General features: G+C 44.1%; 5 protein-coding genes and 3 non-coding genes across 20 annotated transcripts; 3 read left to right on the forward strand and 5 right to left on the reverse strand.

The window, feature by feature from the left end:
• Positions 1-451: 451 nt before the first annotated feature.
• Cdr2 (cerebellar degeneration-related protein 2) lies at positions 452-25,360 on the reverse strand. The gene is made up of 5 exons (NM_001025682.1): positions 25,207-25,360; positions 12,067-12,179; positions 4,077-4,225; positions 3,676-3,837; positions 452-2,221 (listed from the first exon to the last, which is right to left on the reverse strand). Exons 1-5 carry the CDS (start codon positions 25,280-25,282, stop codon positions 1,360-1,362), a joined length of 1,362 nt encoding a protein of 453 aa, NP_001020853.1. The 5' UTR covers positions 25,283-25,360; the 3' UTR covers positions 452-1,359.
• Positions 25,361-25,895: 535 nt separating this feature from the next.
• Positions 25,896-57,757, forward strand: Mfsd13b (major facilitator superfamily domain containing 13B). 6 transcript variants are annotated; one of them, XM_017590221.3, is made up of 8 exons: positions 25,896-31,191; positions 31,740-31,798; positions 32,344-32,516; positions 34,539-35,261; positions 37,890-38,044; positions 40,421-40,504; positions 41,718-41,840; positions 57,497-57,757. In XM_017590221.3, the coding sequence occupies exons 3-8, from the start codon at positions 32,367-32,369 to the stop codon at positions 57,627-57,629; spliced, it is 1,368 nt and encodes a 455-aa protein (XP_017445710.1). In that variant the 5' UTR covers positions 25,896-31,191; positions 31,740-31,798; positions 32,344-32,366; the 3' UTR covers positions 57,630-57,757. The 6 variants fall into 6 exon arrangements, with proteins under 6 accessions (XP_017445710.1, XP_001078789.3, XP_063137071.1 ...); XM_017590220.3 differs by having other exon boundaries at positions 25,992-26,129; XM_001078789.6 differs by lacking the exon at positions 31,740-31,798 and having other exon boundaries at positions 25,896-26,129.
• On the reverse strand, positions 28,619-28,754 carry LOC120100377 (small nucleolar RNA SNORA21). Its single transcript, XR_005500140.1, has one exon. It is a non-coding gene; the product is annotated as a small nucleolar RNA SNORA21 (small nucleolar RNA).
• LOC120100397 (small nucleolar RNA SNORA48) lies at positions 47,101-47,242 on the reverse strand. The gene has a single exon (XR_005500158.1). It is a non-coding gene; the product is annotated as a small nucleolar RNA SNORA48 (small nucleolar RNA).
• Positions 57,758-65,246: 7,489 nt separating the features above from the next.
• On the reverse strand, positions 65,247-65,349 carry LOC120100194 (U6 spliceosomal RNA). The gene has a single exon (XR_005499978.1). It is a non-coding gene; the product is annotated as a U6 spliceosomal RNA (small nuclear RNA).
• A 7,927-nt stretch (positions 65,350-73,276) lies between these two features.
• Positions 73,277-120,683, forward strand: Mettl9 (methyltransferase 9, His-X-His N1(pi)-histidine). 8 transcript variants are annotated; one of them, XM_008759659.4, is made up of 6 exons: positions 73,277-73,448; positions 73,653-73,758; positions 91,619-91,809; positions 95,904-96,113; positions 101,622-101,806; positions 119,979-120,683. In XM_008759659.4, exons 2-6 carry the CDS (start codon positions 73,714-73,716, stop codon positions 120,182-120,184), a joined length of 837 nt encoding a protein of 278 aa, XP_008757881.1. In that variant the 5' UTR covers positions 73,277-73,448; positions 73,653-73,713; the 3' UTR covers positions 120,185-120,683. The 8 variants fall into 8 exon arrangements, with proteins under 8 accessions (XP_008757881.1, XP_063140139.1, XP_006230216.1 ...); XM_063284069.1 differs by having other exon boundaries at positions 73,278-73,448; positions 119,982-120,683; XM_006230154.4 differs by lacking the exons at positions 73,277-73,448; positions 73,653-73,758 and adding an exon at positions 74,097-75,804 and having other exon boundaries at positions 119,982-120,683.
• Igsf6 (immunoglobulin superfamily, member 6) lies at positions 107,786-118,280 on the reverse strand. Its single transcript, NM_133542.3, has 6 exons — positions 118,169-118,280; positions 114,280-114,639; positions 112,017-112,120; positions 111,399-111,449; positions 111,019-111,096; positions 107,786-109,332 (listed from the first exon to the last, which is right to left on the reverse strand). The coding sequence occupies exons 1-6, from the start codon at positions 118,233-118,235 to the stop codon at positions 109,276-109,278; spliced, it is 717 nt and encodes a 238-aa protein (NP_598226.2). The 5' UTR covers positions 118,236-118,280; the 3' UTR covers positions 107,786-109,275.
• Positions 120,684-140,594: 19,911 nt separating the features above from the next.
• Positions 140,595-208,473, forward strand: Otoa (otoancorin). Its single transcript, XM_006230180.5, has 28 exons — positions 140,595-140,685; positions 141,557-141,585; positions 141,678-141,708; positions 141,826-141,853; positions 143,849-143,936; positions 146,471-146,602; positions 149,031-149,266; positions 152,250-152,353; positions 157,662-157,762; positions 161,210-161,349; positions 165,436-165,559; positions 168,196-168,411; positions 171,458-171,625; positions 173,279-173,419; positions 175,920-175,978; positions 177,050-177,167; positions 178,135-178,208; positions 178,552-178,687; positions 180,051-180,241; positions 184,852-184,945; positions 188,940-189,069; positions 190,544-190,731; positions 192,732-192,887; positions 199,774-199,916; positions 200,527-200,663; positions 201,160-201,257; positions 205,716-205,911; positions 207,918-208,473. The coding sequence occupies exons 1-28, from the start codon at positions 140,595-140,597 to the stop codon at positions 207,980-207,982; spliced, it is 3,414 nt and encodes a 1,137-aa protein (XP_006230242.1). The 3' UTR covers positions 207,983-208,473.
• The last annotated feature ends 79,885 nt before the right edge of the window (positions 208,474-288,358 follow it).

The following is a 288,358-nucleotide window of genomic DNA, read 5'->3' on the forward strand; positions in this document are numbered from 1 at the left end:
AGTGCTTGTACAAGCACCTTACTCAACTGAACCATTGTCTTAGCCCAATAGTGAAACACTGAAAAGTTATTTTACCCATGATCAGAAGCTTTAACAATCAACTAGTTAAGTGCAATGAATTTAGAACTAAGCCAGACACTTCTGAAATAGTGAAAATAATTGTGGAAAATGTTTTTAATCATAATATTTAGCAACATAGGTAGAGTTTGTGTTAAGTTATACAATCCCAAGGATTTCTTGCTTAAAAACAAAAACAAGGGGTTGGGGATTTAGCTCAGTGGTAGAGCGCTTGCCTAACAAGCGCAAGGCCCTGGGTTCGGTCCCCAGCTCCGAAAAAAAGAAAAAAAGAAAAAAAAACAAAAACCAAGGAGAAATCACTTCCAATTCCCTTGAGAAATACTGGGGAAAGCCAGCTGGTTTCAGCTGTAAACGAAAAACGACAGACAGTAGATCCATTGTTCACATTCATAGATAGCTTTATTTAGCCTTTAGAAAAATATATACATCAGAACCACGGTTCTCTTAAATATTTTTAAATTAAAAGTGTGCAAGTGAGAGGAAGATTGTTTCCACAGTCAGAACATCAATACTGTGTATGAAGGAGACGGGAATTCTGAAGGTCTGGAATGGTTAAGAACTAGGGAGGAGCAGCTCGTGGCTGCCAAGTGGCCAGTGCGGATCACACCCAAGAGACTGCTGTTTCCACCTGAAAACAGAATTACTATTACATGCCTAGCTTTGAGTAAAACAACTGAATGCTGGGCAGATACAAACAGGCATTGATTAAACCAAAATTTGCCATTTCAATTGGTATTAACTTGAATTTGGCTACATTAGGATCTGTCAGTCATCATTCAAGTGCTAGCAGATGCAATAAAACTTCAGGGGCCTAAGGAGCTTGTTAATGTCATCTACTTCAGATAAGTCTTGCTTTCTCAACGCTCTTCTGAACGACAGTGTTTGTGAGAAGTATTTTAGTTAGGCAGTTCTTGGGGTTCCAAGTAGTTTGAGAAGCTGAATATGAAAGCAACAGCAGCAGCCTTAGTTTTGTTCCAATCCTGCCCTTTACCCTACACTGTTAAGTACTTTAGCCTACTCCCAAGTACATGGATCTCCCTCTGCTAGTCCTGGGGCTTCTCCTGGAAATCAGTTTAATCAATGTTCCATCCAGAGGCCAGTCTATCGAGATTTCCTAGGACCTCGGACTCAACATTATCAGTCACCTCTTTTCCTGCTTTTGCCAACTAAGCAAAGCAACGAGGCAAGTGTCATCGGCAACATCAAGCTCTGGAGACTGCGCTTATGAGTCTGAAGGGGCATTGGGTGAGAGAGAACAGGCGGTTACAACTGGAGGTCTCATTACGAGTAAGGGGAGAGGGAGGGGTATTTTGTTCTCTGTTCATCTATTTCCTGCTTTGTTTTCTTGATGCAACTAAATATCTCCTTAAATAGTGCTTTGTATTCTGGAGGTGTAGTGGTGGGGGAACTGATGGGCTCTGGGCTTACAGGGGTGGGTTCCCAGCCACTGGCCCCGGCCTCAGACTGCGGGACCAGCCCTGTCAGGTCCCTCGTCAGTAGTCTGGAGGTCTGCACAGCCTTGTGTGACAGTGAGTCCTGCTCCTGCTGGCACTTCCTCAGGAGCTCTTCATACTTCACTTTCAGGGCGCTGTACTGAGTGTCCACTTCATGCAGAAGGGAGATGCCCCTCTGCTTCACAGCCTTCGCTCTCCTGATGCAAGTGTCCTCATGGTCCTTCACGATGTCATCCCCCGCCAGGCTGCTGAGCACCGTCTCACTGCTGCTGCGTTTGAGTGGTTTTCTATGTGCTTCTGGAGCAGCCAGGAACATTTCCTCCAGCAGACTCTGGCTGGGCTCCTTGAAAGGAACAAACAGGGAGTCGGGTACCAGCTTCTCAACGCCATTCACAAAAGGATGCTCTGCCTGCAGCATCTGCCGCATCTCGGCCACCTCTGCCTCCAACTCCTGTGCCCGGGCTCGGTAGGCATCTGTGGCACTCAGCTGCTGCTCCAGCTCGCTGTTCTCCTTCAGCACCACTTTATACTCTGCCTCCACGCTCACTCGCTTCTTCCTCTCTAGACTCAGCTGGGCCTGCAACATCGTCACTGCCTTTTTCAGGTGCTCGTTTTCTTCCTCATCAGGGCTTTGCTGGCTCTGCAAGGAAGTGATCTTCTCAGCAAACACGTGGTCATATACAAAGTGTCTGAGGAAACATGGAAATACAGAAAGGTCAACTGGCACTGCGAAGGAGGCTGCTTTTCAACTAAGTCTTTAAGAACCACGACATCAATTTTTAGCCCATTCCATTCTACAAGCAGTGGGTATATGACGCTACATAAGGCTGGCAAATTCTTTTTTTTTTTTGGTTCTTTTTTTCGGAGTTGGGGACCGAACCCAGGGCCTTGCGCTTCCTAGGTAAGCGCTCTACCACTGAGCTAAATCCCCAGCCCCAAGGCTGGCAAATTCTTGAAAGCAAACAAATACAGTTTTTGTGACTTTTTTCCCCCTAATATTAAAAGTAGTATAGAACACCCACTCCAAGACCAGCAGAATACAGCTGCTTACTGGGAAATATGGTGGGCAGAGATTCTCGTCACTAGTTGGAGGTCACTATCAGCTGGGTGGTGATCTTAAAACCTAGCGCTCACACCATTGGTTTGGACACTGTTGGTCTTCTGCCGGGACCTATGGAGTTTAAAATGTTTTCCATAATGTGAAACCAAGGTTGAGGAAACCAATGTTTGGACCTTAACCTCAGATCCACATCAGAACCACCGGGGCAGCTTTAGGTTCACACCTAGAAATTCTGACCTGAGGAGAGTTAGTGTTTGCCCTTGGAGAACATGGCCAGTGCTGGATGCACACATGTAATCTCAGCAGCACTTGGGACATCAGGAGTTTGAGGCCAGCTGGGCTGAATGAGACCTTATCTCAAAAGCCCCAAATCGCCATAAGTAATGTGAGAAAAAGCAAAGTGTGAGACGTACAAACTGGCCTCTGTCCTATTCAGTCTGGGGCAGCTCGCACCTATCTGTGTCTTGGTTATGGAGCATCGAGCTCTCCATTAAAATGAAGGGCTTGGGGGACACAGAGCATGTCCATTTTGGCCATCAATTCTGGATATCAACTGCAGTATAATAGGTGTTTAGTAAGCATTATTAAAGACTCAAAGTCAACACTATATATTACTTATTTCTTTAGGTGAAAATACTCCTTTTGTCTTTTGAGACAAGATCTCTGTATAGTCCTAACTGTCCTAGAACTTGCTATGTTTTGGACTAGAACTCACAGAGCCTGCCTCTGCTTCCTGAGTGCTGGAATTTGAGCTACCAAATCTAGCTTCTAGGTTCCATTTTTTCTTTCATTCTAAAGTGAAATACAACTCCCAAATCTGTACTACAATGGAAGTATTACTAATTTTAAACTAATATTTAACAAATTAAAATGAAAAAAAAAAATAAAAACTGTTTTCATAAAATTACTGACACCCAGAAACGCTCCCTGATAGGTTTCTGGTCAGCAGCTCTGTCTAAACCACTGGTGGTTTAGCAGCTGAGGGGCGATCCTGGAAATGAAGCTTTCCATCTACTGTGATCTAGAACGTGTCATGACATGGCTGGTCCCAGTCTGCAAATCCACAGCAAGGCAGGCTCTTACTGGCGGAGGTCGTACAGCTCTTTCAGACAGGAGAAGCTTGGTGCTGGTCTCTCCTGGTCACATGCCTTCTGCCTCCCTCTTCCTTGGTTAGACTTCAGCTCCTCCACTTGGCTCTGGAGGTGATCAATGTTGGTTTGCAGGCATTCAATTGTTTCTGTCAAGCTGTGAATAAAACAGAAGCCAGTCACTGCTTGTCAAATTAAATTAAGATCAAAACCAATGAAGGGGATTAGGTGTGAGCCACTCAAACTTGGCTTTCTTAATTGGAAAGAACTTACAGTTAATCTTCCTTCTCCAGAAAAACCCCGTATCCTAGACTGCCCAAACCTTCTATAGGCACATTGTACTTCGAATTATACTAATTCCTTTGTAGACTGCCCCTGTAAGAGTTAGAAATTTACCTCAGGATTTTCTGCTGTGAGGCCTTGCTCTCAGCAACTAGCTTCTGGTTGGTTTCTTCCAGTTCTCTTGCTGTAACATCTAACTGCTCATAAACTTTTGCATGCTGCTCATTCATTTGCCGTAGAAGCTCCACCTGCTTGGTCAGGTACTATAAAAGAGGAGTGAGATCAGGTAACACAAACAGATAAGATAACCTGCATGCTTAACACCAATTCTCTGGTTCTCCAACACCAACTAATGCCAGGTGAGGGCTTAGGGCCTCCACCTGCAGGCTCAGCACCCTCCTGGCATGGTGATGTTTGCTAGTCCAGAAGCTCCCATAGCCTTGTTTTAGAGTTCTGTCAAAGGCTTCGGCAATTAAAGTTGATTGCTATCTGCCCACACTTCTCCTGGCTAGCTAATAATGTGGGCCATCCCTCATACTCTGGACAATAATGGTTTTACAAGACTTTTTAAGCCACGATTCAGGGACAAAGACCAAATGTGAATTTTTTTTACTCTACCAGTGTCATCAGCTTACTTAATGGAAAAGAGAATGCTAAACCCCAACAAAACTACCTGTTTTAATAATAAAAACAGCATAAGCTATTCTTGATGTGCTTAGCTCTATTAATTTAATGCTTTCCAAAACTCTTACGTTCCATGAGGCTAGACTAATTTTACAAACTATATGCTCGACATTCAGAAGGAAAACCCAAAATGAAATATGATAATCTCTCAAGAAAACTTGGAAAAACATGACAAAAATTTAAACACAATATTTTAACAGAGACTGGAGAGACGGTTCAGTGGTTGAGCACTTGTTCTTACAGAGAACATGAGGGCTCACTGGCAGCATCCGTTCAACAGTTTACCACCTGTCTTAGCGCCAGCTCCAGGGCACCTGGTCCTTCTAACTTCCGCAGGCATCAGGCACACACTTAAGTGCATATACACACATTCAGGCAAAACATTCATACAATAAAAATAATAAATCTGTTTAAAAAAGGTTAAAAAAAGTTTAACCAAAAGGAAAAAAGAAGGAAAAGCTTAAAGTAGAGGATTTTGATGGCTTTTTTTTTTTTTGCTTGAAAAACAAAAATCAACCCTTTTTTTCCTGAATGAGGCATTCAGACAAAAACTAGTGAAAAATACATTAATTTTACCAAATACTTAACATGTGAAAATCTTGTTATTCCTACTCTACAGGGATGCTACCGCTACTGTCCTTGCTCTCGAGACTTAGCAGGTATTTATTTTGGTCCCGCTAAGACTGCTTTCTGAAGATGGAGGATGAGGGAATAAGCGCCTCTTAACTCCACAGCTAGGTCACCGGGACACACTAAAGCGGAGCATCCACTCCAAACACAACACTCCCACTCCTCAGGACACAACGGGGGTGAGGGGAGGTGTTGAAATACAAGCATATGGTAGCAGACTAGACCTTACAAACACTCCTTGAACACAGCTCTTCAAGTACCATCAGAGCCAAGTGCCCTCTGTTTTTGAGAAAATGTCTGTTCTACATCCCAGCAGCGCTGGCTCCGACCTTTGGCCCTCCTGACTCAGCTTCCTAGTGCTGAGACTACAGGTATGCAACACTTGCACAGGAGTTCACAGTCTTCTTTCAAACAAACGGAGCTAACTGCGAAGTCTAAGAGTCTACAAGTTGCTCAGTCCCACAAGGCTGGGTGTTTCAGCTGGTTTTCTGTAGAGTTAGGTTCTGACACATGTATTGGCAGGTAAGTGTAAGCAGGCAAAAAAGAGCGAACCTTTCCTTCTTTTCCCATCGCCCTTATGTAAGTAAGCCTCCCACTCCCTTACGAAGACTTCCCATTCACAGCTGCCCACTGTTGGGCTAGTTGGACTACAGACTAAGTCATTACAATAAATTCCCTTATATAGAGAGATATTCCATAACTACTGTGACTCTAGAGAGCCCTGCCTAACGCATACGCCATAATGCAGAACAGTATATTCTTGGAGCAGGGATTAGATGGGAGGAAAAGGACTTCCATTTTCTAAGTGTGGTATCTTCCTGGACGACAAGTAGATAAAAACCAGTAAAGCTTTTGGGTTGGATTTTTCCAGTGCTGAAGATGTATGGCTCAGATTAAAGGCGTGTACCACTAACCCAGATCTAAGCTTTTCTTCAGTTGGAACTTGCTCTGTCTCAGGCTGGCCTTAAACTCAGAGATCTGCTTGTCTCTGTCTCCTGGGATTAAAGGCATGTACCACCTTGCCTGAGCCTAAGACTTCCATGGATACTAGGCCTTAAGATCCAAGTCAAAAGCATGCGTCATCCAACACTTACAGGATCAAAAGCCTGTGTCTTCTTCCAGCCTCAAGTTCTGGACCACAGGTGTGGCCTCCATTTCTGGATTGTCATTCATTCCAGATGTAGCCAAGTTGACAACCAGGAATATCAATCACAGTGTGTAAAATAAACTCCAAAGCTGCCTTCCTCTTAAGAGAACCACTCACTTGAGTATCTCTGATGTATACATATAAAAATGCACGTCTTACTCAGTTAAACTGGCCTCTCACATATGCATTTATTTACATGACGGGTAAGATACAGAGTCTAGTCTGGTGTCTGACAAATGATGAACGTGTTCAGGAAGCGGCAACTACTGTCATCTTTATCTAGAATTAGTTTTTAAACTTTGTCTATGCACTGCTAAGATTCACCTGAAAGACAACTGCAGGGACCTAGATGGTCTGTCCTCATTCCTACACACAAAATCCATTTGTCAGAGGACTTACTCTTGTCTACTCAGCACTGCCCCCATTCCTCTCAAGACAACAGAACAATCACCTCAATTCTTGACTGTCACTTTCTGGGAAGGAATGGTTACTGTTCTCTATACAGCCCACTTCTCACATATTTAGTAGGGATTAGCTAAATATCTATTTCAAGACCTCTGTTCACAGCAGCTATGTTCAGCACCACACTATGCAGAGTACAAATGTCAAGAAAGGTTGAGTTTTGAAAGCTTCTGTGATGGGTTTGGCTACAGACCTCCTGAGAAAAGCCTACTAACCACTAATTCCCACTTAGACTCCCTATTCCCATGGCCCCAATGTGACACTCAGAAACCTGAAGGAGAGATACTTATAATGCACACCACACACTGCATGGGTCCCCAAATTAAGTCTCTTTAAAAAAAACTGTCACCTTAGGCTTATGGCCAACACACAGGAAATAAGTCAACATGCAAATTGGCCGCTAAAACACCTACGGAAAGTGCCTCTTATTCATGATATAAAAACCTGTGATAAAAACACAATGAAGCCATTGAAGAACTTGTGATATCTTAGCCCGAGAGGACTTGGCTTTAAGGATAATCCAAGAATGCCAAGGAACTTGTTTTTCCACATGGTGGCAGTTTAGTTTAATTAAATTAAGCCAAAATTAATCAGAAAAGCCATTCAGTCTTCAATAATCAGTCACAGGGGGTGTCACCTGGTCAACAACTTCAAGAAAAACTACTGGCTTCGAAGTACATATGCAAGTTTACTGCAGGGACCTAGATGGTCTGTCCTCATTCCTACACACAAAATGCATTTGTCAGAGGACTTACTCTTGTATACTCAGCACTGCCCTCATTTAGAGCTTGGGCTCTAAATTATTATTTTTTTCCTTCACTTTGATAGATGGAAAAAGGTTATCTTTTCCACCATTTGTCTCAAAGTTCATACATAGACTCATTTTCTCAATTCAGAACCTGGGACACCATTGATATACTGAATAAGGGAAAAAGGATACAAGAAAAAAAAAAAAAACCCAAAAACCAAAAACCAAAACCAAAACCACCAATGCAGGATGGGGGATGTGGGATTGGCAGCAAAGTAGACAAAAATGCCAACCTGTGACAAGAACATCAGGTTTAGCTGGTAAAGTGCTGGCCTGCAGACATGAGCACCTGAGTGCAGACCCTACAACTCATCCTTCAAAAGAAAAGGACCCGGGCACAATGGCACACAGCTTTAACCCCAACCCTGGGGAGACAAGACAAGCGGATCTCTGTGGGTGAGGTCAGCCTGGTCTACCTAGGGAGTCCCAGGCCAGCCATGGCTATATAAAGAGATCCTGTTTCAAAAAAACAGAACAAAAATGGAAATCTGGTTTCCCAGCAGTGTGAGTACCATCCTTTAATCAAGGACCACAGCCAAGTCTTTTAAATTTAGTGCAAAAATAACATTCAGTAACAGTGAAAAATAATTCCTAATAAATGATGAAAAGTATATTTCCCCCAATTACAGCAATATATTTACCATAGGACACACAGGGTTGGAAAGGAGGACTATGAAAATAAAGATCACATACTAAAAGCATACCGAGAGGGCTTTGGTGTGTATGTGTGTGTGGAGGACAGAGGCTGATCCTAGATGTCTGCTTTTAGTTTTTGGGACAGGGTCTCTCTCTGAACCTGAGTTCACCCACAGATACTGGTTGTTGGGATCCACCTGTCCCTGCTGCCACTGTATTACAGACACATGCCATCATACTTGGCTGCTTTGTGGGTGGGTGCAGGGGATCCAAACTCGTGGTTTCATGTTTTCACGGCAACCACTTTACCAACTGAGCCTTTTCCCCGGCCCTCGCTTGCCAAGTTTTTAAGATCTACGGCCAACTAAATCAACACTTTTTTTTTTAATTAAGACTCTTCCACTACAAATATTTTGAAAAATCTATAATGATGTGATAATCACACAAGTCCAAAACATACCATTCCCATGATCTCGTCATCCCTCCAGAACACCCTGTACCAACACAATGCTAACATTTGTCACCGCTCCACAGTGAAGCAGACAGACCTGAGGTGACTTACATGGCTATTTGCAAATATAATCAAGGACCTACGCCTAAGTCTCTGAATATACAGGCCATTACTACTCCCTCCGCACAGCTACAAGTCTCCAGAGGTAGAGTTAAGTGCTCAGAGCCTTTAAACTGCTCTCTAGCACCAAACAGGCTTGCAGTGCATTTACATACATGCGGGTAAACACTCGTACACAGCTGGGCTTTGTGTCAGAAGTTAGAGGCAGTTCAATCTCTGTGAGTTTGAGGCCAGCCTGGTCTACATAGTGAGTCCCAGAGAATCAGAACTCCATATTAAGACCCTGTCTTAAAACAATAAATTATACATAAAATATACATATTAAGTTAAAAAAAAAAAAAAAAGCTGGCATGGCAGTGTCCACCTGTAATCCCAGTCCTGGGGGGAAAGACAAAAGATTCCCTGGGCTTACCTAAATTGTAAGCTCCAGGTTAAGTGAGAGACTTTTTGGAAAGCAATAGGGAAAAATACTTCACATCAGTCTTCGGTGCTGGCATATGTGCATGTGCACGTGTGTGCGCGCACACACACTCTTTTCCCCCCACCCCTCTGTTCCCAAGAAGGAATGAATGCTTTTTTTTTTTTTTTTGGTTCTTTTTTTCGGAGCTGGGGACCGAACCCAGGGCCTTGCGCTTCCTAGGCAAGCGCTCTACCACTGAGCTAAATCCCCAGCCCCGAAGGAATGAATTCTTGCAAAATGGGATGCTGTGAAGTAGAACCTTTATAGGTAAGTATAACTTCTGTTGGGACAGTGAAAGTGTCAAAGCAACATAGTAACAAGAACACATGGCTGCAGGAAAGATCAGGTCAAATCCCATTATCCCCCATAGCCTCTCTCTCCCATCCAGGACCTGAAAACAAACAAGCAACCAAGAGCTACTTTTCTCTGTACTTTTTAAGAACTTACATGTGCAGGGCGGCCACTGGCCACCAAGCCTGAGAACCTGTTTGATCCCTAGAACCCGAATAGGAGGAGGAGACTCTACAAGTTATCCTCTGACCTCCACAGGCATCCAGGGGTAGGGGTGCATGTGTGTGGTGTGTGCTGAAACAAGGCCTTATTCAGGCTGACTCTGAAATTAAGGTGAATAATAAATGTAACATAAAAATTGGGTCTTCAAATCAGTACTCAGACAAGCTACAGGCCTTTCTGTAGCCAGTAAAACCAATACTTTCAATAGCTTATTCAACTTTTTTAAAAAATGTGAGGGCCTGAGAGAAGGCTCAGCAGCTCAGAGCATTTGTTGTTACTCCAGAGGACCAGACTTCAACCCCAGTACCCAACATGTTGTCTCACAATTGTCTATAACCCCAGTTCCATAGAATCTGATGCTCTCTTCTGGTTCCCATGGGCACAAGGCACACATATAATACATAAAAAAATATTCACACATAATATCTTCCAAATCATACTAAAACTTAAGCAATGTCTTTATTTTTGTGACAAAATCTCAACTACGTCGTCCTAGCTGACCTGGTGGCACCCACCATGCGGACCAGGTTGGCCTCCCTCCCAAGTGGAGGGAGTAAAGCCATGCTCTACCACTCCTGGCTCAGTGTACTTTAAAACAGACAACAGAAGTGTTCTAAATTTTCATTTACGGATCATCTGGGGTGTGTGCATGCCGTGGCACACATACGGAGTCAGAGGACAACCTGCAGCAGTTAGTTTTCTCCTCCCACTCCAGTTCCAAGGAAAGTCACCTTGATAGCCATTTTTAAACATCAAAAACAATACTTAACAAAACCACTGATCATTTTCATGATGACTGTTTGAAATGCACTAACGCCTTCGGAAGAATACTTGTATTATTAGGATCAGTCTTTGGAAGCTGTACATCATGGCACACACCTTTAGTCTTAGCACTTGGGAGGCAGACAGATCTCTGCAAATTTGAGCCAGCATGGTCTACAGATGAGTTCTAGGATAGCCAGGGCTACATGGTGAGACCCTGTCTCAATACCCCCGCCCCCCATGTTCTTCACAGTGAGTTTAGAGACTTCCTCCTATTGTTCTTACCAGTTGACCAGTATCCCTCATTCCCCACTCACTAGTTTGTTCCATAATGTTTTGAATTCATTTAGATCTCTCTGGGGGATAGAGTAAGTGCTAACCTTTCGGTTCTCAATCATAATTGTTTTTCTTTCTCTCTCTCTAAACTTTCAAGACAGGGTTTTTCTATGTTATCCTGGATGTCCTGAACTCACTTCTGTGGATCAGGCTGGTCTCAAACTCACAGGTCCACCTGCCTCTGCTTGGGTGTTGAAGATTAGAGGTGTGGGGAGTCGTAACTCAGGGACAGTGTGTGCATTTAGCACTCACAATCCACAGCAGCAAATGAAACCCAAGAAAATTTGCACAAGTCATTGCACTCACATGACATTCGAACAGGCTAACCCAGGGTGTCTGGGTGGGGTGTGGGTTACTGGGGTGGTAAGTGATTGGCTGATAACGTTTTCATTACTTATCTGAGTGTTGGCTGCACTGGTATGTTTACTTCACAAAAGTGAAGGAGGGACTGAAGGCAGGAGGGACTGAAACCAACCTGGATTGCAGAACAATACTTCCTGTCTCAAATAAATAAGCAAATAAATAACAAGAATTTTACTAATTCTTTAAGTTTAGGCCCAGGTAAGTTTAACAAACTATAAGATCAAACACTGCGTCACAACAAACCTCCTTACCTAACTCTAAATTTGGAATGGTGTTTAGTTGGAGGGAGCGGGTGCCACCAAAGGAGAGTATGCAGGGAATGTTAACAGTGTGGGCAGTTCTCTCCCCTGAGAATCGGGGTATGCACAAATCTTTGTATGTGTGCTGTTCTGCATGTTCATGCTTTTCTGAATACCTTCCATGTTGCATAACTCATTTTTAAAAGAAAAAAAAGTTAAAAAACTAGATATGACTTCATTTTGCTTTATATACTGGCATATATTAGATTGTTTACTTCTTGTACACTTTACCAAGGTTGAAGAGAAAACTATTTTTTTAATCAGAGCAGACTTACATACTAGGAAAACTTTCTTTAAAGTATCTTTGGTGGTTCAATTTCTCAAAACAGACTACTCGGAAGCTGAATACTATTTCTCAATGCTATTTAGCAGTCCATGACAAGAGCAGAGAGCAACACATCACAGAGAATGTACCTCTCGATGAGTAAATTACCTCAATTTCCTGTAACTGCTCCTGATTGGTTGTGTACATCTGCTGAAGAGAATCCTCCAACTCTGTGTTCCGATCCAGTAGCGTCTTTCCGAGTTCTGCAGCAAGTTGGAGATCTAGCACAATAAACAACAAACAGCAAATTCAGTGCGCTTACTTCAACATTTTATATAACCCAGTTCTTAAAATAAATGAAGCAAGTCCCAGCACATGCAAGTCAGATCAATAGAACACAGAATGCCCTAAAAGAAATCGGAGTCTTACTTAAAATTCAGTTGACCTGGGGCCTCCTAGCAGGTGAAGTAGTCTCTCATGCACCCTGTCAGACATGAATGACAGCAGCCTACTTGACAGAGATGTGGGCATTATTTCAGGAATGACCATTCAGTCTTACAGTTCTAAGATCATCATTTGGTAATACCATTATTCAAATCCTGACGTTCTGCTTTTGAGAGGAATTCTCTGAGCCAAAGACACGGGCCTCTGAGCAGACTCCAAAATTTCTAGCAAGCTACTGTGAACACAACTGTCAAAGCAAAGTTTGTTGTCTGGACTCTCTTCACTTTTTTTCTTTGAAGAGGTGTGTGTGTGTGTGTGTGTGTGTGTGTGTGTGTGTGTGTGTGTGTGTATGTCTATGAGAGTACATGTACTGAAGGTCAGACACATGCATTGGATCCTATGGAACTGGAGTTACATGTAGCTGTGAGCTACTGATGTGGGTGCCAAGAACCTAATCCAGGTCCTCCAGAAAAGCAGGACATACTCTTAATGACTGAGCTCTCCCTCTAACCCCCTATACCTAGATTCTCAAGGCAACCAAATATTAATGCAAGAAATGAAGAAGTACACCAGTGGTGAAGATACTTGTTTCACAAGTCTGTCTCTCCCCACCTCAATTCCTATCATATCTTTTTTGTTTTGTTTTTTCAAGACAGGGGTTTTCTGTGAGTCCTGACTGTCCTGAAACTTACTCTGCAGACCAGGCTGGCCTTGAACTCAAGAGAGATCTGCCTGTCTCTATCCTCTGAATGCTGGGATTAAAGGCATGTACCACTACCACCCAGACCTATCACAGCTTTTAAGCAAAGCAGCAATACAGTTTTGCTTCATGCTTCCTCCTTAAACATGGGGCCAGGATTCTATTTTATTCCACCCCCTCCCCTCTGCCCTGGCTGTCCTGGGAAGTCATAGCAATTCTCCCTCAGCTTCCTACATGCTAGGATTCCAAGTATGAGCCACCACATTTGGCTTCTCTATTTTAAAGCTTATTTGTCAATTGACTTCTTAGGCATATGTGTGAAGAAGACAGGTTTTGTTATATTACAATCCGAGGAATAGAAACTTAGTAATAATATATATATATATATAAAAAAAACCCTGACAGGATAGATAATCTCAAGAGACACCTATGCCCTGTCCCCCAAATAATTAAAATCTCCCTCGGAATCCCCTACCAGGGGAAAGGAAAGACTGTGTTCCACATAGTTCTGACTGACAACTTGTCAGTCCATCCTACAGGACAGACCAGAACTGAAACAACGTAGGTAGGACCACACCTTGACCGGCACTGCTTAGTTATATAAACCTCCTGTCCTCTAGTCACCTACATCTCATGTTAGCAAGTCCTTAAATGGACATGGAGGTACAGTCATCAGGCCCCTCATATTTGTTCCTATTCTCAGTATAGCCATGTTGAATAAATCTTTTGTTTTCCACTATCATCTGTCTCTTTAGTGGTGTATTGAAGATAGGTGGCTGAGCTCTGGGGTTGCCAGAGCACAAAGCTTTTACTTTAAAAATCCCAGCAATTATATGTACCAGAGAATAGCCTTGTTGGGGCACCAGAGGAAGGGGAAGTCCTTGGTCCTGTCAAGGTTGGATCCCCAGTGCAGGGGAATATGGGGGAGGGGCAATAAGGGGGATGTATAGGGGGAATGCCTTTACGGGGGAGGAAAGCCCAGCAATTATGGTGACACAGGTCATTGAAACAATTATCTCTGTAGTGCATTTTATGGGTCAGCTCTATGATATATAGTGGGAAATGTCATGACCTCTAGGCTGAAAGGTCATGACCCAGACCTAACATTTTCTAGAACAGTGATTTTAAATGTTTATTTTTAGTTGTGTGTTTGTCTGTCTGTGTAGGTATGTATAAATGAGTGCAGAGGCCCACAGAGCCAGAGTTTGAATTACAGGTAGTTGTAGGCTGCCTCATGTGGGTGCTGGAAACTGAACTTTGGCTCTCTGAAAGAACAGTATGTACTGGTTGCTTTTGACACAGCTGGAGTTATCACAGAGGAGGAGCCTCCCTTGAGGAAATAAATGCCTCCATGAGATCCAGCTATAAGCCATTTTCTCAATTAGTGATCAAGGGGGGAGGACCTAGCCCATTGTGGGTGGTGCCATCCCTGGGCTGGTGGTCTTGGGTTCTATAAGAAAGCAAACTGAGCAAACCAGGGGAAGCAAGTCGTAAGTAACATCCCTCCATGGCCTCTGCATCAGCTCCTGCTTCCTGACCTGCATGTGTTCTAGTCCTGACTTCCTTTGGTGATGAACAGCTACATGGAAGTGTAAGCTGAATAAACCCTTTCCTCCCCAACTTGCTTCTTGGTCATGATTTTGTGTATGTGTGGAAATACAAACCCTGACTAAGACACAGTACATGCTCTTAACTGCTGAGCCATCTTCCTAGCTCCCAGACAGCGATTGTAAAGGTCTCTAAACTTAACTGTCTTGTTTTGAGAAACAACTGTTCCGTTAATATCATATTATAAATATCAAAAGTAATAATACAGAACAGTCTTTCCAAGCTAAGCTGCAATTGGTTTAAAGATGTTTGTTGGTACAAACTCTGGCTACAAGAGCAGACTGGGTGAAGCTCCTACTTTGTTGACTTTCCTAAGTTACTAGGGGAAGCTACAGAGCACATAAACACTAAGTCTTCAAACGTGATAGCACCATCGCCATCCAAATGGTGCTTTGACAATTCTTTGACAACTGTATTCACACGCACACACACATGGATACGTATATATTCAGCAAGATCAGATTACGATATTGGGGAATATAAGTAGTTCAGGTTTTATTGCTTACAGCCTATGGGAGAAAGCGCACAATAGCATATAAAACAGAGAGCACCAGGTACTTGAGATCATGTAAAGCAAGGAAGGTGTATGGGGGAGTTTGGATGAGAGAGGCTAAACCACAGGTCATGCTATAATAAGGATGTGAAGAAACTGAGGAAGTATACATCTGAGGGAACAGAATACCAGGCAGAGGCAAGGCAAGTAAAAAGTCCCTGGGAGGAATCTGAGTGAAGCTATTAAGGAGGCCATATTGAAGCAGAGTAGGACATGGAGAGTAAATCAGAGGGACTCCAAGGCAGGCCAGCTTGGGTAGGACTAAACAAGAGATCAAGCACTGCTTTTTATTCAAAGTAGGTGGAGAGACTAGGGAGGCTTGGCAGGTTGATTCTGACTGCCACACAAATGAGACACACGGAATGAGACCAAGATAGAGCACCGTGAGAGGACACTGTAAGCAGGAGTGAGAAAAAGGATGGTGGCTCAGATACTGGCGATGCAGATACTGGCGATGGAGAAAAGGAACAAACTTCAACATGACTACAAAGTAAAAGCTGAAAGGATTTATTGATTAATTTGATACTGAATATAGGGGCAAAAGGTTAAATTATGCAAGGAGGAATCTAATTTTAGCTATGGCTTGAAAGATGGGAAGTCATCATGGAAGAGCCAGGAAATTACTTATCATATTCTATAACCTGGCAAACAGCCAGTAGGAAGAAAGCAAGAAAAGGGAGTGGAGTGAGTTGAAATGGGAGAAGCAGCCAAAGAGCAATCGTGTAAGATGTTACAAGCCACGGCAGAGACATTTTACATATTTTTTTTTTTTTTAATTTTTATATGAGTACACTGTAGCTGTCTTCAGACACACCAAAAGAGGGCATCTGATCCCATTACAGATGGTTGTGAGCCACCATGTGGTTGCTGGGATTTGAACTCAGGACCTCTGGAAGAGCAGTCAGTGCTCTTAACCACTGAGCCATCTCACCAGCCCCAGAGACATTTTAAATTGTATTCTATGTGATGGTAAATTACTTCAACTACTGGAATACAAATATGTATCACGAAATATAGTAATACCCATCCAACAACATAATTATCATTGTGCTGGTTTTCCCTCACCAAAAAAGGAGGAGGGAGAATGAAGCAACAAACCTGCTGTCCATCAGTGTCCACATACTTTTCTTGTGTATCTTGATTATGTGTTTACCTTCCCCCAACTCTTCCCAGATCCTCCCCAGGATTGGAGAGGAGCAAAAGGAGGAGATACGAGGAGAAACAATGAACACTAAAGGCCATTTGGAAATCCATGTGAAAATCTACTATAGAAGCTTAAACACACACACACACACACACACACGCACGCACGCACGCACGCACGCACACGCACACACACACACACAGAGTGGGGGGAGGGAGGGACATATATGGAGTCACCAAATAATAGGAGAAACAATGCCCCAACTAGACATGCCACCAAGTAAAACCCCCAGTGCCAAGCTTGGGTTGAATCTTGTTGAGTAATTGACCAAACGGTTCCCTGGAAGCCCCCAAACATCACAACCTATTGGTTGCTTTCCACAACCTAATGCTAAGGCACTACTGGTGAAGGTAACACTTAAAAGAGTTTCATTATTGAACCCTAGTAGAGCTGGTACCTGACTAGAAGCTCTACCCCAATGACCCTGTGGCGCTGGAAGGTACTTTGGACATTAATTACCTGGCTACAAACCCTGTGACTTACAACAGTGACTTGCTTGCAAGATATTCTGGTGCAATAAATATGAGCACAATGTTATGGGAGCCAACCACTTTTTATATTATTACTAATAGTTTTAAGATCCATTCCATGACCTAGAACCTATACCTTACACTGCTAAAGTGTGTCACTGTGGGCCTGTCCACCAGCCCTTTTCCCCGAAATTACCACTCTGAGACTTCTTAACTATGAATACCGGCCTAAAGCTTTGGCTTGTTCCCCGACTAGCTCATAAGTTAATTGCCCATTTATTCTATCTAAGTCCCACTACATGGTTACCTCTCCTCAGCATTAGGGGCGAACCTCCATGTCTGACTTTCCTAGAGTGCTCTCTCTCCTGCATGTTCCACCTACTGATACTGCCTCAGCTCATTGGCCATAGGCTTTTATTGACAGGTGATGCTTCCACACAGTATGTAAATATTCTCTCTACAAAAGTGGCCAAAACCCTGAGACTACTGGGCTAAGGGCCTGAGAAGAAACTTAACAATGTTCTCTCTTGAAATGAAGGTCCCACTGTTGACCAGGCTGATTTCTAATTGAAAACCTTCTTGTTCATCCTGCCAAGCAGCCGAGGTTAAACTATGTGTACCACACATCCAGCATAGTCACCTTAAAAATTTATCACTATTCAAAAATGAAACTGTATTGATAATTACTAAATGTGTTCTCTTAAAATTTTAATAATATTAAAAATATCTATTACTGTTATTACATATAGGCCAGTAAAGAGGTCAATCAATTCCATCTTGTATTCACAAGCTAAAACTTTTTACCAATAACTGAAAGCATTTAAGAGACATTAATCTTGGGGCTTGGAGGCTTAGCTCAACCAGGAACCAGGGTGCCTTTACCAGTCTCACAGTATACTACTCAGCTATTAAAAACAAGGACATTATGAATTTTGTGGGCAAATGGGTAGAACTAGAAAATATCATCCTGAGTGAAGTAACCCAGACCCAAAAGGCCATACACAGTATGTAGTAACTTATAAGTGGATATTAAATAAAATGTACAGGATAACCATGCTATATAAGTCACAGACACAAAGAAGCCACGAGACAATGTGGCACACTGGAGGACGGTTGCATCTTTCACAGAAGGGTAAATAGTTATTAGAGGTTTTCTCTGAGTATCCCTGACTGTTCTGGAAGTCACTTCGAAGACTTGGGGATCTGTGTGCCTCTGCCTGCTGTGTGCTAAAATCAAAGTTGTGCACCAAAAGAAGCTTGACTTATTTCCATTTTATAGACACCTTTGAATGACAGTATCAATCACTGAACCTGAAATTAATAAATCCAGCTAGATTGCTGAGCCAAGGATCTCCTGAGATTTATTTATTTTCTCTACCATTTCTGAGGTGACAGATTATGTTGAAGTCTGTCATACCCATCTGTAATGGATATTTCTGGTTGTCAACTTGACTATATGTGGAATGAGCTACAATCTAGAATTGGAGAGCTCACATGTGATCCAGATCTTGAGGCTGGAAGACACAAGTTTCTGACCTGGAGATTTTGAGGCATTGTGGCTATGGAAAGGATAGGCCCAGGCAAGAGAGTACGTCTTTAAACCTATGGAGATCTCTGAGTTCAAGGTCAATCTGGTAGTACACACCTTTAATCTGGGCCACACCTTCTGCTGGAGACCTACATAAGGACGTTGGAAGCAGAAAGATTCTCTCTCCTTCGCCATTTACTTGCCAGCACATCTCTTGGAAGCTACTTCTACAGAAGAGCAGCTGAAACAACCAGCTTTGTGGGACTGAGCAGCTACTAGACTCTTTGGACTTCCCATTCATAGCTGACCATTGTTGGGGAGTTGGACTACAATAAGTCATCATAATAAATACCCTCAATATAGAAAGGCAATAAAAAAGAGAGAGATTAATCTTGGTATGTTTTCATGGATATAAAACCTAGCTTTTTCAGATGAGACAACCAGAAGGACAAAACTATTAAAGTACTCAACCAATACACATAGAAACTAAAGGTTCTAACTCATGTCCCAGGACTCTTCATCACCTACATCTGCAGTGTTTTCTTCTTCCATCACTAGAGCCTTGCCCACATAAGACAAGTGCTCTAAAGTAACCTCCCTAACCACCTCCCCCTTATCCCTTCATACAGAGTCTCATTACATAACTCAGGCTGTCTTAAATTCAATCTTTCTGCCTCACATCATCAGAGCTGGAATTACAAACATGCCCCCCCCCTCCTGCCATGCCAGACTTCAAAGTAGATTGTTTTTCTCCCTTCTTCAATGCTGGGGCTCAAACCCTGGGTTCTGTTACATTTTAAGCAAGCACTTAACCACTGAACTAAATGCTCAAACCCATGTCTGCATAGTACCAAGGCTGAAGAGAAGTATGTCCACTTTAAGGGGGAGATTATAACGCTCTCTAGTCTAGCTAGGGCTTTAGTCACTTGTGAGTGACGGTGCGGAGAAATGAAGAGTTCAGACATTCGGGTGTTTCTGGCTGGCTCATCCAATGAAAGAACATCTCCACCCAGCCAAATTACTAGCTTTTTTTCACTGAACCAAAAAGAATTATAAACGAACATGGTGAAGGACTGACACCTATAATCCCAGCACTTTGTAGGCAGAAACAGGAGGATTGCCACGAGTTCGAAGCCACACAGATAGTCATGTATGTATGTATGTATGTATGTATGTATGTATGTATGCATGCATGCATGCCAGCCACATGGTAGTAAGCAAAACTGTCTAGGGAGCAAAAGGGACCAATAGGGCAAGGGAGGACTAAAGGGTGGATGGCAGATAAAAGGGAACAGTCTCATCATGCACTGTTTTCTCATGAGAATGTTTGTACACAACACAGTACCATATGCAATGAACACACATAATGGAAAATATAAATAAAAAACAATTCTCACAAAATAAAGGTCATTTCTCACTAATTTCAAAAAAATAAAACCAAACTAAGCCAATTGAATCTACAAAAACTTTTGAGCTGAAACGTCTTCAGAACCAAGACCTGAGTTCCTCACTTCCATTCAGTTATAAACTGCTTATGCCAGTTACAACAGACGGTAGCATGTTTCCTGCTACTGTAGAGGTAGAGTCTCTCTCTCTCTCTCTCTCTCTCTCTCTCTCTCTCTCTCTCTCTCTCTCTCCCCCTCCCTCCCTCCCTTCCCCTCCCTCTCCGCTTCCCATTAGCCAACAACAAATAAAAATTTGAGACCCATCTTCATCTCAGTCCTAGGTTGCAGTTAAACAGAGTCTGCCCCAGGCTCAGTCGTAACCTGAAGCTTCAGTCTCTTGAATATTTCATGGAATGTTTAGAACTCTAGCAAGTCAAAGCGTAACTACAAGAATACATCCATGAGGTCACACTGTATAATAGGGCATGACTTCATCTGTTGGTGTAAAGACACCCTCCAGTCTTTAAAACACATCATTTCCTGTTGTGTAGCATCTGGCCTCCATAACCAAAAAGAGCCAAAAGCTGGCAGGAAGCCCGAGAAGCGTTTCTAAGTAATTGGTGGAGGGAACAGGAGAATGCTGAATGTCCTTTAATTTTACTTTTTAATTAACGCACAAAAGGAAAGGAAATCTTACACTTCCAGAGCTTTGCACACCTGTTTATCTATTACAATAAAGATTTCCATTGTCTTTTCTAAATCCTACTGAACTGGCCTGGCTTAGGCAGTCACTATAAATATCATAGACTTAAATGTATCAGTGATCTATATGTCTGATACTCTTTTTATTAACCAGTCTTGGCATGTAAAGTGTTTTCTTTAATGCTAGGGACCTCACACACAAAAGCAAGGGCTCGACCACTGAACGCATCCTGAGCCCCATCATGCTCTAGTTTCAGCGCAGGCTGTTAGCTTTAAGTAATAGTCTCTCAGTCGTGCACTGGGGCGATAGTAGCTGACTGCTACTTTCTTTTTAAGAGCTTTCTTTCAGAACTTATTACAGTCCTTTTATTTTACTTGTTTCTTAAACTTGGGACAAATAAAAAAGCTGAGGATGTTATTCTATTAGTTGTATCTGCAGCAGTAATTCAGTAACACGAAGGCTGAAAGCTTTTCCCATTACAAAGTCAAATGTGTCACCTGGTGACACTCCTACACAATGTCTGCTGCCGACATTACTATAATTGAGCGCATGCACACGAAACCTCAACACAAACATACAAAACCCCAATAGTGTCAGTTTTAATGATCCTCTAAACAATGATTCAGCAATTAAGTACACATTAGAAATTCAGGAATGAGCTCATTCTGAAATTTAGAAAGACCTACTCATCTTGGAAAGGAATTTCAGCATTCCTTTAAACTGCGACTTCATTTGGTGATCTATACACCTGCAACCCAAGCCCTTGTTCTAAAGCTTGCAAAGCTCCACCAGTGACAACTGCACTGGCAGTTGGTTTACAGGAAAGCCAGTCTTTGAAGCCTTTCCACCTTGTTCTTGGGGGCACTTTTCAAAGCAAGTGCCATCATCACCTATACAGAAGGCTCCTGCTGTCCCAGAAAAGACTGTGCCCAGAGATTACTGGCAGTATTCTTAGTGTGCCAACTCAGTTCTCTAACAAAAGTCTCCTCACCAAAGCATCTCTGGCCTCTGCGCAGCTTTACATGTAACAAGATATGAATAGGAGGGGTTGGGGATTTAGCTCAGTGGTAGAGCGCTTGCCTAGGAAGCGCAAGGCCCTGGGTTCGGTCCCCAGCTCCGGAGAAAAGAAGCAAAAAAAAAAAAAAAAAAATGAATAGAAGACCAGAGTTGACTGAGGTAAGAATGTTTTTGTTATTCTGACTAGAAAGGAAGGACCTAACAAAGTTTAACACAGTTGCCTATTTAAATAGTGGCAGCTAGTACTAGATAAAAAAATGTAATATTCGTAATGCTTTAGAGAAAAAAAATTTTTAAAGACATGTTCTCATTATATAGCCTTGGCTAGCCTAGAGCTTGCTATGTAGACCAGGCCGGCCTTGAATTCAGATTCACCTGGAAAGGTGTGCGCCATCATACCTGCCACTATGTTCAGCTGGATTTTCTTTTCTTTTTCCTTTTTTGGTAAGTTGTTTTATGAAGCAGGCCTAGGCTGGAGAGATGGCTCAGAGGTTAAGTGCACTTGCTGCTCTTGCAGAGGACCTAGGTTCAGTTCCCAGCATCTATATGGTGGATTACTTGCCTACAACTCCAGTTCCAGAGGATCAGACATCATCTTCTACTATACATACATACATACACACAAACATACATATAAAGGAAAATAAAAAAAAATGAAAATAAAATGTTGCTAAAAGGACAAAGAAAGGCATTTGCCTTCCAAGCCCAGGGATCAGCGTTTGATCCTGGGAACTATGTAAAGGTGGTAGAGATCTGCCTCCACGAAGTTGTTCTATGACCTCCACAGGTTACGAGGCATGCAACTTGCTTCCAACACACAATAATTAATATACTGAAGAAAAACCAAGCACAGCAATCTCATCATTCAGCTGACTGAGGCAGGGAGTTTGCTTTGAGTTTGAGGTTGCCTGAGTTACACACCAAGACCTGATCTCAGAAAGTAAATAAGAACTGGTGAGATGGTTCAGTGGGTAAGAGCACTGGCCATTAAGCCTGATAACCTGAGCTCAGCTGCGAGGACCCACACGGAGAAACAAGAGAAGGGACTCCCACAAGTCTTCCTCTGACTTCCACATACACTCTGGCTGGTTGCGTGTCAATATGACACACAGTATAGTACTATCATCAGAGAGAGAGAGACAAAATTGAGAAATAACTCCACAAGATTGGATTGTACATAAGCCTGTAGGGTTTTTTCCTTAATTAGTGACTGGTGTGGGAGGGCCCAGCCTATTGTAAATATTTTTGTAAAGCATTTTAGGCCATGTATCCAATATGAATCTACTACATAAGTTAATAAAGGTCATGCAGAACACATGATAAACGACTAGAGTTCCTTAATCTGCACAGAGAAAGAGCTGTTCCCAAACTACTTAGCAGCAAATGCCAAGGGTGTACATTTACTAGCATCTCCAGATGTCTCTGGTGAGTAGATTCATGAACAGCACACAGAGTGAGAGCCCTTCCTCTCTAATAGCTGGCTACAGCAAGTGGTGTCACTGCCTACATTAATACCTAGGTTAGAAAAAACAGTATGCTCTTGAGAAACAATTGTAAACTCTGTTCAAAGGTAGATCTAAGCTGGCTCTGTGGTACACTGCTTACCTACCATGCATTGAGGCCCTGGCCTCAATCCCAGCACACCATATACGCAAAACTGTTTAACATATAAGGCAGCAAAATTGGGGGAACAGATGCTCAAATGAGCAGCCGTCATTCTTTCAGGGGCATATTAATGAGCTAACAGGATTTCATATCTTCCATTTGTACTTTATATGTTTATGATACGGAAGCCATGGCAAAGTCCACTGTGATAACAGATGTAAAAACCTTTGGAAAGTACACAAGAAACCCCAAATGCAAATCAGTAGTAAATTAGCCCAGAGGTTAGGGTTTGTTCAGACTTGTGACACCTTCATCTAGATCAGAAGTTAAGAATTCCACAAACAGCCCCAAACATATTTTGTTTACCACTCAGTAGACTGAGATACTACAACTGTCTGTTCCTGATAACCTCCTGTGGAGGGGGATTTGGCTGATGGGTGGACCAGGGCACTGGAGAGCTGTTGTGTGACAGCTTCAGTTCAGGCCAACAAATACTAAATTAAGTTTCTATTATGATGTGTTATATATGATGTTAGATATGGGAGACCGGTCTGTTCTTGAAGGTTTTGCATTCTTCTTTAATATGGTAAAGAAGAATCTCTTGCTTGGGTTATAGGAACTGCTTTCATATAATAAAATGTTGCAATCTCACCGTGGTTGCTTCAGTCCTCAAGTATCAAAGCAGGTCATCAATCCTTACGGGACCAGTGTGAAGTAGGCTAAATGTCTAACAAACTTGTCTTCTGGACACAGAGAAATGTGACAGCGAACTGGCACTGTAGCTGCTAGGCAGCTTCAATTATAGTAGTACAGGATCTGTTTGGGCTTAGGTCATTTGCACATTAAGAAATCAAGACAGACAGAAACTTTAAAAAAAAAAAAGCAAATTACCACCTCTCCAAAAAGCTACCTGTTTTCCTTTTCTACTTTCTAAGTACGGGTCATTCAAGCTCAAAACTACCCCCGTCCCCCACCGCCCCTGTCAGATTCACTGGTGTTTAACAGCCAACTCAAAAAGATATTAATTTTCACGAAAAGTTTGGAGTGGGAATAATTACACAGAATAGCACAAGCAGGATGCTTGAAAGGATTCCCGAGGACCCCTCTGTATGGTGGTTAAGAATGTCTACTCTGGAGTCTACAGTGAATACCTAGTCTCCCCGACAATATCCACTTCAGCCTGAGGTAACTATTGCAGCACCTGGTGCTATTGGGGGAATTAAAGGAGTCTAGCAGGGTGTTAAGGGTTTATCGGTGTCCTCAAACACAAAATCCTACTATGAATGTGGAAGAAAATGGGCCACTGGATTCAGACTGGGGACACTCTTGACATTGTCTCTGGAGATGTCCAAGGAAGGATTATTTTTCATTGAAAATCCGAATGCAAAGATAAGGACATGATAGAGCTGCCCTCAAATAATTTCATCTAGCCTCTGATGAATGATGGCTAAGTAATAAATTAAAACACACACACAGAGTTTAACACTGGGTAGGTTATAAATTGGGATGCTAAGATCTGAAGTGTCTACAGACTCCTCATTTCAAGTGTGTGTGGCATCAAAAATACTCGCTCCCATATTCGGCTTTGGGGAATCCACTTAAATCTTTTAGCTTCTGCTTTCTGGAAAACGGGATAACAAAAAATTATTCCCACAGAGTGATGGCGCGGGTACCGCACAGCAGTACTGCCCCCCCACCACCTGCAGCGGCTTGCAGAGTCTGCGGACCATGAAAGGCGAAGTGGGGCGGGCAGGGCAGCACGACCCGGAGCCAGGTCAGCAGCTCACTTCTAGAGCAAGTCAAGCTGGTTCACCCCTGCCCACCTCAGAAGTCCACTAAGGGGATGGATCCGCTCATCCTCCGCAAGCGCTTTCTTAAAGCGCCAAGCATCAGCCAGGGTGGCGCATCCGCAGGGCCGTGGGCCGCGCGCGCTTATTCTCTGAGGTCGGGATGGGCGGATCCGTTGCCAGGTGAGCGCGAGAAGCCCCTGGCCGCGCATCCCAAACCTCCAGCCTAAGGAACTTTCTAGCACTTTCCACACCTGCCACCCCCGGATTCCCACCCCCAACCTCCCAGCGACCTCGCCCTCACCTTGCTGGAGGTCCCGGTGGTCATACCAGGGCTCATCCTCTATCTCGAACTCCTCCACAAGGTTATCTGCCAGCATGTCGCCGGGGACGTCCGGGGGCAGCGGGCTTTGCCGCCGCCCTGCCGTTTCGGCCGCTGCCCCGGGCTCTCCCCCGACCCCGCCACCCTCAGCCAGAGCCACCCTCGGGCGGGACGCGCCGGTCCCGCTGCAGCTCCCGCCGCCGTCCCGCGCCGCCCAACGGCCCGCGCCCTAGCGAGCGCGCCCCGGGTGGCGCCGGGAGCCGGCTCCTCAAGCCCGCTGCCCGGCCCAACGTGGCACTTTGGCAGAACCCTCCCAAGCCGGGGAGACGATTCAAACCCGGGAGGCGCCTTGACCAATCACGAATGAGCCGCTTGTAGAGTGACAGCGACCTCAGCCAATAGAATATCAAAAAAGGTCGCGGGTCCGCGGACCATCAGCCAATAAAGGCTTAGGAAGGAACAAAGGAGGCGGGGAGGCGAAGAGGGTGCGGTCGGCAGCTCCTCCTCTTTTGTCTGCGTCGCGTCTCCTCAGTTGAGTGCACTCCAGTTCCGGAGTGTGGAGGAGGTTTCAAGCCGATCCAGTGTGCCGAGGACTACGGATTCTGGGCACCGGGCATCCTCTTCCCACACGAGGGTTTCAGATGCGGGTCAACTCTTCTCCGCCCTGTCCTCGGTGGTGCGCGGAGGGAGACTCAGGGTCCGTTGCGAGGTTAAAGGCGAGAGAACGCTACTGAGAGAAAGCTGCTCCTCAATGTCGGAGCCCTTGGCCTCCCAGGAGCATGGACGTGAACTCCTAAAGGGCAATCACCAGCCCCACCTCATACTTGGAGTCTGGGGCTGGCCAGTCAAAGCCGCCTCCCCTGAGAAAAGTTACCACAGTTTTAAAAGCATAGAATTTCTTAAAGGTTCGTAGAGTGTAAGATAAACACCTAGGAGCAGGCCTTGTACTTGGTGGCCAGCTTGCCAGAGTCAGCTTGTTGACGCAGTCTTCACCACTGTTTCTTGGGTTAGACTTTTAGCATATTTGGGTACCTCACATTGGGAAACTCTCAGACGGAGAAAGGTCGACGCAGATGTTTGGGATGTTAGAATTGATAACAGTTATGGAGAAAGGAATTGTAGCAACTGAAGAGGGGAGAAGAGTAAATACTCAGTTTGGTAGTACTGATTTGGTAGATATCTCCTGAAGTTATTAACTCCTTGGCATAGACCCGGAGTGTCACCAAAACTAAAGTGGAAAGCAGTTGTAAGTTTGCCTTAACCAAAAAAAGCATCAGTCGTGGCCTTAAAAATAGTGTACACAGATTACTATGGTTTAAAACAGAAATTGCTAGGAAGAAGTTACAGATCCTCAGAGTTAATTTTATTTCTCTATATAAATGAATGAGATCTTGGGTAATTTGGAGGAAGGAAAACTTCACCCTAATTTCTTTTTTCAGTGCTAAGGATGCCTCAGGCAGGCCAGACAATCACTCTATCCCTGAGCTCCAGCCCCAGCCCATCCTTCTTGTGGGTCATGAAATGTACTTAGCTCATCGTGTAGCATGCACCTGCTCCTGGGAACGTGGTCTTGTGAAGGTCAAGAAAACCTCCCCATTGTGTGGTTGGTTTGTAGTTTGTACAGCGTCTCACTGTGCAGCCCCAGCTGGTCTAGCACACTATGTAGATGAGGCTGGCTCTGTCTCCAGAGTGCTGGGATAAAAGGCACACACACTACCCTCACACCCTGTCCCTACAGGAAAGCAGTTCTGGCAAGATTTTCCTCGTCATTCCTTAAGACTCCTTAATAGACATTAAGGTACCAAGAACCTAGAGTTAGAAATCTAGGCATCTAGCCACAGCGTGTACTATCGAAGAAGGCTTTAGCACACCACTTACAGGAGAGATGGCCTCTTTGCTCAACTGTTCTGAGAATAAAAGAAACTGTGCCCAGTAGGTGGGTTATTTCTAACACTTATTGTGAAGGTACTGTTAAACAACAACAGCATCAAAGTAATACACTTCCCTTTCTCTCTGCCTCCCTCTTTTTCTTTTTCCTGTCTTCCCATGGCACTAAGGGGCCACTCACATAAAGGAGTTCTGAGTCACTGTCCCCAGCCCATGAGTATTAAAATAATAGCAACAGATTGCAACCTATTAATGACAAATCCATGGTGATATAAATGAGAAAAAAAGTTCTCCTTATGAGGAATGCCAACCAAAAATATAAAAGTAATAAAGTAATATTATCTGGGTAGAGTGGCACCCTCAGCACTGGGGTTGTGGAAACAGGAGGCATGTGAGTATGATACCAACATTGCAAGACCCTGTCTGGGAAACAAACAGAAGCAAAACAAAATAGAACAGGCCAGATAGTTCAGCAGGTAAAGGTGCTTGCTCCTTCCCTGACAAGCTGAGTTTGATGGCAGGAACCCACATAATGTAAGGCCAGAAGTGATTCCCACAAGTCCTCCACATGTATCTTGTTATAAACATACCTCCCTAACACAATGATCAAGAATAATTTTAAACAAGTAATATTAACAGAAACTGTAAACTCACAAGTCCCTCCTAAATACAAGTAAACTAAAAGGCAAGATGTCACTGGTCAACTTTTTATTGCTATGTTTTTTAAAACAAAACAAAAATCAAGGTTCCTTGTAAAGCCTCTTCTTCCAATATATCAGCCTAGACACAAAATGAGAGAATGTAGAACCAATTACTGTAATCACACAGAATTCTGTGGAAAGAAAATTCAATTTAGGACCAACAGATTTGTGGAACCTGAATCCTGGAGTCATGCATCTGACCTCAGTCACTGGTCTGAAAGACCAAGGTGGTAGCTGTTTTCTCCAGGACAAACCCATCTCAATTCCAAATTTGGGATGTATGGGGATGTTCTTTAACAATTTTCAAAAGAAATAAAGAACATACCCTACAGATTTTACTTCTTTTGGAGTGGGTCTGTGGGTTCATATTTATGGATGCTATTTTCAGGAACCACTTTTGTGCGTGTGTTGCAAAATCCTGAACAAAAAGTATGTTGAGAAAAACCTTGCAAGCTAGAAGCTCCACCTTGGAAGTGTCTCCATGGAGCTGTAATAAGTGGGAGCTGCAGCGCTAACTGTTGGCTTAGAGGCAGGTTAGTGAATAACTGCGAGCTGAGGCTAAACAGGGGCTTTCAGAGTTTGCTTAATTTATCATATACAGTGTGCTCACCCAACCTTATCATGACTGCATCCTGCTGCTTTGTTGTTTGTTTTTCAAGACAGGGTTCTCTGTGCAGCCCTGGCTGTCCTGGAACTCGCTCTGTAGGCTGGACTGATCTCAAAACTCAAGAGATCTGCCTGCCTCTACTTCCTGAATGATGGGCTCAAAACCCCCGGCTCATTCTGATGCTTTTTTTTTTTTTTAATCTTGTCACAACACGGATTGAAGTTAAACAACAAATTATGTTGCCACTTCACCCGGAAGTGGTGTTTTCTCTCTGCCCCTTCTTGACAGCTCAGTGGGTCATCAGCAAAAGGCCCGCTGAGCGCTTTTAAAAGGGGACGCATTCTGATGCTTTTAATCTCTCTTCTATAAAACACTTTGTGGTAAAGACAGTTGGCTTCTGGAATCCTTTGTTCTTGGCTGTATAGATGGCACATTCGCTGCATCTTAAAGTAAAATCACTTAAAGGGACTTTAAAACCATTTCTGAAGACAGTAATAGCAGCCTTTAAAAGCCGAGGAGTGATTTTCAGTTTGATAATGAAATAAACCTCCGATAGGATGGAAGTAATCGAAAGGAAAATACTGATGTGTCTTTTTGTGAGAGAATTAGGGAGATGTTATTTCCTCAGTATGCATAAGTAGAGTTTAGACACTTTTTCTGTAATGATATTAAAACTTTGTCTCCTTCACGTTAGGCAGGCTGGGCCTCTTTTTTTTTTTTTTAAACTTTTTTTTTTTTTGAAAAAAATTGAACTTGGAGAGCTTATGATACTTTGCCAAAATCTAAGTCTGTGACTGTCTCCCTTCTGATGTAATGATAGAGCAGTTCAGAAAGGCACAACATGCTTATTCCATGCCTCAGATAAAAGAAGAAAATGGCGCACAGAGTTTGGCAGACTAAATTTGTAACTTGGCTTTGGACTCTACCCACTTCCCTTGTTTTCGCCTCAGTAGCAAGGTAACCTCCAGCTCCACTCTTCAGTTGAACTTACACCAAAAGTAAACCCCTAGGGTGAAGCCTTCACCAGTACTCCAGCTTTTCTAATTGGAGAATGACCTTTTAAAGCCAAAACTGTCGACCGCCCTTGTGATACCTGTAGTGCTTGAACTTCTTAAGCCTTGAGAACTGCACGTGGATGAAATAAAAAGCAGATTTGTAGTTTATCTTTGAAGCAGGATTTCTGTTCATTTAAACAACTTCAGGAGGCTGAAGAGGTGCTTCATGATAGTGAGTTTTGGAATTTTGGTCTCCTTGGAAGCACGGAACTGTCAGAAGAATATATTTTTGTTTTGACCCCAGGTATGGGGATCTGGAGCTGCTTCAGACTATCGGAAGCAGCTGGCCGTGATTTGATTTGGGCTCTAGGTTTTGTCAGCTGCAGATCGTTTCTGTGATTGTGTGATGTTTGGAACTCGGGAAACGTTTCAGAGAGTACATAAAATGTGAGGGCCCTGAGAGGTGGGGTCGGGGTTGTTGGTATTTAGGGAGGTTCTTTGTGGTTTGTGAAGAGCTGTGGTGAGAGAGAGAGAGAGAGAGAGAGAGAGAGAGAGAGAGAGAGAGAGAGAGAGAAAGAGAGAGAGAACAACAAAAAAAAAGAAAAGAAAAGAAAGAAAGAAAGAAAGAAAGAAAGAAAGAAAGAAAGAAAGAAATTAGAATCCCTCTGTCCCTTCTATCCTTATTTTTCTCTGTCTAATGTTAGGGGTGAACCAGGCATGGGGAATGGGAGAGGAGCAGGGAAAAAGAATAATGCACAGAGTAGCAAAGACCAGCTACAACTCATTGGTTAACCAGCTCCAGGTTGGTGTGATGCCTGTGGCTTCACAGGCACCTAAACTCAAATGCACATACCAGCCCCACCCCCACACCCATAATTAAAAACAACATAGAAATACACTCATGGACGAAACGTTTTCTTTGCTATTATTGCAGTACTGGGGATTGAACCCAGGCTAATCCTCATACTATGAAGCCACTCTACCAATAAGCGAAGCAAAAATATTCTTTATTAATTACTAATGGTGTTTTATATAGATTTAATAACCCTTTTTGTTTATATCTGTGAGATGGGGTCTCAATGTTTAACCCAGGCTGCCTCCAAGCCCCCAGAGTACTAGGATTAGAGATCTGCACTAGCATGCCCAGCTTACTAAATAATCTTTTCTGATAATTCTGGAGCTCTATGACATATACAATTAAACTAATTCCTGGGTTGACCAGACGGTAAAGATTGGGAACCAGTAATTGGAGGGGCAGGTTGACAGAGGTTTTCATAGAGCTCTTGAATTCACTTCTTTGAACCTCTTACCTCAGCCCACCAGAGTGATGGAGAGTTGGTGGTCTGAACCACCACACTCAAGGGTTTTTTGTTTTGTTTTTCATTTTTTGTTTTCTTTGTGGTTCTGGGGACCAATAACTTGATTGTCTGTGATGTTAGTTCCCTTCTAATTTGCCTTCCCTCTCCCTAAGAAACTGCAGCTTGGGTTGTCTGCTTAATTTTGTTCCTGATTCTCTAAAACTAGAGCAGAAGCCAGAGGATTATTCAAGCAAATACTATCCTTATAATGTGAAGATGTATCTATTCCCCAGTTCAGTAAATGTATGGAGAGCTGGAGAAATTGTCCACTAAATCAGGGATGATGAAGATGATGGGATGCAGTAGAACATCCCTCTAATTCTAGCACACAGGAAGCCGAGGCAGGAAGATTCAGAGTTCAAAGCCAGCCTGAGCTACATTATCTTAAATACATAATCAATACATCAAGTTTTACAAAGGTAATCTGGGCTGCAAAGGTAGCTCAGTTGGTAATATATTCTTGCTAGCATACGTGAGACTCTGGACTTGGTCCCCACATAAACTGGGCATGGTGGCATCCACCTGTAACTTGGGAGGCAGAGGCAGTTCAGAGGGAGTCTCTGCTACAGGGCAAGTGTGAGGTCAGCCTTGAGGAGATAAGGCCTTGTCTGGGAAAACAAAACCAAACCAAGATCAATTTACATCTCCCTACTGCTTGGCTAAACTTCGCCTATTTTCCAGTCTTAAAGATCAGAAGGGTAAGGAGAAAGGTTATATTTAAGAGGGACATCTATGCTAGAACAAGAATGTATTAGAACAAGAATATAGTATTTCTGTATTCCTATTAGATATGGCCTTTGGATCAAAGTTGCACAGCCTATCAAGGGAAGGTTAAGTAGCTATTTCATTGCAAGTGTGCTGTGGAATGAGCATCTTGTCACAGAGGAGGACCTTCTACTATTCCTCTCTAGCTTTAGCCAAAGGCTGTCATCTCACTGTTCACTTTCTGTTCCTCCTTCTCAACTAGGTATGCTGATTCGTAAACATATCTCCTTGACCACCAGATAAGCATCTCTAAACTCTTGGGTAAATCTCACTTTATAATTTATAAGAAATATAACAATGTAAATTGGGACTGGGGAAATGGCTCAGTCGCCTACTGCAGAAGCACAAGGACCTGAGTTCAATACCTGCCTCTGTGTGTGAAAACAAGAAGTCTGGTTTGGTGGCATATGCCTGTAATCCTGGCTCTTGAGAAGCAGGGACAGGAGGCTCCTTGGGTCTTTCGAGTCACTAGTCTTGCAGAATAGGTGAGATTTCGGTTCACTTAGAGACCTTGTCTCAAAAAATAAAAGTGAAGAGCAATAACATAAAATACTCAGTGTTGATATGGTCTCTGTGCATGTGCGTGTGTGTGCACACACAAAGAAAAATAGAGTTAAAGTCATACTTTATGCAAATTGGGGCTCAAGTAACACCTCAAAATGTTGAATAAGTATAAATAAACAGATAAATCTAGTGATATTCACGGCAAGTAGTTTTTGGCTCTAAAATTACTAGTGTTAATGGAATTTTATTACCCATCAACTACTGCATGCAAATAATGACTTCAAACTTTTTTTTTAACACAGGCACAAAAATTTCTGCATGGAAAATGACACTTTTAAATATTAAATCTGAAGCCTGGGCATACTCTCTGATTACACTAGGAACTGAAATGTTAAGTTCTTTCTTCAGTTTCTACTATATGAAACTTTTCTTAGAAGTATACAAGATTTCAGAGCTGGCCTTCTATCAGTCCCAGGTGAGATACACTTTTTAGTCTGTTCAGTGCAGGCCAGAGCATCCTTCCTTAGAGTGCAGTGTTACCATCACTTGTCAAAAAATGGATCCTTTACATACCGGTAAGAGTTATCAATAAAAACATACGTGCTATGGTGATGCAAACCCATGATCTCAGTATTTAACTGAAGGCAAGAAGATTGTCGAGAATTCAAGGCTGGTGCAGGCTACATAGAGGGATCCTATCTCAGAAAGAAATGGGGAGGAGGAGAAGGGAGGGAAGGAAAAGAGAAGAAAAGGCAAAGGAAAATTGCTGGGAGAGAAGAGAGAAGAGAGGGAAGAAAGAGGAGGAGACATGTAGTCATGGTTACTATTGTTGTGATAAAACACCATGGCCAAAAACAATTGGGGAGGAAAAGGTTTGGTTTACACTTTCATCTCTGGAGGAAGCCAGGACAGGAACTCACATAGAGCAGGAACCTGAAGGTAGGACCTGATGTAGAGGCCATGAAGAGTTGCTGCTTACTGGCTTGCTCCCTGTGGCTTGCTCAACCTCTCTCATTTTTTTCCTTAGGGTTCACAGACTTTATTGGTTCAACAAAGAACATCAAAGAAAATGCTAACTATCACTCTGGGGGTGTCACCACCAGAAGGGGGGTGCCACCCCTTTGAAAGTCAACCTGCTCTCTTGTAGGACCATTTGCTCAAGAATGTCCCCACTAGCATGGGCTGGGTCCATTCACATCAATCACTAACTCAGAAAGTGCCCTACAGTCTTGCCTGTAACCCATTCTTATAGAGGCATTTTCTCAGTTGAGGTTCCCTTCTCTCAGATGACTCCAACTTGTGTCAAGTTGAAATAAAACTACCCAGAGCAGAAGCTATGCCTTGAAAAGCTTGGTGAAATTAAGGTTGTGTTATAACTTGTCACACGTGAGCTGAATGGATAGTCTTTGTATTTTCCCTTGTGCATTATGATGTTGCTTATACAGAACTACATATTTACTATGTTGATTTTGAATTAATTTATTATTATTGGTATCTTAACCTTTCTTCGTTTAGATATGCAAAGTGGTATTTTGGAAGGGAAGAGAAATGGCTCATTGATTTAGAATCCTTTTTGCTTTTCTAGAAAACCTGGGTGTAGTTCCTAGCACCCATAGGATGGCTCACAATTATGGGGAACTCCAGTTCCAGGGGATCTGATGCCCTCTTCTGGCCTCCATGGGTACTAGACAAGCACATGGCTACATACATACATGTAGACAAAACATTCATAGATGTAAAATAAGTTAAACAAATAAAATTTTTTTAACAAAAGGAAGGCCTGGGTTCCATGGACCACAGCGGGAGACACATGCTGGGTTCACTGGGGCTGCCATAGTGCTCTGTTTAGTTAGCTGGATGAGTTGCCTTCTCCATCCTCAGTAATTTTGTAGGCTGGGAGGAATAACTCTCCACTATCATGGAGAGTGTTGTTGTCTTAAGGATTTGACAAAATAATACATGTAAACACTTGTACTATAGTTGAATATAAAGCAAATATGCATTGGCTTTTCAGTAACATACTGTCACTATTATTTTTATTGCTGTTGGGTTTTTTGTTTTTTTTTTTTTTGAGAGTGTTTCTCTGTATAACAGCCCCAGCTGTTCTGGAAAGTACATCAGGCTGGGCTCAAACTCACAGAGATCCACCTGCCTCTGCCACCACACCCAGCACTATTAATTTTGACTGAAACTGACATTGAGCCTTTTCAGCTTTAAATACTTATCGTAAATAAAAAAATAAAAACAGGGGGAAAAATACCAGGGATCCTTTCTTCCTGCTTCTTGCCTTTCCTCTCTCTCAGCCTCTCTCTCTCCTGCTCTCTGGTTTACTATGTAGCTCACACAGGTCTTGGACTCCATAGTTCTCCTTCAGCCTCCAGGTGCTGAGATTACAGGCATGTACTCAACGTCAGGAGTCATTCTCAGCTTGAATGTAGTAGCCTACACTACTAACAGCTACACAATATAATCCCATGTGTAATTTTTTTCTCCCTAGGTAATTTTAATGATCTGGAATATTCTGACTGACCTGAGTGGGTATTTCCACATGAGTTCTCAGAATGACTGCTGTCTCAGTTACCGTTGCTCCCTGCTTGGAGCCCTTCTGCATGCCGTGGCCTTCTTGCTCCCTTGGTTCCCTTGGAAACACTATAGAGAAAGTGACTGGCTTACCGGACTCCAGCTGGTAGTTTCCCTGTGTGCATTTGACAGCACCCACACCTGGGTACAGCAAGCCCAGTGTCGCCTGTTTGCAGAGACTTCCCCCAGGCACGAGAGCAGGCTGCAGCTGACCAGAATTAACCAGGTGGCATCCCTGGTGGGCTCCACCAGCATCCTTTTCTGTGGCCTCATCTCTCACAACATGGAAATCCTGCCCAATTTTCAAGCCATTGCTGTCCTCATTGCCTTCCTGGCTTTGATTAGCTTTTACAGTGGCATGTTCCATATGAGACGGTTTGAATTTCAAAGAATCCCAGAGGAAAATTTCCTCTCAGAGAGTGAACAGGAGTTGGCAGGGACCTCTGTCATCTTACTGATGAGACAAATCTTGCCTCAGAGGAACCTCTACCTTTTCCTCATCATGAATTTCTTCCAAGTCTTCCATTTGACCTTCTTCAGTAACTTCATGATGATCTTTGTAGACAACCTCATTCCCAACAAGGCCCTCTCTTCTTCCGTAAGGAGCATCATGTATGGGGCTGGCTTTATCTGTCCTCAGGTATGTAAAGATTCTCCGTGTGTTTTCCTAGTGGGACTAAACATGAACTCTCTGCTGTCTGAGGAGATAAAAATGTTACTGATTGTTACATATTTACTAACAAACACTAAGAGTCATAGCCCAGCCCTGTGCCGGGCTCCATAGAAACAAATGCTGAGAATCAGCCTCGTCACTGTACAGGGCTCCATAGAAATGATGGGAAAGCAAATGAAAAGTGAACAAGGGACAAGCACAGTGAGGGCCAAGTAGAATGATGCTTTAAAAAATTATTTATTTTGTGTGTGTGTGTGTGTGGACAGGTCTCACTGTGTAGTCCTGGCTGGCCTGGAACTTTCTAAGTAGACCAAACTGACTTTGAGAGCCCCGGGCCCAGACCATTGTGTGCATGTGTATATTTGTCTGTGCCAGGGTAGCCTGTGGCAGTCAGAAGACCGCTTAGAGGCACCATTTCTCTCTTACCTCAGGTAGGTCCAGGGATTGAACTCAGGTGGTTAGGCTTGGTGCCAAGCCATCTCCACAGCCCAATGTTTGAAATATTTGGCTTTGAATATAAGCATCAGCAAAGCTGTGGCTTCCTTTGAGTGTATATTTTTTGTTTAGGCATTTAAAGATGTATTGGTAAATTATTTATTCAACTATTGTCAAATTTTTTTTTTTTTTGGTTCTTTTTTTTTTTTCTTTCGGAGCTGGGGACCGAACTCAGGGCCTTGCGCTTCCTAGGTAAGCGCTCTACCACTGAGCTAAATCCCCAGCCCCTATTGTCAAATTTTTAATTGGTAGTCAACCTTCATATTATTGAGTTGCAAAAATATTGTAGATTCTGGATACAAGTTCTTTGTCAAATATATATTTAGTAATAGCTCTCTCTCTCTCTCTCTCTCTCTCTCTCTCTCTCTCTCTGTACTGTGGATTGGACCTAGGACCTTGCATAGTCAGTACTACCACTAAGCTCTATATTACGTAAATATTTATGTCTTGTCTTAGCTGTCAAATGTCAAAAGAAATATGACAAGAGATTTCAACAGCCCTCTTCCTCAGTCCCCCACAAGAACATGTGAAATCCAAAGCTGCTTCAATGTAGTCTTCATTTCTAGGTAAATGATACTTGCATAAACTATGGTATCAAAAGTGGCTGCTCATGAGAACCGTCAGTGTTTGACTAAATGGCTTTAACCCCTTTAATCGCTGGACACAGTTTCTTAGATATTGAATAGAGACCTAAATAAGGAGAAGAGGGAATGATAGGGTTAGTGCTCATTGGTAGACTAAATAAAATAGAGCAAAAAATTGAGAGGGGGAGGAGAGAGGATATAGGCATTAGTGAAGAAACTTGACTTTGAGCACACAGACAATTAAAAACGACAAAGCTGGAATTCACATGTGAGGCTTCTGATTTCCAAAGCTCGAACTTTGCACTCTGTCACAGATTTCTTGCATTATTGACCTCCTGCATGTTTCTGTGTTAGAGATTTAGATGCGGCAGCTTCATCTTGGTAAGTGGACGTGGATGACTTTACAAAGGGGCATCCTGTGTCTCACTGGTGCTTGCTTCCTTCCCTCTGAGAGAAGCTTTGGATCTTGTCAGTCACTGAGCTACTATTTTCAGCCTTGAGAAAATGAGCTCTCGTTCCTTGAGAGTAGGGGAGCAAGCCAGAGAGTGGGCCGGAGGGGAAACGACGTTTATAGGCGACTTACATTGTTCAAAATTCCTCTTCTATTGTATGTACATGCGTTTGGTTAGTGGACACTTCTCTGGGCTGAACAATGCACTTTTCATGTTGCAAACAAAGAGTGTTGTTTTCTGAACTTTGTGAATGCCCATGAGTGCACACGCCACAGGCTTTTTAGTCTAGAACAATGGATGTCTTCAGAACTGGCAGCAAAAATGCAGAAAAAGAAAAAAAAAAGTCGGTCCTTGGTGTGAATATGTTAGAATGATTAACGTATAAAACACTTAGCCAGGAGAAATGGGAGGATGCAAGCTAGCTACTGTGTACTAGATTTCTGATTTCAGATTGCCTCCCAGTGTGGGTGCTGAGATGATCAGTAACGACCTGCCTTGGGTTAGTGCTGGCTTTAACCTCCAGTTGTAAACCGTGTATTTGTTTTAGTCTTCCATTTCCTGGGGAGTTGATGTGTTTTATGGAAAGAGTAGCCATGTCTTTAATATTCATACAACATTAATGCCTGCAGTTTTTTTTCTTTTTCTTTTCTTTCCCTCCTTTTTTGGCAGTGCTGAGGTAGAACCCAGAGCCTTGTATGTGCTTCCGACCACCGACCTACATCCCCAGCCCTTCAATTATTGATGTATATGAATTAACAGTTGGGTGTAGTGACTCACCTGTAATTCCAGCACTTGGGAGGCTGAGGCAGGAGGATGGCTGAGAGTACAAGGCTAAGCCTGGACTACATGGTAAATTCCAGGTCAGATGGGGCTGCATAGTGAGACCCCCATCTCAAAACCAAACCAAACCCCGATCAAGACAGTCTAAGCTGTGATGCCACAGGTGTTGTAATCCAGAGTGACTTAGTTTTGTAAGCAGAGGCTGATTTTGTCATGACAGGTAAGCAGGACTAACGGGTGGTGCAGGTTCCTCTTTAACACAGTGTCAATCTCTTTGCTTGCAGTGCCTGGTACTTCTAGGTCAGTCCTGGCTGAAGACATACGGTTACTATAAGGTTATTTTACTTTCTTTCTGCCTAGAAGGGGCAGCCGCCCTTGTCATGCTACTTCTGGGACAGGAACACTATTTCTGCTTGGCTGTTTACCTCACTGTTATCATGTAAGTAAATGCCAGGCCCCTTTCAGCACTGTATCACGCCTTTCCAGCACCCTTCCAAACACTGAAATATCTTTAATTTGAGTAGCTGGAGTTAGAATCATGAGCCGTCACGCCAGGCCTACCACATTTGATCTGAATGGAGTTTCACACTTATAGACGGGGGTAGGGGATAGGGGTTGGGGGTTTGGGGGTCGGGGGGTGGGGTGAACATTGTTCCTTTCAGTAAAGTTGTTGCATATAGTAGATTTGTGCCAAAGATCGGCTCTGCCTAATAGCTAGGTTTGGTGACCCATCCCTGTGGTCTGGCAGTTAGAAACTGAGGCAGGAAGATTGCCATACATTCTAGATGAGCTGGATTATAGAATAAGACTCTGTCTCAAAAGAAAATAAAATCAACTAGTCAAAACAAACAAACAAACAAACATAACAAAAGCAACAACAATAACAAAACTCAACGGACGATGACATAGCTCAGTGGCTAAGCTGACTTCTTTCCCCGAACCTAGTGCTTTACAGTTCCTTCCACTTTCTGCCTCTGTCAGGACTTCATACTGTGTTTTCCTTATCTGTTCATCCTTAATAGGTACCCAGGCTGGTTCCACAGCATAGCAACTGTGAGTAAGTAGGGCCATGATAAGCTAGGCCACTGGGGTATCTCTTTGTCATCTGTATCCTTGGGTAGTATAAGCAGCAGTGAAATAGCTGGATCTACTGGTGTTCTAGTTTCAGGCTCTGGAGGAGGTGTCTGAGCACAGCTTTCTCCACAGCAAATTCTTTAATGTGCACGCTCCCCTGTGCAGTGTGTGGGAGCCTTTTCTACCTCAACCTCTTTGACTTCTGGTTTTTGTGCATTTGACAACAACCATTTCCTTTTTTTTTTTTTTTTTTTTAAAGTGAGGGTCTCATTTCGTAGATCTGGATGGCCTCGAACTTTCCATATAGACCAGGCTGGCCTTGAACTTCAAGAACTCTACCTGCTTCTGCCTTCTGGGTGCTGGAATTAAAGGTGTGTGGCACTATGTTCAGCTGATAATAACCATTTTAACTGGAGTGAAATAATATCTAAAATCTCCTGACTAATTTAGCATATATTTTTGCCATCTGTATATCTTTTTTAAAATTATTTTATATGTGTGGGTGGTTTGCCTGCGTGTCTATCTGTGCACCACATGTGTGCCTGTACCAGCGGAGATCAGATCCCTTGGCACTAACAGACGGTTGTGAGCCATCATGAGCCATCTCTCCAGTCTGGCCATTTGTATCTAATGGGATTTGCCTTTAGTTTTGGTTGTTTTGTTGTTGTTTGATTTTTGGTAGTTTGCTTGCTGTGAGGTTATTTCTTAATTCTTCATATATTCTGTATATTAATCCAGATGAATAGTTGATATATATTTTCTCCCATTTGGTAAGCTATCTCTTTACTCTTTATGCTTTTCCTCTTGCTTTGAAAATGTTTTTTAGTTTCATGTAATTCTACTTATTCATTTCTCTGCTCCTTGCTTTCTGTGTTTTGAGTACCATATAAAAAACAAATCAATTCATTTGCTGAACAATTTAAATGACTAAATGACTTCTTATTGTTCTTAGACTTACTTAATTCCTTGATGTGTTTTGCCTATGTCTTCTTTTGCTTTAGACTTTGTTTGTTTGAGACAGGGTTTCACTTAGCCCAGGCTGGTCTTGAACTCTCTGTGTGGTAGTTTGAATGTGCTTGGCCCAAAGAATGGCACTATTTGGAGGTGTGGCCTTGTTAGAGTAGTTGTGGCCTTGTTCCTGTAGGTGTCTGTCACTGTGGGCATGGGTTTTAAGACCCTCGTCCTAGCTGCCTGGAAGCCAGTCTTCTGTTTGCCTTTGGAACAAGATGTAGAACTCTCAGCTCCTCCTGCACCTTGCCTGCCTGAACGCTGCCACGCTCCCTGCCTTGATGATAATGGACTGAACCTCTGAACCAGCCCCAATTAAATGTCATCCTTATAAGAGTTACCTTGGTCATGATATCTGTTCACAGCAGTAAAACGCTAAGACACACTGTGTAGCTAGAGCTGACTTGAACTGTTGATTCTCCTGCTTCTACCTCCTGTGTGCTGGGTGTGTATGCCACTACGGTGACCAGCTCTGCCTATTTTTTAAAGTCATTTGACATGTATGAATGTTTCACTTGTGTATGTGTACCTGGTACCACAGAAGACAGAAGAGGGGACTGGAGTTACAGAAGAGGGGACAGTTATGGGCCACCTTGTAGGTGCTGGGAACCGAATCTGAGTCATCTTAAGAGCAACTACTGAGCCATCTCTCCATCCCCCATTAATTTGCTCTGTGCTTTGTAGTTGTAGAATGTTCGTATGTGTGTACAGTATTTTAACTTTTTTTTCCTAGGGTGATTGTACACACCTCGTTTTGCTTATTTAATTTGCCAGTGGCTGACATGGTCGATGCAGATTTACTGAAGTGTAAGAGGCAGTAAGTATATTTATTCAGATACTAACTATACAATGTCACGCAGATAAGGGTTACTAGAGTCCCTACAGCTCAGTTATGTTGATACCTCAAACACATACCAGAGTGATGATCCTAAGGACTGTCACTGGGACCAAGAGAACAGAATAGCATGCAATGTTCACATTTTTCCACTCTGAGCAACGTTTTCTTCTCTTGTTTTGCAGGGTAGGTTGAACCTCAGGGCTTTGCACATTCTAGGCCAGCATTCTACCCTTCAGCTGCATCCCTTGCCCCTGAGCAATGTCTTCCTATTCCTGAAAGGATGTCATAATTTTTATTGGTTATGTTCACAGAACCACTGCTACATCAAGGTTAATGCTTAGCAACAAAAGCGAAATCTCAGTTTGTTTTATGCTATATGAATTTTAGTGCACCGCCGTTTACCAAATGCCAACACACACAAACACCATAGGTGTTTACTGCCAGATAAGCACAGGGACACTTTTCTGAAGTCTTAGCCACTCAGTAGACTGAGGCAGGAGGATCACTTGAGTTCTAGACGGGCCATATATAGCAAGATCCTGTCTCAACAAATAGCTGTGTTGTGACTCACATCTGTAATGCTAGCACCGCAGAGATAGAAGCAGGAGGATTACCTCAAGTTCAGGGTTAGATTGTACTAAATATGAGTTGAAGGTCAGTGTGGGCTACAGTGTCTTAAAAAACCAACAATAATAAAAAGAATAACGATAGGAGTTCTATTATCCTTAAAACTAAGGAGTAACTTTATAATTCTAAGCTATTTCTATAGTTTGCTTAGGTTAAAGGGAACCTCATGCATGAAGGGGCTCTTCATTCATAAGTCTGCATACATAGTTGAGTCTGGGAAAACAACAGATGTGCTAGGATGAAGGGACACATCTTTAGCCCTGGCACTTGAGAGGCAGAAGGAGATGAGTCTCTGTGAGTTTAAGGCCAGCCTGGTCTACAGAACGAGTTCCAGAACACAATCCAGAGCTACATAATGAGAAACGCTGTCTCAAAAAAAAAAAAAAAAAACCCAAAAAAACAAAAAAAAACAAAAAAAAAAAAACAAAAAAAAGAAGAAATACACCCAAATGTAATTTATATTGATAAGGACCAGCGAGACACACTGTCTCTAAAGAGAAAAAGAAGAAATATATCAAATGTGATTTATATTGATGAGGACCAACCCTATTTTTGTCTTTTTCAGGTCTTCTCTTTCCTTGATGGTTTCTGTCATCAATGCTTTATTCACCAGATCTGCCCAGTCTTTAGCCCCCATATTGATACTGTCTAAGCTCAGCCAGCATGGGTACAGAGAGCTGACCAGCAGGTAGAGTAAAAATACCTTTGCAGTCATGCAAGCAAATCCACCCTTTCCCATTAACCATTAAGAAGCTATCTTGGACTTTGGATTTTTGTTAGCTATTAACTCACATACCTCAAATGAGCTATAATAAAAGCATTACTGTGAAAGAGCCATGGGATAGTTTTAATACCATTATTGAAATCACATATATGGCATATTTCTGTACACTTCACACAAAGCCACATATTGACTACATTTTCTAAGTTGTCCACTCCCTCATTGTTACTTCATGTTTCTGAGGACTTGCTTATATGCCAGATAAAACAGTGCTGGGAATAAGATGCAGGGCTCTAGAGATTACAGAATGCTGAGATAGGTCACTACCAAGGGCTGGGGAGTAGCTGAGAGGTGGAACACTAGCATACTGGTTTGATCTTCAGTACTAAGACAGTGAAAAGAATCCCACCAGAAGTACACAGGCTACTGTGATTATGTGGAGGACAGGGCCCTACTGCAGTCTGCCTTCTGTCAGGGAACACTCATGGGAGAGTGAGTCTCCAAATCCCCACATGGGAAGAATTGACAGCTTCCAAGATTGAGGCTCCCTGTTATGAGCAGGAACTCTTTAGCCCTTCTGTGATTTCTTTTGTCAAGAATTTTATAGTTTCCCTTATCCACATCTTGCCTTTTTTTTTCAGGCTTATATCTAAGTATTTTATATTTTGGGACACTACATAAGTGACATTCCATTTGTAATTAAAAATTCTACTTGTTTATTGCTTATAGATCAGAAAGTGACTTTGGCATGGTAGAATATTTTGCAGTCTTTTTATAATTACTTTTTAGTTCCAGTAGTTTCTTTTCTGTCAATTTTATGATTTTTCTACATAGAAAAATGTTTTAAAATGATGTTATAACTCCTCCCCCAATATTTCATTATGAACATTTTCAAAAATATGAGAACCTGGAGAAAGTTTCATCGTGACCACATGTAGATTCAGCTGTCTGCAACTGCATTAGTTTCAACACTTACTGATCCATGTCCCTTTCTTCTACTTATCAATCCAGACATCTTGTTTTTCCTCATGAATTTTTACTATAAAAATCTTTAAGCAGAAAAAATAGCTTAAAGTACAGAGAAAACGCTATAGTCACTTCTTAGATTACAGAACTAACATTGTACATATTTGGTTCATTGTGTTTGTACATTGGGTTATTAAATGTGCATGAGTGTGCACACATACAGACAGACACACACACACACATACATACACACACACACACCAGCAACCATCTGTACAAGACAGGGGTTGTTTCTCTTCTTCTACACTGTGGGTCCCAGATATTGAACTTAAGTTGTCAGGCCTGGCAGCAAATGCCTTTATCCACAGAACCATCTTACTGGTCTCTGACCTAGAACTCTTAGTCTTGGCTTGCTTCCCAAGTGCTGGTAGAGTTCACATAATCTGATCATGTTTGTTTTTGTTGTACTGGGGATTACTCTCTGGGCTGTGAGCAGCATCCCCATTTTTTAGTAGAATCTGAAGGAATTCTTTCATAGTCTCAGCTTCTCCATGTACTAGGTGACTGTTTTTCTTATTGGGGGAGTTGCTGTACCCCTAGGAAGCATTAAAGCCTAGTTTGTGGTAGAAAGCTACGATGACAGACTTGGTCAAAGCGTCTCATGGCCATATATCACCAATTTTAGCGTATTCTTAGAGCGTTGTGACAGTAAGGGAGGAGGAACGGGTGTGTTTACCTTTCTTAGAACTATCTGTGTTCTCAAGAAACACAAAGGCCCTACAGTTAACATTCTCAGCCCCATTTGTACATTAGCATTACAAGTTCCAATGACCAGGCCACATTCCAGACCAGTTCAATCTGAAACTAGAGGTATGATCCAGCCACCAGCATCTTTTAAAGCTCCCTACCTTTTTCTCTTTGTGAGGCCAAGGCGAGGAGCCTAGAGATTTACAGCCTTGGGAACAGCGGCTCTGGGCACTAATTCTTGTTGGCTCAGCAGCATGACACGTTGGCAGCCTGACATGTCGGCAAACTAGTTTCATGATACCAGAGCATTTTCAGAGATACAAGCACATACAGGCACTTGGGTATCATTTATCTTTTAAGTGATAACTAAACCTTGGCCTCTGGTGGCATCATGTGGCACATACTACCCGAAAGTCCAGAGGCTAACTGTAGTAGTTAGCAGGTGTGCTTTGCTGAGTAGAAATCTACCAATGTAAACATTGAGCAAACATGTCTACTGAAATACATGTCACTATTGCAGATGAGTTTTCTAACATTTGATCCCTCTCATTCTTTCCTTTTTTCTTTTTTTAGAGACAGTGTCTCTCTGTATAGTCCTAGCTATCCTAGAGCTCACTATGTTGACCACTCTGGTCTTGAATTCACAGAGATCCACCTGTCTTGCCTCTCAAGTATTGGCACTAAACGTCTTTACCGCCACACCTGGTATAGCATCTGCTTCTTGGCTTACTGTTCCAGTGTGCAGAACCAGTTAACTTAGGGCTAGCATTCTTCCCTTGGCCCCTTTAAAGGTACTCTGAATTCCTTGGTGCAATTAAAGAAGTGTTATTTCTGAGCTCAATGTAGTGGTAATGCCAGTACTTGAGAAGCTGAGCGAAGCAGGGGATTTTATGAGCTTTAGGCCAGGTTGGGCTACATAGTGAGTTCCAGGTGTTCGTCCGTGTGTGTGTGTGTGTGTGTGTGTGTGTGTGTGTGTGTGTGTGTGCACATATGGGTAAACCTGTGGCTATCAGAAGACAACCTGTGGAAGTTGGCTCTCTCTCTTCACTCTGGGTCTCAGAGATCAAACTTAGATCATCAACCTTTGGGGTAAGAATCTTTACCTGCTGAGCCATTCCACAGACCCCTACGTTTACTTCCTAAAGGATTCAATGACACACTTACTTCAGCAAAATATAATCATTGAATTTGTTAATAGAGAGCTATAATGGGGTAACCTGAACAAAAAAACAGTATAATCCTCAGTTACATGGGGTAAGATACTTCACGTAGTGACGGTAGAAATGGATTCCAGGCTTGGGCATGGCATACATCTGGTTTTCTCTTTGTTCATTTTGTTTTTGAAACAGGGTCTCACTGTGTATCTCCTGCTGCCCTAGAACTTGTTATGTAGACCAGGCTGGCCCAGAAATCCCCTGACTTTGCCTCCCCAGTGCTAGGATTAAGGGGTGTGCCACCACACCTGACGGTGAGTTTGAGGCTATCTTGATCTACGTAGTAAGTTTGAGGCCAGCCAGGGCAACACAATGAGACATTGTGTTAAGAAGAAAAGAAATAGATCATCAAATGTATATAATCTCCTGCTAAAAAATTTACATGAACTCTGGGGATGTAGTTCAGTGGTTAATCACTTGCCAAGTGTGTATGCGATTCAATCCCTAGCATTGCAAACATGAAGCAGATAGTTTTGAAATTAGAGACCAAGCTGCCAACATATTACACAAGAGAATGCACAATACAGCTCCAGGGTGTTATGGCAAAGACCTCCTCCTCTCACTTGCTCAACCAAGTAGATTAATGTTCTTTCTTGGCAGACACAATGAATTTTTGTAGTGTTAATACTGAGCCGAGAGCTAGAGTCCTAAGGTTTCTGCTCTGCCTGCATGGCATTCCGGGGGTGAAGGGCAAGTCCAGTACACTGAGCTAAGTCCAGAGCTGAGAGAAGTCACAAATGCAAAGAAACACAGGCCTGTGATTGGTTACTTCATGGGATGCAGTAAACGCACCTACTCCATGTGCTAGGGGGTACCCTGCAGTCCTGGTCAAGCTCCTGCTGCTTCATAGGACATTAGGATACAAAGGTACATCTCACCGGGGGTCAGAGACTGTCGGTTTAATTCACTGGATTACACTGTCATCTACTGGTGTATTGTACAGAATGGACTAATGAATAAAAATTATTACTTTAGAAGTAGTTTTCTCTGGGTATGATGACTCATACCTGTTATACTAGCTCACAGAAATGCTGAGGCTGGAGGGTTGCCATGAGTTTGAAGGCAGCCTGTACTATGCAATGAGTTCCAGGCCAGTCGATCTGTAGTATAAGGACCTATCTAAAAATCCAAACCAAAACAAAGCAAGGCAAAACAAAAATATTGCCTTCCTGTGATCAGTCTGGTTTATATACAAGCATGTTTCTTTCTTCCTTCCTTTTCCATATTAGAAATGTGACCAGGGCCTTGGGGCATGCTGGGTAAAATGCTCTACCAATGAGTTCTATGCCAAACCATACAAGTATGTTAAAACTTATATATGCACCATTCCTTGTGAACTCTATATCCTACCATAAAGATATTTGTACCTCCACATTTATTGTGGCTCTAGTTACTATGTATAGCAATGAATTAGAACCTTCCTTTATGTCCATCTGCAGATGAATGAATAATGAAAATCTGATACATATGTAAAAACGAGTATTATTCAGCTCTAAAGAAAACTGAAATCAGCAGGTGTGGTAGTACATGCCTTTAATCCCACACATGCCTGAAATTCCTCCCCTATGGAGGACAGAGGCAAGATTTCTTTTTTCTTTTTCTTTTTTTTTTTTTTTTTTTTGGTTCTTTTTTTCAGAGCTGGGGACCGAACCCAGGGCCTTGTGCTTCCTAGGTAAGCGCTCTACCACTGAGCTAAATCCCCAGCCCCTCTTTTTTCTTTTTAATAAAAATTTTTCACAATAAAAAAAATTTTTTTACTTTATATCCCAATCATAATTCCACTCCCCCTCTTCTCCTCCCATTTTGTCCCTCTCACTTCACTTTCCCCCGATTTCTCCCTCCTTTTCTCCTTAGAGAAAGGGGTGCCTCCCACAGATATCAACCTGTCTTGGCATATCAAGGTGCAGTAGGACAAAGTGCCTCTTCTATTGAGCCTAGACAAGGCAGCCCAGTTAGGAGAAAGGGGACCGAAGGCAGCAGAATCAGAAACAGCCCCTGCTCTACTTGTTAGGGGTCTCACATGAAGACTAGGTTGTATATCTGTTACATACGTGTAGCCAGCCCAGGTCCTTCCCATGCGTGTTCTTTGTTTAGTGGATCAGTCTATGGAGCCCCTTTGGGTCCAGGTTAGTTGATTCTGTAAGCTTTTTCATGGTGTCCTTGACTCCTCTGGCTTCTTTGATCCTTCATCTCCCTCTTCCACAGGATTCCCCAAGCTTCGCCTAATGTTTGGCTGTGGGTCTCTGCATTTATTTCCATTAACTGTTGGATGAAGCCTCTCAGAAGATAGTTTTCTTTTTTCATATGAACTAGGCATGAAACAGCTTTGGCACCAAGCCAGGCATCAAGCTAGGATGAACAAAGGACTGCCATCTGTTCTGCCCCTGACTGATATAAGAACAACTCTACAAATCAGGTGTCTCTTTGCCCATTGCCAGGGCGTCAGAAGATAGCTAGGCTCCTGTCTGCAAGTATAAGAAAATATTATCAATAGTATCAGGAGTAAGCTCTCTCTCATAGCATGGATCTCAAGTTGGCGCATATATATGTATATGTATATATATATATATATGTATGTATATATATATATGCCATTTCTTTTGTTGGTTTTCTGTCCTAAAGTTTCATAATAGATACCTCCAAAATTATAATCATGAAAAAAGTTTCAAAGTCCTAGCCAGAGCAATCAGACAACAAAAGGAGGTCAAAGGGATACAAATTGGAAAGGAAGAAGTCAAAATATCACTATCTGCAGATGATATGGTAGTATACTTAAGTGACCCCAAAAGTTCCACCAGAGAACTACTAAGCCTGATAAACAACGTCAGCAAAGTGGCTGGGTATAAAATTAATTAAAACAAATCAGTAGCCTTACTCTACTCAAAGGATTAAACAGGCTGAGAAAGAAATTAGGGAAATGACACCCTTCACAATAGTCACAAATAACATAAAACACCTTGGTGTGACTCTAACCAAGGTAGTGAAAGATCTGTGTGACAAGAACTTCAAGTCTCTGAAGAAAGAAATTGAAGATCTCAGAAGATGGAAAGACCTCCCATGCTCATAGATTGGCAGGATTAGTATAGTAAAAATGGCCATTTTGCCAAAAGCAATCTACAGATTCAATGCAATTCCCCTCAAAACTCCAACTCAATTCTTCATTAAGTGGGAAAGAGCAATTTACAAATTCATCTGGAATAACAAAAAACCCAGGATAGCTAAAACTATCCCCAACAATAAAAGAACTTCTGGGGGAATCACCATTCCTGACCTCAAGCTGTATTACAGAGCAATAGTGATAAAAACTGTATGGTATTGGTACAGACAGGCAGGTAGATTAATGGAATAGAATTGAAGGCCCAGAAATGAACCCACACACCTATGTCACTTGGTCTTTGACGAAGGAGCTAATACCATCCAATGGAAAAAAGATAGCATTTTCAGCAAATGGTGCTAGTTCAACTGGCAGTCAGCATGTAGAAGAATGTAAATTGATCCATTCTTATTACCCTGTACAAAGCTTAAGTCCAAGTGGATCAAGGACCTCCACATCAAACCAGATACACTCAAACTAATAGAAGAAAAAGTGGAGAAGAGTCTCAATCACATGGGCATGGGGAAAATTTCCTGAACAAAACACCAATGGCTTATGCTCTAAGATCAAGAATCAACAAATGGGACCTCATAAAACTGCAAAGCTTCTGTTAAGGCAAAGGACACTAACATTAGGACAAAACGGGAACCAACAGATTGGAAAAAGATCTTTACCAATCCTACATCTGATAGAGGCCTTATATCCAAAATATACAAAGAACTCAAGAAGCTAGACTCCAGAGAACCAAATAACCCTATTAAAAATGGGGTTCAGAGCTAAACAAAGAATTCTTAGCTGAGGAATATGGAATGGCTGAGAAGCACCTAAAGAAATGCTCAACATCCTTAGTTATCAGGGAAATGCAAACCAAAACATCCCTGAGATTCCACCTCACACCAGTCAGAATGGCTAAGATAAAAAACTCAGGTGACAGCAGATGCTGACGAAGATGTGGAGAAAGAGGAACACTCCTCCACTGTTGGTGAGATTGCAGACTGGTACAACCATTCTGGAAATCAGTCTGGAGGTTCCTCAGAAAATTGGACAATGCACTACCTGAGGACCCAGCTATTCCTCTCCTGGGCATATACCCAAAAGATGCTCCAACATACAACAAAGACACATGCTCCACTATGTTCATAGCAGCCTTATTTGTAATAGCCAGAAGCTGGAATGAACCCAGATGCCAATCAACAGAGGAATGGATACAGAAAATGTGGTACATCTACACAATGGAGTACTACCCAGCTATCAAAAACAATGACTTCATGAAATTCATAGGCAAATGGAATGAACTAGAAAATATCATCCTGACTGAGATTACACAATCACAGAAAAACACACATGGTATGCATTCACTGATAAGTGGGTATTAGCCCAAAAGCTTGTATTACCCAAGATACAATCCATAGACCACATGAAGCTCAAGGAGAAGGATGACCAAAGTGTGGATGCTTCACTCCTTCTTAAAAGGGGAACAAAAATATTCACATGAAGGAATATGGAGGCAAAGCTTAGAGCAGAGACGGAAGTAACGGCCATTCAGAGACTGCCCCACATGGATATACATATATATACAGCCACCAAAACTAGATAAGATTGATGAAGGTCAGAAGTGCATGTTGACAGGAGCCTAATATAGCTGTCTCCTGAGAGGCACAGTCAGAGCATGTCAAATACTGAGGCGAATGCTAGCAGCAAACCATTGAACTGAGAACAGGATCCCCATAGGAGGAATTAGAGAAAGGATTGAAAGAGCTGAATGGGCTTGCAACCCCATAAGAACAACAATGCAACCAACCAGATCTCACAGGGACTAAACCACTACCCAAAGACTATGCATGAACTGACCCAGGGCTCCAGCTGCATATGTAGCAGAGGATGGCCTTGTTGGACACCAAAGGAAGCAGAAGCCCTTGGTCCTGCCAATGCTGGAAAACCCCCCAGTGTAGAGTGGCAAAGCGGGAACACTCTTATAGAAGAAAGGGAGGGGGATGAAATGGGGGCTTATGTCTGGGAAAGTGGGAAAGGGAATAACATTTGAAATGTAAATAAAAAATTATCCAATTTAAAAAAAAAAAGCTTAGAAAGTGACTTTTTTTTTTTCTCTTCCAATGGCGTAGTAAACAGGCATGGTCTTCAACAATGTCAAGAACTCAGATACAAAATAATTCTCAGAGTGAAGCACATACAAATTCAAAGTAGCCTTAAGGTTTGTATTTAAAAATATTTATTTACTTATATATTTAGGTTATATGTTTGTGAATGTGCATATACATGTGTGCACATGAATACAGGAGCAAAGGTCATCCTGAGATGTCATTCCTGAAGTGCTATTTTACTTTTTAGGCATGGTTTCTAACTGGCCTGAAGGTCCCATTCAAGTTAGGCGGGCTGGTCAGTGAGGCCCGAGGATCTTGGGTCTCTGCCTCTCGGTGCTGGGGTTACCATCATGTCAGGCTTTTTGTGTGCATTCTGAGGCTCCAACTCGGTTCTGATGCTTACATAGCAAACATTTACTTATCCAGCTATCTTCCTAGACCTAAGTTTACCAGGTTTACTAATGTTTTCTGTGTTATTAATCCTAAGTTCGTTGATGCATACAATGTTTGTTTGTTTGTTTGTTTGAGATATGGCTTCTCCATGTAGTCCTGGCTGTCCTCAAACTTGTTGGGTAGACCAGGCTGGCTTTAAACTCACAAAGATCCTTCTGCCTGCTCTTCCCACGTGCTGACTGGGATTAAAGTTGTGCACCACCATACTTGGCCAATACACAAATCTGGCAAAAACAAAAACAAAACAGAGTCAAGAAGAACACACAACCCCCCACACCTTTTTCTGAAGAATCTGCCCAGTTATTTATAGGCACACTGAAAGAACTAGAACATCCCAGGAATTAGAGCATTCCATGCATTGCCTCAGATCTTGTATTTTGGTGAAACACAGCTTCCTTCTTCCCCTTCCACAACACTATATATTAGAAAAATAGTATTAAGAGCAGGCAAAATATTAAAGCTGTCAAGTATGTGTGAACATATGTACATTTTGGAATATAGACATAAGTACTTATTTTGAGCCAATGTTATTTAATTCTAGGCACTAACTATAGTGGACACAAACATTTGCATCATTTTAAATGAAAAACTTTGGCCCAGAAGATTATAGTAAAGGCCACATTGATTTACTGATATCAGGTTAATCGATATGGTTATGAAGTTTTGGAGGGACTCTATCAAGATGTGCCTCGTGCCAGGATTATATATGTACTTTGGGTTTTTCATGGAATTGTGGACAATGTTAAGGTTTCCCCACAGCATCTCCTATTTACTTCTGTAAATGGACCTAGTGTGTCATTGCAAAGGGGCTACCTGAGGGAATAATTGAATCCGAAGGCGAGAGTATCAACCTTGGGTTCTGGAGAAACACGAGACTATTCTTTCCCTACCTTTTATCGTCTTCTTAGATGGACAGATGAGTGCAGAGCATTAGAGCCCTTCACTTTCACCACAGCACCTCACTGCATCATAGCCAGTTGTAAGAGCCTTGGTACACAAGCGTATCTTACCTCATTTGCACACACACACACACACAAAAAAAACCCCCAGAAAACCTTCTGAAAAACTGGTTTATTCATTTTTTCCTTAAAAATTGAGATTAGAGGTACCGTTTTTATTGGAGAAATGTTTAGATGAGATAAAATTTTGTAGGTAGAAATTTCAGTTCCAGCTCCAAATTTACTAGCCACACAACTTTAGGCAATTAAGTTATCTCATCTGTCCCTTGGCGTATAATGTTGTCGGGGAAATTAGTAGCAATGGAAGAAACATGTTAAATAGGACACTGTGAACCAACCTGAGTCTACTCAAAATCCATACATTAAAGTCCTAACTCACAATGGGCAATATTTGCAGATGGGACCTTTGAGAAGTGAGTTTAGGGCAGGTCCTGAATGTAGGTCAGGTATGACAAGGTAAGTACACTGGAAAGAGAAGTCAGGACTTCTGGGTATTGATCATTGATAAAGATCATCTGCATCATCAGCATATGTGAGGGCCCAGGCTACACATACGTACACACACAGACACACACACAGATACACACACAGATACACACAGACACACAGACACACACACAGACACACAGGCACACACACAGACATACACACACAGAGACACACACACAGAGATACACAGAGACACACACACACACAGACACACACACATCCACACGAAAGGGAGAAAGAAAATATAAATAAATGTTCTCTCTCTGCCATTCATTCTCCCCATGCAAGGACATGACTTCCTGAGGCTGACAATATGGTAGAATGCCTGCCTAGCATGTGCAAGATTTTAGGTTCAGTTCCACAGGATATGGCTTTCTGTCTGCAAACAAATAAAAGGGCCCCTACTGAAGTCTAACAAAGCTGGCTCTCTCATCTTGGACTTCGAGCTTTTTGACTGTGAGGAAAACAAAAATGCAATATTGGTTCCTAGCTGCTAGGCCCCTCCCCGTTTCCTGGCATGTTTTCTGTTATAGGTCTTGCTACATAATGCAAACTGGCCTTGAATTTGTGATCTCTTGTCTCAGCCTCCCATGCCCCGAGATTACAGGTGTGAACCCCCATGTCCAGCCTTAGATGACTATTCTTCTTAGCAACAACTGATGTATCTGTGCCCAACAGACCGCAAGGTCTTTGGCCCTTTCCGTCCTGAGCTCACCTTTCCTTAGCACCGATTCTGACTGGTGTACAACTCCATTGACAGAATTGCCTGTGTTCTTACTGCTGGCAATAAAAGTTACTTCATGGATGTGGTCCCGGGAATTTCATTCTTTTTAGAGGTGAGATCAACGGGGAAAAGGAGAGTAGAGAGAAGCCAGGCTTTGCTTCAGTTTTGTAGTTAGGAAGACTCTAAGTATAATAGAACTTGAGGTGCCAGTATCGTAACTTAAATTATGCTCCCCTTACTTCATAGAGTTGACTTTACAAATGGCCTAGCAGGTGTAAGTTAAGAAAGCAAGGTGTAGGCTGGAGAGATGGCTCAACAGTTATGAGCACTGACTGCTCTTCCAGAGGTCCTGAGCTTAATTCCCAGAAACCACATGGTGGCTCACAACCATCTGTTATGGGATCTGATGCCCTCTTCTGGTGTGTCCGAAGACAGCTACAGTGCACTCACATACAATAAATAAATAAATCTTTAAAGCAAAGTGAGGTGTACTAAATGATATTTGGGGATATTATTACCTATTGTTAGTTATTTATCATCCAGTAGTTATTTTTCTTTTGATTTCTTTTTTTTTTCTTTTTTTTCAGAGCTGGGGACCGAACCCAGGGCCTTGCGCTTGCTAGGCAAGCGCTCTACCACTGAGCTAAATCCCCAACCCCTATTTTTCTTTTGAAAGGAGGAAATCATGGGAGAAAATGAGGTGCAAAAAATTTTCTCATAAGGAAAGTGTTGTTATAATTACATGCTAAAATTGAATGCATTTGTTTATGGTTTCTTTGTTTCTGCGAGAAGGTAAGGTTTGTTGAGTGACATATTATTGTTATTTGCTCTGCATTCTAGGAATCTAAAGCAGCAAATGCGCTATAAATATTTGGTGAAAAGAAAGCATTAGCAGAGCTTAAAGATGAATGAATTAATGTGTGCGTGTACGTGCGCAAGTGTGGCGGCCAGAGTTCAGCTGGTAGGAATCGGTTTTGTCTTCCCACTGGCTGGGTCCCTGAGATCAAGTGTGGCTCATCCAGCCATCTTGCCTGCCTTAACAGTTATTTACTGGAGAGATGACTCAGTGGTTAAGAGTATTGGCCGCTCGCTCTTCCTGAGATCCTGAGTTCAATTCCCAGTAGTGGCTCATAACAATCTGTAATAGGATCTGATGCCCTCTTCTGTCATTGCGGTCATACATGCAAATAGAGCACTTGTATATATTAATAAGTAAATCTTAAAAAAAATTTATACTGGAGATTCATTCAAAATGTTGGTACCTTACTTACTGTTCTTTTGCAGTGAAGAGACACCACAAGGGAGGCAACTTATAAAGGGAAGCATTTAATGTGGGGCCTACGGATTCAGAGGAGGAGTCCATTATCAACACAGTGGAGAGCATGGCAGCAGGCAGGCAGGCAGGCAGGCATGGTGCTGGAGTGGTAGCTGAGAGATGGAGGTAGAGAGAGCTCACTGGACCTGGTGAGGGCTTCAAAGCACCCTCGGTGACACACGACAAGGCCACACCTCCCAATCCTTCCTGCAAGCCCAACAATTAACTGGGACCCAGACATTCAAATATGTGAACCTGTGGTGTTCATTCAAACCACCACAGTTGGTAAGGTTGGAAATGAGAGACAGACAGTCTGATAGCACAACAGTCCAGTTAGTCAGCAGATCATCCGTATTCCAGTAGGGAGAGGAGAACACATTCTCTAAAGTCATGTCCCTGCTTGAAATACAATTGTAGGAGAAAGAAGAAACCTTGAGAAACAAGCAGCAGCCAGGCAAGGTGGTGCATGCCTGCAGTCCCGGAAGGACTGCCCCAAGTCTGAGGCAATCTGATCTAGGTAGCAAATCTAGCTACAGTAAAACCCTGTTTTGAGAAGAGAAGAGAAATGAAAAGAAAGAAAGGAACCCAAAAGACAAAAAAAAATATTTGAAGAGCTTCAAGAGAGCCTGTGAAGTAATGGGGAGCCCACAGGTACTTTAGAAAGTGTGAAGCCGTTCAGTACAACAAAAGCCTAAGTGTGTTCCTCGTGGACACCTAGCAGGATAGCTGCCAGGTTGTTAGATGCATTGGAATGTCCCTTTGCTGCCTTTGAGCATGTAGCTTAAGGCATTTTGTGAGTGAGTGAGGTAGTGATCGTGTGTGTGTGTGTGTGTGTGTGTGTGTGTGTGTGTGTGTGTATGCATGCGCGCTTGAGTGTGAACATGTGCGTGTGCACATACACGTGTGATAGGTGTGCATGTGTGTGGGTATACATGCATGAAGGCCAGAGGAGGATGTTGGATGTTTTGCTATTTCACGCTCTTTGAGACAGGGCCTCTCATTAAACCTTAGGCTGGCAGCCAGAAAGCCCCACCTAGCCTCCCTCAGCTCTCAGCACTGGGGTTCCAGGTGTGAGAAACTATACCCAGTACTTTTGATTTTTTTTTTTTAACATGGTGCTGGCACGCAAACTCAGGTCCTCATGCTTGAGCATCGAGTGCTCATTACCTACAGAGCCATCTCTCCAGCCCCCCCCCCCCCCGCCTAAGTAGGCATGTTCAATAGGGCCTTTGACTCTGCAAATCGTCACAGGTGTACTCCAGACCCTTCTCCCCGGGGGAAACAGGAGAAAAAAAAGACAGTTTCATCTCAGAGGTGGAAAATCTCCCAGAGAGAGCCCCTTGCAGCTGGAATCCAATTTCTGGACATTTCTGAAGCTGGAATCTGTTATAACTAGAGAATGCTGAAGGATAATGGGCTCCTGTTGCTAATGAAACGCTGAGACCAGAGCACAGGGGTGCCTCTGCCAAGCAGAAACCGGCCTTTTCATAAAGCACATATTGTAATGATTCTGACTAGCGAGCGGCTCTCAGTTGTGGCCCCCTCTCTAAGGACTTGATTAGGCCATTTCCTCTTTCTCTTTTTATTAGAGACATGATTCTGTTTCAAAGTGGAACTTGGGTTTCCACTACCTCTTGGCATTTTGCACCCATTGTCTCCCATCTAGTACGTCCTGAGGCTCAGATCAATGAGCAGTCAAGGCTGGTGAGCAACACCTCCCATTTATACGCGTCCACAGCCTCAAGTTCAAAAGCACAGTCATGATCTTGTCCTCTCCTCCTGGAAATCTGTACTCAGCCATTTCAAACCTCTCTGTCTTAAGAGATAAATTAATTGGTTATGGCCAATTACATACCACCTTCACCAAGCATGGGTCAAAGCAGCTAATTTATAGTACCACAGGCATAAGTGCCAGTTGGAAAGGCATGTATTTCAGGCCACTGTGGCCACACGTGGCAGAAATGTAGTGCAGACTAGCTTCCCCAGAACGGGGACCTCCTGGTTACATGTGAAAAGTCCAGCAGAGCTGGACCTCAAATGATGTCAGAAGCCTTTGACCCTTCTCTATTTTGGCTTCAAGCTTTTACCACTCAGTAGCAATGAAGCTCTCAGGCTTACTGACTGAACAGCTCCAGGCTGTGAATAAATATGCACCTTTGACTCAGCAGCCCATGAAAGAGTCTGCAAGCAGATCCTGAGACGCACCATGTGAGTCACATGCCTATCACTGAGGCAGTGGTCATTCGTAGGGCATGACTTCCTCTGACTAGGTTTGGATATCTGACCCTTGGGCCTGGGGTGGGGCAGTTAGGCCCCACCAAGTCTCAAGGACAGAGAGAGTTTGCTATGGAAGAAAGGAAAGGATTTTTCTTAAAAGAGGCATTTCCAGGACAACAAATTGCCACATACTTCTAGAAATGAAGTTTTCACAGAGAATTTGGGCAGAGTAACAATGAGGCCACCATCTGGATGCAATGAGTGGTCTAGCGGCTGACCTTCATCCTGGTGGCTGTCTCAGTACCCTAGAAGAAGCAGAAGAAAATTGGAAGTAGGTTGGTGGGTAGCAATTAGTGCTTGGACCGTGTAGGAGTCAAGATGAAGGGCGGGTTTAATGAGTGAGGGTTCAGAGGGATGGCCGCATCTAACGAGTGTAATCCCAACCAGAGTACAAAGAATATTCCATGCCCGGGCTTTAGAAAGGAGGCAAATATGACTGGAGTATTTGCATATGATTCTAGACAAGTTTTCTAGCTGACATGTATGTATTTCTCAGAACTGTTTACGCATTTTCTCTGAGAAGCCTCTCGTAGTCCCCACTTGTTAAAAGTGGATGAATCTTCTGACAGAAAGTGCTTCTCTAACACCCCGAGAAATCCCATCATAACACTTTTACAGCCATCACATGTACTAGAAATGAATGACTCACTCACTTTGTCTAAAGCTTGGCAGCTCTTTCAAGACTGAAGACATTGAGGATGTATGTATCTCTGTAGCTCAGACAGACCTTGAACTTGTGGTCCTCTGGCCTTAGCTTTCCAGTAGCTGCAATTACAGATCTGTATCATCAGGCCCAGCAATATAATTCTCCACTGGTGTTCTTTCAGACAAGGTAGTTCTGTGCAGTCCTAGATTGGCCTGGAGCTACCTATGTAGCTCAGGTTGACTTCAAACACCTCATCTTCTTACCTCAGTTTCCTGGGTGCTGGGGTTACAAGCATACACTAACTACCATGCCTGGCCTAAGGGTAAACTGAAAGCTTCTGCTTTGTGTCCTGGACTCTGTTCTCTGTCCTCCCGTGCATGGCATGTGCTTCTGTATCACAGAGGCAGCACTTGTCACCAGGGAAGGTAGTCACAAGTCTATATGTCACCTTCCTTTCCTATGTTCAACTAGAAGGAAGAAATTACTCAGTGCTTGAATCAAAATTCCACAACACAGTGTGTCTTTCTCATTAAACAAGCTCATGAATAAAATGCTTCGAAATACCATGTGTTAGATAGCTCTGACTTAAAAGAAGCTTCTGGGACAAAAATTAACTGTCGCCCGCCTTCTCCTCTAGAACACTTTTAGATCTCCAGGACAGCATGTTTGGTTTGGTTTGTGTCATTTCCCTGGGCATCGCAACAGTGCAGATTCTGACTTGGAGCTCCTTCTCCATCAGCAAGAGAAGAGACTGCCCAGGGATGGTGTAAGCACAGTACCTGTGCCACCGCGTCACGTGCTTGTCGATTCTCACAGGCTATGCTGCACTCAAAGCAGAAATGATCTTTATTCCCTCTCATTTAAAATCCAGAGCAAATAAAGCAAAGCTAACAGCGTGTTTTGGGTGTTTTTTGTTTTGTTTTTTTTTTTTTTTTGTTTTTGACTTTTTAGTTAAAGCCTTTCCCAAGGAACTTTTTCCTGATGTTCTTGCAGCCTAGGACCTGTAACTCTTCACTGTTAGACTGCCTTGTGTCACTAGAGCCCACCCATCAGTGCACACCGCCCCTCTTCAGTTCCTCAAATCTCATATGGCTTCTTTGATCAATTTTATGAAAAGATGGCATCTTTCCCTCCTCATTGTTTTCTTCTGGGACTGGGGCCCTTTTGCGTGTTAGGCAAATGTTCTACAACTGAACTAAATTTTAAAAAAAAATTTTTGTTTTACAGCAGAGTCTCATTAAATTGTCCAGGATGGCTTCTAACTCATATTGCCATCCTGGCAGGCACTGAACTAGCAATCCTGTTTCAGCCCCCACGTGGGTGAGATTACCAGTCTATGCTACCAAGAACTGGCCTCATCCACACCTCCTCCATTAACATTGCATCACTGTCATCTGTATATATTTTTTTTCTGTGATGAGAAGCAAGGAAGGTCACTACACTCCTTGATTTAGAAATGCTTTGCAAAACTGTCATATGCTGTTGGTACAAAAACAGACACAGGAACCATTAGAACAGGAACAAAGACCCAGAGGCAACTCCCACAGTTTCAGTGAGCTGAGTTTTCAACAATGGGCCCAAAAACATACAAGCCAGGAAAAGGGCAAATGTTCTACCACTGAGTTACACTTAAAAAAAAGTTTTTGTTTTACAGCAGGGTCTCATTAAATTGTCCAAGATGGCTTTGAACTCACATTACCATCCTGGCAGGCACTGAACTAGCATAAATGATGTTGAGAAAAGTAGGTGGAAGAATGAAATTTGACTCTCACCACACCATATAGAAGAAGTCAAGTGAAAACAAAGACGCAGAGACCAAGATTCAATGCTATAAAACCCATGAAGAAAAACAGAATGTTGCAGACTGGTACAACCACTCTGGAAATCAGTCTGGAGGTTTCTCAGAAAATTGGACATTGCACTACCTGAGGACCCAGCTATACCACTCTTGGGCATATACCCAAAAGATGCTCCAACATACAACAAAGACACATGCTCCACTACATTCATAGCAGCCTTATTTATAATAGCCAGAAGCTGGAAAGAACCTAGATGCCCTTCAACAGAGGAATGGATTAAAAAAATGTGGTACATCTACACAATAGAGTACTACTCAGCTATCAAAAACAATGACTTCGGGGTTGGGGATTTAGCTCAGTGGTAGAGCGCTTACCTAGGAAGCGCAAGGCCCTGGGTTCGGTCCCCAGCTCCGAAAAAAAGAACCAAAAAAAAAAAACTTGTTAAAAAACAATGACTTCATGAAATTCATAGGAAAATGGAATGAACTAGAAAATATCATCCTGAGTGAGGTTACTCAATCACAGAAAAACACATTTGGTATGCACTCAATGGTAAGTGGATATTAGCCCAAATGCTTTAATTACCCTAGATGCAATCCACAGACCACATGAAGCTCAAGAAGAAAGATGACCAAAATGCAGATGCTCTTACTCCTTCTTAAAAGGGGGAAAATATTCATGGGGGGGATATGGAAGCAAAGTTTAGAGCAGTGACTCAAGGAATGGCCATTCAGAGCCTGACACACATGTGGCATACACACACACACACACACACACACACACACACACACACACATACATATATATACACAGCCACCGAAACTAGATAAGATTGATGAAGCTAAAAAATGCATGCAGAAAAGGACTGGATATAGATCTCTCCTGAGAGACACATCCAGAGCATGTCCAATACAGAGGTCAATGCTAGCAGCAAACCACTGAACTGAGAACAGGACCCCCTTAGGGGGAATTAGAGGAAGGATTGAAAGAGTTGAAGGAGCTTGAAACCCCATAAAAACAACAATGCCAACCAAGCAGAGCTTCCAGGGACTAAACCACTATGGAAAGACTATACATGGACTGACCCAGGGCTCCAACTGCATATGTAGCAGAGAATAGCCATGTTGGGGCACCAGTGGAAGGGAAAGCCCTTGGTCTTGCCAAAGTTGGACCCCCCAGTGCAGGGGAATATGGGGGAGGGCAATAAGGGGGATGTATAGGGGGAATACCCATATGGGGGAGGGGGAGGGGAGGGGATGGGGGGGACTCATGGAAGAAAACCAGGAAGGGGAATAACCTTTGAAATGTAAGTAAAGAAATATATAATAAAAAAATAAAAAAAAGAAAACAGGATGAAGAAGTGGGTTATATAAGGCTGAGTCATTTCTGCACACTGAAGGACACAGAACGGAGACATTCCATATACTGGGAGAAAATATTTGCAAACCATGCACCCAAGAAGGGCTGATAGCTAAAACATATAACAAATTCAACCCAGATGTATAAAAACAAATATCTTTATTTAAAAATGGGGAAAGGAGCTGGGTGTGCACACCTTTGGTCTCATGACTCGGAGGCAGAAGCAGGATGATCTCTGAGTTTGAGGCTAGTCTACTTTATAAAGCAAGTTCAAGGCCAGCCAGGGTTACACAGTGAGGCTTACACATGCTCCATTATATATATATATTTTTTGGTTCTTTTTTTTCGGAGCTGGGGACCAAACCCAGGGCCTTGCGCTTCCTAGGTAAGCGCTCTACCACTGAGCTAAATCCCCAGCCCCTCATTATATTTAATATAAAAGTGTGATGGTTCTCTTCATTGTCTTGATCAGATTGGGAGTCACCGAGGAGACATTTCTCTCAGTAGGTCTGTGGGGGTGTTTCCAGAGGAGTATAGTTGGAGGATGAGAAGCCACCTTGAGTCTGGGCACAGCACCATCCCAGTCCAGATTCCCAGCTGAATACAAAGGGAGAAATAAGGTGTTAGAGGACCACTCTTTTTCTCTTCTTCCCCAGTCAACAGCGTGACCAGCTGCTTCTCAGTCGTTCTCTGTCATGAGTCTACCCACTCAAATTGCGAGTTGACATAAACTCTGAGCTGCTTTCTGTTAGACATTTGGTCCCAGCATCAGGAAAAGTAACCAGCAGTAAAACTTTATTATAACCCTTGAAACATGATCTATAACAAATTGATCAGGAGCTTGGGGAGGGAGCGTCTAGTTCTGTGGTTGACCTAGCATATATGAGTTCCCCTTGAATTCTTCAGCTTAGAAATAAATACATTCATAAATCCAGTTAAATTTAACTTTTTTTGTGAAACAGTGTTTAAGTTTGTATCCCAGACTGGCCTGAGACTTGTTATGTAGTACAGGCTGGCTTTAAACCAATGACAACCATCCACAGTGTATTGGGTATTGGGATACAGGCGTGAGCCATCACACCTGGATACACATCTTTTGTTGTAAATTGCACACACAAGAACTTTTACTGTGATTTGCTCTTTCTTACATGTTCCACTCTGTTTTATTTTTTTAAAATAAGTTTGTGTGAGACTGAATTCAGGTCCTCATTCCTGAAAGCAAGTTGTTTACTGTCTACAATATTTCCCCAGCCCCACTATAGGTTTTTATAATTCATAAAACAATCACAAAATTTAGACTCTTTTGGACAATGTTAAGAAAAGAAAAACATGGGGTTGGGGATTTAGCTCAGTGGTAGAGCACTTGCCTAGGAAGCGCAAGGCCCTGGGTTCGGTCCCCAGCTCCGAAAAAGAGAACCAAAAAAAAAAAAAAAAAGAAAGAAAAAAAAGAAAAACATAATCCACAAACTCGAAGGCAATGTTTACAAAATGCCTAGTGATAAAGGACTTTTTGGAATGATAAAAGGCTCTAAATTCAATTGAAATGACAGTTAAATTTAATGTCAAGAGGCCAGGCAGTGGTGGCACCTGTGCCTTTAGTCCCATCACTTGGAAGGCAGGGGCAGTGACTTTCTGTGAGTTGGAGGCCAGCCTTGTCTACAGAGTGAGTTCCAGGACAATCAGGGCTGGACAGAAACACAAACAAAAACCATGTAAAGATTTGAATAGACATTTCATCAAAGAAGACACGTAGAACTTGGAAGGTGCTTAACCTTATTGCTCATTGGGAAGATGGGAAACTAAACATAATAAGATAGCACTGTGTAAGAGTTATAATCCTCCGTGGCTTGCCTTACTCCTGATGGTATGTTGATGGCCAGGGGCTGGGCTGCCACTGGGGACCATATTGGTGTCTGTGACCCATGTTGCCCAGAGGCTGTGTTGATGTTTTTGGCCTGTGCTGCCACAGAGGGCTGTGAGGTTGTCCATGGTTTGTACTACTGCCAGAGACTATGTGGATACCCTTGGGCTGTGCTGTTGCCAGATCCTATGTGTAAGTCTATGACCTGCATTTCCCCCTGACTGTAAAAATCCAAGAAGTTACTTTTGCAGTGGTGTTATCGATGAGTGAAGAGTCACAGTTGAGAAAGAGGGACATGGAAGGCTTCTGTGACAACCCCTAACACCCCATCTCCAAAAGTAACAGCCTAGACAGGAAGTCAGCTAAGAAAACCCTTACAAATTGGGATGAGGATGCTGAAGTGTAGTTCTCCATAGTTGACGGCTTCTGGCTGGGGTGTGGGTGGGGAGAACTCTTTAAGGGCCTGGCCACTGGGAATTCGACCCTGCTCTAGTGAGTATACGGCCAACACAAATTGAAATTCTTTCTTCTTCATTTTTTTGTGGGGGTGGGGTCACAAAGGTTGGGGAGCAGACCCGGGAGACCTGGGAAGAGAGTTTGATCAGGGTGATGATATGAAATTCCCAAATAATCAATTAAAATATTATGTGGGAAAAAAAGAACTAGGATCCCGGAAATAAAAACTGACAACAAATCAAATGCTGAGAAAGATTGGGGGTTCCCCAAATACACACATTCTCGGTATGAATTAAGGTGATAAAGATGCCTTGAAAAACGGGAAGTGTTCTCGTAAGCAAATATACATTTCACATTTGACCTAGAAATGTCACTGTTAACTTACTCAAGAGATGAGAATTCACGTTCATACAAAACACTCATGTAAATCATCATGACACCATCATTCATGTGCCAAAGACTGACAGGAACAACCTAGATCCCCTCTGACTGGTACACAGCTGTGATGCTGACACACAATTATGGTACATCTTCGTCATGGATTACCACGCAGCAATAGAAAGGGTATTTACTGAGTGGCAAGCACATTAAGTACAAGAAGTCAGATGCAAAAGACCGTGTTGTATGATTCCATTTACATGATACCCTGGAGAAGGCAAGCCTGCCAGCACAGAAGACACAGAAGGGACTGCTGTAGCCTGGACTTGGATGATGATTACCAAGAGGCAAAGGAGTTTTCTAAGTTTTGATACTTATGGTGGAGGTCACACAGTTGCATACAATTGTCAAAATTCATCCTACCCTGAAGACGGCAAGTTATCATTGAGAACACAGAGCTGAAAACAGCACCTGTTCTTGTGGTTTTCTTGGGGTGTCCCCTTGCTTCTTTCTTTCTCATAGATGCGACACTATCAGGAAATGTCATCTTTTCTTACGGATTACCACAGCAGACTGTACAAAGTATCTCAGGACTCTCAGATATACTTAGTTAAGGGTGGGTGCTAACTCGTGGAGGCCTGTTCATCAGCACTAGGAGGCAGCAGAGTGTCGGTGATGTAAGACTGCCAGGTTTAAAACCTCCTTTAGCAATGGAAACTTGAGGTGCCTTGGGGAATGCTGCAGGAAAAAGGTGGGGATAAGAGAAACAATCGCACCAGGGTCCCGAGGATTGAAAGAAAGGACACATGTAAGACACTCAGCACAGTGCCTGGCACCAAGTTCATGCTGTCATTGTTTTAAGTGACAGGTACTACCCACGCAGGGACGTGGGAAGGGACTCTCTTGGATGAGTAGGCTGTGACCTACATCTAGGATTCTGTGAGGCAGAAATAAGTCTTTTCCACATGTTTTGTTTCCTGAGTTCTTCTTAGATGCTTCACAATGGACTGGGTAAGCGTCACACTATGAAATAGATGATGAGCATGCATGCATGTGTGCCTGCATGTGATAGGCATGGATGACAAAGGGAAAGGATTTTATTTTGGGTCACAAGAATCTGATAATTTGTTCTATACAGTTCTTAAAATACCACCATCTTCCCTTGTAAACGTTGCCACCGTAATGTGCTAATTTGGAAGTAGTTGTTTCTCATTCTGTGGGTGTTGTGGAACTCTGAAATAGTGAAGACATTTTCCCACTTCTCTTATGGATTGTCTGAGAACAGATACATTTATATTAGAGTGAGGAAATGGTTAAGGGTTTATGATTCACTAATGAAAGCAAGCACGTGACTGTCAAGAATTGTTTTCTTAATTACCGTTTTGTGTGGATGTGTGTACGTGTGTGAGGGTGCACATGGATGTATTTGTGTATGCATGGTAGCCAGGGGTCAGTATTGAGTGTCTTCTTCTCTTACTTTCCATTTGTCTGTCTATCTGTCTGTCTGTCTGTCTATCTATCTATCTATCTATCTATCTATCTATCTATCTATCTATCTATCTATCTAATCTACCTACATACATACCTACCTACCTACCTACCTACCTACCTACCTACCATCATCTATTTTTGACACAGAATCCTTCACTGAACCTGGAGCCTAACTGTTAGGTAAACCTCCAGTATCTTCTGCTTCCCCGGAGCTGATCACAGACATGTACTGCTGTGACTGGCTTTTTATGTGTGTCCTAAGGCTCAAACTCAGATCCTTATACATGTAAGGCAAACTGAACCATATCCAAGCCCCTCATTGCCATTTATACAAATAAAACTGCCAGTTATTTAAATGAAGTAACTAGACTTTAGGTGCAAACGTTGATTTGTTTTTGATAACAAAGATGTTATAGGGCTGGGTGTATGGTGTGGAGTAGGGAAGATGACAGATGAATGGGTAAACAATGTGTTTGAATTTTACTCAGCCTTAGGCATGACATTCTGTCACACACTACAGTACAGATGAAGTATAAGTACACTATACTGAGCAAAATGCCAGCTATAGAAGAACACTTTGATATCACTTATGTGAGACACTTGGAGTCAAATTTCTAGCCACAGAGAGCAGAATGTCAGTTGTCAAGGTGTGAGGGGAGGAGAGATGACAAGTGACATTTAGATAGCTTTTGTTTGAGAATACAAAAAGTTGTAATGATATGGATTGTGGTAGTGGTGATAAATGCAAGTGTTCTATCTTTTTAAAAACCTTTATTTTGTTTGTGTGCATGTCTGTGTCTTAGATCTGTATATATACTATGGTGCACTTGTGAAGGTCAGCGAACGACTAGCAGAAGTCCGTTCTCCTTTTACCCACATGGTAGAAGTAGGCTAAACCCAGAAGGCTGGGCTTGGGAGCAAGCAGTTACCAGCTGAGCCATCTCTGGGGCCTGAAACAACAACAACAACAACAACAACAACAAACTTCTGCCTGGTCCTTGTTCTCCCCTTTCAAAGTGACCATATACCTGCTCCTTAAGGTTAAAGATATGGGACACTCTATAGAATTTCATGTTATTCTTGAGCAGGGAGCTTGTTAATCCTTTCTGTCTGCTTCCAATTTTAGTGTATGCGCTGAAAAAGTACTCTTTTAAAAATTGTTTATTTATTATAATATATAAGTACACTGCATGTAGCCATCTTCAGATGCATCGGGAGAGGGTATCAGATCTCATTACAGATGGTTGTGAGCCAACACGTGGTGGCTGGGAGTTGAACTCAGGACCTCTGGAAGAACAGCTAGTGCTCTTAACCACTGAGCCATCTCTCCAGCCCCCGAAAAGTACTCTTTACTTCAGTAGAAGAGAGGTCTGGACATAGTAGCTCATGCCTATAATCCAGTATTTAAAAGACTGAGACAGAAGAATCCCCACCATGAGTTCAAGGCCAGCCTAGAGGTACTGCAAAGTAAAACCTTGTCTCAAAGATATCCTAAAGACTTTTTCAGAAAAATACTACAGCTGTTAAATATAACCACAAAAGTAACAGGACACAAAATTAACACACAAAACCCAATAACCTTTATAGTACAAACAACAAACACTGAGAAAAGAAACCAAGGGAAGAATTGAACACACCCTGAAACATCTCAAACTCTTACCAAAGGCTTCAACACTGAGATGGGCATGTAGTTAACTTAGCATGTTTAGGATGTGGGGCTCAATGCCCACTGTCTTGAGCTTAGAAAGCTAATAAACTAAGAACGGAACAACTCCACAGCTGTGCTCTACATTGACTTCATCTACCTTTTGACCTTGTATGAAACAAAGAACTTTTGACAAGGGGCACCTTAACCAGAGAGGAAAAGAGTAGGAAGTTTCTTGCTCTTTGATTGATTTTTTAAAAAAGAGACACTGCCTTCTTATGTAGCTCGCCCATCCTAGAACTCACTATATAGTCCGTCTGGCCTTTGCCTCATAGTCTTCTCCCTCAGTCTCTAAAGTGGTGGGGATACAGGCATGCACCATCATTTCTGGTTTGATTGCCCAAGTATTCTCTTTCATCAAAATGTTCTGGTTTGTAGTGGTTTTAATTTTCTGATTCTCCAATTCACTTTCTTTGTCTCTCTCTCTCTCCCTCCTCTGTCTGTCTCTGTGTCTCTGTCTCTCTTTGTCTCTGTCTGTCTGTCTGTCTGTCTGTCTGCTCTCCCCCCTGTTGGGGTCTCTCTCTCTCTCTCTCTCTCTCTCTCTCTCTCTCTCTCTCTCTCTCTCTCTCTCTCTGGAGACAGCGTCTCATGTAGGCCATCTCAAACTTGCTGTGTAGCTAAGGATAACACTACATTTTGTGGGTATGGTTGTAGGGTTTGCACATGTTTGTGGAGGTTGGGGACAGCATTGGGTGTTATTCAGACACAGGTGTTGTTGGTCTTTTTGTTTTGTTTCTGTTTTTTTTAAAGATGTGGCCACAAACTGATGTGGAACCAGAGTCTCTGTCTCTCCAGTGATGAGTTTATGAGCATTTTTTAAAATGTGGATTCTGGGGATCAGACTTACGGTCTCACAATAGCAAGGAAAACACTAACTATCTTCTCAGTCTGACCATGAACTCCTTATCCTCTTGCCTTCCTTTTTTGAGTGCTGGGATTACAGCTATGCACTACCATGTCCTGTTTATGCAGTACTGAGGCACTAAACCAGGACTTCATGTATGCTGGGCAAGCACTGAGCTACATCCCTAGCTATGCTCAGTTTATATTGAGGACCGCACCTTGCACTTCATGCGTGCTCGTCAAGCACTGTATCAGTTGAGTTACAACTCAAACTAAGCTTCCTCCCCAGGCCCCATTCTCCCTCAGCTCCACAGTGAGCTGTACTCACATCAAATATGAGGAAGATCCTAAGCATAATTATAAAATAAGCCCAGATTATATGTGGCTATTTAAAAAGTGAATCACAGTTTTCTCCAGAGAAGAGAGATGGTTCTGTCTGATTTCTGGGTTGGTGGATTGCCCAAGTACCCTCTTTCATCAAAGTGTTCTTCCCTATTTCTGACCACTTTGTAGTTGTGCAAAAACAGAACAGTGGCCTCTTTCATGTAGGCATATGGCCAGTCAGCTGCACGGTATACAAACTTGTCTAGATAACTTTGTTTGTGTACGTGCATATTTGCTCCTCTAGAAAATATTTAGACTTTAAAAATCTTTTAAAAGCATTCTCATGGTACAGGGCAACGTTTTTATGTTTCATATAAAACAGAGGTTTGAATGTTTTATAGTCACAAAATAAGGTTTTATAGTTTCAAAATAAGTGTGTTAAAATGAGGTGTCATAAAGTTATGTTGTGAATTGGATGGAGAGGGAGCAATCACTCATACGACCAAACCCACATGTGTACAGGAGAGAGCAATTAAGAGACCAAGCATAAGGGTTGCTTTGAAAGTGCATTTAAAGCAAGATCAAAGAGCTCTGAACCTTTGAAAATGCCCCCCAGAAACAATGAGAAAAAGAGCTTTCTCCTTTTATCAGACTTCTGACTCATAAACTCACTCGAAAGGTCCATATTTATTGTGTGTGCACATATGCGCGTGTAAGCCACATGTATCCCTTCAAGCTTGTCATCTTGAGCTACATAGTGAGCCATATCCAAAGACCAAGGGCTGGGGATGTGGGTCAGTGTAGAGCACTTGCATGGTATGCACAGGGCTCTGAATTTCACCTCGTGTACTGCCAAAAGCAAAAATCTCAGAAGCAGTCTCACACAATATGGTGTAGGTACAGATGTGGGAAGCTGATCTTGTACTCTTGATCTTCCTGCCTCTACCTTCCAAGTACTAGGATTACAAGCTTGTACCGCAATGCCTAGCTCCTTCTGAGATTAAAACAAAAACTGCATATAGTGAAGTAAGCTTGAAGGAATACATGTGGCTCTCTCGTCTCCTCTCCTCTCCTCTCCTCTCCTCTCCTCTCCTCTCCTCTCCTCTCCTCTCCTCTCCTCTCCTCTCCTCTCCTCTCCTCTTCTCTCTCTCTCTCTCTCTCTCTCTCTCTCTCTCTCCTCCTCCTCTTCCTCCTCCTCTCTCTGTCCCCCCCTCCCCCCTCCCTCTCTCCCTCTCTCTCTCAGGCACACACATGCATACACACACTGGACCTTTCAAGTGGCTAAGTTGAAAGTGATGGCTGCTCATCCCTGGGACTGCCTCAGTACCTTGTCCAAGGACAGTGGGGTTGATTTTTTACATGCTTCAACAATATTCATCACTACCATTAGATTGCTGACAGAATGTAGGGCATGATGCTAAACTTAATAGTTTTCTTCAAAATTCTATGGCCATGATTACTCACATTCTAAAAGGTTGTGGGAAACACCCCATTTCTATTGTGTTATTATTTCAACTTGGGCAACTTGGCAGCTTACAGGATGTCTAAGGGAGGGCCACAAAGCCATATTTCTTTAGAGCAGCTTGCCCTGATGAGTCCTGCTTCTCACTGACACTTAAGACTGTGTTTTCCTAAAGCTAACAAGATACAGTTCAATTTTAGTGCTCAACATTTCATAATTATCATTTATTTCATGGTTGCCATTTGGTTTCACCTCCACACTAGACAGAAAATTTGTGGGATGTGAATTTCTAAGCTTGTTAGAAGTTCTAGTCCTCCAGGCCAGGGCCTGACATGCTACTGTACTCAACAAATATTACTGAGTGTGTGGAAATTTCCTTTCTTTGTACCTTCTACTGATAGTGCTAGTGTAAACTGAGGTAGTATCAGATTGTCATTTGGGGTGGGGGAGCTATACCATTTTAGAATGTTCTAGAAGTAGGTGAACCATCCTCCCTGATATAGAGGCAAATGATGAATTAGGTGGGAAAAGTTATACAAGCTAGAGAGCAGGAGACTTCCTCACTGAAGAGAAATGGATTACTCAAGTTTGCTGACTGAATTTGTGATGCTGTTTGAATGTTTTATGGTTTTGAATTTTGTATTTTTTACCCTCTTCCCTCATCTTCATCCCCCTAGGACAAGATATCATAAAATTAGATATTAGTTATGGCCTTCCATCCATCATAGCAGAGAAGATACGGTGGCATCCCATGAGGCAATGACTGGCTGTTCACAATGTGGCTGACCAGGAAACAGAGAACTAGACCTAAATCAGGGCTGGGCTCTAACCTTCAGAGACTGCCTCTGATTATACTTTTGACAGCCAGGTCCCATCTCCCAGAGGCATAGTTATCATCCCCAGTACTCCCAAATCCCTACCACAGATAGCATCCTCAACTAGAACAAGCATTCAGCACACTGGCACAGCTATGGGAGCATCCCAGATGTATCAGACAAAAGAAATGATCATTCTAGGTCTTAGGAAAATGATTCATGAAGAGACCGAGACTACACTAGGGCCCTCACAGATATGTGAGTATTATTTTATAGCCAATAAGGATTTCAGGTCATCTGGTTATTGCAAACTGTAAAATTGGTCAGCTATAGGCAAGGAAAGTGTATCTGAGGGAAGGATGACTCATCCAAGCTAAAGAGCATAGCAGGGCCAGTTCTTTGCATGTGTTGATGTGTTATAATAAGCCTTTCATATTTGAAAGAGACAGACATGGAGAGGCCAAGTGATTTGCCTCAAATCACACAAGCAAGGAGACACACCTAGGCACCATGTAGTGTCTCAGGAGCACAGATGCTAGGGTGGTGCCACGGCCTGAGTGAGCAGGCCTGGGAGGTCTCCAGTGACTCACACTTTGTCATTTCTGTTTGCTACTGTAGGCCTTCAGGTGTTTAGGCTGCTGTTTTGCTTTAAATTAGATTTTGTGGGTATGGGTGTTTTGCCTGCATGCAGGTGTGTGCACCCTTTGTCTGGTGCTGGTCAGGAGAGGGTGTCAGTTTCCCTAAATGGATCTATAGTTGCTTGTGAGCCACCATGTGGATTCTGGAAATCACACCCAGATCCTTTGGAAGAGCTGCAAATGCTCTTGACCACTGGGTCCTCTCTCTAGCCCCAGCTGCTATTAAAAACCAAACCAAACCAACCAAACAACGAAACAAAAGACAACCTGTTTTCAGTTTCACCTTGACTTTGAATTTAACTGAGATCAGAATGATTCCACTGCAAATGACTAAAGTTTCTAGAAAATAAATAACCTGCCACATTTACTAATGAAGGGAAAGTTTGAGCACCATGTTAGTCATGGCCCCACTCTTGTGATAAAAGATTGAGGAAACAATCTTTTATCAGATTGTTTACAGATTCCTTAACAGAGGAGAAGGTTGTTTTAATCCCGGGGCACTTAGTTCTGTTGCTTTGTGGCAAGAATACCATGGTGGGGAGTATGGAGAGCAAAATTTCTCACCTAATCATGATCAGGGAGAGAGGTTGGAGAGGTAGAAAGAAGGGGAGAGAGAGAGGAGGGGAGGGAAAGAGGGAGGGTGGGAGAAAGAGAAGAAAGAAGGGGAGAAATGCACACTCACACCCTGCCCCCACACTCTCACACACAAAGCACACTACTGGCCTAATTTCCTTTCATTCCTCCTCTATTAAAGGTTCTACTGCCTTCCAGTAGCACCACAGGGTAGTGGCCAACCCTTTTTCACTTGGACCTTAGTATAGGCGTACATTTTTTTTGCAACCTACTTTTAATAAGGGTTCAACCTCTCCTCTAGCCCACCACTCAGCAAAGGCAGTGGAAGAGAAAAGTTATTAGGATATGGGGAAGTGGACTAATTCAGCAATAGTTCTTTGGGGACGAGCTTGATCAATTTCTTTCTCAGCAGTTCAGTCCCGTAGCAAACACCAAATATGACTCAGTCCCTGCAGACCAGTCTTTAGGCAGGCAGACAGCACACCGGAACTGGCAGCTATAGACCAGTCCTTTTGGCCGGCAGACACCAGGCATGAACCAGCAGCTGTAGTTCAATCCTGAAGAAACTGCTAGGCTTGCCAACAAGCCTGAGGCAAGGCCCCAAAAGTGGCAAACTACTGCAAGAACCTCAGGGGCAGTTCTTTGGCAAATTACTCTCGATAGCGGCATCACCACAAGTTGAGCTCAACAATGGTGTGTAAAGTGAACCAACACATTCGCGTAGTTAGCAGAGTAGCGAGGCAGAGCAAACCAAACCAGTGCTCAGTGCTAGTCTCCCACTGGCAATAGGGTCATATTTATACTCCTTCATCATGGGTCCTTTTATGTGTCTGCTCTGGAAAAACATCCTTTCACCTGTGTCTGCTTCAGGAAAACATTCTTTCACATGTCTGCTTTAGCAAGGCATCCTTTTACCTGTGTGCCCCAGCAAAACAGCATTTGACATAACTGACTTTCTGAAGAAACTAGAAATTTCCACTTCACCGTAGGGAGATAATGCAGACCATAACTGGGTGGTGGTGGTACACCTTTAATCCCAGCACTCTGGAAGCAGAGGCAGGTAGATCTCTGAATTCTAGCACAGCCTGGTCTACACAGTGAATTCCAGGTCAGCCAGAGCTATACAGAGAAACACTGTCTTGAAAAACAAAAATGAAACAAAAGTTCTGAAAATAAGAAATAATTTATAATCTTAGTTTTTAGAGACACTTAAAACCATGTGCTTTTGGTTTTTGTTGTTGTTGTTTTGTTTTCTTTTGTTTTGTTTTTTGAGACAGGGTCTGTCTCGTTTAGTTTAATACACATTTAATTTAATATGTTGGGCCAAGAATACTTTTTCTGAAGGTGTACCAAATATTATTAAGAAGCTTAATAAACAGGCTGGAGAGATGGCTCAGTGGTTAAGAGCACTGACTGCTCTTCCAGAGGTTCTGAGTTCAATTCCCAGCAACCACATGGTGGCTCACAACCATCTGTAATGGGAATCCTATGCCCTCTCTGGTATGTCTGAAGACAGCGACAGTGTAATCACATACATAAAATAAATAAATATTTAAAAAGAAGCAGCTTAAAAATATTTGGATTGGAGAAATGGCTCTGTGGATATAGTGACCCTCTGCTCAAGATGAGGACCTGAATTTAGAGTCCCTACATTGGTGGTATGCTAGAGAATGTATTAACCCTATTCCCCCCCCCCCCCCGGGGTGTGTGTGTGTGTGTGTGTGTGTGTGTGTGTGTGTGTGTGTGTGTGTGTGTGTGTGTTTGGTTGTTTTTTGTTTTGTTTGTTTTGTTGTTGGGTTCAGTGACAGACCTTGTCTTTAAAAACGAAGTTGGAGAATGACAGGGGAATGCAGCCATTCTTTTGGCTACTTTGTGAGTTCTACCCTCTCAACTTCCTATCACTAGATATGGAAGAAGAAAGGAGAGAGGGAAAGGGATGATGCTATCATTAGACTACTTCCTGCTGATTAAGGACATCAAGTTCCTTGGGGCAGGTTTGAGCTTTGTAGTCAGAATATTTAATTTCTTCAATTGTTGTTGTTTCTTTTTTGTGTCTGGCTAATTATCAAACTGCAGCCAACAGTAACCAACCCAATGATGTACCTACTAGGGCCCTAGCATTTATATACCCTCTGAAGAGTCCTCAGAATTCCAAATGTCACACAGTCGCAGAAAGTATCTGCAGCTTGCAAAACTATGCTCCTGCTAGAGCACGAGGCAAATCACAGCTGCTGACAATCTGAAGCAGCCCCATGTCCCACACATGGGTTTAAAACAAAATATATTACCATAATATTTGTGTTTTTTATAGAACCCAAAATTCTCACTACTGGGGAAGACACCCAAAGTCAACCTCTGACTTTCACATGTATATACACATGTGCCCACATGCATATGCATGTACATACAAAAATTGGAGAAAACATTCAATTATAGGAGTCCTTTCAGACTATTAGCTCCAAAAGGAGGCTACAATAGTTTTAAGTCTTCTGCAAATCCACATCTCTCTTTCCATATCTATCTATCTATCATCATCCATTGCTACTTCTTTCTGTGGTTTTTCTTCACATTGTACTTTGAAATTGAAAAGCAAACATGAAGTTAGGAGTGGCAGCACATTCTTGTGATATCTGTATTTGTGAGGCATAGTCAGGATGATTGTGAGTTCAAGGCCAGCTTAGCCTGTATAACAAGGCCCGATGAAAAGGAAAGAAGGGTTAAAGAGAGAGGATGAAGGGGAGGGGGAGGTAAGGGAAGAGTTGGGGGAAGTTGCTTAAGAAACAAGCTACTTGCCTGGGTATTTGTAAAGTAACCGAGCCACAATTTCTGGTAATAGAACAGAAACCCAGGCAAGACACTCGAAGTCAGCAGGCACAAGACAGCAGGTATGTGACTCTTGAGTGCCACTGCCTACACTTCAAAACCACATTGGAAAGGATATTGGCTCACAGTTGGCTTTCTGTATTAGAGGTGCCTCTTGCTGTTCCCATCATGGATAACTGAGGTTTTAATGTACAGTAGTGACATGGTAAGAGGGGGCTGTCCCAGAGGGCAATCTGAACTTCTGCTTGGTATATTTACTCTTGCAGCTTTCCTTCCTCCTGATTTGTAATTCAGGAGGCTGAGAGGAGAGACGACAAGGCTTCTTGGATGGATCAAGCAGCCAGAAGCGGGGATGCCACCCTCTTTAAGAAGGTTTGCTATCGAATTTGCTTTTAATTTGCTTATGCTGTGCTTTCATTTCCTCCTGTGCTCCCTAAATGTAAATCACACAAATAGTTTGTGATTGTAGTGTAGTTTGAATGTGAGGGTAATTTACTTTTTCCTAGGTGAGCTGCTCAGGCATAAAGCAAAATTTGGTAGGCTTTTTAACTGTCAGTTGATCTCAAATTCTTTGGTTCTTGTTTAGAGGACACATTTTGAGGTCTTGGAGCTGTGGTTAAGCAAGCTTAATGTACAGTTAAGGCACAGTTCTCTGTATTCTTTGTCTTTAGTAATGAAGTGTGCCTGGTTATGCACGCTTGTTGCTTTGCATCTCCTCTTTACCTAAAAAAGATGAGGACTCTGATTTGGTACAGAAGAACTTTATTGGAGCTCAAAGAGGTGACATAATACAGTCATTTGCACTCACTATTATAGCTTCTTTTATGTATGTTGGACCAGTACTTCTGGAAAGTTGAGCATAATTTAGCAAGGTTTAGTCTTTGGTTTTATACCTAACAGGGAGATGTCAGGGAATATACCAGAATGAGAGAATATGAAGTATTTTGTTATATTCTATGCACATTAGGTAATAAAATATTCTTAATATGGAAAGAAGGCAGAGATTCTTTAACACCTAAAGAGTTTGTGGTAAGGGGTGACATTTCTCATCTCTGGGACACTATTTCATAAATGGAAATCTCATTAATGTAGTGTGATGAAATTAATATAAAGATGAATTGTTTTATACTAAAGAATGTACAGAATCTCTGGTGCTGTCAAATGAAAATCGTGTTTTTCCAAACCTAGGAAGATGTGAGTAGCTGGGCTAGGAAATATGTTACTCTCTAGTTGTAGCTTAGTAACAACAGGAAGTTGAGACACAGGAACCCTCAGTTTAGAAACATTGGGCTTCTTCCCGCTATAAATGATCTAAGAAACATCTGGCTACATCTCCCCAGACTGAGTGCCTGGCCCAACTTCTGTCAGCTCAAGGAAACAAGGAAAGTTGTGGCCTTTGTTGTCGAAAAGTTGTTATTTTCCATCACATTTCACTGAGTGCTCCAGCAGCATCAGCTTCCAACAAAGCAGAGCTTCCATTCATGAAGGCTTCATGTGAAGACCTGTGACAGCAGCTCCTCAGGCTTAGGAATGCTGGGGCTGGGAGTAGCAGTGAGGTCCTTTTTCCCCTAGATTCTCCGCTACCGGGTGGTTTTTTGAGTTGGGAGTCAGGTTCGCTGACCCCAGACAGAATTATTAAATAGACATGACTGTAGCAAGAAGGGCAGCGCTGGTCTGTCGAATTAAGCTGGGTCTGAGTGTATCACGACTCGGGAAAGGGATGAGGTCCCTTCGTCCTCGAGTCAGTGTGAACATTTAGGTCAAAGGAGTAGTCGAGGGGCCCATTGGGTAGTTATTACTAAGGCAAGGAAAGACCGGAAGTCCTGCAGGCCCTCCTCGGAGCGTCAAGAGTCCAGTAACCCCTGTAAGAAGTCTCCCCCAACCTTCCGCCATTATGAGTCCAGGCGGCGCCACGGAGAACGTATACGCCCTTTCTTCCACCTCCCGGGCCTCCCCGTCTCCGCTCATTGGGCAGGGAGAACGCCCCTCCTGCATTTGTACGTGCACCGGGTGGAAACCGGAGCTGGAGTCCTTGGCGTTCCGGGTCGGGAAGGGCCGCGGGGGACGTGAGAAGGCCGTGCGCCTGCCGCTCCTCCCACCTCCCCGCCTCGGCCCCGAAGGGGGCTGCACGGGCGACTTGGCGGCGATGGCTCGAGCTCCGGCGGCGACGACGGTGGCCGGAGGCGGCGGCTCCTCCTCCTCCTCCTGGGCTTGGGCCCGGCGGTGATCCGAGCTGGCGGCCGCGGCCCCCCGATGAGACTGTTGGCGGGCTGGCTGTGCCTGAGCCTGGCGTCCGTGTGGCTGGCGCGGAGGATGTGGACGCTGCGGAGCCCGCTCTCCCGCTCTCTGTACGTGAACATGACTAGCGGCCCTGGCGGGCCAGCGGCGGCCACGGGCGGCGGGAAGGACACGCACCAGGTACTGGGCCGCGGCCCTGCGGAGCGGGGGCGTGGCGCTCGGCCTTCCCGCGCTCGGCCGGGCCATTGTGCGGGGCGGCGCGCGCGGGCCTCGGCCCCAGCCTCTCACAAACTTTTCCGGGCCCGGGCGCTGGCCCAGCGGCGCCTTTTGTTTGGCGGCGCGGGCGGGGGACAGCCTTTGCTGCCTGGCTCCCCAGGCCCCAGCGTGGGCGCCCCGGAGCCCCGCATTGTTCCAGGCCGTCCGCCGCGTCCTCGCCGGGCGTCCGCGTCTGGCCTCCGGACCCGAGCAACTTTGGGGTGGGCCACACAACTGGCACAGGGGCCTGAGCAGAAAACCGCCCCAGCCCTCCTCTCCCTCAGAGGAACAAAACCCGAAAGCCGGTCTCTTTTTGTCTAGCCGACTCTCTGGATATACAAAGGGTTATAAAGACATTTAACTGGGCCTCGTGAACGTTTCGACTGACATTTCCCCGAAGCACTTAAAAAATGTGTTTGACAGGTCTGGGCTCCCAGCCTAGGAACCCTCCTCCCCCTCTGCCTATGAGACGTGTCCTTTAAACTTGGGTTTAGTTAGCTGACCAGAAAGGTTGGAAGGAGGAGCAAGATGATGCAAGCTTTAGAGGGAGAGGTTTTTACAATCTGAACTTTACAGCTGTGAATTCCTGTAGTTATGGATTGTGAGCCGTGGTGGGGTGCGGAGGGGAGGGGGGGTTCTACCAGTAGGATGGGTTTGGATGGTCTTTTCCTTAGCTATTTCTACCACTTAAAGAAACATACATGGGTCAGCTGTTGAATTAAGAGGGAGATATTTGACTGTAAGTAGTTTGTGGTTAACCTTGCAGTCACAGAAGAGAAGAAGCCTTTGAATTTAGACAAACTTTGGGCTTCTAAATGCCCGAGTTTAGTACATCTTGTTTTACAGAGAGATGTAAGGAATTATTCCTCGTGTCATTTGAACCTCACCTTTTTATGTATAAAAGTAGCATTATGGTTTTATTTGCTAAGTACTGGGTTGTGTTGTTTTTTATGATGTTGGGATGGAACTCAGGTCCTGGAAACTTGATCAATACTCAGACTTCATTTTCTATTTTGGAAGGAATCCTAGATTTACATTATTTTAAATTCCCTAGTGATCGTGGTGTTTTAGATGACCTTTATGTGGGTCTGTTGGGAGTGCATATAAACTTAGTATACAATCTTAAATTGTATAACCATGCTTTTTGCCACGGACTATTTTATGGTGGCTCAGTGTCATAGAGACAACTCTGAAGTACTACACTGGTAATTATACAGGATCAGGTGCCTCTTGCCCATGTGGTACAAGAACTTGGAAATGCTGTGTTTAACATGGAGTGGATAGAAAAAAATGATTATTCCCTATGAGGAATTATGGTTGAGTCTCCCAGTTGTTGGTATTTATGATAACACTTGTGATTACTGCAGTGGCTTGATTTAAGTGGTCATAAACATTGTGCTTATGGGATGGCTCAGTAGTTAAGAGAATGTGCTGTTCAATTTTCAGTACCTACATCAGACAGCTCACAACTCTAACTCCAGCTCCTGCAGGATTGGAAATCTCTGGACCTCTTTAGCACATGAGTGTGTGCACGTGGACACACACAATATTTTTTTAAAAAAACTTTTAAAATTGAACTTATTTTAAAAACTGAAAAATTAGTTACTGTAGAGCCCAGGAGAAATGGTGGCAGTGAACACAATCTCAGTGTTTCCCAGTAGAGGGCATTTTCTAACTGCATACGTTCGTTTATTTCTGTGGTGTTGAGGATCAAACTCAGGACTTGTACATGCTAGACAAGTACTGTACCACTGAGCCACATCCATAGTCAGTCAGTCAGTCAGTCAGTCAGTCAGTCAGTCAGTCTGTAATTTTGAAACAGGGCCATGTAGCTCTGGCTGGCCTAGTACTTCTATGTAGTCCAGGCTGACTTTGAACTCAAAGCAATTTCTGTCTCAGTTTCCAGAATGCTAGAATTACAGGTGTTCCATGATCATGGCTGGCTGCTCTTTGGCTGTTTATTTTGTTTGTTTTTCTAGATAGGGTTTCTCTGTGTGGCTCTGGGTATCCTGGAACTCAATTAGTAGATGAGGCTGATACTGAACTCAGAGATCTGCTTACCTCTGCCTCTTATGTGCTAGGATTAAAGGCACGCACCACCTGGCTACCCTTAGTTTTTTGAGACAGGGACTGTGTAGCTCAGGATGACATCAGAATAACATCAGGATGACATCCCTTTGCCTTGGCCTTCTGAGTACTGGGATTATTTTAAGTGTGCATCATTATACTCTGCCAGACATTATTTTTGAGGTGAATACATTTGTTAGGAAAATGTCTGTGAGTAAAGAGGAAAATGACCAGGACGAAAGTGCGTGCCTAGAAGCCACCAAGAACTAATGCAGAGTGGGAGGGTGTCCTTTCTGCACCCCAGCAGAGCATATGGTTTATTTCTTTTATATTCCAGAATCCTGGTTTGCTACATAACTTTCTTGCTTGTGAAGTAGCTTTAATGGCTTCCCCTCTTCAAATTAATAGTTTTATAGAGGTTTTCTGGTGTTCATTTGGGTGTGTGGGTTCCAAGGCCAGCAGCATCTGGTTCTGTTGGAGTTTCATGAAAGAAGAATTATGGGCTACCCCATACTCAGCACAGGTTTCCTTGGAGTGTCTTAGGAAGGACTTAGGCTGCAGGGTTTTGGTAATGTTTAGTCATTAAACATTGCTGTGGAGTAGTTAGAGCTAGAGATCAAGGCTCAAGGTAAACAAGGGCTTAACTTGAAGACTCAGTACCTCAGTCCAGTGTACGAACTTCAGAACTGAGTTAGGCTTTACCTTGTGAGGAGCAAGGGCTCCTTTGGAGAAGGGGCATGACCAGACTAGTCTCACTGACTTAAGTGGCCTGTGAATTAAGAATAGTCTCATGTTTTTAAGTGGTTAACAGTGGGTGTGGAAAATAGTATTTTGTAACATGAGAATTTCACATATGAAATTCAAGTGTCAGAGTTTTTGTTGAAACAGCCACCACATTGGTTCAGCTATGGTCTGTACCCCTGAGTGTGTGTGTGTGCAGGGTGAAGACATAGAGTTGAGTAATCAGTGAGCAACAGTATCTTCTCTGCCCTTTTAAAAGTATATAGCTTTTAAAATCTGTTTAAATTAAAAATCTGTTTATTCCTCCCAAGAGAAAATTCCTGACTTCATTGGTCACCTGTACAATTCTCAGTCACAGGATGGGAGGATGGACTCTGGGGGGAAAGAGAGAGTAGCAAGAGCTAGATGTCACTTGTCATTGTCAGCCCACAGAACATAAAAAAGAGAACAACACAAAACCTTTGGATGAAGTGCTTTGAGTGCATTCTACCTAGTGCTTGCAGCTAAGGAGCTATTATGGAGCTATTGAAACTTGAAAGGCTCCTCAAGGCTCCAGTTACTAGATACTTGGTAATAACAGTCATCCACAGCCTCTCAATTGACGGATCGAAAGGTTGTTGTAAAACATGTTGGCACCAAGCCGTTGCAGTTTCCTCAGGTGAAAAATTTCAAATTGTTTTTCCACATATGGCATTTAATATCTGGAATTATTTAGAGGTCACTTAAAATTGCAAGTTACATATATACCTGGTATTTATATAAGCTTAGAATTGCTGTGCCAGCCTCTACAATGAATTCAAGGTAGAATTGGAATATATATATATTTTTTTTCTTCTAAATAAAAAAAAATAATAAATGTCACAGCCAGAGTCAAAAGGACCGACTGAGTTTCCTGTCTCTTTGTTCCTCATTTACCTTGTGAGATTGGCAGAAGTCAGGTATGAGTTAACTCAGTTTCAGGGTGCCAGCCAGCTAGGCAGACAGACTGTGATGGATTGGTGTCTCTCTCTGCCTTCTAGTCTGGAAGCCTTTTCAACCAAATACTAAAGACTCTGGAGAAAGTTTCTTTCTTTATACCCTGTGCAGATGAACACTAAGATCACTTCCTTCCTTGCATGTATTGCTCCTTGAAAGTGGTCTGGGGAATGGGGATTTAGCTCAGTGGTAGAGCGCTTGCCTAGCAAGCGCAAGGCCCTGGGTTCGGTCCCCAGCTCCGGAAAAAAAAAAAAAAAAAAAAAAAAAAGAAAGAAAGTGGTCTGGAGGACCCTGTAATCTTTACTAAAAGGATTGGTGCTTGGCCCATCAGAAGTTTCGTTAAAGTCTTAGGATTATAAAATACTAACCATGAGCTAATATTTGGAATGAAGACTGCCAATTATATATTTATTAAGTTAAAACTAAAACAACTTGTTCTAATCTGTATAAATGGTTCTCCACTATGAATAGGAGGACACCGTTCATTGTGTGGATTGTTACTGAAATCTAAGGTTTATGCTGCTGGATGCTGTACAGAAAACCTGGATATAGAAATTGATAGAAGGACACAGATTTATTTACACATTTTGCCCAGTGCTGGAGAGAGGGAAATCCTCAGTCTTGTCTTGCCAAGTGTTGTAATTTATAGAAAAGCTGCACCAAAAGCCTGGAATCCATTATGTGAATTGAAATATGGGCCTAAATTACCAGAATTGGGTGCTAAGGCTTTCTCCTCCTGATGCATGGGCCAGGGCTTTGTTTGGGGGCTAGCTTTCTTCACTCATTGTTGATATATTTTGGAGGATTCCTAATTCCTAAGGCTCCATTACACATCTCAAGTAAAGAGATACTGACTTGCTACAGTTTTCTAGAAAAGTGGTTAGTGGTTTGTGGCTTTACTCCTGAGCTTTCTTTAGGTAAAAACCAACCAAACCATGGCAGTCATGACATTTGATTGGATTGCACTGTAGAATCTGGGAAGGAAAGTTTTTTTTTTTTTTTTTTTTTTTTTTTTGGTTCTTTTTTTCGGAGCTGGGGACCGAACCCAGGGCCTTGCGCTTCCTAGGTAAGCGCTCTACCACTGAGCTAAATCCCCAGCCCCGGGAAGGAAAGTTTTGAGTATTTACCTTCATGGGCATTTTTAAACCACCTCTTTATTTGGAAAGACTGTGTTTAGTCATTACATTTATGCCACCCCTCTCCTTTTTTTGATAATGACTTGGGTGCCCAGACTGGTAGTGTAGCCTGTTCTTGAACTTTTCTTGTTTTGTTTTTCAGATCATTCTGTTGTTAACTCCAGGGCAAACCACAACATTTCCATTTTTGTCCAGTTAAAAGGTCTTTTCACTTATATATGAATTGAGTACAATCATTACCATTCTACAATTTATAAAACATACGATACACTCAACACCCAGTCCATCAATTTTGTCCATTACCTAAAGCACCATGTCACCTATCCTAAAAGACTATAATTCTATACCTGACTTATATCCTGGTTAGAGATCATATGCCATCTGAAAAACCACCCTTTCAAATTTATCATCTTTCTCAATGCTAAACAGTTGGGTTGTCTACGAGACGACCAGTCTTCACCCATGTCAGAAATCTTTGAACGACCAAATATCTATACACATAGGAAGCCTAACACGGCTTCCAGAACTGAGAGGTTGTAGAGACAAATCTCCACTAGCACAGTCCCCTGTTAGCAATATGTGAGCGCAAGTCTTAAGCCTTCTGGCCCAAAATCAACTGACAAGACTGTTGAAATGCAGATTTTGAAGGACTGATCACCCTGTCTTGGCAGGGTTTATCAGTCAACTATTCTGCATAATTTGTCCTTTTCTGGACAGTATAGTCTGCAGATGAAACATGCAGTTTTGTCCAGTGGCTGCCTAGCCACAAAGTATTGCCTCACCTGGAGGTAGAAATGTTCAAATTCTTCATTAAATCTGCCACAGGGGAACTGTTAGGAGCAGATATGTCTCAACAAAAGATAAATAACTTTAAATCTCAAATTTTGTGGATTTATGACTTTTTGAAAACCATCTATCTATATAAAGTAATCTGCATTATTGTCTCCATATCCTAAATATTATCTTGAAAGTATTCTCACAAACTCAGAGCCATGAATTTGTTATTTGGCCCTTAGCTCACATGCGTAATCAACTCAGAAGTTTGTAATGACATCATGAGAAGGACTGGGTCTAAACCTTGTACTTTTAAACTGTTTTGACAAATAAATTATATACCAAAGCAAAGATATGATTTTAGCTTAGTTACCAAATGAGATCATGACTGTACAACTCAATCTAGCCAATTTTAAATTCCTCATAAAAACAACTTTAGAATAACCACTTTCAGCCCCCCAGAGTCCAGGGAATTGGGGTGACTACTCCTCTATAACTTCTTCAAGCTGTACATGGGCGTTGAGATATCTTTGGGGGTAGGGGATGGGAAGAATGAAGCAAATGCTGTAGCAGATGTGTCCTGACTGGACCCAGCTGAAAGTCCTTGAGACCAGGAATCCAAGTAGGCACACTCTGTAAAACACAGCTCTCAAGACAAAAAGTTTAGAATAGAGATATCTTTTGGTTTGATTCTCCTGAATCAATTTTTCAGGTGGTCTACCTCTATCAAATCTGATCAGTATGACTCTGTGAGGTTTCCAGAGCCTAATCACACTTTTTAAAAACACAAAGACAAAATCTTTCTCCCAAAATACTGTGTTCCTTAGTCTGTAACCAGAAAAGCTTGTATCTTGCACTCTCCCAGAGTAATAATATAACCATAAAACTCAAAGTCACACCCATTGTGAAGATTAAACAATTTTTAAAAAAATTTTTTTTTTAAGATTTACTCATTTATTATATATAAGTACACTGCAGCTGTCTTCAGATACATCAGAAGAGGGCATCAGATCTCTTTACAGATAGTTGTGAGCCACCATGTGGTTGCTGGGAATTGAACTCAGGACCTCTGGAAGAGTAGTCGGGTGCTCTTAACCGCTGAGCCATCTCTCCAGCCCGATTAAACAATTTTTAAAAAAGGAAGTAAGCTAAACAATGAGCCTGATAGGCTTTTGTACTCTATGATATCAGAAAATGAACTCAAAATTCCCATGGAGCCCACGTTAAGAGAATCCAAGCTTCTTGTTGTGGTAAATATCAAAAATAACCATAAACCCTCGCTAGCAGCATCAACGAGCCATATGGCCTTTAGTGGGGTAATTCATAAAACAAACCAAATACCTTCGTCAATTCCAACATAAGCAACATATCAAACCAGCACTTTAGTCTAAAAATGTATCCATCTGTTAAGCTCTCTGCCTGGAGCCACAGATTTTTATTTAACCTTAATACCCTAAATATATATCCATCTGTGAAACTCTCTAACGGGAGCCACAGATTTTTACCTAACCTTAATAACTTGTAAATACCTTCTATCAATTCCAATATCAATAAGCAACTTAAAAATCAGGACTTTAGCCCAAAATATATCTGTCTGTTAAACTCTCTACCCAGAGCCACAGATTTTTCTTTAACCCTAATAACTTCTATAATTTATGTCTGCATTCACTCTGCCTGGTGTTACAGACATTTATCACAACTCTCTACTTGGAGGTAGTGACTAATTTTTCCCTAAGTTCTGAACCGTGGATGAAAATCCCTACCTGATTCAGGTAATCTTTTTACTCTTTTCTTTCTAAAAACAAACTTAATCACCTTTTAATAATACCTGTCTTTAAGAAGTAGCTTGCCTAACTAGGATTTCAACCCAAAATTCCCGTGGAGTCCACGTTAAAAGGAATATGAGTATCCTGAAAGACTTTCTAAACAACTTTCTTTAAAAAGCAGCTTTTAATCTCTAACTCTTTGATCTGCCATTACTTATCACACAGCCTGGGACCTACAGCCTGCCAGCCCAGGCTACGTCCCTGTTTCTTTGTTTAAATTCCTGCACTCTAGATATCACATGACTTAACATGGCACTGGCCTCCTCTTACTTAGAAAATAAAAACTTTCAACTCTTAGGATTACTAGTGGATTCTTGCCCATCACATTGGTCCGCCATCTATTGTTGTAAAAATATAAAAAATAAAAAAAGTATGGTTGCCTTTTACCTCACTAGGTTCAGCAACTCCACGGCGGCCCAGTGTCTCCTGCCACCGCACACTTTCCTACACTCAAACCGTCACATAAAAGAACACACAACACAATGATCTTTGACCCAGTTGGTAAGATATAATTGCCCACCTAAACATACAAAGCCCAGTACCATCAATTCCTTAAGAACATTAATAACAACCTGCAAATACACAGAGCGGAATCTTAATGTCACCTGCCATGGCTTCTCCCCTCTCCCTCCTGTCTCTTCTTTTCTGTTCCAGTCTCCTCCTCTTCCTTTAAACTCTTCTCCCACCCATCCTTCCTTCTCATCCAATGACAGGCCTCTTCCTATCCTGTTCCTGCCTTCACCTGTATTTTACCAATTCAATGGGGAGAAGGTTCTGATGAACTCACCTGATTCCTGAGTAGTGATTAGGCAGCTGTCCTTCAGGCAGTGGAATTAGCATCAAAATACAAATAACTCCAGGGCAAACCACAACATCATTCAGCCTTTTCCTTCTGACATATAGTTATTGTGCATCGGGTACCTTTGAGTTATGATTTTTTTTCTTTTCTTTTTTTCGGAGCTGGGGACCAAACCCAGCGCCTTGTACTTGCTAGGCAAGCGCTCTACCACTGAGCTAAATCCCTAACCCCGAGTTATGATTTTTAATTCTTACACAGCTCTTCCTAGGTGGTTCCACTCCCACTTTACAGATTGAAGATCGAGTCTACAAAAGACTCGTGAAAGCAGAGTTGTTGGGCAGAGTTGGGTTTGAATCCAGCTTTGTCTTAGTCAAAGGCCCAAACATTTTCCATGACTTCATGTAGCTCTTTCTAGAAACCATGTGTTCTCTGAAGGCTGTGAGAAAGTGGGCTTTCCTTCATAATAGAAAACTGCACCCACCCCAGTGGGCCTCTGTGGAGGTACTAAAATTAGGGTAGGGTACGTAAACTAGTCGATGTTTGTGGCTTGTGTGGTTAGACAGCGGTAGGACCACTACTTGATGTTCTGTCTTTAACCAATCTGACTGCTTTGGTAAAGCTTAAAGCAACAAGACGGGGCAAGGCTTAAGTCACAGGTCTTAGGGCTTAGTCCTATCAGACCGCCACTTCAGAGGCCAGCTGCAAGTTCCAGGCCCCCAGGCTGCCATCACCTTTCCTCAGCTTGGCTGAATGTTCAGAGGTTCCTGCAACCCCACCCCCTAGGTTGCATAATTTGCTATAATGATTCCCAGTTGAGGCATAATGGATTGAATTATTGGCTGTGGATGACAGTTTCAATCTTTAGTATTTTTTCTGTTCTTTGGGACACAGAATAGGGCAGAAAGTTCCAGCTTCATAACTTTTCTTCCTTCCCACTTTGGAAATCATCTTATCTATAAACAAAAACATTCTTTTTAATTTTAAAAGAGATTTATTTTTATTTTATGTGTATGAGTATCTTGACTGCATGCATGTCTGGGCACCTTGTGCATACCTAGTTCCCAGGGAGGCCAGAAGAGGGCACTGGATGCCATGAACTGGTTGTGAGCCAACCTTGTAGGTTCTGGGAATCTAGCCCTGGTTCTCTGGAAGCTCAATAAATACTCTTAACTCGTGAGCCATCTCTCTAATCGCCTAAAGACATTCTTATCACCTTGAAGGTTTCCCAGACGTTTTAGGAGCTCTGAATCAGAAATATGGGGGTAAAGACCAAGTATTTATTATGTTATACTATGTAAAGTCAATAAGCTGTCAATTGTCGAGTTCTATTGGTGTGCTCAATTTTGTTGTATTTTGAAAGAAAAGACTATTCATTGTATAGCATATGTTTGACTGGTGGTGAAGCTGTAAAAAAAATGTTAGAGAAACTTTTAACTGTGTCTCTTAGCCTTTGGCAGTCATCGGTGGCTTCATAGAAGAGCTGCATTTCTTTCACTCTAAAAGTGACTTGTCAACCGAGGTCATATAAAAATAAGAAATGTTCGTGTGACTGGTAAAGTTTTTATTGTGTGTGTGTGTATGCATGTGTGTATTGTGTATGCGTTCACTGTGCAGATGCACAGTTGTGGAGACTTAAGGAGGACATTGGGCATACTCCTCTATCACTCTCTGTTTTATTGTCTTGAGACAGACACTAAGTCACAAGCTAATGATTTTGGCTAGGCAGCCTGGCCAGCAAGCGTCCAGAATCTACTTGTCCCCACCCTCTGACACTGGGGTTATGGTCACATACAGACGTGCCTGGCTTTTTATGTGTGTGCTTGGGATTTCAGCTCAGGTTCTTATGTTTGCCCAGCAAATGATCTTACCCACTGAGCCACTCTCCAGCCCATGAAGAAGTTTTGACAGACAGTATGACTTCATGTTCCATTACCTTGATTTAGTAATATTGTTAGAGATGCTGCCATGCTACTGTCACCTGCCCCATTTGGCTCTTCACTGTTTGTCTAGTTATTACTGTCCTTGGAGGCATGTGCAAATAACCACAACTATTGTTAGGTACTGTAGTTTAAAAGGCGTTTATCACAGTCTACTGTGATTAGCATCCGTCCGTTGGTTGGATTTCAAAGTTTACTTGATTGATAAGTTCATAGATCTTTAAAGGAGAATGATAGTGAAATCATTAAAATGCTCTTTTAGACGCTGTTGTCTCCAGCTAAAGAGTTGAGCCCAGTGTGAAGCTGGTTCCTGGCTCTAAGGACTCTTCCAACAGGAAATGTAATACGTGTAGTATTTTGTTCTTGCCCAGTGCACCTTTGTCTTTGTAGCCTTTGAGGACCATTCATTCAAAGAACTTCCCTGCTGGAAAGTGAGTCAGTAGGCAGCTTACCTGGTGCTGTGAGCTCTATAGAGCTTTCATTTAAGCCTGGTTGTCTGCAGAGCAGTGGCTATAGGGGACCGCCAACTGTGTGCAGCAGCTTCTGCCCTGATTGGCTGTCTTGTGGGCTTCTGAGCGGATTTGCTTATTGAGGCCCTACAGAGTGCATCCCAGATCATAGTCTCATTGTTGCTTGTTTCTTTTGCTTTCAGATTTTTATTTTCCCTTCTGAAGTTCAAATTCCCTGAGACCAGTGAGTCACTCTTTAAAATAATCAGTATCAGGCTCAGACCAGAGTTAAGCCAAGAAAGATAGGAAACACTACTGGCTAAATCCAGTTCTCATAGAGATTCTCAAGCAGTTGCAGTTGCACTTGGGATGGTGCTACCAGTCTCTGATATGTATGTAAGGGTAACTGATGACAAAGGACTATCAGCCCCAAGTGTCAGGGCCAAGATTGAGAAACCTGGGCCCGTGGGAATACATTGTCCAGACTGGATTATATTTCCTCAAACTTGTTTAGACCTGTTTCATTGGAGAATAGTCCTATTTTGTTTTCAAGCAATACTGGGTAGAGTGAAGCAAGGACCTTTGAAAAGATGCTCTTGGCATACAGTTACATGAATGGACTCTAAAGCCAGCTAAGGTACTTAGACTCATATGACTTCTCTGTTAAAAACCCATGTGAAGTGTCTCGTGCCTGTACTTCTAGTACTCGGGAGACTGAAGCAGGACATTCACCTTTAGTCAGAACTACATAGTGAGCTCCAAACCAAAGCAGTCTATGCTACAGGATAAGACCCTGTTAAAAAACAGAAACAAAAAGCAAGAACTTGTGTGGTATAATTGCAACATGAAGATTTGCCAGGAGCCAGGTGCCTGGTGCTCACTGTCTTTCGTGTTTGTTTGTGCATGGTAATGCAGTTTTGTGATAGGTAGATATCTTTAACTACTGTTTGCAAAGTTACAGTTAAGCAAGGCCTTGTAGAAAACCTGGATTTTGAGCATCTGACAACCCAGTGACAGGATGTCTTTGTGGTTATCTGTGTTTCCTCCATGAGTTTGTTAAAGATGGCAGATGCTACCTATTTAAACTTCCTTCGGGTCTTAGCAGTGATTCTTTTGAGAGTGAGAGAGAGACAAATAAATCATGTGTGTCTACCAAACTGAAGCCAGCTGTTTTCACAGTCTTTATGAGTCTTTCAGTCTGTGAGGATGGATGCCAAATGTGTAATTGTATAGTCACTATTCAGTTGGCTTACATATTGGCAAGGAGATACATGGGTTGTATGAGGGGGGCTTAGTATAGGGAACTCTAAGCTACTCTGGAAGCTTAGAGTTCAGGGAAATGGAGGAAATACTTTATTGGGGCTGTCCTAACCAGGAGGGGAGCACAGTGGGCAGAACAAAAGGCATGTGAAATAGCCATGGGAAAGGAGCCTTCAGAAGAGAATAAGGGCCAGTGTCAGGGCAGTACGTGCTGTGAGGTAAGGCCTTAGGAACCATGGTAAGTAAGCACTTTGATGGTTATTAATTATTGTTCATATTATTAAATTTTACATGCTAAGAGGTTTGATAGGTCACTTGTGTTTTCAGAGTGCTTAATTTCTGTAGGACCAAACTGCCCATTCATGTGGGTGTGTTTGCTATGATAACAATGTGGCCGATTGTGCGTACATGTTTGTGCGTGTGGGTGGTACTCAGAATAGCTTTAGTTGTCATTCCTCAGGAGCTGTCCACTTTGTTCTGTCACTGGCCTGGAACTTGCCAGATCGTATGGCAAGGCTGGCTGTCCAGGAAGCCCTAGGCCTTTATTTTTCTCCACTTTTCCATCATTGGATTATAAATTTAACGCCACATGCGTGACTTCTTCATTTACATGGTTCTGGACATTGAATTAAGGTCCTCATGTTTGCAAGACAGACACTTTGTCAACTGAGATATCTCCACAGTCCCCATAAAAAATTAAAATGTATAATTTGATAGATTCTAATATTTTCAGAGTTGTGCATTACTAATATCTGTCTATCAGTAGCCAGTCCCTACTGTCTCTTTGCCCAAGACCTGGGCCACAAAATCTGTTTTTTTATCTCTGGATTTCCATATCATAGATGTTTGTTATAAGCAGAATAATTGTACAGTGTGTGATCTTGTACTGGTTTGTTTTACTTTAGTATGTGGTCAAAACTCACCCTCTGGAACATGAGCCTGCATTTCATTCTTTTTATGATTTAGTACAGTTCTCTTGTATGCATTCACCACACCTTTGTACTCATCAGTTGATTGACAGTTTAATTTCTCCTTTTTGGTAGTGGTGACTAATGCTGTTGTGGACTTGAGGCTTGCATCACATAACTTGGTAAGGAGAGACATGGAAACCTTTTACTCCTTTTTATTCTGCAGCAAGTTCCATTCCCTAATCAACTTCTGTCACTGTTCTATTGCTGTGAAGAGACACCAAGGCCAAGGCAACTATTATAAAAGAAAATATTTAATTGTGGGCTTGCTTACGGTTTCAGAGGTTAGTCCATTATTATTATGACAGGGAATGGTGGCTAGAAGGCAGGCAGGCACATGATGAGTAGCTGAGAGTTATATCCTGATCTGCAGGCTGAGGGAGGGATAGCTCTGCATGGGCTTTTGAAACCCCAAAGCCCACCCCCACTGACACACTTCCTCCATTCCTGCAAGGCCACACCCAATCCTTCTAATCTTTTAAAATAGTGCTGTTCCCTTGTTACTAAGCATTCAAGTAGAAGAACCTATGGAGGCCATTTTTATTCAGATACTCCAGAAAACTTCTGAGGCAGGAAAGGTTCAACCACACATATAGTATTTATGAATGGAGAAATATGCTGTTAAAATTTGAGGGTTTTTTTTTCCTTGGTGCTTGAAAACAATAAATCATAGCAGTTAATGAGACACCACTTGTTGCTTACTTCTGGAAGTCCATTTGCAAATGGATGCCAAGAAATTCTTAGCTCCTGGTTTTCAGATGGATGACTTCTTACCCACATTAATAGAATGCTCTTGATTTCCTGTTAGCAGGGTTCTGGGTTTCAACTTGATTAGTCATTTCAGAGGAGAGAAAGAGAGAGGGAGAGGGAGAGGGAAGGAGGAGAGGGAGAGGAGGAGGGGGAGAGGAGGAAAGGGGGAGGGGGGAGGGGAAGGGGAGGAGGAATGAGGGAGAGGGAGAGGAACTCAAGAGTTCAGAATGTGCACAAAGGACATGAGTGTAATAAAAATGGTTTATGAACTGTACTGAGGCATAGCTTCAGGCTCAGTAAGGATTCAGTTTTAAGGATTTTAAGTAAATGATTAAGCAAGAACATTTCCAGACCAAGGAGAGAAGTGCAGGCTATGAATTTAAGCCATCGTATAACTTGACACTATAGGGTAGAGGCAACAAGGAGTTCTAGGTAAAGTCCAGGCAGTTTAGGTAATGGTGGTTAAAGTAGTCAAGAACAAGAAAGGTTTGACTTATTCAGTTTGGGATATATAGGGTGCATAAAGGATGAATCATGGACATTTAATGTGACCTTTTGCATGTTTTTGCTGGCTTACAGTTGGTTTCTTTTAAAGCCAGTGTCAGGACGACTGATGGCACTCAGCATTCAGTAAGCATAAGATGACTGTAAAATTGTTCCACTAGTTACTTGTACAGGATGTTTTGGGATGCTTACTGCTGGTAAATGGCCAGATTTGTCAGGATTAAACAAGTCACTTTTGACTAGTAGACTCCTTATTAGTATTTTCTTAACAAATAATGCTTTGAGTGATTCCATTGTATTTAATGTGACGGTGTTAGTGGAATCACTACTACTAACCTTCACAGGTGTGCTGTGCTGAGGAGTGGCCTGCATTATTTTGTTTAATCCTGTACTTGACCAGGATACATACTAGTAGCATCACACTTGTCTGCTAAGGAATGATAGTCTGAGTTCTCACTGTCTGAACTCACATAGGAGTTATAAAGCTAGGACTTGCTTGTGGGTCTGACTCTGAAGCTGTCATGCAACTTACTTTCCCACTTTTCTGCTATAATAATGGGGAATGTTTGTTTTGGGGAGTGAACTAAATATATAAATGAAATAAATTATTTTTATTTTATGTGTATGAGTGTTTTGCTTGCATGTATATAATTGATCATGTGCATGAAGTACCCATAGAGGACAGAATAGAGCATTGGATCTCCTAAAAGTGGAGTTACAGATGGTCGTGAGCTGCTGTGGGGGTGCTCGGAAACTAATCTGGGTCCTTTGCAAGGACAGCCAGTGCTCTTAACCACTGAGCTATGTGTCTACTAGGTTAACTTTTATCTGTAGTTGTGGAATTTTGTTTTAAAAAATATGTCCTTGCTAGAGCCTATTCCTAGAAATCTTTGGTTAGTGTGCCATCACTTGGTCTTCTTGACTGCAGAATGAACTCAAGGTATGCCTTTGGCTTTCTTGAGCTCATCCTGCAATCTCTTGATGCAGGTGCTAAGCCAGACCCAAGATATCCAAAGGTCTCTTCCCCTTATACCTCTGAAGAAGACAGACAACCTGGTGTATTCTCCATAGTACCGATTCATTCTTGCTCATTCTGCTACTGATTTGGGTTGGTAGATTGGAGGTGTGTCATTGGTTTATATGACGTTTCATTTAAACACAATGCTGCTAGCCCTCTGCTTTGTGATGCTGAATGAATCTCTGCCAGGGAAGGTCTCGTGACCTGACTGTTCTGAGGGAAGCCTTGAGTTAGGCTTCTAAGACCTGGGCTTGGGCTATAATCTAACTCTGTTACCTGCTGTGCTGCATGACTAGAAAAGCCCCACCCCACCTCACCCCCACGCTCCCCCAAGACTGGGTGAAGAGAATGAAGTGAGACAATCATGTCCGAGGAAGGTTTGTACTTGTGGGTCACGTAGGCAGAAAAGATGCTAATTGGCCTCAGAGTTGTGATTATATTTGAAGATCTTAGATTATATTTGACTTCTGTTTTCTGTTGTTACGTTTCTTAGGTATTACATCAACTATGTTTAATCTTTTTTTTTCTTTCCTAGTGGTATGTGTGCAACAGAGAGAAATTATGCGAATCACTTCAGTCTGTCTTTGTTCAGAGTTATCTTGACCAAGGAACACAGATCTTCTTAAACAACAGCATTGAGAAATCTGGCTGGCTATTTATCCAACTCTATCATTCTTTTGTATCATCTGTTTTTAGCCTGTTTATGTCTAGAACATCTATTAACGGGTAAGTGACTATAAGAATCCCCACTCCCACCTCCCTGCTTTTTTTAATTCTTAGGCTTAAAAAAGGAAAGATGAGTGGTGCCTCATTGTAGGTGCTCCCTCAGCTCCAGCATTTGTACCTGTCAAACCCTTGACAGCAGACCCACTGTTGGAGCTCTGTGTACTTAGACTTTTAAATTCACCCTAACTTTGCAAGTAACTTAAATAGCCTATATTTCTGTGGTCAGAGACTTCATTTAGTGCATTTCCGGCTCTGAAGTACACGGAACCACCAGGAGATGGTGTTAAAAGATAGGTTATGAGTTGGTTGGTTCTGAGAGTCTGTTTTTTGTTGTTTTGTTTTTTTGAAACAGGGTCTTACTAGGCAGGCATCAAATTCCTAGAGTTCCACCTGCCTCTGTCCCCCAAGTGCTAGATTGAAGGAGTGTACCACTCCATCCAGCTGAGCTGAGGGGTTTTGTTTGTTTGTTTGTTTTGTTTGTTTGTTTTGTTTTTTCCAAGATAGCTCTTCTCTGTGTAGCTGGTACAAGCTCAGAAATCCACCTCCAGAGTATTGAGATTAAAAGGGTGCACCACCACTGCAGCTACCACAGCCACCACAGCAGCAAGCAACAGTATGCTTTGGAGTAGCAAAGATTTGAGAGCAATCCTTCAAGTGGAGGTTCTTATGCTGAAGGAGAAGGACTTTTTAGGCCCACATCCCACTGGCTAGTTTGTTTGTTTGTTTGTTTGTTTGTTTTTGGCAGGGATCTGATTGTTTAGCCCAACAGTTGGCAACAACTTGTTTTGAAGGGTCTATCACTTGTCTTTAACATAATGTCTAGACTCACTAGAAAGTTTGTAACTTTAGTGTAGAAATCTCTGCCCTGAGAGTGGTTCCTTCATACACCTACAGAAAATACTTCATAAATATTATTTATCTATAAATATTATTTATCACTTCTTAGTTGAATTTTTAAACATAGGCAAGGCCTAGAATGGAGAAAGCCAAATTTTGGCAACTGGTCATGGTACTTAACAGGCCTCTTGTGCTCTTCTTTTCTTTCCTCTTGAGGCTTGAATCTAGTTTTTGCTAAATGTCTGGATCCCCAGTCATCATCTGGTCCTTAAATATGTTTTCAGGCACCATAAGCCATCCCTCAGGATTTCTTACTTGATTTTCATCCTTATTTAAATGAGCTTGGCGTATGTTTGCTTCAGTAAACATTTGTTATTTTGTATTGGAAATTGAGTTTATGTAATTTAGGTTGATGTTTTATTCCTAAAATTGGTTGTATTGAATTTCTGTTCTTTGCCATTATTCTTTCTTCAGACATCAGGTGAGTCACCCCGGCAGAGATTTTTTATGAAGGATTCTCTACCTCTTTGAGTAATAAAAGGTGGGAATCTTTTCTTTAGAAAGTACTTACATTCAGTACTTTATATGATTGTCAGTTTCAAACTAAATTACTTCCCTTCTACCTGTTGGAAGAAACTCATTTAAGACTCCTTGCTCTAGAGTATAGTAGTTTGATCAAAGAGGCAATATAATTAGTAAGTACTGTTGGCTTCCCTTATAACCCTGCCTCTACCCTTTTGTTTTGATGGAGCCTTGATATATTGCCCAAATTGACCTCAAACTCCTGCTCTCCTGAACTCAGTGATATACACCTCTTGCATACTGTATGCCTTGCTTATTCTACTTTTTATTGTATGTGAGCCTGTGTGTGTATGCATGTGTGCGGGTGCATGTACCTGTGCACGTGTCAGGGCATATTAAGGGCAGTAGATAAATTGTGGGGATTGGTTTTCTCCTACCATGTGGGTTGGGATTGCATTTAGGCAGTCAGACTTAGTACCTCTGTCCACTGAACCATCTTACTGCCTCTCCTCCCTTGTTAAACTTAGTGCTTCTGCCTGCCTGCCTTCTTGCCCTGTTTTAATCCAGTTCAAAACAGAACTGGGAACTCAGTAACTCAGTTTTGAACCCAGAGATATTTTCTACTATGTTAACTCACTACAATAGAAATAACTACATAGTTACGATGAAACCTTTTTGAGCTCAGATACTTACCAAATTTCTTCCTGGAAGAAAGAAGGCTAAGTAAAGTGAGTTGTTTTTTATTCTTTGATTTTGTTTTTATATAGGGTCTTGTTATATGTCTTTGGCTGGTCTTGAATTTGTGGCAATATTCCTGCCTATACCTCCTGATTGCTGGGGTAACAGGCATGTGCCACCACCTCCAGTTTAAAAATATTTCCTTTCTTCTTTAAAAAAATTGTGGTACTGGGAATTTTACTGCCTGGTACAATTGAGGCAAGGACTCTATCTACCATAAAGCTATATCCCTGGAGAGACTTGATAGCTTTGTTCATCTTATTGTATAAGGAGGAGACATACTTCCTCTGTAGAGTTAGATCCAGAGAGACTTGACTAGAGAACCTAGGATGATTATGAAAGACTAGAGGCAGCGGAGACCATTCTGACTATATGATATGTTTCCAAAACCTTGACATCATATTAGGATTCCATATGTACTCGGATGATTCTGTTGTGCGAGGTAAACATTGTAGGAAGTTTAGTTTTTCAGATCTTGCTGAACTTCTTGAAGGGCAGAGTTGTTTTTGGTTAACTAACTGGACTTGTAGATTTTGACTCTGACACTTTTTTATGGAGCCCCCATTGCGCATGTTCTTTGCAAATAAGGCAGTATTTTCCTCATTTCTTTTTGGTACCTTTAAATGTAGATTTTGGTGAGTTAACTTTGTGGGCTCTGACCTCAGGTGATTCCCAGCTTTATAATTTTATAGTATCATGTCAGGGTTCTTCACATCCCAAGGAGATGGCTTGGGAAGCATGTTTTATTATAGCTCGGAAAGTTTTTGGTAAAATATTTTATGACTTAACTTGGATCTGTGGCATGAAGTCAGCATCAGGCTGTCTGGAGCCCTTCTGCTTGACTTATGAGCAATGTTATGAGTTATGTGTCTTATGAGATAAAACTTTCTTTGGTAAGAAGTTGTGGTTCTTAGCAACATGCTTAGCTGTCTCTGGGCTCTTTTTGGTTCCTACTCTCTGGTCTCAGCATTGTGTGAGGCAGAAGACTTACTGTAAATACATCATTAGATTTTGTTAACTCTCTGTGGTTTTAATGGCAAAAGAAGAGAGGGAATTTAGTACATCATCTCCATGCCTTTTAGTGTTGGTGACGCTGGTCCTATGGTAAGCATCTTGTTACAAGCATCTTGATAGTCATTAAACAGTAAACCTCTTTTACATTCTGAGTATTCCCAGAGTGACAGAATGATGTACACTTCCCTGCTTCTCGTGCCAGTGCTTTTGCCGTGTGTTTTCCAGGATCTGGGGAGGAGTTGCCTCAGAAACTGCTTCAGGTTGCAGAGAAAATCTTAAAAGCAGGCTGCTGGCAGCTGCAGGCACTCAGCCTCACTGCAGTGTAATAGCTCCTTGCATTTGTGCTGTTTGAGTTTTTTACTTCATTTGAAGAAAGGTGGTTTGGCTTAATGGAGAAAACCAGGATTTGGGAGCAAGAAGGGAGTAGGGAGTGTGCCTCTTTATGGCTTGCTTGGGCTGTACCTGCTTTTCTGAGGGAGGGCTCCTTTAGGCCCCATATAACCTTGACCAGCCTCTTTTTACTTTATTTTTTCAGTCAGTATTATCAGCTTGAAGTGTTTTAGGACCTTTAATAAAGTACAGGTCTCAGCTAACTATAAACCAACCAGAGTATGGACCCACTTCCATGTCATCCAGCTGATCTCACAACCGTTGCTCTTTTCCTCTTTTAAAGCATTTTAAATCCATTTTTAGGCATCTTAAGACTCTTTTATACAGAGTTACTTTTCCTATCACTGTTGTTGAGTCCATCTTCCTAAAGGCCTGCTTGGCTCCTCTGCCTGGTGCTGCCGTCTGGCTGGGGTAGTCTGCCGTCTCTGCCATCCCTCCACCTTTTCTTTGTGAATTTGTTTTTTGGCCACGAAAGATAAACTTTTTAAGTTGTATAATAATTTCACAAAGTCAGAAAACCTCGGTGCTGTTTTCTCTGTGTACGTAGACGTTCTTAGAGTCATAGATTTCATCTCCTGTCCTTCTTCCCCCAGGTTGCTAGGAAGAGGCTCCATGTTTGTGTTCTCACCAGATCAGTTTCAGAGACTGCTTAAAATTAATCCGGACTGGAAAACCCATAGACTTCTTGATTTAGGTGCTGGAGATGGAGAAGTCACGAAAATCATGAGCCCTCATTTTGAAGAAATTTATGCCACTGAACTTTCTGAAACAATGATCTGGCAGCTCCAGAAGAAGAAATACAGGTACCAGTTCTAGAGGTGTGCTGGGAGTGCTGGGTATTTCTTGGTTTTTGATGGATTTCTTCTTGAAAGTGTGTGTGTGTGTGTGTGTGTGTGTGTGTGTGTGTGTGTGTGTGTTGTTTTTAATTGGATATATTTCTTTATTTACATTTCAAATGTTACTCCCTTTCCCGGTTTTCTGTCCATAAGCCCCCATCCCCTCTCCCTTCCCTTCCCCCATAAGGGTATTACCTGCCCATCCAACCCCCCCCCACTCCCCAATTCCCCGGCACTGGGGGGGTCCAACCTTGCCAGGACCAAGGGCTTCTTCCACTGGTGCCCAGCAAGGCCATCCTCTGCTACCTATGCAGTTGGAGCTATGGGTCAGTCCATGTATAGTCTTTGGGTAATGATTTAGTCCCTGGAAGCTCTGGTTCGTTGACATTGTTGTTCTTATGGGGCTGCAAGTCCCTTCAGCTCTTGTTTTGTTGTTTTTGTAGTACTGGGATTGAACACAAGGCCAAGTACTCTATCTCTGCACGTATCCTAGTGATACGAATCAGGACCGGTTCTCCATGGTGAAGAATTAAACACAAATCAGTAGGAAACCAGAGAAAGGGAATTTTCCATGGCAGCATTTTTCTGAATCAGAGGACTTGGCTTCACAGGGAAGAAAGCATAAGTGAGAGACAGCTTGAAGTAGGAAGATGTGAGGACATGTTCTCATCATTGGCAGGTCCAGACGTATATGTAATTTAACATGTACCACTTTAGTCATTCTTAAGTCTGTAATTAGGTCAGCAGTCATGGCACGTTTGTGTCATCCATCCTTACAGCTTTTCATCTTCTCCATCGACAAGTCGTCCTGCGCTCTTCCCTCCTCCAGCCTGTAATCACTGTTGTGCTTTGTATGAATCTGACTGCTCTGTGTGTACCGCATCTTGGAGGAATCACAGGAGGATTCGTGACTTAGCTGGCTTAGTTGTCTTTTTTTTTTTTTTTTTTTTTTTTTTGGTTCTTTTTTTCGGAGCTGGGGACCGAACCCAGGGCCTTGCACTTCCTAGGCAAACGCTCTACCACTGAGCTAAATCCCCAGCCCCGGGCTTAGTTGTCTTAGTGCACATACCCTACATGGTCTGTGTTACGGATGTTTGGATTGCTTCCCACATTTGTCTTAATTCCTCTTTTTATTCTTTTTGTTTCTTTTTCTTTCATATGAAGAGGTAGTCTTGGCTGTACTGGAACTCATTCTATAGACCAGGTGGACCTCAAGCTCACAGAGCTCTGCCTCTGCCTCTGCCTCTGCCTCTGCCTCTGCCTCTGCCTCTGCCTCTGCCTCTGCCTCTGCCTCTCTGCCTCTCTGCCTCTGCCTCTGCCTCTGCCTCTCTGCCTCTCTGCCTCTCTGCCTCTCTGCCTCTGCCTCTGCCTCTCTGCCTCTCTGCCTCTGCCTCTGCCTCTGCCTCTGCCTCTGCCTCTGCCTCTGCCTCTGCCTCTGCCTCTGCCTCTGCCTCTGCCTCTGCCTCTGCCTCTGCCTCTGCCTCTGCCTCTGCCTCTGCCTCTGCCTCTGCCTCTGCCTCTGCCTCCTGAATACTGGGATTAAAGACATGTGCCACCACCGATTTGTCTTCGTTACTTTTCAATTGCTGTGCTACCAAGACGACTTTTTGGGCTCACAGTTTCAGAGAGTGAACCTGTGGCCATTTGGCAGGGAGCAGTAGCTGAGAGTTTTTTATGCTTTCAGACAATACCCATGAAGCAGAGAGAGATGCCTATTCCCAGTAATACCTCCTTAAACAAGACTTCCTAAGTCCTTCCTAAATAGTTTTACCAATTGGGGACCAAGTATCCAAATGGCAGCCAATTGGGGCCATTCTCATTCAAACCACTACAGCCATGCCAATGAGTAATATGAATGCCCATTTAAATTCTCTCACTTTTGGGTATATACCTAAAAATGGAATTGCTAGATCATGTTAAGTCTGTGGTTTTTGTTTGTTCGTTTTGTTTTTTAGGTATTTTTATATGTATAATCTTTTGCCTGCATGTGTGTCCATGTGTGTGTCCGATGCCCACAGAGACTAGAAGAGGGTGTTGAGAATCCCCTATAACTGGAGTTACAGATGATTGTGATGACCATGTGGGTACTTAGAGTCAAACCAATGTCCTCTGAAAAAGCACTAAGTGTTCCAAACTGCTGAGCTGTCTCTCCACCCCCTTAAGTCTGTTTTTGAGGATTTACTGTACCTTCTCCATATCCCCTATATTATTTACATCCCCACAGACTAACTTCATTACATCCTTGGATCTCACCCCCCAAACACACTCAGCTGTCAGTAATGATGGGTATAAAGGGTCAAGTTCAGGTTGCAGACTGCCTGGGACTTGAGAGACTTACACAGAGTATTAGGTATGAAGTCTGGGTTCAGAGACTTCTCAAGAAAACATAAGAGATGTCTCTGTGTATGTTAACTTCTATAGGTAATTTTTCTACTCTGTGGGTTCTTCTTTTTCCTACCCTTTATCCCTCTCCACCCCCAATTTCACCCTGTTATCACTAGATTGGAGAGAAAGAAGGGTGGGGGCTGGGGAGGGGAGATCCTTGAATCTAATCCTTTCTTCTTGTTCTTGTTTCTTTGTTTGTAGCTGGTCTTTGTTACTTTGTGGGTTCTTCTTACCCTCCCACTCCCCATTTCACCCCTATCACTAGGTAGGAGAGAAAGAAGGATAGAGGGTAGAGAAAGATCTCTTTGAGCACGACTGCTAACAAACTGTAACCAACTAACCCCCACCCCTGAACAACCAACCACCACCCATACCCACCTATTGAGGCTCTAGTATTTATAGTCTGAGAAAATCCTAGAATTCCAAACATCACACACTTGCAGAAACTATCTGCAGCTGGCAAAACTATTCCCCTGCTAGAGCACGAGGCAAATTGTAGTCAGCAGCTGTGAAGGAGCCCCATATCCTCACACCTGGGATTAAAATGAAAACATATTCTTATATTATTTCTGCGTTTTAAAAAGAAACCAAAATTGCAGAATTCCCTCTATAGGCTGCTTTACCATGTGGAGGTGGAACCTGCCCCTATGGTATTTGGAAGCCTTGGACAGAGATTTATATCCTCACTGACTTCTGTCAACATGTTTTTCACATACTAACCGTAGTCAAGCATCTATAGCTTTGGTAGGGCAGGATCAGATTGAACATTTCGAAAACAAGGAGAGTTATAGTCTAGGGACGGGACTGGACAGGACGGGACAGACCAAGGTTGGTGGTGGAAGGAGAGACTGCTGTGTGTGAATACTCGATGAGACTTTGAATGGAAGGAAGAGGTAAATGTAGACTCTGCTATATCAGACACAGGTGGATTCTAGACATTGAGTTGCAGATAGAAAGAACCTTTCTCACATCAGTTTTAAATAACTGGGGTGTTATATTTGAAGGACCTCATGCAGAAGTAAGTTTGAATGACTGCATAGCTTCCCTTGGTTTTATCCTCAGTTTCTGTCTTCGTAGACCTACATGGTAATAATTAAAATACATTACCCCTCCAAGTAGAAGTTAGTTCATATTAAAACTTGGGAGTGCTTTGGCCTTTGTTCTGACAGCTTGTAGGTTTCTAATCTGTCCCTGTATGTTCCTACTTCATTAAAACAAAACCATGGCGGCGAGATAGCTTAGTGAGAAGGCTGCTTGTCACAAAGTATGAAGCCTGCGTTTGATCCTGGATACCGGGAGGAGACGACTGACTTTGCAGGTTGTCTTCTGAGTCCCAGTGTGTGCAGTGGTACAGACATATACATAAGTATAATAAAAACTAAAAGCAAAGCTTATAGTGGTCTGGGAGGGAGGGTACTAGCCTCTTCACTTACTTTGCCTAATGGAAGACTAGAGAAGGAGTGTACAGATGGCCATCTATGTTTAGCTGGGCAGGCCGGCCGGCGGGCTTCTTCAAGGAGTCATTGTCACCTCACATGGAGAGGGCAGACAGCCTTGCCTGAGAAACATGCTAGGAGAGGCTCCAAGTTACAGTTTCTGTGCTACATTGTGAATGTGGGCAAGCCACTCCTTTCATTTTGTCACTAAAAGAAAAACTGCAGGAACTCATTAGGGTTCCTGGGCAGGCTGAGTAGAGCTCCCAGTGTATCATGAGGAATGGAACTGAGTTTACAAGCAGAATTTTAAAATATTAGGGATGAGATTGACCTGCTGTCAGCAAAGTTTAATTGTCACAACATTAAAACTCTGTAATTTTTGGTTCAGAGAATATATTTCTAGTTTTTAAAATTCCTAACACAGAAGCCACTTCCCTGCAGCTGAATTTTGAGGTGGAGTAAGTGAGAGGTTGGTTATCGTAGTGAAATAATGCTGCTGCTTCATGTCTAGCTTCTCTTCCATCACAGACCTAAGATTGTTGTTTAGTTTAATCAAATGTATAATTTGTGCTTTTGAATTGTTGAGCTAAAGCATTATACAAGCATTTCTTTGATTGTTTATTTCATTGTTTAAGAATAGAACTGATAACATTTTACTGTGGAAGCAGAGTCTGCATAGTAGACTGTTCTTAAGTGCTTCTTTAATGAGCTCAGCACAGCTTCTGAAGTCGTTAGGTAGTGGTCTCACGGTGATAAAGCGCTTCTGAAGCTCTAATGTTAGATCTATTCAGGGGGCATTTAGTGCAGACAGACACCTACAGCAAAGGAGCTGCCTGCTTTCTTGATTTGTTATAAATAATCTTAGTGCTGGGAGGCAGAAGCAGGAGCTAGTTTGAGGCCAGCCAAGGTTACACAGCAATGTAAAAATCGAGAGAGAGAGAGAGAGAGAGAGAGAGAGAGAGAGAGAGAGAGAGAGAGAGAGGAGAGAGAGGAGAGAGAGAGAGAGAGAGAGAGAGAGAGAGAGAGAGAGAGAGAGAGAATCCTATAAGGTAAAATACCATGGCCTGGTCATCTAGCTTAGTACAGTATTTGGCAGGTAAGCATGAGGACTTAGATGCAGTGGCCCAGTACCCCTGTGAAAAAGTTAAGCATGGTAACATGAACTTATAATCCTAGCAATATGGAGACAGATACAGGAGACTCCCTGGGGCCCACTGGCCTGCATTATTGAGTTCTAAGCCAATGAAAGACCCTGTTTCAAAAAAAAGAAAAATAATTGGTGGCATCTAAAGACTAAGACCCAAGATTGACTTCTGGCCTCTACAGTTGCCATTGGTTTCTTACCTGTCCTTTGTATAATGTAAATATAAATTATAGGTGCATATTTTGAATCCATATTGATTTAGAAGACAACGCTATTAGCCTTTATTGGCATCTTAGGTTTTGTTTTTGTTTTTTTCAAGATAAGAGTCTCACTCTGTCTTGGAACTCACTATATATAGACCAGGCTAGTCTTGAACTCATAGAGATCTACCCAACTGCCTTCTAAGTGCTGGGAATAAGACATGCACCACTATTCCCTGCTCATCTTAGTTATTTTAAAAGTTGTCTCTAAGTGGGAGAAATATTAACTAAGTTCTTTTTGATTTTCCAGAGTGCTTGGTATAAATGAATGGCAGAATACAGGGTTCCAGTATGATGTCATCAGCTGCTTAAATCTGCTGGATCGCTGTGATCAGCCTCTGACATTGTTAAAAGATATCAGAAGTGTCTTGGAGCCCACCCAAGGCAGGGTCATCCTGGCCTTGGTTTTGCCCTTTCATCCCTATGTGGAAAACGGTAAGTGTGGGCAGGCCAGCTCTTCTCAGAATGATTATCTGTTGGTATTTGTGATTTTATCTCAAAAACGACTAAACATGGTCTAGTGTTTCTCAGTTACTTGGAATTTAAGATAATAAATACAGTTAGCCATGTGTAGTATCACCTTGGTTAATGCTTATCTTAATACAGATTTCTCAGCATTCAGTACTTCCCTGGCATTGTAATAATTCATACTCCGCTGCGCCAGTGCTTCTGTGTCCGTGCTCGCTGCCTTTCAAGAGGGCTTGAACTACTTCTGTAGTGGCTTCTAAGCCGCGTCAAGCCATCGATTCTATCTCTTAATCTGCTAGTAGATGTTTCTTAATGTCATGGCTGTTTTGCTTTACATTTTGTAACTCTTGTCTCAGACTCTAAAATTGATGAATGTTCTGTTTTGAAGACATTCATGTTCTAATATTTCTTGAGTAACAGGCTTTTTTAAACATTTATTTTATTATTATTTTTAGAATTGTTTTTGTGTATGTTTGTGTATGTGAATACAGCATTTGCAGAGGCTGGAAGGTGGCATCAGATCCCCTGGGAGCCATACTTGGGTTCTGGGAACAGAACTTGGGATTCTTTGAAAGACCAGTGCATACTCTTAACTTTGAAGCCATTTATCTCTCCAATCCTCGGAATGTGGTTTTGTAAATTAATGGTGCTGCTCTTCAACAATATTTGATTGAAGAGTGTACTAGAAGAGAAAGGTTCTTTCCTGATAGGTTCACTGCAGCTTCTGGTATTCACTGTGAACTTAATATCACAGTGATTCATATTTTAAGCTGCAGTTGTTTGTACTTTAGGTCATATTGAAGACTATGGCTTTAATGCTCTTCTGTATTTTGATAAATTAATGGACATTAATATGAAACTACTTGTTATACAGGTTAATATTTTTAAAGTCTTTTGCCTTTTTTTTCTTCTTGAGACAGTCCTCATGTAGCCCAGGCTAGTCTCAAACTTACTATGTAGCCAAAGATGTCCTTGAATCTTTCATCCCCTGCCTTCACCTCTCCGGTGCTGGGATTTATGTGGTGGCAGAGATTGGACTCACCACTTCCTAATATTTGGCCAACAGTCTGCCAATCAAATTGAATCTGCAGCTTCTAGTTTTCTAATTTTAATGCCCAGACTGGACATTTCCTCAACTCTCAAGTACTTGCAAACATTTTAAAGGAATTCCTTACTATTTTGCAAGTGTTAGAGTCACTACATATTGTGGAAGCCAATATTTGAAGAAATAACATTCCTGGTTCTTGCGATTGTGGAATACTGTGGATTTATGTTACTGTGTGCACTCGTGCTTCTTAATTCTGTTCTTGACCTTGTAGTTTCACCCATGCCATAGTCTTTCCTTCTGTCCTTTCTTTTCTTTTCTCATTAATTCTTGCTTGTTTGCTTGCTTGCTTGTTTTGGAGACAGGTTCCTGCAGCTTCAGCTGGTTTGAAACTCATGGTCCTTCTGTTTCAGTTTCCATGAGCTGAGATTTACCGTGGTCGTCATGACAGCTCCTCCCTCTGTACTTCATGCCTGTCTGTACATTTGCCAAATATAGTTTTTGTTGTTGGTATGGAAAGTAGGAAATATTCTCTCTCTCTCTCTCTCTCTCTCTCTCTCTCTCTCTCTCTCTCTCTCTCGTGTGTGTGTGTGTGTGTGTGTGTGTGTGTGTGTGGAGGGGGAGGGGGAGGGGGAAGGAGGAGGAGAGGGAGAGAGGGAGAGAGGGAGCGAGTGCAGGCTTTAGTTGACATTAGTTGTCTGTCCCTGCTGCTCTTCATCTTTACTCTTTGAGACAGTCTCACTGAACATGGAACTTACTGCTTTATGTCTGGAGCATCAGGTAGCTTGCCTGTTTCCTCCCATTGCTATTACAGTTCCATGCTGCCACATTAGTCTAACCACAAATTTCATTTCTTTGTGTTTCTGACAAGAAAAATGGAAAGGAAGTGAAGCTAACAAGAGAGCAGCCTTCACTTAGGACTGAGAACAAGTTCCTCGACCGTGGGTGTCAGAGTTGCCTGTGGACTCTGAGGAGTCTGGCCTGTGGCACTGGACAAATTTGAGACAAAGTCTTGTTGCTAGGGATGACCTTTATTGACCTGTAACTCCTTCAGATTGTCTGGAGCAGGCTCCAGTAACTACGAGATCCTGATGATTTCCATGGGATTGGAGACTTTAAGGCAGAGTGCGCTTAGCCTGTTTGGCCTAATTAATTATTTAACAAAAAGCAATTCTAGGTGAAGTAATTACTCTTTTTGGCATGGGGTTGGGAGGGGTCAGTGCATATAACTATAATTTTGTTGTTTAGGCTAACTTAGAAAAGGCAGACTACTGTGTTTCTTTTTAATCTTGGTTCTCTCACTGAGCTTTCCTTAAGGATTGGTTATCAGGTGAGACCTATTTAGAGAAAAGGATGTAATTAAGGAGAATTATGTTGTACAATTGATAATTAATCATGATTAATTTGTTAAAATCATAATTTATGCAAAATCACTTGTGGTAAAATTGTTTGGGCTGCTTGCAAAAGGGTATGTAATGAAAAATCTACTTTTTTACTCTAGATCCTTTGTGATTTTAGGTCACCTTAAACATGCTTCAGATGTTTCTCTACCTGTATGCCAGTAGAAGCCATTAAGAATACTTTAGATGCCTTCCCCTTAAATATATCCGGGACTACACCTTAGTCATTACTGGAGAGCAGCAGTGATGTGATGAGCTGTCTCAGACTGACCCATGGGTCTGGGTGGTTACATGGCGTGGATGCAGGGAGTGAGCGGTTAAATGGCATTGTTACTGCTTTAGATACTGCTTGATTGATACACTTTTGAAAATTCCATTTTATTAAGAGTTTACAAATCTAGGAGTTAGTATTAAATTTTATATCTGAGTGCTGAGCATCTCTGGAGATGATCACACTGAAGACACAGGGGTCACTGTGGCCCTCCAGCTCTTCTCCCATCTCCACTCAGTGCAGCACTAGCTTGTATCTGTGACATCCTAGTGAAAGTGTCATGAGTGCTAATATTACTTTTTTTTTTTAACGGTGCTAGGGATTAGACCCATAGTCTCACATGTGTTACACAATGCTCTTTACTGAAGTATATCTTAGCCCTTTACATTTTTAAAAATGCGTTTATATGTATGTGTGTTGGGAGATGTGGATGTCAGAGGACAGCCTGTGGGATCTGGTTCTTTCCTTTCACCATGTGGGTCCCAGGAATTGAGGTGCTCAAGCTTGGAGACAAGCCCTTGTACTTTCTGAGCCAAATTGATTTATGTACAAGCTTTGGGGTGCAGGTTTGTACAGAAGCCAAATATTCCTAAGGAGCTGGAGTTACATGGGTGCTGAGAAGAAAATCCCTGTGAGAGCAGTAACTACTCTTAACACCTTTGCAGTCACGCCACATGCCCCTTCATTTTTATTTGAGTTAGGGTCTCACTAGGTTGTTCAGCTGACCTGATTTTATATCATTGTCCTGCTGATTTTGCAGAAAATAATTGGGAATGTGATTCTCTGTTTGATTCCTTGAATAATTATTGGTAGGATTGGTCTTTGAAACTATGTAGGCCTCTGCTTTTGAGGAGTAGCCTGTTAGCAGCTATCTTACGCATGTATGAAGCCCTGGTCTGATTAAGTTAGACTGTTGCGGCTGTGTTATTGTTGTTTTAGTGTCCTCCTGTGTAGTCTTGGTTGGTCTGGAACCTGATATGTAGCTTGGGTTGACCTCAAATTTATGTTCGTCTTCCTGAATCCTCCTGAATTCTAGGATTTATAGGCTTACCCACTATGCCTGGTTAGACATTTAGTCTAAAACTCCCTGGCAGATAGAAACAAGTAGGGCTCTTAGTCAGTTTTGTGGAAGATGCTTAGTGTCAGAAGGCTAACCCCTGTTTGAATTTGAAATATTGGTTTGCATGACCTCTCATTAATCTGAGAGTTTTCACCTGTCCAGAATGGCCAATACTCACTTTGGAGTTTGTTATGAGGGTTAAGCCATGTATTGAACAGTGGCCAACTTTTAGGTCTGGATTTTGGTATTTGATCCATGCTAGATTTATTCTAGTCTTCTTTATTCTTTCACAGTGTTTTTATTTGTGACTTTACTGATTATACTTGTTCACAGTTCCTCAGACAGAAGTATTTCAGATTGCCTTTTTGTCTGCCTTAAAATGATAACAAAAGTGGTCAGAATCCAAAGGCTTCATTCTGCCTTTTAACTGTCTCAGGGTGTATTCTCTGTTGGCGTGTGTGACTCAATAGCTATATTGCTATTGGTAACAGGTTTGAGATTCTTTACAAAGGTGAAAAAGGAATGAATTCTTTCTGAAAACCCTATTTGCATGTGTTGGTAGGCAAATCAAGGTAGAGGACATAGATAGAAGATTTCTGGGTCCATTTGCCTCTTCTGTGTTAAGCCTCCCTCCCATTGTGCTGGGTCTAGGAGATAGGCTTTTTGGGAGGTGATGGGTTCCTGAGGTCTGCCTGCTTTGCTAGAGGTCCCAGAGCCTGCACTCCACCTCAGTGGTTTGGAGGAGGTACCTAACCCCCCGTGTGGCATCCTGATTCCACTTCAGCCTCCAGAACTGTGCAAAAGACATTTCTGCTGTTTGTACTGTACTTTGTCATAGCAACAGCAGCCCACTAACATCCATCTCATCGTCATTTCCTCAGTGCTTGTGAGAGACTACAGGCATCCTGAAAGATTCCAGTCTTAGTGGGAGGTTCCAGTTTAGTCTTTAATAGGGAAAATTCTCTGGATGCCCAGAGAGTAAGGAAGGATTTAGCCAGTATTCTCTGGAGAAGGCTCAGTATGTGTGTAGGGGCTGTTTCTCATCTCAGTTGAAATGTAAGAAATTTTTAAATACAATTATTGTTCAGTTGCATTCATACAAAGGTATTTGAAGGCCTCCAATGTGCCAGGAAGAGCCAGGCACTGGAAATACAAAGATAAATTTGAGCCCTAAACTTCTAGTTGTGATTCTAGTACAGATTGTAGCTGTAGCAGTCAATGTTGGGACAATGTAGAAAAGATAGGGCAAGGTACCATGGGGACAGAGAAGGAAAGATAATTAATTGGGACTTAGGGAAGGCTTTGTGTGCACATCTCTAGCTGTTGTGTTTGTTGTCTTGTTTTTGCAGTGCTGGAGTTGAACTCAGGCCTTGCCCATTCTCTTGAGCTGTGTCTTTGGAGTATGTTGCAGACTCACACAAGACTGTATGTAAGGCATGAAGATGTGGCCTGGGGTCAGGGCAGAGCAGGGTCACTGTAAGCCAGTGCACGGCAGGCAGGCCTTGCAGAGTGGAGTAGCCAGGTGTTCAGTGAGCATTGGGTCCTCTTGCGTGTGACACCAGAGGTGAGAGGTCCTCCCTCTGAAAATACCCTCCAATTTTAATCTTAAAATCCATCTTTGAGATAGGTCTTGCCTTTACTCTTTGGGGAACTACATTAGAATTCAGTCCTAATACATTAGAGACTTGTCTCTTGGGAACAATGCCAGAGTACAATCACTAACAGAAACAAATGGTACGTGGGTCCTGCTCTCCTAAGTGGAAGTAGTACCTGCTCCTTTCTGCCATCTGGTTCAAAAGTTCATTTCTTTTGCCTAAGCTGGTAGTTTCAAAGTCAGGGGATTTGCCTCTTGAGTTCATATTCTTAGGAGATTCATTTTGGAGTGTGGAGAAAAAGATGACGCACTCACAGGCTCTATGAGGCCGTGTGTTGGAAAGGGAAGGAGGGAGGGGGGCTGGCGAGATGACTCAGGGCTAAGTGTGCTGTTCCTTCCCGGCACCCACACTAGACAGAGCACATGACCTGTCATTGCAGCTTCAGAGACTCTGATGTCCTCATTTGGCCTCCGTGGCTTTCTGTGGGCACTTGTACACAGACCCAGACAAATGCACACATGTGAATAAAAAATAAAATAAAAATTTTAAACAACAAACCATCCAGCCAAAACACTGCTGTGTATGCCAATTTTATTCCTTTTGTGTATGTAAATTGCAAATGTACTTGTGTGCATGCATGTGCACGTGTGTGCATGTGCATGGAAATAAGATGAGGTTATCCACTTCTTCCTCTCCAGTTTTTGGGACACATATCAGGATTTGAGCCACAAGTTTCAGACTCTTCCAAAGAGACTTTGAAGTGTGTGAAGACTGTATTTGAAGAGTGCGTACCATTTACGTTTATTACTGTTTAGAAGCGCCTGACTGAGGTCATACACTGTGATCGAGTTGGTGAGCAGTGTGCTCGTTGGTACTTACATTCAAAGAACAATTCCCCCTCCCCCACCACTGTTTTTTTTCAGACAATGTTTTTCTGTTTAACAGCCTTGGCTGTCCTGGAACTTGATCTTAGATCTTAGGCCTGAACTAAGAGATCCACCTCCCTCTGCCTCAGTGTTAGGATTAAAGGCAGGTAGGTGCCACCATACCTGGCTTAGGTCACCTCAGTGAGATAGTGAGGACCTTCTGTATCAGGCCCTCCTTTCAAGCTCACTAGGTCTGCAGTTCTTTGGCACCACACTGACATCTAGAGTCAGTTGTCTGCATTCCTGAGGCATTTTCTCACAGGCTTTGGGCTTCCTCTGTTTAGAGTCTTCCTCTAGTCTTTCAGTATTGTTTTGTTGCTGGTACAGCCTAAGTTGTTTTGTATACCTCAGCTGGAGAATGTTCACTGCCCACTGCTCCATTACAGTATCTGAAGAAGTCATTTTTGTTCCAAGATATTGTTTGCAATGAGTTTCTTTTACCTAAAAATTGATCTTCTCCTCACTCCTTTTGCCCTTCTCACTTGATTCTAATTGTTTCATCATTTCTACAACTCAGGAAAGTATTTTTTCCCCTCAGAATTGAGACCTGTGGTTTGACTTGAAGCTTTCTTCCAGTTAATGGCCATCACACATCTAGTATGTTGGGTAGACTGACAAGATGCACATGATAACAGTTTTTAAAAGCTGAAGGTGAAGTTTTTCTTTAAAATGAGGCTCCTTAGACTGTTCCTGGAAAATTAGAAAAAAGGTCCTCCAGTTGAGTTTTCTTGAGGTTTTCACATTCCATCATTATGGTTCGTGACAGTTACTTCCGCTCTGCCTTCTGGCGTGACTGGCTGTTTTCCCACTTGTCCTGCCCTTTTCTCTTGGTGGTGGCAGTGTTTTTGAGACAAGATAACATGTCTCTGACTTCAGGTTCATCCTATAGTCAGGGATGACCTTGAACTTCTGACTTTTTATACTACTACACAATGTTGGGAATACAGGCTTGTGTCACTTTGCTGAGTTATGTGGTGCTGAGGATCAAAGCTAAGACTTCATGCCTACTGGGCAAGCACTTTGCCACTCAAGCTACACCTCAGCTCTCTTTGCTGTTGTTTGGATTGCTGTATGTCCATTCACACTGCCATAGATTCTGGAGTTGCACTGTCAATGGTTTAAGTAAAAAGTCAGCACATCTATGGTCTTCCAGGGCTGGGGAGTGCTTTTCTGTTTTCATAATTGCCGTCTTGCTCCTGTGACAGTAAACAGGGAGCTGTAAAGTACGTTAGCAATGCCATCCTACTCTACATAGGAGCTACTTTGTAACTATGCAGGTTTGGTCTTGTGTATACTTGGAATCATTTTCATGTATTTTATTTGTGTGTGTGCCTGAGTATATGTGTGCTCATGTATGTGTGTGTGTAAGTGCTTGTTTCTGTTTGAATTTTCAGTTTTGTGTAAGCATCTGCACTCCCACCCTTTGCTTCACTGTTGTGTGGTCTTTTGACACAGAATGTCCTGTACTGGGTAGCTCAGGACCACACTGGGCTTTAGATCCTTTGTCTTCACCCAGTAAGTACTGAGACTCCATGTACATGTGTCCACACTCCTCTTGACTTTGCTTCTGAAATAGGGCTCAGGATCTTGCTATGCAGCCCAAGCTGGCCTTGAGCTGGTAATTCTGCCTTAGCCTCCCAAGTGCTGAGGTGATAACCTTCCAGTTATTTTAAAAGTCTGGTTACCATTTTTTCCTTTTTAAAAAGTCAGTGTCTTTGTTCATAAGCCTGGTTAGCTTGCAAGTTGCAGTGTAGATGAGGTTGGCCTCATTTTTTTCAGAGACAGCCCTGCCTCTGCCTCCCAAGTCCTAGGATCAAAGGTGTGAGCCTGCATACCTGGCTCTATTTCTGCTTTCTTTAGAGTAGAGAATATGGGAACTAAAATAAAATCTGTCTTGATGTTATTGTCAAATTTTTTACTAGGAACTTTAAAGCTCTTAGTTCTAGTCATGCTTCAGATGACTGACTTTTGTTGAAAAAGCACTTAGGAGTCAGAGACAGGCTTGTCTTTGTGAATTTCAGGCCAGTCTGGTCTACATAGCAAGTTCCCAGCAAGCTAGGATTATATAGGGAGACCTTGTTTCAAAGAAATAAGATAAAATAAGCCCTAGCTTCAATAGGAAAAACTGTCAATAGGTAGTTTTGTCTTTATCCTTTTTTATATCACAGGAGGATAAATTTAGTATGTAGGTGATATTCTCTTTTGTTTAGAAAAAGATTAGATTTTATTTTTAAAAACTGAATCTGGGGATGGGACCTTAATAAATATTGGACAGGTGCTCTGCCACTGAGCTAAATCCCCATTCTCCACTCCCCTAAAAAAGGACAAAGGAAATCACACTTCATAGTTATCATCCTGTTGTATTTACCTCTTTCCTAGTCATCAGTTCTCTGTGTACATTGTCATAGAAGGCTTAGCATTTCTGCCACTCATTGTGGAACAGGTAGGTCGCCTTAAAGTAGCATGCCCCGGGGAATCCTGAGTGTGACTGAGGATCACTGTGTTGGGATTTACCCAGTCCCCAAGTTTAGCAAGATGCTGCTTTTGTACCATTGACAAATTTATTTTTCCCTTACTGGTAACAAGTGACTTAAAAATACTATTTGATTTATACAGATAATGTAGCACTGACTTAGGATCTCCTGCTCACTGGGTGCAGCATGAAGTGGTTCTTAGTCTGAAAGCCCCTTGCCTGTACTGAAAACGCTATTTCCACACCTCTAACTGTTGAATGTTTTATCAAATGTCCTTTGACATACTTTTGGCGAAACTGCTGTTCTGGTAAACACACTTTGAGAAAGAATCTACTAAAGGAAAACTTGATGATTGATAGCTTGTTCGCAGCATACTCTTTCCAGTGATAGATGCTGTTGTATACTTACAGGCTGATGACTTGTTTCCACATATCTCTTATGGTATAATTCTTGAGCAATTTCCTGGAAGATACGTCGAGCACTCTTCTGCAAAATCAAAATGAAACATTTGTCTTTCAGGAGCATGAATGCTATCTTCATTGCAGGGGATTCAGCAATGGGATCCCTCTACAGCCACAGTTAGCTCCTTAGCTCTGAGTTTGTTTAGTAGAATTTATGACTGAGAACTGTCAGGATGGCAGCTTCCTGCCCAGATGATGGCTGAGGATCCCTAACTGGGAATGGGAGCCTCCAGGGTGGAAGTTCTTACTGTATTGTTCTCTTAACACAGTTTACCATTGAATTGGATCCCGCCCATTGCGGTATAAAAACACAAGTACTCGCAGTACCTTTTTCGAGTCTTCCTTGGTTTCTCTGCTTCTTGGAGTGTTAGATTTTGACTGCCAAGAATAAGAAAATCCATGAGCATTTTGTGATCTTATGCTGGAAGAAGCCTGAGCTGGTTTGAGCAGTGTTTGAGTGACACACATTAGGTAACTTTTACAACATTTTAGGTGCTTTTAATTAACAAATGAATTTAACAACTTAATTGGATGTTTGTTATAGCATGTGAACAAATTTTAATAAATATTTATACCCCGACTTTTCAACATACATACAGACCAAAGATGCTCTTTTGGTATGTTTAGTTTATTTCTGCTCTGAAAGCTTGTCACAACTTCAGGTTTTCCTAGATAATAGGAACCCATCCCCTCCCCATTCCTCACCCTTGCAGCAGAAAGCTGACATAGGTGTTTAAAGACCTTCTGGACTTTAAAGAAGAAACACTATGAATGCTGTCTCTGACTAATAGTCTCATTGGTGAAGGGACAAGGTATCTGCAGCCTCCTCTGAGGTGGAGACACCAAAGTTGTGAGCCAGGTGTTTGCTGGGCCAGCTGTTTCTGAAGTGGACAGAGGAGAATAACCTCTGTATGGTAACACTGGAGGTGAGGGTGTTTGACTTACTCTGAAGAGGACTATGAAGATCACACACACACCGGTGACGTAGACTGCGAGCAGTGCTAAGAGCACTATCAGGAGACTGTGCACCTCCCTGCTGAAAAGTCTTTCTTCATGGTGGAAACATAAAGGGACAGTCATTGTTGAAGCATGCTCCTGCAGAAGTCTGTGGAGCATCGCTTAAGCAACATTTACAGGTGGAGCCTGAACTTCGTGTGCTTGCCCCTCCCAGCAGCATCTACCTGGGATCCTGTGAGTAGAAGATGCTCAAGAATGCGATGGAATCAGTTTGATGGTCTTTAAATGTGTTAGACCAGAAATGCTTCTTCATAAAATAAAAATGTTAAAATTAAGGTGAAGAGCAAGGTATAGTGGCCCACTCTTTAATGTCAGCACTCGCATGATAGGCTCTGAGTTAGAGACCACGCTGGTTTACCGAGTAGGTTCCAACACAGCCAGGGCTACAGCAGGAGACTGTCTCAAACAACCTAATTGAGTTGGACATCTATTGTAATGCTAAGAATCACTATTGTGTTTTAATTTTTTCCTCCCTTTCTCATGGTACCATGCTGCTGATTGAACCTCCTGCTTCACACATGCTTAAGCCTTCTACCTCTAAGCTACATCAGCCTAAGAATTACCTTTTATAAACATTACTTAAGTACATGGACATTGAAATTTCCTGTTGCTAGAATCAATGAACAAGAATCACCAATTCTTTTAGTGCAGTGCATATATTTTCTTGTGTATTTGTTGGTGCAACTGTTAAAAGCTAACTTGTGCTGTCTGGTAAAAACTAGAGGAGGCCATCTATTGAAGATCTTAGAGCCAGCTCCCTGCTTTAAATGCAGTTGTGCTGTGTGACATGTACATTCCTTAGTGAAAATCTCCAAGGAGAAATACTGAACCCATCTTTATATTGTGAGTTTTCTCTTTGGGCAGAAAGTGCCCTGTGTTCAAAGAGAGGATTAAGTAACACATGTGCCTTTCAGTACTGATTATGTGAAACATGAAATATAGTCAGATACAAAATTATTTTCCATCAACTTATAGTTCTAGCTAAATATCCCATAAGTCCTGTCCAATGGACTCAGTTTGTACAATGCACATTTTTTAAAATTTGTAAAACATCACAACATTTTGCCCATATTTTTAAACTTTTATTTCACAAGCATAAATTATGATATAAATCTGGTAGTGTAATACTTTAGCCCTGGCATTATCTTTTTTTTTTTTTCTTTTCTTTTTTTCGGAGCTGGGGACTGAACCCAGGGCCTTGTGCTTGCTAGGCAAGCGCTCTACCACTGAGCTAAATCCCCAACCCCCTGGCATTATCTTGATACAAGCTGCCAGTTCCTAGACCCTTCCTGATTGGCTCCATCTAGTATCCACAGACCCAGAGGCAGTAGTGGGCCTTCTCAGTTCTTTCTCCATCCCCAGATTTATTCCCGAGAGCCAAGCAAGCACTCTTTTTTCCTGTGCTGCAGTGTCTAGGTGTAACACAGGGAGACAGGTGAGTGCAATGTCTAGGTGTAACACAGGGAGACAGGTGTGTGCAATGTCTAGGTGTAACACAGGGAGACAGGTGAGTGCAATGTCTAGGTGTAACACAGGGAGACAGGTGTGTGTGTGTGCATATCGTCTAGGTGTATGGAGACCTGTGTGTACTGTTTTTAGGTATAAACACAGGAGAACTGTGTGTGCAGTATGTACATGTAACTCAGGGAGACCTATGTGTCTTACTGCTTTCTCAGAAACTGGCTTAGTATTGAACCAGCTAGAAAATCACTCTGTAAGAGAAGCAGAAATGATCAGTTAAATTGGACTTTGAGAAGATGGAAAATTAAACACAAATTTGGAGAGAAGCCAAAGTAGATACTTGGCCATTATCAGAAGAAAAACTGCTTGTATATCAGAAGAAAAACTGTTAGCTCTGGCTTCCCGAAGGTCCCGACAATCCCTCACTCAAATCAGGGACTCAGACCTCCCTAAACACCAGCAGTAATTTCGCCAAGCCAACCCTTGAGTAAGTCTGAGAAAGACATTTCAAAGAGACACATGCCTATGGTGCCAGCTCCTTGGAATGCTGAGGCAAGAGGAGTACTTGGGCCACGAGTTTAAAGCCAGCCTAGAACAGTATAACAAGAATTGATTTAAAGGTAAAAAAAATAGTGAACAACAACAACAAAATTAGAGAAAAGGCTTCACACAGTTATGAAGCTAACAACCACACACACCTTAACAGATGTGTGTAGCCCTGTGGACTGACCTCTTACCACCAGTGTAGTCCCGTCTCCAGTCTGTTTGGCTGTTGGTACCTTTTCATTGGGAAATGCTATTCCACAGATGTAGATTGCACTGTCATTTGGAGACAGCCTGTTAACAGTGAGGGAGACTCGGTTCTGGTCCAGGGTTTCTTTCACTGTGAACTTGTCTGCCTCATTTCTGCATCCGTCCAAGCACAGAGCTTCAGGCTGGTGAGTGCCACAGCGAAACCACAAGCTTTTTGGTTGCACTGCAGGGCATCCAGTTGTAGAAAAGGTACACTCCATGGTGACAGTCTGAGACGTGTAGTCCACCTCTAGGTAACCTGGCTGTAGCACAGATACAGTACAGGCGCCCACCACACCTGTGAGGAAGCACATGGGTGTTCAGGGGCTTTGTTGTTGCTGTTTCTTGGCACTGTTGGGCCAGGGACCGGTCAGCCTCTGTTTCTTGTCCTATTCCCATTTTTAAAAAAAGACTGTAAAGACAACAGGTGTCCTTGCCTGTGTTAACTCATTGTTGTATTACCTCATGGTTGTTGGTGTGCCATCTGGCTACCTGAGGACAACCTCAGAGGTACTCCTGTGATCATTCTGACTATTGGACTAGTGTGCCTGAAGCCAGAAGTACACACAGTCCTGACAAACGTTCCCTTGATCTCAGGCCACCCTTTTAATCTTGGAAGAACCAGTTTCCTCTTGTGCACCCCTTGCTGTGGTATGTGATTGAGCCTTGGCAAGTTTTTTGTCTGTTGGAGGCTGGGTTGCCTAGAGATGAATCTGGTGTCCATTTGGGAATTAGGATAACAGGAAGGATGTACCTATGAGAAAATGCAGCCCTGGCTTAGCCCATGGCCTCCCCAACTACTGTAGAGCTGAGGCCAGAGAGTCCCCTGTGCATTAGTTACTTGACTTACTATATAGTAACAAGGAGATCACAGACTGGAGTTAGACTCCACCTCTGTGATTGTAGCTCAGAGTGCTGCCTGGCTTTCCTATCATGGTGAGTGGGATGTTGCTCCTTTGTGCCGTTAATGTAGAGTTTAAATGAAATGAGCCCCAAGCCACAGTTTCTAATAGGATGTAGCCGTTAATTGCTGTTCTACCTGTACTAAAACTCGCCACTCTGGAGGTACTTGGAACTTGAGTTTGCGTCTTGACCTTCTAGCCCAAGACACGATGGAAAACCACTCAGGTGCTTCTTAATGGGAAGTCTCCTTAGGCCCTTTTTGAGGCAAGGGACCACCACATGAAAAGTGGTATTGGTTGAAGCAGCTGTGAGTTTTTAGTTCAAGTTCTGCCTAATTGTATAGGTCAAATGGCCTCAAAAATAATGGGCCAAATGGTCTTATTTATCCTACTCTGTTCCTGAGAATGGAAAAAGTCCAAATCCTCTGATGCTTGTATTCATTTAGCCGAGGTTCTCAACCTTCCTAATGCAGCTCTTTATACAATTCCTCATGTTGTGGTGACCACAACCATAGAATTACTTCATTGTGATCTTGCTACTGTTAGGAATTGTAATGTAAATATCTGATATGCAGGGTATCTGTTACTCAATTCCAAAGGAGCTGCAACCCACAAGTTGAGAACTGCTGATTTAGGAGCCATGGTTGTTTTTCACTTAACATTTTGTCTTAAAGGTTCCCAACCAGAGCAGCAGAGGCAGTAAAGTTAGCCGCAGGATTTGTGAGAGTATTCCCACATTTCTCCTTGAGCATTGTGTTCCTTGAGGTAAGCTGAGGCTCTGTGCTGACTGGCTGAGAAGAGTTAGGAGTTAGTCAGCGGGGAGTACCACCTAGCTTCTTGTGTGCCAGGAGGTCCAGCCGAGGGCGGTGGGCTCCCACTAGCCTGTTTACTGCAGGGACTGCTCTGCAGACTGGAAATGGATTGGTCCTGTTGGTCCCACATGCAGACAGAACCCCAGTCTCGGGTGCCTTTCAGTTGAAGATTTAAAAAGTAAGCCAACCTTTAACACAGTAAGAAATACTTGCAACTTGGGAATTTCCTCTTAGTCTCTGTTGGGGAAACTGAACAGGCCAGGGGAGGGGACAGCGTTGTTCCTTCCCCCTCCCGTTGAGCAACATTAGTCAAAAAGAGAAGTCTGGATAGTGTCTCACTAAAGCCCCTCCTGTGAAGGTTTTCTTTTAGGAATTCCTAGGTTCTGTAGTTTTTTGTTTTAAATCAGTTTCCACTGAAAATGTTGAAAGTTGAGCTCCGTGGTGGAAGTAAAATCATCCTACTCCTTTTTAAAAATGCTTAGGAAATAAGTAGAGAATTTATTTTGGATTCCTTGAACTTATGTTGTGTGTGCTTATGTATGTCAGCCTGTTCAAGTGTGTATATGTTTGTGGGCATGCGGGCATGAATGTACAGATGTGTGTGGAGGCCTGAGGACAGCCTTGGTTGTGTTCTTTGGAATTACTTACTTTTGTTTTCCCAGAGAGGGCCTCAGTAGTTGAATAGGCCAGGCTAGCTAGTGAGCCCTGGGGCTCTGCCCAGCTCTGCCTCCCCATCACTGAGATTGTACGTGTGTGCCACCAGGCCTGACTTTTTTTTTTTTCCCTTTTTTTTGGAGCTGGGGACCGAACCCAGGGCCTTGCGTTGCTAGGCAAGCGCTCTATCGCTGAGCTAAATCCCCAACCCCACCAGGCCTGACTTTTGCATTGTTCCACTAATCACATGTAGGTCCCTCTGCTTGCATAGTAAGCACTTTACTGAATTAAATCTCCAGCTCCAACATTTATCATTGCTGTTAGCATCAGAAGCTAACCATTACTGTTATTATTTGTGTTTTTAAGACAGGGTTTCTCTGCGCAGCCCTTGCTATCCTGGAACTTGCTCTGCAGACCAGGCTTTGAACTTAGAATCCTCCTGCCTCTACCTCCTGAATGCTGGGTTTGCAGCACCACTGCCCTGCCCAACATTTATTATTATAGAAAAATGTCAAACATGCAAAAGTAGCCACCTTGCACGGTGGACTCAGCCTTGCCTGCTTTACCTTAGGCTTGTCTCAGGTCTCCTCACTGTCTCATCTATTCATTCCTTCGTTATCCTATCTGCAAGCATTTCATAATAGAGCTGGAAAGATAAAGCTTTTCTCTCATGCCAACCAAGCACTGTACACAAGCAGTATGTATTCATTGCAGACAGTAGAGCAGTATAAGACATTGCCGTGGGTCCTTAGCCAGAAGAGCCACTGTTAACATGTAGGCATAATTCATTCACTCCTCCCCAGCCCCTTCTCCCCTCCCTCTGAATTTCTCCTTTCCTTTTCTTGTGTGTACTGGAGAGCGAACCTTGCATATGCTAGGCAAGTAGCCTACCACTAGGCTACTCTACCATTTCTTTACAGATGAGAAAAAATTAACTTCAAGAACATTTGCTCCATTTCTTGCCCTGCAATCCAGATTTTGTGGGTAAATCTTAGATTATTTAAACTATGATGAAAGAAATAACTTTTATAGAGCTAGAACAGGTACAGATAGAATTTAGAGATTAGTTATATTATCAGGTGGCTTTTTTGTAGGACAAGTTACAGCTTTAAAACCCAAGTTCTTTTCAGCCTTTAGAAACATTGTCTTATGAAAGTATTAAGCTAATACTGTGCAGTGTACAGTAGTCCAGAGCTTGCCTGTGGGAACTGACTGAGTGACCAGCACAAGTGGTCCTGAGCAGATTCTCTCTGGTAAGATGTGCTCAAAGAGCAGCCAACCAAGGGCTGATAGAAAACGCATCTTCAGCTATGCCTCAGTGCCTAGTTCTGTGGGGAGAAGAGACACTGCCGTACTGTAGTGCTGCCTTCGTAAGTTATCTGCTAGGAGCTGAAAGTCTTCATGATTAGGTGGCAAGCAGCAGTTTACCTAGTGGAATAGAGAACAGAAAACCCCTTACCAACTTGAAGAAGGATCAGGCTGATTCCTAGCCGGAGGCCCCTCCTGCTCGTGCTCACAGGGCCCATCGCTGGTGCATGTGCCGCCTTTTCCACTTTTCTCTCTTCAGAAAGGAAGAAGTAAAGAGAGGAACTCATATTAAGGAAGCACAAGCAGGAACTTTTAGAAATTGCATAAGCATGGTTTGTAATAAGTTTCACCATTTAAAGTTGAGATTTCAGTCTAAGCATGCATGCATATTAGAAATTATCATGGGCGTCTGATAGTCTTTGTGGAGGTTGCAGGAAGTCATGTGCTCCTCAACCAGTGCCTGACATTTTAGAGTGTTCTTATTGATGTGCTCTGCTGTTGAGTGCCTCTCAGGGCTAGAAACTGCTAGGCGTGAGCAGCAGCAAGAGGCCATGTTTCCTGTAGGCCTAGGAGAAAAAACCAGGGAGTGACCAAAGCATCTGGTATGGTAAAGAAGCACACAGCTGCTGTCAAGCCTGTGCGCCTGGCTTGAATTCAAAGATTTCTTAATGTTGACAAGCGATGCGGATATGTCCCCTGGTGCTTGTTTTGGGTCTGAGTCACACACAGCACCCTCTCTCCCCCAGCCTGTACTAGTCAGGTGGTTCTTTGTAAGTAGCAGGAACTCAGGCTGATCAAGCAAAAAGAGACCTGTTAACAGGACTTGATGTGGCTCTTGGAGTTTTAGAAGGCCTGGAGAGCCTGTGACTTCCCAAGTGAGGAAGAGCTTGAGTCACCCTGTGAAACTAGTCTGATGCTGTGCACTAGGTGCTGCAGACGCTGTCATTATCACCCACTCATCTGCCCACCTCCCTACCCACCTGATGTTATTGCCCGCACTTGGCAAAAGGCCTCATTCTGTGTCGCCAGCTCATTCCAGTTTTGGCAATAGGCTAAGGTGTGGCACCAGTCCCCTGCTGCAAGAAGACCAGAAAAGCAGCTTCCCTTCCCACCAAGAATTAACTCTCCCAACAGGGATCAAATGCAGTGCTGGCCACTGAAAAGTGTCGTCTTTACTGTTTGCCCTGTGCTCTGTTACCTGCTGGTGTGTATCTGTCCCCTTAGCATTGGAATCCTTGCTGTGAATTTAGTGGCATGTTATCAGTCTCTTTCAGCTCCATATCCAAATGGACTTTTGGTTTTGTCTGTCTGTAGTCAGGGTGTGGCTTGCAGGGAATGAAACCTTGCCTGCTTCTCGTACTTCAGGCTCCTAATGCGCATAGGCTTGGAAGTGATTGACAAATGACTTAGGGAATGGATCACCTTCTCTTGTAAAGCACATGTGTTTCTGTGAATTGAAATTCCTCATGAGTTTATTTTAATTTTCAGCCAGGCAACTTCTAGACAGGAAGTTGAGTAAGTGTTCTATGTACATGATTCTTGTATGTCCAAACCTACTTTCTTTCTTTTTTTTTTTTTTTTTTTTTCGGAGCTGGGGACCGAACCCAGGGCCTTGCGCTTCCTAGGTAAGCGCTCTACCACTGAGCTAAATCCCCAGCCCCCCAAACCTACTTTCAAATACTAGTGGTTACTCTGACCCCCATATTCAATATTCCCCGACTAATTTTCTGAGCCATAAAAGCAGTTCAGTCAGTGTGGGCTGTGGATGCAGCAGCCTGAGAGCATCACTTTGGGTAAGTTCTGCCACTCCTGCCAGGCTCTGTCCACTTGCCTTGAAGAGTGGCTCGTTCAGAGATGCCGCATCCAGGGTATCGGTACCCGGAACACTAGCTCCCCCTGCACATCCCTCTTATAGTGAGTCATTGTTCAAGAATTTAACTTAATGTTTTTATTTGTTCTAGTAGGTGGCAAGTGGGAGAAACCATCAGAAATTCTGGAAATCAAGGGACAGAATTGGGAAGAGCAAGTGAATAGCCTGCCTGAGGTGTTCAGGAAAGCTGGCTTTGTCATCGAAGCTTTCACTAGACTGCCATACCTGTGTGAAGGTGACATGTACAATGACTACTATGTTCTGGACGACGCTGTCTTTGTTCTCAGACCAGTGTAAACATGTGGAGGCCCAAGTCTTCAGAGTCACCCCTGGAATCTGCCCTCCAGAAGAGGAGGTGCATCCAGTGATGTGAGGGGGACCTCTGGGGACTGTCATTCTCAGTATCATGTAGGAATTTAAAAAGCCAAAATACTAATTCTTTCTTTGTAGTGTGTAAGGGAGTGTTTTTAAAAACAAAACCCAACTCTTTGTGTATTTTTAATCAATTCTTTACTCAGAATCACGCTCCAATGCAGGTCACTCTCCAATTATGATGGAAGATATTTTTTATACTTAATTGCTGTAGGGACTCATTCCCAGACAAAGCAATAGTCATGATGTCATGGAACCGATAAATGGATTGTTTTTAATAAATGAAGTCTGGCAATAAAGCTGTCCATTCAATTCCAAATATTGGTTATAAAGTAGAACCATTGATACTTTCATGTTTAGAAACTCCTTCTCTTACTATTCAAAAAATGTTTTTAATCATGCTAATAAATGTTTTTGGAAATGACTCTGGCACTGTGTTTGTGTTTCTCTCAGACTGCAGCATTGGCTTCAGGAATGTGGGTGTGATAGAGAAGCCCAGGGAGCTTTGACACCCCAAGAATGACCACCCCAGATGATACACAGCACCTCTCTGTCAGTGTTGTAAAACACCTGCTTCTGGCCACAAATCAGCTTTGTTTTCCTAGACTTCCTTAATCCCTCAGGATCGAAGCTTTCTGTTGCTTTGACTGACAGAACTCAGCCTAAATAGACATTCCGCTTCTTTCTCTTCCTCGAATGTCATCTTCCCAAACTTGGCTTATCCCCAGGTCCTTAACTGAGAATAAATATGTTTGCTGAATCTAACAGTGCTCCCAATAAACCCAGAAATATAGCGATAGAGGAGGCCTCATTACCAAGAGTAATAGTCATTGTAGACACTAGTCTAGAACCTAAAGACCCAGTAGTCACAGTGGTGACAGTATGAGTGAGGTGTCACAGTATGTTATCCAGGTGTTTGTTACTTGTGACTATTACACACAGAAAACTACAACATCTGGGCATGAGGGCCAGAGTGCTCTGTGTAGTCAGACAAGGGGGTCACAGGACTGATGCACAATTGTTAGTGGTGTGGTCTTATTTTCTTTCACCAGGACTTTGGGTAAATGAAGTATGGACAGTGGCCTAGATAGTGAGCAGAGGAATGCAGCAACCTTAAACTTCTTTTGCGGTGGAAATGTGCTTCTTTTTTGGTTCTTTTTTTCGGAGCTGGGGACCGAACCCAGGAAATGTGCTTCTTTACTGGCTGTTTTATCCTGTCAAAACCAGGGACGGGTGTTCAGGGCCAGGTGGCTTCAAAGCAGCTCCTGTCTTTGAAGTTGAGGTCTATTGGAAAAAGACCACAGGAAAACAGAGAGCACGTGTTTATGCATTTTAAAGGCAAATTCTCAAGAAAATCAGAGGTTCTTTGAAGACCAGTTTATTAAAATGCCATTTTGCAGCTTGGAAGCCAGATGCAGTCTTAGTGTGTTGTTACCTTTGGCCACTAGATGGTGGTGGTGTTTGCCGAGCGGCCATGGTTCACCTCCTGTGGAATCCTACTTTTCTCCCAAGTATGATGATAGTGCTGCTTTGTGTGCACCATTCCTGGCTGAGTGCTTAAAGGCAGTGAAGGATGTGTTCGAGAAACCCAGAAGAGCCCCGCTGTGGTCAGGCAGGCTTGCTAGTTGACCCTAAAGGTGAGTGCAGAAAGGAAACACAACGTGCACCTGGGATTCCTGGCGCCCTACCCCTGCATTCAAAACCCCTGGAGTGTGGAGAGCACTGATTACAGAGAACTGGGGCAAGAGGACACAATGCCTCTAGTCATTTCACCCCTCGGCTGAGGTCATTAAAACCCTTCTGTATTTTCCACCTTCCCATTAGAATTGTCAGCAAGTTTTCTGTTTGTTGTTTGTTTTGTATAGCAGCTTGCAATAAGATGGGCTGGGAAAGAGAAAACTGAGGTGTTCCAAGCTTCCTCCTGACGCTCTGTCTTCATTGACATCGCACAGGAGTCAGGCCTTGGCCCCTACAGCACAAAGTTGGGCTGCTCACAGACTTACAGCTCATGTATCAAAGACACATCAGAGTTGAGCTGTCTGTTAAGCAAGCAGGAGGACTGGAATTTAGATCCCTAGAACGATTTAGAGAGCCTGGGATCCCAGCATGTAGGAGTCACACATCACTGGAGCAAGGTAGCTACCCAGCTTAGCCAAAACCACAAGCTACGGGTTCTGTGAAAGACTCTGCCTTAGTATATAGTGGAGTGTAATTGAAGAAGCTACCAGAAGCCTTGGACCACGGCACCACACGTGTACCCTCACATGTGCGTGCATGCACGTACAATACAACATACTGGAAGAAGTTCATATTGCATTCACCTGAAGAAATACTTGTGATGTAAATGGGACCATGACACACCCTAAAATTAAACAGTGCTGCAACATGAGAGTCCAAGGTCTTGCAACTGGTGGATAGTGAGACGCTGGCTAGAAAGACTGAACAATGATTAAAGATCTAGACTACTGGATCCAGGCTACACACATCTGCATTTCGCTTTATCTGTTCAGTGTATTGTTCTGTCTACCTTTTGGGCAGGAATTCAAAATTTCAAGTAGTGTCTTAATTTTGAATTATTTTAAAAGTCAAGTGACTTGGGGCTAATTATGGGTTTGTAAAAATTTAGAGTTATCTCTGTTGTGCTTTATAAAAAGAGAAGGAATATGGGGGAAGTGTAATCAGGTGTGGGGAAAAGGGGTACCTCTGAGGGTCCATGCTGAGGCATCCCTTCCCCCTGAGGGACCAGCCACGCGGATGACGGTGATATAGTATAGAATAGAGTTTATTCAGGGAATGGGGAGGGGAGTTGAGAGAGTAGTGGAGACAGAGAAAGGCAGAGACACAGAGAGTAGGAGTAGAGGCCAGCCATGAGCACGTGAGAGAGATGGGGAAAGAGACGAGAGGACCATGAGAGCAAGAAGGCAAGAGAGCAAGAAAGAGGAGGGGGCAAGACATACTTGGCTGTTGGGGGGCAGAGCTTAGACAAAATGCTAACAATAGCTGACTTAGCTCTCATGTAGTTGGCCCTAGTGCTCTGTTTGATGGACCCATCCATCCTATGCTCAAGGCTGTTGGGGTTTTGCTACTTTTTCTAATGGTCTTTTTCTCATCCCCAGTTTCCATTCAGGATGCCCCACAGCATTGGGTGGTTTTTATTTTTTCAAAGACTTTAATTTTATGTATATGAGTGTTTTGCTTGCATGATTATGTGTGCCTGGTGTTGGTGGAGGTCAGAAGAGGGTTCCAGAACTGGAATTACGGTCTATTGTGAGCTGCCATGTGGGTGCTGGGAACTGAGCCCAGGTCCTCTCAAGAGCAGCCAGTGTCCCTCCTCACTAAGCCCCGTCTCCCGCTGATTTTGTCTTTTAATTATTAGTTCTCACTGGAATAAAATGTCATCATTGTTTTTCCTTTTTCCATGTTTTTAAAAATGTAGTCAAATGCATGTAAACAGACTAACAACCAGCCATTTTGTTAGGTGTAGTCCTTACAGTGCAGCCTTTTCCCCATCTATCTTTAGAGCACTTCATTTTGCCAAAGTGGAAACTCTACCCATTAAATAACTAACTCTGGATCTTAGGTTCCTGCACATACAGAATCATGCAATGTGTTTGTTTTCTGGGGTGTGTGTGTGTGTGTGTGTGTGTGTGTGTGTGTGTGTGAGAGAGAGAGAGAGAGAGAGAGAGAGAGAGAGAGAGAGAGAGAGATTGGCTGGCTTATTTCACATAGCATCTGGAGTCTGGAACATATTTATAGCATGTGCCAGCATTTCCTTTTTAAGACTGAATGCTATTCCATTGTATGGGCATACCACATTTTGCTTATCCATTTCTCCACTGATAGACACTCACAGAGCTTCCACATTTTAGCTGTTGTGAACCATGTTGCTGTGAATATGAATGTATAAGTAATTCTTCAAGACTGCTTTCATTTTTTTAGAGAGCAGATACTCTAAAGTGGAACTACTGGGTCATTCTAATTCTAGTTTTTTAAAGGAACTACGATGAAAACATTTTATATTCCCACCAACAATGCACAAGAGTCCCAATTTTCCTACACCACTGCCGACACTTACATATTTTAGGTAATAACCCCCGAATGTGCACGAGGTGATACTATTTTATTCTCATTCCTTAATGATTAAGGCATCATACTTTCAAAGTTCAATTTGGGGCATTTGGCTTCATTTCCTGGTAAAGTGCACTTTGTAAATATCTACTGGTACCCCTGAACAACAGAATCCTTTTTCTCTATGAAATCTCAGACTTCCCTGGAGAATTGGGAGAATATTATTACATAACTAGAATTTAGGAGTCCCTCTGGGTTTGAAAGTCACTATGCCCTATTCAGACGGATTAATGCTTTCATTATAAAGTCATTTTAAAATTACTTTCAGTGCCTGTAAAATGGTGACATAACATTGGCTATCTGCACTTTAGTTCTAGAACATAAGTAGCAGGACGCCCAAACGCTGTTATTAGATGCCGTGTTTAGGATTTGACATAACACTGATTTAGTTTTCAAGATGGGGTCTTGCTGTGCTGCCAGGCTGGTCTCAAACCCAGGAGTTTGCAGTGATCCTTCTATTTCAGCTTCTTGAGTGGAGAAGACTACAGCTTTGGGCCACTGCCTTCGCCAGAATATTATGTTTAAACTCGGGGTTGGGTTGAAGTGGCCAGGACTACATAGCCATCCGCTAAACTCAGTTTCAGTTTCTTAGCACTTAGGTTTGACATTCTGGTTGTTACCAGTCACAAAGCCCTGCTGGGCTTTTGCTCTCCAAGTATCACACTAACTGAAGAAAATAAACACAGGCTGAAAAGAAAGCAATGAAAACGAACCTCACTCGTTTGGTCTGTAGCCGAGTACCCCCTGTCCACACTTGGTCCTAGCAGGGTTCCCCTGTGAGCATGCACCGGCTCATGTGCCTCCACACGTGGCGATAAATGCTTTGATTTCTCCAGGAGAAATCATGTCAAGCTCACAGGCACCTGGTTTCTAGTTAGACGCAGATAAGATGCAAGATGTTTCCTAGCATTCAGGGCTTGAGGACAGATTAATCCAAGGCCTGAGGACACAAGGATATGTTGAACATATTGGAGAAAGAATATAAAAATTCATGGATGGGCATCAGAACACCTCAGTGGGTTTTTTTTCCTGAAGAGAATGTTTAATGTTATAACAAAATAATATAAAAATTAGGATGATTGAGATGTTTCATTAAATGGGAGAATTGCAAGAAAGCCTTTCGGGTCTGTAATTGTGTTTTTACTGGGTAAGATGAAAACAGGTGCACATAATCTCCCCGATACAAACCCATTACTTTAGTGTATTTGTGTCTCGTTTTAATAAAAGCACATATATTAGTAGTTGGCTTTTTTCATTTTGGAAATGAAATAATTTTGTGCTCCTATTATATGATCTTTCTTAAAAGGACTGTTCTTCCTTGAGCATATGGGACCCATAGCCTGGCATGCGCTAGGCCCAGCCTCTGCCACCAAGCACCTTCAGCCCAGGAGTGCTCTATGGGAATGCAGTCTGTGCAACCGATGGCTGGTCCTCTAGCCACAGGCTTGCTGCCGAATACCTAAGCGGGATCTCTCCCTGCTATCTCTTAACAATCGTGCTTTTTTTCTTGAAAGTTCCAAACATGTCTTTTGAAATGCATGGTGTGCTGTCTAGTCATGTCCGTTCCATACACAAACTAGTTGCATGGAAGGAGGGAGCCTCAGTTGGGAAAAAAAAATGCCTCCATAAGATCCAGCTATAGGGTGTTTTCTTAATTAGTAATTGATTGGGGAGGGCCCAGGTCATTTTGAGCGGTGCCATCCCTGGGTGGGTTGTCCTGGGTTCTGTAAGAAAGCAGGCTGAGCAAGCCATGAGGAACAAGCCAGTGAGCAGCCAGGTTCCCGCCCTGTGTGAGCTCCGGTCCTGACTTACGTCTATAATGATGAGCAGTGTGGAAGTGTAAGCTGAATAAACCCTGTCCTCCCCGGCTTGCTTTTGGTCACGGTGCTCCACTGCAGCAGCAGAAACCCTGGCTAAGACACATGGTGATAAAGTAAGAAGCCTTTCTCACCCAAGCTTCAGCAGTTGCCGACGCTGATCCCAACCCACCATGCTCCTGCCATTTTGTCTTGGGCTCCTGACTCCTTTATGCACAACTTAGCCTGCCTTTCAGTGTGTAAGTGTGTTTATAGAACTTCTTGTTGGTGTTGGTGGTTTTTAAGGTAGTGTTCACCGTGTGGCCCTAGCTGGCCCAGAACTTGCGGAGGCTAGGATGGCCTTGAACTCAGAGAGATCTGTGTTCACCACAACTGGCTAAGATGGGATTTTTAAAGCGCCTGCTACAAAGAGTTTGTCTTTAAACAGCCTGACTACCCAGTATCTAGTGGCTGCAGGGCTCCGACTGTAATTTTGCCTTTTTGTTTTTTGGGGACTGGGTCCTTACATTGTAGCCCATTCTGCCCTTGAATCACAGTCCTCTGGTCTCAGCTTCCCACATGCTGCAATGACAGGTGCACCATCACTCCACCCAGCTTGACTTTTAATTTTCAATGGTGTCTTTGAATCTGGATCCAAATAAATTCCCTGCATTGCCATTGGCTACTGTCTCCAGCAAAACTAACCGCCCCTGTCTGGCTGCTGTCCCGGAGGGAGGGTGCAAAGGGAGACCCCAGGCAATCTGGCCTTGGCAGGGAAGGGGGCGGAGGAGCCGCATGCCAAGCCTTGCTGTCCTGAGAGGTGTGGCCCTGGCCCCACTGTGTCCAGACTCAGCAGTAGAGCCTGCAGCTCAGCAAGTGAGGACCCGAGGGCCAGGCGCTGGGGACCGGAGTGAACAGACGGAAGGACGGTAGGCGGAATGAGGGTGCACAGTCTTATGGGCTCCTAGGCATGTGTAGGATGACAGGAAGGTGTGCGTGTGAGATGGCACTTCTCAGAACCTGCGTAATAACACATCAGTAACAGAGACCCTTGCAAGGACACCTGCATCAACAGTAGCATCAGTCACATATAATAGCTACCGCAGTTTGAATCCTGAGAGCCAGGCTGGGCTGCGAGCTTTGGGGGTGTTAAGGGTGAGGAGGTGATATTTAATGCTTGCCTGGCTCCTGTGAGGAATTGTGAAAAGATGGGCCCAGTGCCCACTGGATGTAGACTTGGTTCGTTTTGCACTGGGAAGTAGATGCAATCCCCACACACATGCTAGGTGAGAAGGCTCTTCCACTGAGCTGGGCAAGCTCTGCCACATTTATGAATGACTAAAAATATGTTTGCGTGTCATCCTGGGATGTAAAGATGGAAAAGGCCAGAGAGGTTAAGGAACGAGCTCAGGGGCACACAGCCAAGAACTGGCAGTCCCAGTCTAAGCTGTGATCCCATTCCTGGGTTGTTGTTGAATCCCTGGGTTTGGGATTTGGTATTGTTGAGCCTGTCAACATGTGTACTTCCTTAGCCCAGGCTTGACTCTGTCACCGATTAGCTGCACAGCCTTGGCCTGCTCACTTGACTTCTGAGAGACAGCTTTCTCATTTGTGAAGCTGGCACAATGGTGGCGTTTACCTTAAAGTTTCTGCAAGAGTTTAGTGTGGCGATGCACGTGCAGGGCACGTCCCTGGCTGCCTCATTCGGTGTTCCTGGGGGCCGTGAACTGTGGGGATCCTGCAGCCGTGTTTTAGAGTGTGCACTGCCATTGGCTTGCCATGTGAGGTTTTCCAGTGCCTGAGCTCGCCTGTGAAACACAGCAGAGTAAACGGGAAGGGACTCAGTATGGGGGACACCTGGTGATGAGGGTACCCAGGATCCTGATGCTGACATGGCTGAGAGTTTGTGTTCTAAGCAGAGGGGGATAGGTAGACTCCCACACCTCTCCCTACAAACTCCATCCCTCCTCCTCCACCCCCAACTCAGCAGCCCCAAGCGAGGGGGCCCCAACATGAAGGACTGAAGTCAAACGGAAGTTCATTTAAGGTGGGCGAGTTTACCTGTGCCTCAGGCACAAAATGTCTTTCCTTGTTTTGTTCTTGCTTTTGAGAAAGGGTTTTATTATGTAGCCCAGGCTATCTAGGAACTGTATTCATACATTAGGCTGGCCTTGAACCGGCGGTGATCCTCCTGCCTCTGGACACTCTCCAGAGTATTAGGATTGGATTACAGGCACATGTCAGCCTGTCACACTCAACTGAGAAATAATATCTTTTATTTATTTGTGTGTGTGTGTGTGTGTGTGTGTGTGTGTGTGTAAACTCTTCCAGAGTGTGTCCATAGACCCATATGTGGTGCTCATGCCACAGACTTTAAATGGAGCTGCCTCACAACAGTGATCAACTGTTGGTAGATGTCTGGGTGGCTTGTCTCAGCTTGAAGGAACCTCCGAGCATTACTTCTCACTCCACAGGGGACTAATTGCCAGGTCCAGGGCCTGAACACCTTGTTTCTGACTTATCTGTGACTTACTGTTTTGGAGATGTTAAGTTGGAAGCCGGTCTGTTCCAGTTGGCAGGACAGCTAACCACTCCCTCAAGTGACCTCTGAACTCTGAAGTCTCTGCTGACTACTGCTGTCTTCATCTGAGGTCCTGCCGGTGGTTTGGTGAACAAGGGCAGGGCCACAAAGAATGCTATCAGCTGTCCACCACCAAATGGCGCATGCCTTACCCTCTCCTTTCAATCTTTTGACCAGCCCTCTAAAAGAGAGTACCCCAAAGGGCCTTTAATTAGAACCAAATCCCCAATTGACAGTGGGCTGGGGTTTCACTGGGACTGAAGACATTCTGTGCCCAGAAAGAGGAGTGTTTATTTCGTAATCTTAAACCTCTCACAGAGGTAACAGGATCAACTTAGCCGTCAGCACAAGAAGCCTCATTGTCTGGGAAACTGGAGGACTGAATGGGGCCGATGGCCCAGAGACACGTGACCAAAGAGAAGAGGGAAAGAGCAGAAGGTTCCCTAACCACCCAAATCCAGGAAGTTATTGTTGGAGCTCATCATAGCCGTCCCCAGGAGCAGCTGGTGGGCAGAATGCGGGTCTTCGGTGTCTGAGGCTTTGAAAGTGATGTCATGGTCGGCTTCGCCCTGGAAAGTCAAATGAGCACACTTGTTTTTTGAGATTCCCTGGGGGGACAAAACAAGCCACTAATGTAATAAGTTAGGCAACACTGACAAAGGTTGGACTGGGGAACCCTGGGGTGCCTGTAATTGGTAGATAGCACCAAACTTACATCATCAGCAGAAGTTCCTGCCGATACCGGAAGAGGGCGCCCCTGCTACCTCGGGACTGGAAAGAAGGAAACAATTTATATATGGATTCACAAGGAACGTTGAAAACAATTTAATTGGAGTTTTAAGAAACACATAAAAAAGGGAAGGTGACAATCCCAGCAAGCCAGTAGGAGGAGGGAGAGACAGAGAAAGTCACTCCTTTAAGGTGCAAATAGCTTACCTGGAAGGGACAAGCACTCCTGAGAGTTCTTTCCTGTTAGTTGTGTCTAGTTTTTCCAGTCCTTAGTTCCCTCTCACATTATCACATCTCTAGGGGTTGATAATGGGGGTGCGGCCTGCCTGGGAGTCTACAGAAGCAATGTGTAATTCGTTTCCTGTCTTCATACTATGTGACAGCCTTAAGCATCCTGGTGGGTGCTTCCTCCTGGTATGAAAATGTAAATTTCATATGTAGAACGCTTATGTTGTGAAGAAACATTATTATTTCTTTCTACTTTTTTTTTCCCTTTTACACATTTAAACAAACATCTGTGGTCACCACCATCAGTATACCCAAGCACCTGAGTCAACACGCTTATAAAGAGGAAAGGTTTATTTTAGCTCACGGGTTTGGAGGCTCCTCCGTGACAGCTTGGTGCTTGTGATGAGTCAGCACATTGTGTCTGGAATGTTTAGTGGAGCATTAACTGCTCACCCCATCCAGAAAGCAGGAGAGGAAGAGGGAGGCTTGGAATGCCACAATCCCCTCTGAGCACATAGCCTTAGTGACCCAACCAAGAGCATTTCCACAAAGGTTCCTCTCAAAGGCTCCTACGTCCTATGGAAGATGTGCCATTCTGGGAGCAAAGTCTTTGACACGAGCTTTGGAGGTGGGGGAGATGGAGCATCCTTGGTCGCCCACACCACGGTTCTATTCTTCACTCATGAGCTGAGCAAACCGGGCAGCTCTTCAGCTCTTCAGAATTGACCAAAAGGTGTGATTTGCTGACCCCTCCATTAAGACATCAGATGGATCAGCGCAGGCACTCGCTGCCAGGCCTGATGGCTTGACTGCTATCCATGAACCCACATGATGGAAGGAGAGAACCAGCGTCTACATGTTGTCCTCTGACTGACACACAAACCCTATTGCGTGCCCTTCAAGATAAATAAATCAGCGCCCAATCATTTTAAAAGACGAGGGCTCCTTAGACAATGTGACAACACAGTTTCACCATCAGATTTAAAGATAGTAATTATTCTTTGAAAGATGCACATAGCTCTAATTTCTCCAGTTGTTTGTGATTGTCTCCTCCTCTTCTTCCTCCTCCTCCTTCCTTATTCATATTTTTTTTAATGTGATGGGTAGCCCAGATTGGCCCTAAACTTGCTATGTAGTCAAGGGAGACTTGAACTTTGGCCTTCATATCTCTGTCTCCCAAGGGCTAGGATTCCAGATGTGCGTCGGCGTGCTTGGATTCTGTGCTGCTGGGAATTTAGCACATGGCTCTGCGTGCTAGACAAATGGACTGTGTTCACAACCATAATCATTCTCTTAATGTTATATTTGAATCAGAGTTCAAATTAAGCACATACAATATGTCTCTGAGGCCCACCCCATCCACTTGCATTGCGGGAGGAGCTAGCTTGATTGTTCTGACTATTTCCCAATCTTTTTTTTCCTCCATCTTTATTAAATTGGGTATTTCTTATTTACATTTCAATTGTTATTACCTTTCCCGGTTTCCGGGCCAACATCCCCCTAACCCTCCCCCTCCCTTTCTCTATGGGTGTTCCCCTCCCCATCCTCAACCCATTACCGCCCCCTAACAATCAGGTTCACTGGGGGTTCACTCTTGGCAGGACCAAGGGCTTCCCCTTCCACTGGTGCTCTTACTAGGCTATTCATTGCTACCTATGAGGTTGGAGCCCAGGGTCAGTCCATGTATAGTCTTTGGGTAGTGGCTTAGTCCCTGGAAGCTCTGGTTGGTTGGCATTGTTGTACATATGGGGTCTCAAGCCGTTTCAAGCTCTTTCAGTCCTTTCTCTGATTCCTTCAATGGGGGTCCTGTTCTCAGTTCAGTGGTTTGCTGCTGGCATTCGCCTATGTATTTGCTGTATTCTGGCTGTGTCTCTCAGGAGAGATCTACATCCGGCTCCTGTCCGCCTGCACTTCTTTGCTTCATCCATCTTATCTAGTTTGGTGGCTATATATGTATGGGCCACATGTGGGGCAGCCTCTGAATGGGCTTTCCTTCAGCCTCTGTTCTAAACGTTGTCTCCCTATTCCCTCCCAAGGGTATTCTTGTTCCCCTTTTAAAGAAGGAGTGATGCATTCACATTTTGGTCATCCTTCTTGAGTTTCATGTGTTCTGTGCATCTAGGGTAATTCGAACATTTGGGCTAATAGCCACTTATCAATGAGTGCATACCATGTGTGTTTTTCTGTGATTGGCTAACCTCACTCAGGATGATATTTTCCAGTTCCATCCATTTACCTATGAATTTCATAAAGTCATTGTTTTTGATAGCGGAGTAATATTCCATTGTGTAGATGTACCACATTTTCTGTATCCATTCCTCTGTTGAAGGGCATCTGGGTTCTTTCCAACTTCTGGCTATCATAAATAAGGCTGCTATGAACATAATGGAGCACGTGTCTTTGTTGTATGTTGGAGCATCTTTTGGGTATATGCCCAAGAGAGGTATAGCTGGGTCCTCAGGTAGTTCAATGTCCAATTTTCTGAGGAACCTCCAGACTGATTTCCGGAATGGTTGTACCAGTCTACAATCCCACCAACAATGGAGGAATGTTCCTCTTTCTACACATCCTCGACAGCATCTGCTGTCGCCAGAGTTTTTTATCTTAGCCATTCTGACTGGTGTGAGGTGGAATCTCAGAGTTGTTTTGATTTGCATTTCCCTCATGACTAAAGATGTTGAACATTTCTTTAGGTGCTTCTTAGCCATTCAGCATTCCTCAGCTGTGAATTCTTTGTTTAGCTCTGAACCCCATTTTTTTTCTTTTTTTTTGGTTCTTTTTTTCAGAGCTGGGGACCGAACCCAGGGCCTTGCACTTGCTAGGCAAGCGCTCTACCACTGAGCTAAATCCCCAACCCCTGAACCCCGTTTTTTTTTTTTTGTTTTTTTTTTGTTTTTTTTTAATTTAGAGAATACTTTATTAGTTTTTGTAATCAAACCCACGTATATAAGACCTTACATATTTAATACAGTGTGTTACCCCTGTACAAATGGAAAAAACTTAAGTTCAACATTTCTAGACCAATATGGCTGTTAATTTCTGTACAGTGCCAACTCAACACAGTAAACGGGGATACTTTTTTTGAAAGTTGACAGCACAGGTAAGGTTTCAAAAAATTCAAATTATATATCTGTATATATATATATTTATATTTATATAAAAAGACCAATAATAGCAGTGTGTTATGCATCAACAGCAGCAACAGCTTTTCCAGGTTCTGCAGTCATCTGAACAAAACTGTAGAGACATCCAGCACACTCCATTAAAAAAAAAAAGTAAAAAAACTAAACCCGAGAAAACAGCACAGTTCTGTTACTCTTGTGGTACCTGGCACCATTTTTTTTTAAATTAGCTTCTCAATCATCATCTGGAAAGAAAACATTCTGAGCAACATCATTAAAAACAGCTCTGATAAAGCACGGTCACTACTACGTATCATAAAGCAGGTACAAGCTATTTTACATCCACAGAGGTATGATACAGTACTGTCCTACATCTATAATACTAGAGGATACAATTTAAAAGGCATTATTTGAGACTTGATTCTACTTTTCCAGCAGAGGGCCCAAAGGATGGTGTGACACAGCTTTGTAAAGAAACATACTCTAGACAGGATTTCCTTTCACTAGTGGCACACTTCTAAGGATTCATTCTCTCCATGAATGTCAGCTAAAACCGTTATTAAAAAAATGAAATATCCCTAGAACAAAACCGTATAACCACCGGATTCACATGAAGATGACCTAGTGGAGACAAGCTGGACCTCACCTTACCAACAAGCTATCAAATCTGTTATGTTTAAACAGTGAGACCTCCAAGGAAGGAGATGCCAAGTAGTGCTTCAAAGTTTCGGACCACAATCAAACACAGCATCCTTTTCAACAGAAGCAGAAGCTCATCTGAATATGCTCATCTGAACCCCGTTTTTTAATAGGGTTATTTGTCTCCCTGCAGTCTAACTTCATGAGTTCTTTGTATATTTTGGATATAAGGCCTCTATCAGTTGTAGGATTGGTAAAGATCTTTTCCCAATCTGTTGGTTGCTGTTTTGTCCTAAGCACAGTGTCCTTTGCCTTACAGAAGCTTTGCAGTTTTATGAGATCCCATTTGTTGATTCATGATCTTAGAGCATAAGCCATTGGTGTTTTGTTCAGAAAATTTTCTCCAGTACCCATGTGTTGGAGATTCTTCTCCACTTTTTCTATTAGTTTGAGTGTATCTGGTTTGATGTGGAGGTCCTTGATCCACTTGGACTTAAGCTTTGTACAGGGTGATAAGCATGGATTGATCTGCATTCTTCTACATGCTGACCTCCAGCTGAACCAGCACCATTTGCTGAAAATGCTATCTTTTTTCCATTGGATGGTTTTGGCTCCTTTGTCAAAAATCAAGTGACCATAGGTGTGTGGGTTCATTTCTGGGTCTTCAATTCTGTTCCACTGGTCTATCTGTCTGTCTCTGTACCAATACCATAAAGTTTTTGTCACTATTGCTCTGTAATACTGCTTAAGTTCAGGGATAGTGATTCCCCTGGAAGTCCTTTTATTTTTGAGGATAGTTTTAGCTATCCTGTTTTTTTTTCTTATTCCAGATGAATTTGCAAATTGTTCTGTCTAACTCTCTGAAGAATTGAGTTGGAATTTTGATGGGGATTGCATTGAATCTGTAGATCACTTTTGGTAAAATGGCCATTTTTACTATATTAATCCTGCCAATCCATGAGCATGGGAGATCTTTCCATCTTCTGAGATCTTCTTCAATTTCTTTCTTCAGAGGCTTGAAATTCTTTTCATATAGATCTTTCACTTCCTTGGTTAAAATCACACCGAGGTATATTGTATTATTTGGGACTATTATGAAGGATGTCGTTTCCCTAATTTCTTTCTCGGCTTGTTTCTCTTTTGTGTAGAGGAAGGCTACTGATTTATTTGAGTTAATTTTATACCCAGCCACTTGACTGAAAGTGTTTATCAGCTTTAGTAGTTCTCTGGTGGAACTTTTGGGATCACTTAAATATACTATCATATCATCTGCAAATAGTGATATTTTGACTTCTTCCTTTCCAATCTGTATCCCTTTGATCTTCTTTTGTTGTCTGATTGCTCTGGCTAGAACTTCAAGAACTATATTGAATAAGTAGGGAGAGAGTGGGCAGCCTTGTCTAGTCTCTGATTTTAGTGGGATTGCTTCATGTTTCTGTCCATTTAGTTTAATGACTGGTTTGCTGTATATGGCTTTTACTATGTTTAGCTATGGGCCTTGAATTCCTGTTCTTTCCAGGACTTTTATCATGAAGGGGTGTTGAATTTTGTCAAATGCTTTCTCAGCATCTAATGAAATGGTCATGTGGTTTTTATCTTTCAGTTTGTTTATATAGTGGATCACGTTGATGGTTTTCTGCTGTTTCCCATCTTGACTGTACTGTTGGTACTTGGGCAGCCTGACATCTCCATGACCCAGTCTTGTCCTCCAGCCCTACCATGTGTCATTCCTTAAAAATCTCCTTTCTTTCTGTGCTTGTTTCTCTTGTGATCTCATTTAGGTCTTGTGTTTGAAAATATGCTGGTGGCTGTGTGTGGATAGCTTCTGTGTGAACCACTCCCTCACTCTGCTGACTGAGTCTTGTCTTTCACAAAACCTCCCATCCATATATTCAGTAGCGCCCTCGAAATGAGAATGCTCAAAATGGAGTCCCAGGGATTCTTTCATAAACTGGTACTTAGGTGCTTTCCCCAAACTCCTCCTCTTTTTTTTTTTTTTTTTTGGTTCTTTTTTTTTGGAGCTGGGGACCAAACCCAGGCCCTTGCGCTTCCTAGGTAAGCGCTCTACCACTGAGCTAAATCCCCAGCCCCCCCCCCCTTTTTTTAACATGCTCAGATCACAAATCCTTGGGGTCATCAGTGGTGTCTCTCTTTCGTCCTTTACATCTGAATGTTTGCGCTTCACTTTTGAATATGTCTGGACCCAGCTAAGTTTCCTGGCGCTCACTGCCTTGGGCTGTGTCCTCAGCACTCCTCTTGCTGCTTTCCCTGATACAGCCCCTGTCCCGTCCACGGAGTTCCAGATGTTCAGGATCCAGTTAAAGACCAAAGCAAGATGTTTCTGTGCAGGGCAATAACAGGATGTCTGAGGGGAGTCCTTGTGAGAATCCAGCATCGATAGCATAGCAGAAGCCAGAGGCCTCCGACCAGACCAATGACTCACTGCAATGAACATTTGCGAGCAAAGAGTTGTGGACAAAAGGGTATATACCATGGGACACACTGTGACACACTGCAGTTTCCACAGTGAGGTTTTTTTCTTTTGCAGGGGAAGTTGCAAGGGTGAAGGGTGTGTACAAGAGGCGGGGAGATGGGGTTGGGGATTTAGCTCAGTGGTAGAGCGCTTGCCTAGGAAGCACAAGGCCCTGGGTTCGGTCCCCAGCTCCAAAAAAAAGAACCAAAAAAAAAAAAAAAAAGAGGCGGGGAGATGAGTGGGACTGGGGTGCGTGATGTGAAATCCACAAAGAATCAATGAAAAGTTAAAAACCAGTTCCTGTGCCAATGCCCTTCCACGGGCTCCGCCCTGTTTCAAAGCCGAGGGCGTTTCCAGCGGCTCCTAACTTCATCCCCTTCCTTCCTCACTCTTGTGTGGTCGATGGGACAAGGTGCAAATAAATCATGCTCCCAACTCCAAAGGCCTTTGTGTTTCTTTCTGGAACTTTCCCCCCTCAGATAATCCTGTAATCCGTTCCTTCCTGTCTTCAGACTTTCCCCGCTTGGGTTACCATGGCTCCTGTTCCTTCGCTGCTTCCTTTTCCTCTGCGGCATCCATCTCTGCCTGACATAAACCGAGTTATTTGATTGTCTATTTATTTTATTCCTGGCTTTCCAACACATCAGCCGGGATATGGCTCTGCAAGCTGCCGTGTCCTCGGGAGTGTAGAATAATGCCCGGCCCACAGCGATGCTCGATAACATTTGATAAATGAATGTATGGAATAAACACACAGCTGTAGAAATGTACCTTAGCCATGCCTGGTGCTCTTATAGAGAGATATTGGCTTTTTCTCCCGGCTAAATGTCTGTCTTAGAGAAGTCACAGAGGGCTGCCTGGAAGACTCAGGACTTAGAATGAATTGGGTGAGCCAGGCCAAAAGGGAGGAGGGATCTTTACAAAGGACCTTGACCGGGGAGATACGCACAAGGAAGTAGGTGCTATGATGACTAATGGGTTTTCTCTGAGGAGTAGAGAGAGTGACACTGACAGGCATGGCCTGACACTTGGGAAACTGTAGTCTGACCTTCTTGATGATTAAAACTCAAGTCGGAACTCGTTCCGATCAAAGCTCCATTCTGAATGACTAATCCGTTTCTCAAAGGGCACTGTCAGCTGGGTACCTGTGCTGGTGAGTCTTTGTCAACTCGTCACAGACTAGAGTCACCTGAGGAATTGCCTTCATCTTGTTGGTCTGAAAGCACAGCTCTGGGGCATTTCCTTGGCATTTCCAAAGCCCAGCTCTCTGTGGGCGGGGCCATCCCTGGACTGTATAAGAAAGCAGACTGAGTGAACCTGGAGAAGCAAGCCAGTAAGTAGCACTCCTCCATGGCCTCTGCTTCAGTTCTTACCTCCAGGTTCCTGCCTTGGCTTCCTGGGATGATGGATTGTAAACTGGAGGTCAAATTAACCCTTTCCTCCCCATGCTGGTTTTGGTCAGTATTTTATTACAGCAACAGAAAGCAAACGGTACCACTTAATACACCATTTTACAGCTGAGAAGATTGAAGTACAGAGAGTTGAAGCAAGTTGCCTGACATCAACACAGCTAGTGAGTGGGCAGAGGTGAGCTAGAAACCAGACCAGGTGACTACAGCCCATGGTTTCTCTTTAGAGTTCCACCTTTGGGAGGTATGCCCTAGACTATCCAGAGGTTTAAAACACAGATTTCAGTGAGATTGTAAGTGTGACTCTATGCAATACCCACTGCCATCCAGATATAGAAACCCCGTCTTAGGGACTGGAGAGATGACTCAGCAGTTCCGAGTGGAACACCGCTCCTCCAGAGGACCCAGTTTGAGTCCCAGCAGGCACGTGGACTTCCCAACTGTCTGGAACTCCAGTTAAAGGGGGATCTGCTGCCCTCTCCTGGCCTCTGCAGGCACTGCACACATACAGATGCCGGCAAACACTCAAAAACACGAACCAAATAAAATAAAATAAAATAAAATAAAATAAAATAAAATAAAATAAAATACATCTCCATTGTCCTTCCTAAAATTCTCTTGTGGTCTTTTGCAGCATGGCTTCCCACCATGCCCCAGAGTGTCCCAGGTGCCTCCTGGTGCAGTATATCCTTTTTTTTCTTCTTCTTTTTTTTTTGGAGCTGGGGACCGAACCCAGGGTCTTGCGGTTGCTAGGCAAGCGCTCTACCACTGAGCCAAATCCCCAACCCCTATCCTTTTTTTTTTTTAATGTGTGGGTGTGCTCATGCACACATGTAGTGGCCAGAAATTGACATCAGGTTTCCTCAGGCACTCTTCTTACTGCCGAGACAGGCTCTCCCACTTCCTTTGAACCTGGAACTTGCCAAGTCAGCAAAATTGTTTGGCCAGCAAACCTCAGGGATCTTTTGGTCTCTACCTCCCTAGCACAGGGATTACAGCATGTATCACCACTTGTGGTTCTTGGGCTCTGGGGATCTGAACTCAGGGTCTCGTGCTTGTATTACCCATAGAGACACCTCCTCTAGTCCAATTTCTAGGGTTTTTTTCACTCTGCGTATTACAAATATTTGTCCTTTGTTCTTTTTCCTGGGGACTATATGATTTCCTTTCATTTGTGTGATTAAAATTGTTCTACGTTTTGAAATACACACAGATTGACAGGAAATTAAAAATGTGGAACGGAGTCTCCTCACATCTTCTTTGTCTAGTCTCCTCCCACAGTTCCTCTTGTGTAAGCACAGCACAGTATCAATCCATGAGGTGTTGCAGCCTCCAGTGGCCATCCCTGAGGCAGTTCTGCCCTGAGGCGGCTCTGCTTGGTGTCTGAAGAACATTTTCTGCTCTAGCTGTGGGAATTCCCCTGCTCCTGGTCAGGAGCTATACAGCCTTCTGTGGTCCCATTCCTCTCATGAGCAGCCCTTCCTCAGACTTTCTCTGCGCAGTGTGCTCCTCTGCAGGTGCTCTTCCCTGGACGTCCAATTGGCTTTCCTGAGCTCTCATTCTGCCTCTCCAGCTTGCCTTATGGGCTGAGACTCAGGAGGTAGCAGGAGTGGTCCTGGGCTCAGGTTGTCTGCATCTCCTCTCCAAGAGACCTTGGTTTCTGATTCCTGCTTTCAGGATCCTGAAACCATTTGTCACATATTTTGGTTGGTCTTCTAACTCCCTAAGGTGGTAGTTTAACTTTTTTGTTTTGTTTTGTTTTTTTGAGACAGGGTTTCTCTGTATAGCTCTGGCATCCTGGAACTCATTCTATAGAGCAGGCTGACCTCGAACTCACAGAAAGAGAATGGCCTGCCTTTGCCTCCCAAGTGCTGGGATTAAAGCCACCATTGCCTGGCTGGGTTTAACTTTTTTATTGCTGAGTGGTGAGTGGTGATCCGTTGGTTCCTTTGAGTGGCTATGCTGTCTTTAACTCTCCACCTGTTGGACATTTGGGTTGTTCTCATATTTAACTGTTACAAATAAGGCTGAGCTCATCTTTGCATCCACGTGTTTCCACTTTCCTTGGCAAAACCCCAGATCTGCATTCCTTTTTCCCTCCCTCCCTCCCTCCCTCCCTCCCTCCCTCCCTCCCTCCCTCCCTCCCTCCCTCCTTTCTTTCTTTCTTTCTTTCTTTCTTTCTTTCTTTCTTTCTTTCTTTCTTTCTTCCTCTCCTTTTTTGGAGACAGGCTGCCCCTGAACTTGCTAGGTAGCTGAAGATAACCTTGAGTCTCTGATTTTCTAGCCTTTCCTTCCTGAGTGCTGGGATCACAGGTGTGTGCCTCCAATGCCAAGTTTATGATGCTTGAGATAGAACTTAGAGCATTATGCATGCTATGCAAACTCTCTACCAACAAAACCACATCCCCCCAGCCCCGAAATTCCTTGATCATAGAGTACCAAGTGTGTAATGTTATAAAGCCCTGCAGTTTTCCAACCACAGCACAGCCGACATTCGGTGTTGCCAGTCTGCCTCTTTGAGTCACTTTAATGACTGTGTGTGTGTGGAGGGATCGCATTGTGGATTTATTTTATGCTATGTTTTATCCTGGGGATAATGGAAAGAAAGGTGACATGCACAGATTTAAATTCTGAAAACAACCATCTGTCTTGCCTGCTTATTAAAAACCCACAAATGGTGCTTGCTTTGAGCAGAGCCCTGTTGGAAGTGACTCACGTTTTGTGCGTGTATTGGACACTTTTTTTTCTTTTTTCTTTTTTTTTTTTTGTCTTTTTTCTTTTTTTCGGAGCTGGGGACCGAACCCAGGGCCTTGTGCTTGCTAGGCAAGCGCTCTACCACTGAGCTAAATCCCTGTATTGGACACTTTTATATCTATTTTAAGAAGTTCAACTCTGTTTTCTGTTTGACCTGTTTTCTGACCGGATTGTAGGACTTCTTACATTCTGCATCTGAAGCTCATGTGAGAGATGGTGGAGTGAGTGCTTTGAAACACTCTTCTCTTCTGGGTGCTGTGGAACAGGGGTGGTGATAAGCATAGAAATGGGGTGTTGAGGTCACTGGGAGAGTGAGGAACATGTCTTAGACATAGCCTGGAATCAGTACATTATTTAAAATGTTTTTGAGGAATTTGGTGTCTGCATGGCCCCTTTGCTCCAGAATATTCTTCAATATATTTTTAAGAAGAAAACGAAACCTGGATCACCTCTGTGCTTGACTTAACTGCAGGAGGATGTCTCAGGAACCTAGGATGTACTCCCTTCTCCTGGTCCTCTTCCTGAGCCATGGAGGTGCATGTCAGAGAGAGCCAAGCTCCAGGCAGGGTAAGTCTTGAGGAGAAAGACACGCACAGCTTTCACGGCTTCTACATATTTTAGGGGATGTAGCTGAATATGTCAGTTTGGGGTTATGATGTATTCTGGTGGGGGTGGAGAGTGTTTGCCTTGTCTGTGGGTTTGTGTAGGGCTTTGGGGATAGTATACGTGGTTTGTTTTGTTTTCTATGAGTGTGTATTATTTGTCTAAATAAGTTCATTATGACATTTTCATACCTGCACATGATATACTTCAGGGGAATTCACCCTATTCCCTCATTCCCCACAAGTCCAGTAGATCCCACACATGAGGGAAACGGCAGCGACTGTCTTCCTGAGTCTGACCCATGTTGATTAACGTGCTGATCTCCAGTTCCAATGTTTCTCCTGTGAATGACATAACTTCATTCTTCTTTATGGTCATATAATGCTCCATTGGGTGTGCAGACCACATTTTCCTCACCAGTATTTTGTTGATGGATTTCCGGGATGGCCCCACATCCTGGTAATTGTGAATATTGCCACACTGAACACATATGCGCAGATATCTCTGTGGGATGCTGCCTTAGCTGTCTGTGCTGCCTTAGCTGCCTCTGTGTGACACAGAGTACGTCATACAGTAGTTCTACCAAGATTTTTTGGGCCACCTCTTTCCTGATTTCCACAGTGTCTAGACAAACTGACACTCTCAGTGGCAGTTTAAAGGTTCTTGAGTCGGGGGTCATAAACCAAGGTTTTCTCACACTGGCCATAGTTCTTGCAATGATTACACTCATGAAGGCCTTCGTGGCTTTTGTGGGGCTCCTGTGGTAGCCACGTTCGCCTTTGTGAAGGTCGTACTGCTCGGGGGTCTAGTCACGTATCCAACGGCTTTCTTGCAGATTTACATCCATTGTTGCAGAAAATGGCGGTGAGTGCTCCAGTTTTATTTTAATCAAAATCCCCTCCACCAGCGCTGCCAAATTTGCATGTTATACTTGATGTTATCTCTCTTCCTTTTAGGAAGAAATAATAGAGGGAAGCTATCTGAATGGTAATGTCCCCGCTCTGTCCCCATGTGTACCTTCTGAGACCTTCAAACAGAATATGGATGTGGTGTCTGTGGAGTGATTCTGTTTAAAGCTGTCTCTCCATTTTGTCCCCACTGTAGCGTTACTGGATCTCGCACTGTTTGAAAGGTAATCTGCCTCGGGGGAGAGGGGATGGGGGGGGGGAGGGAATGGAGTGTTTTCCTAAAAACTGTTAGTTAGATGGAGCTTCCTATTTGAGAAAAATAGTATGTGCTATTGCAAAGAGCACCAACCAATGTACACTGATTTAGTTGACACTTGCTTCTGGAACACTACTCCTCCAGTGGCGGAGCTTAAGACCAAGGTGCCTGAAGGGCTCCTGAGGAGGCGACATCATTCCCAGTGCTGGTGCAGAGAAATAGATCTGTGTTTACTACATCCCTCAGGCTGGGGCTGCCCCTCAGGCTGGGGCCACTTATTATCCTTTTGGGTAGAATAATGAAGCAGGGCCTTGGGGAGAGTGAATGGAGGCTACATAGCTGGGGAGGGGCAGAGCTGGAGTGTGACCCTCCATCAGGCTCTGGGGCCAGCTGCCACCACTGTCCTGCTCTGGGCTGCTCAGGTCTATGTGAGAGACTGGAGAGGTGGGGTGCTGTGGCAGTGTGGCAGAAAGAAAGTTGTCAACATTAAATCTTACTATGCATTCTATAAAGGAGAGAAAATGGGGGCCTCCGGTCCCTTGCAGAGACAACCAGTCCCATCTAGGTGAGAGGCAAACATCCCTCTGTCATGAGGATTCCAATGGGAGGCTTTAGATATGTTCTCTCAGGCTACAGTTTTATTTGTTTACATATTATATACCCATCCATCCATCTGTTTATCTACAACTAAAAAAGAGGTCATAAAGAAAAACTGTTTGTATCAGAGGGTGGAGGTATGTGTCTTTAATCCCAGTGCTCAGGAGGCAGAGACAGGTGAATCTCTGAGTTTGAGGCCAGCCTGGTCTACAGAGTGAGTTCCAGAACAACCAGGACTACACAGAGAACCCTGTCTTGAAAAACAAAGCAACAAGAACAAGAGCAAGAACAAAGCTCTTCGAGGGACTGGGAGATGGCTCAGGCAGTAAAGGGCTTGTCTCACAAGCATGGCAACCTGAGTTTGACCCCCCCAGAGCCTGCATACAAGTTTTGGACATGGTGGCACATGCTGGTAATTCCAGTGCTGATGCAATACAGACCTGGAATTCCAAGGATTCGCTGCCAGCCAGTCTAGCTGAATTAGTGAACTCTTGGCCAATGAGAGACCACGTCTCAATGATGCTTGAGGTTGTCTTCAAGCAATTATCATGTAAAACACACACCCCTCTATACATACAATACATACCTGTATACACCTACATACATACATACCAGTATATGTACACACACCTATATATGCACACACATATATATACACACACCTATATATGCACACACTTATATACACACACACTTATGCACACATACACCTATATATACACACACCTATATACACACACCTATATATGCACACACATATATATACACACACACCTATATATGCACACACTTATATACACACACACCTATGCACACATACACCTATATATACACACACCTATATGCACACACCTATATACACACACACCTATGCACACACACCTATATATGCACACACATATATATAGACACACCTATATATGCACACACTTATATACACACACACTTATGCACACATACACCTATATATACACACACACCTATATATGCACACACCTATATACACACACCTATGCACACACCTGTATACCCATACACACACATACAGACCTACATACACATACATACCCCTGTATACACACAACTCTGTATATACATGTACCCCACCTGTAAATACACATATATGCATACATACATACATATACACACACCTGTATACACACACACACACACACACTCACACACACATTTATGAATACACCTCCTCCCGTGTTGTCAGGTGGAGGCACCTCTTACATCTCAGCCTCAAGTTCCCTAGCATCCTGGCCCACTCCCACTCCTATCTGAGCCCCAGGACACACAGCCAGCACAAACGTTTGCAGAGGACCTGGACATTGACCTTTCTCCCATCTGTCTTTGCTTGAAGCTCCCATGTCTGGACTGCCGACCTGTCCCACAGAGTCCTTGCCTATCTGAACTCACGGAACGTGGCCTTCACCATTCCCAGCCTGCAGGTGTGTATGTGACACAGGTTCCTACATTCTATTGGTCACATCAGTGCACATCAGTTGTGCACTGAGTGGGAACTGGAGGGACTTTGCTGATAAAAGAACGACAGGAGTGTATTGCACTTTTCTATTACTGTAGCAAAATCCACAAGGCAGGAGAGAGTTTTGGGTTGAAGGGAGGGTCAGTAGTTAAGAGTGCTTGCTGCTCAGTCATGAGGACAAGAGTTCAGATCCCAGCAGCTATGGTGGTGATCCACAAATACCTGGATTCCGTAGTCAAGGGATCTTCCGACCTCTGCAGGTGTCTCTACACACATGCACACACAACACAAGTAAAATTAATCTTTTTTAAAAAGAAGGACTTTAATCTTCTCCATAGTTTAGGGGGCAACAACCCCTCAGTATAATGCTGGTTCCTGCAAAGGCATGGCTGGTGTCTAACCTTGATAGATGGCATTAAACGGTGAGGACACCTGTGAGAGGGAAGGATAACATGGGGACACGGGAGTCTGGGGCAGGGATCATGGTGAAGCTCACTTTACTCCTCTCCTAGGAACTAACCAGTGTCTCATGGGAACTGCCTCAGTTCCTTCCATGGGCCATGTCCCTATCGCCTCCCACAAGGTTCTACTTCTTAAAGATGGCATTGCCTCTTAATGTCACCTCCCTGGGAACTGAACTCCTGATGAATGAGCCTTGGGAAATAAACCACACCCAGCATGCATTGCTTGTTGGTAACAGCAGTGGACATTTGTCGAGAGCATCAGAAGGGCACAGTGTGTGTGTGTGTGTGTGTGTGTGTGTGTGTGTGAGTGTGTGTGTGTGTGTGCGCGAGCGTGTGTGCATGCGTGTTGTTTGGGCATGGCTGGTAGCACACAAAGATAACTTGAGAACAGCATGTGAGACCCAGGATGCTATTTCAGTGCTCAATCACCATTACTTTGTTTAGAAAACAAAACATCATGGGCTAATGAGTTCATGAACAGCATAGTCCTTTGTTATTTCTTGTTTTAATAAAGACAGAAGTATTAACAAACATTCACACCAGAACTGCACCCAGAGGGCTTCTCGATCACTGTCTGTTTGCTCACCCACCAGCTGGAGGGGCCGTTGGGCCCCCATTGCATCTGCGTTCCTCTCTCCTAGCAATGCACTTGGCAGTAAGGAGCGGCCCCCGTCTCTCTGACGGTAGGGTTTCCCATAGCGGCCGTGTATTGCTGCTACACACCAATCTTCACTCAGCATCTCTACAGTTGGCAGGTTGGCACAGTTGTAGACACCGAGAATGAGGTGGGGAACTAGACGTTACTCCCACTGTTCTGAGGTAGAGACAGACGCGAAGTAAATAACTCGTTAGGAGGAGAGAAACATGACAGGCTCTACTGAGCACTTCTGCGCTAGGCACCACCGAGAAAGCCAGAGACATTTCTTCCTCACAACGCTCCACGCGGTGGGCACTGTTTTCCAGATGTGAGTTCCAAGGCCCAGAATGTAGGCTTGCTAACTTAGCAAATACAAATACAGGATGTGTGGGCACTAGAGGTGCAGCTCAGCTGCTAGTGTGCTTGCCTAGCGTTAGTAAAGCGCTGAGCTTGATGCCCTGAACAGCAGGAAATGGGCGTGGCACGAACCCGTGATCTCAGAGCTAGGGAGGTGGAGACCGAAGAATCCCGAGTTTAAAATCATGCTTGGCTGCACAGTGATTTTGGAAGCAGCTGGGGTTACATGAAACCCAGGGTCTCAAAGACAAAGCACAACACTTAAACATACGATCTGTAATTTAATTAAACGGAAGCTCAAGTAAGTGTGGACCTGAAGATTTGCATAGATGTTATCTGTCCTTTATATGCAGCGTTTGCCCACGGGCATTATTTCACACTGCCCTCCCAGAGCATATTTGTGTAAGGGATATTTCAGAAACTGAGGCAGGGCATACAACTGTAACCCCAGCACCTGGGAAGTCGAGACAAGTGGATTGTGGACTTAGGGCCAGCCTGGACTACATAGTGAGATTGCCGTCCCTAAAGCTGAACAACGGCAGCAACAAGATCCAAAAGCTCCTAAATAAAAAAGAAAGTAAGTCCAAAGGTGGCAGAGGGGAGGCTTGCAGGAGAGGCTGGTGGCCTGATGGGGCACTGCAGACAGTCGGTTCATTCTGCCTGGGTTTTCTCCTGTGCTTAGTTAGCACTAGGGTTTGAATGGTAGGAAACCAGAGATACTTAGCTTCCTTGCAGAGGTGGGCCACCTAGGACAAGGACAGGGCAGACCACGGAATTGTGAAATCAGGCTGACCACCGGAGGGGGGATAGCACGCCCAGCATTGTCCGTTCTTTGCATTTCCTAAGTGAACTTGGAAATCTGGATTTCGTAAAGAATCCCCCAACTTTATAGCCTTAGGAACCACTAAAACCCTCATATTCCGGCTGCCTGCAAGCTGGTGGGCTCTGCAGGGCGGCAAGGGAAACCCGCTGGGCTGCTGGCCTTGGTGCTGACCCACTCCTCAGTCTTCTGTCCTCAATGACTGACTCTCCCACGCCCAGGCAGTCATGGAAACCCATCTGGAACAGTATCTGTACCAACCGCAGAAGCTGCTGGAGGACCTGAGGGCCACTGATGCTCAGCAGTTCCACACCGCCATGAAATGCCTTCTGGAAGACAAGTGGGGCCACCTGGTAAGGCTCGCCTGGCAACTCCCCACGAGGAGTAGCAGGGCAGTTGACATATGCTGGGCCATTTTTGACAGCTTCCTCTTTTCTCCATCACCACTCTAGTTTGGGACTTTAGGACCTGGCTTTTTCCCTTTATTTCTCCATGTTACATTGTTTCTACTCTTTTTTTCATTGTTTCTACTCTTAAGAGCACTAAGGATACTAAGGGTCTTCTAACCCTTTGTAAGAGTCTGAGGATGATTGCTGTGGTAAGGGGAATAAAGAAAGAATTGTCCCTGTCCTTAAGGTTACCCAGCATCCCTGACACTCAAGTTTGAAACCTAACACTATGTATGGTGCACATACATAGACACAGAGAAAACTCTTATACACATTAAGATAAAAACAAACTAATCTTTAGAAAAAGGAGGAGGGGGAGAGTAGGAGGAGGTGGGAGGAGGAGAAGAAGAGGAGAAAGAGGAATTAGAAGAAGGGTTCTCAACTCCATTTTGGAACAGTGATTCATATATATGCAGCTCTCTAAAATAAATGGACACTAACCCTCAGCTTTGGAGCCTCAGGGCATTCTGGGGCTTGGGGATCTTGCTGTCTGTGCCTTTTGCGTGTCACTAAACTTGTTTTGTAGTCATTGTCAGCTGCTGCTTGCCTTCGTCCTGAGCTATATCACGACTAAGCCACCTCTCCAGTGCTGAAATGTTGATTCTTATTATTTTGATTCACACAGGGTTTGGGAGGACTTAAACACTTTAATAGTTATATACTTATTTTTTATTTAATTATTTTGGTAGTGCTAGGTATCAGACCTAGGGCCTCAGGAGTGCTAGGCTAACTATGTCCCTAAATCCTAATCTGTCTTACTTTAATATTAGTTATTAAAACATAATAGCCACTAGTTCAGTATGAATAGATTTCATTAGAAATGAACATCAGGCTTTAAAAATGATTCCATTTAAAATCTTATAAAGATACATTGTAATGTTTATTGAGGCTTTTCTACATATGAGATATTTTTCTAAGGGAATGACCAGCAAGAGACAAGTGAGGAAAAATATAAGGTTCGTAGGCCACACTTCCCCCAGTCACAATTAATTAATTCTGATATTAGGTATGGGTATGTGCCAATAAAACTTTATTTATAAAACCAAGTGGTGGGCCAGATCACCTGTTTGTCATTGTTTTAAGGGTTTAGCATTCCTGGATTAATTTAATCTTCTCCACAGCATTCTTAAGCAAGGTTAAGAAGACTATTACCACTTAAAGCCAGGCTTGCTGGCTAATGCCTGCAGTCCCCAAACTCAACTCAGGAGGCTGAGGCAGGAAGAGATTTTGACATCATTCTGGGCTACATAGAAAGTTTCAATCCAGTCTGGACTACAGAAGTTCATTCTCTCTCCCTCTCCCTCTCCCTCTCAAATACACACACACACACACACACACACACACACACACACACACACACACACAAGGGAAAGATAGACTGAAGGTTTAACATGCAGAACATAATAACCTCTAGTGGCACAGCTTAGAAAACTGAACCTGAGGTTGGAAAATGGGTTCTTGCCTGGAGAAGCCAAGGGCCTATCAGAGTGATGTTTTAAACAACCTGTAAAACAAATCACAGGCCACAAAGGAAGACAGTTCTCTTGAAGAGCACTTCCAGAAAGGCCCAGGATAAACACAGAGGTAAACTGTGTTTCTTTAACAGACCCACTAATAGAACTCAGCAGTGGGTCTAGTGACTTCTGGAACTCTCAACAGGCATTGACCAGAAAGATGTCAAGATGTCTGCAGTGACCGTAGTGCATTGTGAAAATGCCCATGATTTCTGTTGTGACAAAAGGTCTGCTCTGGCTGCAGAGCCTGGTGCCTGTGCTCACCCTTGACCACAAGTCAGTTCTGTGCTAATGACAGTGAAGGTGTGACAGTCATGAGCCAAGCCACCTAGGCTTAGGAAGAGCCTAAGGTGATAGAAACTTCTAGAAGTTTCCCCCTAGCAGCAGAGTATGAAACTCTGACCCTGAAATTCTTCATGCTTCCAGTGCTGTTGAGTCAACAGGCAGCTGTCATGTGACTAGCATGGTTTGGATATGGAATGCGCTCCATAAGCTCATGGTGGTCCCCAGCTGGTGGGTCTATTTTGCAAGATGTGGTGAAAATTTTAGGAGATGGGCCTTATTGCAGATAGTAGGTCTGGAGGAGGAGCAGGTTTTGAAGATTATGAATGGTTACTTCCAGTTCCCTGTTTTCTGTCAACAATGCCATCTACAAGTTCCCACCCCTGTCATGTTCTGCTTAAGCACATGGGACCGAGTGACCATGAACCAATCCCCCTGAAACCAGGACACCAGATAGACATTTCTCTTTCACATTGTATTCTCCTGTACTCTGGAGAACACAGCTACAGTGGCTCTATTTTCTCTCATTCCTTCAGGACTTGGAGGACATCGTCATCAACTTGGGAGACATTCGGGACGAGGCCCTTCAGAGCCCTGGTGTGAACCGCAGCCTGTTTCTCATCACACTGGAACGGTGTTTCCAGGTGCTGAATGCCTTGGAGTGTGTAGAGGTCCTGGGCAAGGTGCTCAGAGGGTCCTCCGGCAGCTTCCTGCAGCCAGACATCACAGACAGGCTACCCCAGGACCTGCACGAAGATGCCTTTAAGAACCTGTAAGTCTTTTCCTTTGAACTCTTAGTTCTGTAGGCTGCTCAGGGGCTGCCGTGAGGATTCAGGGAGGTTAGCATCCAATGAGGTGGTGGCACAGGGGGACATGCAGAGCTGAAGCAGAGCTGAGAGATGCTTTGATTAAATCTGTCCTCTCTCTCAATTGTAGTCATCTGAAAACTGTTCTCGTTTTGGCCACATCTGTTTACCACCTGCCCTGTGGTCTCTTTTGTGAGTTTCTTTACTATTCTTTGCCCTTTCCACTTAAGAAAGCCTGGGGAATGGCTCCGTGGTAAAGCATTTGCTGTGCAAACACAGGGACCAGAGTTTGGATTGCCAGAGTTCATGTAAACGGCAGGTGGCTGTGTCAGCTTGCCTGTACTTCCAGCCTGGGAAGGCAAAAACAGGACCTCCCCAGAACAAACTAGCTAGGGAGCCTACCCTTGTCAACAGGTTCTGGGCTTGGTTGAGAGACTCTGCCTTGCGATAAAGTGGAAAAGCAAGCAACGAATATTCCTAACATCATCATTAGCCTCCATAGGGGCACACATGTGCACCCACACACATGCAAACAGACATGTGCCACACACGTAAATACATGGAAAAAAATTAAAGAAAATTTGGCTTCATTTCCACGAATGAAAAGTCAGTAATTTTGCTTTAAGTAAAATAATCTTAAAGCATACTGGAAACCAGTGCCACAATGTCCTCATTACCTACATTGGTCTCCTGGGCATCTTGGTCAGCTGTTGGCTGGGTACCTTGGACAACAGACGTGTATCTCTGGTGGCTGGGACTTCCAAGGTCAAAGCATGGCAGGTTTGGTACCTTTCTCCTTTCTGATTCATAGGAGTATCTTCTTGCCATGTTCTCTCATGGCAGAAGGGTTGCAAGAGCTCTCTGGAGTCTCTTAGCCTGGGACATGGAGTCCAGTCATGAGGGCTCTGCCTCCTGATTCTGGGGGCTTAGACTCCTGACCCTGAGCTGACTCGCCCCAGGTTTTCTCTTCCCATCTTACTCTACCTACCTACCTACCATCCCTTTTATCTTCTTTACGAGTAGGAAATTTAAGGGTGGAGACTGACTGACTCCCCCTAGGGCGGTCACATTTTGAGGAATGGGGAACAGCATTTTGCTGTTGTTGGGAAAGCTTTCTCTTAAATGATGCTTACCACTTTGTGTGCGTGTGTGTTTGTGTGTGTGTGTGCGTGTTCCCATTTTCCTTACTTTTCAACTATTCTTGCTCTTAAAAAACAAAACAAGGTGCTAGAGACAGGGCACAGTGGTTAAGAGCATTTGCTGCTCTTGCAGAGGACCTGAGTTTGGTTCCCAGTCTCTGCGTCCAGTGGCTCACATCCACCCATGACTCCAGGTTGAGGGAACCCGAGGCCCTCTTCTGGCCTCTGCTGCCACTGCACACATGTGATACACATACAGTTAAGCAGTCACACACACAATAAAATAAAAATTGAAACAAAAAGCCAAGGGGAAGGAAAGAAAGAGATAGAACAATACAAAGACAACATTGTGTGTGGGTTAACGGCAAACTTGTATATGCACATATAGAATGACTGGAAAGGGGGCTGCTGGGAAAGCTCCTTAGGAAAGGTGGATGAATCGTTGACATGGTAGGTTGTACTCATGGTGTGGGTGTGAGCAGAGGAAGGCTCCCAGGACATAGAGGTCTAGAAGGTTTTCAAGATGAGCAGGAAGGTTGGGCAGTGCCAGAGGCAACCAAATGGCACGTCCTGTTTGTACCAACTAGGACTTCTGGGTTGGGTGAGATAATGGTGATGGAGCCAAGGGTACAGCAGTGGCAGATCAGACTGCAGTGGCTTAGAAAGTGACCAGACCACTTCATATCAGCAGGGGTTATTTATCAAGGCACCAGAGACCAACTGGTGCTGACCACAATTAGAGAAATCAGAGGTGGACTGTGGCAATGTTGGGAACACACTGTGGGGCACAGTTGCTGTGGAGACAATGGGTACCTCCTTAAGGAGCTAAACAGGAGGAGGGGGTGTGCAGCTCACTGGAGAGCACACCCACTGCATGTGTGAGCTTTAGGTTCAATTCCAAGCAGCAACAAAACAGAGAAGCAAGACAAAAGGTGAACACAATCTAAATGTCTGTTGCTGATGCCTGGAGGACCGAAATGCAGTCTGCCCATATAGTGGAATATTGTTTATTCATGAAAAGGAATTGATGGTGCATGGTTCATATGTCAGCCTTGAAAACATCCTGTGAGTGCAAGAAGCAAGACCCAGAAATGACGTATGGCATGACCCCACTTATATACAGTATCCGGAACAGGCAAATCCATAGAGAGGAAGTGGATTGGTGGCTTCCAGGAGCTGGGGAGCCAGGGTTGAGGGGTGGCAGTTAAGGGGATGGAGTTCCTTCGTAAGCTGCTGGGAATGATGATGAGGGTGGGCTTTAGTGAATTCCAGATGTAATCAAGTTGACAGCCAAGAGCAGCCATCACACACCCACTCTCAGACTATACATATGTAAAAGTCAGAAGCTAAACTCTGTGCATGCTGTGTTTGGAGCTTGAGTTAGCTCACATAAGACCATACTTTCTAGTTTCATCTACTCTTGAAAGTATCATGACTTCATTTTCTTGAGACATGGTTTTATGCAGCCAAGGCTGGCCTCAAAATTGCTGTGAATCCAAGGCTGACCTTGAATGCACTCTCCTGATATTCTGCTTTTGGGAGTGCTGGTGAATTGTATACTTTAAATAGGTGCGATATAGGGCCTGTAAACTATATCTCAAAAAAGCTATTACACACACTAAAGGAACTAAGAGCTGAGGAAGCAGAGGCAGGACCTACAGGATTCTCTTTGGAAAACAGTCAAATATGGCAAAGGCATGTGGAGGGTTTCAGCGTGGCAGCCCTGGGTACAGTGCTCTCACAGCTCCTTCGGGGTGGATGGGCGTCCACCTGTGTATCATTAATAGACACCTGTGCCCCTGTGTCTTAGGTCTGCAGTGTTCAAAGATCTCTATGACCAGACTTCAGCTCACACCCAGAGAGCTCTCTACTCATGGATGACGGGGATCCTGAGGACACCTTTCAACGTCACTGGTGAGTCCTGCCTGCCAGGGGATGGGGGTCGGTTGGAGTAACTTCTAGGGGAATTACACCCTCCAGAAGGTGCTCCATGTCCTCAGTCTGGGTCGCTTTCATTGCTTTTATGAGTTCCATTCCATCAGCCTGATCCTCAAATGTTCACATTTCTGAAATGTCTGTCTTACAAGTAGCTGTTGCATGTCTTTGTTCTGTGGTAGCTTACTTTTGATAAGAGTCTCCAGAGTAGGCTCTCTATGTGTGAAGTGTTCAAAATCTGTGTAAAATGTGTGCATTAGAGTGAGATAAGATAGTTTTGGTTAGAAAATTTTCTGTTGGTTCTTGGCAACCAAAGCAAAGGTTCCTTGGGGTGCACTGAGGTGCTTTTATTTGACTCACACATTGTGTGTGTGTGTGTGTGTGTGTGTGTGTGTGTGTGTGTGCATGTGTATGTCTCTGTATGTGTGAGTGTACACATGTTTGTGTGCAGAGATCAGAGGACAACCTAAACTGTTGTACCTCGGGTGATCTCCATCCATTTTGAGACAAGCTCTCTCACTGAGACCTAGGGCTTGCTGGCTAGGTGAGCTTGCTGGCCAGCAAACCCCAGGGATCTGTCTGTCCCATTTCTCCAATGCTGGAATTTCAAGCCTATGCCGTGCCAGGCTTTTTTGCTATTTTATTTGTTTTTGTTTATTTGTTTGTTTGTCTTGTTTTTTGAGACAGAGTCTCACTACGTAGCCTTGACTGGCCTGCAACTCACTATGTAGACCAGGCTGGCCTGGAACTCACTATGTAGATCAGGCTGGCCTCAGACTCATGCAGCTCTATTTTCTTCCACCCCTCTAGTGCTGGGATTAAAGGCACATGCCACCACGCTTGGCCAGTTTTAAAAAAAAAAATGTGTTCTGGGTATTAAACCCAGGTTCCCTTGTTTGTTTGAGGAGCACTTTACTAATGTGCAATCTGTTGTGTGCACTGAGCATGTATAGACTTTTCACTTTTGCTCTCCTCCTGAACAATATAATACAACAGCTATTGGCATAACATGCTCACTGTGTTCAGCATTAAAGGATGCTATAGAGATGATTTAAAGAGTGGGAGGGGGACGTGTGTTGATCACATGCAAATGCTAGCCAATTTATATAAGGGACTAGAATAATCAAGGAGTTGGGCATCTTCATGGGGTCCTAGGCTCCCGGCTCTAGGGTGGTTATGCTTCATGCTACTGCAGAGAGTGAGAGAAGAGAGGGAGAGAGAAAGACAGGGCATCCTGGAGGAAGCTGGTCAAATGATGAGTGTCCTGGGCTCAAGTGAGAACCCACTGCCTCAAAATATAAGAAGGAGATGGATCAAGGAAGACACATTCAGCTGCTGACCTTTACATGTGCATGTACATACACATGTCCACACATATATGACTACTCACACACATACACACCATGTGCACATACCCGTGCCAGAAACGAATAAATATTTTAGCTTATTAAACCTATAGTCAGACACTGACTCTTGAAAGCAGGCATGGATGATGGATGAATGAGGAGGTTTGCATCCTGGTAAAGGCTGTATGGACATTGGTATTTGAGCTAATATAATGTTCATGATTTACCAAAAATTAGTGCTTTTTAATTTCTTTTCAATCATATAAAAACTGTTCTTGGTTTTCAGATTATATAGAAACTGGGTGGCCTGGGTTCATCCCATGGGCTAAGGTTGGCCAGTCTCTGAACTTAGAAATCAGTGAAGACTTCTCTAATGGATGCCATCTGGATTAAGTGCAAGATGAAGGGATTGACCGTATCCTGTGAGGGGAGACATTTGATGGTGAGGGCACATTCAGATGATTTGGAGTGAGAATGAACTCTGTCTCAGAGTATCAGGAAGACACAGAGGAAGCCAACAGAGCAGGAGCAGAGGATGTGCCTTCCTGGAATCAATCTCTGAGACTCCCGTGGGAGCAACTTTAAACAACACATAATCCATGTCTTAAATGATGGGTGAATTCTCTCAGTCTGGCTCCAGTCATGGCTTCTGGTAACCCGAGCCTCGCACCACAGAACCCTGAGGAGGCCACTCAGACCTTTGATGTCAGTTTAGTTAGAAACCAATTTTCCTTCTAGAATCCCCATGTGTGGCAAGATCCATTATTAAATTACAGAGAATTCAAGTTCATTTTTTAAGTCCATGAACTCCCCAGGGTTAATGGGTTGAACTCTGACTATTAAAATACTCCATGCTTGGGGATCGTGGTTCTGAAGGACCACAGCTGCTGTTTTCTAATTGGTTGGGGAAAGGCCAGTTCAGTTTAGATCTTGGCGAATGTGGCAGTCCTTGCGGCCACACTTCTCTTCAATAGACACTCCAGATGTCACTAGTGACATCTACACACTTCACCTGAAAAATGTGTGTGTGTGTTCGTGTGTGTGCGTGTGAGTGATGTGGGTGCATGTGCCCAGGTGTGATGGCTAGAGGTAGCAGACATCAGATGTCTTCCTCAATTACTTCCCACTTTATTACTGTAAGACAGGGTCTCTGAACCTGGAGCTCACTGATTGGCTAGACTAGCTGGCCATTGAGCACTGAGGATCCACTTACATCCTCACTGCTACCACTGGAGTGCTGGGTTACAGATGTATGCTTCTGCGGGGGCTATGGATCCAAACTTGGGTCCTTGTGTTTCTGAGGCAGCATTTTACCAACAGAGTCATCTCTCCAGTCCCCAACCCCCAACCCCCACCTGTCCAACTCCCTAGCTTGAGGAGATAACACGGTTTTGTTTGTTTGTTTTTTGTTTTGTGCATCAGCCCATGAAAATGCTTGATGTGTCCCTCATTCAGACCCTGCCAGGGTACACAGCTCCTAAGCCTTTCTTGTTGACAGATTTCTTGTTGACTTCTTCCCTTTCCCCAAATGCCACCAATACGATGCTGTGTTTAAAGATCTCTACCAAAGGCCTGAGACTGGGCAACCTCTGCCAGTTCCAGCTCATTGAAACTTGAAGTTGGATCCTGGCTGTGATTGTTCTTAAAGCCCTATTGCTATGCCACAGGTGGGGGATTTGAAATACCAGAGCACAGTGACACAGAGTCTCATCTGGAAATTGCCAAGAGAAAGAGGTTATTTCCAGCTAAGGAGATAAAATACAACTCAAGCTGGGTTTGGTAGTGCTATTCCTGCTATATGGGAGGCTCAGCACAGGGACAGCACGTTCAAGACAGGCCTGGGCAACTGAGTAAGCCCTTATAACTAAGGGAACACAGGGTGGAGAGTTTCTTTTTTTTTAATTAAAATTTATTTAGTTATTATTATGTATATGAGTACACTGTTGCTGTCTTCAGACACACCAGAAGAGGGCACCAAATACCATTACAGATGATTGTGAGCCACCATGTGGTTGCTGGGAATTGAACTCAGGACCATCTGGAAGATCTGTCAGTGTTCTTAACTGCTGAACCATCTCTCCAGCTTGGGTGGAGAGTTTCTTAGTGGCTGAGCCCTGACCTGTGTGAAGCTTTGGATTCAACCCCTAGCATCATCTAAATAAAAACAAAACAAAACAACGAAAGCAAAAGCAGAAGTGAGGGCTGGGGAGATCACTCAGTTGGTAAAGTGTTTGGAAGGCAACTCATGAAGACCTGCGTTCAATCCCCAGAGTCCATGCAAAAAGTTAGGCGTAGTAGTTCATGTTTATAATTTCAGTGTTGGAGAGGGAGACACATTCCCAAGGATCCTAGTCTACTCAGTGAGTGCTGGGGAAGTGAGAGATTATTTAAAAAACAAACAATCTACAAAACAAAAATTAAAAAAAAAAGGTTGGATAGCACATGAGACATTGGAAGTTGCCCTTCGGCTTAAACACACACACACACACACACACACACACACACACACACACACACACACACACACACACATTTAAGTAAACAAATAGGGTGGGAAGTGATTGAGGGAGCCTCCCAGCACTGACTTTGGCTGCCACATGCATACACAGGGTATGTGGTGATCCAAGGCATCTCTGATGTCAGGACTCCGTGGCATCCCTTAATTCATTCAACTACCCCTATTGAGTCTCGCCTGTGAGACCCCATGAGACACACAGCACAGCCACAGATAGCCACCATCTGAGACTTGCTACTTGACTGAGAGGTCTGCAGAGCAACATGATCATTACCTGGAACTTGTTAGGCACTCGGACGATGTTTTAATAATTGAAACCCGAAAACATAGCAATTTACTTTGTGTTCAATTCTTTAATCAATAATCTGACAGTGTGAAGTATGTTTGATTCCCTTATTACTACCTTCATTTTAGTCTAGTTAGTAATAATGACTAGCAGGTTGCCATCCTTATTCCTGCCTGCCATGTACTACTTGAATGAAACCAAATGGACCCCACGCATGGGATGGACCTGCATGGACCCTACGTTCCTGGAATCTCTGCTTAACTGAAATGTCTTTCCTTAATTTTTATCTACCTTCAAGACTGGATTCAAATTTTCTTCTTCCTTGAAGCCTTTGTGTGTGTGTGTGTGTGTGTGTGTGTGTGTGTGTTTATGCATGTGTTTGTGTGTGGTGTGTGTGTGTATGCATGTGTGTTTGTGTGTATGTGTTTGTGTGTGGTGTGTGTGTATGCATGTGTGTTTGTGTGTGTGTTTGTGTGTGGTGTGTGTGTATGCATGTGTGTTTGTGTGTGGTGTGTGTGTGTATGCATGTGTGTTTGTGTGTGTGTGTTTGTGTGTGGTGTGTGTGTATGCATGTGTATTTGTGTGTGTGTATGTGTTTGTGTGTGTTTGTCTGTGGTATGTGTGTGTATGTGTGTGTGTTTGTGTGTGTTTGTGTGTGTATGTATGTGTGTGTTTGTGTGTGCAGGTGTGTGTGCTTGTGTGTGTGTATGTGTGTATGTGTTTGTGTGTGTTTGTCTGTGGTATGTATGTGTATGTGTGTGTGTTTGTGTGTGTTTGTGTGTGTATGTATGTGTGTGTTTGTGTGTGCAGGTGTGTGTGCTTGTGTGTGTATGTGTGTATGTGTTTGTGTGTGTATGTGTGTGTGCCTGTGTGTGTGTGTGTTTGCGTTTGTGTGTGTTTGTGTGTGTGTGTGTGTGCTTGTGTGTGTGTATGTGTGTATGTGTTTGTGTGTGTATGTGTGTGTGCCTGTGTGTGTGTGTGTTTGCGTTTGTGTGTGTTTGTGTGTTTATGTGTGTGTGTGGGCTCTGAGGCATTACATTCAGGCACTCACGCTTGTACGGCAGGCACTTCACCAGCTGCACCCCTTCCCCATTAGAAGCTGTTATTTGTGTATTTACTTATTTTTTTCTCTCTTTGTAGATGGCTCAATTTCATGGGTCAGTGCAGAAAAATTATGGATTTTGGGCAGATACATGGTTCACCTATCATTTGAAGAAATTATGAACATTAGTCCTATAGAAGTAAGTTGGAAACGTATATTTTTATGCCCTTATTGCTAATACACCGTGAGTGACGTATGCTCTAAATTTCCAGTGTTTGTTAAGCCAGGGTGTCCTGGGAGCCGTATACTTTAGCCAGATATATCTCTACCTTTTAGACAAAATTCTTGGAACAAAGTCTCAAGGAGTCAATGGTGGGGTTGTATTCCAGCACAGAAGAGATGAGAAGAAGAATTGTGACAACCGAGGGTGCTGACATGGCCAGCTTGATATGAAAGGAACATTGGCTGTGACCCAGGACTCATGTGAGGGGATTGTGTTTGTGTGTGCTCTAGAAAAGCCAAGGACAATAACTATCGAGTTTCCAGTCCCTGCCCTCAAGCCAAAGTAGCATGGATTAATGGCTGCTTCTATAAATAGTGACTTCTATTAATAGCTACTTCAGCATGAGCAATGATTGGATCTGAGCTTGGAGTTCACGGTGGAGAAATGTGTGGGGCTCATGTTGCTTAACTCTCCAACCCATTTGTCTCTTTCCTTCCGATGTTGACTCAATGACGTTAAGATCCTTTGGGCATTGTGATTTTGAAAAGTAGCCTCTAAAGAATGTTCCATCAGAGGTTCCTAAAGAGCTGGGTTCCATTACAACAAAAACAAAAGCAAAAAGCTCATGTGCCATGTCCTTGACCTTCATCACACAGTGGCCTTCTTCAGAGAGCTGTCCTCCCAACAACGTGCCACTGTTACAAAACCCAAGGCAAGACTTGGTTCCTCTTGTGTCATACATGCATACTGTGCATACGTGAGTGTGCATGTTGCCACAGTGCCTGTCTGAGAGTCAGAGTACAGCTTTCAGGAGTTGGTTTTTTCTCTTCCAAGATGGGTTCAAGAGATTGAACCGGAGCTTGCATGTAAGCACCTTTACCATCTGGTCAGCCCCGGTTCCTTTCTTTTAACTAGGAGCCAGAAGCACCTCACATGTCTGCTGTTTTACAACCTTTCAGTCTTTAGAAGCTGGGGAGTTTCTAAGACCAGGCATGTGTGGACAACTTCTCATTATCTACAAACATAGAGGGGGGTGGATTTATATATGGTCAAAGGGTATAATCCTCAAGGGAGGATTTTATGATCACCTTCTTTCCCATGTGTGTATGCACATGTGTAAAACTATATTTGAATTTGTATGCAATAGTGTGTGTAGGCCCAAGGTCAATGTCAGGTGTCTTCCTTGATTGCTTCCCACTTATTTTTTTAAATTATTACATTGTTATTTTTATGTGTATGGATGTTTTTCCTGCATGTATGTCTATGTACGGATTGAGTGCCCGGAACTCATGGAGGTCAGAAGAGAGAATGGAATCGCCTGGAAGTGAAGACACAGATGGTTGTGAGCCCTTATGTGGGTACTGGGGACTGGACCTGGATCCTCTGGTAGAGCAGCTAGTGCTCTCAACTGCTGAATGTTCTCTTCAGTCCCTGCTCTCCCCTTTGTTTATTTGGGCAGGATCTCTAGCAGAGCCCAGAGCCCATCCATTCTGGCTAGTATAGCCAACCAGCTTGACCTACAGCTATCTCATCTCTACCTTTGTGGTGCTGGAATGTGGGGGGCTGCCACCAGTCCTGTCTGACTCTTTGTGTGGCTTCTGGGGATGTGAACTCTTTCCCTCATGTTTGGACTTTGGCCCCTGAGCTGTTTCTGCAATTCACTGAGCACTTTTTGGAATACAGAATTAGAGTGCACCACCATATAGAATGATAAGTCCATCAGAAATAGGAAGTGAAACCACAGTGAGCCCTATCATCATATAAGATGTCAGTGTGATACCCTTGGTCATGTAGGCAAAATGGAGCAGGACTATAGAGTCTGAACAATATACTTTGTGTAATATTTTTGTATCTTGCAAAGAGAACACATGCTTTGTCCATCATCACAGGGTCAGCTATAATCTTGTTCACCCATTTAAAAATAATTTTCATTCTTCAAAGCAAAAGAATATTTGTGGATTGCATTGTCTGATCTCATCATGATAAATCTAGGACTACATGTGCAAAGATTAGCTTTAAAAACCTTCAACCACTGGAATGTTAAAAAGAAACACCTTCCTGCCCAGCCTGGTAGTGTGCAACTGCAATTCCTTCCCCAGATTTCCCTGCTCCAAATGCTGGTGAAGATATAGACAAGAGGGAAGCCTTAAGGCCAGGCAGGGTGGGGGCATGCCTTTAATCCCAGCACTTGGGAGGTGTTATAGTTAGGGCTTTATTGGTGTGACCATGACCAAGGCAACTCTTACAAGGGACAACATTTAATTGGGGTTGGCTTACAGTTTCAGAGGTTCAGTTCATTATCATCATGTCAGGAAATGTGGCAGTGTCCAGGCAGACACATGGTGGTGGAGAAGGAACTGGGAGTTCTATATCTTGATCTGCAGGCAATCAGGAGGAAGCTTTCATTACATACTAGGTGGAGCTTGAGCATAGAGACCTCAAAGCCTGCTCCCACAGTGACATTCTTCCTCCAACAAAGCCACACCTACCCCAACAAGGCCACGCCTTCTAATAGCGCCACTCCTCATGGACCAATCATATTCCAACACCACAGGAGGCAAAGGCAGGTGAAGCTATGTGAGTTTGGGGTTAGCCTGGTCTACATAGTGAGACCTTGTTTCAAAAACAAACAAACAACCTCCAAACTAGATCTCCCATATGATGCAGATACACTACTACTAGGTATTTATGTGAAAGCTTCAAAGTCAGCTCTCACAGAGGCACTTGGCCATCAGTATTCGCTGCAGTAAATCTACAACAGCTAAGCAATAGAACCAACTAGATGCCCAAGAAGAGAAGATGAGGAAAACATGTCTATGTGCACAATGGACCTTTTCCCATCATATCTCCTTCATCATTAATATATATAATCATATATCTTCATCAGTTTTTGACCACAGAGAATGAAGTCATCTTGTTTTCAGGAGATCAATACATCCGGAGATAATCATATCAAGCTAATTAAGTCAATCTCAGAAAGACATATGTTTTCTCTCATGGTTCACAAATTTTATACAGATACATAAGAGAGAGAGAGAGAGAGAGAGAGAGAGAGTAAGACATGGAAGTAGGAGTGAAGTGTTTAGGGGAACAAATGGGGCTAACAGGAAGAGGAGAAATGAGAAAGACAGGGCGTAAGGGGCTACAGGGAGAATGTGCTCAACATACAGTAGGTGCTCATATAAATACCTTTGTGTGCTATATACAGTGAGTATGTACACTGAACTTTATAAAAATAATAAAAGGAAATAAAGAAAGTAATCTGAGAACTGGTGGTATAACTATATGTCTGAGTTGGGTGCACACGGGCTACCAGGATGGGTTCCTGCTGGGCCACTTCAGCAGGGCCACCCGGATGGGTCCCCACTGGGTCACTTGACCCTCCTCACCAATCTCACCTGTCTTCCTATCCCTGTTTACCAGATCGGGCTGTTTATCAGCTATGACAACGCGACCAAGCAGCTGGATATGGTGTATGATGTCACTCCAGAACTGGCCCAGGCATTTCTGGAGAGGATCCGCGGTTCCAGCTTTGACATGAGGAACATCTCTACCATCCACAGGCAAGGGTGACCCTGGGACCTTCCAATATTTGGTCTAAGGGCTGGGGAGATGGCGCAGTTAGTAAAGTGCTTGGCAAATGAATGTGAGGATGACTTAGAATCCCCAGCATCCATGTAAGAAGCAAGGTGTGTTGACGTGCCTGTAATCCCATCACTGAAGGGGATTACCAGATGGAGACAGGAGGATCCTGGGAGATGGCAAGTTAGCCAGGCCAGGTAAGTGATGAACTCCCCATGCATCAAGAGAACTGTCTCCAGTAAATAAGATGGGGAGTGATTGAGGAAAACACTGGATATCATCCTCTGGCCTCCCCAGGGATACACACATATTCAGATGCATACACATGCTCATGCACATGCACTCATGCACACATGCATATGAGCAAATGCAGTCTAAGCATCCCCTGAAAATAGCCCCCACTTCTCTATGCATTTGAGGAGATGGATTTGTGTCCAAGGGCTTATCACCCTTCTAAAAATGTTCAGAAAGGAAAGGGGACAAATCTTTGAGTGTCTTCTGGAGCTTAGGCATTTTCTGTCACCTCCCCTAGTCCTTCTTCTAGCCCTGAGCTGGAACTAGACCATCCTCACTACCCAGGGTGCCATTGCAAGGTGAACATGTCAGTTCCATTAGGTTGGGGCAAGTGTTGAAGGCAGCTAGGGGGGGGGGGTCCCATGTTCGAGAGGGAATCCCTTGTTATTAGGCTGTCAGCAGGGGAGTTCCTGACATTCTAGAGGTCAGCTCTAGAATTCAGTCCTGGCACCAGGATCCTCATCGCCAGCCATTTCTCATCAAGGCTACCCAAGCCTGGAGGGAAGGAGTGGGTCAGGCAGGGGAGGAGATGGTGAGACCATCTGTTTGATTTTCGTTGCTTTGATAACACACTATGATCAAGAGCAGGTCGGGGGTTTATTACAACCTACAGGTTGTAGACCATCGTTGAGGAAGCCAGGGCAGGGACTCAAGGCAGGAACCCGGAGGCAGGAACTGACGCAGAGACATGGAGGATGTTGTTTACTGGCTTCTCTCTATGGCTTGCTCAGCCTGCTTTCCTATAGAACCCGGGACCATCTCTCCCGGGTTGATACATCTCATAGTATATTGGACCCTCCTATATCAAGTCACAGGCCAATCTGATGGAGTCACTTCTCACCTGAGGTTTCCTCTTCAGAGATGACCTCAAGCTTGTGTCAGGTTGTCAAAAGCCCTAACCAGCATACCATCTCCTGTCTGTCCTCTCGGGGTCTTGGCTGTCATATCTCATCTTACCTTAAAATCTTTCAGATGAATCCCTCTACAGTGACTGTTCATTTGGAACTATGTCAGTCTTTCCCATCCATGATAAAATTCACTCCTCAGCAAGGATCCTGCCTCACTATTCTACACACCTGCTAATTAAATAAATTACATACCACGTAATAAAAAGAACCTGTTAATTAAGGACATGGACCCAGAGAAAGCTTCTTGGGTTAAATCCAAGCTCTGCTACTTGTGAGTTTTGAGCTTGGCCATATCTTATCACCTTCCTGTGCCTTTTTTTTTTTACCCATATGTAAAATGGGAGGCAGGAATCATGCTGGCTTTCAATAGCATGTACTTAATACATGGCGTTTTTTCCTAAAATTGTTTTGTAAATAAAGCTGTATTTATTTATGATAAATATTATGACAGTGCTAGTTAATTTTCGTACCCGTGACAAAAGACTTGAGAGAATGACCTGAGTGCAGTCAAAGTTCATGCTGTCTCATAGAGGTTTCAGTCCATGATTGCTTGGCCCAGCAGCTTTTAGGCTTGGTGGAGGTGACACACTGACACACTCCAGTGGAAGCAAGTGTCAGAGAAAAGCTGTTCACCTCTAAGGAAGCAGAGAGGTGAGGTGGAGAAAGGACAAAATATGTCCTTCCCAGTTACCTACTTCTATCGAGGCCCTGCCTCCTAATGTCTTCACTACCTCCCATACCCATGAAGCTGTCACATGGGCTAACATATGGAGGGGATTCAAGTCCTTGTGGTTTAATCACCTCCCCAAAGATTCCACCTCTGAACACTGCTGTGCAGAGGACCAGCAACATATGAACCTCTGAAAGACATTCAAGGCTGAAACTACAAGGTTGGAGAGATGGCTCAGTAGGTAAAGACATTGGCTATGTAAAGGTGAAGACCTGTGTTCAAATCCCAGTACCCACAGAGCAGCTGGACATAGAGTGTGAGCGTCTAACACTAGCTCTTCTGTGGAGAGATGGGGGAGATGGGGATAGGAGAATCTTCAGAAGCTTGTGAGCCAGAGAGTCTAGGATATGCATGTGTGAACAAGAAGAGAGACCCTGTCTGTGACAAGGTGGCAGGTGAGGGCTAGCCCGAGAGGTTGTGCTCCTGTCTTCTCCTTCCGTAGCACTCACCTGACACACAAGTGTGTACAACCCATGAACACACATGCTCCTCCCCATGAATAAAAAAATCCCATAATTAGTATATATAGCTATATCTAGATTGTATAATGACTAAACTGAGTAACTAACATGTTACATATATATGTGTGTGTATATGTGTGTGTGTGTGTGTGTGTGTGTGTGTGTGTGTGTGTAATCTACTCCGAGTTCTGTTGTTAACTATAGTCACCATGGTCTCCAGAACTTACCGTTCTTACCTAACTGAAATTTTATATCTGTTGACACCCCTCCCCTGAGTCCTTGGTAACCACCATCCTTTTCTTTCTTTCTTTCTTTCTTTCTTTTTTTTTTTTTTTTGGTTCTTTTTTTCGGAGCTGGGGACCGAACCCAGGGCCTTGCACTTCCTAGGTAAGGACTCCACCACTGAGCTAAATCCCCAGCCCCCATCCTTCTCTTTCTATTGCTTAATGATGCCCTGTGTCCGTGTCTGAATATATCAGTATTGGTTCTGAGAGGATCGGACTAGGCTGCTTGCAGTCCAAGCTTGTCTAGTCAATGACCCCTGAGAACATTCACTAGTGAGTGAGTGCTTAGTGTCCCCTGGGAAGACTCGTGCCTGCATCTGCCTATCCTTACTTTATTCTCAGTCCCCCTCATTCCTTCACCATTGGATTTCCCATGATGCACCATGATGAATAAAGGGAACCTAGTTATTAACAGTTACTAACAGCACAGGCTCATCCTGTCCTGTAACCCACAGCATGCAGTGCACTGCTGAATGCAGCTACCTCGAAGAGGAGTCGAATAATTTGTCAAAGGCCAAATTTCTCACAGAACCAGCCTTCAAACTCCAATTGGCCTGAGTCTATGCTCTCAACCACTAGATACATTGCTTTTAGCTTGACAGAGTTTGAGTTCCTCTGCTCCTTCATTATTCTCCCATTTTTTTCTTCTGAAGTCTGAGCATCTTGGTGGGTAGGTGGCAAGAAGTACTGGGAATAGAGCGATCACTCAGGGTGGATGAGCCTATATTTCCACATGGAAATGAGAGAGGAGTTTGAGAGAGGAGTTTGGTGTCCCCCTTTCCCTGCATTCCCCTCTAGGAGATGAGGTGGCTTAGTTGGATGGGTTTAGATTTAAGTCCAGCTCCATCACTTGCTTTTGGGTAAGTCCTCTGACCTCTCTGGGTCTCAGTTTACCCATCTATGAAATAGGTCTATTAGATATTTTTCTTGTTGCTGCGATAAAACATATGACAGAAGCATCTTCAAGGAGAGTTTTACTGTGACTCACGATTTCAGAGGAAAGCACGGTGGTGGGGGCATTAGGCTACAGGTTCTTATATCTTGACTGACCAGGAAACTAAAAACAAGACCAGAAGCAAGATCAAGCTATAACCCCTCAAATGTCTGCTCCTAGGGAGCTGCCTCCTGCAGCCATGGTTACCACCAGCTGTGGAATCTGGTACTCAAACACATGATCCTGAGGGTGATGTTTCACCCATATTATTAGTTGTTTTCTTGATAAAAACCATCTTGTTTGTTGAGAGCTGATGGTCCGGGAAGGTGGTGCGAGATGAAGCGGGTGCGTGCTGGCCACTCTGCTGACATGGCTTTTGTGTTTGGATAGCAGGGAAAGGTTGTGAGGCTCTCGGCTCTGAGCAACCCCACCAGCCTCCCTCATCTTCCCACACAGGTTGGGGCTGTTGGTTTGTTTCTATGATGGTCTGGAGCTGCTGGATGCCGCCCTAGCCCAAGTCCTTCTCCACCAGATGCTCAAGTGTAGCCGCCTCCGGGGCTTCCAGGCTGGCGTCCAGAAGGTACAGAGGAGATGGGGGCTACTGGATCCTCGGCCTCAGTTTCACCAGTTTGCCTGGCCTTTGGTACTACGTTACTCACTTCAGTACGGGAGGGGAGGAGCATGGGGAGGAATTACAGACAGCAGAAAGCAGCCATGGACAATTGAAATGAGTAGAAGGGATGGATGGTGGGAGAACCTTAGCATCTGTATCGAGCACAGCCTGGGGGTGGATCCTAAGTGCAGATCCACTCAGGGGTCTGGGGTGAGGCCAGCAGTGCTGACAAGTGGCTGAAGGACACTTGATGCACTCATAGTACAAGGGGCTCCACAGGAGTAAAGGCTCTGCCAGACTCCACCCTGATGAAACAGGAGGGTCACAAATTCAGACTCAGCCGGAATAAGGCCTTGTCTCAACACACACGCGCAGACGCACGCACACACACACGCACGCACAGGCACGCGCACGCGCACGCACCTCACGAGATGTAGCGCAATGGTAGAATTTTTTTCATAAATTGAGTTGGAGAGGCCCAAAACAGTCACTAGGGTGGCAGGGGCTAAACTGACAACCCAAGTTTGACCCCCAGAACCCACATGGTGGCAGGAGAGAGCTGGCTCCTGAAAATAGGCCCTTGACTGTGCTCACGTGCACATGAGCGACCCCGCTCTCCGTGAATGAATGGTTGGATGGGTGTAAACCGGAAATCTTCAGCAGATCCCACATAGGCAGGATGGAGGAGCCCTGGGTGGATGTCTGTTATTTACTGAGCTCCTAGACTTGTTTCTGGTCAAATTTACAAATACAGATGGCTGTCTCCATCCCTTTCTCTCTCAGCTTATTTTAGTTTTTTGAATAAAGTCTGGTTATGCATCCCCAGCTGGCCTCCAATTTGCAATACTCTTGCCTGAGCCACCTGAGTGCTTGGATTTCAAGCATGTGTTACTGTACCTAGCCTTCTTATTTCTATTTTTTTTTTTGTATTCAAGTTTCAGATCATTTTCTCAATTAAAAAATTAGAACCATACTATTAGAGTATTAGAGAAAGAAAATCTTGGTAAAGCCAACAGTAATTTCACAGCAATTTTCCACGCAGAATTCCAGACACCTTGTTATATTTTGTGTCTTCCACCATGGTCATCTATTTGTCAAGGCCTAATTTTGTGTTCGGGAAAACATGGGGGATACCTTTCGGTACTGGGAGACTCTTTAAGAACACAGAGCTCTGCAGTTCTGACTTGAGGGCTCTGCGGGTTTAGTCCTTACAATGTCCTTCACCGGGTTTTGTGCTACCAAGATCCCTCAGATCTGGTTGTGACGACACCACCCTAGCTCTCACTTCCTTCCTTGGCACAGGAACAATACTAGGGAAGGGAGCCCGCTGAAGTGAGCGGAAACGGTTTCTTCCACTTAGCTTTGCTGCCCCCCAGTGGCAACGTCGAGATAGCAAATGTGAAAGTTAGATACCTGAAATTTTATACAAATTTATGTTTAAAGCTGGTCAAGATCCTCATTTTTAAACATTTATTTATTATTTATTTTTACTTATTTCCTTATTTTGTTTGTGTGTATATGTTTACATGTGTGTATATGTGCACACGATGCTATGGAGGCCAGAGAGCAACACTTGAGAGTCAGCTGTTTTTATCTGCCTTGTGGGGTCTAGGATCCAGCTGAGATCATGAGGCTTGGTGGCCAAGTAACTCCACCGGCTGAATCATCTCACTGGCCTCTCAGTTTTTTGTTTTTATGTCTTGTACAGAGGCTATGATACAGTTGGTGAGTTTATTACTTTCCTTACCAGAATCAGATGGGAATTGTTGACTGTAATTAGGGAAGTATATTACAACAAAAATAATTGTTAAGACAGTTTTAGAAACATGCAGACACATACAAGATGTAATTTAAGTGAAAATATAGAGCATTAAGTAGTTCACATTATAAATCTGTAAGAACTTTATACTGCATATTTCTAAAGGCATAGAACCAATTGGAAAGATATACACCAACTTCCTTCCTTCTTTCCTCCCTCCCTGTTTCCTTTCCTTCCTCCCTCCTTCCCTCCTTCCCTTCTTCCTCCTCCTCTCCTTCCTTCCTTCCTTCCTTCCTTCCTTCCTTCCTTCCTTCCTTCCTTCCGTCCCTCCTTTGGAAAGTGCTCTTTGAGCCCTGTGTTCATTTGATCATTTCCACAGTTATGTTCATGAGTTTGGATTTTCACTTTATCTTTCTTGTACTGCTGAGAATTATTTTTTATGCAGATTATATATTACCATGAAAAGGCCCCTGGATAGTTCACAAAAGGAAAGCAACCAAATATATGGATATAGAGTTCACGATTACAACAGGAAAATAGACGCTACAAAATGCGGGGGAGTCACAAGGGAATAAAATTCTGCCTGCCGTGCTTGAAGGTTGATTTAACAACACATTAATATTTAAATAAAACCCAAAGTGAATTTTCAGCACATGAAAGTCAGGCCTGGAGGACGTATTCTCAGGGGGCCGTCACTGTCTGGCCATGACAAGAGTACCTTGCTTCGCAATCCCTGGGCCAATGTCTAGGGGGCGCAGTATGGAGTCCTTACACCCAGGAGGTGGTTGGAGGGAGCCACTGCCTTGCTTCTTTCAAGGCTCATGCCAGTTCCTTATTCTTCCAGCTCAAGGCCAACCTCCTGGACATTGCTACAGAGAACCAGACCCTCAACGAGACCCTAGGCTCTCTGTCAGATGCGGTTGTAGGTCTGACCAGCACTCAGCTGGAATCCCTCTCCTCCGACGCAGTGCACAGCGCCATCTCTACCCTCAACCAGGTTACAGGCTGGGGCAGAAGCCAGATCGTCATCTTATCTGCCAAATACTTGGCTCAGGAAAAGGTCAGCTGGAACCTTCAGCTTTCCCGGAGTGCCTGAGGGCCAGTGTAATGTTAATCGGATTGCTGTAACAAAATAACACGGAGTTGGTGGTTTGAAGAACAGAGATTTCCTCCTCACGGTTTTGCATAGCTTCATTTCGAAGCCTGTTGTTTTGGTTGCCGACCACAGCCATCTTTCTATGTACTTATGGGAACTCCATGATAGCAAGTGGCCTCTGTCTCTGTCTCTCTGTCTCTTGGTGTGTATATGTGTGCTCATTTATGCAGATATATGTGGTGGCCAGAGGGAGGTTGAGATGTCTTCCCCAAGCATTTATTAAGACAGGATCTCTCACTGAACTTAGAGCCTGCCATTTTAGCTAGACTGACCAGATAGCAAGCCTGAAGGATACACCTGTCTCCATCTCCAACCCCACATTCTTTTTATGTGGGTGCCTAGGATCCAAACTTAGGGTCCTCATGTGTGTGCAGAAAGCCCTCTGTCCACTGAGAGCCATGTCCCCTGCTCTGGTTTCTCTTCTGGTAAGGTCATTCCTTCTGTCAGTACAGGGCCCTATCTAACTCTAATTATCTCATGACTCAGGGTTTGTATTCCAGTGGTAAAGCACATCACCAGACACAACTTGGGAGGGATGGGTTTATCTGGTTTATGGGTAACACTAGGGGAAGCCAGGACAGGAACCTGGAGACAGGAGCTGAGGTAGAATCTATTGAAGAGTGCTTTTCATTGGCTTGCTCCCATAGCTTGCTCTTCCTGCTTATTTACATAACTCAGGACCATCATCCAATCAGGCAGTAGCTTGGGGCCTCCCACGTCCATCATCAATCAAGAAAATACCACATAGACTGGAATAGAGGCCAGTTGGGGCATTTTCTAGCCTCACCATCTAGCCAGATGACTCTAGCTTGTGTCAAGTTGGCATAAAAGTAGCCAAGATATCTCATGACCTCAGTACAACCTATGTAGCACCGGCGTTAAGATTCAGCATATGAATTTTGGGGAGGATACCAACACTCTGCCCGTAACACTCAGCTTTGTCCACATACAGTAGAAGCCACTACACAGAGGGTGTGTTGAGGATGTGACTGGCCTTTGAGGCAACTGCTTAATTTATCTCTGCTCCAGTCCCCCCCCCCATTTGTAAAATGGCTAAGAAGAGTTCTTCTCCTCAGGACTGGTGCAGATTGCTTGATCAGTTCACAGGATGGTGATTGAGCACAGGGAAGAGGGGGCAAGCTGTGAGCTCTTCAAGAGACCTGCTACTGAGTCACACGTACTTGCTGGACACATCCTGGGCTTTTCTTCTTTGTTCTTTCTGCTCCCCGACACAGCTCCTAACCTGCAGGTTAGCTGGATTTTCACAGCTGTGACAGCGACCAAGAGAACCAGGATAGGGAGGAAAGGTTTACTTTGTTCTGTGGAGTCAGAAAGTTTGCTCTGTGATCATCTGGCTCTGTTGCTTTGAGTATGAGGTCACACAGAGTATCATAGCTGAAAGACTGTGTGGAAGAGTAGTCTGTTCATCTTGAGGAGGCCAGGAAGCTAAAAGGTCTCTGAAAATGTTTTAAAAGGTGTGCCTAGAACATGCTTTATTAATCTCTTGGGTGTCGTTTGATACAGGTTGGCAGGCAGGATCACCCATCACACGTGTCAGCAGTGCTGGGTGATGGTATTAGTTTCAGCTTTAGGCTGTGGAGAGGAAGCCCTGTTGTAAGAGAGCAGGAGCCTTGGTCCACACACTGTAGCTGTACTTCTGGACCTTCTTATGGCTTTTGTGGGGAGAGGTGCTTCTATCTTGGGTCTGGTTAAAAAGGCTCCAGACTCCAGATACTTGGTTCCTAAGCCCTTAGGTGTCCCACTTTTTCTGTTTACACTGTTAGTCACCTCCTAGCATGTCAACTGGCTTAGTATGACAGTTGGATTGGAACCATAAGCATTTAAGAAGTGATTATTGTATGCTAGGACCTGTTCTAAATGGTTTAATCATTCAGTCTTCTGGTCAACCTAATGAGCTCACGGTGTGTAAACAGTCTTCACTTCTGTTATTCAAATGGGACACAGAGAATGTAAGGGACCCAGTTGTCATCATCACTGTAAAAGGGAAAGACAGAGGGCAGAGGCCAAGGCATCTGCTGCAGTCTGCTTGTGAATGCCATCTCCACCATGGTACCATGGCCGTTGTACTGGCTAGTTTTATGTCAACTGGACACACGTTATAGTCACCAGAGAGGAGGGAGTCTTAACTGAGAAAATGCCTGTGTAAGATATGGCTATAGGCAAGCCTGTAGGGCATTTTTTAAAATTAGTGATTGATGGAAGAGGCCTCTGGGCTGGTGTCCTGGGTTCTGTAAGAAAGAAGGCTGAGGGGCAAGGATGGGGGCTTATGGATAAGAAACTGGGAAGGGGAATAACATTTGAAATGTAAGTAAAGAAATATACCTAATAAAAAAATTAAAAAAAAAGAAAGAAGGCTGAGCAAGCCACGAGGAGCAAGCCAGTAAGCAGCATCCCTCTGTGGCCTCTGCATCAGCTCCTGCCTCCAGCTTCCTGCCCTGTTTGAGTTCCTGTCCTGACTTCTTCCTAAGCCAAATAACCCACTTCCTCCCTAGCTTGCTTTTAGGTCATGGTGTTTCATCATAGCAATAGTGGCCCTGACTAAGAGAACCATGGGCTACTTGGGTTTGCTCACTTCTGTACTGTGCCAAGGCCAGCACTTACTTTCTTCCTCTAGAATCATAGTGACTTCATTTTGAGGCTCTGAAGACCTTGAATTTTCTGGACCTTGACTGAGGCTCTGGGCATCCATGGTGACATTTTCTATGCAAATAATTCCAGGGAGCAGAGGGAGATTGTTGCAGTCCCTCCCTGTCCTGGACAAAGAGGCTTGTCTCTTCCCTAGTGTCAACTACCAAACCCCAAGGGTCTATGAGTACAGCATCCTCCTCGCTCCCCATTGAGTCTCTTGGTGGTCACTCATCTGGGTACCTGCATCAAGTTGGCCTAGTAAATGTCTGAGAGAGCACTCCCGTGGCTGTTTCTCTACCAGGTGCTGTCCTTCTACAGTGTCAGCCAGATGGGCGTGCTGCTGGCAGGGGTGGGCACACAAGCCTTCTACAGCATGGACCACAAAGATCTCTGGCAGGTGCTGAGAAGCCCTCTTTCCCAGGATATGTCTGACTTGTCACCTGTCCAGCATCAAGGTGTCCTCAGCAAGGTGAGAGGTAGATGTCCTTAGCCACAGCAGCTTACAGAGGATGTGGTCTTCAGAGTCTGTGGATAAATTGTGACCCTGGGCCAATTGTTTTGTCTGGTGTCACCTTGGCAGTTGGTATGTGGAGTATTTGGAATCCAGAACATGTGGCCCCCAAGAATGCCACCTTCTCTTCCAGACATAGTTCCTTTTTACCATGTTATATTTTTCTCAGACACCATTGCTTTCCTAGACAGTTCAATATGGAAGACTTTTCTCAAACCAAATTTCTTAACTGAATTTCAGATGATTATTCTTATGTTTTTGAACTTTTTATTGGTTCTCTGTCAATTTCACATCATACACCCCAGTCCCATTCATCGCCCCCTCTCCTCATACCTGGCCTCCACCCTTGCAACCTCTTCCCCCACAGCAGAGGAAAAAAAACTCATTGTGGAAGCTAAAGTGTGTCACAGTGTCTCCCATAGTGTATGCTTTTGTCCGCAGTTACTACTTGCAAATATCCACTGCAATGACCTGGTGTCTGGTACGAAGCCTCTGGTGTCTGCTACACAATACTGCACCTCATTGGGACTCCTCTTGGATATCCTGCTGTTGCCCTGTGCCTTGGAGATCCTGTAGCTTTAGATCTGTAGGATCAGCCTTCACATGTCCTAGCAGTTTCATTGATGGGGTAGATGTTGGGGTGGGCAGACTCAAAGCCTTGGATCTGGGCCTGAGAGGTATTATGTAATTATTATTTTTAAGGTACAATCTCATTGTGGAGCCCTGGCTGGCCTTGGCTTATCTATTCTTCTGTCTTACAGACATGCACCTGCTATCACAGTTGACTCTTAAAACATTTCAGGAACTTGATTGAATCCTGAAGTTCCCAGAGTGCTTTGGACTGTGTTGATCTTTTGGGCATTTTGCTCGCCATGGGCTTACTATGTCCAATTACAAAATCTGCTAAGAAACCAAACCCAAGGTGCTTGTTTGAAAACACCAAGGCTTTGTGAAGAACAGTAGTGGATATTGTTAAATAGACTATAGGTATATTAGTCACTTTTTTTGGTCATTTTGACCCAAATACCTGACATAGACAAATTAAGGGAGTCAGGGTTGATCAGGGCTCATGGGTTCAGGGTGTCAGTTCATAGTTGCTTGGCCCCATGTGCTTGGACACAGCGTCATGGCAGTGGAAGTGTGGCTTAGAAGAATTGTTCACTTCGTGGCTGATCAGGAAGTAGAGAGCATGACAGGAAGTGGCAAGGGTAGTATATCTCCAAATATCTGTTTCCTACTGACCTACTTCTTCCAGGTATGCCCTACTCTTAATGTTTCCACAACTTCGCTATAATAGTGCTACCATCTGGGGGAGCTATTTTTCAAAACAGGAGCATTGTGAGGGACAATTCATATTCCTAACAGCCTAACAGTGGGCTTTAGAACCATACAGACTCAGGCTTGAGTCACACTAATCAGCATTCAGTGTACCACTTTTAGGCCTCAGTTCAATTACCTGTAAAATGGGGGTAGCAACAGTCCCTGCTTGCTGTGGTTGCTAAGCAGATCCAATACGTTTTATGGTCCAGGAAGCAGTGTCCAAATGCAATCAGAACTCAGTGTCTATCCCCTTTATAAGACTGATACTATCTTTCCTCTCAATTTTGGCAGCTGATGGAAGCAGAAGATGCTGCTTCGGGCATCGTGGAGGTACCGAGAGCTCTTTTTAAGGAGGTGTCTCTCTATGATTTATGGAAAGGACCTGGATTCAATGCTACAGTCCTGAAGGAAAAGGAGCTTCGAAGGAGCCAGGTAGGACTGAAGTGCTCACACATCAATCCCGTGTTTCCTTCTGTGGTGCCGAGAACGGAAACCAGGCCTCCCACTGGCAGGTGAGCGGGTTTCCACTGAGTTACATCATCAGCTCTGGGCAAGTGCTTCTCATTATTATTATTTTTATCTGTTTAGGATCCGTTTGATAAAGACACTTTATTTCTTTGTTAACAAGCCCAGAAAATAGAGTAGTGTGTAGTTAAGAAGCTAGACAAGGCGTGAGGATGAATGCTGGCTGACACTTACTAGCTGTGGAGAAGTGACATCTCCTTCCATGGCCTCTGCTGTCTTATGAGCAAAATGAGGATGATTACTGGCAACAGTTGTGACGTAGGAAATGGCCTGAGAGCAGTGTGCTGGGAATGTTACCTACCACTCTGCTTATGGTTAGGTATGTCCAGCATCTAGGCTGTTTGGGAAGGACGGTGCTGCTGACTGAGCTTCACCCATGAAACCTTCTGTTGAGCCAGCCACTTTCATACACTTCTGAAATAATTTTATACATGTGTGTGTGTGTGTGTGTGTATTCATGTATGCATGTGTGTTTATATGTATGCATGTGTGTGTGCGCATGGTATATATCTGTACATGTGTGTTGGTCAACATAAGTCAACCTCAGGTGCCTTCCCTGGTCACCCTTTACCTTGCTTTTTGAGACAGAGTCTTTCAGTTCTCATCTAAATCTTGCTGACTAGATTGGATTGTCAGGGAGTCCCAGGGATCTCCCTGTCTTTATATCACCAGTAATCACACCTTGCTTCTTTTTGTGGGTTATGGAGACCCAACCCATGTCCTCATGCTTGGCCTTCAGTTCTTATTAACTGAGTCCAGCCATCACTCCTGAATTGTGTGTGTGTGTGTGTGTGTGTGTGTGTGTGTGTGTGTGTGTGCATGCGTACACATGTATGCGGTGGTCAGTCCTTGAATACCAGTCCTCATCTTCCATATGGCTTGAGACAAGGTCTCTGTTGCCCACTGAGGCATACTTTCAGCTAGCCGGCCTAGGAGTTTCCAGGGGTTTCCCTGTCTCTGCCTTCCATCTCCCCATAGAAGAGCTAGGATTACCTATGTGTACTACTGTACTGTACTCGGCTTTTACATGGGTTTGGGAAATACAAATTCAGGGCCTCATCCAAGTGTGGAAAACACTTTACCTATTGAGCTATTTCTCCAGGCTCTGGCAATGTTTACTGAGCACAGACATACCGTGTTCCCAGCACCACTTAGGACCAGACATGCAGAAGAAACAGAACAACTGGGCATCTCTGTGGGGGGTCCTTTAGGAGGTGGGATGATGTTACAACACCCTGTTGCCTGTGACAAACCACTGCCAAGTCCAGCAGCTTGAATACTTGTTTTGGTCTGGAAAACTCACCCTACTGTAGACAACCTTAAGGTATTTTTGTCCCAGCTGCTGGGTCAATGGAGTTTTCATTTCCTGAGATTGGGAAGCCTGGGGGTGGGGGTGGCTTCTCAGGTCTGCTGTCCCTGGAAGTCAGGGGCTGCACACAGAGCAGTGGGAACATCCTTCTGTCCCAGCCCTTTTGCCCAGGCCTTTATGAGACTTTGAGGCCCTCAGCTGTTACATCCCAGAAGCCCCTGTCTAACACTGCCTCATAATTTACCCCGTTTGGGGAATTACGTGCAAAGTTTTAGAGTCTATAAAATAGACAAATGTCGCACTCGATCGCTTCTGCAAGTCAGGTATTCTGTAAAATTTCATTCCTTAAAACAAATGACTCCCCTGCCTATACTGTAGCATTCCGAGTGCTCATCTGGGAGGGTTTGAGGGAGTGTGTACTGTGGGTGTGAGCGCCTTTATTGATGCTATTTCCTGGGCTGTGCTGGTTTTCCTTGCTGGCGTGTGGGTTCAGGACTAGCAGGTGGGCACACAAAGAGGGACCACACAGGGGCCCTCACAGGCTAGCAGCTTTGTAAAGCTAAGGAAGTAAGACTTCAACCCTGCCATTCTACGCTTCTGTTCCTCACTCAGCCTTCAGAGCAGTGGTTCTAGACCTTCCTAATGGGGCAATACTCATTAATGCAATACAATCTGTTAGCACAGTTTCTCATGTTGTGATGACCCCCACCCGCATCATAAAATTATTTCATTGCCACTTCATAACTGTAATCTTGCTACTGTTATGAATTGTAATGTAAGTATCTGGTATGCAAATGGTCTTAGGTGACCCCTGTGACAGGGTTATCCGACCTCTGAGGGCTTGAGACCCACAGGTTGAGAAGCGCTGTTTCAGAGCATTGGAGAATCATCTGGAGTGTGGCAAGCTGTGCTCTGAGATTGCTCCTGACATGATTTCAAATTCGGGCTCAGCCACTTGGTGGTTGGAGGGCCTTGGGTTAGTGACATTCTGGGTTCAGCCTCTGTTTTCCCATCTATACAATGAGGTCCCAGTGTGCTTTTCCCATAGGGCCACAGTGTGCTGGGCTCTACCATTGCTGCCCATCTCTCTTTCCTCAGGCCCTGTTCCTGTATGAGCTTCTGGAAAAGACCACTGAAAGGCCCGAGGAACTCCTGAGGTAGGATGCTTTGACAGCCTGCCCTGAACAGATCTTTGAAGCCTTCTGCAGAAAAGCCTAATTTCTCAGCACAACCAGATGAGCTGTGGGAAAATTCCAAAAACCAAGTGTGGGCTGGTGAGATGGCCCAGTGGCTAAGCCTGATGACTTGAGTTCAAAACCACAGAACCACATGGTGGAAGAAGAGAAGTTGTCCTCTTTGACTGCCATGTTTGCCATATACATACATATACATACATGCATGTGTACACACACATGCAATGAAAAATTCAAGCATTCATACACAAATAAAACTGGATATATTTTGCACTTTTATTTATGAGTGCTCTGCTGCATGTACACCTACATGCTGATGAGAGCATTAGATCGCTTTATAGATGGTCAGTGCTCTTAACTGCTGAGCCATCTCTCTAGCCCCATAGACATTTATTTATTTATTTTCATGTTTACGAGCGTTTTGACAGCTTGCGAGACTGTGAACCACATAATGCAGTACCTAAGGAGGCCAGAAGAGGGCATCAGATCCCCTGGGACTAGAGTTATAGATGGTTAGTTGTTAGCCACCATGGGGATGCTGGGAATAAAACCTGGGTTCTCTGGAAGAGCGGTCAGTGACCTTAACTGCGGAGACATCTCTCCAGCCCTTCAATAAAAAAATTAAATGCAACTTAAAGAAGGAACAGTTTTGTCTAGGCTTGCAGTTTCAAAGGCCTCAGTCCATCATAGTAGGGTTACACGGAGTGTAACACAGCAGAGTAGAACACAGCAGTTTACATCACCGTGGCCCAGGAAAGAGAAAGGGAGACAAAAGTAGCCACATTCCAAAGACCTGCCCCCCCAGTGACCTACTTTCTCTATCTCTCCCCTATGCGCTGTTTCTAGAATCTCCCCAAATAACACTTTGAGGATCAAACATGGAAATCCAGAGCCTGTAGGGACATTACAAAATCCCATCAGGACTTAGTGTTATTTAGTGCTCAGTTCGTAATGGGTGGAGAACACGCGTTCCTTGACTCGTTCTGTCTTCTCCCCTCCTTACCCCGTCTCAGCGGTCCTCGTTTTGTTTCCCAGCTCCCGGCAGCTGGTGAAGGGCGTACAGTGCTCACACATCGATGCCATGAGTGCCCACGTCTTTCTGGCCCTCTTCCAGCATTTTGAGAATAACTTCTCCCTGCTTTCTCCAGATCAGGTACCATGGAGCATTTTCCCTGCTTCTACCTCTCTCCTGATGCCAGGGCTGGTGGCTAAAGATATTTATAACAAAATTATACAGCTATAATATCGAACGGGTAGGACTAGAAAGAAGAAAATTCGCTCCGAGGTGGTGATCATCTTTTTGGGTGGATAAAAGGTCTCATTCCAGGTTCCCTTACTTCTGTCTTGTTTGCTTGTTTGTTTTTGTTTGTTTTGTTTGTTTTGAGACAGGGTTTCTCTGGGTAGCCCTGGCTGTCCTAGAACTCACTCTGTAGACCAGTCTGGCTTTGTACTCAGAGATCCACCTGCCTCTGCTTTCCTGAGTGCTGGGATTAAAGATGTGAACCACCACCACCCTGGCTCATCCCTTAGCTCTTATCTGTGAGCACAAAGACCTCTGTATCCTAAGATACAAGGAAACATAAAAGCACATGAACTCATACCAGCTTCCTCTCTCTGTGTGCACAGGCATCATGCTACTAGATAAATCTTTATTATTAAATCAAAATAGTTGCACATGGGCCAGAAAGATGGCTTGCTGTCAGGCCCAGAAACCTGAGTTCAAAATTCTGGGATACGCATGGCAGAAGGAGAGACCTGACTTCTGAGATTGTCGTCTGGCCTCTAAATGCATTCCGTGGCACACACACCTGCACACACACGCAAATGAATAGATATCGTGAAAAATCAAACCAGTCGCACAGTACCCTGTTCTATTCACAAGCTGGGTGTTTGCCTTCCAGTCTAGGGGCGTAGATGCATCTCACTCTGTTGCACTCGTAAATAAGATTGCGCTCACACCTAAATGTGTGTGTTCGTCTTGTTATCGTCTCAGTTTCCCAAGCCATCAGTGTTCAGAGGAGTGGTACCTACCCCACGAGGCTGTCTGTTATGGAAATGGCTGCTTACAAAGCATCGTCTGTGCATTCCCTTTGATTTTATGGTTGCTGCTTATCTTGCAGGTCAATTGCTTGGCATGGAAATACTGGGAGGTTTCAAGGTCCTCCATGCCGCCATTCCTCTTGGCCACTCTCCCGTAAGTGAACATCGAGTCCCCTTCTGACTCAGCCACCAGATGATGGGGGTCTCCAGGGTTTGTAGCTCTTTGTCCCTGGGTTAAGGAACCAGAGGCAGGGTGGAGAATGCCTTAGACACCTCAGGACCCGAAAATCTGGGATACTCTGAATAGGCAGCGTTCCACTTAGACTCTTAATTAGGACATGAGTAGGAGACCTGCTTTCAGACACAAGGTGCATTGCTGGGAGAACCCATGCCTATAGGACATCCCTGTGGTGGTGTCTGGGGCTTACGTTGCCTCTGGTCTCAGAGGCCAGTGCAGAGCAGATACTGCTTCCCGCCATCCTCTGGTCTCTCTGTAGGTCCCGATTCCTGGCTTCAGTTCCCCCCTCTCGCTGTGTGCGTTTTCTGATCAGCCTGGGTAAGAGGCACTTGGATACCTTGGTTTTAGATTCTGACAAAAGGAGTTTGGTCATCAGGAAAGTGCAACAGTGTTTGGTAAGAATTTCCTAGGAGATACTTTCCCTAGTGTCCTGTCTGTTCTGTGTGTTTGTGATAGTCTCAGGGAGCCGTGTGTGTGTGTGTGTGTGTGTGTGTGTGTGTGTGTGTGTGTGTGTGTATGAACTGTGGATGTGTGTGTGTGTGTATGAACTGTGGATGTGTGTGTGTGTGTATGAACTGTGGATGTGTGTGTGTGTATGAACTATGGGTGTGTGTGTTTGTATGTGTGTATGCGTGTGTGTGTGTGTGTGTGTGTGTGTGTGCGTGCGTGTGTGCGTGAGGGAACTGTGGAGGGGGATTTGATGGGATCTCGAGCCTGCAGTAATGGTTACAAGTCTGATTTGTGAGTCTCAGAGCTGGCACTGGAATTATTGTTTGAAGTAACCTTGGCCATCGGTTCTGTAGACTTCGATCTCAGAGAGACAATGCTGGAGGCCTGGGCTCTTTTCGAGCCTTGCCAGCAACTGGTTCTATAGCTTTAGCAAACCCTTCCTCCCCTCTGCTCCAGTCTCCTCATGTGTAAGATAGATGCAGAAGGCCATTGTTCTGCAGCTCTTGTGGGCACACAGTGGGTAATGCAGGGATGAGTTTCAGGGTCCCGGACAGAATGCCTGGGACCCTAGAAGTTTCTTTATTGTTGCAAAGCACAAATAATTGGTATCTGCAATTCTTTTTTTTTAAGATTTATTTATTTATTATATGTAAGTACACTGTAGCTGCCTTTCAGGCACACCAGAAGAGGGTGTCAGATCTCATTACAGATGGTTGTGAGCCACCATGTGGTTGCTGGGAATTGAACTCAGGACCCCTGGAAGAACAGTCAGTGCTCTTAACCACTGAGCCATCTCTCCAGCCCGGTATCTGCAATTCTATGATGATGGGATGGATTAAAGCCTGTAAGTCAGCACAGTGACGGACTCACAGTAGTCGCACTGTGCATGAGGTCCTTGGCATGTCGAGAAAGAGTTCTGGAAACTCAAGCGAGGTTTTGTATGTCATGCCATGATTATTTATGTTGCTCATGATGGAGACCATGGCCTTGTGCATTCTGGCTGAGTGCTCTACCATTGAACTTGTGCCCTGTTCTTGGTTATCAAACCACATGGCCAGAACAGTAACGATACCAATAGTCTCCATTTTACTGTGTACCAAGCATGTGGTAAGCTGGGGGTTCCCAAGCACCTAAGGCCTGCTTCCCTGAGTGGGGGAACTGGACTCGGTACCATCTTTGGTGGTCTGTAACAAGGTAGGCCATTCTGATCCAGAAAGATTTGTGGGGCTTGGAAATGGGGAGGGTTCTCAACAGGCCACGAGCTTGATCCCTGCTGGGTCTCCAATCAGCCATACTTGTTGATTTCAGGATGGTGTCATTGCTGATGAATACACTGTGGACATTGTGGGAAACCTCCTGTGCCACTTGCCAGCTTCCTTCATTGAGAGAGGGATCTCACCCAGAGCCTGGGCCACTGCTCTGCATGGTCTCAGAAGCTGTAGAGCTCTCAGTTCCGGGCAGAAGGCCGCAGTGAGGTTCAGGCTCTTGGAGCAGTGGGGGTAAGAGGGGTCTGCTGGGCTGTGGGGTGTGGCAGGTTGAGTGAGAATGGCCTGGCTCTGCTGTTTTCTCTTCTATGCAAAGAAGACCACCAGGCTAGGGAGAGACATTTTCACTGACTCTGACCTTTCTCCTTTTGGCTTCAGACTCCCTGCCAGGTGGGAACGGTTGTAGCTGGCGGTAGTCTCATGTGGTCGTTAACTCATCTTGGTGTTTGGGAGGTGGGGAGAGTTTTGAAAGGATGGCACTTTAGGGGCCAGAGAGATGGCTCATGGGACAGCATAAGCATGGGACCTGAGTCCAGTCTCTAGAAAAGCCATGTGTGGTGACATATGCCATAGTCCCAGCACTGGGGAAGTGGGGCTTGCTGGACAGCTCACCTTGCTCACTGCCCGAGCAGCAGGCCATCGAGGGAGGTGGAAAACTCCTGAGGACCAACACCCAAGGTTGTCCTCTGGCCTCCACACACGTGACATGTGTGCACAGGCACTCGCACACATGCACGCACACTCACAAAGGTAGGACACTCTAGTTGTAAGATATTGGCATTACATTGTTTTGGAGGTTCCTTTCTGAATGCTGGGGATAGAACCCAGTGCCTTGTTCTTGTTAGGCAGGTGCTCTACCACTGGGCTGCATCCCCAGCCCTTGTTATTTGAGATAGGCTTTTTCCAGCTGGCCTGAGTTATGTAGCCCAGGCTGGTCCTGAATCGTGATCCTCCCGTGTTTACCTCCTGGGCATCAGGATTGCAGGCATGCATCACCATACTTGGTAAGGGTAGCTTTTGGTTCGTAGAAAAGTTGTGAGGAAGGTAGAGACTCCTATGTATCTCTGCCCACCAACTCCTCATGAACAGTTCACCTATTACATCATTCCCTACCACAACCGTGTATATATTTTAATCCATGAGCTGTTGGTTTATTTTAATCAAATTAACATCATTGTTGACATTAGCACCCAAGAGTTTACATGAGAGTTTACAAATGTGTGATACCACATTCCCCATTAAAATATTATACTTAATGTGGATTTCATAGTATCATATCAAGCCTCTAATCTCAGCTCTCAGGAGGCAGAGGCAGGAGGATCTCTGAGCCTGAGGCTAGCTTGGTCTACAGAGTGAGCTCCAGAACAGCCAGGGTTACACAGAGAAATCCTGTCTTGAAAAGTCAACACACACACACACACACACACACACACACACACACACACACACTGAGGTTGGCTCAGTGGAGGAAGCCATTTGTAGCCAAGTCTGATGACCTGAGTTCAGCCTCTGGAGCCCACACGGTGGATGGCGATAACGGATTGCTGTAAGCTGTTTTGTGACCTTCACAAGTGTGACATGGCATGTGCTCCCCATAATGTCAAAGAATAAAATAAAGATAAGCACATTTAATGTTTTCTACTCTTACTGGCCTCTGTCTGCCCTCTGCCCTGTGTGTCTCTGGTCAGCACCGATAGTTCTGTCTTCTCTGATGGTCATGTAGTGGGAGCAGTTTCAGCCCCTTCAAATGGACTTCTTTCACCTAATAATATTCGTTTAAATTTTCTTCCTGTCTTCTCATGGCTTGATGGTTCACTTCATTAGCTCTAAATAATGCTGCACTGTCTGGAGGTGTCTGGGATGATTTCTCTTTCACTACCCGGAGGGCATCTCCATGCCGTCCAAGTTTGGGCCATTAAAATTAAAGCTGCAGTAAACATTTGTATGCAGATATTTTACGGACATAAGATTTCAAATCCCTTGTAAATGCAGAAGTGTTGCTGGGTCATATATGGCTTTGTAAGAAACCATCAAAATGTTTTTCACAGAGGCTGCCCCATCTTGCACTCTTAGCATCAGCGAGTGAGAATTTCTCTCTCTCTCTCTCTCTCTCTCTCTCTCTCTCTCTCTCTCTCTCTCTCTCTCTCAGAGTAAAAGTGCTTGTTGCTAAGGCTGAATGAAGATCTGCATTTGATTTCCTGGATAATTTATGGAAGGAGAGAACTGACTCCTTCAAATTTTCCTCTGGCCTCCATATGCCTGCTGTGGCACATGTCCCACACCCCCAATAAATCAATGAATGTAATAAAAATTTAAAAAGATATTGAGGCTGGACAGTGGTGACACAGGCCTTTAACCCCAACATTCAGGAGGCAGAGGCAGGTGGATCTTTTAGTTCAAGGCCAGCCTGGTCTACAAAGTGAGTTCCAACATAGCCAGGGCTACACAGAGAAACCCTGTCTCAAAAAACAAACAAATAAAATGTCTTTTAGAAGTATTGATATTGATATGAAGAAGATGGGGAAGAAGAAGGAGGAAAAGAAGAAGAAGAGGAAGAGGAGGAGGAGAAGAAAAAGAAGAAGAAGAAGAAGAGAGGTGGAGGAAGAGGAGGAGGAGGAGGAGGAGGAAGAGGAGGAAGAGGAGGAGGAGGAAGAGGAGGAAGAGGAGGAGGAGGAAGAGGAGGAGGAGGAGGAGAAGGAGGAAGAGGAGGAGGAGGAGGAGGAGGAGGAAGAGGAGGAAGAGGAGGAGGAGGAGGAGGAGGAGGAGGAAGAGGAGGAGGAGGAGGAGGAAGAGGAGGAGGAGGAAGAGGAGGAGAAGGAGGAGGAGGAGGAGGAGGGGGGGGGAGGAGGAGGCAGCGGCCTAGATCTAGGTGGATGTCAGCTTCCTGGTTCCAGCGGGAATTGTCATTTCCCATGAAGAATTTCCTCTTGCGGATCAGACATTTTAGTAGTACCTTGCTATCAGTTAGTGCTGAGATGAAAACTTTAAACAAATATTTACTTTTAGTTTTAGGTGTGTGTGTGTGTGTGTGTGTGTGTGTGTGTGTGTGAGTGTGTGTACACATGAGTGCAGGTACCTACCTACAGATCCCTTGGAGCTGGAGTTACAGGTGATTGTGAACTGTCTGATATGGATGCTGGGACCCAAACTCTAATCCTCCCCAAGAACAGGAAGTGCTCCTAATTCTAGCACCTTTTTCCCTTTGCCTTCAGGTTTTTTTTTTTTTTTTTTTTTTTGACAGGATTTTGCTCTACAGCCGACACTGGCTGGAACTAACTCACTATGTAGCCCAGGCTGGCCTCAAGCTCATAATCTCCTGCCTCAATTTCTGAGCTGTCTTCATTTGTCACAGGCATTTTGTTATTACCTAGGGTGTAAACGACTCTTCTTGAAGTGTTTGTTCCTATAGCTGTCTGGTTGTATGGTCTGGGAAAAGTTGCTTTGTCTCTCTGAAGCTTTAATATGTGCATCTGTGAAGTGGGGACAGACATGGTTAGGTAAATGAAGAACCCGTGACAGCACCTGATGTGCACTGAGTGTCAGAGCGTCCTTCTGAGAGGACTGAAAGTGATAGTGGCTCTTAAGGCAGGCATGGTTCCTGTCTTCATGGAACTCTCAGTCTGGTGACGGGATACACTTGGAAAAGGGAGCCAGTTTAACCTTTGGGGTTGAGAGATCAAGAGTTCAGGTCCAGGCCAGGCTGTCTCAAACACACACGCACACGCACACGCACACACGCACACATGTGCACACACACACACACACACACACACACACACACACACACACACACACAGAAATAGGAACTCTGACCAGCTTAAGGGACTATCAGTGCTAATTTGATTGCTCTCTGGTTGTAGGTTTGAGGTTTCTGTGGGTTTTTCTTTTTTTTTCTTTCCCCCTTTTTTCTTTCCCTTTCTTTCTTTTCCTTCCTTCCTTCCTCCTTTCTTTCTTTCTTTCTTTCTTTCTTTCTTTCTTTCTTTCTTTCTTTCTTTCTTTCTCTTTCTCCCTCCCTCCCTCCCTCCCTCCCTCCCTTCCTTCCTTCCTTCCTTCCTTCCTTTTTCTTTCTCTCTTTATCCACTTCCACTTTACATCCTGATTGCATTGCCTCCTCTCCTCCCAGTCCCAGCCTCACAACCCCTCCCCCAGTACCCCTCCTCTTCTTCTCAGAGAAAGGGAAGCGCCCCTCGGGTGCCATCTTGCTCATCAAGCCTCAGCAGGACTAGGCACATCCTCTTACACTGAGGTTGGACAAAGCAGTTTAGCTAGGGGAAGGGGATCCAATGGCAGGCAACAGAGTCGGAGACAGCCCTTGCTCCAGTTGTTAGGAGACCCACACGAAGACCAAGCTGTACGTCTGCTTCAATCCACACTAACAGATTCTTTGGGTTCAGGAACAGAATGGGCGGAGAACTCCATGGGTAGGCTTCAGATACGGCTGGATCCGTGGTCTCAGGTGTCATTGTGGGTGTGTTCCTCTCACCCCTCAACTTAGTGGGCTTTGGTGTGCACCTCATTTTCTCTGTGTGATGGCAAGATTGAACTCTGCTATGTCCTTTCATGGGAGAGATACCAGAGCAAAGAAAAAGCCTCATGGTAGTTCCAGTATAGGTCCAAGGGATGGCTCTGATTGGTCAGTCTGCACCAAATGCCCAGTTCCAGGGATGACTCTGATTGGTCAGTCTGCACCAAATGCCCATTGTTTTCTTGTTTGTTTGTTTTTGGTTGGAGAAGTGAGAAGACTTGACTGACAGCTTTTCTGTGTGTAAGGGATGGTGGGATACAAGAGTATCAGATAGCCACCACAGCTGCGTTTTCATTTTGCTTCTTGTGCCTCTTCCTAGACCTCCTCAGAACTGGACAGCAGAGACAACCAAGGACTTGGCACCTTTCTTAGCTTTTTTCTCAGGAGATGAACTGCACACCGTTGCCACAAAGGTATTCGCTGTGCCTTATATTAAGAAGGTGGGAGGATCTGAAGGCGAGAGAGAATGTGTGGTTGCTTATAACCTGTCAGTCTGTGGATGGAGTCTGTGGTTCTTGAAACTTCTACCAAACCTCAGACACCTCAGATATCCCACAGCTTCATCTCAAATTATCCAAGTCTCTAGGAAAGTGACTGAGTTTGCAGCTACATGAACCCTAGATCTTCCCTACACAGATGGTGCTGGTACAGCCACATTAGTCATCTGGTAGTCTGATGTCTGTGATCGAGTGCACACATGCCCATCCTAGATCTTATACCCAAAGGGAACAGTCACAGGAACAAACACATATAATAAAACAATGGTTCTTTACCATGTAGACTTTAGATACAGTGTAAAGAGTCAAAGTCAAGCACCACGGGAAACAAGCATGAGCCTGTCCTTCTTCCTGCGTGCCCCTGGAGCTGGAACAGGGTCCATGGAAGCACAGCATAAAAGGAGAAAGGACTTATGGTTTTGGAGGGTTGGTCAGTTGCACCACTGTGCTTGGTCAGAATCTCACAGAGGCAGGAAAGTGTCGGGGAGGCTGCTCTTCACACCCGGCACACAGAAAGCAGGGTAAAAGAAATACAGGAAGAGACCATGGCAGGATATAACCTTCAAGGTTCTCCCTTCAGGGACTTACTCCCTCCAATTAGACCCCGCCTCCTTCCTTTTCACCAAGTCTCAATAAAACTGTCATAACGTGAGCCCATCAAGGGAGTGAGCTATTGATTAGGCCAAACCGTCATGATCTAATCACTTCTGGAAACCTCACAGACACACAAAGGTGAGCTTCACTCATCCAGATGATTCTTAACCTTGTCAAGGAGACAGTCAAGGTTAATCACCCCAGGGACAGCCGAGCCACACATTCTTGCTGGCATTGAACAGTGTGGGTTGTTTCTCTCTGTCTGCATCATAAGTTAGCTTCTGGGGCTGTTCATGGCTCCCACACAAGGCAAGGCTCACACATTAGAAAAAAAGGAAACATATTCTTCCGAGGGCTTTGGCTGGACAGTGGCACTCTGCCAGCAAAGGTAAACTCCCTTCCGTGGGGGACAACAGTCAGCTCCAGGATAAACAGTGTGTGTGCGTGGTGGGGCATGAGCAAGGACCTGCCACCCAATGCCACACACTCACAGAATGTACGTCCAGCCATAGGAGAAGAATTTGCTTTTAAACATATAATCATAAGCACTGGATATGCACGTATTATATGCAGATCTGATACTTTAAAAAATCACTTGTGAGGTCGTAATAGCCTTCTATCAACATGGCAAGACCTCAGAAACAGTGTGGAATTATAAAAACCCCTGCACTGCGAACGATCCTGGTGGTAACATACTCGGTACATGAATAACTATCAGCTACATTAATTTTGAACGTGTGCAAAGCAAGAGTGGTTCAGAAGTGTACACAAGAATGGTTCATGCTAAAATTGGGGTCATTGTTACATCTAGGAAAGAGCGAGGTGGGCGGGGGAGGGATGAGTCTGTCAGTTGTGTCTGTGATGTTTTATTTCTGAAGCTGTAGGCAGTGTGGGCATGTGGCTGCTTTGGTGGATTATTCTCCTTGCTTTTAAAAATAAAACAAGATATACATACTTCTGGTTAAACAGATCCCGAGTGTCCCAGAGGCTCTTGGATGGAAAGAAGCCCCACCCCCCATTAGAGGCAGGCTCCACTCCCAGATTCCCAGTTTGTTTTCAGAAAGCCCAATACATGTGTGCATATATGCCCCCCTTAAAACTAGAAAATGGAAAACCCCTGGCACTTGGCTATGCACTTTGCATAAAAACAAAACAACACAACAACAACAACAACACCCTGCAAGGGTCATCGGGGTGGCTCTGTGGGTAAAGACGCTTGCTACCAAGCCTAAAGACCTGAGTTTGAGTCAGAGACCTACATGGTAGAGGATGAGAACTGACTCCCCGCAGCTGCCTGCTGACCTCCACACAGGTGCCATGGCATGCACGCCTCTCCTAAATGTTCAAAAGTAAAAATAACTATTAATGCAGCCACAAGGGATAGGAAGCACAGGAGAAGTGCAGCCTCAGGTGATTTCCTCTTTGAGCAAACACTGTAGATTAGAACTGTATCTAATCACCGTAGAGCATATCACACAAGCTGAGAGCAATGAGTGGCATCATCTCTTGAGCTCACAGTTTTTATGTGGCCCATTGCCAAGAAGTTATCAAGCAGGACCCAGATACCCTTTCAAAAAACATCCTTCCTTCCTTCCTTCCTTCCTTCCTTCCTTCCTTCCTTCCTTCCTCCCTCCCTCCCTCCCTCTTTCCCTTCCTCCCTCCCTCCTTCCCTCCATTCCTTCTCTTTTTCTTGTGTGTATATATGTGCACATACATGCACATGTATGCACATGCGTGCATGTACATGGGGAGGTTGGAGAACAGGTGAATCAGTTCATCTTCCATCATGTGGATCCCAAGGATGCAATTCAGGTCCTTAGCCTGGCATCAAATGCCTTTACTTGTGGAGTTTTCTTGCTGGCCCTTGGCTGTCATTTATATAGCCACTTAACAATAGCATTAGCACACACATGTGGAACCATTATTGTACCTGTGGTCTATCCTTGACTGAAGGGCAGTTGACTAGGCAGTGTGAGTGTTGCAGAATGAGCTAGGGAGAGCTGGCTTGGTGGCACAGGCTTGTGATCCCAGCACTCTGGAGGTTGAGGCAGGAGCATCTCAAGTACCAGGCCAGCTTGAGCTATGTAGGGAGACCCGGTGAAGGGGGAAGAGTAAGGGAAGGATGAGGATATATAGAGAGCACTGAGGGGACTGGAGTAGTCACCACACTGGATTCTGACTGAGCATCTGTGGAGTTCAGGCCTGTGTGTATAATGCGTAAGCATTCCTTCCATCCATTCGGTGATGAGAACTGCAGGTGTGCCTTGTGACTCTAGCTGTGAAAGGGAAGGTGACTCAGGACAGGTGCTTTCTCTCTGGCGCTGCTGCTGCTTCTGGTGCTGCTGCTGGTCCTAAGTAAAAGTGAGGCAGGGCCTTGTAAGAGAGCTGATGCATTTTCTGATGCTTACACCCAGGGCTGATAAGATCCCAGGACTCAACGAAGTGGACTATTTCAATATGAGAAATGCCACCTTCTCCAGTGTCACCAAAGCTCTTCTATTGCCAGCCTCACCTAGAATTTTTGTGAAACCCTCCTCTGCCTATTTATTTTCATTTTATGTGTATGAGTGTTTTCTCTGTGTGTATGTTATGCACTGTGTGCATGCCCAGTGTCTGGGAGATCAGAAGAAGGTGCTGCATCCCCTGGAACTGGAGTTTTTGCAGACAGTTGTGAGCCATCATGTGGGTGCTGGGAATAGAACCTAGGTCTTAGGGTTGGGGATTTAGCTCAGCGGTAGAGCACTTGCCTAGCAAGCGCAAGGCTCTGGGTTCGGTCCCCAGCTCCGAAAAAAGAAAAAGAAAAAAAAAAAGAACCTGGGTCTTCTGCAAGACCAGCAAGTGTTCTTAAATACTGGGCTGTTTCTCCAATCCCCAAGTTTGCCCCCTTATAAAAAAACAATAAATATAAAGCTAAAAATTAAAATAGTGCTAAACCCAAAACAGATGTATGCAAACTTACATCTTTTGGTAGGTATTATCATATTGCTTGGTCCTAGGGTACTGTACTGTATGTTCAACAGAAAAACACACATGTGCAGTCTTCTACACCCGGCCCAGTATTACTTATTATCGCTTTATTTTTGGCAGTCTGATGGGTGGAAAGCGATGCATGCCTGTTATTTAGCATTTATCGTACTGCTGTGGAAGTCAAATATCATTTTGGTAGGATTCCTTATTAGAGGCATTAGTTGGATGAGGGATTAAATTTATACAGCAGGCTATTACGAAGAAAAAACTCACCTTGAGGCATTAAACGGTAATAGAGTTTAAACTCTGATTTAAATGCATCTCACATTTTTTTCTCTTTTAACCACAGTTTCCTGAAATCCTTCAACAAACAGCTTCCAAGATGGTTGGTACGTTGCTTCCTAAGGAATTTCTCTGGGCTGTCTTTGAGTCTGTTCGGAATAGCAGTAATGAGAGCCCCGGCTCTGACCCCACCTTCGGTGAGTGTTTCTAGGGTGTCTGACCCTGCATCTAGGGTGGCGGGTTGAGTTCGTGACATAACAGAGTCTCCTTTCCAAATGGCGAAACCCACAGGCCAAAGAATGACAGTTCTGTAACATGATCTGAAGTCAGGTGCCAGGCTTGAAGGCTTGAGGAGCGAGCATGTGACAAGCATTTCAATAGGTCTTTTATTTTTTTTTAAAAGATTTATTCTATTTTATTTTATGTATCTGGGGAGTTTTGCTTGCATGCCCACATGTACCACACATGTGCAGTGCCTTCAAAGACCAGAGGAGGGTGCTGACACACTGGAACTAGCACCACAGATGGTTGTAAGTAGTCCCATGGGTGCTGAAAATCGAACCCAGGTCCTCTGTAAGAGTTAGTGCTCTTAACAGCGAGCCATTCTCTACAGCCTTACTTTGGCTTATTTTAAAGGCTCAACCTAGCTTAGCAGCTAAATGGTACAGGTCGGTTGAGTTTGAAGTCACTTAATGACTGTGACTTTCCTCTAAGTTCTTCAGATTTCCCATCCTGTTCTTTAACGGTCAGGGTTTCTCTCTGTAGCCCAGTGGCTTGCAACTCACTGTGCAGTCCAGGCAACCTCAAATTCTAATTCCTCCTGCAGCAGCCTCTCTCAGGCTGGGATTACAGGTGGAAGCCACCATGCCTCGCTGTATCTCAGGTTTCATCCTCTAAAGTGCACTCCGGACTGCAGTGGTCATTGTGAGGGTTAGCAAGTTTAAACCTCCTCAGTTTCCAAAGGGTGTGGCCTGTAGGGGATTATCAGAAAGTCTTCCTTAGCTGAGACCGTCTGGCTATGTAGCCCAGGTTGGGCTTGAACTTTCAATCCTCCTGCCTCAGTCTCCTGAGTACTAGAGCTACCAGGTGTGTCACCATTTTTATAATCTGTACTGAGTGTCTGGTAAATATTGACTCTTACTGGCACAAGGTGGGCAGGATTAATTAGAACTGGCATTGATAGTGATGGGGACAGTGATGGCTGGGGACAGTGATGGCTGGCTGCTGTTGCTTACTTGCTTATTCAGGGTGAGACTTCATTGAGGTATGGTTGTTTTAGGGTCACCCATACTCTGTAAGTAAGCCCAATAAACTCTGTTTCCCCAAGTTGGACCAGTGGAAATTGCACCGCAGTTTGTGTTGGAGCCTTATAAGGAAGGGTAGACAGGCTCTCTCACTGACCCCACAGCTCACAGATTTGGCAAGACTAGGTGGTCAGCAAGCCCCAGGGATGCTTCACTGCAATGTGGTGAAGCCTCTTGGTGGATGTGCAGGTCATTACCACTCGATGGCAGAGGTGGGGGCCCTGGTTCCCTGCTGTCAGCATCAGCTTTTACATTGCCCTGCCTCTTGTGAATGGATCTGACTAGTGAAGATTATTAAGAACACATCAAACACTTCCTGCCATCCTCTTTCCTCTATTACATCCTCACATCTATGCATGTTCCCCAGGTTGTCATGGAGTTGTGACTCCATCTTCAGATGATATCGTCAAGTTAGCTGAAGCCAATGCCTGCTGGGACCCCGAGGTCCTTCTCTGCATGGAGGAGGACACTTTCATCAGGAATGTGGAGCTGCTGGGGGCTGTGAAGGGGTTCAGCCGACCTCAACTGATGGCCCTGAAGGAGAAGGCAATCCAGGTGAGCCCACCCTGGGGAGGAAGCTCATCAGAAACCCAAATAAGCAGCCAGTATTCAGTCCCAGCATCTCTGTGTTTACGAACTCCTTGAGGCCCAGCATCCATGCTATTGTGTTGAAATTCAGTAGTGTGGGCCATGATTTCCTCATCTGGGAAATGGGCATACTGTTGGTACCTCTGTCCTAGGGCAGAGGCAGAACACAGATGATGGATGCATGTCTGAACCAGTCAAGTTCTCTGCATATTCTGGCCTAAACTGCTTGCAAGAATGCTGCCTTTGTTTGCTCCACTTGGAGAACCCCATCATCTGTCTGCAGCTGGCCTCCCCAGTAGCTGCTGCAGAGGGTGTGAAAGGGACTAGCAATAGTTTGACATTTTTAGGAAGTTCCCTTTGAGGGACTGGGGAGATGGTTCAGTGGTTGAAGCACTTTCCTTGAAGGTGTGAGGACCAGAGTTTGGAATCGCAGCACCCAAGTAAGAGTAGGTGGAGTGGGGGCCTTTGCAATCCCAGTTCTTTGGAGGTAAAGAATGGGGAATGCCTGGAGCAAGTTGGCTTAGCTCAAAAAGCCAAACCAGTGAGCTCTGGGTTCAAGTGAGAGACTCTGCCTCTCTTATAACAGTGGCTCTCAATCTTCCTAGTGCTATGACCCTTTAATACAGTTCCTCATGTCATGGTGACCCCCCTGCCCAACCAAAAATTATTTCATTGCTGTAATTTTGCTACTTTTATAAACCATAATGTAAATATCTTTCTGGCTTGTTGAGTCCGCAGTTCTCAGAACATGCAGATACAAGACATCTTGGTTCACATTATCTGTTACAAAAATGATATAGCACTCATTATTCAGTAACTTGTCTTCCACAAGCAATGTGTTTCTCTGTATCGAAAAGATAAATATACATCAGCGCTCTGTGACTCGTCTTTATTTAGCTAGCCGTAAGCTTTGGATCCTTGGGATTTTTATAAGTGCTTCATGACAGCCAGCGTTCCATTGCTGTGACAAAGTACCTGAGTAAAGACAACTTAAAAGGAGGAAAGGTTTGTTTTGGCTCATGTTTCAGAGCCTTCATTCAGTCCATGGTCAGCTGGCTCTTGGCTTGGGTCTGAGGTAAAACAGAGTATTATGGTAGAGAGGGCATGATGAGGCATAGGTGCACTCACACATGACTGCTGGGAGAGGAGAATGGTGATGACAGACAGACAGACAGACAGACAGACCGCAGGCTTCCCTGTATTCTTCAAAGGCTGTGCCCACATGACTTTTCTTCCGGCTTGTCCTCACATCCTAACATTCTGTTTAGCTGTAAATTCATCAGTGGATTGATCTCTCAATGGAGTGATTGCCCCCACAGTCCAACTACCTCTCCATAGCAATCACCTGCTCGAAACCAAGCCCTCAACATACGAATTTTGGGGGACTACTTCATGTCCAAACCCTAAATAAATCTTTGTACATGTTTGAACATATGACTTGGAGCACTTGTCTCATAATTTTCTAAAGCTTATTTCCCAGAAGTGCAGCCCTCCCTCAGAAAGACTATCAGCCTCTGCAAGGATTTTGGCATGCATTGGTACAAAAGCTCTGTGTGTGTGTGTGTGTGTGTGTGTGTGTGTGTGTGTGTAATTCACTCTATGTCTGGACTGCTAAAAAATACCTTATCTTGGTTAACTTATGAATAACAGAAATTTATTTCTAACAGCTCTGGTAGCTAGGAAGTCCATGATCAAGATTCTCTCAGATTCAATGTCTGGGGAGCATCAATTTCTCTTAGGTGATGGTTTCTCACAGCATCTTGCCCTCATACAATGGAAGTAGGTTGGGAGCTCTCAAGATCTCTCTTATAAGGGCAGGGATTCCATTTATGAGGGTGGCGTCATTTTCTAGTACCAGCACATTAGGGATTAGGTCTCAGTGATGGATTTTGGGAGGCTATTAAGTAGAGACCACAGCAGGTGCTGCCACTAATGTTTGGTCTGCTCTGTTTTTCTCCTACCTAAAGGTTTGGGACTTGCCCTCCCACTGGAAAGAACACCATGTTGTCTCCCTGGGGCGCATTGCTTTGGCTCTTAATGAGAGTGAGTTGGAGCAGTTGGACCTCAGCTCCATAGACACCGTGGCATCCCTGGGCCAGCAGACAGAATGGACCCCAGGACAGGTGGGTAGATAGATGTTCCTGGGTCTTTTAAAGATCCCTTAATTGCTTATGCTTGACTCCCCCCACCGCCCCCGAATAGATTTATACTACTTAAAATAGCTTCTTTTATGTCCTTGCTAGGTTCCAACATCATTGTAATTTCTGTCTGTTTCTTTCCTTTTCTTTTCTAAAGACAGTGTGTTGTGTGTGCAAAAAGATACTCTTGAAGGGCAGAGGAGGGCACCAGCTCCCCTGGTGTGTAGCTGGAATTGAACTCTGGTCCTCGGGAAGAGTAGCAAGTACTGTCAACTACTGAGCTACCTCTCTAGCTCCTCTCAGTCTGTGTCTATGGACTGATTTTATTTTCTCGAATTAAGGGTTATACTTATTTGAAAACCTAGTAATTTTTCACTTGCTCTGAGTCAAAGGCAGGGAAACAAGGACACTTAGTAATTTTGTCTGATTGATGAACATTAAGAACTTCACATCACTGAGAGTGTCATTTAGGTGCCTGACAGTGGTGGTGCATGCCTGGAATTCCAGCAATTGGGAGGGAGAGGCAGGTGGATCTCTGAGTTCTAGAACAGCCAGGCCTACACAGAAAACAAAACAAAACAAAACAAAACAAGACAAGACAAGACAAGACAAAACAAAACAAGACAAAACGAAACACCCCATTGTCTTGAAAAAAAACCAAAAACTAGACTTTACTTTGCTCTGAAATATATGTGTTTGCTAGTAATTTTATCTTTTTGTTGTATTCTCATGAGCTTTATTGGGGTGGGGCGGTCTTTATTCTGTGGCTTCGCTGAGAAATGGTTCTTCCACAGGATATTCCTATTCTCCATGTGTTATGAGGTCTCTCCACTCTGGCTGGAGGGAGAGAAAACTTTCCAACTCTATGTGAACTTTAAGAACTGCACAGCCTGCCCCCTTCTCCTGACTTTTACCCTCTGAGTGGTTTTATTCCCAACATCCAGACCTGTGGAAATGAGGAATCAGTACTCAGGAGGACATCTTTGCCGATCTCTAGAACTCTCTCTCTCCAATTTCCTCCTCTTTCTCTGCCCCTGAAGTGAGCGTGCTTTGGCCTTCCTGAACTTGGACTTCTCTCTCGTCTCTTTGTATAATCATTTATAGAAAACCCCAGATTGTCACCTCCGTGAGGCTGCTTTTATGGGAAGAAAACATTCTAAGAGTTTGATTTCACATCTCTGGGGACCGTGCGTGATATTTATACTGGCTTAGGCTAGATCCTGGGCACAGAAATTGTATCCATAAAAGATGACTAGCACATATTTTTTCTTTAAAAATATATAGTTACACATGCATGTTTCATCACATAATAAATATGTATTGAGTAAGTGAACGCAAAGACACTCTCGTCTTCTAGAGGTCAGCAGGAGTGGGTTTCTTGGTAAGTGCTAAGATTTGAACTGGTAAGGACAATAGCAAAGGTTGGCTTTTTGACCAGCCTTTGGTTGGTTGCTAGGTTGGCTTTTTGACCTCGGATCTCTGTCTTCATTGTAGCTTGACCACTGGGCTCCATTGGTCTTTTCTGACTTATGTAGAAAGTGCTTCTGGGGGACAATTTTAGGGCTCACTTTTTGTTTACCTGTTTCATGATCCCCCTTACATGCTGCTTGGTTGTTCAATATTTTGTTTGGTTTTCTAGTTGTTGATGATGGGTTGAAAGTCTGTTTGGTTGCTGATCTCTTGTGGGTTAAAAAGGTCCTCCCCCTGGGGCTGGGGATTTAGCTCAGTGGTAGAGCCCTTACCTAGGAAGCGCAAAGCCCTGGGTTCGGTACCCAGCTCCGAAAAAAAGAACAAAAAAAAAAAAAAAAAGAGGTCCTCCCCCCGTTTTTGGTTTTGATTGGGTAAGGCATTTGGGGTATCTAGCTATAACTACCTCTGTGTGAGCTTCCTTCTTGGTCAGCCACCCCTCAGTGGTTATTTTCAGCACTATGAGCAGCCCTGTCAAAGTGTATCCCTGTTCACTTATTATACCAGAAAGTCTGCTGTCAACTCCATTCATATGGCTGTTCGGCTCTGAGCAGTCACTCCTCTCTGGGGTAGAGTATGATGGTTGGTTATGCCTGCTACAGTAGTGGAGTCCCTCTCTCTACTACAGTGAGTGGAGTCTCTGTCTGTATGAATACATGGTGATCTGAGAGTGGGGGAAGGTGTGTGGAAGACAGATTAAATCCTTTCCACAAAGATCTTCGATTTCAGTTCCTAGAACCTACAAATACAATTTATTCCATTGGAGGAAAGGGCTTTACAGATGTAAGTCATTTAAAGATCTTGAGATGGGGGCTGAGCAGATGGGTTAGTGCTTAAGAACACTTGGCTGTTCTCAGTTCGTTTGCCCGGAAACTGGGAAAGGGAATAACACTCGAAATGTATATAAGAAATACTCAAGTTAATAATAAAAAAAAATTTAAAACAAAAACAAAAAAAAAAAAAAAAAAAAGAACACTTGGCTGCTCCTGCAGATGACCTAGGTCCAGTTCCCAGAGTTCACGATGTGTGGCTCACAACAGCACCTTACTCCAATTCCAGGGGATCTGATGCCTTCTCCTGGCCTCCACAGGTACTTGTACGCATGTGGTGCGATACATATACACTCAGGCACACACCCATCCATGGAAAAAAGAGATGCAAAATTACCCTGGTGGGTCCAATGTGATCACAAGGACCCTTCCATGAGGGAGCCAGGATGCCACAGCCATCCTGTATTCCATACAGGATAGAATAGAGGGGTATTTGATGGTGAAAGGCGGGGGTGGGGTGGGCTGGGCAGGGGAGAAATGGGTTTGCTAAGCCGATGGCTTTGAAGATGGAAGAAGTGGCCATGAAAGAACTAACCAAGGGAAGAACTAACCAAGGGAAGAACTAACCAAGGGAAGAACTAACCAGGAGTTAGGAAAAGTGAGGAAATGCGGCTTCTCTAAAGCTCTCCAATGGAACACACCTTACTGACTCATTTCAGGGCGGAGAGCCTCCGGAATTGCAAGTGAATCCACCTGTTTTACCACGAGGTGATACTTTGTAACAGTAACAAGAGAACTAAGTAACAAGTCACCTCCCCTTCTCTGAGTTCGTTTCCTTGTTTGAAGAATAAAAAAAGGATTGAACTCAAGGAACTGAAGTTCCTTCTACTAACATTCCGCAGTCCCATGGTTCTCTAGCTCTAAAACTGGTTTTGACTAGTTTGGGAAGTGCCACACTCCATTCCTGATATTAAAATGATTTTATTTGCAGCCTGGAAGAAACGGAAAAATAGATCTAACTTAGAAGCTGGAGCATCCCTTTCCCCGTGCGCCAGTTTTAATTCTCTCCGATGGCAGCGAGATATATCAATATGTTTGAAAAGGATATGAAAACGTAACATTTGCATATATCATTTGCAGTCAGTTCTTCCACCTCAGCCTCCAATCAAACCTTTAAATGCATGTTTCTAGATTAATAGTCAGACCTGGAGGAACTACATTAGCAGATAGTTCAGCTTAAAACCTAATGTAAGGGAGGAAAAAAAAACCATTATAGAAGCCAGAGGGATGAACGGAGAGACTGAAGTTTTACAGCTACTCATTTTTCTGTGGTTAATATTGCCTACAAGTGTTGGTATTAATTGTCTCAGACTCATTGCACATACACTTGTCCAGCCGTTCAGGGAAGTGTATTTTAACTTATCACCTGGCAGGCTGAGCTTGCACTTTCTGGGTCCCAGGTGCAAGGGCACTTTAATACCACATCTTCAAAGCAATTTTGTCTGAATTGTAATTTTGCACTTTCATTTTAAAAATGAGCGTTCACGTTTGAGGAGCACAAATTGCCACGAGTCAACTGGTAAAACCCGATTATGAAGACTTAATAAGAAAAATTTAGCCTATAACCACTCCACTCTGAATGAGCTGGTCTTGTCTGATCTCGGGGGCTAGGCAGGGTGGGCCCTGTCTAGTACTTGACTGTCTGGGGATACTGGGTGCTGTTAAGTCTCCTTTTTTTCATCTCCAGAGGCAAACATCTTTATTGGCTAAGACGACTGTGGTGTCTCTCTGTCTGGGTTTTAAATTTTTGAGTGTGTGTGTGTGTGTGTGTGTGTGTGTGTGTGTGTGTACCCTAGGTTGGCACTGGGAGACTTCATTCTCTCTCTCCTCTTTATTCAGGGTTTCTTAATTGAACCCAGAGCTCACTGATTTGGATGGTCTAGCTAGCCAGCTTGCTTCTGGGATCCCTGTCTGTGGCACCCTATGAGCCATGTCCCCAGCCTCTGTCTGGGTTTTTGCTGTAGAACCATTAGTCTGTAGCAGAGTAATATTGTTTTAGGCTCTTCATACCTCAGTGGTGAAAGAGGAACGGCATTAATATTTGGCCAATAGGGTTGTGCTGAGGAGTAGCTAGGGCAGTGTAGGTAAAGTTGTCCGAAGGGTGCTGCAAATGCTCAGTACCCAGCATGCCAGCTTTTGTTGCTCTGGGTGCATGCATAACATCCAACCAAATGCATGCAAGCTGCAGTCTGTACTCTGAACTCATCCACAGCAGCTCGTAGCTATGTACCATTGAGGGTGATTCATCAGTGGCCAGTCTGTTAGTTTCTTGTTGCTATAACAAAATACCCAACACAAATAACTTGAAAGAAGAAAGGTTTATCTCACTCATGGTTTCGGAGGGGTTAGGCCATGGTCACCTGGCTTCGTGTGTTTGGGCAGAACACCATGGTGACAGGAATGGGTGGTGGAGGACGGTGCCTCACTTCCTGGTAGACTGGATGCACTGAGTAAGGAAGACACTGGCACCAGGGAGAACCTTGAAAGGCAAGTCACAGTAGTCTACTTTCTTCAACCAAGTCCCACCTTCCGAAGTTTCCACAACCTTCCAAATGAGTGCCACCCACTGGGGGTCAAGTGTCTGACAAGTGAACATTTCATATCCACAAGTTTGTCTTGTGATGGCACAACACTGATGCCTTTTCAGAGAAGCATGTCTCTTTCTGTGATGCCTGTGGCCCACACCCTAGAGTGGTCATTTATGCACTGAATCAATCATAAAGTATTAGCAGACTTTAGGCTAGATCCTTGGAACACAACAACAAGCTAGACGTGATCCTTTGGGGATCTGCCAGTGAGACGGACAGAGAATAGTTGTCTCCGCAGATGTAGACACTAAATAGACCTGAGGGGCAACAGCAGCCACATGGGAAGTAGAACTCCACTGTAGCATTTCTTTTTTTTTCTTTTTTTTCAGAGCTGGGGACCGAACCCAGGGCCTTGCGCTTGCTAGGCAAGCGCTCTACCACTGAGCTAAATCCCCAACCCCCACTGTAGCATTTCTATACTTAGTATTTCTCAGCAATTTTCTCAACATTGTAACTACTTTACATTGTGATGCCAATGACGGGTGTAAAGGAAGTGGGAACAATGCCTTTGTCCCATGACCTATGCTCCTCCTGAGATGCTCGATGGCCATGCTTCAGTGCCTTCTTCCCACCTTTGTCTTCTGACCTCTTGGAATCAGTCTTATCTGCTACATCATCGTGTAGCTCATCCCCAAGGATTGATTTAGATCCTTTTCAGGTCCTGTGTAGGTAAATCCAGTGAACCAGACCCAACGTAAAGTAGCCTGAGTGAAGGAAGACATTTATTGATGTTTGTCTTAGTTACTGTTCTATTGTCATGACAAAACACCATGACCAGGGAAACTTATAAAAGAAGGTGTTTAATTTGGGGTCTCACAGTTTCAGAAGGTGAGGGCAAGACTATCATGGTGGGGAACATGGCAGCAGACAGGTAGGCATGGTTCTGGAACAGTATCTGAGAGCTTACATTTGATCCACAAGCACAAGGCAGGGAGTGGGGGGCTATCTGGAAATGGTGTGGGCTTTTGAAACCCCAAAGTCCACACCCAGTGATAGACATACCTGCTTTAACAAGGCCGCACACCCCTGATCCTTCCCAAACAGTTCTACCAACAGTTCTCTATGCATTCAAGCATATGAGCCTATAGGACCACTCTCATTGCTGATAAGAGAAAAGTTCAAGTTCAGAGTTCAGGAACATCTTCAGCCAGGAGCTTCAACACCATATCTGGGAATCTAGTTCTCTCCATATTGAGGAGTTCTGCTTTCTTTTGTATTTTCTTTATTCTGAGGTTGGTAGGGCTTCTCAGTGTAGCAGGTTCTAGAAGATAACTGTGTCTACCATTCCAAGGATCCCTGTGTATTTCTCTGGGGTCAAGGGAAAAAAACAGAAGCTCTTCTAATTATTCTAGCCAAAATCTTGGTTAGTTCTGGCTAGAACACATGTCTAATCTGCAGCCAGTCACTGGAGCCAAGCAGAGAAATGACATGATTAGGAGGGGACTAGGCCATGTCATCACCTGCAGATCCCATGATGCAGTTGGCTCCAGCTAAACCACACGGGGGAGTAGGGGAGAGTGGTTTTCCATGGGACAAGTCATGAGGTTGGAATAGCTTCTCAGCTGGAATCACACAAGATCCTGTAATCACACAAATTTCATTGGAGCCACTGCTGTATAATTTTTTTATATTCTCTGAAACTAAAGACTGAGGGAAAGATACAGTTCTGGAGTAAAGAGAGAAAAGAAAAGTCAATCTAGCTTGAGCTTTTCATGCAGAAATGGCATTTGAATTGGGCTAAAACACAGAGGATGGCTGGGTTTTATTAGTTGGAAATGCAGAAGCATGTTTCATATGGAGGAGATGGTTTGAGCAGAAGCAGGGAGGCAGGACACAGAAGGTCTTACTGGAGAGTTGTGGAGACAGATGCTGGAAATATTCAGCTCTGGATGTCCAAGAATTTGAACAGTCAAGCCACCTGGAAGTCAAAATGATTTCCAAAGAAAAGAAGCTAACAGATTTCTTTTCTTTTATTAATTTTTATAGGCTAAATCCATTCTGCAGGAATTCCTTGAAGATTCAGGCTGTGGTATCCAAGATCTGAAGAGCTTCCATTTGGTTGGGCTTGGCCCTACTCTATGTGCCATGGACCCCACTGAAATACCACTTATTAAGACCTCAGAATTCAGGTAAGCAAAATACTAGAGTGCAAAGTGGAAAATGTTCCACTCACGCATTCATCATTCCATCCATCCATCCATCCATCCATCCATCCATCCATCCACTCTCCCTGCCACCTATATATACCCACCCATCTATGATCTGTGCATGCACCAACCTATTCATATATCCATTTATCTACTTGTCCTTCTGTCCATCCATCAATCTATCCACCACCCACTTATCCACCCACATCCATCCAACCTATCTATCTACTTATCCATCCATCCACCACCAATCTATCATCCACCCACCCATTTATCTACTCATCCATCCATCCATCCATCCATTCATCCATCCATCCATCCAACACCAATCTATCATCCACTGACCCATTTATCTACCTATCCATCATCCATCCATCCATCCATCCATCATCCATCCATCATCCATCCATCATCCATCCATCTATCCATCCATCCAGATGCTCTTCACTTTCCAATCTTTGTACCTTTCTGGGCTAAAGTAGGCAGTGGGATTTGCTGGATCCTGTTGAGGTGCTGAGATTATTTATCCTGTGTGCATTGCTTGATGGCTGGAGAGCCCCCCAGACTCACCAGACCCCTCCTCTCTAACCAGGGCAGTGGTAGCTAGAATTGGTACACTGCTCTGCAGCACCCCTGTCTTGGCTGGATTTAAGAAGAAAGCAGAAGTTGTATTTGGGAGACCCACCGAGTGGACCAGCTCCATCTTGCAGGAGCTTGGGACCATTGCAGGTAAGTCGCTCTTTAAATTTAAAATTGGGGCTAAAGTAAAGCATAACAGAACAAAGTAGTAATCCTCAGCCACATGAAGCAAACATGAAGGAGTTCTAAGACTTAAGTTCAAGACTTAAGTTGCAAGGGACAGTGTCCACAAGTGTGCCTTTTAAATGAGCCATCTCAGGGGTTCTTTGTGTATATTATAGTCTCAAAATCATTGATCTAGAATGTGATTCAATTGGATCCTAAATAGATTTATACCTGGTCTTAAAGTGTGTAAATGAACCCCCCTCTGGGTATACATGCCACTGTAGGAGGTCAATCAGGGCTAATGTGACTCACGTATTTTCCTGAGTTGATTAAGGAACTGGATTCCCTAGCTGGCTGTCCTGTGAGGTGAGGAATAGTGCTTCCCCGGGACTCACTGATCCTGCACATTATGCAGAACCGTTAACAATGCCGTGGAGTTCCACAGCTTGACTGACAAGCTCACGATTCTTTCTCTCTCTAGCTGGGCTAACGAAGGCAGAGCTCCGAATGCTTGACAAAGAACTGATGCCGTATTTCCAGCCATGGGCCATAAGATGCCTGCCTGGTGAGGTATTCAAAGTAAGCACTCATTTCTCCAGGGAGAGATGGGAATTCCACTTCAGATCACACAGGGACATGGGTGACAGGTGTGTCTCCTTGGGGCTTCCAGCCAGCCCTTTGCTTTTAGGGCTGGAGAAGATCTAAGTGCAAATGATGGATGTCCAAATAATTTCAAGTGTTTTTTAAAGACTTTTTTTCTTAAAATTTCATTTTATCTTATTATTCTTTTTAGCTCCCTCCCCTTCATAACCTATGGTACTGATTGTGTATTTCTGGAGGGATGGCAACCTCATACCCCTGTGCAAAGCCCTTGGGGACAGATATGTTTTAGAATCCAGAAGCTTTCAAGTTTTGTAAAATTCACGGTATGTGCCTTAACACCCCTAGCAGTGTCGGAGGGAGCATTTATAGGCAAACGTATTCATTTTGAGGAAGAAAACTTGACAAGCCACACTAAATACACTGTGAATAGCCTTCCATCCATTCAGGTCCAACTTCTGCTGCTGGCTTGTTGTAAACTTTGGAAAAAACTTTCAGTTTTCAGAGCCCATTGACTTTGGATTTGCAGACAGGCGTCATGGGGTTGGAATGGACAGGATGCTCTGATGAGTGGGACTGACCTTCTATGTTTGAGTATTTTGCCTGCACGTCTGCCTGAGTACCAGGTTTGTGTAATGCTTAAAGAGGCCAGAAGAGGACATTGTACTCCCCGAGACTGAGACTGGAGTTTTAGAATCCACTCTCTTTGATTGTTCAATCAATGGATTGTTCAATCTCACTGAACTCCAATCTCAATCTTGTATTCTGAGACTGAGGCTGTGGCCTCCATGTGGGTGCTGGGAATGGAGACTGGAGCCTAGGACCTCTGGAAGAGCAAGCAGCAAATGCTCTTAACTGCCAAGCCCTCCCCCACCCCGTACACACCTCAAGACAGCATTCTTCACTGATTTAGTGCTCAACCAAGGGCTTAGGCTGGCGGAAGACCAAGGGACTTAGCTGGCCCTGTCTCCCCAGTGCTGGGATGCTGGCTGAGCTATCCCCACCCTTTTCTGTTTTTGAGATAATGACTTAATGCATTGTTCAGTTTGCTTAAGTGGTATGTAACCCAGGCTGGCCTTAAACACTATGCTTGTCTCAGCCTCCTGAGTGCTAGGATTATTGGTATGTGCTATCACTCTTGGTTCAGTTTTGGTGCTGTTGCTTTCTGAGTGACACAGGGACATATCCTGTCTACCTCACTGGGATGCTGGACACCTACAATACCATGGGCAACTATTTGTGGGAAATAAACAGCTGGCCTGAAGGGCACTGCGCTAGTTACTTACCTGTTGCTGTGACAACAACAACAATAACAACAACAACAACAGACGGAAGCAATTTAAGGAAGGATGGGTTTATTTCAGCTCAGTTGTAATGGGTGCGGTCCAGCATGGCAGTCGGGTCACTAAACCTGTGTCAGACAGGAAGCAGAGGGGGGCTAGAGGCCAGACCAGGCTGTGATTCTCAAGTCCCACTAGTGTTGCACACCCAGTGGCCTACTTGCACAGAATGGATCCACAACCTGCCAAGTGCTATCAACTGCACATTAACTGTTGAAACACAGAAACCAGAGAGGAATGTTTCTGACTCAAACCACCACAGCTACTGGGCAAATTCCTTCTTCCTCTCTGGCTATGCTGTACTGGGAGGCAGTGAGTCACGCACCTCTGAAGCACTTCCCTCTGGCCATGTTTATGGTTTGAGTGGCTTCTTTGTTCAGGCGGTTGCCGACTGCTGGAATTTCTATTATCTACAGCAGGATGAACTCCAGGTTAGGCTCATCTGGACTCTGGAGATTCTCCGGTGAACAGGTCATAGCACAGTGCCTTCAGGGGCCAGGGAGGTGATGTCAGAGATGCTGCAGGCTGGGTGTAGTCTGAGCTGAGCTGGAGAGCCCCTGTGTGTGTGTGTGTGTGTGTGTGTGCGCGCGCGTGCGTGTATGTGTCTCTCTGTGTGTGTATGTATGTGTGTGTGAGAGTGTGTGTGTGAGTGTGTGTGTGTGCATGTATGTGTCTCTCTGTGTGTGTATGTATGTGTGTGTGCATGTATGTGTCTGTGTGTGTATGTATGTGTGTGTGCATGTATGTGTCTGTGTGTGTGAGTGTGTGTGTGCATGTATGTGTCTCTCTGTGTGTGTATGTGTGTGAGTGTGTATGTGTGTGTGAGTGTGTGTGCATGTATGTGTGTGTGTCTGTGTGTATGTGTGTCTCTCTGTCTCTCTGTGTGTGTGTGAGTGTGTGTGTGTGTGCATGTATGTGTCTCTGTGTGTGTGTGTCTGTGTGAGTGTGTGTGTGTGCATGTATGTGTCTCTCTGTGTGTGTATGTATGTGTGTGTGTCTGTGTGTGTCTGTGTCTCTCTGTGTGTGTATGTATGTGTGTGTCTGTGTGTATGTGTGTCTCTCTGTCTCTCTCTGTGTGTGTGAGTGTATGCGTGTGTATGTATGTGTCTGTGTGTGTCCCTCTGTCTCTCTGTCTCTCTCTCTCTCTCTGTGTCTGTGTGTGTGTGTCTCTGTGTGTGTCTGTCTCTCAGTGTGTGTGTGTGTCTCTGTGTGTGTCTGTCTCTCAGTGTGTGTGTCTGTGTGTGTGTGAGTGTGTGCATGTGTATGTATGTGTCTGTGTGTGTGTCCCTCTGTCTCTTTGTCTCTGTCTCTGTCTCTCTCTCTCTCTGTGTCTCTGTGTGTGTGTCTCTGTGTGTGTGTGTGTGAGTGTGTGCGTGTGTATGTGTGTGTCTGTGTGTGTGTCCCTCTGTCTCTCTGTCTCTCTGTCTCTGTCTCTCTCTCTGTGTCTGTATGTGTGTGTCTGTCTCTGTGTGTGTGTGTCTGTGTGTGTGTCTCTGTGTCTGTGTGTGTATGTGTCTGTGTGTGTGTGTCTGTGTGTCTGTGTGTGTGTCTGTGTGTGAGTGTGTCTGTGTATGTCTGTGTGTCTGTGTCTCTGTGTGTATGTGCGTGTGTGTCTGTGTGTGTGTGTGTCTCTGTGTGTGAGTGTGTTTGTGTGTGTCTCTCTGTGTGAGTGTGTTTGTGTGTGTGTCTGTGTGTGAGTGTGTCTGTGTGTGTGTGTGTGTGTGTGTGTGTCTCACCCCAGGTATGTCAATGCAGTGTGACCACATGGACCTAGTGTTGCTGGATCTTCTTTGCTTTTTTTGGGGCAACCAGAAACTTTCTTTTCCATGTGAAAACTCCTGATTCTACATATTGGTAGCCAATTTGAGTTTATTTTTGAAAACACTATAGGCCTAGGGTTTCAATCCGGCTGTGGTTCACAAATCAGCAGCAACAGAAAACAGATAATGTCTATAATCCAGATTCTGTTGGTGATAGGTGTGAGTCAGCCTGCCACCTACGAAGGGAAGGGCAGTGCCCCAGACAGGAGGAAGGGCACAGAGCTGCTTCCTGTTTGGGAGAATGTAGATCCTGGCTTGGAGGGAAGGTCAGGAGGAGAGGAGGCAGGACTGGCATCCTGAAGGTGCCATTGTTGTGTTGAGGAGCTCCTGATGTGGTGTGAGGGAATGCAGGGAAGGGTTGTAATCGGGGAATTCAATCTCAGGAGGCATCTGCCTGGACAGGAGGGAAGTGAGTGGCCAATAGGAAAGGAAGGGATAAAGGAACAGAAGTATGTGGACTCCTAGCTTTTGGGGGAAGCTTTAAAACCGTGAAGAGATGTCAGAGGTTCTTCTGCCGTGCCATCTCATCCTAGTCTCCCCAGAGCTAGCCACCAAGTCCTTTTGAAGCTGTGTGACTTCAGAAAATATCTTGTACACTGAGAATCACAGTGTGCCCAGCAGAGTCCCCCACATCTGCTGTCCATGGAAGCATTAACAAAAAACAAACAAACAAACAACAAACAAACAGTCATGGCCCCTGACCTCCACTGAGCTACCAGGATTCATCAGTCAACCAGGATTCCGATAGTCATACCAAAGGGACAGGGACTGGCCTCGGAGGTGAGTCACTTCAAAGTAAGTCCAAAAGCCTAGAGAGGTGACATAATTTGGGAAGATCACGCAGCTGGTGTGTGTGCAGATTCAGGCTGGCATTCAGGCCAGAGCTTGTTTCTTCCAAGTTTCCTCTGGCGCAAAGTAATTACCAACGCTCACATGGAAAGCCAAGACCCCCTTTAATGCTTTTAATTACTTCAAGGAAAAGTCTCAGCTTGGAGCGAGAATGGCTTAATATCCTTATAATACTTAAAAAATCTCCCATGCTTTTTTTTTTTTTTAAGAGGCCCAGAGTTCAGCTGCTGTTGGTGGACGAATCAAACAGGGATTCAAATATAGTTTCTTTCAGCCTCTATTTCATGCTTATAGTCATGGTGCAAGGGTATGAAAGTTGTGAAGCTATGAGCAGGTAAAGGAGGTTTGGAAAATCTGGAGAGGGTTTACTGATTACCGCCTCCCCCCCCCCCCGCCCCCGCCCCCACCCCGGACTTTCCTGCCTGCAGGAGCTGTCCACTGAGCAGATCGCTTCCCTGGGTCCTCAGAATGCAGCCTTTGTAACCCACTCCCAGCGCCTGCAGCTCAGCTCCTCACAGCTGCAGAGCCTCCAGAGGGCAGTAGATGGCGCCAAGACTCACTTCTGGCAGATCGATCCAATGAGTTCCAGCCCTACCTGGCCAGCCTCCACTGGGTCCCCAACAGGTGAGCAGAGGACACCTGCCTCAGCCCCACCCCCATTCCCCTTCTCTGAACCTTGGTCCACCCTGCAAGGTGGGGAGGTTCCCATGATTCAGGGCTTGATAGACATTGGGTATCTGCTCTCAAAGATACACCTTAAGTTCCCACCAAGTTTCCTTTGAGCACTGTCAGCTCCTGCATCTTTAAAACCACCTCAGGGATCTTTAAAAGACTTCGAACTTCCTGGGTGTGACCAAGAGTCCATTGAGTCAGAATCTCTCAGGACTAAGGTCATTTCAATGACTCCTTCATCCACCTACTTGCTCCCGAGTATTAATCAATCACTGTGTATCTCTTCAATACCTATTATATAGGGACCAAGAATATGGATACAAGTAGGGCAGGTCAATAAGACCTCAAAGCCATAAGATGAGGGAGGCAATAAGGAGGGGCAGGTGATGTCAACTGAGGGCTAAGCAAAATGGGGAGGCAGGAGGAAGGGAGAGGGAGGGAGAGGGAGGGAGAGAGGGGCAGTTCCCCAGACCAGATGCCATTACCCCTGTGCTATGGCTTCCTCTTCTTACTTTTGTTGACTCCTCCCCTTTGCCTCTCACTCTCTGACATCTTCCTGACACCTGTCTTGAGTGGGTACCACCTTTGGGGTAGGTCTATGCTTCTGGTCAGACAGTTTAGAGGAAGCCACATGCATCACCCTTCCCTCACAAATTCAGTCAGGGAAGAGTGAGAGAAGACACAGTGTTGGCGAGACTCTGAGGCCTATGGTAGAGAGAGAGGATGATGGAGGTGAGTTGCATCCTGAATAGGGGATAACCTGAAAATACTCAGATCAGAAAGAGAACTTCGTGCCTAACTAGGGCTCCCTTCCCTTTCTTTTCTCCCTGTCTCCTTCCCTTCTTTTCCTTAATTAACAGCCCCCATACCCACTCCTCTCCTTCCACAGAGGATGTGGAATCAAGAACCTGACAATTTCTGTGGCCACAAGTAGCACCATCAAATAGAAGCCATGCTCTTTTGCAAACTTTCATTGAAACATAGAATTTGTACGGTGTTTTGTATGGTGATGCAAAAATGGATAACACATATAGCTTTAGACGCATGTAACTTTAACATATAAGACCTGAAAGTTATGTGATAAACCTTTCCCCCCTGTCCCCTGTCTCCCAGCTTTTCAGTTCTTCTCTCCAGGGTTAACTGATGTTGTCAGTACCTGAGGTATTTATCTACATAACCTGTACACACACAAATAAGTCAAGTCTACACTAGCCTTGCACATTTACAAGGGGTTTTGTATCCTTGTCCTGCATCCTGCAGTTTGGATCTGTGGATCTGACGATACCCCTCAGAGGCACTCTGTGCCCTCTGTGGGAACAGAACAATGGCTGGCTATGGGGTCGAGCCTTAAGTGAGTAACCAGACTTGTATGTGTAGGTTCTTAGTTGGGTTACCATGTTTTCTGTTACAAATAATGCAGCTGTGCAATCTCGCCAGGGGCAAGTACTTTTTTAAGTTAAGAGAGATTGTCAAATCCTCTGCAGAGAGGTAAATATCAGCCTTCTCTTGAGACAGCCATGTCAGAAAGGGGCAAGGCAAGACCCTACATGTCTTTCCTCCACTTACCTTCAGCTCCCCAACACCCACCCCCACCCCCACCCCCCCAAGGCTGCCATCGGGTGAACCCTTTTCTGGGAGTCTGACTCTTTTCACATTTCTTGTTTCTTAAACACTGGGGAGTGATGATTAAATGCAGATTCCCAGGCCTCCCCCAAGAGTTCCTGAATCAGCAATGCCCCCGGGCACCTGAGACTTGGACACACTCTGCTCCCTGACTCCTTTTGACTAAGTCGTGTCTGGTGCATGCCGAGTCACACAATCCAGTTTTGTTCAGTTCCTCCCTCACCCGCGTTTAAGGGGTGAGGAAGTGGAGGTGTGCATGGAGCTGGCCATGGTGCACCCACCCTCTGCAGTCCACAGCGACTTCACCGGCCTTCTTGCCCTGTGTTTGCTTTCAGGAGAGCCCACCTTCCAGGCTCTTTGGCTTGGCTGTCCCCTGCTGCTTCTGATGGCCAAATCCTGATGCCCAGTGGCCTGTTTAATGTTGTGAGAAGCTGTTGAAAGTGTGGAGAGACAGAAGCTGCTTTCAGACCGGGGGAGACCTTTACCTGAGGAGCCTCAGGGAGGGCAGGAAGATCACAGGGTCTTGGAAAGATAATTATTAAAAACCATCTTGCATTCTTAAGCCAGCCTGTCTCCCTGGTGGGTATTTTTTTTCCATTCCATGTTGACTTGGAGACAGAGAAGCTGCGGTGACGGAAGGATGGGGGGAGGGAGAGAGGAAGAGAGAGGGAGATAGAGGGGGGAGAGAGAGAAGGAGATAGAGGAGAGAGAGAGAGAGAGAGAGAGAGAGAGAGAGAGAGAGAGAGAGGAGAGCATGCCCTTTTAGTCAGGGGGCGATTTTGTTTCCAGTCTGGCTTGATTTCCCTTCCCTGGAGCACCAGGCAGCATTAGATTTCTCCTTCGACACTTAGCTGGGCTGAAATAAATGAATCTCTCAACAGAAGCCAATATTCTTGCCTGATTGCTGCAACTAATTGATGTTTTGGTGGGTATCACATTGCTTGGAAATTAAAACATTTAACACGGCTCAACATTAAATCAATTTTTAAATACATTTTCCAGATGTTTCCATTTTCTTGGGAATCAGCGGAGTTATAAGTTAACCTTTCTAAACATTTTTAGTCTTAGTAGAGGGTGTGGTTTTAATCTGCTCTGGGCTTTGGTGAATGGGCTGAAATAAAAAGATATAAAAATATATTGGATATGTCAATCATTGAAGCGATTTCTGACCAGTGCAGGAAACTCAGCCCCTCCCCTCACCCCGCTTGATCCTGCTGGGATGAACTTGTTTCTAGAAATTGCCAGGTTCTTTTAGTCTTAGTGACAGACAAGAAGCCAGAACAATGGACAGGGTGGGGCAGCACTGACCTTTTTCCACCTACTGGAAGCTATATCATCTACGAGGTGGCCATTGTGCTACCTGGCCTTCCTCATGTGGTAAATGGGGGTGTCTTGTGTCTCTCTCTTTAAAAATTATTTATTTTTATTTTATGCATATGGACGATTTGCCCATGTGTTTGTGTTCCGTGTGTGCGCCTACTGTTATGGTCAGCCAGAAGGGGGGTTGGATCTTCTGGAATGGGAGCTACAGAGGGCTGTGAGCCACAGTGGTGGTTTGAATAAAAATGCCCCTGGAAGGGGCAGTGGCATGATGGCAGGGGTGGTCCTGCTGGAGGCAATGTGTCACAAGGGTGGGCTTTACGGTTTCAGAAGCTTAAGCTGGCCTAGTGGCTCTCTCTCTCTTTTGGCTGCTTGCTGATCCTGATGTAGGCTTCTCAGCTCCCTCTCCAGAACCATGTCTGCCTGTGCACTGCCATGCTTCCTGCTATGACAATAATGGACCTGTAAGCCAGCCCTCGTGAAATGTTTTACTTATTAAGAGTTGCCGTGGTCACAGTGTCCTGTCACAGCAATAGAAACCCTAACTGAGACAGCCACCATGTGGCTCCTTTGCAAGAGCAGCAAGTGCCCTAACCACTGAGCCATGTCTCCAGTGTCCATCCTGGGTTTCTCAGTGAGTCCTTACTAGGCATTGCCATTTGAAGAGGAAGATGGGAAGGGGAGCCGGTGTGAGCCTTCCCAAATCTGTGGTTGTTCCCTACGAAGGCTGCTGTTGTAGGGGCTGGTGACTGTCATCTATAGTTCCAAGGAGCACTGAAGGCCTGCCATGTGTCAGTGGTGCTCCTAGGCCATTTGAGGTGAGGAAGTGCAGCAAACACTGCTTTGCAAGCACAGTCTGCTGCTTCCATAGACGACAGCAGTCTCTGGTTTCAGTGGGTCACACCGGCTGTGTGGACAACCATGATCATGCAACTGAGCAGAATCCCTTCAGAAAGGCTCACTGGCCCCACAGGAGCAAAGTCTATCGGCCCCAGAGGAGTGAGGACGATCGTAGGAAAGACGGAAAAGAAGACTCAGAGACAAAGGTTGGAGATCGGGAGTGCCATCTGGTGAACACTGCGGCAGCTCATGTTTATTCTCATAGGTTTTCTATACTTTACAGTTTCGTGGGAAACAAAGTCACAAGCCAGCACGCACAATGCTGACGCACATTGGATATCTACTCCGATCTGGAGGCCTCCCGATTCCTCTGTTTCTTCCTCCAAGATTTACAGAACATTCAGTCCCTCGCCTTGACCTTCAAGCGGATCCCCTTATCGTTCCAGGCGCAGGTGTGCATTCATGTGTGTGAACTCGTGTGCAACCGGAGGCCAGCCTTGGGTGTCTGCCAACTGAGTGGCTGAGGGAGGGTGTCCGGTTGGAACTCAGGTTCGGTCGGGCTGGGGACCAGCAAACTCTGCTGTCCCCACCTCCTCAGAGCTCAGGTTACAAGCTGGAGACACCACACCGGATTTTATTTTATTATTTTTAATTTTCACAACTTTTCTTTTCATTAAAAATTTAAAGTTACAACACAATCTCATCACTCTCCCTTGCCTTTCCTCCCTGTTTTTGGTTCCTCTTCTTCTTCTTTTTTTTTTTTTAAGTAAAATGTGGGTTCAGGGGATTGAATTCTGGTAAGACATGGCAAACTGTCTTGACTGAGCTATCTGTATAGCGCCCTCTGTTTCTCTCTCTCTCTCTCTCTCTCTCTCTCTCTCTCTCTCTCTCTTTCTCTCTCTCTGTAGGGGGAGCTCACAGGTACCCTCCATCACACCTGCCCACAGAACTCTGAGTTCTGCCTACTTTGTGGCTTTTGTGAGCCATCCGATCACTGATTTCGGCCCTTCCTGGTCACCCCTTCCCTTTAGATTATCAGAACGGTTCTCCATCACAATAATGGCAAACTGACCTCAGCAGGCTGCTCAAGGGCTGTCACTGTGTGGTTAGCACATTTCACGGTCATCAGGACCCAGCCGGGTGGGCCCTGAGATCATTCTCCTTCGAAACACAAGGAGACTGAGCCCCAGAGAGGTTAGGGGGCTCTGTCGATAGACCTTCTACTTAGTAGGGAACAAATTCCGGACTCCTTCACCTCTGTGCAATGCTACCTCCGGAATGGGTGACTTTAACTTCTCTAATAAGTTAGATCAGAGAAAGATTCTGTAAATCCCTTCACCTCCTCTTCTGGCAGCAGGCCAGCTTGCCTCACAGCACAGATAATTGGTGATGGCCTCAGGCAGAAAGACAAATCTAGCTTGTGCCCTGCAGGACCCCCGGGGTGTCAGGCTGAAAAGCGTCCCTTGCATTCAGGGAGGCAGAAGGTCACACTGGCAGGTGCTGTCCCATTCACCTTTCAATGTCAGCCCTCTCAGAGGATTCCCAGCCTCCACCTCCTTGCAGGATTGTAGCTAGATGCAGGGATGGAGGTCATTTGGGCTCGGAGGAGGTTGGGCTGCTGACCATGGTTCTGACTGGGTGGGACCTGTGCCTTCCTGGTTATTAACCATTTTGAATATCATCTTTTGGTGTATGCTCCACTTTAGGACCACTCGGATGCTGGGCCTGGATCTCTGAGGGCTGGAAATCTTTTCTGCAACTTAGCCTGCTGGAAGCTGAACTCTCTCTCTCTCTCTCTCTCTCTCTCTCTCTCTCTCTCTCTCTTTCTCTCTCTCTCTTTTGTTTGTTCTAGTTCTGGTACCCAGAGGGTCAGTCACAGTAAGTGCTGATAGGCTATACTGCCAAAGAGGGGTTGAGCTTCGAGTGTGAGAGGAGTTCAGGGAGGAGAGAGTGCACTTGGCTTTGTTGAAGAAATATTGTCGTGGGTGAGAGTGACATGTTCATATCAAATAGATGTTGCTTTGACCTTAAAAGTATGTTGTCCTTGGGGCTGGAGAGATGCCTCAGAGAATAAGAACCCCTTTTGCTTTGGCAGAGGACCCAAGTGCAGTTCCCGGCACCCACATGGTGGTTCACAGATGTCTGTAACCCCATTTCCATAGGATCAGACACTCTCTGACCTCCAAAGACACTAGGCCCATATGTAGTATACAGCTATACACCCATGCACATAAAATAAAATTAAAAATTAAAAAAGGACTTTGTCCAGCTTTTTCTCTTGAGGGACATCAATTGTCTGTCTGTCTGTCTGTCTATCTATCTATCTATCTATCTATCTATCTATCTATCTATCTATCTATCTACTAAAGTCTGACCTAAGGAAAAGTTTTGTGGCCCCAGTGTGCTATCAAGCACTTGTAACCTTAGTACTCCAGAGGCTAAGGAAAAGAATTGTGAGTTCAAGGTCACCCCCCAATAGTGAGATTCTATTTCAGAAGATCAATATATGTTGCAAAGGTAAAAGCTGCCAGGCCACATGGCACACTCAGCTTGGACATCTACAGAGAGCAGAGAGTGGCTTGGAAATGATTCCCTTCTGCAAATCCATTTTGGATGTCTGGCGATTCTGGAGATCCTCTAGTCATTGTGGGCAGCTGATTGTGTGCTCCCTGCCTTCACTGCCTCAGGTGCTGGCTATTCCAGAAAAGGAGGTGAGTCTTTCCAACCCATGGGCCTGTCTGCAATCACTGGTAAGTGGGTCGTATTTACATTAGCCCCCTTCCTGGGCTGTACTGTGCAAGCCAAGGTGCCAGCAATATACAGAGCATAGCGGAGATGTCAAGAGAGGTCTGATGTGGGGAATTACGTGTAATCTCTGAGATCTTCTGGCACATTCCTCTATGTCGTGGATTACACAGTACACTCAACAATCCTGTCTATTCCTTTTGCTAGGACTGCACACACAAGCTGTTTGCCCTGGAATTTGATTTTGTGAGACAATAGTGTCTCATTAGATAAGTCTACATCCCTACCCGGCTAAATTTAAGATTTGGTCACTGCAGTATGAGTAGATATGACATAATCTAATAGATGTTTTAAATGTGCATGCCAGAGGTCACTTGCCTCTTCATGGGAAGGGGCACATGGAACAGATATGAACATAGTTCCTACCATGGAGACAAACCTAACCCAGCTAACCTCACCCATGCCCAGTGAAGCCGAAGACTCCACCAAGTGGTTAACACTGGCTCTTTGCACAGGAAGCCCTTTTTCATTACTAGGTAGGTGACACACCTCATCTCTTGAATTTCCCTTCCCTTCATCTACTTGGTACATTCGCTAAGCTCCTCTGTTTCTAAAAAGCACTATACTACTTGCTAGTGGATAATGGCCCTCACTACCTCCCATGCCCAATTATTTCCTGTCTCTAAGCCTAGGAGCCCTAGAAATCAGGTCCCGGAGGGAAGTTGGGTTAGAGATCATGCTTGCAGCATGGAAGCTCTGCACACTTTGCCAGGACAGACGTTGTATCTAAAACATCACTGAGCTATTCCACTTGGAGTACTCCCTGTTGCAACAACCCATCCATCAGCCTCTACAGATTAATTTTTATTCAGCTGTTGCAGCAGAGAAGGAACCTCCCTTTCCTCTGGGATATAAAGTGGCTAGCCATCTTATAATGATGGGAGAGAAGCTGTATGAAGGAGAGGAATTCAGAAATGAGCTAAGAGGGCTGGCTAGATGTCTCAGTTAGAAAAGTCTTAGCTTTACAAACACAAGACCTGCGTCTGACCCCCAGAATCCACATAAGAAGGCAGAATGCACACTTGCAGCTCCAGATACATATAGAGAGGCCGTACATAGGGTCACAGGATCCTGCTGGCAAGCCAACCTCCTCTACCAGGCCAGAGGAGACCTGTTTCACAACAACAAAACTCCAAAACTCCAAGGTGGAGGGCGCCGGAGGAGGAATTAAACTTGATGCTGTTGTCTTCTCACCACAACATGCAAGTGCACACAATATAAACACACACACACACACACACACACACACACACACACACACACACACAGAGAGAGAGAGAGAGAGAGAGAGAGAGAGAGAGAGAGAGAGAGAGAGAGACGGACGGAGGGAGGGAGGGGGAGGGGTGAATTGAGGACATACAGTTGGGAAATGGTATTAACAGGACTGGAACTGTGTCTCTGCAGTTAAGAGCACCTGCTGTTCTGTTGCTCTGTTCTTCCAGAGAATCCAAGTTCAGTTCTCAGCACCCATGTCGGGCACTCACCAACAACAGCCATAATTCCAGGGAATCCAGTCCTTTCTTCCAACATCTAGAAGCACCTTGAATTCTTGTGCACTTAAACAAACACACATGTGAATAGATAAATAAAAGGTATTAATACTAGGGCTCATCTTCATATCTGCAAAACCAATCTCTCTCTCTCTCTCTCTCTCTCTCTCTCTCTCTCTCTCTCCCTCTCCTCTCTCTGTCTTCCTCCCATAATACACCGGGCAAGCATTCTGTCGCTGAGGTGCACCCTCAGTCCTTCCAAATAGTTTTACTGTGGAGGGCTCTGAGCGGCTTCACTGGGTGATATCCACAGACATCTTGGCCTTGAGTTTGGACCTCTCGTGTACCTGAAGCTCTGATAAGTTAACAGGGCCCAAACTTTACTTTCACACCAATGACAAAGTAGCAAATAATGCACGAGCCCATGAGCCCCGGGCCTGCTTAGGAGATGCCCATGAGTCTCTGTGCCTTCCCTGGGCTGCTCTTCCTTGGGAACTGGGTCTTAAGGGTGTGAGTCATCCGTACCCACATTTGGATTGTGGTCCGCTAGTTTAACTGGACAGATTCTTCCAGTCCCCCAGGGCAGCCAATGTCATCTTTTTTTTCACCCTTCTCCTGATTTAGCATCATCAAGGACAAGTATTCTGGGTGTCCAGAAGAGGCCTATATTCTCATGTGGTAGCATTTGCTCACGGCAGCCTGCTATCATTAAGTCTGATTTGGTAACTGGCATTCAGCAGTGCCCTGTTGTGGCTTGTCAGGAAGACCTCTCCTGCCCTTTCACAGATGCAGTGGTCTTTGTCCTTTTTGCTGTATGGTCAGGAATTTAGCACCCACCCATGACTAGCTCCATAATCCAGCATGTGGTAAAGTACGTGGCTTCTAGGTTTGTGTAGGGTAATTCCTTACCCATGGTTTTAGTTACCTATTACCCTAAACTACTAGATTAAAAATTCCCAAAATAGGGCTGGAGAGATGGCTCAGTGGTTAAGAGCACTGACTGCTCTTCCAGAGGTTCTGAGTTCAATTCCCAGCAACCACATGGTGACTCACAACCATCTGTAATGGGATCCGATGCCCTCTTTTGGTGTGTCTGAAGAGAGCGACAGTGTACCCACACACATAAAACAAACAAACAAATAAATATTTAAAAAAATTCCTGAAATAAACAACTCATAGCCTATAAATTGCAGTGTTCTGAGTGGCACGGTAAAGCCTTGTGCTGATCCAGGATGTGAACGACCCTTTTGTCCAGAGAGTCCATGCTGCGTGTGTTACCCACTTATTGTCCACAGAGTTCCCATTTTGGTTACTAGGTTGACTGGAGTGACCTCGGAGTGACTGTGTTCAAGGAATCCTTATTTACTTAGTAAAAGAAGCGTGAGAAGAGCAGTGCGGTCAAATCGGATCTGCCAGAGGGCAGCTGCAGAGAGGTTCCTCAAACTCAACGATGCTACTCTGTGGGAAGAAGGAAAAAAAAAAACCACACGGGCATGGCTTTTATTTTACTGTGTTTCTATAATTGTTCTAGTTTATTAGTATTAATTGATCTCATATCATGTCTAGCTTTTAGATTCAACCTGGTCACATAGGTATGTATGCCTAGGCAGCGACAGGCATGTGGGCTTTGTTCAGTGTCATCATTGTGCACAGTGATGCAGCCTTAGGCAGCACCTATTGGGGAAATCTTCCCTTTCTAGGCTCTGAAGAATTCTCTCTTGGTAGATGTGGAAGGGTAGATATTCAGAGTGGAGATATTCTATGGTTTGGATTTTTAAAAGTCCTTAATGTGTTGAAGGGTTGGTCCTAGTTGCTGGCTCTATTGGGAGGCAGACTTGGTGGAGGAAGGTAGATCAATGGGGATGTGCCCTTGAAGAGAATATTGGGACCTTGGCTGGTTCTCTTTCTGTTTCTGGCCACTGTGTTCTGAGCAGCTTGGCATTGCTATGGGCTCCCTAATGTGATATACAGTCTGTCACAGGCTCAAGGACAACAGAGTCAAGTGTCCACGAACTGAAACCTCGGCACCAGGAACCCAAACAAAGCTTTGTTCCTATGAGTCGTCTGACTAATTTTGTCACACTAATGAAAACCTGACTTACACAGGACTGTAATCCTAAGTACATTGCTGGGAACCACTTTATTTCTTCCGGAGAAGATTTCATTCCAAAAGTTGTTTGTGCAGTGGTTGGAGGGATGGCCAGTATAGGCAAAGCATGGAGACCTAAATTTGGATCCTCAGTGTCCACATAAAAAGCCAGGCATGGCGTGTGCCATACTATCAGTCCCGGCGAGGCAGAGACAGGTGGATCTCATGAGCTTCTGGGTCAGCTACTCAGGTGAATTGAGAAGCTTCAGGATTAGTCAGAGACCTTGTCTGAAAAAAAAAGTGCCACATATGGGCACGTGTACATACATACATACATACATACATACATACACACACACACACACACTCAAACGCAAACACATGGACACATATGTATGCCTCCTCATGCAAATACATAGACACATATGTGTGCTCCTCCCCACCCCAAAGTTCTACTGAGTTTCTCCATGCAAGTCTGAACACCAGACTTTGGACGCCGGTAGTGTCTGTTCCTTCCTTGGAGAGTTTTTCTGACCTTTATCATTTTAAAAAGCCTGGATCGCATTGCCTGGCTTTTTATTTACACTTTGGACAATTTCTGCCTTACATCTCTAAATCTTTCTGCCCTCGTTCACCTCTTTTGCTCATCTAGGGAGCCTGGTTAAGCTACTTAGCCTCTGGTGTCCAGCTGGGATGGGCTAGTGGGTCCCAGCAGCAGGTTGGAGGGTAGAAGGAGACATCAGGGTTTTCAGTCCTTTAGCTCCCTCCTGGCAGGATGAGGGGTGGTGCAGGCTTGGTTTGGGCAGCTCCTTTTTATTGGTAATTTCTTTCTGAATCTCAGGACTTGGTCTCCTTCCCTCCTTTCCCTTTCAGACCTGGTGGGCAGAGCTCCTGCTCTCGCTCATTGGGGCACCTCACACCCTCTGTTTCTCTTAACTTTACCCACACTCTGTGACTACTTTCTCTCCTAAGCTGTTCTCAATCACCCAATCTGAGGCGAGGCACCCATTTCTTTCTAGAAGACGGCTTCATTTCACACTTCTTCTGTCAAAGAATTAACCCCTAAAGGCTGCTACGGAAATGTCTCCTGCTTCCTACCTCAACACAGGCAGAAGCAGGTCAATTGATGGTGCCTATTTTATCAGATCAAGTTTGTCTTTGATGCCACGGAGATGCAAATGTCTTACTACCATGTGGGGACAGTAACTGTCCTTGCAGCTAATGACTCCGTATACAATTGTCAAATTAATCGGGTGTTTCCTCAACTGATCCAGCCTGGGAGCAATCCAGTTCCCCAAACAAAACCTCACCAGGACGCCTGCAAATGACTGCCTCTGGGCGGCTCCTAATTGCAGGCTATTTATGCGCCTCATTGTGGTAGGCATAAGTCCTTTCACAGTCCATTCACAGGAAAGCACCAGTGGGTAATTGTGGCAGACAGCCTTGAAGATGGTCCCGGATAATTCTCCCCTCCTGGTAGTCAGGCCCCTGTGTAACTCTGGCCGAGCGACTGGAGGCTGGATCTAGGGACTCGCTTTTAATCAGCGGTATGTGGGAAAGTGATGGAATGTCACTTCTGAGATAAGGTTACTAATGACTGGAACTTCTGTCTTGCTGGCATCAATCTGTCTTGCTTCCTCGCTCTGATACATCAGTTCCCACATGGCAAAGGTACGGGTGGCTTCTGACAGCACCTCATGAGTTGAGTCTTGCTGTGGATCCTTCCCTTGGCAAGACGTTTGATGAGGGTTCTCATCAAAAGACCTGTGAGGGACCATGAGCAGAGGACCCGGCTGACCCATGTTTCAAGTTCCTGGACCACAGACTGAATGAGCTGCTGTTTGAGGCTGGGATGATTTCTTTTTTTTTCTTGGATATTTTATATATTTACATTTCAAATGTTATTCCCTTTCCCTGTCCCCCCTCTCCCATATCCTCTCCCTCTGCTTCTATGAGGATGGTTCCATTCCCACCCACCCACTCCCACCTCACCGCCCTGGCATTCCCCTACACTGGGGAATGAAGCCATCACAGGACCAAGGGCTTCTCCTCCTACTAATGCCAGACAATGCCATTCTTTGCTACATATGTGGCTGGAGCCATGGGTCCCTCCATGTGTTTTTGGTTGATGTCCTTGGGAGCTCTGGTGGGATCTGGTTGGCTGATATTGTTGTTCTTCCCAAGGGGATGGAAACCCCTTCAGCTCCTTCAGTCTTTTCTCTAATTCCTCCATTGAGAACCCCATGCTCAGTCCAATGGTTAGCTGCAAGCATTCACATCTGTATTTGTCAGCTCTGGCAGAGCCTCTCAGGAGACAGCTATATCAGGCTCCTGTCAGCAAGCACCTCTTGGCATCAGCAATAGTGACTGGGTTTGGTGTCTGTATATGGGATGGATCCGCAGGTGGGGCAGTTTCTAGATGGCCTTTCCTTCAGTCTCTGCTCCATTCTTTGTCCCTGTATTTCCTTTAGACATGAGTGATTCTGGGTTAAAATTTTGAAAAAGGTAGGTGGCCCCATCCCCTAACCAGGGGCCTTGCCTAACCTCTGGATATGGTGGGATAATTTCTTACACAGAAACAGGCAGGTGATACCCCAGTGTAGCCCAATGTGGGGCAGGATCCAAGGATGACTTACATTCTGTTCCTTACAACAAATAGACAAACTGGTCAATCCATGAGGGCTCTGTGTGTCCTCAGCTCTTTTATTGTGAAAAAACAAAACAAAACAATCTTCTCCCTATCTTTTGTTCCTTTCTCTGAAACCACAGAGAGAAAATGTCTAGTAAAGTAGAAGCAAAATTGAAGAATGCTTTTCCCTTTTCTCCCTCTCCGGAGTCTTTGCATGCATGCAGTAGGGTTCCGCTGAACCCTCTTGAGTAGCTAGGCTTACAGCTATGCACTACCAGGCCCACTTCTCATCGTATAGTGGTGAATTCTATTTTTTTCAACACTCAGAAGAAACCCAGGGCCTTGTGTATTTTAGGCAAGTGTTCTACATTGAATATGTCCTCAGCCAAAGAATGATATTTTCTGGGTTTTTGATTCTTTTGCCCATTTGGCAGAAAATTAATTCTTTTTTACTTCTTCCCACAAAGTTGCTGCCAAATGCCTTAAGTTCAGAAGCGGAGGGATGCCCTCTGGGTTACTATAGCCCATCTTTCTTGGACAGAGCAGTTGATAGGGATGTAAAATAGTAGTCGATGGAAAATATTCAGGACGAGGACCTCTCAGCTTATTGTTGTCTCACTACTCAATAACTTAAAGGTATTATACATGCAAACGAAACCCAAACGCAAATGCCCTTATGATGTTCGAGTTGAGTCACCCTGTTGTGTGTGGTACAACCACTGTAAAAAAGCTCTGGGCTTTAGCTGCGTGGCTGCAGAAGCAGAGTTAGGTAGGCAAATATTGGCTAGAGATTCAAGACTATGTATCTGTGGAACTTGATGAAATGATTTTAGAGGCTAAGGCTGTGAAATCATTCCAGCGAAACGGTGGGGTTGCCGCGGAACGTGCCTGCGTGCTTGTTTCAAGCTGGTGGATCCCCGGGGCAGGGACCTGTGACGTACCTTAGGCTGCTGTAGGAATAAATGTATGTGTTTATGTCGCCGTTTGAAATCGGAAGCCAGTGAGCCAGGAAAAACCCAGTGGAGCAATTACAGTAATGAGTAAACAAAGAAATATGAAGGGAAACCCCAAGAGATGGAGTTAAAGAAATACACCAGACCGCGGCATGCAAGAGTGACCTGCTCTCAGCTCTCCCTTTGGCTGCATGCTGTAAGAACGACATCTTACGCGTTTTCTCACCTCACCTCAGACTTGCTTCTTGTTGCAGTTTGCTTCTGAATCTCTCCCAAAGTCCCATATTAAAGGTTTCGTCCCTGCTTGATGGTACTGGGAGGTGGTGGAAAGTTTTGAGGTGAGACCCAGTTTCCTTGTCACTGGGGGTACACCCCCAAATGATAGGGAGACCTTGCCTTTTCTTCTTTTCTTTCTTACTTAAAATCTTCATGTATAATCTTTATTTAAACCATAACTTGAACATACAGCTATTCAAACATATATGTATACACACCATTTAGTCAGAAAGTTGAACACTGACTATATATTGAATATTACTGAATTGTTAATAATAATTAGGTTCTTTTGCCTTTTAAAATGTTTTTACTTGAAATAGAATTCTATCATTTCTTTCCCTCTAGTCTTTCTTAACTATCCTTCAAAATCTCCCCATGTTTTCCTCTAACTCTCAAGTTGACAGTCTCTTTTTCTTTGATTGTTATGTACATATATGTATATGTATATGCAGATACAATTATGTATACATACAACTGGCTGAGTTCATTTCTGTTGTTGGTATGTAATGGTTTTAGGGATGACCACTCTACATTGGACAACAAATAAGTGAGTTCATTCTGGGAGAGGCTAGCTTTCCATCTCCCAGCAGTCATTGCTGCCTGTTCCCAGCAGTCATTGCTGCCTGTTCCCAGCAGTCACTGGTGCTTGTAGCTCTTTGCTTTAAGCTTCCTGGCCATGAGGTGAATGTTGTTCTCTACCATCTGCTCCTGTTATAGTGTTCTGTTACCTTATTCCAACACGAGCCAAAATGAACCATTTCTTTACAAAATGTTGCTTCTCGCAGGTATTTTGTGACAGTAATGGAAACTAATTAACACACAGGGCCGATTTCTACTCAAGATTGGAATTATACTTGAAATGAAATTTGATATAGCCATCCAATGGAATATTATTTAGTAATTAAAACAGTTATTCTCAACCCGTGGGTCATGACCCCTCTGGGGGCTCAAATGACCCTTTCAGAAGAGTTACATATCAGACATCTTGCATATCAGATATTTACATTATGATTAATTCATAGCAGGAGCAAAATTACAGTTATGAAGTTGCAATAAAATAATTTTATGGTTGGGGATCACTACAACATGAGGAACTGTATTAAAAGGTCGCAGCATTAGCGAGGTTAAGGGGCATTGAGTTAAAAGGTATGAAGCACAGGCAGTCAGACCTATAAAGGCAGAATGGAGGATGATAGTTTCTAAGACTCAAGAGGGGTTGGGGAGGGATTCTTATTAATGGGTATATTATTTCAGTTTTTACAGAATGAAAAGAATTTTGGAGGTGGATGTGTGAAAGGGTGCTTTTATACCACTGAACTGCACATTAAAAACACCGAAGACTTACCAAAAAAGAATTACTGAGACGGGCTACAAAGCGGATAGAGCTTGACAACCTTATGCTAAGTGAAATAAGTCAGATACAAAATACACCCTATGCATTACATAATTCCATTTCTGTGAAATGACCACGGTAGGCTGATCTGTAGAGACAAAAATAGACTTCTCCTGCCGGAGGCTGATGGGAGGGGCTGGGAAAACGGGGTGACCGCTGGCAGGAGTGTAATTTCTCTTTCGGGGTGATGAGAATGTTCTAAAATAAATTATAGTGAGAGCCGTACCCCTTTGTGAGTATATGAGAACCCTCGGAGTGATAAGACTTACACAGTAAATTTCATTGTATATGAATTGCATTTCAATTAAGGCTGCTAAAAGCAGCCCGAATGGCTAACCTGAATGAGGGGGTGTTGCTCATTAGCTGTGCCCTGTGCAGTCTCAAGTGAGAACAAATCCGGTTTGGATTACAGGGTGTGGAGGGCGAGCTGTTCTCAAAGGAGGTCTTTCTCAAAGCTGGGCCCCAGGATGAGAGGGAAGCACAGTGGGGGCTCTGGGTCAGCAGGGCTCACGTTTGCAAAGTCAGTCAGTCAGGGGTTGAAGAATGATTTAAAAACTCTGCGTCAGACTGGGCCCAGAGGTGCAGGGTTGAGACTGGAGGAGCATCCTGGCTACACACAGCGGCTCATCGGAAAAACGGCAGCAGCAAGGACTTTTGTCAGCACTGATCATGTGTAGTCTTTCCTTTGCCATCATTCCATAAACAATGCTGTGTAGCAAACTTGTATGGGCCGTCCACGTACCATGAGGTATTCCGAGTCATCTAGAGATGGTTAAAGAGAGGCTGGGAAGGAGCTTGCATGCAGGCACCATGCGACTATACACGTGGGACCTGAACATCCTCCAGCTTTGATGGCCACGGCCTATTTTGGAACCAACCCCCACAGACACCAAAGGACAACTATATGCTGTTACAGAACAGATGAGAGAAGAAACATGCCTTCTTAGAGCCTTACGGTGACTTTGCATGGTTTTCAGAACCAGAACTAACATTCTTAAGGTGACAAACAAGACCCAGTGTGAGCTGTCTTTACTTAATTCAGTCACACTAGAATCCTGGATGTTCCTCCACGCCCACCCCTGCTCCTTCTATGGGGCTGAGTCTTTCCTGACTGTTCTCTCTGCCTCTGAGGCACTCCCATCAGGTCTCTCAGGATTTACTCACTCATCCCTGTTTTTGGACCAGCATCTTCCTGACCACTTCACATAAGAGTGTGTGCTCCACATGGTCTGTCTTGCTTCTCTGCCTAACTTTTCTCCACAGCATCCCTCATCTGCATGGTTTATTGAGTCTGCTGGTTCCTTGCCTGTCTCCTCCACCCCAGCTCAGAGTGGAACTCAGAGTGCGCTCCAAAGCTCAGAGACCTTTGTCCATCTTGCTCATGCTCAGCACCTAGAGCAGAGGCGAGAGCAATAACAGGCATTCAACACGTCCTTACCAAGTAGATGAATGGAAGCTCCCGTGTGTTCAAGAAACCATGGCAGCTGTTAAGGCAATATCAACATCTGATAAACACTACAGGGCAAGGCCATACAAGTTGCTGAATTGAATTCATTTTAAGTAGCTAACTCTTGGCTTATACAAATAGGGATAATCATTCTTTCATTGATACAATTGCCCTTACTTTTAATTTTGTTTGCTACTAGGGGAATTGTTAAACATAATGTTACTAATTTATTTTTCTGAAACATTTAAATCTTTTTATTTTTCTTTTATGTGATTCTTTGCTGTGTATGTCTGCCTGTTTACCACATGTATGTAGTGTCCATGGAGGCCTTAAGAGGGCATTGGATCCTCAGGAACTGGAGTTACAGACAGTTGCGAGCCTCCTTGTGAATGCTGAGTCCTCTGCAGGAGCAGCCAATGCTCTTAACCACTGAGGCATCTCTACAGTCTTCCACAAAACATCACCTAAAAGGTGAGACTTTTCAGAACGTCTTCAAGATTGGGTATGTGGAATTGCCCAAGTAAAAGCAGCAAAGGGCCCAAGTTAGTGACGGCTATTGATGGTGATGGCTAGTCCAGGGGTCTAGGGCTTCTACTTGCTGGTGTTTTCTGAATTGAGAGAATCATGGCATATATAGTACGCATGCCCTGTTCTGTTGCTGTGATAAAATATTTTGACAAAAACAAATTAGGGGGAAAGGGTTTATTGCAGCTCACAAATTCCAGGTTACAGTCTATCATAGCAGAGAAGTCACAGTGGCAGTAGGAATACGGAGGGAGTTGTGCCCATCGGATTCATAGTTAGAGCAATGAACTAATGCATTCATGCTTGCACTCAGTGGATTTTCCCCACTCTTACACAGTTCACGATCTCTTGCCTAGGGAAATGTTGCCAACCACAGTGGTTGTCTTCCCAACTCAACATAATGAAGATCTTCCCAGACATGCCTACAGGCCAACCTGATCTACAAAATCCTTCATCGAGACTTTCTTCATAGGTGACTCTAGGTTGTAAAGGGTTGAAAATTAAAGCTAACCACTACAACTCTGCCCACCCCCCTTAAACTTGATATACAAACACAGCACTTTAAGCTGTAACCTTCCACTCCTTGTCCCCAGAGTCTCATGATGTAAACACAGTCCAACCTTAAAAGTCCCCACAGTCATTAAAAACATTGAACACTTTAAAAGCAGAACGTCTCTTGTTTGTGATTTCCTGTAAAATAAAGAATAAGCTATATATTTGCAATATATAATATCACGGGCTAAAAATTCTCATTGAAAAATGGAAGAATCAACTAAATAATGAGGACTGAGGGAGGATGCATGAATCTCACCCAGGAGGGAAAACAAAGTAATCATTGGAGGTGGATGGAGGGAGGGAACCTGGTGGGAATATGAGATGGGTGTGGGGACAGGGCTTGTGGGAGAGAACTGGGAGTGAGAATGGGAATTGGTAGGGGCATCTTCGGAGTACCTGGAGACATGGGATGGGGGAGGCTATGGAGAGTCTATGGTGGTGACCCTAGCTGAGACTCCTACCATCAGGGGATATGGAGACTGAAGTGGCCACCTCCTGTAGCTAAGAGGGAATTCCAGTGGAGGGAGGGGAATATCTACCTACCCACAAAACCTTCAACCCAAAATTTGTCCTGCCTACAGGGATAAAGAGGGAGCAGAGATTGAGGGAACGGTCAATGAATGACTGACTTGACTTGAAACACATCCCATATAAGACAGCCAATACCTGAAAATACTAATGATACTCTGCTCTGCTTACAGTCCGGAGCCTAGCACAACTGTGTCCTGAAAGGCTCCATTCAGCAGTGTGTGGAAGCAGATGCAGAGACCCACTGCTCTGGGAGTCTTGTGGAAGCATGCAGGATAGAATTGAGCAAGTTGGTGGGGTCAAGAACACCACAAGAAGATCTACAGAGTCAACTAATCTGGGCCTACAGGCCCAGACTGAACCACCAACCAAAGAGCATGCAGGGGCTGGACATAGACCTCCTATACACTTGTAGCAGATGTGCAGCTTGATCGTCATGTGGGTCCCCTAACAATTGGAGCAGAGGCTGGCTTTGATTTGATTGCCTGCCATTGGATCCCCTTCCCTTAACAGGACTACCTAGTTGAGCTGCAGTGGAAGAGGGATTTGCTTAAGCTTACTCTGACTGGATGTCCCAGGGCAGGGTATACTAACGGGGCTTTGGGAAGAAGAAAGGGGGGGTTTGTAAGAATGGAACTGGAAGGAGAGGAGAGAGGGGATGTGATTGGGATGTAAATCGAATAAATAAATAGATAAGAAAAGAAAATGAAAGGATCAGGAGGCCATAGCTAAGAGTGATCAAAACAAAACCTGGAATCCATCAAATCCACAAACCATGTCCAGTCTCTTAGGCTTGTAATGTAATTGGCTGGGCTCCAAAGGGCTTGGATAGCTCCATCCTTTCAGTTCTGTTACCCTAGCATGGAGATTTTCTCTAGGCTGGATCTACTCCATGTCTGCAGCCTTCCTTGGTAGACATACCACAGTGCTAATAGTTCCAATCTCTCTCTCTCTCTATCTATCTATCTATCTATCTATCTATCTATCTATCTATCTATCTATCTATGGCATTATAGGTTGTGTCTGGCTGACAATTAAAAACCAGTACAGCATGTTTCTGGACAAAAACTTCAAAACTTAACAATTTCTATCTTTGAAGATCTCCTATAGGGCCCCAAAGCCAATTTTCTACATAAAATGTGTCCTATATTTAGAATCAAGTGCATCTAAAATGCACTTTGCAACTTGTGAAAAAATTCTTCTAGCCATTTCATACAGTACTGTAAGACCAAGATGTGATTTGAAGTCTGCCAACACTAAGTTTCTTTGGTATGTGTCTGGACCCTAGACTCCTTAGTGTGTTTGTCTGTAATATAATGCTCTCTTCTCTGAAGTTCTAGCATGCATTTGGCAAAGCAGCTTATATTTGCCAAGGGTTGAGCATCCTGAGAATGATCTCTTCTGCGATTTCTCAGTAAAAGAAAACTCAGAAGAAATGGATCTCATGTTCACCATTTATGGAAGTAGAACTACAGAATTTAAGAATAACGGGGGTCTGAGGAGATTTGTCAGTGGTAAAAGCACTAGCTGTGTGAACACGAGGACCCGACTTCAAATTCCCAGAACCCGTGCAAAAGCCATACTTGTCGAATGAACATCTGGGATCCTGGTGCTTCTACAGTTAGGAAGTGGAGCAAGCCAGCTCTTGGGTCACAAAGCTGCTGTGTACAGCAGTGAGCAACAAGGGACCCTGTGTCAAGGCAGAGTTGAGGATCAACATAAGTTATGACCTCTGCGTATGCCCCATGGCACATGTGTGTCTGAATTCAGAATCCAAGGTACACACACACACACACACACAGAGAGAGAGAGAGAGAGAAAGAGAGAGAGAGAGAGAGAGAGAGAGAGAGAGAGAGAGAGAGAGAGAAAGAGAGCTAAGACATAATAATAGGTAGGGAAAAGATTTATCTAAGCAGTCAAGACTAGGGCCTATTTCCATTTGCAAGAAGAAGGTGGGAGGATTAGTCAGCAGCCAGTGGGTAGAGGACGCCCACAGCCGTGGCAGGCCCCTAGGATTCCTTTAGTGAATTGCAAAATGGTATTAATATTGTACGGGTAAATGTAAAAAGTGGCTCTTCTGTTTGGGATGGGTGGATATATCAAAAGCACCTTTCCTTTAGGCTGAGAATCTTTGGGCCAGGCTAGGTGGCTTAACCCACAAGAAGCAGGAATCATTGGATATTTGTCCCCATTGATCACCCTGACTTGTGCCTTTGTACAGAGGGCACACATACCAAACAAGCAGGAGGGGATCCACTATTATCTTTTATCATAAAACCCAGCAACTCAGTAGGAAGAGTATTTTAAAATTTGAATGAAGTGGATTTAAGCTTGCATATAGTAGACAAGGGATGCCATTCTTGGTGAAAGACGCTACACGGCAGGAGTAAAGTCTACCTTTATCAGAGCTAGAAGCTTGGCTTCAGGTTAACTCAATCAACAGCTTGGCTCCCTCCCCAGAGAAAGAATTAAATCGCTTGATTGAAAGGAGCTCGTGTGGCACACCTGAAGAATTTGATTGTGCCTGTGTTTATTCTAAAGCTGATTCGAACACTGACACTTGAATATATAGGTAAGAGGGACCAACTTGGTTTGAAATAGGCTTTCTTATTCTTTTTGGTTTATTGGTAACTACGAGTTGATTTATTCCCCCCCAGATAGTTCAAAGCCTCTTCTGTTTTCGCTCAGGGAATAATGTTTTTATTCATTCCGAAGATGTAATATTTCTGCTAACAGCAGAGAAAGATAACGAAGATAAGAACCCCCAGGGCTCTTTGAAGACAAAATGCTATTCTGAATTGGATATTCATTATTGTGAGGGGATAAATCTCCAAATCTGGGTTTTACGAGTTTAGGTTTGTTTGTCTAATGGATTTCTTTGTTTAAACTTCAGGTGCATGCATGATCGTTTTGAAGAGCTGAGAGAGGGATGAACGCTGTGTGGTTTTTAAGTCTTTTCAAAGGCATTTGAAAACTTGTTTTGGGTTCAGTGAAGCTAATTTCTTCACTCCAAAACATGCCGAAATGACTGTTCCCACTTCTACACCCGAAAGGAGGGAGCAGATTTTCAATTATAGTTTCTTTGACCCCAGAGCAGGGACAGTTAGAGGTCTTCTTGAGGGGTTAGGAGTGAAGATGGGGTGGCATTCCTACTGCCAGAAGCACAAGAAGCCGGCCGAGGAATCCCTGGATTAGGATTGGTGGCCTGGGAGTGGATTATTGTTCTTCAATGATTGGTTACTATTGGGATCGTTAAATAAACTGAAATGGGAACTTTAGGATTCTTTGGAAAGTCAGTTGTGCTGGATGGTGTTTTGCTGGGGCAAACACACGAGGGAGCATTTAGCTGACGCAGACACAAGTGAAAGAATGTTCTGCTGATGCAAGCACGTGAAAGGACTTGTGGTGCAGGATTGTATTGGCCAGCCTTACATGTTGAGCTCCATTTGTCGGGGCTCCCTAGAAAGAAATGCACCAAAAACCTTCTGGTGGCCTGCGGGAGTTTCTTGCCACTTCTGAGAACTTGGGCTGATTGGCAGAGTGATGAGGCAAGACCTGTGGAAGGCACGTGATGTTTGGAAGGCGTATAAACACCGACTTGACAGATGGTGGGGGAGGCGGAGCTTAGCCTGTGTTTAGAGCTAGCTGTGCGACACTCATTGGTCTGGCGTCTTCCGTTTGCTGAGAGGGGCACAGCTGAGAACTTTTCCTGCTGTTGGCCCTGGTTCCTCCTGCTGATTAGTGCTAAGGCTGAGGCCTGGCTGTCTCTGCTAGGTCACGCCACCATTTCTGATTCATGTTTGCTGTCCCAACTGTACCAAACTGGACTGCTGGTAAATCTGCGAAGTGTTCGAGAGTGCCTAGAGCTGCCTCTGCCGACCTGTGCCACCCGACAACTCAGGTAAGATTTGCAGCAAAGAACCATTTCTAAACAGGTTCACTTCCCCTGTATCCTTTCTTTTCTACTCCCTCTGGTGGGTGGTTGGATAGAAGGGAGGTTAAAGCATTTAAGAACCATCATTAAAAATAGGTGTTAAAGATTAAAGTTACAGTAAACTATGGGTTGAAAGGACTTAGAAGTGTCCACAGTGTTAGTGGGATGGACTCTTGTTACCTGTGCACACGGACAGCTAGCTTGAGTCTGAAATGGCCCACACACGCTTACGCTTCACATAGTTGTTCTCCTGCTGGTTTGGAAGCTGTGAAACCTGTAGGAAGCGGCGGCAGATAGTGGAAGTAGGTCATTAGGAGTGAGATTTTAATGATTGTAGAGGCTCCTGGTTCCTGTCAGTCCCTCTCTGCTTCCTGGTTCACTGTTATGTGAGCAGGGTCTGCCATTCATTCCAACCATTATGGACTCAGCTCAGCCATGTCTTCCCAGGGCCATGAAAAACCAAGTGTGTGAGGGCAGTGTCACTGAGATGTCAATGCAACAAGCTCAGGGATGGAATTGTAGACCAAGGGCTATAGGAGAACAATGTGATGTTCTGGACTTAGGCTGAAGATGGCAGAAAGGACTGTGGAGCTGGATAGGTTGGTGGAAGAGTCCCACACACCATCTTGAGAGCCCCGTGAAGGCTCTAACAGGAGATGGCATTTGGAACAGATCTGGGCACACTGCAGCTCCTGGGCGATGGGCTGTGTGTGAGTTAAGGTTTCATCACTGTAAGAAGCTGGACAGAAGCAACTTCAAGGAGGGGGATTTATTCTGCTCATGTTTTCAGAGGGTTCAGTCCACCATGCCAGGCAGGGAGCCTGCAGAAGAGCAGGGGAGTTCCCATGGTGGCTGGGGTCAAGGCAATCCAAGTGATCTGTTTCCTCCAGCTATACTTCCTGTTTTCTATCAGCTGCCAATATTGCCACCACACGGGGACTCTGCCAAGTGGCTAATCCATTCCTTAGGCCAGGGCCCTCAGCATCTAAATCTCTCTGGAAAAGCTCTCAGAAACGTCCAGAGTGAGCTTTACTAACTCGCTAGTGCTTCTGAATCCAAAAGAGCAGATGCTTAAGATGAACTGTCACAGGCTGGCACCTTGGGTTCTGTAAATGGAGCTCCTGCCCTAACATTGAGTCTATCCAGCTTTGCACCTGAATTGTACACTGTTTTTGCAATTTTGTTGACTTCTGAAGTACACGTACCTATCACACAGTGACAAGAATCCACTCTGAGAAATGTGCCATTAAGTTGTGTCCCAGGTCTGGGAACATTACAGCTTGTACTTACACTGGTTAAGACAGCTCCCATATCACCAGGAGACTCAATCTCATGGGACCATTTTCATATTTGTGGCTGTGTCATCAACAGAAGCGTAGTTATCCCTTCTGAGGCTGCACTGTGTTCTTCCTCAGAGCCTCTAGAACTGTGCTACTACTGTGCTTGCGTTGGATGACCGTAATTAATTTTTAAAACCTCATTTGGTTTTGAAAACTCTAACCTCTTATTTTGAAATAGTTCAAAACTCACAGGAGGCACAAAAATAGTGCAGAAATGTTCTTTGCCTATCGCTTGCGTCCCTTGGTGATATTTACATAACCCCATTATGTTGTCGAAACCCGGAAATTGATGTTGGCATAATACTATTCCAATTGATTTTAAGCTTTATTTATTTATTAATTCCTTAATTGATTTAGCTGGGGGAGTTATCCAGAAGCAGCTTACTGCAAACCTTGAATTTCCTGGTCTAAGAAGTTGCAATTTGTCTCCATGATAGGGAACAGCTCATACTTTAGAAAATTTCATGTGACCCCCCTGCCGCGAAGGAGCTGGTATGACTTGCCTCATTATGGGGACTATTACTTGAGAACCATGTGTAGGCAATGAGGATTATTACGTTTTAACCTCTCTCTCTCTCTCTCTCTCTCTCTCTCTCTCTCTCTCTCTGTGTGTGTGTGTGTGTGTGTGTGTGTGTGTATAACACGGCATGTGTATCCACAGAGGCCAGAAAAGGGACTTAGACACCCCTTGGAGCTGAAGGCACAGGTGGTCCACCATACATGGATCCCAGGAATGAACCTTGGGTCCTCTGGAAGAGTAGCAAGTGTTCTTAACCACTGAACTATCTCTCCAGCCCCAGGTATTTTCGGATTGGTAGCCATGGTGGGGACCAGAAAGTACTCCAGTGGGGTCCACCTTCTGTTTTTCACTGGTTTCTAGCTGGGGCCCTGGAAATAAAATGGTGAACAGTGTAAGTGGTCCTTGACAATTACACAGAGCTTGAGGTCTTTCTGGAAGACATAGACATTAAATACACAGTCTTCTACATATTATAGACTTTCATGTTGTGGAATTATTCAAATAAAACCATGCTATTATAAATGGTCTTATTTTAATTTAGTTAAATAAGTTGATATACTATAAATAATAAAAATATTAAAACTAATTTGTTTTAGAGTTTCTGTACTGTGATAAAACACCATAACTAAAAGCAACTTGGGGAGGAAAGGGTTTATTTTGACTTATACTTTCACATCACATAGACAGGAACTTGGAGGCTGGAACTGATGAAAAAACATGGAGGAGTGCTGTTTACCAGCTTGCTCCTCATGGCTTGCTCAGCCTGCTTTCATATAGAACCCAGGACCATATTCCCAGGAATGGCACTTCCCACAGGCCAATCTGATGGGGGCATTGTCTCAACTGAGGTCCCTCTTTCCAAATGACTTATTTTGTGTCAAGTTGATAAAATACTGGCCAGAACAGTTGGAGAGATGGCTCAGCTGGGGCCAGGGTGCCTGCAACTCCAGCACTGGAGAAATAAGACTGGTGGATCCTTAGGGCTCACTGGCCAGCCAGTCTAGCCAAATCAGCAATTTGCAGGTCCAGTGGGAGACTGTCTCAAAAAATAAGATGCCTGGTGTCAACCTCTGGCCTCCACATATACATGCACACATAATACATGTGCACACGTAGAAGCACACGCAAACATTAATAAAAATTATATAATGAAAGATTAAGAACTACTTGGAGACTACAGTGCCTAAAAGACTTGCTGGTAAGAGGAGAGACAGCTCTCTCCCCAACATTGTAGAAGAAATTCTCTCAGACAAAAAGAGAGGTCTTATGTACTGTGACTTCCGTCTTGCAAAGACAAAATTTGGGCAGGGGTGCGTAGATGGACAAAGGCAGAGAGAAATCTAGCCCCTTGGACAAACAGCAGCATGAAAAAGGCAAGGATGGCTAAGAAGGACCGCCACAGACAGCACTGGCTTTCAGCACTGACCGCGGATGATCTGCAGACGTTGTTCCATCAGTTCAACGTCCTTCAGGTAAGGAATGTGCTCTCTCTCCAAAGACGGGAAACTGAGGTCTGCAGATACTCAGACAGCACAGTTTCTAGGACAGTGGTTCAGCTCACATCTTTGATGAATCTTCTACACCTCACTCCTTGACCCTTAGATAGCCACTCTCTTTCCAACAATTGTTCCAACTTACCTCCAGTTTCTGGCTGGCAAGGTGGCTCAGTGGGTAAGGGAGCTTGCCTTGCAAGCCCTACTATCTGAGTTTGATCCCTGGGACCCAGGTAAAGGTGGAAGGAGAAATGACTCCACAGAATTGTACTGTACACACACACACACACACACACACACGCACGCGCACACACACGCACACACACGCACACATGCACACACGCGCACACACACGCACACATGCACACACGCGCACACACACGCACACATGCACACACGCGCACACACACGCACACACACATGCACACACGCGCACATGCACATGCACATGCACACACTCCAATCATCATCATGATCATCATCCTCTACCTCCAGTTCATCTATAACCACACATTAGGCAACTTTATTTGATTCTTTTCTTTACCACCCTTCCAACCCCCAACACTAGATAGGTTAGAGGGGAGAGGGGGTGTCAATATCATTAGACTACTTCCTGATGATTAGGGATGTCAAGTTCCTTGGGGCAAGTTCGTTGATAGGATGTGTCCAACCAGCAACCAGAAACTAGGACCCAGCAACCACAGCAGGAGCAGCAACGGCCCCCCTCTCAGGGCTCTGGCATTTATATATCCTCTGAAGAGTCTCCAGAATTCCAAATGTCACACAATGGCAGAAAGTATCTGCAGCTGATGAAAATCATGCCCCTGCCAAAGCATGAGGCGAATCACAGTTAGCTGCTGTGGACAATCTGAAGCAGCCCCATACCTCACCCCTGGAACTAAAACAGTACATTCTCACATAACATTTCTGTATTTTTAAAGAAGCCAAAATCCTCACCACATTCATCCACTTCTTTCTTTCTACCCTGCCATCATCACTCTGGGCTTCTAGAACATCTCAACAGGACCTGGCCTCAGTCTCTCAGCTCACATCCACACTTCCTCTTCTGCCTCCTGCCTGGTCTGTTTTCTCAGTGGAAGCCAGAGAATCCTCAAACAAACACTTATCTGATCAAACTGCTGTGTTCATTAAACCTTCAAAAGCTCCCTTACAGTTACTAGAAAATCCCAGACTCTTATCATAAGCTCCAAGCGCAGCATGGGCTGGTCCCCACCAGCCTCTCTGGGCCTCTCTTCCTTCTGATCCTCAGCTGCTGTGCTCTAACCATATGGCCCTCCTTTCATTCTTTAACAACTTCTTAGCTTCCTCTCCCATGGTTTTCACCCTTGCTACCCTGGCTACTTACACTACATTTCCTCCCTCATTGCTCTGACCAGTTCTTATCTTTCCGTGTTTACATCGACTATCACTTCTTTCTCTCTGGAGTGAAGTGAGTCCTACCCCCATCCCATTTAGAGTCACATGTTTTCTTTGGAGCATTCCACAGCACATAAGAACACATGTATGTGGTTTTTATTTAGCATCTATAGCTCCCTAGTAGATTATAAATTCTATGAGGCCAGAGACTGTGTTTTTATTTTTTATTCCAGGGTAGCAATAGCCACACACATTTGCTGAATGAGGAAATAAATGAATGGCAGCTAGAATTGTTGACTATTCTGGCTTTAGGGAGTTTTGTGTGCTCTCCCCTCCCCTCTCAATATTCCCCCTCCCCCTTTCTTCCTTTTCTTTTCCTTTCCTTTTTTCCCTCCCCCTCTTCCCCTTCTCTCCTTTCCTTGACACAATCTTCCTTTGTAGCCCAGTTTGGTCTTGAGCTTGCAATCCCCTGACTCAGTTCATGAAATGTTAGCATCATCTTAAATTAGTTTTTTATTCAGTTGGCATATAAGACGGGGATTTCATTACAGCCTTTCAAACGTTAACGTTCACCCCACCATCCTCCTTTGTGTATTGGTGTCCCACCCCCACGTTCTACCCTCCCCCCAGCCCTTTTCCTCTACCTATGAGGCCTCCGACCCACCTCGGCTTTCATCCTCACTGAGACCCTTTACCTAGTTTTCTCAAGGATGACCAGAGTCAAAGTTACACGTTGACCTAGAAGGCCTAAGAATTTAAAGTGAAGATTTGAAGCTGGAGTCACGTGGGCCGCAGTGAGCAGATGTCTGTCCACGTGGCTGGGTCTCCGCATTGTCACGTGACATTGCCTCTGCGTCTGCAGCAGCCACCTTGACCACAGACATGCGGAGTGCGCTGCCAACCACAGCGAGCGATTGAGTAGTGAGCAGCCGCGTCGGTCCTAAAAGCATAAGATATTCTTAGACGCTTATTTTTATAATTGGTTTTATTATGGAGTTGCTAAAATGGGCCCAAACCATATGTCTCTCTATCGAGAGAAATCTGAGCACTGACTGCGGAAAATCAAACACTGGCAGACATGGGAAAGCTACTTGTGTGACTTTGGAAGTAAGAATCGGTATTTTTTTCATCGCCAAAGAAAAGTCTGGACTTGGAGCAGTCCAATGTGAAATGCAATCAAACACAGTTAAAACTTGTTTGTCTCTTCATTCAAGGTCAGTTGAGAATCACTGAAAAGTACGTGCGGTAATAAAAAACCTGGTGGAGCCTCAAGCTGGAGAAAAGGTTGAAATTATTTTTTGGGCCAAAAAGAGGCAGCCAAGTCGAAAAAGGTGCCCTATTGAGTGCCACCAGCAAATTGGTTCAAAAGATGCACTTGAAAGATTGGAGGAGAGACACAGGCAGACAGTCCTCTATATTTTAATGAAAGAGGACTGGGCTCTCTTGTCAGACTTATGCTAAAGCAGCCTGTGAGGACATGGCAATCCACTTTCTGCTGAGCAATTGTCAGCAGGTTGTGGGGTGTGTGTGTTTGTGAGCACACGTGCATTCATTCATATGTACATAGATGCAGAGAACAGGGTTGAAGTTGAGCATCTTCCTCTAGTACTGGTCTTAGCTTTTGAGACAGGGTCCCTCACTGAACTTGGGCCCACCACTAGGTTAGGCTAACTGGCCAATGAGCTCTTTCTGTTTTTCAGTCTATGCCCCATAGTCCTGGGATTGCAGACTTGGGCTGGACTTCTAGCTGTTCCGTGGTTGCCGGAGCTCAGAACTCAGGCCCTCATGCTTGCACAGCAAGTGCTTTAACTCTCCCAGCCCCTCGTAAGTCATTTTCAATGAAACACTCTCTTCTTCCCTTCTGATATTTGCCATTCGGTTCCAAAGATCCCCTGTGTCTGCGTTCTTGACGTGTTTGACCCTGGAGGGCCGCCGTCCATCAGTGAGCCACGGTGGGGGTCCACGTTCCTGGAAAGATCACTCAGCACTGCAGCATCTTACGAATCACATCTTGCAGGGAGTTTCTCGTCACTTGTTTTTTCTGGTGGCAGTTAATGTATTCTTCCACGAGAACAATTAAACAACATCTTTAGTGATGTTTTGGAAAGAGGGGTTGTAATTATGTGCTCATGGTAGAAATGTAAGCAGCGCTAAGGCTGTTCAGGGGAAGGGAAGGCTGCCTTCTGATTGGAGATCTCAGAAGAAAGGTTTCCTGGCTGTGTGCACAGAGTCTGTGCTAGCTGTGTGCCTGCCTCTGAATAAGTTTCCTTTTTCTTCAAGGCAGCAGTAATGCTGTATTTTCTACTTTTTGGGAGTGTCAGGGGGGTGGGAAGGGGTGTGGGTTGGGAGGGGGAACACTGCATAGAAGAAGGGGAGGGGGGATGGGAATAAGGGGCTCATGGCTGGGAAACCGGGAAAGGGAATAACATTTGAAATGTAAATAAAAATATCCAAAAAAACCCCCAACCCAACCCCCAAGACAAACAAACAAATAAACAAACACTCAAACAAACCCCCCAAAACAAAAAACAAATTGAAGTGAAATTCACATAAAAGCAACCCTTCCCCTTTCCATTTTCCTGTGTGTGTGTGTGTGTGTGTGTGTGGGTGGGTGTGTGGGTGTGTGGGTGTGTGGTGTGCATGTATATTTATGCATATTGGCATGTATGCGCTAAGTGATGTGGGAGTGTATGTGCACACGTGCATGCATGCATGTGAGGCCCCACAGTGATGATGTTGGGAATCATCCTGAAGCACTATTTCACTTTATTCATGGAGGCAGGGTCTCAGATCCAGAGCTTGCAGAGTTTGCTCTGGCAATCTGCTGCCTCTACCTTCTGAGGCTAGGATTCTAGGTGGGCCTCCATGCTCACTAAGCATTCCTGTGGGTTTCTGGAGATCTGAACTCTCGTCCTCAGGCTTATTCAGCAAGACGTTTAACCACTGAGTCATCTTCTCAATTTAACCTTTCTTGTAACCTGTATGTAGTATGCATGCATGTATACACGTGTGTGTGTGTGTGTGTGTGTGTGAGAGAGAGTGTGTGTGAGTGTGTGAGTGTGAGTGTGTGAGTGTGTGTGTGTGAGTGTGTGTGTGTGTGTGTAGGTTTGTGCATGTGTGTGAGGATGTCAGAGGACAATCGTGCATGTCACCCTTAGAAATACCATCCATCAAGATGTCTCATTGGCTCAGACCTTACCAGGTGAGCTTGCTTGGATGGCCCAGGCGCTGCAGGGACTCTCCTGTCTCCACTTTCCTAATTGGGATTATAAGTGAAAGTTGCTCTATTATTGTGCACGATTGATAGCCTCTAATGCTTTCACAAGGCTGTGCAATCACCACCTCATATCACCTCAAATATTGAATTCTCTTTTGTTGTTTCTTGTTAGATTTCACTTGGTTTGGGAAAGTGTCCCTTGAAGGTCCATGTGTTAGATGCCACCAGGGATGCACGAACTTTTAGAAGGTGGGTCTTGCGGTCCTTAGGTCACTGGGAGCATACCCTTAGAGGGAATCAGGGGACCCCAGTCTCTTAGCCACACTGCATCCCAGTTCATGATGTGAGCAGTTGCTTCTCTATGTGCTTCCTCTATCCAAACACCCAATGCCATGGGGCGATTGTTTCACCAGAACTGTAAAGCAGAGTAACTATTTTCTCTTTATAAGTTAGTTGCCTCATGTTGTTTAATTACAGCAACAGAAAGCCAACTAAACGGTACATCATTGAGTGCATATTTATCTCCATTTCGGCCTTCAGCGACTCTTGCGCCAGACCTGGGGATGAGCTTGCTTGGTGTTGCACACTAGTGGAGTGCCGATTCACTGAAGCTGGCAGGTCTTTTAGAGTTCTGTTTAGAACTATAGAATGCTTTCTGGAACGGCACTCCAGCCAGTAACGGAGCACGGGGCTTCTGTCAGGGCTGATCCTCTCTCTAGTAAGCATTTTTGCTGATTCCAGAATAGCAGATCTCTTGTTAGCTTTACACTTTTTTTTTCTTTTTTTTTTTTTTCTTCAGGAGCTGGGGACCGAACCCAGGGCCTTGTGCTTGCTAGGCAAGCACTCTACCACTGAGCTAAATCCCCAACCCTACACTATGTTTTAATGGCCTCCTCTGTCCATTACCCTCTCCCCGCATTTTCCCTCCCCGGTGCTATTCCTTATGAAACCTCTTACACTCTACCTCTGCATGTGCTTTGTGGAAAGCCCAGTGAACACACGCGGTATTTCCTGGATCCTGAGCCCTGATGGTTGGCATTAGAATTGCTTCCAGTCTTTTTGCATTGCAGATAGTTCCGAACGCAAATCTTCGTACACGCTTCTCTGCAAGAAACCAGGAGGCCAGACTTCTAGAGGTCGAATTGTGGATTGCTTTAAAAACTTGCATTTACAGATCGATCCATGCTTATCACCCTGTACAAAGCTTAAGTCCAAGTGGATCAAGGACCTCCACATCAAACCAGACACACTCAAACTAATAGAAGAAAAACTAGGGAAGCATCTGGAACACATGGGCACTGGAAAAGATTTCCTGAACAAAACACCAATGGCTTATGCTCTAAGATCAAGAATCAACAAATGGGATCTCATAAAACTGCAAAGCTTCTGTAAGGCAAAGGACACTGTGGTTATGACAAAACGGCAACCAACAGATTGGGAAAAGATCTTTACCAATCCTACAACAGATAGAGGCCTTATATCCAAAATATACAAAGAACTCAAGAAGTTAGACCGCAGGGAGACAAATAACCCTATTAAAAAATGGGGTTCACAGGGGCTGGGGATTTAGCTCAGTGGTAGAGCGCTTACCTAGGAAGCGCAAGGCCCTGGGTTCGGTCCCCAGCTCCGACAAAAAGAACCAAAAAAAAATGGGGTTCACTTCTCACCTTTCAGCAGGTTGCCTTTCAAATGAAGTCTTTCCTAATTCCTCTAATTGGATGTGTCTCTAAACCATGATAACTTTATTCTTCCAAAATGCACCTGGTTTCTCTGAAAAAAAATGGGGTTCAGAGGTAAACAAAGAATTCACAGCTGAGGAATGCCGAATGGCTGGGAAACACCTAAAGAAATGTTCAACATCTTTAGTCATAAGGGAAATGCAAATCAAAACAACCCTGAGATTTCACCTCACACCAGTGAGAATGGCTAAGATCAAAAACTCAGGTGACAGCAGATGCTGGCGAGGATGTGGAGAAAGAGGAACACTCCTCCATTGTTGGTGGGATTGCAGACTGGTACAACCATTCTGGAAATCAGTCTGGAGGTTTCTCAGAAAATTGGACATTGAACTGCCTGAGGACCCAGCTATACCTCTCTTGGGCATATACCCAAAAGATGCCTCAACATATAAAAGAGACACGTGCTCCACTATGTTCATTGCAGCCTTATTTATAATAGCCAGAAACTGGAAACCCAGATGCCCTTCAACAGAGGAATGGATACAGAAAATGTGGTACATCTACACAATGGAATATTACTCAGCTATCAAAAACAACGAGTTTATGAAATTCGTAGGCAAATGGTTGGAACTGGAAAATATCATCCTGAGTGAGCTAACCCAATCACAGAAAGACATACATGGTATGCACTCATTGATAAGTGGCTATTAGCCCAAATGCTTGAATTACCCTAGATCCCTAGAACAAACGAAACTCAAGAAGGATGATCAAAATGTGAATGCTTCACTCCTTTTTAAATGAGGAAAAAGAATACCCTTGGCAGGGAAGGGAGAGGCAAAGATTAAAACAGAGACTGAAGGAACACCCATTCAGAGCCTGCCCCACATGTGGCCCATACATATACAGCCACCCAATTAGACAAGATGGATGAAGCAAAGAAGTGCAGACCGACAGGAGCCGGATGTAGATCGCTCCTGAGAGACACAGCCAGAATACAGCAAATACAGAGGCGAATGCCAGCAGCAAACCACTGAACTGAGAATAGGTCCCCCGTTGAAGGAATCAGAGAAAGAACTGGAAGAGCTTGAAGGGGCTCGAGACCCCATATGTACAACAATGCCAAGCAACCAGAGCTTCCAGGGACTAAGCCACTACCTAAAGACTGTACATGGACTGACCCTGGACTCTGACCTCATAGGTAGCAATGAATATCCTAGTAAGAGCACCAGTGGAAGGGGAAGCCCTGGGTCCTGCTAAGACTGAACCCCCAGTGAACTAGACTATGGGGGGGAGGGCGGCAATGGGGGGAGGGTTGGGAGGGGAACACCCATAAGGAAGGGGAGGGGGGAGGGGGATGTTTGCCCGGAAACCGGGAAAGGGAATAACACTCGAAATGTATATAAGAAATACTCAAGTTAATTAAAAAAAAAAACTTGCATTTACACTTTTTGATACAAATTTTATAGCTTTCTCCTCCTCCCACAAAATTCCAAAGGCAGAGAGAAGCATTTTCTCATAACTTCGCCAACTGCGTGTTATCGCACCAAAAAATGTTCCCCATTTTATAGGTATTATGTCATAGCTGTTTTAAATTGCCCTTATTTTAAGAAAGAGTAAAAAAATATGTGCACATGTGGGTGCTTGTGGTGGGGTCACAGGCAGTCATGAGCTGCCTGATGAGGGTGCTGGAAACCCAGGTCAGGCCTGTGCAGGAACAGCAATCTTGCTAGCTCCTTGATGTTCTTTTATGACAATTGAGATTGAGTCTTTTAAAAATTGCTTAAAGTGAAGCCAAACAAATGAAGAATAGCATTTCATATTAAAATGAGTATTGTACAAACAGTTTGCATTGGAGTTTTAAAGAGAAAACAATTTAAACCCTCTGCCTGTACAGGGCTATTTCCTGCTAAGTCCTCTTTTTTGGGCTGCTAGGGAAAGTATGATTAGCTAGATATAGCAGGGCAGTCGGACACACGAACTCACAGCACTTGTGATAACACAAGACTCACACAGCTCAAGCCAGACAAAACCCAGGGTGTAGGGGGAGGAGGGCAGGAAGTCCCACCCCTAGCTGAGGAGCTACTGGTAACTGATGGTTGCTGAAAGAGAGAGCGAGAGAGAGACGGAAAGACAGATATTTTTCTTTAAGGGTGTGATCCTGGTTGACCAAAGCCTAGTGGATGGCTAGGTATCTGACTATATAAACAGGAAAACTTGACTCAATAAGTTTTCAAAAACGATGAAGACACAGCGTTGGATGGGTATGGAATGAATATGAAAAAAAATACATGGTGTAAAATTCTCTAAAAATTAATAAAACTTTGAGAAATCTTGTATTTGATTTCAAGATTTTTCTTCTTTTACTTTTACTTGTATGTGTGCATCTATGTCTCTATGCATGTCTGTGTATTGTGTGTGTATCTGTGTTAGTGAATTGAATTATATGTCTCTGTGTGCATATATGTTGTGTGTCTGTGTGTTTACATGTGTGACTCTGTGTGTGTGTCTCTGTGTCTGCATGTGTCTATGTGTTGTGTGTATCTGTGTCTATATATTGAATTATATGTCTCTATGTGTATATGTATTGTGTATCTGTGTGTCTATGTCTGTGTGTGTCTATGTGTGTCTGTATGTTGTGTATCTGTGTCTATGTATTGAATTGAATGTCTCTGTGTGTATATTTGTTGTGTGTCTGTGTGTCTACGTCTATGTGTGTGTCTCTGGGTGTGTGTGTATCTGTGTCTTTGTATTAAATTATGTCTCTGTGTGTATATGTGTTGTGTATCTGTGTCTGTATAAGTGTCTGTGTCTATGTGTGTGTGTCTGTATTTATGTGTGTCTGGGTGTTTTGTGTGTCTCTGTGTCTATGTATTGAATTGTATTTCTCTGTGTGTATATTTGTTGTGTGTTTGTATCTGTGTCAGTGTCTGTCTCTGTGTGTGTGTCTCTCTGTGTGTGTCTGTCTCTGTGTGTGTGTCTCTGCATGTGTGTGCTGTATGAGTGCAGGTGCCTTGGAGTCTGAAGAGGGCTCCCCGGAGCTGGAATTCCACGCAGCTGTGAGTAGGAAGACAATGAAACAAAGAGCTCCATGGTGAGATACAGATTTTATAGATTGTCTTGTTAAGTTTTGTGGTGGAAGAGAATTTTTATCAGAGAGGAGGAAGGTACTGGAAGGTGTATGGCTTGAACTGGGCTGTATAGTAGTTTTCTAGATAAAGGCAAGAAAGAATGGTTTTGGTACACTGTGACAAAATGACACAGATAGGGTGGCTTATAAAATGTAGAACTTTATTTCCCACAACTGTGGAAGCTGGGAGATCCACAATCAAGGAAATGTGAAGTCAACTGAGACTCAACAGATGCCACTCAGTCTGTCCTTATCTGTCTCTTTCTCTGTGTCTCTGTGTCTCTGTGTCTCTGTCTGTCTGTCTGTCTGTCTGTCTGTCTGTCTAGCTCGGGCAGTGTTGTCTATGTGGTGACAGAGTTCTAAAAGAAATTACCTATACTCAAGACCTTGAGTCTTAAGGTCTGGACCATCACTGTACCATTCTACCACATTCTGTTGGCTTAAACAAGTTGCATAGCTTAAAAACAAACAAACAAACAAACAAACAAACAAAAAAACCAAGTTGCATAGCTAGCTTCGATACAAGGAGCGAGGAGGTGCACAGCAGCTCTTGAGGGAAGGAGCCACCAAGGCATACTGTAAGGAGTGCCACATGATGTGGTGAACACTTGAGAACATGATAGTAGTTTTTGGAGTTAAGTATGGAATATAGACTTCACAGAGTTCTAATCTGGACCCAGCAGCAGCAGGGCACACGGCCATGGTCATTTTTACCTCATTGTGGTGGAGGCTTTCAGGAGCTCATGTCTTACTCTGTTGTTGGGTTGTCACTCTTTGAATGCAGGGTCTAGAAGGGTGCCCAGGATGGTACAGCACTCAGAGGGTCAAACTCACTCCTTGGTTGAACACATTCGGGGAAATCCCCGAGTTTTGGCACCTCCAGGTTTCCCAGTGAGGTGCTGTGAAGGGCTTTCACAGAGACAGCTTAACTTGTTTGTAGTTGCGAAGCTAATACCATCACCACAAGCTGAGCTGCGAAGAATCCCAGACTCTCTAAATTATAATTTGTTTGTTGGGCCTTAAGGGGATCTGGAAAGCCAGCTCCAAATCCGCACAGAAGCATATTTCCCCAAACTGGCATTTCTCTTCTGAGTGTCTTCTAGGACAGCATTTTGTCAAGTATGGTTTGCTGGTTGTGAAGTGATTGCTTTTCCATGAGCTCGCCCTTTGTCTCTGCTCTCCAATGCTGGGTCCCACTGCTCTCCTTTGCCAAGATGCTCTGTCCACATCAGGAGGGAGGAGATGCTCACTGCTGATCCTCCACCAAGCACTGCCCCAGCGATAGATGGTTCATTGCCCTGGCAGGTGCAATTCACAACAGATGGGCTATTGGTTGACTAGACACATTAAACATGGGCTAGCCTGAAGAACGACGTCAAGGAAATAGAGACTGGGGTGATGGCTAGGCAGAAAAGCTCTTGTAAGTGTAAAGGCCTGATTTTGGAAGGCAGCTATGCTCACCACTATACACCCAACGCAAGGCCTGATTTTGGGATCTTAAAATCCACATAAAAAGCTGGGAACGGTGACACACATCTGTGAGCCCAGTAATGACAAGATGGGAGACAGACAGATGGATCCTTGTACCTTACTGGCTAGACAGCTGGCCTGCTCTTCTCATGAAGTCCCAGGTCCACAAGAGAACCTGTCTCAAACAAAGATGGAAGCCATCTGCAGCCTATACTTGTATGAGTACTTCACCTCCTCCTCTCCTCAATAAAAATGAACGAACATTAAGTAACTAGGTAAGGAAAGAGGGACATAGCCAGAGTAGCAAAGGTGTAAGGGTTGGAAACAGTATTTTAGAAGCACTCAGGTGCTTACTGTACCCTTAGTAGGAAGTATGACAGACATAGTGTTACGAACTTTAATTTGATTTCATGTCTGAAAGAAAAGTTGGCTTACCCAAGCCTCAGACCGAATAGAAGGGGCACAAAGAGAGATTTCACTCACACCTGAATGCCATAGCTAAAAGTTTTCAATTTAGACGTTCAGTCTTTCACAGAGATTCCTTAATCTTTGGAGAGATTACGATGTACTGAAATTTTCTGGTTGAATGTTTTCTTTTAGGAAACAACCCCTTAGGAACAGAGGTCCAGAGTTAGAGGCAAAAGCAATTCAGAACCTCAATTTTTCTAAGATAGCTAACAGTTCCACTTGAAATGATCAATATGATATAGAAAAAAAAAATGGTTCCTTGGTTTCCGCACCAATTTTAATCTTTTTGGAATTTTTCTTCTGCAAGTGTCTTATAAAGGACCAATCTTGCTGTTCATTGACAGGTCTACCCAAAGTCTCACCACCAAAACTTTTTCTTTTTAAAAAAACATTATTTTAAAATCACCAAAGTTTGGCAAGCGCTGGGCAGGAGCGCACTGAAGAGGCGTTGTTCTTGCTCTTGCTTTCTCAATTATCTGTGATGTGTGCCTTGGCTTTCTCGCTCATCAGTTCCAGAGTCCCACGGAGAGGGGCCATTCAGTCACTGGAATGTCCACTGAGGATCCAGTGTCTGCAGCTGTCTCCACTAACCCGGGAATCCTCTATGTTTTCATTCAGTGCTGTCTGTCATAGTCCTTTGCATCCAGTGGCACAAGGAAGTAATCCGTCCCCATAAGCACCAAGGATATCTCTTAGATGGAAACATTGTCTCTCCTGTATCGAAGCAGAAGTAGAAGAACTATCATAATTATACATATCTGGTTGTTTCGGTACAGAAGTAAAACCGCACCGATTTTCATTTGTTAGACACACAGCGTGAAAGGTGCTACATGACCACCTAACAACGGTGACGTGGCAATGTAGAGTCACCTAGGAGACAAATCTCTGGGCGTTGAGAGAGTCTCTGGATTGAGGTAATTGAAGTGAGAAGACCTACACTAATTGTTTGAGGCCCCATTCCACAGGCTGGGGTCTCAGAGTAAAAATGGAGGGAGTCAGCTGGGCACCAGCATTCCCTACACCAGCTGCCTCACTCCTGCTGACGTGCCCTTACCACAGGAGACTGTTCACTCAGACTCCGACATAAGACAAACCCCTCCGTAAGCTGCTTGCGTGAGGTGTTTGGATGCCACAGTGAGTTAATAATGAGTGCAGATGACACGAATCTCTTTCTTCCACCCCAAATCTGGCTCAGATGTCAACATTAATGATACTATACATTCCCTGAAACAGTCAGAAGGGTTTTGTTGTCCCTCTAATGGGATTTTCTAGAGAGCAGAGGCTGAGGCAGGTTCAGGATGTCTTGAACTAACACAGAAAGCCGGCTGTTTTAGCATTGGTTGGGAGTGGGGCTTGGTGAGGGGTGTTGTGTGCTGTGAAGTTCCTAGTGTCAAAAGAGGGGGAATATGGACTTTCTTAATACCTTTCCCAGATGTAAGGGGAAAGTAGGAGAGGAAGAAGGAGGAGGAGGAGGGGGGAGGAGGAAGAGGAGAGAAGAAGGAGGAGAGGAGGGAGAGGTGAGTAAGGAAGATGAATATCCAAGATCAAAGACGAAGTCATAATTACATTTTTATGGTAGAAGACCCATGACACAAGGCATGCCATCTTAACCATTTCAAGTGCACATCTCAGCAGTATTAAATACATCTACCATGTTTACAACCCAATCACCTTCCTTCTCCATGACCCTTTTTTTTTTAATTGTAAAGCTGGACCTCTGTCCCTAGTAACAGTAATTCTTCATGCTTCTTTATTCCCAGAATCAGGCTTCTCTCAGTTTCTCTGAATCCGACTACTCTAGGAGTCCCTTAGAGGCACATCCATATAATGTTTGCAATTGGCCTATTTCACTTAACACTACAACCTCAAGGCTCACCACATATGAAGAATTGTAGAATTTCTTCACTTTTAAAGGTGAATGATATGCTATTGTGTATTGTTATGCCCCACTTTCTTTGTCATTCATGTTGATAGACATGTAGTTGTGTTCTTGCTTCAGCTGTTGTCAGCATCACATATATCTCTCCCTGTGGATTCATCAAGATCTTGCCTTCAAATCTTTTGGGTTATATGTCCAGGACAGAGATGCCTACCTTTTCTTCAAAACCCCAAAGATTTATTTACTTATTTTTATAAGTATGTTTTGTTTACGTGTGTGTGTGTGTGTGTGTGTGCGTGTGTGTTTATGTGTGTGTGTGTGTGTGTGTGTGTGTATACAACATGTGTGTGCAGTGCTGGAAGAGGCCAGAAGAGGGCATCAGATCCCCCGGACCTGGAGTCATAGTGGTTGTATGCCATGGTGTGGGTTCTGGAAAGTGAACCTGGATCTTCTGCAGGAACAGCCAGTGTACTTGATGGCCTCATAGCTCAAGCTTGCAGATTTGCTATGTTTCGTTTGAATCTGAACTTGTTTAATGATGCTTGTGGTTTTCTATGAGGCATACCCAAGAGGATGACAAAGGAGAAAAATTTTGCTTAGTGACTCATCAGCAGCCAACTCTGTGTGTGTTGGGAAGTGAAGAGGGAGCTCTGTTTAGAATGCAGATGGATTTAAGAAGGAAGACTTTGTACACAGTTTTAGTGCACTCACAGAGGCAGCCATTTCTGTCTTGGATATCTATGAGGGCAGAGATTCACAGAACTCTTTACCCCAGAGAAAGAATTAGATGAAGGATAGATATTTCTACCACTGGCCAGACCGGTGGCCAGATCATTGGCAATGGCCTGCAAATCTAAGAAAGTGTGCAGATGGGGCTATTAACAAGGCATTCCATGCTGGTTGGGCTTTCCGATGTCTGGCTGTCTGTGATGGCCTTGGGTATCCTCCTTTTGAGATATACTTTGCTTAGGAATGGGGAGCAGCAGTCGTCTATCCAGATTCATTGTGTTGAATGTGGTTAAGTTCCTGTCTGCAAAGACTGTGCAATGGTAGGGTTATTGAGATGACTGGGAAGAAGATAAAGTGTAGCTGGGCATATGTTAAAACAGGCGCAGAGAAGGAGACACTTGGCTAAATGCACCTTTGAAACACATACCAGTTGCTGATTAGATGAATTCAGATGATATTGAGCTGTGGCGTCCATGGTGGGTCACCATTTCTGCCTTCTAAGGTGAAGGTGGGCCAAGTTGAGTTCCTAAATTGAGAAATAGACCTTCATGGGGTTGGGGATTTAGCTCAGTGGTAGAGCGCTTGCCTAGCAAGCACAAGGCCCTGGGTTCGGTCCCCAGCTCCAAAAAAAAAAAAAAAAAAAAAAAAAAAAAAAAAAAAAAGAGAGAAATAGACCTTCACAATACATTTACCATTTACTGCCCACTTCTGACTTATACTGGATCTTATTAAGTATTCTAAACAGGATCAGAAAGGTCCCTGGAGATCCTGTTTTGGTTAAACCAATTTTATATGTAAAAGACTTAATTTAGCTTTAATTTAGTACCCGTTAAAGGCAAGCATGGGGTTGGGGGGGTGATGCATAACCCAGTAGTAGAGCGCTTGCCTAGCATGCACAAAGCCCCAGGAACAATCCCAGGAACAAGTATGACAAACACAGAGGGGCAGAGAATTCTTACTATTGTCAGTTTCTTCTTTGAGGGGTGAGGGAGGCTCACAGGACTCAGGAAGCTGAGGAAACATACAAGATTCAGGCAGGTCAAAGTTCCAAGCCTCACAAGGTGCTTCCTTGTAAGCCATGAGCAATTGCTGAGGGAGATGAGACTTTGTGTAGAGTGGTCTGCAAGTTCTTCTGGGAGCTCCAGAGAGGTAGTTAGTGTGGGCTGCTGCTGGGAGAAGCTTCTGGTGATGCAGCTGTGTTTGATCACCGTGTGCCTGTAAGCAGGTTTCCTCACCCGTTATCCTGTACGTGAATGCACTGCTGTCAAGACAGACTTGTGGGATGGTTTCTTTGGTCTGTCATTGGTCTGTATCTAGGGTGAATAGGTGTTTGTTCATGTATCCCCCAGGAAGAGTCACACAGCACTTCCCTACTAAGGGGTGTTTCAGGGCAAAGGGCATTTTGGCTATGAGGAACTCAGGCAGTACAGCATTTCTGATGGTTAAGGAGAAAGATGTCTTTTGAAGCAGTGTATTGACTAAGGTCATGAAAGTTTGCTAGCTGGCAGGTCTTAGCAGATGTTAAAAGTTAATTCAGGGTCTAGGTTGTGGAGTTCCAAAAGTCAGTCTGTGCTCTTTTAGCTGATTGTGTGTATACACATATTTGTGCTTTTGTGTGTGTGTGTGTGTGTGTGTGTGTGTGTGTGTAGGCCAAAGGTCAAGGTCAATGTTACATGTATTCCTTAGTTGAGTTAACCTTGTATATCCTTTTGAGACAGGGTCTCTATCATTAAACATAGAGCTCATGGGTTGGATGGACTGGTTGGTCAGGAAGCTTAGGGATCTGCCTATCTCTGTGTGCTCAACACCACTCCGCATGTTAGGATTACAGATATATGCCACTATACCTGAGTGCTATGTGGGTCCTGAGGATCCATATTTAGAGCCTCATGCTTTCACAGCAAGTGCTTTACTAACTAAGCCATCTCCCCAGATCTCCTTTTATATTTTTTTGTATGAATTTAAAAGTGAATTTTTGATTTATAGTTGAGTCAAATTGTGGTTCTCTGTTGTAACTTTTAGTATTCTCCTGAGTTATTTTTTTTAAAATCATAGATAAGTGCTTTGAGAAGGGAGTTGATACTGTGTTTATAATTTTTCATACTGTGTTATAAATTTCCTTTTCTACAGAGTCTCAGATTAATCTAGTCAGAATGAGAGTTCTGCCACATGATGACTGCTTTTCTGGGTTTAAGGAATTGGCCCTTTGTCTGCAGTTCAAAATGCTGTAGGTATTTCCCCTATAGCCTTTAGGATGAAGATCTTTGTTGCAACAGAGACATAGACAGTAACAGCAGCAAAATCATTTTGTAGGGTCCCCGTGTTGTCAGGTATATGTCTTTAGCATGTCTTTCAACCCAGTGGACAGAATTATGATTAATATAGTATATTAAGCTTTCCCTAAGAACTCTGTGTACAATAGGGGTAAAAGAACAGGGTGCTTGAGATAGCTACCGAAGTCTAGTGCTAGTTGTGGTCTACACTGGAACTGAACCATACAATTCAGTCTGAGAACCCAGGTGAGAACCTCAGATATGACCAAGGCCATTTTAAGGAGGGCCCATTCCCATATCCCATTCTTCAGAGATGTTTACCGAAACTTCTGGTTGAGGCTGGTGAAGTAGATGAGGGAGGCTTGGAGGAAATTGGAAGTACAAGTGCCAGGCAGCTCAGCTCAAAGAGCAAGAAGAACACAGCAGCTGGCTCACAATGAATGCCTGCAAGTGGATGCCAGCCAGTGGGCAGAGGCTCGCAGACTGTGCCAGTCTGCAGGGGAGGCATTTCTAAGAGAAAACAAGGATGGCCTCAGAGTGGGGAAGGCTGGTATTGCCCAGACACACCGCTCACAGCATTGGTTGTGATCACCCCAAACAAGTGGGATGGGCCCCGCCGTCACCTCAGACAACACACATCTACCACATTCACACTCAAAGTATCACTAGGTTTTCTGGTGTCAACTCACATGAGTAAGTTGTCTCATTGTAAACAATTACGCTGTAGGAGGGGGAGCCTTCCCAGTGAGGTCATATCTTCAGAGTTTATGGCTGTCATTCGCCCAATTCCAGATCAACTCGCCATTGGTAGAAAATGTAGGTGGAAACCCATCTCTGCTTAGAATCAAGCCTGGCTCAGTAGGGAAGTAGCAAGGAGAGAGACTCTACCACAACTTAGGTCTCCTTCATGGGACACTGAAGCCACATGGGATGTGAGCTCCTTGTCAACTGGCACATAAAAGTATCATCAGTGTGTATCCTGCAGTGTGAGGGCGTCTCCTGAGAGAAAGAGATGAGGCTGCACCTGAACTTGCCTCAGTCCTAGCCCCAAAGTCATACGTTGGAGAATGCTACAGCTTTGTCCTTCCTACCCTCAGAATATCTGTAAACTAAAGATGCCACCGAAGAGCCCAGTGCTCAATCGGTGCCTGGCCTGGTTTATGTGTTGGAATGGACACACACACACACACACACACACACACACACACACACACACACACACACACATCTACTCTGGAAGGATGTGCCCCTTGAATTTTAGAGCAGGAACAGTCTCCGTTCTTGTTTCCCTCAGTTTGCTGCTCTGTAAAATCACCCATGTCTTTCAGGGTGAGGTTACTGTCTCTTGTTCAGTGCATTCTGACTGCTTTGAAAAAAAATCATTTTCTGTCAATCCCTTTAGAAACAGCGGCTGGAAAGTTGGTTTTCCTCAGGCTTTAACTGGAGAAGATGTCTGTTGGGAAGGCTGCCTTGGCCGCAGCTGGCGTGCTCATAATCACACACGGCTCCCTCGTGTCTTCCACAATTGGCACAGACACCCGGCCAGAATCCTGGAAGGAGTCTTGGCTGGTGCCGTGAAAGCTGGCCCTTTGCAGAGACTTTATTTGGTTGCAGAATGGATGCAGACTGTTATGGTCTTCTTGTTTACACATAAGAGCTCCGCCAGAAAACAAACCCACAAGTTCTTGATGCCATCTTGCCTGCATTTGCACTGTCTCGAGGAAATGAACACTCCCTTCCAGAACGATTTGGCTGGGTTCAGTTACTGCTGGACATACGAAGGGAAAAATGGTCACTTGGATGCAGCAAATAGTGTCACTTAAGTTTCTTCAGTTACCATAAAAGCCAGGACCTTTTTGACCCAATAATTTTCCTGTAGGGCTATGGCTCCTTAGACTCAGCAAAACTGAAAGCGAGGGTTAGTACTGACCGGTGCTGAGACTCGGTCTCCTTAGTGTTTTGATGTGAGCGATCTAAGACACCTAGACACACAGAAGAACTTCTTTGCGATTCTGCAGCCACAGACCACCTTTAAATGGATGTTGTCTTAGGGCAGTGATTCTCAACCTTCCTAACGCTCTGACCCTTTAATACAGTTCCCTTGGTTGTGGTGATCCCCAACCATGAAATTATTTTCATTGCTACTTCATAACCATAATTTTGCTACTGTTGTAAATTGAAATGCAAATATCTGATATGCAGGATATCTGATATGCATCCCTTGTGGAAGGATCATTCAACTCCCAAAGGCATTGAGTCCCAAAGATTGAAAACCACTGCCTTAGTGGCACTTGCTTGTAACCTAGTACTTAGCAGGCTGAGGCAGGAGGATAGTGAGTGCTGGGCTAGCCTGGGCTTCATGGAGAGACTGGTCTCAAAACAAACATACAAATCCGAGCATCGACTCATTACTTATTCTTTTACCGATTAGGCTACATCAACCACAAAAGAAAATAGGTTGCTGCAGAGATGGCGCAGAGGCTACCAGCTCGTTCTCCAGTCATGAAGGTTAGAGTTCAGATCCCAGCACCCACATAACAAGCTGAGTGTCCCCACGAATGCAGGAGGATTTCCAGGGATTGTTGGTTCCAGTGTTGAGACCCAAGCAGACCCTGCCTTAGAGGAACAGACAGCAAGTAGTGGAAGAAGGCACAGATATTCCCTTCTGGTTTCTGCCCACACAGGTGTGCACACTCATGCACACATGTGCATTCACAGGTGCACACATAAGCAAACAATATTTAAAAATCTGAGAAAAGTAAGAAAACCAGATCACGCAAATTGAGTTTACCATTCTTGGGAGGATTTAGTGCTGATATAAAGCCTCACTTTGTTAAGTGAGTAACAGAAGTGATAATTTCACTGCTTTTGGGGGAGGGTTCACAGTTCAGACCTTTGGTGCTATTTCAATGAAAGTTTAATTTGGACTTGGGGGCTAATGTCAAAGGTGACTCTAAACCAGTCCTTCCCACCATCCAGGCAATCACAGTGTTCTCATTAAAATGTGATGTGGAGAATTAAAAATTTTGTTTTATTTACAATTTTGGATCTGCTCCCTCTCTCATTTAAATAAGTCTTGCATCTCAGAATATGTTATAAAATAATGAGACTAAGACTTTCCTTTCTCCCCTTTTAAAAAGATAGCTTTTAACTTCTATTTATGTGCAGGATATGTATTTCCAGTGTAGAATAATTTAAATGCAAAATTTTTGGTGTGTCTATTTTTGTTCATTTTTCTAAAAGGAGGGGCATAGCTCCCTGGGCTGGATGTTTATAAGAAAAGAGTTTGCAGCAACCAGGCAGGTGGAGCGCTCGCATTTCTCTCCCACCTGCAGGTGGAGTGCTCCCTTTTCTGTCCCACCTGCAGGTGGACTGCTACTGTTTCTGTCCCACCTATTACTTGCCATCATTGGCTTAGGTGACAGAGTCCTCTCCATGTCATCACATCCCAGCTAAGCCCCTTTGAAAAACAAGCCAACCAACCAACTAACCAACCAACCCAGGAGGGCTAATTAGTCCAGCCTCCGGTCCTTAAATCAATCAGTACAGCATTAAAGTTATGTATGGGTTTGGCAAAGGTAAACAGATTTCTATTTAAATATTATTGCCCTTGTTAGCATCCACTGTTTTCATTATAAAGACACAGAGACATCATGTCTTAATCTAATTTATAAATTACACTTATTACTTTCAAATGCCAAAAAGAATTTTTTTGTTGTTGTTCTCAATGTTCTTTCTTAAACTTGCCCCCTCGGTGATGGGCTGGGAATCTATGGAAGTATTTGCTCTTCCCAGTGGCTCCCTTGCCTGCGTCCCACCTGCGGGTGGAGTGCTCCTGTGCTCCTTGCTGCTGTGACTCTGGGCTCAGTGCTCCTTCTTTGGATTGTTCTCATTGCGTATTATGTATTACACATCTGTTTCATTGTCACTTCCTGCCTATGGCCAGGAATGCTGACTTCTATTTCATTAGCTATATAAAGATTCCTATTTAAAGTGTATTTAAATAAAATGGTGAGTTGATTTAAAGCAGGGGCTGACAAACTTTTTCTGCAAAGGGCCAAACAACAAATACTTAGCTGTGTCTGGAAAGTAACCTGCTAAACAAGTGGGCATGGGCAAGAGGCCGCTGCAGGCTTACTCCCTGGTTTAAAGGGAATTATTACGTAAGAGTGCAGGTAATAAATGGACGGAGCAGGACTCATAAAGCCCACATCAATGCCTTAACAGCAAGGAACTTTGATTCAAGCCATCACTTTCCTCAATATATTTTAATATATAATTGATATATATCATATTATATAGAGTTGGTAATATATTTGTATCATTACTGTATACTCATCACACATGATGGCAGATCTCATCAGGACATCCTCGTGTGTGTGCCTCACACACTGCAGCATTAATGTTGTAGTTCTATGACGCTGCTGCTCTGCTTCAGGCTCGGGGCAGTCCTAGGGACGCACATCCTCATTCTGGAAGAAGCTTGGTCTACGCAGCTCCAGGGACCAGTAGAAAATACAGACCAATGACAGCAGGCTATGAGGCACCTCAGAGTGCCACTCGTGCTGCCAGACCAGTGTGTGTGCTCAGAGGCAGGAGGATGCCACGTTGCCCTGAGAAATTGCCCTTTCCAATCTGTGGTACACGGATGGTCAACTTAACAGGATCTAGATCACCCAGGAGACACACCTCTGCCCATGCCTCTGGAGGACTACCTTGCTTAGCGTACTGTGGCTGAATGTGCGAGGTGCGCTCCACGGGCTTGTGTCCTGGACTGCATAAAATGAGGTGAGCAGAATGCAGGCACCATCGCGCTCTGCCTCCTCATTGTGGATACAAGACTGGCTGTCTCAAGATCCTACTGTTCCGAATTCCCACCATGGCAGACTGTACTTTTGAAATGTGATTCAGAAGAAACCCAATTTGCTGTTAAGTTGTTTTTGTCAGGGTGTTTGATGATAGCAGGAAAAGTAATTAATACACTACCCTTTCCAGATTGTCCAGTAATGACATTAAGCACTTTGTTAGCCTGTGCCCATTTTTTTTCTTTTTTCTTTTTTTCGGAGCTGGGGACCGAACCCAGGGCCTTGCGCTTCCTAGACAAGCGCTCTGCCACTGTAGCTTGAGTTTTCTGTTCGTGGGGCAACCAAATGCAAAGTAATGTGAACGAGCAATGGCAGTTATCCCACATGGTTCACAAGATGCCCCACACGCCTCTACACATGTCACACATGTCACACGTGTCACACGCCAAATGCATCTTCCTACCAGCCTTCGGAGGTGGCAGTTACAACACGCTGCTCCTCCACTTGGATAACCCAGAAATCCAGAAGCAAGAAGACAGCAGGTGCTGCTCCACTCCAGGAATCCTGGGTAAAGTCCTTTCTACCTCTTCTAGTTTCCCGTGGTGGTCACTGTCCCTTGTCACTCCATGCCCTCACATGGCTGTTCCTTCTTGTGTTTGGATCTGTGTCTCTCCTCTTCTACCTCCCTTCAGGACATCAGTGGGAGAGGCTGCCGAGTCACCTTTGCTGTGATTGGAGCCGAGATGTCCTCCGTGGGCTCCTGCATGAATGGCCTCTAGATCCTTGCAGTGCTCTGGGGGCTGTAAGGCTTGGCTGGCAGAAGGTCACTGGTGTGCTACAGGTGGGGGCTGCGTTGATTTATTGATTGATGGACTGACTGGTTGACTCACCGCTTCTGCTCTGTATCTTAAACTAGCTTGGATCTTACCGTGTACTGCAGGCTGGCTTTGAACTTGAAATATTCACGCCTTCCTCTTTAGGAAAAAAAGCTGTGGTTAGTGTTAGGAATCACTGTGCCCAGCTTGTCTTTACAAATGGAAACCAGGAGGAACTGAGAATCTGGGGATCTGTGCCCCACCATCTGACCTCAGGTATTCTGGGCATCTGTGCTCTCACCTGCCGCACCAACAAGGGCTTACCTGGCCAAGCTGCCTGACCTGCAGCTGCGTCAGTGGCCACACCCAGGAACCTGAGGGAGGGGGTTTCTTGTGCATCTGAGCAGGGAATCCCATTCTCAGTGTGGCTGGTTGGGCACAGGACCAACTCTTACTGTCACCTGGGTAATTGGTTTTCTGTGTTCATTTCAATAGCGAACAATATTAAATGAGGCTAGAGATGTGATGGAGATAGAAGCATTGTGGAAGGAACAAAGAAAAGTTAATGTGTGGAGTCTCAGGTCTCGGGAAGATGAGGGACGTGATAATCGAATATTAAAACAGAGGAGATTACACGGCGGCTCACTTGCCATCCATCATTGCTCTCATCCCGGGCCGGTGGCAGAACTCGGAGTCTGACGGGACTCGGCATTATTATCTCCGTAGTTTATTTACATCTCAAATCAGGTCTCACTGACAAGACAGAAAGAGATTTCAGGAAAGAAATGTAACTAAGTGATATATTTCTTGCAGAAAGTGCAAACAAAATAAAGACTACCTGGTTCAATATATCATCTCGGAAACAATCCGAATGCTTAAATTTGCACTTCATATTTCTTGCCACAAGATCGTTATGTACCCCTGGGGACTGCATCTTTCCTGTCCTTTGTCCGACTGCCTCTTCCCAACCTTTTTGTCCCCTGCCTTCAAGCGCCGATGTCTTCCCAGGGTCGGTGTCCACCTCACTCTCTGCCTCATCATCTTCGGCTCCACCCCTGGCAGGCCTTGTGCTAATGATTCCAAACTTCTCCCTTCCTTGGCACCTGCCACTCCCTCTTTCCTCCTGCGTGACTTAAAAATCTTTCTGAATAGATACAGGCTAAGTGCTCCTATCCAGAATGTTTGGGACTAGAAGTGTTTTGGATTTGGGGGAAAAAAAAACTTTATACATCTAATGAAATACTTGGGGATGGGACCCAAGCCTAAACTCCAAATTACATTTTCATATACATAACGTGAAGGTAACTAATAGAGCCTTTTAAATAACGTCACGAATGAAAGAACATCTCACAGCCTGGACTTTTCCACATATGGTATCATGTTAACCTTCAAAGAGTTCCAAATTTAGGGTATTGTGGGTAAGGGTTTTGGATAGTGATGGTCTCTCACTTGGTACGACACTTGCATCGCTAAAATATAGGTGATGTAACCGAACCCCCATCCCCTTTGTCTTGCATTTGATTCATTTAAAAAAGGTTTATTGATTTTATTTTCAGTGCATATTTTGCCTGCACCTATATATGTGAGCTATGTGCATGGCAGGTGTTGGAGGAGGTCAGAGAGGGACATTAGACCCCCTGGAACTGGAGTTGCAGATGGTTGTGTGTTTGCTGTATGGGTGCTGAGACTCAAACCCAGGTCCTCTGGATGAGCAGCCAGTGCTCTGAGTCCCTGTCTCATTCTGTTTTGGAAAAGACTTTTAGGGTTTTCACCTATGCCCAGAGACTTTAATGCAACCACAGGACTCACATGGCAATGCACACAGTCGTGTGTGTGTGTGTGTGTGTGTGTGTGTGTGTGTGTGTGTTGCTGCTGTTGTTGGAGAATAACACTGCTCACACTTGAATCTCGGGACTTACCCGCTGAGCCTTCTCAATAGTCCTCAGTTGCCTCTTTCTTTCGCAGGAGACCAACCACTGCTTTAAGACTCTTACAGCTTCTTCCCGAACCTTCATGCATCTACAAGAAAACAAAAATTCAAATGTTAAACACATATTCATCACTCTTTTGTTTAGATTTTTCCATGACAGGGGTAGAGAACATTTCCATTCTCCTTTCTTTCTCTTTTTTAAAATTTATGATTGCACAACATTCGATTGTCTGGGTGTACCATAATTTATTTAGGCCGATTCCTACAGGTGGACAACTGAAGAGTTTTCTGTCATTTTCCGGGATGATTGATTTCACGTGTCAACTTTACTGGGCAGCAGGCATCCAGATACAAGGTTTAGCATTCTTCTGGATGTGTCTGGATGAGATTAACTTTGTGTTTGGTGTAGCTGATTGGCATGGCCCCTCCTCCCAGTGTGGGTGGGCCTCATCCAATCTGCAGAGGACCTGGATCAAATACAGAAGAGGAAGGAATTCTCTCCAAACCTGCTTATCTTTGGGCTGGAACATCACTCTTGTCTTTGGACACAGCTCAAAGAGGAATTTACACCATGGGCTTTCCTGGGTCTTCTGTTCTCAGCTCCTGCAATTGTGTCAGCAAAATCCTTATTCATTCTCTTTCCCTTCCCTCCCTCCCTCCATTTCGCCCACCCTCCATGTCATTCCCAGAACCCTTTACAGATACCATGGCTGCTAGAGACCCTCCTATGAAGTAGTAAAGTGTTGATGTGTATTGTGTGCACAGCCTCTGGTGCACTTTGTATTGTCTCTAAGTTACTTATATTAAGTCGGTGTAAATACCATGGGAAGAGTCACCAGACCACATTGTTTAAGGAACAACGACAAGAAAAAAATCTGGACATGTTTATACTAATGCTCTTAAAAATATTTTCTATATAGTGTTATTTGAATCTGTAAGTAAGAAACCTATGGATACAAAAGGCCAACAGAGTGTGTGTGTGTGTGTGTGTGTGTGTGTGTGTGTGTCTGTGCGCGCGCGTGCACACACACGTACACCACATGCATAAATTTTTGGTTGTGCTTCTCTGGAGAACGACTGTCAAACACCCTTGCATTCACAGTCTAGGAATGAGAAACATTTCCCTAATGTGACCTCATACATGCACCTGATTATCCTTAGGATAAGCATGCCTAAGTGAGATTGGGGGAAACAGAGGGCACAAACATTTAAATTTTGTTAGAATGTCAAATTGCTCTTGGCAGCGACTGTATAAAGTCGAATCCCACCAGCACTGTGGGAGACTTCTTGTTCCTTGCAGTCCTTCTCAATAAGAGGTGTCGTCACAGTTTTCAGTGTTTTTCCTTAGATAGATGAGAACTGGTGTTCCAGTAGCCAGCTTGCATTTCTCATGCAGTGAGTGAATTTGAACATCTGTTTGTATATTTAAGAGAGGTTATTTATCTTTTTCTGTGAACTGAATAATCATGGTCCCTGCCCATTTGTTTTGACTTGAGTTCTTTTCTAGGGACAAACTGCAGATGATTATGATTAATATTTTTGAGACAGGATCTTGTTAAGTAGCCCAGGCTGGCCTGGAATTCACCATCCTCCTGATTCAGCCTCTTAAGGCCTGGAACCATAGCACATAACACCACACTCAGCTATGTTCCAAATTTTATTGTTCAATACTTTTCTTGAATGCCTTGGATGTGCCTCAATTTCCCATAGCTCCCTGAGAGAACTCACCCTCCCCCTTTTCCTTGCTCCAAACTGTTGTACCTCTCTATCCTGAGTGACAGGACCCAGTGTGGGAATTGCAAAGCTCTTCTAGAGTCTGTTCTTCCTTGTGTGTTTAAACAACCATAAGAACGCCTGAGCCAGCTCAATGACTAGGACAGCTGACTGTGGAAGCCAGCCCATTTTGTTGCCATGAATGGGAAACAGCTGTGCAGAGTAAGGTTTGCACACAGAACAATGGCTCACTTCCAGAGTGAATGGACCAAATCTGAAGAATATGCTTTAGTCACAAGTAAAGCCAGTCACAGGTAGAGAAACATAGCCAAACTCAGAGGCAGATTTTAGGGAAGATTGTACCACCTATTTTGAGGGATTACCATTACCTCAGTGGATTGCTCTAGAGCAGCAATTCTCAGTCTATAGGCTGTGACCCCTTCGGGTGTTGAATGAGCCTTTCATCTAAGACCATCAGAAAACACAGATATTTACATTATGATTCATAGCAGCAAAATTACAGTTATGAAGTAGCAATGAAAATAACTTTATGGTTGGGGAGTTACCACAACATGAAGAACTGTATTAAAAGGGTAGAGACATTAGGAAGGTGGAGAAGCACTGCTCTAGGGGCTCATGAAAATACACTGAATCATGTCTCCCTCAATTCATTTCCAATGTGACGATAATTGGATCACTTTTAGGAAGTTAATTAAGCTTAAATTTGGTCAAAATTGTGAGGCCCAAACTAGATAGGACTGTTATCTGAAGGAGAAGGGAGAGGAGAGATGGGGAGGAGTAGAAATATCAGGGTGAGTGCAATCCTTAAGTACAGAGGAGAGGCCATGGAGGGACACAGGGAGAAGCCGGCTGTCCTCCAAGCAAGAAGAAAGTCCAAGTCACAATTTATTGTGAGTACACAATAAATTTCTCATTGTCAGACCAGTGAGAGGGCAACTGTCTGTTATTCAAGCCACTCACTCACTGATAATTTGTTATAGCAGCTGGAGAAGACTCATACACCCATGTTGTCTGTAATTCGTTTTAGTTATGTAGGATCATGAAAGAAGGCTCTCATCCTTTTTATAAACGTCTTCCTCACTGCCAGGCAGATGATCCCAAGTGCACATGAGCAGTGGCTTAAAACAAGGGAAAAGCCAAGCAAGCAAGCAAACGCAGGTAAGGGGAGGGGTTGCAGTTGGGAGGGAAGTTGTGGGGGGCTTGTGGGGGAGCTGGGGGATGTTGAGCGATGGAAACGATCAAGATAAATTGTGTACATGTGTGTACATTTCAAAGAATAACTAAAGATTAAAAAATGAACTATTAAAGTGCTTAGCCCACACCTCCCATCTTGGTTTATTTAATCAGGGGCTGGGAAACTGTGGCAGGGTCAATATGTCTCACCATATGCTTTCAATAAAGTTTTATTGGAACACAGATCACTAATTTGCACGTCATCTGAGGCTGCATCTACACTGAGATGGAATTGCTGATTAGATACAGCTGAGATGCACAGCCTGCAGGGCCGAAATGTTTACTGTCTGGATTCCCCACAAACGACCACAGCCCCAGGCCATCTCCAGAGCCAAGCGCAGTTGCCTTGGGTATGAATTCTTTTAGCTAAGGTATCTCCCTCTCCCCTCCTCCTCCCCTCCCTCTCCCCCTGTCTCCTCCCCCTCCCTTTCCCCCTTCCCTCCTCCTCCTCCTCCCTCTCCCTTTCCCATCCCCCCTCTCTCTGTGTACATGTGTGTACTTTTATCTTAATGGTATCCTGTATTTCTGCTTTTTCACTTAATTAAGTCAATTCCTTAGGATTCTCTCTCTCTCTCTCTCTCTCTCTCTCTCTCTCTCTCACACACACACACACGCACACACACACACACACATTGGATAATTTGTGATATAGGATGCAGTAGCTTTGTGAAGCTAATGCTCATGTTTATCACCTTACATATTTATAGTTTATTTTGTGAAACTATTAAAGATTTGCTCACAACTTCTCGCAGAGCCCTCCTTACAGTCAGCTGTAGGTTATCGTGTGCAGTAATGTTCTCCCACAGCTGCAGCACATCAGTGTTGGCCGTAGTTAGAACCTGTGCTGTACAGTGTGGCTCCCAAACTCATCCCACCTGACCTTGTGCTCGCAGACTCACATCTCACCAGCTCCACCTCCCAGCAGCCACCCATCTTTGTCTTTCTCCTGAGCACCAGTGTGTCTTGGAGATTTGCCCACCCTAGCAGACACAGGCACGCCTCACTGCTTGCACACCTTTCAAACTATGAGAACATTACCGTTGCATGACTCTCCTGTTGGGGGTGCTTGGGCTATTTTAAGTTTCCTTTCTCCACAATAAGCAAAGATACACATCCTTCCTTTCACCTCTTTATGAATGATACTCTGTGGTCGACATTATGACTAGAACTGTTGGACAAAAAAATAAGACATTTAGAAATGAATTTTAAAATCTAGTCCCACTGTTGACTAGGTTATGCATTTGCATGACTGAAAAATGTAAACAGTGTGACCAGGGGCTTAGTGGGTAATGTGCTTGCTGTGCAGATATGGTGGTCTGGATTGGTTCCCTCACATAATGTCACAGGTGGTGGTACATATCTGTAACCCTGGCACTTCTGTGATGAGATGGGAGGCAGAGACATGAGCGTCCTGCTAGCCTATCATGTGCAGTGAGGAACAAGAGAACCTGTCTGAAAACAAGACAGAATGCAAGGTCCAACACCCAGGTCTGTCCTCTGACCTCAGCAGGCACACGGTAGCACATGCTCACCTATATTTACACACATGAACAGAAAAAATGCACATACGCATAACGCTAAAAACATAAGGAAAGTGCACGTGAGATATACATCGCAGTCTTCCTTTCAGCTCTTCCTTAATCATCGTGGTTTTCTTCTTCCCCCTACAGGTTATTAGGTTCTTGTCAGCCTTCAGGGTTATTTTATGAACATAAAGCAAAGAAACACCAATCTTTACTTTCTTCTTTTTTACACGTGATGTAGCATATTGTACATACATACATACATACATACACACACACATACATACCTACATACACACATACATACACATACACACATACACATACATACATACCTACATACACACATACATACACATACACATACACACATACACATAGCATACATACCTACATACACACATATGTACACACATATATTCACTTAACATATCCAGGAGACCTTTCTATAGCTACAAACTTTCTCATGTGCATATGAGTATGCATGTCCTTATTTCCTTTTTATAGTATAGTTTATCCTTCCTGTAGTGTTTCCATACCTTGATGTACCTTCTAAAATAATCGGTTTTTCTTTTATTATTATTAATGTTTTTTTTCTTTTTTTCGGGGCTGGGGACTGAACCCAGGGCCTTGTGCTTCCTAGGCAAGCGTTCTACCACTGAGCTAAATCCCCAACCCCCAATAAGTTTTTTTTTTTTTTGAGAGAGGGTTTCACTATGTGTCTCTGACTGACCTACAACTCCCTTTATAGACCAGGCTGACCCTGAACTCACAGTGGTCCTCCTGCCTCTGCCTCCCAAGTGCTGGGATTAAAGTGTATGCCACCTCACCTGGCCAAGAATTAATTACTTTTTTTTTTTTATCATTTTGCTGCTAAGTCATGTGCACTTTACATTTCAACAGATGGAAATATGTCACCTTCTAAATGGACTGTGCATTTTTACCTCCTGAGGGTGCATCAAAGAAAGAAGGGTTTTCTGAGCACCTCCTGCTCCAGCAGGCCTAGCTGTTCCTGGTTCCTGGGATGCAGCCTTCTCTGCCTGCGTCCTTGCTGTTCTCTGTATGGAAACCCCTCCTTGTGCCTTGTACCTGTCCAGCAAACATCTTTCTCCATGTTTTACCTTGAAAACCTGGACTTGTACCCCCAACTCCTGTAGGTAGAACCAATCAGTCTTCTGATAGCCTCGGAAGCTTGCCTGCCTCTCTACGCTCACAATGTATATATTGTTTGCTTCATCTTTGTTTTCTTCACCAAAGAGAACATATCTTTGTTCAACTTTGTGCTCCCAAAACAGAAGACAGTGCCTGTGCTGGAATAGATGCTCAATAAATGTTGGCTGAATGAATAAATTAACAAGCAAACGATCCCTCAAAACGGAGATGAACCGATTAAATTGAATTTGGACAACGACTCCAAGGGTGTGTTTATCCACTGGTTTGCCAATCATGCAGATGAGCTTATCTCCATCTACTGATGGAGTTTCGGTGTAATTTGCATGCCAGAGGGGGAGGCTGTCAATTCACAGAGGATTCTTTTCGGCGTTTGTCATTCATTGTAGAACATAAGCTTGCTTTGGGGTTTATGCAGCACAGCGCCGGCCAATTAGAGGAGATTGCAGCTTTGGAAGCAAACATCTGCTTGGTGCTGGGTAAATAATATTCAGAGTCTGGTGTTTTAGGCCTGTCTATGTGATTCATTGGAATTCCATATAATTTTGCATTTGACCATGTAGGGATCACAGAAATTACGTCTAGGACCTAAATTACAGCTGTAAAAGCCAGTCCGGTGACTTTCATCATTGGTCTTCGGTATCGGGGTTTTCCAGTTTGTGCAGTGTCTGGAAGCAGAGGTAACAATCTATTTGGTGTTAGTTATGTCACATAGAGGAAAGCAGAGGAAGGCGCCTGCCTCCAAATCATGTTCTACATGATATATCTGGATCTGTCTGTCCATCTGTCCAACAATCTATTGATCTACTACCTACCTACATACCTATCATCCATCTCTCTCTCTCTCTCCCCCCTCTCTATCTCTATCTCACATCTGTCTAGCATCTATTTATCTATCATCTATCATCTACCTACACCCATCCATCTATCTATCTATCTATCTATCTATCTATCTATCTATCTATCTATCTATCTACCTACCTACCTACCTCTCTATCTATGACAAAGTCTTATTACTCTGGCTCAGGATGGCCTAGAACTTGTTATATAGCCCAGGCTTCAACATCCTGACTGTGGGACTGCACAATTATCCTTATGGAATAACCCTTCAGTAGAGAAAATCCTGGAATGCCTCCTGCTCTTGGCTGTTGCTAATTGGTTCTCCAGTTCATAGGGGTAAGATTGTCCAGAGAAATGGAATAAGGACAGCACCATTGTCCAATGCTTATTCTGCAGTAGGGACTTCTTCAGATGTCTTCCCATATTGTAGGGCTAGTATAACCCAGTCCTGTATTAAGCACTAAACAAGCTGATTGGCCGGATCTGTCCAGGGCTCTCAGCTAGCAGAGGGAATTTCTGCATGTTCATCAGCCAAGTCCTGTATCCTTCCCAGGACACTTCCCCGCCTCCTTTTGACACTTCAAAAGCACTTTTATTCAGACATAAGCTATGTAATTCACCTACAGAAAGGATACAATTCAATATACAATTCAGAGCGGCCACATTTGACAGAGACTCTGGCTGTGACACAGCTCAGGGTGAATGGACCACAAACTCTGTTGCTCTTGATTGCAGATGAAGCCATCAGGTGTACTGGTCTGTTCACCCACAGGACTCACAAGAACATCATCCAAATGCTTCCTGGGGAACTAGGAAGGCCCAGTGAAGGGTCTGTTGCAGGCAGGCTAGGATAGACAGAGAAAGATAAACAAGTGTCAGAGAGTATAGGGTGTTTTCTCAGACAATAAAAGCTACCTAGCCTCAGAGATCTTTTCAAAATTAAACAAACAAGGGCCAATGGTTTCAGCACAATCACTGATAGAGCTTTAAAATTATTCATGTCTGGTCACCATTCACAGACATTCTGACTTCCTGAGTATTTTAAACATGCTTTCTGTGCTATTCTGATGCAAGGCCTGGTTTTGAAATGAGTCTGTGATCTAGTGTATAGATCATTTGAGTCATCAGACCTTGAATAAGAATGGTTTTCTTTTTAACACATTTATCACATCAACTTTCTTCCTCTCCCTTCCCTCCCTCTCTTTCTACCTCCCTCCCCTCCTGCCTTCCCTCTTCCTTTCCTCTCTCTCTAGTCAGAAATTCTTAAAAGCTTTTTGTCACTAAACCATCTGCTAGAGAAATCTCCCACCAGGTTTCAAAAGCCAAGCCTTTCCCACTAGCAATTTTCTTTAAGATTTTTTTAAGGAAAAGAATGAATTATATTTTTTGCTCTGTGGGAGAAAGCACATTAAAAATGCTCATTATGGACCAGTAGCACTTGCATAAAAAATGTTATGTATCGGCTTCATCGGACACAGACTCTAGGACTTTACTATAGGTATTTCATGTGGAGTAGACAGCGGCCTCGAAGATGGGCAACATGGCTGATGACTGTGACAAGACGCTCTGAGGGCAGCAGAAAGGCATAGAAAAAAGGAAATTGCTGATCTTCAAAGTTCCATGTGTTTAAGACTCGGTCCCTAGGAGAATGTTATTGGGGCTTCTGTGAAATTTTAGACGGTTCCTAAGGGGAAGCATCTTGGGATCTCCTTCCTGGGTCATGACAGGTGTTGGCCCCATTGTTTACTTCTTCAGGATGCATTGCTGAGATGGAGGCTGAAAACTGAGACACTAGAACTCATACTTTGACCCCTATGGGCTTTTGCATGTAAGGTCACACGGACTTTAGCCCGCCCTGTTTGAAGGTTTGCCTGGGTTGCACCCTTGAACTACCTTTTGGTTGAAAGTCACTTCATAATTTTATAAAACCAATATCCTGTGACAGGTAACAGTATTATTATTAAGAGGGTTGGGAAGAATGAGTCCGAGAACATGTTCTTGGCCTCTGAGGAGATGAATTCCCTCCATTTTACCTGATGGTCTTCTAATTCACTGAAGGTGGTAGGTGACTACCCTTTCTTAGCATTGCTGCTGGGTGGCAGCTCTCCAGCCAGGGAGCAAAGGGTCCAGCTCCCCTCATATCACATAGGGTGTGATTAGTCCTTGTCAATGAGTTAAGGGTAGGAGTGATATGTGTCACTGCTGGGTCTGGAGTATTAGAGAAGTGGCACCTTCTCCATCCTCAGTCTTCTTCTTCATGGAAAGGAAGGTGGCCTCAAAGCTCTAGGGGACATGGAGTCACAAGATGTAAAGACCCTGGGCTCCTAGGTCACTGAATGACAGAACATTGCCTGCTGACTAGATACTCCCTTGAAAAACTGCTCTCTGTGGTAAAGCAAATTTGAGTCTGTCCCTCTGACCCCATGTGAATGACCTTTTAACCAGTCATTGGCCAACCACTGGGATCCTGAAGTCCTTCATCTGGCCTCTCAGCTTGGTGGTGCCTTTAAGAAGAATGGCCCCTTCTGGTATTCAGCAATGGCGATGGAGAATCAAAAGATGTTTTGTTCGGTGATAGACATTCTACAGCGAAAGAGGAGACTCAGATAATGATATGGGTATTCAGAGCGGGAGAGGCTTGGCGGTGCCTTCTGAATGTTCATCTTAGATCGACACCAGAGGGGTTTGTTTTCATAGCGAATGGCAGCAAATGCAGACTTATGGCTGCTCCAGGTGCTTAGAATAAGCTGTGTGCTCAACCCTAACTAGGACATCTATATCACTCAGGCTCGGGGGATGTCACGGAAGGAGGAGTATAGATCATGTACGAGCTGGTGGTAGGGAAGGGTACTATCCTTCCTGTCGTCTGGTATGCTATGCTATTGCATGAAATAAAAGCAGCTGTGTGGACCTGCACACGACTGATCAATAGCCAGTCAGGGGCCAAGGAGGGTCTCATGGACCCCCCTCCCTGGGAGATACTGGCTACTAGTGGATGCTGGGGCAGGCAGGATAGTCGTTGACCTTAGCTGTGTAACTGCTAAGCCCACCAGGCTCCAGTGGATGGTTCTACACATATGGTCATACTGTCAGTCCTGGTTAGACTCCATGGGCCACAACACAAGACAAAAAAGACTTGAATGTGGGAAGGGGGCTAAAGGGAGGTGGAGAAGGTGCTTCATGCACATGTCCGAACCTGTTGAAGAATGAGTTTAATGAGAAGAGAGTGGGGAGTCCTGGAAAGGCAAGGGTCTTTGGAACAGGCAGACAGGCAAATGGATTCTGCTCCTTCAGATGGGAGGACTAGTTCTTTTTCCAGTCCTGTCCTAGAACAAGCTCTGTGTCCTCGGTAGTAGAAACCAGGCAGAGACAGTTGTCACAGTTGTGACAGCAACCTGCGAGGAGGGTCACTTTGCAAATAACTTGCAGCAAAGCAATAAATATCCTGGAAAGTCGACAGCAAGGCAGAGAGTGGGCCAGATACAGTGCAAACAGCAGCAGCACATCTGCCAGTGTGTGTCTGCAGAGTGCTGATGAAGCAAGCATGGTGGCAGAGCTTAATAATGAGAAATATTAAGGGACAGAGGCCAAGCATGAAGATAGATGGGTGAGGAGAAGGGAGCTGAGACAGGCCTTCAGGCAGGAGAGGCTCCCTCAGCCCAGCCTTGTGACAGCGTCAGGCAGAGGGCCCTAAGAACAAGCCCTAATTCTGCAGCTTGCACCTGCTGGGAATGCAAAGAAGAATGTGTCTGAGAATTTGGGTGAGCCTGGGAGAGCTGGTCTTTTATGTAAATGCTATTTGACATGTGCACCGTGACCACAATGAGAATTGTGACCCGGGATTCAAAATGCCTTCCTGCAGGACGGTCATCATACAACTCTGACTGGGGCCACACCAAGATTTTTTTTTTTAAAGAATGAATGTAACTTTCTTTTTTGGTGAGGCGGAAAATAGATGTTTTAAAAAGTTACAGTTTTCCAGCTTGCCTGCTGCCAGTTAGAATGAACACTGAGTTCAGAGGGAAAGTTGTGAAATCTGAAATGCTGTGCTGTGCTTGGCTTTAACCCTTCCCCTGCTGTATTGTGGACAGATTCTGCACAGCAAGCAATCCTTCCCTCCACTTTCAAAGGAAGGATATTATGAGTATTATGACATACGAGTGCATAGGAGTTCACTCACGTTCCCTCGTCTTCTGTTATCTCCTAATTAGGAGTTTGCGACCTAAATCAATACTGCTCCTCAAGTGTTTCTTCACTACCAAGTTCTGTCCTCGCACTCAGACTACATTTTAAGTGGGCATTGTTCTGTGGTGCTTTTTAAAGCTTTATCAAGATTCCTCTCGGGCCTGGGGTGATGGCTAGGTGGTTGAAGTGCTTGTCATGCAAGCACAAAGACCTGACTTCAAATCCCTCAGACTATGTAAGAGCTGAAGCATGTGTCTATAATCTTGGTGTAGCTGTAGTGGGGTGGGAGGTGGAGACAGAGGCTCATTGGCCAGAGTTTGACATCTCTAGCGCCAAACAGCAAAAAGAAGAGAGCCTGGAAGGTAGGGCTGACACCTCTCAGATCGACACGTGTGTTGTGGCACACATCTATGTGTACTCAGATATATGAACACACACATGCACATGTGTGTGCACACACAGGGAGAGAGAGAGAGAGAGAGAGAGAGAGAGAGAGGAAGAGAGGGAGGTAGAGAGAGAGGAAGAGAGAGGAGAGAGAGGAAGAGAGAGAGGAAGAGAGAGAGGAAGAGAGAGGAAGAGACAGAGGAAAAGACAGAGAGAGAGAAGAGAGAGAGGAAGAGAGAGAGGAAGAGAGGGAGGTAGAGAGAGAGGAAGAGACAGAGGAAAAGACAGAGAGAGAGAGAAAGAGAGAGAGGAAGAGAGAGGAAGAGAGAAAAGAAGAGAGGAAGAGAGTGAGGAAGAGAGAGAAAGAGAGAGAGGAAGAGAGAGAGAGGAAGAGAGAGGAAGAGACAGAGGAAAAGACAGAGAGAGAGAGAAAGAGAGAGAGGAAGAGAGAGGAAGAGAGAAAAGAAGAGAGGAAGAGAGTGAGGAAGAGAGAGAAAGAGAGAGAGGAAGAGAGAGAGGAAGAGAGGGAGGGAGAGAGAAAGGAAGAGAGAGGAGAGAGAGGAAGAGAGAGAGGAAGAGAGAGAGGAAGAGAGAGGAAGAGAGAGGAAGAGAGGAAGAGAGAGGAAGAGAGAGGAAGAGAGAGAGGAAGAGAGAGGAAGAGAGAGAGGGAGAGAGAGGAAGAGAGATGAAGAGACAGAGGAAAAGACAGAGAGAGGAAGAGAGAGGAAGAGAATGAGGGGGAAGAAGAAGAAGAAGAAGAAGAAGAAGAAGAAGAAAGAGAGAGAGAGAGAGAGAGAGAGAGAGAGAGAGAGAGAGAGAGAGAGAATGAGAATATGAGTACTCATTGCTGTTCTCCCTTCCATTACACTGTTAGATACTGGGAAGGTTCCCATTGATCTCCTGCCCCTGACTCTCATAGTCTTGTGGAAAATCACATCAAGAATCAAGTAACAGCCAGCTTTTCGAGGGACTCACCTGTATTTCTAGCACTCAGGTGCCTGAGGGAAGAGGATCATAGATAGGTTCAAAGGCCAGCCTGTGATACATACCAAGGTCCTGTTTCCAAAAGAAAAACCAAAACCAAAACCAACCAACCAACCCCACAAACTGGACGGTGGAAGATTTTGAGTTAAACTGCATCATTTGCTTTCCAAACTGAGGTAATAGAGCAAGTGACTGACATACACAAAACTGGGTCTGAGGAGCTCAGTGGAGTGGAGTCTGTAGGGGACAAGAGAGAGGGCAAGATGCCCGAGCCGCTTTGCTCAGGGACAGCTCTGGAGCTGTCCAAGGCACGGAAATGAGCGTTGAAACATCATGTGACACCCACTACATCTGTTTGTACTTTGTCTCCAACAGGAGCACACGAACCCCCTGAGAGTCGCAAGATGGAAGGATTCACTCACCCTAACCATGTCTTTTTTATATGATAGTAAGAATAAATAAATGACCGGCATGGAGGGGATGGCGGTTTCCCTTCTGCTCCCACCTTCTTGAATGTCTCGGCATCCGAGTCAGTGTGTCTAGAGAGGAATCTCTGAGCACTGCCCTGCATCCCTTCCTCCTTCTCAGGCCTGATGCTCCTTCAGTTTTTCATCATTTAAATCATTAGCCATATCAGTTCAAGGTAAAGTCAGTCCTTCCCCTTCCCTGTCTCTCCCCCACCTCGCCCAACCTCTCACCACACCCTGTAGCATCTATCAGACCCACTTCTGGACCCCATTCTCCCCGTTTCCGCTGTGCCGATGATGGTGCACCTCTACCCTCTCTCCTGTCTGTACCGCTGCACGGCGTGGATGCTCCTTATTTCCTTGTTTTTCCGTCTCTCAGTACCACAATTACCTTTACAAAATGCAAACCTAATCAAGTCTCCCCGTAAACCCTTTAGCGACTCTCCTCCGCCTTCAGGATAAATAATGAACTTCTTAAAATGACCCAACAGAATGCACAGCCATATTCCTTTGCTCCATCTCACCCCATCCTCTCTCCCTTGTGCGTTTTTTCCCCTCCAAACTGACAAGAGCTTTTCCTGCTGTCCTTCCTGCCTGGATCATTCGACCGTCCTTGTCACCAGCAGCTCACACTTGGTTCACTTCTTTTCTTTCTTTTTCTTTTCTTTTTTCTCTAGTCTTCACTTTTATAAGCTTTAGAAAAGGTCTTGATAAATTTCCCAGGCAGGGTTTGAACTTAGGACCCTCTTGCTTCAGTCTCTTGAGCAGTTGAGATTACAGGCCTGGCTGATATTCTTAATTCCCAGCTCAAATATCACATGCCCTAGGAGACTTGTAGCAGTCAGTATCCACCTGCTATGTATTCTTGAGGCGCTCCGAATGTCTCCCCAATAGCCAGTGAGCTTACTCATGGTTGGTCTTCCCCCTTTAGATTTTGCTTCATAGAACAGAGCCTGTATTTTTCTTGTTTACCACGGTATCGTCCATAACCATGTTCAGCACAGAGAAGAGGCTTAGTAAATCTATTTTAAATAAATAATAGGCATCCAAGGATCCAGATGAAGAGATGCACGAACTGATTCCCCCTAGGACCCAGGTCTCCGATTGTCCAGTAGCCTGGAATCATCTGCAAGGCAGGAATTATAAGGTCATAGCGTTGTGCATTACAGAGGAAAAGCCAGCAGATGCTCTGCCTGCTTCAAGATGCCCCTAGTAGGCTGGCGAGCTGCATCCAATGGGGCGCCAGCCAGGGATAGCCATGTCAGGAGGCCTTGGGGGAAGGAGAAGATCTCAAGCTGCAGCAGATGGCAAGTGCTGTCTTTAGTTTTAACATTTAAGGAAAAGGACTGGGAATAGACACTCGGCTCAGTGGCAGTTATGATGCATTTAAATAAGCTTTGCAAATCATTTGGATAGATGCAGATGCCTCCAACATTCTTCACTGCCCATGGATGTTTCCAGGAGCTTTCCCCGTCCGTCTTTGTACTCTCAGTGTATAGTGCAGGGCGGGGCACAGAGTGAATTTTCAGTTGGATGGCATACACTGACATTGGTGTCTAGCTCTCTATTCGTAATTAGTCACTGTCTCAGGGAGGGTCATCTTCCAAAAGTGCGGAGACTGTCTTATACCCCTCCATTCTCACCTTGCTTGGTTTCTTGCTTACCCAAGTCAATGCTGGGACACTTGAGTAGACCCCAGTCATCCTACCTCAGTCAGTTCAGGCCTCTGTAACAAAAATACTGAGGGCCAGGGTCAAATAGCAAACAGATGCACTTCTTCCTGAATCTGGAAGGTTAAGATCTTGGGGACTTTATTTATGATGAGGGTTGTCTTCCTCATTTGCAAATGGCTGTCTTCTTGCTGTATCTAAAATGAGAGAAAAGGGGGGTGAGTAAGAAGAAGAAGAGGAGGGTGGTGATGATGATGTCTTAGGGTTTTAGTGCTGTGAAGAGACACCATGACCACAGCAACTCTTTTTTTTTTTAATTTATTTAATACTTAATAATAATTCTTTGGTTTCCGGGCAAACATCTCCCCCCCTCCCCTTCCTTATGGGTGTTTCCCTCCCAACCCTCCCCCCATTGCCGTCCTCCCCCCAACAGTCTAGTTCACTGGGGGTTCAGTCTTAGCAGGACCCAGGGCTTCCCCTTCCACTGGTGCTTACTAGGATATTCATTGCTACCTATGAGGTCAGAGCCCAGGGTCAGTCCATGTATAGTCTTTGGGTAGTGGCTTAGTCCCTGGAAGCTCTGGTTGCTTGGCATTGTTGTACATATGGGGTCTCGAGCCCCTTCAAGCTCTTCCAGTTCTTTCTCTGATTCCTTCAACGGGGGACCTATTCTCAGTTCAGTGGTTTGCTGCTAGCATTCGCCTATGTATTTGCTGTATTCTGGCTGTGTCTCTCAGGAGAGATCTACATCCGGTTCCTGTCGGCCTGCACTTCTTTGCTTCATCCATCTTATCTAATTGGGTGGCTGTATATGTATGGGCCACATGTGGGGGAGGCTCTGAAGGTGTTCCTTCAGTCTCTGTTTTAATCTTTGCCTCTCTATTCCCTGCCAAGGGTATTCTTGTTCCCCTTTTAAAGAAGGAGTGAAGCATTAACATTTTGATCATCTGTCTTGAGTTTCATTTGTTCTAGGCATCTAGGGTAATTCAAGCATTTGGGCTAATAGCCACTTATCAATGACTGCATACCATGTGTGTCTTTCTGTGATTGGGTTAGCTCACTCAGGATGATATTTTCCAGTTCCAACCATTTGCCTACGAATTTCATAAAGTCATTGTTTTTGATAGCTGAGTAATATTCCATTGTGTAGATGTACCACATTTTCTGTATCCATTCCTCTGTTGAAGGGCATCTGGGTCCTTTCCAGCTTCTGGCTATTATAAATAAGGCTGCTATGAACATAGTGGAGCACGTGTCTTTTTTATATGTTGGGGTATCTTTTGGGTATATGCCCAAGAGAGGTATAGCTGGATCCTCAGGTAGTTCAATGTCCAATTTTCCGAGGAACCTCCAGACTGATTTCCAGAATGGTTGTACCAGTCTGCAATCCCACCAACAATGGAGGAGTGTTCCTCTTTCTCCGCATCCTCGCCAGCATCTGCTGTCACCTGAGTTTTTGATCTTAGCCATTCTCACTGGTGTGAGGTGAAATCTCAGGGTTGTTTTGATTTGCATTTCCCTTATGACTAAAGATGTTGAACATTTCTTTAGGTGTTTCCCAGCCATTCGGCATTCCTCAGCTGTGAATTCTTTGTTTAGCTCTGAACCCCATTTTTTAACAGGGTTATTTGTCTCCCTGTGGTCTAACTTCTTCAGTTCTTTGTATATTTTGGATATAAGGCCTCTATCTGTTGTAGGATTGGTAAAGATCTTTTCCCAATCTGTTGGTTGTTGTTTTGTCCTAACAACAGTGTCCTTTGCCTTACAGAAGCTTTGTAGTTTTATGAGATCCCATTTGTTGATTCTTGATCTTAAAGCATAAGCCATTGGTGTTTTGTTCAGGAAATTTTTTCCAGTGCCCATGTGTTCCAGATGCTTCCCTGGTTTTTCTTCTATTAGTTTGAGTGTGTCTGGTTTGATGTGGAGGTCCTTGATCCACTTGGACTTAAGCTTTGTACAGGGTGATAAGCATGGATTGATCTGCATTCTTCTACATCTTGACCTCCAGTTGAACCAGCACCATTTGCTGAAAATGCTATCTTTTTTCCATTGGATGGTTTTGGCTCCTTTGTCAAAAATCAAGTGACCATAGGTGTGTGGGTTCATTTCTGGGTCTTCAATTCTATTCCACTGGTGTATCTGTCTGTCTCTGTACCAATACCAGGCAGTTTTTATCACTATTGCTCGGTAATACTGCTTGAGTTTTCAAATTGTTCTGTCTAACTCTTTGAAGAATTGGATTGGTATTTTGATGGGGATTGCATTGAATCTGTAGATTGCTTTTGGTAAAATGGCCATTTTTACTATATTAATCCTGCCAATCCATGAGCATGGGAGATCTTTCCATCTTCTGAGGTCTTCTTCAATTTCTTTCCTCAGTGTCTTGAAGTTCTTATTGTACAGATCTTTTACTTGCTTGGTTAAAGTCACACTGAGGTACTTTATATTATTTGGGTCTATTATGAAGGGTGTCATTTCCCTAATTTCTTTCTCGGCTTGTTTCTCTTTTGTGTAGAGGAAGGCTACTGATTTATTTGAGTTAATTTTATACCCAGCCACTTTGCTGAAGTTGTTTATCAGCTTTAGTAGTTCTCTGGTGGAACTTTTGGGATCACTTAAATAAACTATCATATCATCTGCAAATAGTGATATTTTGACTTCTTCTTTTCCGATCTGTATCCCCTTGACCTCCTTTTGTTGTCTGATTGCTCTGGCTAGAACTTCAAGAACTATATTGAATAAGTAGGGAGAGAGTGGGCAGCCTTGTCTAGTCCCTGATTTTAGTGGGATTGCTTCAAGTTTCTCTCCATTTAGTTTAATGTTAGCAACCGGTTTGCTGTATATGGTTTTTACTATGTTTAGGTATGGGCCTTGAATTCCAATTCTTTCCAGGACTTTTATCATGAAGGGGTGTTGAATTTTGTCAAATGCTTTCTCAGCATCTAATGAAATGATCATGTGGTTTTGTTCTTTCAGTTTGTTTATATAATGGATCACGTTGATGGTTTTCCGTATATTAAACCATCCCTGCATGCTTGGGATGAAGCCTACTTGATCATGGTGGATGATTGTTTTGATGTGCTCTTGGATTCGGTTTGCCAGAATTTTATTGAGTATTTTTGCGTCGATATTCATAAGGGAAATTGGTCTGAAGTTCTCTTTCTTTGTTGGGTATTTGTAACCACAGCAACTCTTATAAGGGCAAACATTCAGTTGACACTGGCTTGCCGTTTCAGAGATTTAGTCCAATATCGTCATGGCAGGAGGCATGGCAGCACGCAGGCAGACAGGGCACTGGAGAAGGAGCTGAGAGACATCCGGATAGTCAGGCAGCAGGAAGTTAACTGCAACGTACTTCCTCCAACAAGGCCACACCTGCTCCAACAAGGCCACACCCTCTAATAGTGCCTCTCTCTATAGGTCTACAGAGCCATTTTCATTCAAACTGCCACAGAGGAGGAGGAAAGAAGTGTGAAGTGTTTCCTTTTCCTTTTTTTTTTTAAATGTGTGTATTTGTATATGTGCATGCACGTGTATATGCAGGTTCATGTGTGCATACATGGATGTGTGTGTGCTCACATGTGGAGACAAGAAATTAGCATTAGGTATCTTTCTAAGTTCCATTCATCTTTCTTTCTTATTATTCATTTATTTATTTATTTATGAGACAGAGTTGTCCCTGAACTTGGAGTTCACAGATTCTGAAGTAAATGAGAAGTGACATTACTTATATTTGGCTTCCTGTAATTCAGACTAAACATAGAATAAAGGACACTCCATAGATAATGTCGATGGTGATGCCCACCCAGTCAGCACCCTAAGGGTCCTGTCTCCGGACATCGGCACATTGGGGATTAGAGAGTCAACGTGCTGCTTCCAAGAAGACCAGATGTTTCCATTATAGCGTTCTCTACCTGCGTTTTCCACGGGACCAGTTTCTGAATAAGGGGCTGAAGGATTGGGTATTTTGGTTAATTTCCACTTGGCAATGGAAAGATAACTCCTGTTCCACAGGTTTATTACAAAGCTGAATTGAAGCCACATGGAAATGTGGCCCAGCTCGTGGCTGACATGAGACAAGCAGCTAGAAAACCAAAGACCTGAAGAGAAACCGTGCCACGGCGGTTGTGGCCACAAGCCTCGCAGTCATAGACTTTTAGGCTTAAACCACGGCCCTAAATGTAGGCGCGGTGTAAACTTGACAATTTCATGCCTTTTTCAGTGGTGTAAACAGATAGGACTCAGAACCCTGAACGTGCTAGGTGAGTGTTCAACCCCGGAGCTGTTCCCTCAGCCTTCACTGAACGTCTTAACCTTTGGTGTTCCAGCGGAGAAAAGTGGCACTAAGAAAAGGTAGAGCTCATGGTTGATGTAGGATTCACATAGTGTGTGTGGACCGCCTTGGCGTGTAGCGAGTGCTCAGTAAGGACGCAGTGGCTGTTACCATCGTCATTAGTCATTCTTTAGAGCTGGGGTTCCCTCAGCTGTTGGAAATTGTCTGGGGACATTTGGGGTTGGGTGGGTATGGTCCTCTCAAGCTAAAACACTTGAAGCTGTCCTTGAACTTCCATTTTCCCCAGTCCCCACAGGGCAACTTCCATGTATCTCCTACCCCTTCTGTCTTTAAACTATATTTAGAATCTAACTGCCTCTCCCCACCTCTGTGGATGCTACTCTTACCTGAGCCACTGGGCACATTGGTTACAGCTGCTGTTACAAACTGACATTCTGGTGACTTAGCAACATGTGCTCCACCCCTCCTCACTGCTTACCAACTCCCCTGCTCACTCCACTGCAAGCATGCCAACTGATGGGCATGCTGTGTCTTGAGCCCAATAGGCACACTCATAGCCTAGAGCCCTGCCTCTTTCCTTCAGTGCCTGCCTGGGCATTTGCATGTCTCGCTTCCTGTCCTCTGAGTTTCTGGTCCCTCATCACTGTCTGCACAAGAACTCTCTTGGTTACTTTGTCTATCCAGCAATGGCCAATTCCTCCAAAATCCCAGTTTCCCACACTGCTGCTTGTCCTGCCTCTGCTCAGTACTTACCCGTGTCCCACTATGCATATTACACTTACTTGTCACTTGTCACTTGTTACTGGGATCGCCTGCCTCCTCCTCAGATATAAGCTGCCCAAGGAGGGGGTATTTACTGTTTATTTTTCCCTCTTCTGTGCTAGAACAGTACTTGTACCTGGCAAGCATTCAGTAAGAGCTGTGAGAGGAGTCTGGAAAGAGCTCAGCAGCGGAGAGCACTGGACTCGGTTCTTGCAGAGGTTTGGTTCCCAGGACTTCCATGGCGGCTCACAACCATCTGTGACTTCAGCTTCAGGGGCTCTGACAGCCCTTTCTGATCTCTTTGGACATAATGAATTCATAGGGTGCACACACAATTATACAAATTTGCATATGCATAAAATTTAAGAAATCTGAAAACAATTTGAAAAGGAATTTGTTGAAGGAAAGGACATCAAAGATTGTTTTATTGTTAGTTTTTTTTTTAAGTTGGGTTTTGTTATAGTCTTGGGTACAGTCAAACTCGCAGAAATCCTCCTGCCTCAGATTCTGGAATGATGGGATTATAGATATGTATAGCCCATGAAGGAAAATTAAGGGGAGAAATAGACCAAAGAAGAGGAGTCTTCAAAGATAGAAGACTTTTATATATTTATTTATTTTTCTTTTTTCTTTTTTCTTTTTTCCATCGTTATTAACTTGAGTATTTCTTATTTACATTTCGATTGTTATTCCCCTTCCCAGTTTCTGGGCCAACAACCCCTAAGCCCCTCCCTCTCCCCTTTTGTATGGGTGTTCCTCTCCCCATCTCCCCCCATTACCACCCTCCCCCCAACAATCATGTTCACTGGGGGTTCAGTCTTGGCAGGACCAAGGGCTTCCCCTTCCACTGGTGCTCTTACTGGGTATTCATTGCTACCTATGAGGTTGGAGCCCAGGGTCAGTCCATGTATAGTCTTTGGGTAGTGGCTTAGTCCCTGGAAGCTCTGGTTGCTTGGCATTGTTGTACATATGGGGTCTTGAGCCTCTTCAAGCTCTTCCAGTCCTTTTTCTGATTCCTTCAGTGGGGGTCCCGTTCTCAGTTCAGTGGTTTGCTGCTGGCATTCACCTATGTATTTGCTGTATTCTGGCTGTGTCTCTCAAGAGAGATCTACATCCAGTTCCTGTCAGCCTGCACTTCTTTGCTTCATCCATCTTATCTAATTGGGTGGCTGTATATGTATGGGTCACATGTGGGGCAGGCTCTGAATGGGTGTTCCTTCTGCCTCTGTTCTAAACTTTGCCTCCCTAATCCCTCCCAAGGGTATTCTTGTTCCCCTTTTAAAGAAGGAGTGAAGCATTCACATTTTGGTCATCCTTCTTGAGTTTCATGTGTCTGTGCATCTAGGGTAATTCAAACATTTGGGCTAATAGCCACTTATCAATGAATGTATACCATGTGTGTTTTTCTGTGATTGGGTTACCTCACTCAGGATGATATTTTCCAGTTCCCTCCATTTGCCTATGAATTTCATAAAGTCATTGTTTTTGATAGCTGAGTAATATTCCATTGTGTATATGTACCACATTTTCTGTATCCATTCTTCTGTTGAAGGGCACCTGGGTTCTTTCCAGCTTCTGGCTATTATAAATAAGGCTGCTATGAACATAGTCTTTGTTATATGTTGGGGAATCTTTTGGGTATATGCCCAAGAGAGGTATAGCTGAGTCCTCAGGTAGTTCAATGTCCAATTTTCTGAGGAACCTCCAGACTGATTTCCAGAATGGTTGTACCAGTCTGCAATCCCACCAACAATGGAGGAGTGTTCCTCTTTCTCCGCATCCTCGCCAGCATCTGCTGTCACCTGAGTTTTTGATCTTAGCCATTCTCAGTGGTGTGAGGTGAAATCTCAGGGTTGTTTTGATTTGCATTTCCCTTATGACTAAAGATGTTGAACATTTCTTTAGGTGTTTCTCAGCCATTTGGCATTCCTCAGCTGTGAATTCTTTGTTTAGTTCTGAACCCCATTTTTTTGGTTCTTTTTTTTCGGAGCTGGGGACTGAACCCAGGGCCTTGCGCTTCCTAGGTAAGCACTCTACCACTGAGCTAAATCCCCAGCCCCCTGAACCCAATTTTTTAATAGGGTTATTTGTCTCCCTGCGGTCTAACTTTTTGAGTTCTTTGTATATTTTGGATATAAGGCCTCTATCTGTTGTAGGATTGGTAAAGATCTTTTCCCAATCTGTTGGTTGCCGTTTTGTCCTAACCACAGTGTCCTTTGCCTTACAGAAGCTTTGTAGTTTTATGAGATCCCATTTGTTGATTCTTGATCTTAAAGCATAAGCCATTGGTGTTTTGTTCAGGAAATTTTCTCTAGTGCCCATGTGTTCGAGATGCTTCCCCACGTTTTCTTCTATTAGTTTGAGTGTATCTGGTTTGATGTGGAGGTCCTTGATCCACTTGGACTTAAGCTTTTACAGGGTGATAAGCATGGATTGATCTGCATTCTTCTACATCTTGACCTCCAGTTGAACCAGCACCATTTGCTGAAAATGCTATCTTTTTTCCATTGGATGGTTTTGGCTCCTTTGTCAAAAATCAAGTGACCATAGGTGTGTGGGTTCATTTCTGGGTCTTCAATTCTATTCCACTGGTGTATCTGTCTGTCTCTGTACCAATACCATGCAGTTTTTATCACTATTGCTCTGTAATACTGCTTGAGTTCAGGGATAGTGATTCCCCCAGAAGTCCTTTTATTGTTGAGGATAGTTTTAGCTATCCTGGGTTTTTTGTTATTCCAGATGAATTTGCAAATTAAACCAGAAGGCAAAAGCCTGCAAAGAATTCAATGTTTCCCCCACCAATTCAAAAACCTGGGTTTACAACTTTCAGGTTGTAATGCAAATTAAGGCACCTCCCCAGCAAGTGTAGGTAGAGAGATGGTTGTCTCCCTAGCAAGGTTGACAATCTGCAGTCCACTGCAGCATTGGCCTAGCTCCTTGCTCCTCCTTGGAGAACTTGTTGGTCTCCCCAGGTGCCTGCCTTTGCTTTTGATCCAATCTTGCTCCTGGGATAACTGTTCTCTTTGAAAGGTAGGAGCCCTGTCCCTGGGAGGCAGATCCCCACCTCTGCCTGCACTCTCTATTCACATTTTAAATAACTCGATTCTGGAGCGATTGACCATGGAAGATCGGTTCTCAGTCACTCCTGAACACATTAAAATATTTGTGAGTACATGAAATAAAAATGTTACTGTGTTGGGGGCATTGATCAGAAAGGTGACGTTTATGTTACTGTGTTAATTGGATTTCTGCAACAAGATGTGTGACTGGGTGGGGATTATCTGATGAGACAGAGGCTGTGACAGCAACTTCTAGGAACTACTTAGGGTGACTTCAAGGTCAGGGGTCTGTCTGAGTGTGGCCTGCCAGGGCGAGGAGGGAGGTGACAGAGGCACAGGAACTCTTGCAGTCCAGACTTCTTACCAGAGAGGACACCATCTCTGATTGTCCACGATTTTAATGAATGTCATGTTTGAGGTAATGACCTGTGTCTGGACTTTCAGAAAGCCCTGGAAACTCTTGCACACATTACGTTTTATCTCTCACACTGCAGCGTGCATCGTCCAACATTACCATTGATATCATCTATCAATGGTAACTCCTTTCCAGGTTCTTTATTAAGCTTTAATTAAATTTTATGTGTTATCAATTAGGATTAATCTACATTTAGTCTGAATTAGAGGGAGCCAATTATAAATAACACCACTTCTCATTTATTCCTGAATACAGAATGAAGGGTTTTAAACTTCCCTTGGAAAAAAAGAAAAAGGAAACCCAAATCACCCTTCTGCTGATCCAAATACAGACTTTCTTTAGAAGAGCTTTGTGTCTGGGAGACCAAAAGTTCTACTGAGATCAAATGAAAAGACTAGGATTCCTACAGGAGAGTGTTAGAAAACAGAACCAGGGCAGAGAGGGAAAGGCGAGGTTAGGCAAACAGACTCAAGTCTCAAGGCTTCACCTAGAGCATCTGCAGAGAGGGAAACAGAAACATCTCTGTTGGGGAAGAGGCCAGCCCAGCCCTGTGGTCCTGACCTCTGCTGTTGTTTTATCTCCAGCTTTCTTCTTTCTGAGCACAGGTGGGATTAGACTCCTCCCCTCTTCCTGCCTTGAATGTACACAGGGGGTTGTTTGTCAAAAGAACTGCAGGAACAAGCAGCAGCAGGAACAGTATCTTCAAAAGAGCAACCACACCAAACGCTGGTGAGGATGAAGCCAGAGGAACCATGGTGGAGACTTTTGCTTCCCAGGGATTAAAGTATTAGATAGACTTCCCTTAAGCATATCTTGAGTACTTGTGTCCCACCTGCTGGTATTATTTTGGGGGAGAGGATTCTGTGGAAGGAGGTGGGGCCCGAACTGACAGAGGCAGGTCACTAAAGGTGAGCCTCTGAAGTCTCCAGTCCTGCCCTAGTCCTGTGCCATGTGAACAGCCAGTGCTGCAGGGGTGGGCAGCCATTGGCTGAGCAGATGCTCATGGCTTCCCACGGTGACAGACTCCAACCCCCAGAGATCACGAGCCAAAATTAACCTTTCTGTCAGATACTTTAGTCACTGATTAGCAAACGTTTCCACCATGGCTCCTCTACCTTTGTCCTCACCAGCATTTGGCTTGCTTTCTTGATGATGCTGTTCTGTCTGCTGCTTCCTCTTGTGGACCCTTAGACAAACAAGCTGGAAGAGGAGAGGAGATACAGAGACACCTTAATACTCGTGTTTAATTATGGTATTATTCCTAAGAACCAATATATGGGATCAGCCTAGGCATCCGTAAGTGGATGGATGGGCAAAGGAAGTACGGTATGTGCGAGCAGTGGATGTTATCCAGTCATAAAGAACAATGCGATTACCAGACCCAGAAAGACAAATGTCACACTTACTCTCATATGAGGATCTGAGGAGAGAGAGAGAAGAAAAAAGAAAGATATGGAAGGGGAAGGGCGGGGCCGAGGGACACGAATAAAACGTGAATATGGTGGACATACTTTGGAAATGTGTGAAACCTGTTGCTGTTGAGACGGGGTCTCCCACTGAACCTGGAGCTTGCCATGTCGGCTGCACTCGCTGGCCAGCAAGCCCCCAGCATCTTTCTGAGACCGCCTTCCCAGCGAGCACCGGGGAGATGTCAGGCTTTACACGGGTACTGGGTATCCTCATGTTTGTGCAGCATTTTACCCATAGAACCATCTCTCCAGAACGTATGCGAAGAAGATTTACAATTTAAAAAGTATATCATGCAGTTTGGTGTGCTCCCGTCGTCTTGCTGTGTGATCCTGGAACCCAGCTCAGGCAGAATTCTCATTATTTCAAGATGAGCAGACACGATCTGATTTGTTCCGCTGACTGTGCAGGACACAGGAAAACAAACTTTGGTTAAGTCATTGAGATGCTAAGCGTATTTATTTTTTTTGTTATTACTTCAGCACAGCACACCTCGTTCTGCCCAGCAGAACCTTCATTGTAGGAGCTCAGCTGTCTTCTAAGCCCTGGTACTCGACTTACAAAAATAACGAAGAGTTTCTTTCAATGTACAGCACAAAAGGCGCCCACAATAAATGTTAGCAAAGATTGTTTAGATTGTCTTAGATGTCTCTATATCATGCAAAAAAAGCGATGGCTCTCGGAACCTGCTGACAGTATGTTCAAAGTTTGGTTAATCTCTTAGCACCTCAATTTCAAACAGATCCCTGTCTATTTAAAATAGAATTCCCTACACCGTATATCATGGAGTTCCCTTCTGTTAAAGAGTTTACAAAAAAAAATGTAGAATCTATTAACGCCCCCTTTACCTCAAAGCCCTGTTTATTAATCCTAGGATATATGGCTGATAAAAAGACACAAACCAACCTCATAACAGTTACATGGAGAGCTAGCCTGGCCTCTGGCACAACTGTGGGCTTGGTGATTTTTTTTTTTTTAAGCAAACACCACCGGAGGTGACTTGTGGTTTATAACACTGACCTATACATATTTTCTTGGTAGAGCTTCACCTGTGTGTGCCCAGCCAATGTACAGCCCGTAAGTCATGCAAGTGCAGAGTCTCAGCTTCTCTCTGGTGACCCACACACTAGACATATGCTATGATCTCTTTCCATGGGCGTGGTGTGTGCTATTCTTTCAGGAAGCCCCTGCGGGTTCCCATGTTATAGGAAACCCAAAAGTTACAAAAAGGAAAGTTCAAGTGTTACCTGTACCTGGAACTAACACGAGAGTGACACTCTAGTCAGGAAGTTTTTGGGTCACAGGCAACAGAGGAAATTTGTTAGCTCTTATAACTTGAAAACTCAACAGCCAAGCCATCAGAGTTTCTGGTATGGCTGTTTCTAGGTATTTAAACAGTATTATTAGCTCTTTCTCTCACCCTATCTGGTTTGCTTCTTTATATTAATTTTATTGTCTTTTATGCATACAGTGACAAAATGGCACCCTTCTAGCTTTATATTTTTCCTACCAATGATACCAGGAAAACTACCAACCCTGCCATTTTAAGGAAAGTCCTTGGAGGGCTCCATGGCTAAGCTTTCAATCTACAAGACCTTCAAAAATGAAAAAAAAAAAAAATCCAATAAGGAGATGGGCAAAGGAAAGGAGTAGGCAATTTCAGACGAGGAAACGCAAGTAGTTGCTATGCAAATGATGCTATGCTCATTCTAACAGGGTGGGGAGAGGAAGGCAAATCAAAACCTCGCTGAGGTCACTCTGGAAAGTCACTAATTTTGCCCAAATCAAAGTGACTCATAATCATGGTTGTGATCACTGAGAGAGAATGAAAAATCTCCTCCTTTGCTGTGCAAATAGGAATTGTTTAAATCAAAGGGGAAAAAAAATCTGGACAGAGCTGTTGAAATGCAAAATGTGTGTGTTCTTTGACTCAGAGATGAAAATAAACAGTCGATAGAAATCTATTGCAAATATCACAAACTTGCAAAATCCCGAGAATAAAGGACTTCTCCAAAAAATAAAACGGGGACTATTGAAGAAATTGTAGTGTTTTTGTATTCTAGAACCTAATGTATTGAGAGCACGGCAGCTACGTGTGTGCAGAACTCTGCACTCTCCTGCTTCATTTGTCTAACATGATCCTAGAATCGAAGGAGCGACTGTTTTAGGGAGGAAGTCTTCCACGTGAATTTCCATGGATGATTATCTGTATAAACTTGGGAAAAGCATGAAGAGACAGCCACAAAATAGCTGGCTTTAGATTTTTGTATTTATTTTTTAAAACCAATTGTTTTTAGTTTTAAAGTGTGTGTGTGTGTGTGTGTGTGTGTGTGTGTGTGTGTGTGTGTGTCCACACTACAGTACACATCCACTCTGTGGGTCTTGAGGATTGAGCTCAGTTTATTAGGCTTAGCAGCACCTGCCTTAATCTGCTGAGTCACCTCATGGTTTTGATACTTTAAAATTTGCAGTTGACATATTGGGATCTGCATGTCTTGTCAAGGTATGTTTCACAGTGACTTTGTAAAATCACCTCTTGGCCAGTCTTAGCTATGATGCTTGGGCATGATGGGATGGCTTGATTGTATTGGATGCAGTGATGCTCTGGGGAGGTGCCTTTTCAGTGTCAGCAATGGTATATACTATGTTCGTTCTTGGTAGTTTTCTTAATGACGGTGGAAGGATTTGGCCTGATTCCTAAGAGATCCTTGCTCTTCATTACAGTAGAGCCTTGTAGGTTTGGTCAGTTGAATGAGGGCATCCGTCTTGGTTACTTTTCTGTTGCTGTGAGAGAATATCTGACAAAGAGCAGCTTAGAGGAGAAAAGGACTTACAGTTCCAGAGGTCATACAGCTCATCACGGTGGGGAACGCACAGAGCGTAACAGAAGCAGGATGAGGTTGGTCTCCCAGCCAGGAAACAGAAGGGTCATATTTCCTCAGCAGACAGGAAGAAGGGGGTGGGGGCAGGACTTAGGGCCAGGCTATGAAGGCTTCCCTCCAGCAAGGCTCCACCCCTTAAAGGTCTCATAACCCATTTAAAAAAGTAGCCGGGGACCAAGTGTTCAAACGCATGACATTTCTCATTCAAACCACAACTGTACCTGTTGTTGATTCATGGTCTCTAAGGACACTAAGTGGAGGCCTCGTGTGATGTGTGACACTGCCTCTTTTTCAGTTATTCTAGGTTGTGATGTCAACTAAAGAGTCAGCACCATTGCTTGTGATCAACGTCTTCATGCTTACGTTTAAGCCACGTATTCACTTGGCGAATGTTAACAGTACTAGCGTCAGGCTAGGCACACCCTTGGTCTTGGATGTCCTCATAGTCTGTGTTCCTCACACTCACACTGAAAGGCCATTACTATCGGGAAATGGAGTAAAGAGAACAATCTCCTAAGGAATGATCGGGTCTAAGGAGTCAGACAGCATTTGGAGAATAATGAGACCCCGAATAAAGCATATGTGAACGTGTGGGGCACAACCAGGGCTCTCCAATCGCTGTTTATTGTCGCAAATAAAAAATAAACAAAGTTAGCTTTAAAATCAAGAAGTATGAAAATCAGTAAAAACCCTAAAAGGAATTCTGAAAAATAAGTCTTTCAGGAACAAAGCAGAAACTCACAGGTTCTAGAGCAGACAAGCGGGAGAATCATATCAGAGAGATGGTTCTGGGAAGAAAACCTAGAGTTTAGCTAACATCTCTGACAAAACTGGCTCGAGAGAGGAAAAGCGAAATTATCAATGATGAGGCCCTTTTGGAGGACTGTGAGAGATTAGAAACTCAAGATATTACCTTGCTCAACTATCTGCAAGGATGCGGATTTGTTTTGTGAAATCCGCATTGCTGAAGTTAGGCTTATAAAAAAGGAATCAGCCTGAATGGAAGAAGGAAGTCATATAAACGCAAACACACACTCCAAACGTTAAGTCCCGCACAGCCTCTTTGCATAGAAATTTTTCTAATGCTTTCTTTAGATTTTCCAATAAAAGATTTTTTTAATATTCCATTCATTAATGGTTCCAGGTTATAGAGAAGCATAGAAAATCCTTTAATTCATTTTATGAGGATGGCACAACCCTGAAATCCAATCTTGAAGAATATAGTGGAAAACAGGGAGAAGAGACAACCACAGCACTAGATGAAAACTATAAATAAAATAACAGCAAACAATTCGATAATGCGTTAATGGAATCACTCTCCATGACCAAGCGGGATTTGTCCTAGGAATGCAAAACCCTTTGTTCTGTAGATCATTTTCTTTAAAAAGAAAGTAAATAAAAATCTTACAGGCGGATTCAGTCATCCTTTCTGAGGGACTCTTGACTTCCATGTCTCCCTCCTCCTTTCTTCCCACTCCCTTCCAAAGATTAGGGACCACAACTTCTTTGCAGTTGATACTTATCCCCCTCCCCCAGTTTATGCTTTCTGCTGTTCCTACAATTTTTCCATACATTTCCATAACCATCTAGCCATACATGATTTTTATGATTTTGCTTGCACTTAAAAAAAAAATCTTCTGTCTGTATATAAAACGTGCCCCTCTGGAACTTGCTTTTCTTCTCTCAGGATTATGATTTTGAGATTCACCCATGTTGACAAAAAGATCTAGTCTATTAATTGTATAAATAAATATTTAATAAGTTGTTTTTAAAAACATGTCTTCCTAATTTCATTTATGTTGCTGTGGTAAAAATAAATGGACATAAAGAAACTTGGGGGAGAGAGAAGACAATTTGGTTTTCAGTTCCAGGCTACAGGCTATCACCGTGGGGATGTCACAGCAGCAGGAGCAGAGAGCAAGAATGACTGCATCTGTGCTTGCTTGGTTGCTTACACTAAGCCCAGTTTCTCAACTCTCATACAGTTCAGAGCCCTCTGTCTAGGGAATGGTGTTGCCCACAGTGGGCTGACTGTTCCCACATCAACTTAATTAAGATAATTCCCTTATGGCATGGCCACAGGGTAATCCGATGTAGACTATCTCTCATTGAGACTCCCCTCTCTGGTGATCTGAGGATGTGTCATGTTGCCTATTAGTGTTATACACCGCATATGTGAACATCATTCTGGAAAGAACATTTGTGTTTACTTCAAATGACCATGTAGAAGCCCTCACAGTACATTATGAGGTGGGGGGATTGGGGACTTTTATAGTCTAGATCTTGCCAATCCAAAAGTTTTTTATGTTAATTCTGGGATACTGAGAAGTGGTGGGTCTAGTTGAAGGAAGTCAGTCAATGGGAGTATGTCCCTGAAGGATATGTTAGGGCCTGTCTCTGCTTCCTGACCACCATGAGATGAGTGGCTTTTCTCTGCCAGATGCTTGCTGACATGATGATCCTCCTTGCCCTAGGCCCAAAGAAATAGGGTGAAGCAAATATATTATCCATAGTTGCTTTGAAAGCTTTGAAATTCTGAGTTAAAAAACTGTTTCCTCTTTAGGTACCTAACTTGAGAGTTTCTTAACTCAGATGCTTGTTACAACAACACAAAGCTAACACAGGACATAAGTCACGGAGGCAGAGCTCTCATGAATGGGATTGATGCCCTTCCTTATCAAAGAAACTCCAGAGCTCTTTCACCCATGGGAGGAGAGTGAGGAGGAAGTCTACAGCTGGAACAAGTTCCTCCCTAGAACCTGACTAGGCTAATGCCTGAATTCAAACTCCTAGTTCCTAGGCTTCCACCCTCCTTCTGTTGTTTATAAGCCACCAAGTTTGCAGTGTTTTGTTATAGCATCGAGGACTAAGACATAAATGTAGGCTGTTTCTTTTCTTAGAGGCTGTTTTAACAATGCTAGAACAAATGTGTACACTTCCCCACCCACTTGTGTGAATGAGGCTGCAGCCAAAAGCCTACTGTCAGCAGGCAGGGATATTTCTGCCTCCCACACCTTGCTAACTCTTGTGTGGGATGGGCTTTTATTCCCAATTTAATTTGAATTTCCTTGATTACTAGTGAAGTGGAGATATTTCTTGTGTCTGTTGATTGAGAGGGTTTCCTTTCTCCTCAATCGTCTGTTTATATTCTTAATTTATACCATATTAAAACAATTCTTTTCTTGTCACTTTGTAGGGTCTCTATATATCTCGACTGTTGTGCCAGAATTGTTTTATAGCAGGAATTCTATTCATAAAATATTCCATATGGTTATGTCAATAGGTACCAAAAAGCCTTGAATAGACCTGCAGTTCATTCCTGACATAAAACCCTTTAGGAATTTGAACTAAAGCATGATAAAATATATCTTTTAACCCTAAGTATACTTCAGACTTAAAGAAGAAATAGCAGATACATTTCCACTATTGACAAAGATACTCCCTGCGATGGGCAGAATTGTGGTCCCCAAATCCATGGTAAAGTTCTAACCTTCAAGTGCCCCAGAATGTGACTGGAGGTGGTTTTCTTAAGGGATTTATTTGGTTTAAATAAGGTCATTTGTCTTTCTCTTGTCCTTATAGGATAAGGGGATTCAGACATAAACATGTGGAAGGGAAGGTCACATGGACACACAGGAGAAAGTAGACATTTGTAAGGTAAGGAGAGAGACCTCAGAGAAGAGAATCCCACTCATACCTTCATGGTGGTCTTCAGCCTCAGGAACAATGAGAAAATAAATGCTTGTTATTTTATCTCCCTCTAGCAGTGATACTTAGTTATAATGTTAGCATATTGTTACATACCATATACATTAAATAATATATACTATATGGCCATACACATTATTACATATTGTGAAAATGCTGACCATTGCCCAATGTCAGTGATGTTATGACATAACAAGCAAGAGATCCAATCATCATAAATACATAAATAAATAAATAAATAAATAAATAGGAAAGAGTGTGGGGCTGAGTGAGATGGATCAGTGGGTAAAAGCATGATCAACCAAGTAAGAATTGTTGGAAGCCCAAAGGTCCTTGCACTCACAGATAAGCCCTAGGGAAACCAGGAATGCTATACACAGAGCATTGTCTTTTCTTTGGGAGAGATCTTTAACTTGTTTTTCTATCTAGAGGGCTGGAAATGGAGGTGGAAGGGTCAGGCCATACTACACTCCCACAAGCAGGATTGGAGGTGGCTAATAGACCAGGTAACCTTTGTGTTATCTGTATGTCCAAGGGCTCCCCCATACTCCCACAAAAAGAATTAGAGGTGGCTAATAGTTCAGATGACCTCTCTGCTATCCGTATGACTGAAACCACACCAGCTCTTCCACCATATTTTAAAGGTAGAAGATGTAGCCTATCTCTGGAATCCACTTTCGTGGAAGAAGTGATGTGTACTTTGAGAAGAGTTTCAATGCCTCCTTGCGCACATGGGATTGTGTTACACCAGGACATGTTTTTCTCAAATTGTACTGCTTTTAAATATGCCTAAAATAAACTGTGTGGTGTTAGACTCTAGAAGTCTGAACCAACACCAACTACTGAATTGTGTTGAACTGGATCTCCTTGCCTCATGTGAGTTGATGCTTTGCTGGCCCTCATGATCTCAGAGATTCTACTGTCTCAAGTATGACTTTCAGAACACATTTAAAGGTGGAAGGAGAGAATGGGCTGTACAAAGTTGTCCTCCAGTCTATACACATACACTGTGGAGTGCCCTCCTCTGCATATCACACACATATAAATGCATGCACACACACATATACACACCCACAAAAACTAATAAATACAAATTTAAAAGGAAAGTTCAAGCTGGGTGGTTGTGGTGCAGCCCTTGGGAGGCAGAGGCAAGTAGATCATTGTGAGTTCTAAGCCAGCCTGGTCTACAGAGCAAGTTCAAAGACAGCTAAGGCTACACAGAGAGACTGTCTCAAAAACCAGCCACCACCACAACAATGACAATGACGACAACAATAAGAACAAGAACAACAACAAAAAAATTCATCACCTAATTCATAAGTGATACGATTTCCTGTTAGGAATTGTCAGGACCTCTGTGGGAACTTAAATAAGGGGCCTGGCTAGGAGTAGAACACCTGCAAGTCAATAACTAAGTAACTATTTGCAGTTAACACCAACATTTAAAATAACTGCTTTTTGCAACATGACCAGTGCATGAAGAAAACTATAAACACTTCCTGAGCAATAGAAATGGTTTAAATCCACAAAGAGATTGCTCAGTCATCTGCATTGGAACAGAAAAAATTTAGAGATTCAAATTATTCTAAAAATATCCGACAGACAACATGTGGTATTTACACTGTGAGTAGCTTAATAAATTAACTCTATAGTTAGGGTAGAATAACTTGAGAAAAGTGGACATACAAGATATGGTTTATATCTTACAGAATTTATTATAGAGCTCTAGTAATCAAAACAGCATGGCACGGCTCTAGAATTCATCACCAGGTGAGTGGGCCAGGACTGTTTCCTGGAGAGACATGAACAAATGACTTTTATTTCAGCACACCAGTGTGTTAAAGGAATGCCTCTACTGAAGTGTAGGCCGGTGAACCAGTGAACTTACAGGATTTTCCTATTGGAGTGTGGGCGAGGGGTTACTTGAAGTAGTTGCCCTCAAACTGCTGTATTACCAAAAAGTCCAACCCACATGGACATTGACTTCCCTATACTGTATAGATGGGGTACCTTCTACCCTTGATGTATTGTAGCACCCCAGAGAACATGGGTATTTGTGGAGAAGGAGCACTGGAATGAGTGGTTAGAAGCTC

This window comes from Rattus norvegicus, chromosome 1, assembly GCF_036323735.1.
Source record: "Rattus norvegicus strain BN/NHsdMcwi chromosome 1, GRCr8, whole genome shotgun sequence".
NCBI lineage: Eukaryota > Metazoa > Chordata > Mammalia > Rodentia > Muridae > Rattus > Rattus norvegicus.

Excerpts from the sequence above, each read along its gene's own strand:
- Cdr2 (NM_001025682.1), bottom strand. The coding sequence starts at position 25,282 with ATGCTGGCAGATAACCTTGTGGAGGAGTTCGAGATAGAGGATGAGCCC. Across the intron at positions 12,180-25,206 it reads CCACCGGGACCTCCAGCAAG|ATCTCCAACTTGCTGCAGAA; the intron begins GTGAGGGCGAGG and ends TTATTGTGCTAG. Across the intron at positions 4,226-12,066 it reads AGCAGTTACAGGAAATTGAG|TACCTGACCAAGCAGGTGGA; the intron begins GTAATTTACTCA and ends CCTCTTTTATAG.
- Mfsd13b (XM_001078789.6), top strand. The coding sequence starts at position 25,976 with ATGTCGGAGCCCTTGGCCTCCCAGGAGCATGGACGTGAACTCCTAAAG. Across the intron at positions 26,130-32,343 it reads AAGCATAGAATTTCTTAAAG|GCACAAAAATTTCTGCATGG; the intron begins GTTCGTAGAGTG and ends TTTTTAACACAG. Across the intron at positions 40,505-41,717 it reads TTACTGAAGTGTAAGAGGCA|GTCTTCTCTTTCCTTGATGG; the intron begins GTAAGTATATTT and ends TGTCTTTTTCAG.
- Mettl9 (NM_001163164.1), top strand. The coding sequence starts at position 75,640 with ATGAGACTGTTGGCGGGCTGGCTGTGCCTGAGCCTGGCGTCCGTGTGG. Across the intron at positions 75,805-91,618 it reads GCGGGAAGGACACGCACCAG|TGGTATGTGTGCAACAGAGA; the intron begins GTACTGGGCCGC and ends TTTCTTTCCTAG. Across the intron at positions 96,114-101,621 it reads CTCCAGAAGAAGAAATACAG|AGTGCTTGGTATAAATGAAT; the intron begins GTACCAGTTCTA and ends TTGATTTTCCAG.
- Igsf6 (NM_133542.3), bottom strand. The coding sequence starts at position 118,235 with ATGGGCCCTGTGAGCACGAGCAGGAGGGGCCTCCGGCTAGGAATCAGC. Across the intron at positions 111,450-112,016 it reads TCTTCATAGTCCTCTTCAGA|TCAAAATCTAACACTCCAAG; the intron begins GTAAGTCAAACA and ends TATTCTTGGCAG. Across the intron at positions 111,097-111,398 it reads CCAAGGAAGACTCGAAAAAG|AAGAGTGCTCGACGTATCTT; the intron begins GTACTGCGAGTA and ends TTGATTTTGCAG.
- Otoa (XM_006230180.5), top strand. The coding sequence starts at position 140,595 with ATGTCTCAGGAACCTAGGATGTACTCCCTTCTCCTGGTCCTCTTCCTG. Across the intron at positions 168,412-171,457 it reads AATACTTGGCTCAGGAAAAG|GTGCTGTCCTTCTACAGTGT; the intron begins GTCAGCTGGAAC and ends TTTCTCTACCAG. Across the intron at positions 171,626-173,278 it reads ATCAAGGTGTCCTCAGCAAG|CTGATGGAAGCAGAAGATGC; the intron begins GTGAGAGGTAGA and ends CAATTTTGGCAG.